A 288,358-nucleotide genomic window follows, 5' to 3' on the forward strand; every position below is an offset into this window, starting at 1 on the left:
CTGTTCTCTCTGACCCCGAAGGCCACACTGCGAGAGGTCATTGTTTCTCCAATATTAGCAAGCGAGCACCAAGCAGGGAGCAGGCAAATATACATTTACTTGCCATGCCTACGACTAGATTTTTACTCTTAAGAATGGAAAGATAACACATCCAAGCCACCCGCCCTGCCTGTCCCAGATAGTACCGAGCTGGGCAACGTGTCTTCGTGGAGCATGGCTGGCGAGGACACAGGGTCCCTGTGCTCGCCATGCGCTTCGCCCCAGACTGTCCTGCCGTTTCTTCCAAAGTCTGTTAATTTGGAAAACATACCTCCATCTCTGTGTTTGCGGGGAGGCCCACGGACTTGTGTGTTTGGTCCATCGCATGGTAAATTGCTCGATCTCATTTACACGCATCCGCTCGGCCAACAATTTATCAAATGCCGACCGTATGTTGGGTCTCTGCCCAGTCCTGAGCACACAGTGCCTGCCTTCGAGGGCAGAGTGGGAATGATCTCGAGATGCAACATACAGCGGTACTGATAAGGCACAGCAACGCTCGTGAAAATGGCCACGTGGGCCAAGTACCTGTGTAAGTTGTGATTCAGCACGTGTGTGTGACGGGAGGCGCCAAGCCAACTTTATAGGGAAATAATAGCCTTTGAGTAGGAAATGCAGGGAAGAGCAGTCGAGACCCTTGGAACAGAAGTGCGTCCTGCGTGTGGGGATGGGGTGTCTCCCGGATGTGGCCAGAGGAGCGGGTAGCGCTGTGGGGAGACACCAGGGGCGGAAGGCAGATTGAGGTTGGACTCTGGAGCGTTTGGATGTTGTCACCGGGCGTGTGGACTTTGTCTTGGAGGCCAGAGGGGGAGGAGGCCATCGGTGGTTTTAAAGCAGGGACACGCCTGTGACAAGGTGTGGATTGTAAACTACACCCAGGGCGGTGACGCGGAGGAACGAAGGAGATGGTGAGGGCAGACGCACAGAAGACACCTGCGAGACAGGCCGTGAGGGTGGGATCCCGGGGAGGCTGGGATCCCGGGGAGGCTGGGGGTAAGACGCCCTGGACCAGGGGGTGGCTGGTGGCTAGAGAGAATGTGGCTGCACGTGGCAGGCGTGCAGCTGGTCCTTCAGGGCTGGGGAGGCCCCGTGCAACATTCAGTGAAGATGTCAAGCCACTGGGGACTGAGTGGGGTACCATGGCTGATGAGGGTGACCAGACTTAGCAAGAGACACTCAGTTCAATTGAATGTCAGGTAACCAGTGAGTGGCTCTCTAACAGAAGTACGTCCCGTGTCGTATCTGGGACAAGAAATCTGTGTTCAGTATAATTACATCTCAGACACGGCACGCGAGGTGCCTCTACTAAAACGTGACCATTGAGGCAGGGCCCTGGTTTCTTTTTTTTATCACGAAAGCCGGGATGTCCCCATCAAACTGGGACGAGTCGGTCACTCTAGGCTGAACGGATGTCGCCTGAATTGAATTTCGAGAATCTCCTGACCCCTTTGCAACCTCCGTGGGGTCTTCGGTTGGGGCGGGTGCTGCGCGCACCTCGGTGCGCGGGGGGGCCTCACCGGGCCAGGGGTGCGCACCCCAGGGACCACTATCCGCAGTCGCCCGTCTCCGCCACGCCATCTGTCGCCTCGACTGCGCCGAAGACTCTCCACCTTTTTTGGCATTCGCCTTTGGTTTGCATTTTTTTTCTCTCAACATTTGCTGCCCGTTTAGTCCCGTTTCAAAAATCCGTCCGGCCGAGCCGTGGTCCCGTCTCTCGTCCACCCCCTGCCGTCCGCCTGCCCGAAGCCTGCGCCACAGGCCTGGACTTTGTTCCGGCGGCTCCTTACGTTTAATCCCAATGCTGTCCCCCTGCCAAGCAGGTGTGTAGTGAAACGCGCGTGAGAAAAGAAGCAAGCCGGGCTTATCTAGATGTTTCCTCAACTTGCGCAAATTCCACTGGTGGGAGAGGTTTGGGTTTTCTGTGACAAACCACAACGCGCGTACGTTAACAGCCACTTAGATGGATCAAGAGAAATTCGCGTTCGGCCATTTCTGCCGTCATCTTTCTGGCCCTGGTGCCAGAGACACACAAGCAGTGCTCGTGTTCACAGACGCAGAGACACCTGCGACGTCGCTTCTTTGCTCACAGGAGTAACTGGAACAGCCTGCTCCACGGTTTTGTCCGACTTGAAAGCGTCTGAGCTCTATTTGTTTCCTGTCAGGCGTTCTGTCATTTACAAGGTGTTACAAACTACTTCAATTTCCACTCTGGTCCTTGGGTCCCGTGTGTGTATTTTAAAGCAACTTATTTTCAATGTGATAAGGGTATCTAAAAACCCAGCTTTCACCCGCTATGCTAAAGATACGGCCGCTGGGCTTAAATCACACAAAGAGAGAGGGAGAGTGAATATTGTTTCTCTCTCTCTCTCTCTCTCTCTCTTTCGCGCGCGCACACACACACACACACACACTCGGTTTATTTAAAATACATGCTGAGCCCTGTTTCCTGGACCAGATATTCTAGATCTATCAACAGATGGAGACTTTTCATTACCCTTTGTGTCACAGACGTCCACCGCAGAGCCATTTGGTCTGGAAGCTTTAAAACGTAAAACTCTTTGGGCAAGAGCCTGGCGGGCAGAGGGCCCGATGCACGAGGCAGTTCCGTCCAGAATGGAGGGAAACAACTGGCCGGGTCACAGTCACGCTCAAAGCCTGGAAAACACAGGGTCAGTAGGAGGAGGGGGATGGCACGGAAAAGCAACTTGCCATCCACAATCAAGTAGCGTTTGCTCGGAGCCTCGTTCACAACTTTCCGCTGCGTGGGGGCACCCGGGAAGATCCGGATACTGGCGGCCAAATCCTTCCTGAGTCCCAGCCGGCCGCTGAAACGAATGAAGCATCTAAGGCCCTTAGGACGGATGTACCTTACAGGGATTGTGTTGGCAACACCTGTCCAGCAGGCGGAAACCCGGCCTGTGGCTAAACACAGCCTCCACTCGCAAGAAATGATTGTTGTAAACTTCTAAGTGTGTCAGTGTTCCCAAACCGTCTGATAATTTTTTACCAGCTCTTTAGCTGCATATGTATAGTAGCGCTGCTGTCTATTGCACTTGGACTTGTGGATAGTGAAGGGTAGGTCTGGAATGGCGGGTGAGTTCATTCATCAGATTTAATGCCAGGGAACAAAGTCTCTGTTTAACTTTTTATTCATCATGGCACAAGATAGAACATGAAGAAACACCACGGAAAATTTCATTGCCAACATGAAGATTAAGAGTAGCATGTTCCATAAAAAAAAAAAAAAATTCCTTTTCTATAATACACATTCCCTTATGAAGTGAAAAAAAAAAAAAAAATCTCAGAAAATACTGAAGCGAATCGCCACCTGCTGGTCAAAAATGGTTTTGCGGTTGAAAAACTTCAAACTGAAGTGTGGCAGGAGCATTTTACAATACACACAAAATTCCTGAAGGAAACATTTCCTCAGCCTTTGGCACGACGTCAATACAAAGCTGTAGTTTTTTTTTTTTTTTCCAAACATGATTTACTTTACAAAGCACTGCGTATAATTTGGTTAATACTGATTATGGGGCAGAAGGAAAAACTGCGTTCTGTAATTTGAATACTCCATTTGGATTCTTAAACACTTTATAGTTGGATTCCAGTTTGTAGTTTTGAAAAATACATAAAAATTATACATTATAAATATATATTATATATGGTCTATATAAAACTGAATTTGATCTAAACTGGGAAGGACAACTTAATTATTCTTTCTTTGTTAGGCACGGCCTTTCTCTTGTTTGATTAACTGAAACCTTTCTAAACAGATTCTAAAAATATATTCCACAATGTATCAAATTTAATATTCTCCTTAAAACATATTCAATATGAAAAAGCATTCGGTGACTACATTTTTTTGGTATCTCACTACTATATAAAAATATGGCTTGGCATATTCTGTTTTGTTTTGCTGTGTTAGCGTTTTTTCTTAGGCATTGAAGGAAGGGCTATCCCCAGTTAAAAAGCTATGGCAAAAGCACAGAAACCTGCTTGTGCATATTCTAGAACATTCTACGGAATCTCATTCCTTAGTAGGCGTGAAGTGATTTAAAAAAAAAATGGTTCCTTCTGTTTCTGTGAATATATCATATATGATTATCATACATAATCTGTTACAGAATATACAACAGTCAGAACGGAAGTCACATAAATACAATTAAGCGATATCAAAGCAAGAGTTTTATCTTATACAGAGCCAAAGCGGGTAGTTTTTCGATTGGATATCGCCATCCGGTTTTGTTTTTGTTTTCTCCTAAGGCTGGCTATGCAATAGAACGTTATTATCAATGGCAAGGGTAGTGCTCTATATCTTTGAGTGAACTCGGTTTCTCCCGTGTTATTTTTTTAAAGTGTAAAAGAAGAAAAATAAGTAGAAGTGTCCAATTGTCCCACACCACCTTTTTTCCCTACTGAGTGAAAGAAGGCTGTTTGGGACGTGGGGGCGCGAACTCGGGTGGGCTCAGACCAGCGTTTCCGGGAGGGCGTCGGGGTTGTCGGTGGACAAGAGCTCCCAGATTTGCCACCGCTCTCTCTGCCAGTCGAGCCAGTCGGGGTCGCCCAAAGTCTTGCTGTTCTGATCGCCGGCGGGACCGGAGTAGGCAGTGCTCGGGTTTTGCTCAGTGGCCCGAGGCTCTTCCGAAGCTGTTCTGGAACCTTCTTCGGGCTTCTGAGGCCTCCACAGCAGTGACTCGGCAGGCTGGCGGGCTGACGCCAAAGCTTGCTTCCCTGGACCAGGATAAGGAGGAGGAGGCCTCTTGTCACGCTTCTCGCCCTCTCGAGGTCTCTGGTGCCAGGGCTTGGCTCTGCTCTGCGGCCAGGCGGTGCCTGGCTCGCTCTGGGTGAGGTCTTCGGCACTGCCCAGAGTCAAATACCGCCCTGCCTTGGGCATGGCCTGCTCGGGTCTCCTGCCGCCGCCCTGGATGTGGGGCGTGCTGCAGACCCGCGACACGGGAGGGCAGGCCGTGCACTCCACCACGGTGGCCGTGGTCCGAGTCCTCCGAATGACCTGCCGGCCACGTTCCAGTTCTGTGGGGCTCCCGTGCCACTGAGGCCAATTCGGGGACAGGTTCCCCTGAGAAAGGGAACATGGCCCCGGTCGCAGGGAGCTACTTTCAAAAATGTCTCCATAGGAACCTGGAGGCCAGAGAGAGGGGCAAGAGAGGGAATTAGTTTGCAGAATCCCCGTTGGGAGGTCCTGTCATTTCTTTCCCATTGGCAGCTTCAAAACCCGAAAAAGCCCAGTTGGCTCTTAGCTGCCGCTGCCTCAAGTAAAATATTTCCTAGTAAAAGAAATGACACGTGACGTTTTGGTCACCGGCACAGTGCCCGTCGCAGCTCCAAAGACAGACGTTAGCTGTCAAACTAGATAGTCCTGGCCACTGATTTATTTCAGGAAAGGCCCCTTCCACGTGGCTATGAACACTTTTCCGAGCATGGAAGGTAAAGGAAGCGTTCTCTTCTTGTTCGGGGCAATTTGCAGTCCTGGGGAGACACAAATTCTAATGCTTTCGTGTCTCTACGACGTCAGTAAAAGCCATTGGAATAAATGAACTGAATCTAAACTGGCCCCGTGGGAAGGACTGGTTGACATTTCCCAGCCTGCCTTGCATTTAGGAGGGCCACATAACTGAGGCCTGGCCAGCCAGGGGGCAGAGATGTGATGTCAGCCATTTCTAGGCCTGGTCCAATAAAAACACTCACGCCTGTGAGTCTTCCGGGCTCACCCCTTCCGCCCACTACTAGGCTGGGATGGAGACACCCCCGGGGAGCCACCCCCGGGGAGCTCGGGCTGGGTGGGACCCGAGCCCCTGAATGGCTGTGTGGACCAGAGCTCCCCGCCCCTCCTCGCCCTGCACGATCCACACTGTGACGTGATGTGAGGGAGAGATCAACCTGTGACAGGTTAAGGCTCGAGGAAACTGAAGGGAGGGCAAAAGACTGCATTTCGCGAACAAATGGGTTCTTGGCGCCTATGTCCCCAGACCGCCATTGCCCCGTTCTCTCATTTACTAAAAAGTAGGCGGGGAAAGAGAAGACGGTCACTGGGGCAAGAGACAGCAGCGTTTACGCAGGGACTGATCAGAGTTGAAATAGCACGGGGAAATGGAGCGGAACATCTGGGACTAGTTTATCCTTGAGGCAAAAGGTAGTAAAGCACCTCATAGGATACAACGGGATGTAGTTAGATAAAGGACCCGTTCGAAATTCAGCTGGATCAGATGCCACTAAATTAAAGATGCACTATAGACACACTCACACGCACACACACGCACACACACGCACACACACACACACGTATTTGGAACAAAAAACCAAAACAGTTTACACACTTCATGCTGTGTATTAACATACGTTCCACATGGATGAAAGAATTAAGGGCTAAAATAATGAAATACTATGAAAGAGAAAAAGCATATAAATGATTAATGCTTAAGTAAAGATCAGTTTGGTGGAAGAATTCACAAAAACAAAGAGCCATAGACTAGATTACGTAAAACGTAACAATTCCAGATATCCAAAGGGGGACAAAACTGTAAGGGATGAAAGAAATGCAAATGAAACTAATAAATACAACTGTGGTTTCGAATGAGCAAAAATGCAAACTAGTGACTGCACCTCTGGATGTTTGGGGAGGTTCTTAATTTTGACTCGCTGCCCTATTCTGGATTTGTGACTTGCTTTCCCAAATTCTGTGAGTCTGTTCTTCATTGAAAATACAGAACAAAACGCGCAAGAAAGAAGTTCCTGACAGCATCACTTATTACAACGATAACCAAAAAATGGGTTGTAAACCAGGCGTATGCAGTCTGGAACACTATGTGGCCCTTCACAATAATAATGGCAAATAACTGGAAAATGGAAGTGAAACAGATAATATAAAGTTGCACAGACAGAATGATTGTAACTGTGTTTAAAAACTCTTGCAAAGGGGGTGCCCGGGTGGCTGAGTCCGTTGAGCGTCGGACTTCAGCTCAGGCCATGATCTCACAGCTTGTGAGCTCGAGCCCCGCGTCGGGCTCTGTGCCGACAGCTCAGGACCTGGAGCCCGCTTCGGATTCTGTGTCTCCCTCTCTCTCTGCCCTTCCCCCATTCACACTCTGTCTCTCTGTGTCTCTCAAAAAGGAATAAACCTTAAAAAAAATAATAAAAAAAACTCTTGCAAAGGAAATGAAATGAAATGTAGTCAAAGGGTGACATACCTTGGCAGAAAGGCTAAGTATAGCTTTATATGGTTTTCCCCCTATTTTCAGCATTTTCCAGATAACATCTGACAAGTACTTAATATGATGGTAGGAAAAAAAGTAAAGAAACTTAATTTAGAAAGCAAGTGCAATAAACAGCCTTTAAGAGATAGTATGTCACCTGTCATTCCTGGGTCTTTGGATCCACTTTTTAATGTTGAATGCCAAGTTCCCCAGATATTGAAAGGCTCCTCCGCCATATCTAGGAAAAAGCGTAAAGAGAAAGATATGTGACTCACAATGGAAATCGACGAGCAAAAAGTCAATCAACAAACATTTTGGTAACATGGTATCACATTCAAGATCGTGCCGGATACAAGACAGAACAAGGTGCGTACCTGCCTTTCAGGAGGCTTAGTCCGTTGCGGATTTACAAAAAGGCTTTCTAAATAATGGTCGTGGTACACAGAATAAGGGCCCCCAAAGATGTCTGTGTCATGATCCTCAGAGCCTGTAAAGATGTCGTACGCCAAAGGGACTGCAGGTCTGATTACATTATGAGTCTTGAGACGAGACGATGACCTGGATTGGCTGGACGGGTAGACCCGACGCGATCACAAGGGTCCTTACGAGGGGGAGGCAGAAAAGGTACTACATCGTTGGAGGAAGGGCCACGAGCCAGAGAACACAGGTGGCCTCTCGGGGCCTGGAGCCTCCAGGAGTAACACAGCCCTGAGGACCCCTTTGGATTGGTGAAGTCCAGAAGTGTAAGATAATACACGTGTGTGTCGTTTTCGACCACTAACCTGTCATTTGCTAGAGCAGCGATGGGGAGTGAATACAATGGTGACGGATGACAACAGCTCTGACGGCAGTTACTGAGACGGAGGGACGTAAAATAGTCACCGTCCCTCTGCTGGTACTACCCTCTGCCATACCCCGCTGCTGACATCAACAGGTTCACCCCTGCCTGTATTCATTCACAAGCTGGCAGAGGAAGGCGCCGTATGGGGCGTTCTCTCCATCTCAGAGTCCCCGCTACGACCCGGTGATGTGACCCTAATGAGTATTTCTTTTCTTTTTTTAATATGAAATTTATTGTGAAATTGGTTTCCATACGACACCCAGTGCTCGTCCCAACAGGTGCCCCATAATGAGTATTTCTTGAAGCAAGCGTCTACCGGGCGCTTCCCTGGGGCAGAGGCCCCGTCTCTCCTGCAGGCCGCGCGTGGCAGAACAGGTTACCGACGCCAAGTCTCGTGCTCTGGTCATGGGACACCAACACGACTTGTTTCTAATTCCCTCGGGGTGGGGTTGTTTGCAGGGAGACAGTTACAGGGTGGACAGGATTGCTTAGCCCCCGCACCAGTGACACCGGGGGCCGAATCCTTCTCTGCGGGGAGCGGTCCCGCATGCCGCGGGATGTTCAGCCCTGGGCTCTACGGTCTGGACCCCAGTAGCAACCCCTCCCAAGTCGTGATAACCCCAAATGCCTACAGACATCGTCACCTGTCCCCCGGTGCGCAAAATTGAGGACCACAGTGCCAGAGTTTGCCAAGATGGCCAACAGACGGAGCTTTCCTAGTGGGAAGTTGTCGAATAACATCTCTCTGAATCTGTATTTAGAAACCCGAATATGCCGGGCCTCTTACAACGGCCAGATTCTCTTCAGAGCACGTTCCTGTGTTGTTGTTGCAGAGAATGTTACGTATAGAAAATCTGTCACTAATTTAAAAGAGCAAATATTAGAGATCATTTATATACGTCAGAAAGGGAATAGTAAATCTATGATGCATTGATATCGTGGCCATGAAGAATGTGAGCAAAATGGAAAATGCTAAATGATATGATTTTAAGTGAGATACGCTTAATTCAAAAGGAGCTATACTTTGGAAAACAAAGCTGTAAAGTTAGGTATACACCTGGACAAGGACTATGAAAACTAAAGTTTTACATTTAAAAAATAAATTTTATGCTTGAAGGCAACATGGGTTACTGTTTTCTTTTTTTTTTTAATTTTTATAATGTTTATTTATTTTTGAAGGAGAGAGAGACAGAGTGTGAGCAGGAGAGGGGCAGAGAGAGAGGGGGACACAGAATCCGAAGCGGGCTCCAGGCTCCGAGCTGTCAGCACAGAGCCCGACGCGGGGCTCAGACCCACGAACCATGAGATCATGACCTGAGCCCAAGTCGGACGCTTCACCGACTGAGCCACCGGGCGCCCCAGGTTACTGTTTTCATTACGAATTTTCTCAATTATTTTTTGACATGATTATTTATAAAATAAAAATAAACATACTATGCTTTAAACACACGCACACACACACACAACAAACAAACAAACAAACAAAGCCCTTTCAGGGTGTTTCTGTGGATTAAATTATAAATGTAGGATAAAATGTGTCTTCCATTTATTACTCAGAGCGTCCTGCTGAGCCCTGGCACTGAGGGATTACTCTGTGGAGGAAAAGAACAGAAGCAAACATTCGGTGGTCAAATAAATCTGGGAAAAACTGTAAACCACACTCTCCTTTCCACTTTAAAGAGTTTGAGAAATTGTACAATAGAGAAACCATTAGCTCGGTTAGCCCAGCATTCCCCAAACATATTTGACCATGGAACCCTTATTTTGCCAAACAAATCTTCCTCTCCCACGGAGACCTCTTTGGCACACGACGTCTCCTTATATAGTGGGTTCAGCTTCCTCTCTTTGTAAAAGTAACAGCAATAATCAGGTGACATCTTAGACAGGCAAACATGCTCCCAAACTCAGTGGCGGGGACACATCAAGTCCCTCAGATGCTCGGGGGGGGGGAACGATCAGTGGGAGTATCGGGGGCTCTCTGGGCATGAGACTGCTTGCCACATGCCGGGGTCGGCAGGGACCCTCCCAGACCAGGACTGGGCCCTCCATCCCCTCCTCTTCCCTTCCCAGAGCCGGAACTCGGCCAATCCCACAGAAGTACAGGAACATGAAACAAGGAAGGGATGAAGAGAAGGTCCAAGTGCCCACGCCATGCCACGTGCCATCAGGGTCACCGATCTGGCCGGCGCCGGCCGGGTTCCAGTTACCTTTGCCAAGCCTTGGTCCAGGAGAACTCTCCCTTGATTTCGACGATGGCAAGTGGCTCACCAGCACGTACTGCTCCGGCCCTTTGTAAAGCTTCTCTGAGCCCCCCGGGGCCGCGTCGTCTTGCATAGCCAGCAAGGAGCGCTCGGACAGCACTGGGGAGTTGTTGTCATAAGGGGAGAGGTCTCCGCTGGAGGCCTTGTTGGAGTCGGTGGACGAGTGCCTTCCTCCCACAGAAAATGAAACTTCCGACCGCAGCATGTCAGGGCTTCTGGTGCAAGGAGACAATAGCAAGCGCGTGAGTGTGTTAACACTTAGTGACCAGATTCAAAAGATAGGACCGTGACACAAACGACAGGAGGAGAACGCATGGATGGGCACAGGGGCCGAAACCAAAAGACAATTCGGAGCCAACACTTGTACAGCGATAATGTGAAAGCGTTTCCACGACACGGCCAGCAGAGGGCAGTGAAACCCAACAGTCGTTACAGGACCTGTCCGGGCCAGGGAGGCGGGGACGATGAAACAGACATGGACCCCTGTATTCTCCAGGGGGCATCGCTCAAATGCCTGTTGCATTAATCTCGCTGCCACTGGAAAATCAAAGTCTGATGCTCGCTATCTGTTAAGTAAGGAAAAACTGGCAGAGAACTCTGTGACGTTCCTTAATATCCTGAATTGAATATAATTCACATAAAACGATGAAACTTTTTACGTGAAGTTCACGATGGCCTTATGGACAACGTTTCTTCCCCCACCCGAACGCTCAGTGTGAGTAAGTCCATCTTTCCTGTGACAGTGACGACAACGACGACGACGATGATGCTTCTGGTGGGAAGAATAGATTCACGTATGAAGAGGCGAAACACATGACAAACGCATGACCGCCACTACAGTTCATGGGATTTTAACACTCCGAAAATGAGTCTACAAGGCACGAGTGCTTTTACAAATGGATGCAAAACATGCTCATCAGCATATCCACGATGTCTGATCGGTGCATAAGTTGTCACAGCAACAGAAATAACAGCGAACGTGTGAGAGGGGCAGGAAAATGAGACCGTCAAGAACATGAAGAGAGTGTTGGAAGGCTTACCTGGGAGCATCTGTATTTTCTACCTTCCTCAAAACAGTGGCCCTGACATCTTGAAGGGAAATGATGACAGATTAAAAGTTCCAGAACCTACTTCTGTCGCCCCCCTCAACCCCACTTTGCTCCTCTTTAACTAGTCTTTGCTTTCTTCTGGTTTAATTTTGCAAAACAAATCCTTTGGGATCTTAAAGAAGGTAAACACACGCCCGAGCAATCTTTTCCTAACTAAAGGGCTGTGTGCACGCAGGACGGAGGACGTGCCCTCACAGGGGGATCTAGCTCAGTCTCGGGTTTCCAGCCGGGGTTAGCGTCCAGGAGAAAAGCCATCTCCGTATCTGTGACGTGCCTCGCCTGTCACTGACATGGCCAGGAGCTCGAGCACTTTTTTGCTGAGGAAGTTTCTTATCCACATGGAATAAATCAGTCCTTTCCTTGCCTCCTCTTTAAACCGATGATAGATAATCTTATGGGAAAGAGCCAGAGGACAACCACGAGGATGGTTTTCCAGAAACGTGAGGCCTCCCGTGAAATGAAGGAAAAATAAAAGAAACTTATTTTATTTCTGCTGGAAATGGGGGGGGGGCGGGGCAACTATTTAACCTCCATATCTAATGAATTCTCCCAAATTCTAGCAGGGGAAAAACAAAGCAAAACAAACGGACACTGCTGTGTCATCACGAATTTGACTCCGGCTGAGGAAACTTTACTATGAAAATGAGAAAAACTGAATGGGTTGAACATGGAGCTGAGCTTACAATCGGGGTTCTGACCAGGGCTAGAAATTAGAGTACGGGGCCAATTTCCGTGGTTTTCCCTGTTTAGTTGACAGCTTCCCCCGTCGTTGATGAAAATGTCTTAGGTCTCCTCGGCAAGAATAAGTCAGCGAGGACTAAAGCCTGATCTTGTGGGATGTCTGAAGAGAGCCCAGTGCATTCATTAGCCCAAACGCAATAACCATCAGGGCCACGAATGCTTTTTTTTGCCCCCTCACGTTGCGTGCATAAAGAAAGGTGCCCTACGGGGGCGCCTGGCGGTGGCTCAGTCGGCTGAGCGTCCGACTCCGGCTCAGGTCATGATCTCACGGTCCGTGAGTTCGGGACCCGCATCGGGCTCTGTGCTGACCGCTCAGAGCCCGGAGTCTGTTTCACATTCTGTGTCTCCCTCTCTCTCTGCCCCTCCCCCAAGTGCGCTCTGTCTCTCTCTCTCTCTGCCTCTCAAAAATAAAGAAAAATAATTAAAAAAGAAAGAAAGAAAGAAAGAAAGGTGCCCTACGGAAGAAACGTAGCGGGTCTCAGCACTAGGAACACTTCGGTTTCCGCCCAGCGAGGAGGTTACTTTGGCCCTATGGAAGCATGCATCAAGTTGCCGTCCCGAGGCCTGTGGTCACCTCTGTGTGTCCCCACCCCGGCCTCGTCTTACCTTATGGCTCTTCCCATCGTTTTCCTCTCCCTAGCCTCTCAAATTACTCACTACAACGTTGTTCCACTTGCATAGTTTTGCAAGCTGCTGCAGTAAGCTCTTTGGGGACTGTGCAGACGGGGAAATCACACTCACATTAATTATTGGGTGTACGGAAAAGGCTTCATGAGAACATTTCGTTTGCTTAACCGAAACAGAATAAAACAGAGAACAGTGGTAACGATAACAAAAATAACCGAGCTGCCACACCGTTTCCCTTCCATTTTCATGGCTGTGATTGGAGCTGATGGAGGAGAGGTGAGAGAGGAGGAGGTGGAGGGCCACTGACCACTTCCTCTGTTCTTTGGGGAACATCACCTGGGAACTTGCTGGAAATGCGAGTTCTCAAGCCTCGCTCTGGACCTACTGTCTGGACTGGCTATAACATGGGAGGCCCCCGGTGAAAAAAAAAATTAAGAATTTGCAGGTGGCGATAGCAGATCATCGAGCCACGTGTGGGCCTCTTCTCGATGGAGGCCCTGTGCAGCTGCACAGGTTGCAGACTGTGAACTGGCTTTGCCTATTGAAAGGGCATCTGGGGGGCGCCTGGGTGGCGCAGTCGGTTAAGCGTCCGACTTCAGCCAGGTCACGATCTCGCCGTCCGTGAGTTCGGGCCCCGCGTCAGGCTCTGGGCTGATGGCTCGGAGCCTGGAGCCTGTTTCCGATTCTGTGTCTCCCTCTCTCTCTGCCCCAACCCCGTTCATGCTCTGTCTCTCTCTGACCCAAAAATAAATAAAAACGTTGAAAAAGAGAAAAAAAAAAAAAAAAAGAAAGAAAGGGCATCTGGGAGTGGGGCTAGCAAACTGTGTTTTAAAAAGCCCTCCAGGTATCTGTGACGCAGGGGCAAGTCTGAGAACCTCGAGGCCAAACTACCTTCCCTCCCTCATCCATAGATAGGACAGTGGGCTAAGGATCTGTTGGGTCGAATCAGGAAGGACAGCACAGAGAGTGGCCCAGACGTCAGCGCTGGTTGGCCGAGGGGGTTAATGTGGCGGTCCCGACCTGGAGGTGGCTGGGGCCACAGCTGAATAAAGGGGGGGGTGCGCCCATCCTAGCCACTTGTCAACGGCATCCAGATAACCCAATGCGTTTGGGTTGCGGATCAGAATCGGTGAGGTGAGAGGGAGCGGGAGAAGCCAACCTGCCTTTCTCTGCTCTTCAGGTTCATTCTCCTAAGTCAAGCCACCAAAGTGACTACAGCCGGGGCCCCAATCAGGGGAGAAACTGAAGGAGGCGGCCAAAGCTAAACCCTGCGGGTAGAGACGCAAGCAGGTCTCACAGTGGACACAGGCTGTGAACCTGAGGGTGGCTGGGCTCGCGGCCAGGGACGCGAGCAGAAATGCACTCGTGCAAAGCGACCCCTTTGTAAAAGTGGGTGCTCACACAGGGTTCCCTGGGTGGCGGGCAGGGCACTAATCTCCTGCCAACGACTCTCCTAGAGGAAACGAGGAGGTCACACGTCTCTCTGGCAGTCGAGGCAGTAGGGCTTGAGACCCTTCTAAAATGTATTTGAGAAACGGTATCCAGCATTATTAAACCACCAATAGTCAAATGCTGTGTTTACACTTGGGGTCAATGGCCCTCTTAAGTGTTTAGGGCGGATTCCACCCATCACTTCGTTTTCTCAGCAGAGGTCAGTAAGGCGGTGGCCAAATGTGCCCAACAACCCACGTGCGAGGAGTGCCTTTGCACGTGGGAGTCCGCCAGTTGGTAAACGAAACGAAACCATTTTATTCGCTTCTCAGGACTCCCACGTCCCGCACGGGCAGTGCAGAGGCTAAAAGAAACTTTGGTGTCATCCCATCGCTTTATCATCGAATCTACCTGGAAACAAATCCGGAACCCCCACCGCCATCGCCTTTGCTAACATTTGCCTCTAAGATGATTCAGGTCTATGGAGACAATTTTTTTAAGTTCAGTGCTGCAAGTGAAGGCAATTAAATTTTTGTATTTGTTTATGTAAAATATTTCAGCAGCGGTTCGCTAAGATGAGCGAGTGGTTTCAAAGCGCGTAGCGGGCCCTCTGTGTCTTGGAATTGAGCGGACAGGTTGCCCGTCGACACGGGTTTGCCTCCACGAGACCTGAACGCACAGCGGGCACGGCCGGTCTCAGCTAACCAAATACGCACGAGATAGATATGGAGAGTGAAGCGCTTTCTCACCCTTAGCTGGTCCCTCCAGGTCAGGGTGTTAACACGCCGCTGGCAGGGGACTGTGGGCAGGCCTGCACTGCAGCTGGAGGCACAGAACTCGTTCTGCGGATAAATGGAAAACTCTGGTTCAATCACCGGATGTGGCAGCCCAGCCCCCTGCTGAGCTGTTCCCCAGCGAGAAACATCCTCGGAGATTTCAAGCACGCGTCGGCTTCTTCCTTGGCTTCGTCGCTCAACTGATAAAGCTCAGTCTGCTGGGACTCAGAGCACATACCCATCTCACACACTATTAATCGCACGGGGACATTCGAACTTACCCAGGGCTCGGGTGAAATTTCTCCCCTCATTTTTAGCTCTTGCTAACTCCCTCCTGATAGCCATGGCACACGAAGGCATTTATGACAGGCGCAGAGGAAAACCACGCTGACTCCCTTTTTGTACAGAATGCCTCATGAGACATCTTCCAGCTAGTATCCTGCAAGTTTATAAAAGAAGTTGCGAATCATCGTAAAGGCGTTCGGAGAAAGAGGTGATGCGATCGATTCTCGCTTCGTTTTGAATTGGCTTTCCGTAGAAGGCACATTCACGCTTTTTGGAATTTTTCATTCTGGAATTTCCTATTCCACATGCATTTCTCCTGAAGTTGTCTGGCTGAAAAGGCTTTCTTTTTTTCTATTTTTTTTTTTTAATGTCTATTTAGTTTTGAGAGACAGAGAAACAGAACCTGAGCGGGGGAGGAGCAGAGAGAGAGGGAGACACAGAATCTGAAGCAGGCTCCAGGCCCGACGCGGGGCTCGAACTCACGAACTGTGAGATCATGACCTGAGCCGAAGTCGGATGCTTAACCGACTGAGCCACCCAGGCGCCCCTGAAAAGGTTTTCTTGAACAGAGTGTGCATGGGGGGGGGGGGGCGGGGGCGGGTTAATGCTTCATTCATTTCCAAGGAGCTGGAACAGAATGACAGCTGAGGCTACACTACGGCCAGTCAGTAGGGTTCATTGCTATTATACTATACTGAGAAAGTCTGATTTCTCGTCTCTCAGAATTTCCTGAGAACTTTTTGACCTTACAAATCCTAGGAAAAGGAAAACTGAAATCATAGTCCATCCTGTAGCGCTCCATGGTTTTGTGGAGGAAGGCATTCTCAAGGACAGTCTTTGAAAGGTTAAACGAAATTATCTACATGATATTTATTTGATAATTTCAATGTGACGCCTTGAATTATGAGAAAGCCTAACGCTCCCCCATCATGAAGAAGGTAGATTTTTTTTTTATTCAACAGGAGGAGAATCTGGTTCAAGGAAACAATTACCTTTCACTCCCAAACGCAGTGAAATTTGTTTTACTTCCATTTTGCTTCCAGAATATAGTAGGAAAATGCTATATTTAGCCTTGCATACCACATAGGTATGCATGGTTGTTTGTGCTTTTTTAATGGTTACCTTTTTCCCCCAGAACATTAAAGCAGCTGAAAGCTACTGAAAACTTGAAAAGTTGGCACATTAGGACTTACATCGTTATATTAGGGTGAAATGCTTTATTTGCGCCCAAACAGAATTGTATTATTTAGTTCAGCTTAACTTAATTAAAACTTATTTAGGATTGTTACTTGCTCAGGAGAAACTGTCAAACAGCAGTTCTCTTGGTTGAAAAATAAGATAAGCAAAGAAGTATTTCCAAAGCATCACTGATGGGTTTGCTTCCATTTAGGCCAGCATACACGTTTTCCCTTTGGCTTTGGGGTCCACGGTGGCTCGGCGTGGCAGTGGCCTTTAAAAAATTTTGTTTAATATTTTGCTCATCGTAGATTTTGGTGTTAACTTTGATTTTAAAAAATATGACAGGTCCACATCGTTCATTTTGATGCCTGAATTTTTATTTATTTATTTATTGTAAATGTTTTACTATTTATTTTTGAGAGAGAGAGCGTGAGAGAGGGAGGGGCAGAGAGGCAGGGAGAATGGATCGGAAGCAGGCTCTGCACTGAGAGCGCGGAGCCCGGCGTGGGGCTCGAACTCGCGAACCGTGAGATCATGACCGGAGCTGAAAGCAAGAGTCGGACGCTCAACCGACTGCGCCACCCCGGCGCCCCAACGCCTGACTCCGTAGCACACCCTCCACTTGGGCACCTACGTGAGTGCCTCACTCTCCTCGCCCTGCTCTGGGCCCTGCTTCGGTTCTTTTCTTCTGTTGCAAATGCCGGAGTCCCACATGCCTCGTCCTCTTTGATTTACCTTCCATTCTCATCCCCTACCTCCTTACATCCCTAAATCAAAGGAAGGGGACCTATTTTGAGTGTCTTTGAAGAAAAGAGCATATAATTCTAATAAATATTCCAGACAAGCAATGAAAATACTGGAAGTCTTGCATTGTTAGTAATATAAATCTCTTCTAATCTCCCTTTGGTATTCCGTTTTGGTTGAAGCCAAAAATCTAAGTAGACAAGCACGAGAAAAAATCACGAGTCCTCCTTCCGCCGCCCCAATGCTGTCGTCGCAGAAGAAGAGAAAAGCTCAAACCAGAACAAAACATTCAATTCCCAAATATCACTAAATGTTTGCTCCTTCAAAACAGAAATTATCGTAAATATGTTCTTGTTCTTGGTTCTGCACTCTTTTGAAAACTCGTTTTTCCACTCCCCATCCCATCTTGTGCAGTCTCCACGCGGGGCACAGGAGTCCACAGCTTTATCTAGGTATGTGGGCCGATGGCACAGAACAGAGGCTTCGGGTCACATTCCCACTTGTGTGTCTTTTCACCCTCACCCCTCTCTCTGTTCCAGAACCAACACCGCCATCCCGATGCCGACTGGATCAGGTCGGTACCGGTGGGCTTTGCCTTTAGACACCGCTGCAATTTAAAGCGGATGGCTTCCTTTTGCGTCATACTGCCTTCAGTGGTTGCTGTCTCGTGGATAGAAAGGTAGAAAGCAGTGACACCCAAGTCTTTGGTAAGTGGTTGCAAATGAACAAAATGGTGAGATTCGAGGTAACATGGTAGCAATCATTGACATTTATTAAGCATTCGTTAGAAATCAGATACTCTTCTAATAGCACAACAACTCTGTTTTACCTCTGCTTTACAGATGAGGGGACCGAGACAGAGAGAGACGAATCTATTTACCCAAGACCACATAGCTAAGAGCAATCTCCTGTCACTGTAATTCGTTGCCATCACTTCTTAATTTAAGTGCCACCCCAAGCCTGCCATTTAAGGGCTTCTGTGCTCTGTGCCGGCCAACAGTTTCCTTAATCACGCCCACAGCCAGTTGACGGAGTTATTGTTATGTCCAGGCCCTGGTTCAAGCTTCCCAAATGTCCAGGTCTCTTGACACCTCTCCGGTCTTCAAAGTTCACTGCAAATCCTTGCTCTTCTCAGAAGCCATCGCTGAGACGATAGGCCACATCTCTTTCTCTTCTCCAAACTCCAGGTGGATTTATGGTCTGGAGTGTTGGTTCCCTTCCTTCGTCAATGCAAAGACCCCCTTTTAATGTCAGAAAATCACCTGCCTCAAATATAGTACCGTGTGATGGCAAATACGTAGTATCTAACGTGGCAGAACAGTAGAACCACAGGGGAGATTTAAAAAATTCCTAATGTCCAGACTGTACCCTAGAACAAACGAATCCAATCTCTAGGGGTGGGGCTCAGGTATGGTCATTCTCAGGCTCCCCAGGGCATTCAAATGGGTAGGCAAGTCTGAGAACCAATGACCCAGCACATATCATTCCACACTCTGTGACACACTTCCTAACATGATTCGCATTATTTTTATCCTTGAAGGCCTCCTTCAACGAGTCTGTAGGCACCTAAAGTTAGGAATATGCCTGACATTTTAAGCTTTTGGTATTGAAAGTGTGGATCACAGACCAGCAGCATCACATCTGGGAGCTTGGTAGAAATGCAGATTCTCAGACTCCCTCCCCCGAGATCTACTGATTCAGATCACCAGGAGGGCTTTGTAACAAGATCTCCTGCTGATCTGTATACACAGTGAGGCTTGAGAAACGTGTTTAAGGTATGAAGACCCTCTCTACAGCTCAAGGGTGGGACTCTCAAACCTCAAAAGACAACCAGGATGAAATAAGTATTTATTTACGTATTTTTACTTCACGACATCATTATCAACCCTTCTGGGCTTCTCCTTGGCCTGTACCTAGAGGAAAACAAACACTCCCTCTCTCCCTTACTAAGCAAGTCATCTCCAAATGTTTTCTGTTCAACAATGCTAGTCTCTGACATCCACGGAGCACCCGTGAGCTCACTTCCCTTCCCTTGAACCCCTGACAAACACCTATGATCATGGCCTAGGGTCGGCTTGCCTTGACCTTACAATTCTTATTCTTATAGGGATAGGGAACAGGAGAGGCTAGATAACTATGCAGCTTGGGATGGGCCTAACACATACGTTGCTTCCTTTCCCTAAGAGTAGAGAAAGAAAAGTTCACTTCTTGGCCTTTATATGCAAAGAACATACCTGAAAACCACATAAAAATAACTTTCATCTACCATTCTTCAAAGCACAATATTTATACATTTAAACACACCATCTAAAAGCGGAAATTTGGCAAGTCAACATCAGTGGTTTTTTTAGGTGTGTGTTGTCCAGCTTTCCCGCAGAGTACCCATGGAACGTCATAAATGCAGCTTAACGAGGGACTCACGAACAGAAATGCCACCATGTCTGTTTTCTGGCGAGGGGAGGGAAAGGAGTGAGTTCATTAAAATTCTGGTGATACGAGATCTGCTGTGAAGAAAAGCCATTTGCGTTAGTTTAAATTAGAACTTACACCTTGATGATGGTTAGAAATCTAGGAAAAATTTAAGAAGAGCAAGACCATGAAATACCAGCCCATTAAGACAATTTGAATATATTTTTAGTCACTCGTCGCTCTTGGGGCTTGACTCCAGGCAAAGTGTCTTACTCGAACCAGAATTTGGCCTGATCATCAGTGGCACAAGGATGATTTTTTGAAAAGTGCATGTGAAATAGTTTCAAATGAAAATTCATCTATCGAATTCAACATCAACATAAAGGGACAACTCAACACGTGTTGGTATTTGTAAGACACCATTGAATAGGACATACCATTATTTTATACAGAGCTGAGAAAGGAAAAATGCTATGGATTACATCAGGACACGCCATTGATTGTCAGATGACTCTCAGTTTCAGAGACGATAAAACGTGGGAAGAAATGTGTCTTAGAGTTGTTGCAATTCGGTATATTAAAAGCATAACATAAATGGCATTTTCATGAGAGGATGACAACTTTTCATGCCACAGATTTAAGGTTTGGTGTCATGGCAGCAACATCGCTCCTGGGTAACGATGCAAAACTACCCTCTTCACTGGCTTTGCCAAATGCTCAGCACCCCCACACGTGCTGCCTTTCTACCAAATAGTTGGGATTAATCCTAAAATCTGACTAATGTAAAAAAGCCAGTGCTCTTCCTTTGGAGGCAAAATGGCGGCAAATCACAGCCTACGGCACGGCATTCATTTTACTCATTGCAAACATGGCAGCATGTGGAGAGCAGTGTGCGTTTTTACCAAAAGGACGTCAACTGCGAAGAGGGGAAGAGTCAGGAGGGCGCACACCTCTAATTTCAAACGGGAACCCAGGCCTTGGTAGAGGCTTGTCTTGTGGTTTGGTAACGTGTCACTTGCGCTGAGAAATGACACAAGTAAGATGCGTCCAGGCGTAGCCTGAGGGGCACGTAAGTACAGCTATCAGGATTCTAGAAGGAGAAACACTGAGGTGCATCACAGTCCTTTGAGCTTCTTGCCAGTGATTTAGTTCTTTTTTTCCCAGTAAACACAGTCAAAAAGACCTTGAGGGGCTAGAAAAAGCCAAAAATGAAACAGAAAGCTCCCATAAGGCACGTTCTAATTTAATAAGTGGATTAGTCATACTGAAGCACTTTTCTGGATAGGTGGACTGACAAGATTCGCCAGGAAGTTGCCAAAATTCCACTTCAAGTCACCCTGCATGGAGTTACATAAACCTCTTGAATTCTCTAGAAAAGGACAGAGGAATCCCCACGGCAGCTTTGGAAGAGGGGGTGAGTGGCATACTCACGATGACTGGGAGGCCTTTCTTCTGAGTAAATAGTCCACCACATCGGGGTCGGTCTCCAACAGGCTGATCAGGACTTCGTTCTGGAGATCTGGCGGAACCTGGAGGGGCCAGACGTTGGGGTGTCAGTCAAACCATTCCAGAAGGGGGAGAACTAGTGTCACTGGCGACTTTACGGTAACATAAAACAGAGCCTAAAAGGTCGTAACAGAGCAGAGTGGTTCACCAGTTAAAACCAAACCTATACCAACCCATAAAGCCAGTTTAATTCTTAGGACAAAGTGGATGATTGCCAAAAAGTCATACTCAATCCACATGTCACACGTCCTATGACTGGAGATATAGCCTACTCACTTGGATACCTCTGTGCTTAGACTAGATTTTCTTGGCTTTGAATAAGCAAGACATCATGGTCAAGAGGGATGGTGTTCATAATTTATCGTCCAAATTATGCCAAGACAACGGACATAGATTATAATTGTTTTGGGCAGTTCTGGAACATAGGTTTACTAAGAGGGCGGCCCTTGAGCCAGACCGTGTTTGAGTCCTAGTTCCATTTATTAGCTGTGGGACCTTCGGCAAGGTACGAGACCTTTCTAGGCCTCCGTGTCCTCATCTGCAAAATGGAGAGAATGAGGTCCTCGCCACAAACGGTTGCTGCGGTGATCAAATGACTTACTACGTGTCGAGAACTTAGAACAGTACCTGGCAGAGACCAAACATGCGAAAACATGCCGACGACTATATCTGCACATGTCATTTTGTCACTCGAAGCCTGCACTTCCCCCCCTCCTCGCATCCTGGTCCATGGACAATGAAAAGGCTCTCGCTTTGGAATCTGACAAGGCATTCACTAGAATTCTGCGGGTGAGCGCCACGTGTTTCGCTAGGCTAGTCCACAGCGTGTTAGAAGACGGCCTTACCATGTTAAACCGCTTGTGTGAAAATGTTGTGTGAGGAAAGTCTGAACTCCACTCCACTGGGTTTTGTACTCTATAGACGCTGGTAGCTCAACTAACGGAAACTCAAGTTATTGAGAGAAAACAAAATTTCCGTCTGGTTCTCGCATACGAGGTCTCAGCGACCAGGCTCTTCAAAACTGCAGGGACAAGTGTTCGCAGAATAAGGGGGCTGGTGGAGGAGTTTGCCTCCTGCCTCTTGCAGAACTCAACTCTTCTTGAGCTCTGAGAAGCTGGAAACAATTTTATTAATAAAAACAGGGATGACAAAGCAACAAAACGCTTTCCTTCTCTCATAAATCTGTCCCTCCCACTTCATCCCGAATCTTCATTAATCACAGTGCCAAACCCTACTCACACAAACTCAAAATCTGGGTTGCGTTCAAGCTTCTCTGTGTCCTTTCCCCTCCCTGTGCAGAACCAGGAGATCTATTCGATTTCATCTCTGTGAGGCCTGTTCCTACCTTCCCCTCTCTTCCATTCCATTGTAGTGATCCAAGTTTGAGCCCTCATGACCCCTTTGCAGCGGGCATCTGTTGGCCATTACCAGCTTTCATTTCCCTCTTGTTATAGCAGTTATGCCCCAAGTCCCCCAACCCTTAGCTCAGGGGTGATGCGTAAGCTGGTCTAAGGCCGCCATCATTCCCTTCCCAGACTACCACAGCTGCCTGTCGGATGGGTGTGCGGCCCCAATGGAGGTCACAAAAAGCCGGGAGGGTTTCCCTGAGGCATCTGAGGAGGCAATGTGGGGCCAGAAGCCCCAGAGGGCCTCAAGACTGTGCTGACGGTCCAAGAAACACCACCAAGAAATGGAAAGAAAGAAAAGGGTCTGTTGACAGCATTTGAGTCCTAGGTACAGCTCTGCCTGGAGCCATATTTGCCTGTGGATTGTTCAGCTGTGTGGACCTCAAGTTCCTTACAGCACTTAAAAGTTTTTAGTCCGAAAGAAAGATACGTCCTCGATGAACCCGCGACGCAGGAACTTGCTAACTTGTATACCCTCTGTTCCCTTCACCTCCGGCATCAAGTTTCTTCTCTGTGGGGTTGTGGGAGAGCTCTAATCAAGGCGCCTGCTCAGAAACCTTTTTATCCCCACTGCCGACGCCCTCGACTTGCTTGCTCGTCTTTGCCATTTTGTCCCCTGGCAGTCATCCTCACACACTCTCCATTGGCACCCCTGCACTTCTCCCCCCGGCCTCTCCCCACCCCGTTCCTTTAATTCATCACATAAATATTTGGCGAATGCCTCTCTATGCTGGAACTCAGCTGCAAACCAAACAGACAGGAATCCCGGTCTCCTTGAAACTGACAACAAATATGGAAAGACCGGCATTCAACAAATAAAGAAAACATAGCACGGGTCGCACGGAGAAAAACGAGGCAGAGGAGGGCGATGGAGAGGGGGGTGGGGCGGGGCAGGGAAGTGCAATTTAAGTAGGATGCCAGGTCACAGAGAAACTGACATCTTAACAGAGGACTGAAGTTGATGAAGGACTTGGAGAAAACCACTCCAAGCAGAAGGAAGAGAACAATCTCAGCATCGTGAGTCACGAGCAGAGAGGAGGCCCGGCGGGGCTGGAAAGAATGAGGAAGGAGGCGAGCGGTAGGAAGTGGATCAGGTGGCCAAGGCCAGATGCTGAGGAGTCTTACGGGTCACGAGAAGGACATCTGCTCTCAATCTAGGCGGTGGGGGAGTCACTGGGGGTTTCGAGCAGAGGACTCACGTGAACTGTCGTCACTGGCTGCCGCAAGGGGTGAAGCAGGGAGCGCAGAGAGGGGCCGTCGACCTCTCCAGAAGAGAGGGACGGAGGGCTGAACCAGGATGCTGAGCCGATGAGAAATCTTGGGATCTTGGCGACAGTGAAGGAGAGGGCGGACAAGAAAGGTGCCTGGAAGCACGGGGCTGCCACGGAGGCTGACTGGTCTACAGATCTAGTAGGCAACTGGGAAGAGAAACTTGGGAGATATATACCGATGGCATTTAAAGCTCTGCGACCAAGCCTAATGGCCTGGGAAGGAGAAGAGAAGGGACAGGCCTTTGAGGTCAAGGCTGAGGGATTCTGTCCTCTTTATTGCATACATGAAAAAAACAAAAAGACCGATAGGGGTGCCTGGTTGCTCAGTCGGTTGAGCACCCGACTCTTGCTCTCAGCTCAGGTCTTGATCTCAGGGTCGTGAGTTCAAGCCCCGCCTGGGGCCCCACGCTGGAGGTGAAGCCTACTTAAAAGAAAAAAAAAAAAAAGACGGATCATTTTTACTGTAAGTTTTTGCAACAGCACGGCCCAACAGATACACAGTATTATATCAATTTGTCAAAGAGTGATGCCTAAAGGGTAAAAATGAGAGGAGAGCTCCTGTTTAAAAGATGAACAGAAAGTGAAAAATAATATAAGCCCACAATGTATATCCTGAGCACTTTCTGAAAGAAATTCCCATGAGCAAATGAGGAAAAATATTTGCTTTTCATGCCGTTAGTTTAATTAAAAATTTTCCATCCTTAGACACGTAATAAGAAATTTTGCTCCAAGCCCCCATTCATTCCCACTGAGGAATCAACAGCCGTCATGCATATCCTTCGGGGTGCTGCAAGCATCACAATATTAATTCTTTGAGAGTGTATGGTGTGTCTAATGATAAATTATTAACTTGGATACGCTATTAGAATAGGTTACGGGGAGCATCATTATTGAAAGCATAACTTTCCATAACATTCTGTTAACTCATTCTGTAATGCAGAGTTTTCACTCGTTCAACCGGGCTTGGTTCCCAACCAATTATAATCACTGAGGCTTATTTTGCGTAGCACGCACGACTTTTACTTGGTGACAAATGCAAATAGAAAGGGTCAGTGTTATACATCTATCTATAGTTTCTTCTTAAAAGACCCCCAATGCCATTTTGGCTCGGGGACAGTATTTGCAAGTAAGTAAAAAGATATCATTTAAAAATGTGGATCCACGTATTGTAGGAAGGATAGGGAAAATTCTCCTATGTATTATGTAAGACTGACTACCCTGTACATGAGCCATTATTTTAATTCGTTTATTTATATCCCATCTTGTTACAAAATGATATAAAGCAGCTTTAAAAATTCATTTGATAACGCCACGTTTGTTTGTTTGTCATTAAGGAATGGTACAGAAAATTGGGGCCAGTGGGAAAATGAGGACAGAGAATTGGAAAGGATGCCTGGCACGGACTTTTAATATTCGTACAACAGCCTCTGGTGCTGTTTTCTCAATAATCCCTCCAATCTTTGCCCCTATTTGTGTATTTAATTTGCTATTATTTAATGAAACTGTCAAACTACTGGCTCAGTTCAGTTGGATGAGCATTCATTTTCGGTGAAGTTCCATACTTAAGAGAGAAACAAAAGTTGAGGGAATGAACGGACAGGAAACAGGAGCTTACGTAAGTCAGAAATATCCAGACAGACCATTCCTAGTTGCGCTCCATTGCAGGAATCGGGACGTTGTCGGAAGAATGAGTAAGATTCGACAGCCCCTGAGGTCCCGTTTTTATAAGCTTCGTTGCTTATTATCAATTAGTGTAAACTTGGATACATCCATGATCTTCTTTCGGATTCTGTTCCTGCATCTCAAAGTCCGGGCATATCCTATGTGTCCCATTTGCCTTTATGGAAGTGTGTGAGGATCAGAAAGGCTGACGGATTTGAAAGCACCTTACCAATTGCCAAGAGGTTTAGAATAAAAGATTCTATTCGAAACAGACAGGAATAATTAATAAACGAAACACTTAGAAGAAAAAAATAAAAGCGGATAACATGGAGATGGCCTATATTTGTTCTGCGACTTTTTTCTAGACTAACAGGCATCCATCTCTGCCTCTTTTCCCGTCCACTCACAGAGAAGCATCACTCTCTTCTCCTCTGCTTAACACTCGGGTGGGTGACCAAGTGGTGGGATTTCCTCTTGATATGTCTCTACTCCTGAACCCCACCCCCCGCCCTGAACTGCTAGAGTTAAAGTTTGTGACCAGTTGGCCGCTCGTCTGCAATCGTCTTGAAGCCAACTCCACGTAGCTTCTCCCTTCTGGTTCCTTCTCTTCCGCCAGACCTCAAGACATCATTAGAAGGTAAGTTGCCTGAAGGCAGGGGTGGTCGGACTTGTCTGCCCAGAAGTGATACAGGCTCCCAGGGTTGTAATTCTCTTTCAGCCAGCCCCTTTCTCGGAGAGGGCAAGCGCATGCCTGCCAATCCTGGCCGAGGTACCCCAAGTGGGGGTCTTGAAACATCTCTTTTCATCACGGGATGTGATGATGGCTGCGAGAGACACTGGAAATAACTGCGTCTTCTTTTTCCTCTTTGCCGCCTGCTCTTTTTTCTCCTGAAGCTCCTACGTGCACACCCATGACCGTTCACCTACTTACTCAAGTCAGTATTATTACGCTTTTCCAGAACCCCAGCTCGGGTGGTGTTTTCTACCCAATGGATGCTCAAAAAACGTTGTCGGAATGGCTACAAATAATAAGCAAAAGAACCCAGAATTATTGGTCTTTATGGTATACACTTGTTCTGTTAGCTTTGTATGGACGCTTCTCTCTGCTTGTAAGAGAGTACCAATGTCACGTTCTAGCAAAATACCCTTGCTATTAATTTCTAGAGTTGGCAAACAAACTTCCGTTCCCAACTGAGGATTGTGAGAAATTTTCTGACACGTATGCAAACTATTGTTCCCAGTCATATAAAAACGAGGGGTGCTCGGCTGGCTCAGTCAGTAGAGCATGCAACTCTCGATTTCCGGGTCATGAGTTCGAGACCCACGCTGGGCACAGAGATAACTTTAAAAAATGAAAAATGAAACGTATGACTCCATATTCAAACACATTTTATCTTTTTTCTTCTGGGATTCTGTATACAGCCAAACGGAAACTAAGGAGGAGGATTGCGAAGAACACGTTAGTTTTTAAAATCAACCAGTTCTGCACATGTGAATGAAGAAACAAAACCCAGCCCCAGTGGCTTCTTCACTTACAATGTATTGTTTCACATCAAAATCTCTACTGGGTTTTAGTCAACTGTTCAGTAAGTTTAGATATATTCCAAGGGTACCATTTATGGTTGTGTTTATCCGGAGACTCAACTCCTTAGCTTTTCATGTGTTCCTTCAGAGCAGAATGCTATTTCAAAAATCAAAAGAACTTTGGACTCTCCTGCTTCAGCGGAAAAATGTAAACAGTGCACATATGAAGGGATAAAACTGTCACGATCAAAATCCACCCGATCAAATTAAAAATGAAACCTTGAACGACTGCCTAGGGCATAACTGCCATGGTGTAGTTTATTCTATAAACCACAGAGAGGGGAAAATGGTTCAAGTTCTCTCCATTTACTAAGTCACTACAACAAACCATTAGGGGCTTCTCGAAGAGCAATTCCCAGGACACAGCCCTATCGTACTTGCCTCTGGGTGTTCCAAACCAATATCCGTCCCTTTGCGCTGGACCACGGAGGATGCTTTGGCATTTAAAACTGCAACACTTTCCAGCAAAAGTAAATATCACTGGAAGTCATGGTGACATTTTTTTAAGTTAACAAACACACTGAAAGCAATCACTTGAGCTGTTTATGGGAGCCAAAGCTCAAACGTGGGCAGGCCCAGCCTAGAATCTTCTGTGTCACTGTGGTGGAGGATGGATTCCTATTATGTAAGGGGCTCTGGGTGCATCTGGAGGGTCAGAATGCGTTTAAGTTCAACACGTTTCTCTTAAGTGCCCGATACATGCGTGTTTGGCAACTAGGGCATGTTACTGAACAAACAGAGTCGAGGAGCCCAGGACCCGTGGAGATGGGGAAGGTGGGGGGAGATGCCAGGAAGGATGACGAAGAAAAACCAGCAGTCCTTGCTCCACGGCCACAGGGTAAAGGCGGTGAAACCCACTAGGGCCTCCGCCCCTCCCTGCCTGTGTGTCGCCAGGGGTGCCTGCGTTCTGTCACTGTGGGCAGGGACCAGGTGAACAGGCTCCAGAAGGAATGGGAGCTGGACATCCCCAAGGAATGGGAGCTGGGCCTGGACATCCAGCGGGGCGGTGTTACGATTCGTCCAGAGGGATGAATGCTGTTAATAGCACTCTGCTCCCCATTTTCAAACGGGCTAAAATTGCCTCTCTCTTCCTCCTCCAAATGGACTCCACATGCGAGACACCATATTAATGCACCTTGTCTTTGGGGGGCCTCATGCTGTAGAAATAATTCACTTAGCTGCCGCGTCACTTGGGCAAACTCTCTTGGCTTGCTCCTCACGACACGGTGCTGCTGAGGTACACAAAGACCGGCCTGAGCCCTGGGACATAAGCAGTGGTTATTTAAAAAAAAAAGTAAAAAAAAAACTACACGGGGGTGCCTGGGTGGCTCAGTCGGTTAAGCGTCCAACTTCGGCTCAGGTCATGATCTCGTTTGTGAGTTCGAGCCCCGCGTCGGGCTCTGTGCCGACAGCTCACAGCCTGGAGCCTGCTTCGGATTCTGCGTCTCCCTCTCTGTCTCTGCCTCTCCCCAGCTTGCACTCTGTCTATCTCTCAAAAAAAACAAAAAACAAAAAACCCAAAACATTAAGAAAAAAAAAAAGCAACAGTGGTTGTATGAAAAAGGAAATGGAAATCATATAGAATTCTCCAGATACGTTGGTAGGGGGTGGTTTCCCATTCGATGACCCGGATCACTGCTTGACTCCCTTGGACTTGGCACGCAAAAGCGGTTTTAAGAAAATGCAATTTGCATCGGGGAATGGAGAGAACACAAAGCGGGGCTTGGCCTCCGAGCCTGGAATCCTCGCGTCGGCCTGTGACCCTTGCTCCGGGTTGTTCTCAGTTGAAAATTCCCATGTGCGCGGGGCTGGTCCCCAGCTCCGGCTGACGAAGCAGCGGGGTGGGAGTGCGCTGGCGTTCCCACGTCTCCGCTGCACGCTGGGCTCTTCACGGGCCTAGAAGGGGGTGCCGGCTCCACTTTCCCTCTCTCCAAAAAGGAGCCCGGGGAGGAATCAGTTAGCATTGGCCCTCAGAATGGGCTGACAGTTCTCTCCACTCTGCTCTGAAGCTCTTACTGATTCCAGGAGCGGCAATGACTTTTCTCTGGAGTTGCCAAGCCTCGGTTATGTTATGTATGTCTGAGCAACGACTCAGAACGATGCACGCGCCAATGATTTAGTCGGGGAATGCTTTCTGCCTTACAAAGATACCAGAGACTGTTTCCGGATATGCATGACCCTTCCCTTATTTCCAGTGTTCCCAGAGAGCATCATTTCATGTTATCCAGTTATTCAACCATTGATGTGCGAAATACAGGGTCATAATTTAAAGGCGAGGGGATCTAAGGGGTATGGGCACTGAACCAGAAACAAACAAACAAACAACAGAAATGCGTATTTTTCTGGCAATATATTGTTGCACTTATTCAACCAATAATATATTATTTGCCTTTTGGAGCGCCAGTGGACAAAAGAAATGAGAATCCCTGCCTTCAGAAAGTTTGCACGTTCTATCGGGTTTCAATAAGCACAATAAATAAGTTATACAGCGAGTTAACAGGTGACGGGTGCTAGGGACTCTGTACATGTGGGAGCAGGTCATGCTTCTACAGAGCCGGCAGGGTGGGCTTTGCCACGGAGGCGACACCTTTAAAAGTGCTGTGATAGGGCAGCATCTTATCAATTTCATGTAAGAAGAGCAGTGATCTTTCTTATTTGCGTGCCTAGTCTATGTCAGTTCTTGTCCCAAGCGTCTTAAAGTGTCATTTCTAATTCTCAAAATGATCCTATAAATTAGGTGACTTCATCTCGCTTTTGTACTACGGGAAAACGAAGGCTTAGTGACGTTGAGCATGGGCCCGAGATCCCACGGCAAATATACAGCCGAGCACGGATTTGAATTCTGGTAGCGCCTTCCCAAGCTCATGGTCTTTCCCGCCTCTTGGGGATTCCCCAAGATGTGGTTTCCCAAGGCGTGGTTCAGAGATGACCAGAACGGCCAGGAGGCGTTCATGAGAAAGTGTGGATTCCTGGGCCCCATCCCAGCGCTACCCCATCTGATTCTCTGGAGCGTGGCGCGGGAATCTGAAGGTTGGGCAAATTTCCTTGCCACCCTGCTGCACGCTCAAGTTTGAGAACGACTGTTACCATCTGCTGCCCTGAGTTTTGATAGCGTGCTCATGATGGCTGTTATCAGGACCTCTCTCCAGCTCTAGCATTTCCGAGCCAGCGTCCGAGAAGCACACAACCGGTGTGCTAGCCCGTCCTAGCCAGACTCTGGAACCGTGCGTCAGCCTCTGGATCGAGGCGCCTGTTGTGTATGATGAGACAAAGCCAGGTTCTTCTCCGCCTTCTCTCATTAACTCACATACTGGCCATGTGGGAGAGGCAGTCCCAACATCAGAAAATGAAGGACATTACTAACACTCAGAACAAACCCTGGGTCCTCGCCAGGCCTCTGCGGGTCTCTCTAGCCCTTCTATCCATTCTTCGAAGGAAGCGCTGCCTCCAGGCAGGTGCATTCTGCCTTCACGGACAAACTCGCAGCCACCTTTTCTGACAGGTCTTCCTGTCTGATGCCAACGGGGAACAAAGCCTTCCTTTCGGAGCTCATAAATCCTTCCGAAAGCTGTGAAACGGCACAACGGCTAACACACTTCAACCATCAGGCTTCAGCCTTCCTTGTTTGGAATTATTGTACTAATTCCGAAAGCTTCTTTAAAAACACAAAACAAAATTTGTCCGCCCACGCAGAGCAGCTGTGCCAACGCAGCCGTCGGCTTTGGTATAACCAACTAGATTCTGAAATGCCAAATATGCCAAGACAGCGTACAAAGTGATGGGATTCTTTTGTGCTTTGTAGACATAAAAGAGGCAAAATCAGTGTGAGGGCATAGAGCCATGCAGAGTTTAGAACTAGAAGGGAGCTTGGATCTTGTTCATTCTAACCTCGTCCTTTGATAACTAAAGAGATGGAAATCTCAGAAGGTGACGTCACAAAGTTAATGTGTGGCAAAGACGGGGCTATAGCCAAGTTCTCTGACTCCAGAGTCGGTTTGCTTTTTACGGGCCCTGGCCTGGGGTCTCTGGCCCACCTCTCCCCCTACCTCACAACTTTTTTTCCTCAATACACAATTCCCATCATCTGTCTAAGGAAATCAAGAATGCTTATAGTAATGGCTCACATACTCTGACAAAGGTGTCCTTAATTCCCCCGCGTTTAAACCTTTTGATATGTATAAGGAGTAAAGATTAACAATATGGAAATCATATGTCCCAGAACTACCATGGAGTCACTCATTAATTCAACCACTATCGCTTGGGTTTCTACCATGTGTCAGGCACGGGGATAATGCTGTAAAGGAAGTAGATGGTAAAGGCCACAAATTCATCCTGTCATGGAGCTTGTGTTGTAGTGGGGAAACACGCAACAAACAAGAGAAATGAGTACAAACCCTGTGTTAGTAGTGATGAGTGTACATGGTGGGCGGGGGGAGGGGCTGTGTCGTAGACAAGGTGGCCAGGAAAGGCCTCACTGAGAAGTAAAGGCCACAACTGGGGAGCACAAGTAGGAGCTACTACCCAAGAAGACTCTCAATATCAATCTCTACTGAGAACAGCAAGCGAAAAGCATGTTTGGAAAATGCTGGAAAAGGTGGAAGACTGTGTTCTTCCGCTGTTTGTAGTAGTCCGGGTGGCAGGAAATGGGAAGGAGGGGAATGACACAATGAAAATGGCGGCAACTGTGCTTTCAAGGAGGCCGAGACTGGCTGTGTTAGCATCCGACTGGATGAGAAATGCCCGATGGTTTGTGGTTTTATCTAAAGAACTTTGCTTAGAATATAGAATTTAGAGAACAGAATTAAGACTGGCAAGAGGTATTATTTTGTTAAAAAAAAAATCCAGAGAGCATGAAGTAATGCCAAAACGACTTGGCAAGATGATATGTGACTTAAAACTTGAAGAAAATGTTGAGAAGTTCAGATATTTGACTCATCCCAACACGTAATTAATTATGAGCATTTTGGCTGAAGTGTGAAACTTATATACAAGCAATGACTAATTCTACATTTTTTTGAGAGCTTATTGTGTGCAACACAGGGACGGCGCTTCAGAGAGTCAAAGACGAGCAAGAGCCCGCTCTGCCTCAGTGAACTTTTCATTGAATGTAAATCCCTTTTCTCTTCTTCCTGGGCACCCAGCAGGAATCCATTTCCCAGCTTCCCTTGCAGTTAAGTATGGCTTGCGCGATGGGATTTGAGTAGCCATGATGGGTGGCCCTTCTGGGTTCTCCCATAAAATCCTAGGGGGTCGCAGGGTCTCAAGATGCAAGGAGCTAAAGTCCCTAAATTGTTAGCTGCAAGGCCGTCTGACAAACATCTGATTAAACTTTATGTCAACAAGGTATTTACGTCTGTTGTGCAAAAATACTGAGACTTGAGCCAGCTCATGTGGCCCAACTGATACAATTATTAATTAACGTTTGCACAGAATTTTACAGTCTGCAGAATGTTTTCACATATCAAATGATTCTGGGCACCACCCTGGGAAATAGGTCGCATTTTTATTTTTTTCCCACTTCACGGAAGCTGAAATCGATGCTTATTGAGCGCTGAGTTACTGGGTCACGATCACACAGGTAAGACACGGAGGGCAAAGATTCTAAAGCACTGGCTCTCAAATGTACAAAAAAAAAATATAATAATTTGTACAAAAAAAATATAATAATTGGTGTAAGACAAGCATGGAAGTAAATCTAATGCGAGGCATTTGATAAATGTAGACGAAATACTAAGGAGATTCAAAAGAGGGAACTAGCATACTCGGGAAGAAGCCACACGAGGCTCTAGCAGAATAGGTAAGATTTATGATGAGTGCTTGCAAGTTGACAGGAGAAATGGGAGAGGAAACATGGAGAAAGTTCCTGTACATTCTGATATGCGATAGGAGTGGTGAACAGAAATAGAAGAGAGTTGGCATTTGTTCTAATGTTTCAAGGGAAGTGGGAGTGAGCGGGGTGGTGTTTTGAAGCAAAACAGGAACTGGTAATTCAATACAAATAAAAAAGAATATTTATTGAGTGCCTGCCAGATGGAGGGCCTTCCAAAAGTGCACAGAGGATACAGAGAGGAGATAACGAGGGCACAGCCCGTGTTTCAAATGCATTTATAAACTACTAAGGGAAAGAGTCATAAATGACTGTAACACAATGTTGAGTAGGATAAACATCAATAAGAACAGTAATGGAGTTCACGGGACAGAGAAGTGACATGAGAAGGACATGGGAGAGAGAGGTGAGGCTTCGTGGAGCAGCTAGAATGTCAAGATGGACCTTGCAGGAGGTGCCATTGATGGAGACGGTCATGAATTACGTGAATTCATGAGGGCCACACATAATTCCCCAAAGAAGGGTTTTATCAATACTTTTGAGCAAGGACATTGCTACCTGAATAACTAAATGACTCCAAATTGTGACCGTTGTTTAGGGGCCGACGAAATGAAATTTATAACTTGGGTAGGTTTGTTTAAACATGGAATCGCAAATTTCCAGTGGCATTACAGCTATGTGAATTTCTACGTCTACTGAAACTGTCTGGTTGCCAACGAATTCAGGCAACGACCGGCACTCTAGAGCAGAACACGGTGTGCATGGGTCTCATTATGCCACTAAAGAGAATTAATAGGCCATTTACTGAGATGTCGTGCAAAAGAAGAGCCACTTACCATGAACAGGGCTTCATAATTTTCAATCATCTTCTGTACCACAGCGATGATGGCTGTGCTCTCCTCAGCCCGGGCTGAACTCTGGACCGAGAATTCTTTGTCTGAGGATTTCTGCTTGTGCAGCAGGTTGGGTCCAAATATGGTGGCCAAGTTTAGAGATGTCATTTTGTTCCCAGTGACCTACAAGAGCGGGGAATACAAGGATTGGTGTTATTTTTGCTTTTCAAACTGCTGGGTGGTTCAGTAATCGAAGGAACCTTTTCCCCTTTCTTTTCTGCAAGGACTGTATCATTTCTGGAAGAATCCGTGAGGAGCACTGTCATTTTCCTTTTGCTTCGTATCTTGGATTGACTCTCATAGCTCCCTGGTCATTTCAATAGCATATTAAGCACAATTTTACGTCTCTAAGTTATTCGTTGTGAAACCGGCACTCTATAAATGTCTACCCTGTCTGCTTTTAAAAACTACTGATGTCCGTCCATCCATCCATCTAACCAACCATCCATCCATCTATCCACCAGCCAGCCCTCCATCTATCCCTGCATCCATCCCTGCATCCATCCATTCATCATCTCTCTATTAAATCACCCACTAAGCACCTACCATAGGCTATACGGTTTTCATGGATTCTCACTATTTAAACAATTTTCAACAATGATGACACCACAGTCCTTATTTTAAAGAGTTCACTTTCTAGAGGGGAAACAGACATATCAGGCCCAAGTGGCGAGTACAAAGTATGAAGCTATCAGCGCTGGAGGCCCCCGGGACACTCCAAAGAGGTGGCAATATTTGCACAACACCATGAAGGAAGAAGTGGAGGGGCTGGGGCAAGGGACAATTCCACTGCAGGAAGAACGCTGGATGGGAAAACAGAAACACGTAAAACACATCGAGGCATGCCAGTGCGGCAAAGGGCGCTGCAGGAGAGGCAGGCAAGGCCATTGCCGCGAGTCCCCCGGGGGGCTAGACTGCCCTTGAGCGAGAACCACCGATCCAGGCACATGTTTATTTCTCTTGTTGATACGAGTTGAAAATCGAGCAATGCAGGGATACATCCGGGAACCATGGCTGCTCAGCCTGGGGAGATGTGCCCAACCTTCGAGGGGCACCCGGGCACACAGAGCAGAATTCAAGAGTCCGGGTTCACAGCCACGAGAGAGACTCCTGGTCTGACCCTTGTCCTGGGGAGCCCCGAGCTTGCGGCTACCCGGCCCTGCCATCCCCGCGTGGCCCCGAGTGGCACACAGTGGGTGCTATTTTTGGAAGGGGAGCCTGTTTTCAGGTTTCCTGCCAAGTGAAATGCTTTTGAATGGTCAACACTGGGAACTTTCAAGGAAGTGCTCTTTGTGTAGGACGGTTCAACTATTTTGTCTCTGTTTTATTTCATTCATACAAACCCTGCCATGTTTTTTCCCTTTATTTTTCATTTCTCTTCCTGGAAGTTTATGGCTAAGGATAAACTGAAATAGGTGTCATTTTCAAATTCATCCCTTGAGAGCTCAGGCATCTCGAGGGCCTCCCCTCCCCTCCTCTTAAAGTCCTATCAGGGTTTTCCCTGATTTTTTTTTTTAACATTAACAAATAGAAGATTTTGTTTTCTTTTAAAAGAATGTTTAGTACAAGGACGATCCAGAACTCGGTTTCCGTTCCCTTCTTCTCCTGTTGCTATTCTGGGAATGCAATTCAATCCATCTGTAAAATTGTACATAGATCCCAGCTGCAGACCATGCTGCTGGGGCTTGTTAACGCATTTTTGTTTTGTTTTGATCTGTCTTCGGTTTACTGCTTTTGAACCTGGAAAGGAGACTGTTCGCAGACAGCCTTCACTCCTGTGCTCGTGTGTCAGCATCTACGTATCCATATGTCCAGGTTATAACCATGTGCGCTTGGGGGCAGTTCGCTAGTTAATGATTAGCCAGCCAATTAAAGGAACAATTTTCTCTTTACCCAATAAGCGTCCTAGATCGTTTCTAAACAGAATATGACTCGCTCACATGTATTACAAGTTTGGCACGTACAGTCCCCGGAGTAGGAACTTCCCACGGGCTGTTTCAATTCTTTTGCACTATAAGCTCATGAAGCAGCTGGGCTGTTGTCCTTTTTCGACAGACAGGGAAGTGATGCCCGGAGCCCAGACCCGAGAAGCCACCCTGCATCTTTGTCCCGACCCTGCGCCTCCCACCCGTCACCCTTGCATGGTGGCCCCCGGCCCCTGTCACAGAATATGGGGCAATGGGAACACTAGCTTTAAAGGGTCGGGGGAGCTGGACTCAGGGTAGGGAGAGCGAGGCAGTGGGCCTGCTCTGGTTCCAAAGCCAACCTCCCATTCTGTAGAGGTATGCACCTCCTCAAAGATCACTAATGTCAGCTTTATGTTGGTGGCTCATGACTCCTTTTGTGCCTCGTAGACTCCTTGAAGAAATGAGGCCGGCCATGGACTCTCTCACCCAAACGGTGCATAGTTATACCACATTTTCCGTGCGATACCGGAGGGTTCCTGGACAACCTGGGAACCCACGGCTCAAGAGGTCTCAGTTATGTTCCTGCAATATTCTTTCAAAAATAAATGAAATCTTTCGTACGTTTGGGAATTTCTCTTCTCCCCCAAGGAGCAAAGCAGATAGTAGACAAAATGGAATGAAACAAAGCAAACACTGATAGCTAAACACCCTGATTTGCTAAAATACCATTCTTTTCCCCAAGAAAAGCACTGACGGACGAGCCAACAATTTTCCCCAGGTCCGTCTTTTCAAAATCTGTAAGATCCTAGCAGTTAGGGATGCAGTAAATTTTAGGTGCCAGTTCGAAAGGAAATATTACGTTCATTTTATCGAGGAGAAAAATGACCTCCCCCACCCAACTCTGTACGTTTCCCTCTTCCTCTGTTTTACAGAAACAAGTTCATGTGGCAAGGCGCTGGCTAGACCCTGTGTGAGCCTCCAAGCTTCTAGATGTGCTGGCCCCCCTTCTTCATGCTCCGAGCCATAACAACTATCCAACAAATAGATAACGCACCTAACCCAAACCACCAAACAGGAAAGAGGAAAAGTCGAAAACTGCTTTGTTTCTTGACGGTAGTTTACAGTTTGATTTTTGCCTCCCTCCACTGCGCTCGGCCTGTATTCTCTACCACCAAACATTAAGCCAACAACCTCTCTCTAGTTCCTCTCCGTCCGCTCCTACTTCGACCAGAGGGGTTTTTCGCTAATTCCCATCCCTGAGCGGAGCTGACATTCAATCCCTACGCGCCCGCTGATGCGCGGTTTAAACTCAGTCTCCTCGGTGATGCCCCTCTTAACCTTTCTGGACCACACTCGCCACTTTTTCTCTGCAGCTCCGGAGTGAGTCCTCACTGCATTCCCTAATTCTCTCTTTGCCTTGTGTCCTTGCCTCCGCCACCTCCCAGAGGCCACAGCATCCGAGGAAGAGTAATACGAAAATTCCTGAACAACAACACTCACTCGTTTAGAGAAACTCAGATAGGTGCTCAGGACGTACGCGATTCAAATGCCAAGGCCACTGTTATGTGGAGACATTTACAACGTGAACTGCTGGTTTCCATATTGCTATTTATACAAAAGCCGCCCCACTCGCTCTCTCCCTGCCTCTAACCAATCTACAGCGTGGGTGATACTACCTTAGTGGAATCCTTCCAGAGATTCAGGGCTTAAAAGAATTAAGCACCTATTCCCTTACAAAGGCATTCAGCACTCTACAAACACAGCCCAATTTCCCCTCAAACCTCACCAGGACCTTCCCACTCTATGGCCTTTACTCGAATCCAAGATGGCTGCGTGGGCCACCTGTTTTCCCACGACTTCGAACCAATTCACAGAAACAACACTCTCCTCATATTTCCCCTGCTGCTTTAACGTTTGATTCCTAGCCCTTCGTTTTGATTCAAGGTTTAGGCCAAGGGTGTCTAGAAACCCTTGCGAACTCTTGTCTCCCTGTACAACCTTGCTGTTACTGGGATATCTGCATATTCCTTAGAGTAAACCACTCTTCTCAACCGCTGTGCGATGCCGGTTGAAGAAGTTTTATCCCCAAAGCTCAGAACTCAGGTTTAGGAAGGTTAATAGATTTCTCCAAGAACACATGGTCACTTAGTTATAAAAGCTACCGAGTGTTCTCAACCAGGGGTGACTTTTCCCCCCTCTCCCGGCCCCCACAGGATCTTTGGTAATGTCTAGAGATGCTTTCGGTTGGTCACACCTGGGGCATGGCGGGGAGCTGCTACCGGCATCAGGTGGGCCGAGGCCAGAGATGCTACTAAGCATTCCAGAATTCACAGGGTAGCCCCTACAACAATTCCCTGCTCCCAAACATCAATCGCACGGGAGCTGGAAGACCTTGAACTAGACCCCCAGTGGAGGGTTTTTCCTAATTTCTATTCTAGATTTCTGCTCTTAGTAAGCTAGACCACTTTGGGTTTGAGCCACCGCTGTAACTACTAGTCACTGGACCGCCCCGCCCCCTCTTCAATATGACAACGTTGCGTGAATTGGAAGAAGGAGCCCCTTCCTCAAGATATTTTCGTGCCATCTTCTGGGCTATGGTCTTACTAACTCTGCAAATCCACAGCGACTGTGGGGTGCACAGTGCCCTCCCCCAGAGTTGTGAAATGCACGAGTAAGCAACACGCACAACCGTAAGTGGAGCTCCCTGTGGGCCACGAGGTAAGTTACTTAGCCCCTCTAGGCCCCGGTTTCTACCTCTGAAACACGGAGGCAACTATATCTGTCTTGCGTAGGGGAGGAAGCGCTGTAACGTATGGGGCCCCTGGAGCACAGCCAGCACGAGGCGGGAGATACATCAATGGAAACATGCTAAGTTTCATTGGGACCTGTCTAGGAGTATTTTCTTCTTTCGGGCATAAGTAATGGAGGCCTGTTCCGCCCTTGGACGGAGCATCTGAAAATGAATTGTAAAAAACGCGAGAGTGACTTCAATTGGACTTTCTGCTTTCCTCGCTGCCTCCTTAATCACACAGACAGGGTCCTGCCTCTACCCAATGATTAGGCAGAGGAGTCTATGGTTTCTGTTACATCAGTAGCTGATAAAGGACGACACCCAGACGGGTAATATAACTACTTAACAATTATGAGAATTACAGCATATCCCCAGAAGAGCTGTGTCTGCTGAAATCAGGTGTCAGTGCCATATTATGAAGCCTAAAGTCAGCAGAGGGTTCACTAACTATCACTACTATAGAGATAAATGGCTAACTCAGGAAAGTTCCATCCTTACGCCAACTGGAAGGTTGAAGATAAGAACTGCAAAATTGTCGTTCTGGATTAAAGTGAAAACATATATATGTTTTCATATATATATATATATATATATATATATATATATATATAACCATGATTTTTAGCAAAGAAATTTGACAAACAGAACAGAATCCATGATAGAGCTGAGTTCTGCTTAACAAGGATTGAAGAGAAAAGTTTCTGTGTTTAAATAAATTTGGAATGCCTTTGGCCTCTTCTCATCTGATTTGTAACGAGTGTGAGCGTAGTAAAGGGTCTGAGATCACCTGGGGAATCCAAGGTCAAGAAGTATGACGGCATGGTATCCAAAAGGGATACAGATCTCTTGGTAAGGTCAAGATTAAACAGGATGCTGGCTAAATGGTCACCTGAAATTGAAGCCGGCATCTCCTTTGCCCAAGGGTGAAACCAAAAAACACCTCGAAGCATATGAGTGTGACCAAAGAGAACCAGAGCCCAGGACTTCAAATGGGCAGAGGGTGGGGTCACACTAGGGCCCGAGCGGGGACCGGGCTCAACAAGAACATCCCAAAAGGGCCCACAGGACCGTGCAGTTCCTTCACCTGGTTTGGAAGCAGGACTGACCCTCCGTTGCGTTGAGCTGGCCTGTCTTGGCGGGACGGTTTAAGGAGAGAAAGGACACCAGACTTGTAACTATTGGGCAGATGGGAGCTTGAGGGACAAACTGGAAGAATAACGTGGCCTCATATTTGGGCTTCAAGTGAAAGAAGCAGATCGAATTAATTACAAAGACAGCAATCTTCCCCCATCGCCATGACTCCGTGTTGTTCATGATCCTAAGCCCCTCCGTAGCTCATTCGTTTGTCCTCTTCATACCAACGGAGATTCAAGGTGTTGAGCAAAGCACCGTCAGGGAAAATGACAGCCTCGTTTGGAAGCCGTCTTGAAACACAGGAGGTTAAGGGCCCGTGCGCTCTTAGGAACTGTCCCGCCGGAGAAAACACTAGTTCTCGTTCTACATGGACAGCTAGGGCAGGAAAGGGCAGGCGTCCTTTCCTCCAGGTGAAACACTTAACCGAACTGACGCCCACTCTTCTGCAAGGGGACAAAGGACGAGTCCCAGCATGCAGGGTGGCGGCGGGGGGTGGGGTGCCTACCTCTTGCCCATCTTTGCTGACGTTGTCGTTGGCGTGCCTGGCCACCATGGAGAGGAACTGGAGGAGTCGGTGGAGCGTGTCGCAGTTGCAGGGAGGTAGAAGGTAGATGAGAAGCTGCAAGGTACCCAGCTGTTCTTCTGGCTCCAACACTAAGCAAGGCAAAAGGAAGCATTCTAAGTCAGTTAAAGGGGGAGCTCCCACCACTGGGGCTCGGAGAAGAGGCCCCTCCTGACGGCTTTCCGAAAGGGATTAGCAAGGCAAGTCACATTCCACTCCACCCAATGGGAGCCCTGGCTTAGCAACTTAGCACGAGGTTCTATGAAGGCCGTGAAGATAAACCAGACCCAGGGAGCTGCAACATCGAGAGAAAGCATTCTAGTCCATGGTAGAAAGATAACTTAATTTCGCTTACTTTCTCCTCCCTCCTTTCCCTGGCATTACCCATCATTTACTTTGGGGATCGCAGGCTCTCGTTTTCGGTAAATATTTACTAACGATGACTGGGAATCGGTGAACACTCGCCATGTTGAGTTTATAGCAGATGTGAGGCCCTTTTCCGTCGAGCAATGCACAAGGAATTGCCTTTTTGTTGGCAGTAGCCAAGACACGGCACAATGACTGTCTTCTCTCTCTTTTGTGATCCTATTTTAATGGTAGCGTTGGAGGAAGAAATGTATGGAGGCTGACACAGCTCTGGCCTGTCCCTCCTCCCTCTCTTCCTTTACGCCTCCACGGGATCTGCGTCTATAGCCCCGGGGCAGCCATATTGAAAATTCCGGCACTGGACTATGCCATCCTGCTTTCCCTGGAATGTCGCCTGCTGCCTCTTCTCACTCTGGGTTTCTGTGGCTCCCTCCTTCCTCCTACCAGTAATGCGAACTCATTTTTAGGCACAGACTCAACGGGAACTCTTGCTGTTACTTCAAAGCATCAATATATAGCACTCTCTACTGAGCTGGGGTCATTTGAAAGCATCCCAAATTCTTCTTTGTTCTATCGCAACTTTCTTCTTGCTAACTGTCCCCTGGGGAAATCTCACAAAATTCCCCCAAATAGCCCACTCATTAGAGACCAATAAATAAGAACAAAAGGAGGTACTGGGAAACGCATGCACACGGTTTGATGAGTGAGTTGGACATCCCAGGACTCCCGGGACACATTCCTGCAAATGTGTGTATTACGCACAGAGAGTATTGATGAAGGCCGTGTACAGCTCCCTGGTGAGAAGGGGGTCCGGCATGTCCCTCAGGAACTCCTTCAACAGGGCAGCCACATCATGAACGCTGTGCTCTTCCTCCAGAGAGACATCGACCCCGCGGTCAAATTCCTCACGTAACTGGAAAAATAATGGTTCAAGTGGCAGCCTTATAACACCACACCTCAATGTTCAGTGTCCAGCAAAATAAAAAAAAGGAAGTGCTGTGACATTCAGTATGTGGTATTAGGCTTATGCAGACACAGGAAAGGAGAAGAAAACATGTCACCTTGATCGACAAAGTCTATGCATCCAGTCATGAATATATATATATATATATATATATACACACACACACACACACACACATATATGCACATATATGCACATATATACGTATACACATATACATGCATATATATATGTATACATATACATATATACATATATACATATATGCATACTACATATATACATATATACATAATGCATTAATAATAATAATAAAGAATATATATATATTAACATGCATTATTAAATAAAAGTATCTGTAGGTTTGAAGTTAATGATGCAGGCAGAAAAGCTTGATAACACCATCCAGAAGGTTGGGAGGAAGAGCTAAGGGGTTAGGTCAACAGTAAATGTGGGAGGGAGGAACAAACCGATTGCACAGCAGTTTTGTGTGTCAGCAATCCTACTAGGTTGGAATTTTGACATTTTACAGAAATACTCAACAAGAAAGCAAGGGTTTTTTTTTCTTGCAAACAACGAAATGAAAAAACCCTCATAAGCCGTTTGTGACTAAGGCTTGAAAGATGACAATTACTAAACAAAATGTGCCTTAGGGATGTCAGAGTAGCCTCATTAACAATTCCCAAAGGGATTTCCTGCCTTCATCATTATACTCGGTTTATTAGCATTTACAACAACAGGAAAACCCAATAGCGAGAGGAAGGGAGTCATAACCCTACACCCTACTTCCATGACCGACAGCCTAACTTCCCTTATGTACTGTTTCCTCCTGTGGAAACAATTATGTGAGTTCGTGAATCACCTCTATGCAGTGAGCTTCCATAAGAATCTATTTGTTCAATCATTCATTCATCCGTTCAATTTCCCATGTACCAGGCCTCGGTACAGGCTCCCAAAGCACGGTAGGGAATAAAGAGGCAACGTCCTTTTCCACCCTCAGCTCTCAGACTGATACAGAGTCTGGCGACAAACTGGTAATCCCCCAAATGATTAATTAGCTCTTAATATTGTGACAACCGTTCTCAGTAAAAAATGCAGGGCGCTAAGACGTGATGTTCAAAATAAAATGCGGAGTTAAGGCATATTTCACACTAGAATCTAAGTCTAAATAACCACAATTATATTGTTATTGGATAATCCTTAAATGAATCTCCCTGCAGAGGTTTTTTCCCCTTTGATGGATCCAGATAGAACTGAGGAACCATTTCTGACACCAGCCTCCTCTCCACCTGAGCAGAACGCGCGTTAGTGTCCCGAATTGCTCATCGATTCCAGCCAAGTTGTCATTAGTGCGCAGCAGGCTGCCAGAACGATAAAGGCTTCCACTGGTATCACTCCTACTTGCGATCATTTAAACACGTCACGTTTCCTCCCTGAGCGCACACGTGTGCAGAAAGAACGGACCTCGGAAAGAGCTTAATCCAAATTGTGTGATCTTGGGTTTAACACCGATCTTGAATTGAGCACGGATCAAACTGTGTGATCTTGAATTAAGTTTCTTAGTCTCTCTAAGCCTCAAAGGAAGTGGGTGAAGGAAGGGGCTACTCTCAGAGCCGGTGGGTGGAGTCAATAAGGTAATGTTTTGAAAGTGTTCTCCAGGTCCGCATAGGTGAGCGTCCCCAAAATGTTACTATACCATCTTCCTTCTTGCAAGTCCTGTTGTGAAATGTTAAAAGCTGTTCAATAGTCTCTTGTGTGACTATGGAAAATAAAGACAATACTCCTTTCGGAAGCCCCTTTTGTTTTGACAAAAAAAAAAAGAGGCATTTATTTCAGTTAGTTTTATTAATATGAACAAATATTTATTCGGCTTCATCAACTAAAAATTACTTTCCGTTGCCTCCATTTCTGAGTTGCTGACTTCCTTCTTTCTGTCGGAACCAAGAGAGGAGACTTAACATTTTAATTTTCTCTTGGCCAACAAATGAATTACTTTTTCAAAGGATGGCTTTTGCCTCTTTGGGAAGCCATCAGGAGCACAAATACCTTCCTGATCATAGGCATCGATTCCTGACAGTCTAGGTATCAAACTTCTGTTGGGGGAATGTGGCACAGCGCTGAAGGAAACCAAGGGGTGCGTGCGGTCCCCACGTGCAAAATGAATTGGGGATCGAGGGTTTCACGGAAACTTACTAAGAACTGTTTATTTTTGAGAAGGTACAACGATCAAAAATAGCATCTTATATGAAGAGAATGTCAATGGCATTATTCATATTGCATTTTAGTAAAAACAAGTGCTATACAAGAGTCTTCTGCTTATTATCACTTACTGTTTTAGGTGCTCTCTGGATCTCCTGCTTTTATCATTTCCACAAGATGTTTATGAATTAGTTTTGCTTGGCTGTATGTGCCATGGACACATCCAAATGTTTTGCTTTCAAGTGTTTGAGCCTCACTCTATCACAACCTTTCTGAGCCTTTTACCTCTTGGGAGTCAGTTATACTCTAATTGGTGGGAGGATACCGCAGAGATATTGAGAAATGAATTTGCATACGCTTGAACTTTGCATGAGGTAATTCATTTGAAAGTCATGTGAAACGTACAACGCGGTCTTTCCTTTTCACTTACTTGTCTCACTCTCTTTTTTGAGCTTCCAACTCGGAATATCCCCACTGTCTGGAGGCCTGCAAAGAAGCAAACAAAATCAACAGTCCGGTTTTACGGCTCGAAACTCTGGAGGAAATCACCGTAGACCCAGAATAGGATGCCAGCACCCAGCTGCAACTCGCAGAGCAGTAACAGCACAATCGCATGCACTAACGGTTCTTCATCCCACTCTATGGTCTGCGGGCACCTCCAGCTTAACTCTGCAGGCACCAGGGGCGTGCCATGTTAAACGTTCGTGTGATGAAAAATTTGTCACGTGATAGTGTGTATTTCCACATCTTCTCCATATGAAAAAAGTAACCGTTTCTTTGTTATTCGGAATGATTACTTAAACATAAATTCTATACGAATTTTTAGCTCTCCCTCAGTTGTAAAACTAGATATTTCTTGTTTCACTGATTATAATGAACACAAGCACTTATCAACGAAAATCTAGAAAGTGCAGAAAAAGGTAAAAGGTAATGTACTTTTCAAAATAACGGGTGCAGAAATAACCACAATGAATATTTTGGCTTATTTCTGTCCAGCCTTTACTCGGTGTGTGCGTGCGTGCGCGTGTGTGTTCTTTTTACATAGCTGAGCCAGAGTTTTTGTCGTTTCAGGTTTGATTCTGGGGGGCAGGAGTACTCCCTAAGAAGTATCATGTACTTCAGGGGCACAGGATGTCTGAACAGCTCTCCTTTTCCTATGCAAGCCATTACTCATCAGCACTGCTGATCACCATCTCCATTTATTTTTTTCATCGGTGGCTCATTTTCTCTTCATTTGGGATCATCAGTTATGAGGGCGATGGTGGGTTCGGAGCTGCCAATGGACATTTTGCAGCCACGTGAAGAGAGTTGGTCTGAGAGGAAAGCCACCAAACAGGCTCGTGCTCTCATGCCATCATTGGATTCCTGGATCCAGTTGTGCCTGAGTTTAGATACAATACTGACACTTCCATATGTAAATGGGATTGGGGGAGGGGGGTGGTGGTGCTTTGCCTGATCGAGTTTTATCTGGGTTCCTCTCTCTTGCCACTGAAAAGGTTCTGACTAGTACAACGTATACTTACACTGGAAAGAATTTCAATCTTTATAACATTATTTCTTTCATCCAGAACCAAAGTAAACATCTTAATTTGCTTAAGTCACGTTTTAGATTTGTTGGTAGAGCTTTGCCGTTTTCTTTACAGAACTTTCTTGGCTTCTTATTACAGATATTCTGGGTATATTTTTGGTATTAGTATGAGTGAATTATTTTATTGTGATGGTATCTGATTATTGCTCTTACATAGGAAATGGGTATCTTTTTGTAGACATATTTTATGGTCTTGCCACATGATGCATTAGGTATAAGCCCTTTTTGGTTGGTTTTCCAGGGTTTTTTAGTTAGAAGAGATAGCATCTATAATTACAAATCCATTTATAAATATAACTATGAATCCATACATCCCATTTATCAGTTCTCTACCTTATAAGTGGTATTCTGAATTTCCAGACTAATTTGAGAGAATCATGGTGAGAGGCTAATTATTGCTGATTTGCATCATCACGTCTTTGTGCCCTTGGTGGGATTTTGCTCTGCGTCTGTTTGCAAAAGACTCCTGTACCTTCTTTGTCGCTTCTGTCGGTGTGTCTGCCTCCTAAGTGAGTCCAACCCCTAGCTTAATTTATTGTTTCTACCTCTCTGTGATCTTAAAAACAGGGTAATTGAGCTATTTAGAATCACTCCAGAATTAAATTTCACATCTGCAAAAGGAGTATAAGTATCCACCTGAAAAGTTATGCAACGATTCAATCAATTAATGCATATAAAGGGCTTAGAATCATATCTGGCATCTGCCGTTATAAAGAGAGAAACAGACCCTGATTGAATGGGATGAGTCTCCTTTGTGCAAAATAGAAAACCTTAACATAATAGCAGGTGTTAGCAAATGTTCGTTTTGGCTGCATTTGCTCTCCGATTTTCTGATGGCTTCTGAATAGCTGAAATTTCTACAGAAATATCACATAAGGGCATTTTCTACACAAGTGGGACTATTCATTTGGTTGAATCCCTCCAGACTCTTCAGAAATGCCCATTTCCATGACATTATTTCCTCAATTATAGTACTTTTTCACTCGGCAAAAATGACTGTAATTTTAAAAAATGACTAGTTACTGATCAAGTGCCAGAATTCCTATGTATCTCAATTGATTATAATCTGATTTAAGTTTCTAAAATATTTGTTTGTTTGCTTATTTATCGGTAGAGCAAATGGCAGCTTGCAGGCAGTCAATGGCATTCTCTGACACAAGCTATGCCGTGACTCTCCTTCAAAGAAAACATGCAGTCTAGGCATTTAGTAACCCCGACTTAAGGTAGTCACTGAAAAAACAGGTGTACATCAAAAAAGGCATAGGGGCGCCTGGGTGGCGCAGTCGGTTAAGCGTCCGACTTCAGCCAGGTCACGATCTCGCGGTTTGTGAGTTTGAGCCCCGCGTCAGGCTCTGGGCTGATGGCTCGGAGCCTGGAGCCTGTTTCCGATTCTGTGTCTCCCTCTCTCTCTGCCCCTCCCCCGTTCATGCTCTGTCTCTCTCTGTCCCAAAAATAAATAAACGTTGAAAAAAAAAAAAAAATAATTAAAAAAAAAAAAAAAAAAAAAAAAAAATTAAAAAAAAAAATCAAAAAAGGCATAGATGTGGCAAAGGACCGTGACTTTGCTGGGGCCTGTCCCAGAAATCGACATGATCACCTTTCTCTCCTTTTCATCAGGAACTAGAATGGAAACTTGACCCAGAGCACCTGGACCTCAGGCTTAGGAAGTATCAAGTAAAGAGGGCAGGCATGATAAGCCTCAAAATCAGCCCAAATCCCACAAAGGTAATAGCACTTGAGTCTCCATTATACTGTCTGTGTTTTTGTTGTTGTCATTGTTTTGAAAGCTGTGCTTCTGGGAAATTGAGGATGCTTAGGGAATTCTTTTTTTTTTTTTGATATGAAATTTATTGTCAAATTGGTTTCCATACAGCCCCAACAGGTGCCCTCCTCAATGCCCATCACCCACTTTCCCCTCCCCCCCAACCCCCATCAACCCTCAGTTTATTCTCAGTATTTAAGAGTCTCTTATGGTTTGCCTCCTTCCCTCTCTGTAACGTTTTTTTCCCCTTCTCCTCCCCCCTGGTCTTCTGTTGGGTTTCTCAGGCTCCACATATGAGTGAAAACATATGGTATCTGTCTTTCTCTGACTGACTTATTTCACTTAGCATAATACCTTCCAGTTCCATCCATGTTGTTGCAAATGGCCAGATTTCATTCTTTCTCATTGTCAAGTAGTATTCCATTGTGTATATAAACCACAATTTCTTTATCCATTCGTCAGTTGATGGACATTTAGGCTCTTTCCATAATTTGGCTATTGTTGAAAGCGCTGTTATAAACATTGGGGTACAAGTGCCCCTATGCATCAGCACTCCTGTATCCCTTGGGTAAATTCCTAGCAGTGCTATTGCTGGGTCATAGGGTAGGTCTATTTTTAATTTTTTGAGGAACCTCCACACTGTTTTCCAGAGCGGCTGCACCAGTTTGCATTCCCACCAACAGTGCAAGAGGGTCCCCGTTTCTCCACATCCTCGCCAGCATCTATAGTCTCCTGATTTGTTCATTTTAGCCACTCTGACCGGCGTGAGGTGGTATCTCAGTGTGGTTTTGATTTGTATTTCCCCGATGAGGAGTGACGTCTGAGCATATAGTATAGAAAGCATCTGGGCGCAAGGGAAAGGGTGGCGCACACAGACATGGATGGAGTCAAGGTCATTGTCCAAGCCCAATTTCGGAGGGAATGAATAGATCTTTGACAAAAGTTTATAAGGCTAAAGTGGATCATACTCTCTGCTACCCATTTCCCAAACTGGCAGATAGAGTCTTATGAAAGAATTGTTTTTATGGTTTGCTCTTTTTTTCATTGGTTTTAAGGGACCAAGATTAATATCCGTTTGCATCTGAACACGTCTCTTTTCTGGAGCTAAACACCATGGAAACCAGAAACAGAATCAGGGCCTTGAGAGATCACCCAGGACAATCTTGTCTCTTTTAGGCCCTACGCTGCATGTTAACTATTCCAAAAAAGGAAGCCCTGTCCAGTTTTTTAGTAAGCTTAAAGGAAAGGCTATTTTTCAAATTATAATTCATGACAATTTATTTTAAAAAACAAAATAGAAAAACAAAGTTTTCTTTCTTTCACATAAGCAGTTACTCAACCTGGCCCTCGAGTTTAAATGATTGGAGTACAATTCTCACTTAGGACTCTTTAAAATGCTTACAGTTCACGCTCGATGCTTTTTACAGGTGAAAACTATAATTATAAAAGTATGAGTCGCTTTTTCTACCTCCTAGTGAAATTTTGGCTGAATTTGCATGTTTGCTGTACTGAATTCTTTAGTTGCTAAGCTATTTTTAAAAATAATTCCATGCAAGTAATATTTATTGGACACCTACATTGTATTAACCATGATAGTAAGTGCTGGGAATTCAAAATGACTAAGAAATTTTCCTTGACCTCCAGCTTACCTTCCCAGGAGAAGAGACATACGGACACACACACACACACACACACACACACACATACATATAAAAATTCTGTATAGACAAAGCTTCAATATGTATCAGTTTTATTAAGTCATCCATATGTTACCTAGTGATTAAGACATTTAGAAATCCCCTTAATAATTTTTTTATAAAGTCCCAGTTTTACTGGAAACAATGAACTTATCTCATGTCCACAAAACGCATGCGAACACTATAGGAAACACATTCAGATTATGGAGATGGCAGTTCAATGGGCCAAAAGCCTGCATCTCAGAAAAATTTTTGAAGAAGGCTATATTGTTTTTAAGTCAACATACTACCTGGAGTTGAGTTGCCAAAAGGGTCATTGTGAAGGATCTGAAGTGGACATCTTCCCGCAAAAACACAAATAGCCATATAGAAAGCTGTTGCCAAAAACCACGTATTTTCTATTCATGTAAGGAATGCTTTGCAAATCTTTTTGTTTGTCTCTTTGTTTGCTTGTTTGAAGCTGGACTCTTATTTTTTTTAAGGAAGCCTTGTTAGTAACCTCGATGCATGAAAAAGATAAAAGTGGCTGTGCTCTGTTTGAAGGGAGGCTTGGGGACAGACCCAGACCAACAGATCTTGGCCTCCCCTAAGATACTTGGCCTCCAGGTTCACTTCTGAGGACCACTGGGCGTTGGGCGGCCTCAACACTGTCAAGTTGATTTTTGTCCCCCACAACCTTGTTCAGCCCAGTACCCTTTTAGGCACACACTCAGATCTGTAAGGAAACGTCAGCCCAGAGTCTGATCAGACGACTAAAGCGCTGAACTTGGGCACTTAAATCCATGATGCTTGGATAAATGAAAGTCTCTCATACATGATCACTGACAGACAAGTCTGCTTACCGTGTTTTTCTAGATGCTGACAGCAGCTGTCCACCAGCCTGGGGACCTGTCTGTAAATGGGATTCAGACTCAGTTTCTTATCTCTGGCTTTCTCTTTTTTACTATGAGCCTCGGCAGGCAAGGAGAGTTGTAAAGCTTCTAGTAGTCGAGACTGACTGTCGTCAAGATCTGTGATAGAATCCACTGACATCGCACCCTGCAAATTATACACAGCCGTGAACAAAGAGTGCAGACGGGGAAAATGAAAACAGCTTCCCTCAGAGGCTCTCCAATAACGCTTTTGCCCATGACTGCCTGTCACACTTACAAGAGCGCCGCTTGGTTGAGTCATGCTGTTTGTAGATTAGACGGAAAGCAGCAAACACCTTTCGAAAAAGTTAGGAAACTACCACAACATAGGGCCAGGTAATGGCAGTCAAAATTTCGACACACAACATTTTCCAAATGGAAGACACTTCATGCCTTGGAACAAGAGAAGAATCACATACTCGATGAATGAGGTCAAGTGAGAGGAGCCTTGGGAGTAAAAAGAAGATCGCAACTATGACTCTAGGGGGTAGAGTTTTAAAACTGGATTCCGTGGGATGGTCTTAGTGTTGTGTCCCCCCAGAAATGGCATAAAGGGCTTTATCAGGGAAGTGGTTCCCGGAGACGGCTGCAGGGGTGAGGAAATGAGAGCGGGAAGGGAGGGCGGTGGATGAGAAGCGCCACTAAGCCTATGACGAGCCCGGGGGCAGCTCGTGCCCCAGGCCCTGGGGACGACTGGGAGACCATGGAGGTCAAGCATCTCAGAGGTAACCATGCTAGGGAGCGAGTGAGCTGGGCTATTTATACCACAAGCCTCAAGAGTCATTGATTAAGGGCAACTCCCGGTAGGGGCAGGGAGGCGACGTTGACGTCTCGGCACTTGCAGCCTGTCATCTGCATGGGTGGGTGCCTCTGGCCATCAGAGAGAGCCTTTGGCAGAGATGGGGTGCTGGCGGGTGGGAGGAGGGCCACCATGTTGGGAAGGGTGAGGGCTGAGCATAGGGGAGTAGCACACCAGCCACGTCGGTACAGCCCCCCGGCCTTCGATGAAGCACAGAGGAAGGAGTCCGCAGCCGGTGTCCCGGCAAGGCCTGGACAGAGGAGAGGGCATCGGGCAGGCCCGTTGCCGGGGCCCCAGATTCCCCGAAAGTTCCAACGTGGAGCTCAGGTGTTACTGCCACCCAACATGCAATCCGAGAGACAGTGATAAAGCTGGAAGAACGACAATGGTGTCATTGCCTCATCTGTAAACGTAGCTGGAGCCTTGAGAACAGCAGAGGCCCAGGCACCCCCTTGATCTTGGAGAGGTCTCGAACGTGGATTTTAAGTGGGGAGTGTTGGGGCTTTTACCGAGGGCAGCAGTGAGTGGCTGGGGGTGGCGCACGTTTGGGGTCTCCAGGCAAGAGGAAAAGGGGAGACCTCCCGGTGACCGGTGACCGAGGGAATTCTAGAGACGCTTATCAACGGACCCAGCCAATCACCAACCGGTTGGCCTGGACACTCAGCTTCCCTGGATCAAAACATGAAGTTTGAAGCCCCAAACAACAGCACAGTGCCTAGAACACAGCCGCCAATTAATAAATGGCACCCCGTTGTTACAGTACTGATTGGAGAGGACATATGTTCTCTCTCTCTATCTATATATGTATAGTGAAAAAAGTTCCATTGATGAAACAAAATCTCATTGTTTCTGAAGACTGGTAGCCAAGCCACTGGGCCAGGTGGGTTCTTGGACTAGAGACCGAGAGAGTAACCAGAACACCTGGCCCTGCCCCCAAGCCCCACAGTCTCAAGGGCAAGTCCGGTAGTACAGCAGCAGATCACACTAGAGCACGGTCAACAGTGACACTGTGGAATGTTCAGGATCTCATGGGGCACACGGGTAACCAAGGAAGGGCCCCCCCCCACAGCTCTGAGAGGGGTCAGGAAAAGGCTCCGAGGGTGCGCCCGGTGCCCTACGGCCAGCGCAAATTGTCCCCGAGTGGGGCCGTTGACAGATACCTGGACTACATTTCCAGTTTTCACATGAGCAAAGACTCCAAGAATAACGCTCTGGTTGTTTCAGCAGTGGTGTCAGAGAAAGCATCGGCCAACTCACCCTCCTCCTGGCCCGAGGAGCCGGTTCTGGGGTGTTCGGGGACGTTGACTCATTTGGTGTTTCCGAGGTGGAGCTGAGAGATGAGTTACTGCTTGAGAGTTCTTTGTTTTGTCTTTTATTTCCAAATGGGAGGAGGGAAGCCACGAAATCGGACGCATCCTTTTGTTCGTCCCTCTGTGAGTCCTGCTTGAGTTTATAGGCCCGGTCATTTGCAATGACTTGGGATAAGGGCATTCCAAATGCCTGTGGGATGAATTCTGGAACCAAAAAACAAACATTCACTTTCAGCCATGACCGGACCAGGGAAGGCCCTCACTCGTGTTTTAGACCTAAGAACAGACATATTCGAATGCCTGTTTCTCGAAGAACTGATTCATCAATCAAAATACAGAGGTGGCTTTTGTATTTATCAGAGTGGCCAACATTTCTATTTCTATCAAGCAGGCCAGTATGGTTTTAGAAATCTAGGCCTCTGGTCTTCCCCCCCACCCCGCCACCCCACCCCACTGCCGACATATCTCAAGTATGTTTTAAAGGCAAAAACTCTGGGGCGCCTGGGTAGCTCAGTCGGTTAAGCGTCTGACTTCAGCTCAGGTCATGATCTCATGGTTTGTGGGTTCGAGCCCCCCGTCAGGCTCCGTGCTGACAGCTCGGAGCCTGGGGCCTGCTTCGGATTCTGTGTCTCCCTCTCTCTCTGCCCCTTCCCCGCTCGTGCCAAAAATTAAACATTAAAAAAAATTTAAAGGACCAGGCCTTTTGTTAGCCTTACACTCCCCATCTTCGATTTATGGGTCTCCAGAGCCTGCGGAACATACAAGGCATGAAAAGGCTGCGTGTATCCATTTATTCAGCAGGGAGTGTAAGGCTAACAAAAGGTCTGGTCCTTGCTCTTGAAGGATTCAGAGTCGGGGAGGGGGTCAGATATGTAAATAGCTACAGAGGTGTGTCTGCCACGTGCTATAAAGCAGAGATGCACGGAAGCAAAGACTGAAGTTCAATTAAGTGGATCTACTTTGAGGTTCCCCGTAAACGAGCCAGTATGCGAAATGAGAACCCGAGAGGGGGTGGAACAGCTCGGGAGCAAGTCTTCTCTCTTCCCTTTGTGTTCCTTGTCCCCACATTCTGCCTCCAGTTGCTGGCTGGGGCTGTCACTCTTATGATCTATGCTCCAGCCATTCTGCTGGCCACACGCACAAGTGGGCTCTCATTGCTAACTGACCAGTGAAGGGCCCAGGATACAACGTGTTAAATCCTCTCGTAAGGACAATTTGGGGGGAAGGAGCATAATGCAGAGATCTACGGCTTTATTTGGAGATGTACACACGGTTGTTTTCTGGATCACGGTAGTAAATCCATATGTATACGTGTCTGTTGTAAGCACACTAATCCTTAGGGCCGGGCATTTTACTGGCAATATTTTAGATTTATGCTGAAAAGCATTAATAATTAAGTTAAATGCATTATTTCTTTTAGAGTCAAAATTACATCTCCTAGCAGCAGAATATTGGAGTCTAGGCTCTCCCTTGTTTTTATAACCCCTACAAATAAAACCAGAATGATCAAGAGAAAACAGTTGTAAGGCTTGTTTGTTCTTTGAAAGGAAAAGCTAACATTAAATCAGGTGGAAAGAGGCTTTGGAAGGTTTTCTTCCTTGATCTATGGCCAGTGATTTTTAACATCACTGGGCTAATGACCAAGTCTACATCAAAAGCAGAAATGGGGGGTGCCTAGGTGGCTCGGTGGGCTGAACGTGGGACTCTTGACTTCGGCTCAGGTCATGATCTCACAGTTTGTGAGTTCAAGCCCCACATCGAGATCCACACTGAAAGCTCGGAGCCTGCTTGGGATTCTCTCTCTCCCTCTCTCTCTGCCTCTCCCTTGCTTGCTCTCTCTCTCTCTCTCTCTCCTTTTTGAAATAAATAAATAAACAAAAAAATTATCTAAAAAAAGCAGAAATGGTACTTGAGAAGCCTGCACCCTTGGTTCCATCAAAACATGAATCTGTTTTAAAGCGAAAAATCAAAACGTCACCATTTGGGGATTTTCAGAGGATGTTTACCATTCTCCATCATTCTCAACAAACTAGGCGGCATACGATAACACACAAAAAATTAGGCATGTTTTTGAGTGACTGATGTAGACAAGTGCAGCAAGACGCAATGCTCACTATTGATAAAAGGCCACCTCCACCAACTAGCAAAATTAGAAAGCAAAGGGGACAATACCAGACCACTGGCTGTGCGCGCCAGGATTTATCGCGTAAATCAGCGCTGTCTTGTGTATGGGAATAATCAAATCGTCTTACTTCAAAACAATCGGGGAGGGGCGCCCGGGTGTCTCAGTTGGTCAAGTGGCCGACTTAGGCTCAGGTCAGGATCTCACAGCTTGTGAGTTCGAGCTCCGCATGGGGCTCTCTGCTGTCGGCACGGAGCCTGCTTCGGATCCTCTGTCTCCTCTCTCTGCCCCTCCCCAGGTTGTTCTATCTCAAAGATGGGGCTACGGACTCCTCTCTTAGCCAGTTTTTCCACATAAGGAAAACCAACCAGACTCGTTTAGAGTTGCTGATATCCCTAGAAAAATGGTTTCCTTTGGTATCCATCGTTTTTAATGTCCAAACCTCTGTCACCCTGCTTGCAAATTGGAATAATTGAATACCAATTAAACAGATGGAATACAAGCCTCTCCATTTTTATTTCTCTTTTATTCTTACTCAAGAGCTGATCCTCTAACAGAGTTTCATTTTTCCCTAACAGGCTTTCTTTCCTGGCTGAGTTTATTTATCCTCTCAGTGACAGAGTTTTAATGTAGTCTCTGGTTTCTTGTCGTTGTCTCTTGAGAACCCTTACAAGCTTCAGAAAGGAGGCCTCTCCATGCTCTAAACTTGTGTCACAGTGTCTACAGTCCCTGGAAAATTCTAAGCAGGATTTTTGAATATTTCTGCTTCTCCAAATGTGGCTATTGTCAAATTGAGGACTCATCACAAATCTATTGAGCAAAACCTTCGTCGGGTGTAAATAAAACGTTGGGTGCACATGCTCGTCTGTGGATTCAAAATGCTTCTCTTGGCGGGGGGGGGGGGGAACCCTAGAGACTCAGTGTTGATAGTGGCTAATACAGCTGATAATAGGTTTTTAAAACCAGATGGACATTTCCCAAGACTCACTGTTCTGGGGCCAGGGACAGTGTGTGTCATGTTCTAATCTACAGTATGTGTTTGCTAGGAACACTGCCTTCCCTGCTGCGTTCGTTAGTAGCAACTGTGAACTTTCCCGCCCGGTGAACCTTGGCTCCCTCCTGCCACTTCCGTATCTGTGCCTTCCCGCCATGTGGCAGAAACCTGCGTGTGCGAGGTTCCGCTTGCCTCCTGCTCATGGCTCTCTTCTATTGTCACTGACTTTGACTCGTGGTCAGACCCCTGATCTACCCTCACTGTTGGTGGCTTGGATGTCTACCTAAAGGGCCCATCTAATTCTCCATCCTCACATCTCCTGACCTTCTCCTCTCCTCTTTTTCCTTCCTGCCACCTTTTCCAACCACTCGCTCGGTCCCACCCTGGACCGTGTCCTCACCAGAAGTGATTCCGCCTCTAGATTCAGGCTTCCTCCCTCCACTCGTGTCCTACTCCCATCCCAAGTTCACGTGTTACACTGCAGTGTGGCAATCTGTTTAAGCACACCATTAAGATGTCCCTTCTCCTTCATACGCTTTGATGGCGCCTCAATGTTCTCGGCATGCAGACCAAACATTGTGCTGGGGCCCACACAGTCCCGTGCAAGGTGGCCCCTTCTTATTCTGCCCTGCGACCACCACCACTGCCCCCGCCCCGACCTCTGGTTCTCTCAGTTCTGGCAACAGCACTCAAAGACAGCGTTTCGTGCGTTCTCTTGGCGAAGTTCCACATGGTGATAACCGATACTTGATTTTTCTACTTGGCGTGATACCAGTTCGGCACAAAGAAAGGTGCCACGCCTAAATTATTGCCAGATTTTATATCCACAAATATACGGCATAATCTGAAAATATCCTGTGGAGAGGGGACCTGCCTCCCAGACTTAGGCCACAAAAAACCTACTCCCCCTGTGCTCTGATTAGGAACCACATTAACTGGAACAAAGTAGCTATTTTAAAATCCTTTTCCCCCAAATGATTTCTTTCTTGACACAAGAAAGAAACTTTCTGAAGTTCTGAAAGTTTAAAAAATGCTTTTGGGTTGCCAAGTAATTTAACTAAGAGAAATTAAGGACTGGGAAGCATTCTGTATGAAAATATGTTTTCCGACCCAGCATCAATCTTGAATTAGTTTCCATATGGAATTCAAAAGTCATATGGGCAGGAGGGACACAGCAGTGTCACACGATCTGCTGTGTTTCATGTCCAGGCAATTAAATAAAATGCAGGACGTAATTCATTCTGATTGAATCAATTAATCTAGCAGCATATCCAACACTTAATGAATCACTCTTTATTGGGAGAGCAATTCGATTCTAAAAAGCTGCCCCTATTTATTTTTAGATGACCTAACCCAAGAGGTCACTTAGAGTTTCCTGTTTTCCTTCTTTTACTCTTGGATTCAAATGATTATCATTTTCCACATGTGCAGCTGTTAGGAACCCCAATGTTAATATTCAAGTGGAAGAAAATCATGTGAACCATTACAACCATGTAAGACCTACATGCTACCCCCTCACACTCTGGTCCCCAGGTTGTTCAGAAAACATGCCATTTAATTAAGAGCTACTTTAAAAGAGAAAAAAAAAAACCCTCTTTTGCCATGAAGCCTAATATTTCTCCCTTTAGTTGGATGGGCGGTGTGTCTTTTCTTTTTTTTTTTTTAATATTTTTTTAAGTTTATTCATTTATTTTGAGAGAGACAGAGACAGCGCAAGTGGGGGAAGGGCAGAGAGAGAGAGAGAGAGGGAGAGAGAGAATCCCAAGCAGGCTAGCTGCCAGCGCAGAGCCCGGCGTGGGGCTCGAACCCATGAAACCGTGAGATCATGACCTGAGCTGAAACCAAGAGTCTGACGCTTCACCGACTGAGCCACCTAGGCGCCCTGATGTGTGTTTGGAGCACCAGGACTTGCCTTCCTTTTCCCAGCCAGCTCCCTGGGCAGCCTTATAGAACTCCGCCAAATTTTCACCGGGCCTATGTAATTCCTAAGTACGATCTGGTCTGCAAAATGTATAATGGCTCAGTACATATTGGTCAATTACTTCCCCTGGCCCTTCCTTTTCTGCTCATTCACATCCTTGCTTCCTGTTGTTCTGGAATATAAGGAAGCACACACACATCTCCCTCTGTTGAGGGAACTCAGTCGTCTCCCGCAGAAAATGCTCATTCTGCTCAGTCTAGCCTGAATGGGCACTTGTGAAGAATCACTTGAAAGTCTGCATTCTGAGTATTCAAATCCTAGTATTCATATCATCATCCTAGAATGAACCAACTTTAAAGGTACACATTCCTAATGCAAGTCTGTGTGGTCCCATTAATTCACTTTATAAACACTGAGAATTACTCTAATCTAGTGAGGCAAAGGTCGTCAGTGGCAAGAACAGAAGACGCAAAACCTCTAGTTTAAAAAAGCTATCCTGGTTACTAATAGCCATTGAAAAATAAGGGTAAGAACATATGAACCGATTAAAAAGAACACAACTTATCAGACTGCGATAGGTAGCTGGACTAGAATTAAGGCCCTTTGCCCTGATTATACCAGCAGCAGATTCTGCTGTGACACGGTGTGCCCTGGTGAGTACGCTAATCAATATGGACCGGAATTCGCATGTTAGAAGCCGCACATTCATAGTTTATAGAATCCCTCCTGTCCAGTTGCCCTTACAGACCGGTGGAATTATACTTTCTGGGGTGGGGGTCTGGGCACTGGGAATTTTTTTTTTTTCAACGTTTATTTATTTTTGGGACAGAGAGAGACAGAGCATGAACGGGGGAGGGGCAGAGAGAGAGGGAGACACAGCATCGGAAACAGGCTCCAGGCTCTGAGCCATCAGCCCAGAGCCCGACGCGGGGCTCGAACTCACGGACTGCGAGATCGTGACCTGGCTGAAGTCGGACGCTTAACCGACTGCGCCACCCAGGCGCCCCGGGCACTGGGAATTTTTAAGGGTGCACACAGTTTTATTCTACTGTGCAGCCAGAGGTAGGGAATCACTCATATTTTCATCTCCTTTCGTCCAGCGTGAGGTAAACATTTGAAATGTCTGGAGACATCCTGGTGGGGGGCGGTGCTACTGGCATCTAGTGGTAGGGGCCAGAGATGCCGCTGAGCGTCTCACGCAATGGACAGGACAGCCTCCATAACAAAGAATGATCCAGCCTAAAACGTCAGTAGACCCCGGTTGAGAAATCCCGCTCTAAGGGAAGTAAAACATTGATTCTCCATTCTTTAGGACTTTTCAAATCTCCTTTGAGTCCAAAGAACCAAATGTCGTGACACTTTAGGCACAGTTCAAGACATGGGTGTAGAGTCTGGGATCTTTTCAAGCAGAAATTCAATCATTATAGAAAAGAACTCCGAGGTGAGACATATGGGTCTCCTCACTCAACACTCATTCATTGTGTCACATAAAATGGAAGGAAATACATTCAGACGACGGCACTGTTCCGCGGTCATTTCATATGGGCCCATACAAACAAGCCACAGAAAGTTGTACTGTGCTAATGGGGCCCAGGTGCCCATTATGCAGGCTCAGTGGATATTAGTTAAAAATGACCACAAATACCTCTCAAAGAGTGGCTAATGTGTCAGCTCCCTAAATAGACACAGAAGGGACACAGAACAGTATGAAGACACTCGACAATCCCCAAAACATATAGGGCAAAACATAAGCCTGCTGTGATCTAACACAGAAATGTGGAGAATGGCCCATCTCCAGTAGCTCATGAGGATGAGACTGTTTCTTTCCAGTAGTCATGGTAGGCAAATCCAAACTTTTTCTCATTCAACTAGCCCTGCCTAACTATCTGGCCTTGCCAGACAGCTGGTTAGCGTTAGAGATGCTGTCCATGGCTACTCAACCCAGGTTCCTCTTGTGCGTTGCTGATTGGCCAGCATCATAATTGGAACCATAAACTTGGCCGAGGTCACACTTTGCTCAAACCAGTTGAATTCATCAACTCAGTACAGGGCCACTCAAACACAAAAGAGTAGACCAAAACAGGCTTTAATGACATTCTGTTGTAGAAAGCCAGTTTACATAATAGAGTTGAACTGCATAAATCTATGCAATTCAAAAACCCCACCAAATTCAACCATTATGCTCCACGGAGGATGCATCCGCTGTGGTTCCTTCTGTCCTTTACCTCGGTCTTTGTTTTTCTCCTTTCCTAGTGAATCCAGTTTCTTTCTCAAAGATTTCTTTCTCTTCTGCCCATCTGCAAATATTAAAAGAATGACAAATTGTAAACACAAGCTATACGTGTGACATCTTACACTATCAGTGACTACATTTGAGCAAAAGCATGACTTCTTGCTTACTTCACTTATAATTTGGCATTTTAAACAGAGTAATGGCTCTGAAAACACATGAAAATCCCTGACGCGGGCAGTACGCACAGCCAGAATCTTGATGTACGCTCCTAAATTTTGTTTCAATCACGGAAAGTACAGGAAACTTACCTCCTTCAGAATTAACTTAGTGGTGACACTTAGATATGTTTGCTATTACTATTACATGAGTCTCTTCCTATTCTTCACGTTTATGCAAACCAATGTCATCTGGAATCAAACGTCCAGGAGAGGAAAGTCAACAGTACATATTATTCTGACATTTATAAGCTGGTAGAGTGTAACTGGATAAGGAAATGAATCTAGAGGTCCAGAGAACTCAAACAAGCTATTGCTGCACCATCTACTAACTGTGTGACTGTGGACAAGTCTCATTGTCCTCCTCTGTAAAATGGGCATTTCATGGGGTTGCCGTGTGAACTAAATGAAATGACGCATCTAAAGGGCTTTGGGGGGACCCCGACACATGTGCATAAATTCAGCTCTACTTTCTTTTTGGTGCTTGCATCGTATTCCATAGCGTAGCTGTGCCATAATTTAATTAACCATTCCCCCACCCAGGGACATTTGGGTCATTTCTAATTTTTCACTATAATCAGTAAGGCATAATATCCCTTTAGCGTCTTGTCCTCACAACAAATGTACTTGCACATCTGGCTTGCTCACCAAATAATAAAGATACCGCTCATATCAGTAGGCAGCTGCAGTCGGATTCCTGGGATGTCATGGCAAGAATGCATTTCGGGATTACGCAACCATCAATTTAACACGCGGGAGGTGCAAATTGGAAATCCGCACTGCCATCAAATAAGGGAAGTGTAGCCCGTGCCGTGAAGAACCTTATGTTTAAAAGGGGGATTACGAATTGTTTTCTTACAGGACACACTAAAAAGCGTAGTACAGAGAGAGACTCAGATACTCTCCAATAAAATTTAAAAGCAAGACTCTGATATCAGGAAAAGACAGCATGCACATTCTTAAACAGAAACGAGCGTTCCTGGGATCCTCTCGGGGCTACAGATGTTCCCAACTCCTTCTCTCTGAATTTTTGGAGGCAAAAGACATCACACAGTAGTCGACAGACACATCCGATCCGTCCTCTTTCAAAAAGCAAAGAAATATTTCAAAAATGAGTCTCCTCCTACAAGATAGAAATAGTTCCTAAGAGTCTTTACCTTTGCGGTCGTGAGATTTGTATAGGGGAAATTTAAGTAAGTCAGTTGTAATGTGGTAGAGAGCCATCAGTCTCTTTCATTACAGGTATGTTCTTATCTCCAGTGTCTAAAAGATGATTAACGATATGGCCTCCCATAACTTATTATACATGTACCACAATAAACATACTAACAACCCAAGATTCAAATCCATTCTCCAAACAGGCTTTTACTTTGTAATACTTTATTCACTAGTTCACATCACCACATGTATTTGACTGTAATAAGAGTATTTGTCCTTAAAAAATTCTATCATTCCTTCATATTTTATTAGTTGACCCAGAAGAATAACTAAACCAAATAGTAAAGCTTAAGAGACTTGGTTTTTATAACCAGCGGGCAGATGCTAAAATTCAAGCAAGTTGTCAAAGAACCACAATACATATAGGATAGGGGACATTTTCTTTTAAGATAGAAGGAATTCCTTAAACTTCTTTTTAATTGGAAGATGTAAAATATGTAAAGATGTGTATAAATATAAATACACAGTTTAAATAATACTGAGGAGGCCAACTCCCACACAACCAACAGTCAAGTTCAGAGGTAGACTATTCCCTGTACCCAAGTCTCCTGTGTGCCTACCTCCCCCTCACCCAGGGTAATCATTGCTCTGATCAATCATCTAATAATCTATATCTAATAATAATAATAATAATAATAATAATAATCTAATAATCATCTGCTTTTCTTTACAGTTTTACTATCTATGTATCCATTTATAAAGAATATAGTTCCTTTTTCCTGCTTTCGACTTCACACAGATGGAATCACGCTCTAAGTATTCTTTCTTGCCTCATTTATTTCATTCATCGACATTTCTGAAATTCATCCTGTCAAGGCAGGTGGCTGTAGGTCACTCATTTTGATTCCTGTACACTGTCTTCTGGTATGAATATACCATGGTTAATTTCCCCCATTGAGCTATTGATGGAGATTTGAGTTGTTTCTAGCTTGGGACTGTCGGGAACAGTGTTTTTGAAAAATTCTGTGCATGTCTTCCTATGTACATGTCCAAGAATCACTCTGTGGTCCTTTGAGTGTGGTTCTAGGACCACTGGCATCAGTACCGCCCCGGGAAATTGGAACTTGTTAGACCTGCAAAGTTTATGGTCCCATCCCCAAAACTAGTGACTCAGGAACACTGGGATGGGACCCAGCAGTGTGTGCTTTAACATACACTCCAGGGGCGTTATTCTGGTTCTCACTGAAATCTAAGCACCACTGTTCTAGGGTAGATATGTACAAGCTGCATTGCCGGGTCAGCACGTATGCAATCTTAGGCATTACTCCCGAACATCGAACGCTTTCCGTGTCGTTCTGCTAATTGCTATTCGCACCAGCATGAGAGTTTACAGAGTCCCACAAGGATAACATGTACTTCAAACTCCAAAATTCCAAACAATACCTTGAAGCCTCCTGATAGGAAAAAAAAAAAAATATGTGATCTTTGTGAATAGTGACCTATGATTAAAAAAATGCTTAGCTAGGGGGTACCTGTGTAGCCTTGGCTCTAGTGACATTTGGGGCCAGAGAGCTCTTGGCTGTGAGGAACTGCCCTGTGCACAGTAGGATATCTAGCAGCATCCCTGGCCTCGGTTTACTAGATGCCAGAACACCCACCCATTCCCTGTTGTGACGACCAATGATGTCTCTGGACATCGCCAAATGTCCCACGGGGGCAGAATCACTCCGGTTAAGAAGCACTGGTCTGTGTGTAACTCTACCTAGAGAGCAGCTGTGGGCTTGGACCATGTGACGCATTCACATTTTCCCACTTGTCACAATGCCCAGGTTACACCTGGTGTCGCCTTCTGTTTTAGACAGAAGAATATAAAAATGTTTATAAATCGTTGAGCTTTTACGTATCAGGCTGAATAACAATTTCTTTCAGTTTCTAAAGAATGTGAGTCTGCCTATAGCTATGTTTCTACCAGATTCCTGACTACACGCAGGGGAATAAAGCAGGTTCTGTGAATAAGCAGCCTTCTATGTCTTCGTACGAAGTGTCTTGTCCTCATTTAGATCAGATGTAGAAGGATGTTCGACGGTGAACAGCTGTATGAATAGATGGTGGATGGATGAAGAGACCTCCTGGATAGTCCACCCCTGGCCAGAGCAAGGATTCAGAAAGAAATTGTACAAAGTCAGGTTTCTCAGCAAATGGAGCTGTTCAGCAATGGAATGAGCTCCCTCAAAAAAACCCAAAAGGCACCTTTCACTGTGGCCCTCCATCCCATTTGCTCCCTCTGTCTTGCATCCCTCACTCTGGGGGAAGCCACATGACGAGTAACCCTATGCAGAGGGCCACGTGGTAGGGAACTGGTGTCTCCAGCCAGCAGCCACGTGAGTGGGCCCAGACCCTGATCCTCCTGCCCCAGTCAAGCCTTCAGATGGTTGCACTCCCAAGGGAGCTTGGGGGCAAACCTCATGAACCAGAACCTGAACCAGAACAACCACACTGGGATATTTCCAGAAACCCTGTGAGATGGGAAATAGTTGTTAGTTTTAAAAAAAAAGGGAGAAAAGAAAAAAAAAAAAAAGATGCCCAGCTAAATGCATGCGGTATCCTAGATGGGATCTTGGGTCGGAAAAAGGATATTAGCGGGGAAACTGGTGAAATCTGAACAAAGTCTGTAGTTTGGCTGATAGCAATGGACCAATGTTGGTTTCCTCGTTGTGATAAGCATGCCAAGGTTACATAAGATGTTATCATTAGGGGAGATTGGCTGAGGGGCATAAGGGAACTCTGTGTTATCTTTATAACTTTTCTATAAATCTAAAATTATTCTAAAACAAAGTTGTTGCTTTTAAAATTTTTTAATGTTCATTTTTTAAAAAAATTTAAAAAATATTTACTTATTTTTGAGAAAGAGAGAGAGAAGAGAGAGGGACAGAGACAGAGATAGGGTATGCGCAGGGGAGGGGCAGAGAGAGAGAGAGAGAGAGAGAGAGAGAGAGAGAGAGGCACAGAATCCCAAGCAGGCTCCAGGTTCTGAGCTGTCGGCACAGAGCCCGACGCAGGGCTCGAACCCACGAACCGCGAGATCATGACCTGAGCCGAAGCCAGACACCTTGTCAAGCACGTTGTTTTTTAAAAAGCCCTTTCTCCCACGTCCTGGACGTATTCAGGCAAAAGGTTGAAACCTCATTTGTCAAGCATGTGAGAAGGTGGAGGCTTACACGGCTCTCCGAAGCGCTTTGAAACATACAGACTTGGGAGCACAAGTCTATGGCAACAGGTGACTCAAGAGTCAGAGTTTCTGGCCTGGCTGAAACTACTGAGATAATCTTCCTATTCACACGTCCCTGATCTGAAGGAAAACGTGTGTGTTAGGTCACTATAAAGCATCAGTTATATCTGCCTTTCTGGCGTACCATGTTTTCTGGAAAGGGAGTGGACAGATGAGAGACTTGACCAGATTTATTTTTATGGCCCCAGTGACGTTTTCATAGGTGGCTGATTAGATTGTCTTATGATACTGCCTGTTTCTTAGGTTCCCTAAATCCCTCTTCGGCGTAAGTTACCCCGACTCGGTGCTTGATGTCTGCATCCAAGAACACTGATCAGCGTATCAGTCTGTTTGCTTTTTAAGTTCCCATGCCTGTTCTGATAAACCAAAATACGGTTTTTAAATTATATGTATGAATGTGGAGAAGGCGAGCTATACAATCTGTGCATGTCTTATAAAAATGTTTGCTAAAACTATATCCTTCACTAAAACTCAAATTCATCCTTTGGTCTCATCCTTCCCCTTTTGAGGGCTCTCAAGCCACAGACCTCCCAACACCAAGGCAAGAGAAAGACTAAACCAGATACTTTATTTCCAGTTTGGGACAGGAGGTCTGTCAAAGAAGTTGTAACATTATTAACAGCCCCAGGGGCGCCCGGGTGGTTCAGTCGGCTAAGCGTCCGACTTCAGCTCAGGTCACGATCTCGCAGTTCGTGGGTTTGAGCCCCGCATCGGGCTCTGTGCTGACAGCTCAGAGCCTGGAGCCTGCTTGGGATCCTGTGTCTCCCTCTCTCTCTGCCCCTCCCCCGCTCATACTCTGTCTCTCTCTGCCTCAAAAATAAACATTAAAAATTTTTTAAAAAAAATATTAACAGCCCCTGGCACTTGAGGGCCATTCATCGAGCCCACACTCTGTGTCTAGTGCTTTCCAATGGTTAATGTCAGCGGTGTAAGTTCCTTTGGTAAGTGAACGCGGAAAACACAGTGGAACTGATGAGAGCTGGGCCACCAGAACCCCAAAATCACACCCCGGGAAAAGTCAGCTGGGCAGTGGAGACAGTCCCTGCCATTGCTCAGTAACGATGCTCATTAGAATGGATTCAAAATAGCCCCTGCTACTTTGAGGTGCCATTCAAAGTCCATCCTGAGAAACGGAAGGGAGGGCAGCCCTGGCAAAAGGGGGTGGGGGGAGTAGTTAGCAGGAAAGCGGCTACCTCTGCCTCTCGGCAGGAAACGTGGCAGCAAGTCCAGGACAGGGGACCCAATGGGACCAGTGCAATGCTCCATCCAGTCTGAGAGCTGAACTAGGCTTAGCCCCAGAGGATTAGGAAAAGAGCCAAAGCAGCAATCTGGCCTCTGTTCGCAAACAAGTGCTCTCTGTCCAGGGATGTTGCACCACAGAACGTGACGAATCTCCTTGGCTTCAGACTTTATTTACACTCTAACGGTTATCTGTTTCAACGTCATCTTCCCCCCAGAAAGTGGTCTCATCCCCCATACTCTGACCCGTCCCTGCTCTGTCCACCCCTCCATCCAACGCTGACGAAGCACACGTTGTAGGCGAGACCGAGCTAGACACTATGACCCCAGGTGAATGAACGCCGTCTCTGCCTTTGAGAAACTCAGAGTTCAGTGCCAAAGGCAGACACATGGTAACTTCATGAAAGGAAAATGAAGAAAAGCCGCGGTGGGGGCATTTAGCAGGCGAGAGGTCCGAAGCGAGAAGGCAGTCTCCAGCGCTTCGGAAGGCTAATGTTTGCTTGCGTTCAGTCTTAAAGGACGAAGCGACGCTTCGCATGGGGCCTTTGAATTGTGGTGGGGGTTTCCTCCCAATAGATCACATGGTGACTGTTTAGTCTAGGAGATCCTTTCTCATCATACACCTGCCAGTGTTTTATTCCTAGTAATCCAACCCTTTCTCAAGCAAAAATTCTGTTGGTGAGAAAAGATGAGAAAATTGCTGATTCAGGAGTGAAATGACAGTTTCTTAGGTGGGAACTAGGGCTTAAGAGAGTGACAAATAAGAATCTGGAAGAAAACAATCTACATAGAAAAAGCGGAAAACAACGCACTCAAGCCCAAACCGGTCCCACTGTTCAGTCAGCTTTGGATCTCACTACATATATATTTTTTCATGTTATTTTCAAGAAACCTTCCATTCTATAGCCTCTCAGTAATTTAATCAAACCTATAGGTTCTTCCATTGACCTTGATGGAAATAGGAGGCAGGCAGAAACAGGGTGATTGAGTCATCTTGCTTGGTATAAACCTCGATGAATTAAACATTGTTTCTTTATCCTCCAGGCACCTTGTGCATTAGATTTTCTTAAGATCTGCTTCCAAAGTGTCTATTTCTCAGGGAAGAAAATATTTATGGCATTCTTAAGCAATACAGATGCCTCTCCTTGGGGCCGAGGCTCCCCAAAGTACTTGTGAAATGTACCAGTCCTCACAGTTTACATGTGGAAGTGGTGGTGAAATGATCAAAGCTGCGGTCAGAAAATGAGAACATTCTGTGAATCTCTCACTGTTGTCAAGGGAGGCAGCTCTTGGGGGTCACCATGCTTCCAGGTAAATGCTAAGAGACCTTTTCCATTTCGTGTCAATTATGTTGGCAACGTAATAACTGGTCATGATCAAATGATGCCCCAGAAGGATCTTTTACTTGCTGTCATTTTTTCCATATTCAAATGTTACGAGTAAAGAAAAAAAAAAAAAAGCTATAAGCTCATGTCCCAAAGGGGCAGCCTGGGCAGTGACTTTTCCTAAGCTAGGAGCTAGTCTGTCTCTCCTGGCATCTGAACTTGCATGTCTTATCACACATTCCTTAAATCAAAAACAATGTTTTTAACTTAGCCTAGGTAGGCATTATATTCGCAGAGACAGAAGTTTCCAAATATCAGAGCAAGAAAAATGGCTTTTGGCAAGTCTTTTCCTTGAGCCATGTTTCTTTCCTTGGAGCATAAGGGAAAGAAAGCAGGCAGGACAACAAAAAGACAGAAATGGCTTATCCCAAAGAAATACCCTGGATTGTTAAGGAAATTAAACTCCAAATTACAGAAGTTTCGTCATTAGTCGATTTAAAGCGAAAGCCTGTAGTTTGAGTTGAAAAGGTAGAGTCAGACAAGGGTATTGACGCACGGTATGATTTTTGACCTGTGTAAGAGTCCATTATTATTTACTTTCTTTTCGCAGATCCTGTTTTATAGTGAACAAGTAAGAAGGGAGTCAAATGTCTTTACCTCTTTGGTTAGATTTATTCCTAGGTGTTTTATGGGAATCAAATATCTTTTGATTGGTGGGAATCAAATATCTTTAAACCATAAACTTGAAGCCTTGGGAACTCTTCCAAATCTCTGCCAGTAGCTCTCTGAAAACAGCTCTTACAGATTCAATAACTGGATAAATGATGGAATTCGATGAAAACTATTAGGCTCTTCATCCTTTCCTTTTCCATCCTTTTGATTATTCTTTGAGCCATACGAAACAATTCTTTACGATATGGAAACAGTATCTGAAACATGATGAGATACTATGATTGAATCTTAAATCCATTCCCTTCAATTTCTCAAATACTTCCTGAGCCACAGATCTATGCAAAGGCCCGTGCTAGGTGCTAAAGCAAATAAATGTGTCTAGGCTTCCTCCCTGGCAACCTGGGATGAGTACTCACCCCAGGGTCATGAAAGGAATCTGAGGTTAAGCCAATTCTGGTGATTTCTTTCTGCCTGCCAGTATGGACTGGGGCACTGGCAGATGCTGCAGTTCTGGGGATGAAGAACGGAGGAAAGTCCACTGGGAAGCAGCAGGGAAAATACTTCTCTATTATGGACAAGACACCTGATGAGGAGTCTCTGCTTCTTCACGCTGCCAGAGAGGAAGTGACGCTGGTGGCTGCTGTAGTCATTTTGTGACAAGGGAGGCCAGCCAAAGAAGAAAGTGACCCACTGCTTACGGTCGAGGAGAAATGCACGAGTACCGGGACTAGCCTACCCGTGGGCTCCTTATAAAGTCATACAATCAGTCTCTTTATTATTTAAGCCACTTTGGGTTTGGTGTCCCTAATTTACAGCCAAAGCATCTTAGCAGTGGACAATCCAAAACTCTGCTGTGGGATGTGTTTTTCAACTTCTATTTGCACTATCCTCGTCCTGTAATGCCAGGTATCCCTAAGAAAGACATCCTTGAAAGGTTTGAATTTGTGTGTGTTGGGTGGGATCGAAGATAAAGGGGCTAAGAGGAGGGAGATCAGATTACAAGGATCCCTCAATCTGTAAATAAGTCTGGTCCTTAAAGAGAAATATTGCTAAGTTCTCGGTTACCAAAGCAGAGAGCAGTAACAAAGCTACTAACCAACCCATACTGGAGATTGACTTATTATTGAAGTCGCCCATTTAATGTGTAACCTACATTCCTATAAACTGCATGATGGCATCAGTTATTTAAGCAACTCAGAAAAACACTAACTTTTCTTTCTTGTTCAGCGCCACCAAGAGAATCGGTTACCCACTTTGAAAAACTATCTGATCGATCTAATATAATGTAAACATTTAAATATAGTTATCTACATTTACATTTAAAATAACAATATAATATAAACACTTTAAATTAATATAAACACGTAAAACATCTGAGAGTTACAAAAAGCCACATTGTTAAAAAAACACTCTTATTGCAAAATAAGGTTAAGATAGTGAAGAAATTGAAACGGACAGAATAGTATACTTGATCAGTGGCAAAGATAATAACTATAAATTACTATATGCAATTAATATGACTGTCTTAAAACAGAGGTCAAGAAGCCTTTTCTGTAAAGGTCGAGATAGTGAATATCTTCAGCGTTGTGGGCCATATGGTCTCTGCTAAAAGCAACCTTGGACCATATAGCAACAAACCAGTGTGCTTGTGTTTTAATAAAACTTTATTCATAAAAATAGGCAGTGGGCTGGATTTGGCATTTGGGCTGCAGTTTGTCCACTCCTGTCTTAAGTGAAGACTGCTTAAGCTGCTTTTTCAGAGCTTTGCATTTGTAACAGTTTTATAAATGCCCGGTAATTCAATTGTTAAATCATCTTGAGGGCTCGATTTCAAATTATCTAGAAAGCCTGGTTGGTTTCAAAAACCCCTTGGTATTTAATTTCAATGAATACTTATTTGCCTCTGTTTCACCCGTGGGGAAACAAAGAAAAAAGCAAAAATGGGAGCTCCTATTCATATTTCCGGGATGAGACATTCTTTGTAATTATCAAGTTTACTTTTGGGCCATGCTCCCAACAGAGAGAATAGCGTAGTCTTGAAGTCTTTGAAAGGTGCCAGAATATTCCAGAAACTGCAGTGACAAAAGTTTTGTTCAAAATGCCAACACCTTGTGCAATAATCGTTGCTGCTCCAAAAAAGATATATAAATATGTACAAATGTGACCAGTAGGGACAAGACGTTGGATAGAAAACTTTTGTCTGAGAACATAAAGGGAGCCATTTGTGAATACAAAGGCACATAGCATATGGCTTAAAGAAACACATACTATCCTACCGGGCTGCCCGCTCAGCACCAGAACAGAATGGAACAGCAGCATACATTTGAGAACTTGACATGGGAAAAGCCCTGGGGTACAGAGGAGAGCATCCAAGAAGAAAATTACAGAAGAGCCTGCAGAGAAATCTCTCCGTCATTCCTGGCTTTTGCTGGAATAGGTAGACAAGGCATGGATAAATGCCATCCACTGTTCTATCTTTTAATAGAATTGATGTACGCGTGCATTCTCCATTGACTGACTAGGAAATCCTTGAGGATGGGGACTGCTTTTGACATGATATTATAGCCTCCATTAAAGGCTTCTACCTCTTAAGAACCTAAAGCCCCACATATCTACTTCCTCCAGGTTGTACATCTAGCTTGGTATTGAGAGGGAGAGAGAAGGAGAGGGAGAGAGAGAAAGAGGGGCGGGGGAGAGAGCGAGAGCGCAGGGAAGCTATAGCAGAAGGCCTCCCAGATGGCACTCTACAGCCGGGCTCTGGACAGAGAAGGCACTAGATGCTTAGGCCAAGGGTCTAACCTTGGCTCATTTCTGTGGCCCTACGGAAATAATGCCCCATCTACCTTACCAAGGCCCTAAGAGCCCCAGCAAAGAACAACTAAGTCTTCCACATTGACCTTTTTGTTCTTTTCTTCCTGATTGCCACTCTTCTATTCCATCTGCTTTCCGAGACTGTGTTATTCAAACTGCGGGTCATAAACTATTAACGAATCAGGAAAACCTAGTGGGTCATGACAAGTGCATTATAGAAAACGATACAGAATCAGATAGAAGACGGCAGGAGAGAACATTATAGACGACATCGAAGTGTATGTCTGATGAAGATAAGCAGCATTTGGTTCACGTGTTTCCCGGACTGAGATGTAAAATGTATGTCTTGCTGTAGAATGGAAGTTTGAAATTCAGTGCTCTAAGACGGACAAACTTCAATCTGAGGTGCGTTCTCGGAACAGGCTGCAAACAAAATGGATTTCTTCTTTTGTATGCAATAGTGTGATAAATGGCTTTGATAGTGACCGCAGTTGGCAACAGGGGCCTGGGGGGTTTTGTTAAAAGAGGAGATTCGGTGGTTGAAGATTACTCTAATGGATTGAGGTGTGGTGGGCAGAGTAGGAGAGAAGCCCTGGATTGAGGAAAGCAGGTGGGGGCCTCTGGCTACAGTTAAGGTGAGACGGACGTGAGACAAAGTGATATGGCGCCGATGGCAATGGTGACACGTGAGGTTTGTTGAGAGTATATACAACTTCAGGAGGTGTTTTCAGCTCACGTTGCTTACTTCGCTTAAATCTCACATCAACCCTACGAGACCATCAGTCAGAGTTGGGGACTGGGCATGGGGTGACGTGGTAGGGAAACACTGACATGTCAAAATCATTCCTGGGGATCCTGGGGGAAATGAGAGAAAGGCGTGGATGCTGCTCTTTAGAGAGACAGGGAAGAGGAGAGGAAGGAGTTTAATTTGGAAGGACATGTGCATGCGTGCGTGCATGCGTTCATCGACTTCCAAGGATTTGCCGAAGGGCAGTGGAATGGGGTGGAGACCCGGGCAGTGTAGCCGGTGCTCCAGATTCAAAGAGAAGTGAGACTTGGCCTTGCCCTGGGGCAATCCCAGTCCCCTGGGAGGTCCCAGAAAAGGTGAGTGGTGGCACAGGAAAGATAGCACGGGCTCTGCCGCTCATACCACAGAGATACGCGTTGAGGGCCTCTGAGCCCGGCGGTCCCACATTATTCTTTGATCACCCTATTGGGTGACGTTCGCTTCCTCTCAGCATTTCTATCTACCTAAGGTGGGGTTTGCAGATTTTACCCCGGGCTTCAATTTCAATTTTACTTACACAGAAGGCTTTGACAAAGAGTTCTAGCACATCACCTCTTCACCTGGGCCACGCCAGCAAGAATAATACAGAAAGAGGATAGATAGATTTTCTGTCTAGGGCTGTTACATAAACACCCAAGCTCATGTTCCTGGCCCGTCAGGTCGCCCTCATTTGTTTGAATCACCACCTACATCACCAGTCGCATTTAAATCCCAAAGACAGCTTCAGGGTGACCCTACCCCAAAATACCATTTTCTCCCTTTCACGGAGTTGTTTACTCAGGTTTTACACCGCCTGAGAGACCATGGTGAGGGACCACTTCATAAGGAAGCCATATAACTGAGCGATTTTGAGGCATACTCTTTTCCTAGACCATTGGGCACATTTTCTTAGACCGTCAACCATTCCTCAGTCCATGACACTGTTCGCAAAATACGTAAACGAAGCCTTTCTCAGCCGTGATATCAGAAATTAACTGAAGGGAGAGGGGGGAAACAAGAGGACTAAAGAAAACAGGAATGTGCACTTCTGTCTCGTGGAACCATTCAGCTTTAGAAACTCGCCTTACAACATAATGAGGTTAAGCCATAGCGCCTGCACTAACATGCTTTACTGATTGTGGCAGAAATCAGTCATTTCCTTTCGTGTTACCTTAGACAGCAAATTTTTCCTGTAAAGGGCCAGATAGTAAACACTTGAGCCTGCGAGACATATGGGCTGTCACAGCTCCTCAATTCTGCCTTCGTTACGTGACAGATCTGTAGACGGCATGTAAATGAATAAGCATGGCTGGGTTCCAGTAAGATTTGATTTACCAAAACAGATGGTGAGCTGGGTTTGACCAGCAGGCCAGTTGCTAACCCCTGCTTAGACCACTTGTATTAAACGTTACCAAAATCGTATGAATTGAGCCTAACATACTATCTGATGCATAAATAGTACTTTGTCGGCGTGTTTTGAACAAATGAGAAGTTCATGCAGGTCATACGGTACTGTTTAATTTCTTGACCGTGCTTCTCCGCATCTGTCTCCTGGTTCTGCTGTTAAGGACTGGGACAGTTACACGCTAGAAAGACTCGTCCTGAAGCCCATGCCAAGAGCAGCCTTCCACCAGGAGGAAGCATTCCACGGTTGTCTCCACGGGGCGAGCTCAGGCTCACAGGGGAAACTCATAGATCTGATCCCTCCCGCTGAAAGGCCTCCCAAAGATTTCTCTAGCTTCTGTAGGGCATCTTCCAAAGTCCCTCTGCGAAATGGCTTAAGTTTAGAAGAGACCACAAATTAAGCTTCTCAGTCATTTTATAAGGTTTATGTAAATATTACCAGTTTTTAGTTTGTGTGTCTCCTGGCTAAATGGATACAGAGGAGGAAGGAGCCACAAGGTGTGAGAAGCTCAGGTCCCCGAACAAATGCATGGAGCAGAGTCCACTCTCTTGGCCCCCATGGCCATCGTCCACGGGAGAAATGTCTGGGTGAGGAAGAAACCGTTGTCCTGTTAAGGCACTGAGTGGTGAGCCTACCTCAATTAACACAAGAGTGTATCTTTTTTAAAAAAAAATTTGTTTTTAACGTTTATTCATCTTGGAGAAACAGAGAGAGAGAGACAGAGCATGAGTGGGGAAGGGGTAGAGAGAGGGAGACACAGAATCCGCAGCGGGCTCCAGGCTCCGAGCCGTCAGCACAGAGCCCGACGCGGGGCTTGAACTCACGGACCGCGAGATCGTGACCTGAGCCGAAGTCGGACGCTCAAACGACTGAGCCACCCAGGTGCCCCCACAAGAGGATCTGTGAGATACAGTCTTAGAAGGAGGGTTGCTGGGCCATTTGAGAGTTAGATGTTGCCCAACCACGTTGTAAGTTGCTGCAACAATGAAATTCCTACCAATGGTATGAAAAGTGTCTGCCTTCCCATAAAGTATATTACCCAACTTTTGGAGCCCTTCCGATCTAGGAGGAAGAAAAAACCCCTTTGTGTTTAGCTTGCATTTCTTTAATACACATGTGGGTGCTTCCTGTAATTTGTGTATATATCAATTATTTTTCCTTTTCACATTAGTTTGTAATAAAGCTTTATATGGTACAGAAGTGAGCCTTTAGCTGGTCAAATGTGCTGTAAATTTCTATTGAATTATTTTTTTTCCACACAGATGATTCTATTTTTTGTCCTTCAATGTAGTGAAATGCGTCATTATCTTTATGTTTTCTGGGTAATGCCTTCCCCAATGTAAAAATATCTAAATATGCAGCTACGTTTTATTTCGGTGCACTTATAGTTTCATTAAAAAAAATCCTCAAATATTTCTTCCATATCAGTTTATTTTGATATAAGGGGTAAGGTCAGAATCCAGCCTTTTCTCCTCAGTGGTCGTCTCACTGTCACAAATACTTAATCCATCATTTTCCCCCTGAACAAGAAAAAAGCAACATTTATCATGTCATAAGTTGCCATATTTATTTTTGTTCGTTTCTAAACTCTATTGTCTTCTATTGATCTGCCTGTTGCGAAACAGTATAATCCTCTTTTTTTTTTTTCAACGTTTTTTATTTATTTTTGGGACAGAGAGAGACAGAGCATGAACGGGGGAGGGGCAGAGAGAGAGGGAGACACACAGAATCGGAAACAGGCTCCAGGCTCCGAGCCATCAGCCCAGAGCCCGACGCGGGGCTCGAACTCACGGACCGCGAGATCGTGACCTGGCTGAAGTCGGACGCTCAACCGACCGCGCCACCCAGGCGCCCCAGTATAATCCTCTTTTAATTGCTGTAGTTGCCTGGCATTTTAATAAATGGAGAGGCGTTCTCTCCACTTGACCTCTTTTTCAGATTTCCCCTGCCTACTCTCACATAGTTATTTGTCTAGACGATGCTTAGATCAACTTAGGGGTATCACAAAAACAAATCCTGTTGGTGTGTTTTCTGGAATCACATTCAGCTCACAGATCATTAACAACATAATTGACATCTATGTATTACTGATTCTTCTTATTCAGGAAAAAAATATAGACTTTTATATCTATTCCTAACTTCTCTTCTTTCCCAACTGAGATTCCAACGTCTGGGATTACAATCATTCCCGTGGATACTGTACTAATTGGTTTCCTATCAGGTCTGTAACAAACGACCATAAACTTAGTTGCTTAAACAACTCAGGCTTATTACCTGACATTTCTGGAGGTCAGAAGTCTGAAATGGGTCTCACTGGGTTTAAATCAAGGCATCAGCAGGGTCGTATTCCTTTCTAGGGTTCTAGGGAGAATCTGTGTCCTTGCCTTTTCCAGCTCTCAGAGGCTGCCTTCGTCCCTTGGCTGGCGGCCCTTCCTTCACCTTCAAAGCCAGCACGGTTGCATCTCTCGACTATTCCTCCATAGTCCTCTCACTCTCTGACTCAGCGGTAGCTGGGAAAGTGTCTCTGCCTTTCAGCAGCCATGTGATTAGCTTGGGCCCTCCCAGCTAATCCAGGATAATCTCGCTACGCGCAGGACCTTGATTGCTCACATCTGCAAAGATGTTGGGGCCTGTGAGGTAACACTGGCAGGCTCCGGGGACTAGGACACGGCCCTCTTTGGGAGTGCAGTATTCTGCCTACCGCAGAGGAACTCTCGATGGCCATGTCCCTCTCTACCATCCCTGAACTCAACTAGAAGATCCTAACTCTAGTGAGAGGAGAGTGGATTAAGGGCTAGGAAATTTAAAGTACAAAATGGCACGGTTTGCTTTGGCCGTGTTTGGCTGCCGGGATGTTTGCTGTGCGAGTCAAGCTCCCAGCTACTAGCCTCAGATGGACCGTTTGGGCTGCCCTGTCATCTTGCAACACCGCTGGTCCACCAGCTTCCCTCTCTTCCCCTCTTTGCCTCTTTCCTCAAACCTCCTGGACCTCCTTCCCATCCTGGCTCCCAGCAGATGAAATTGCTTCCTATTTCGCTGACGATGGAGAGGCAGTCTCGGCTGAACCCACATGTTTGCCCGCTGCCTTCTAATCTGGCTGCATCTGCGCTCATATCACTGATGTCCCCGTATCATTACAGCTCGAGAGGACGTCAGACTCTGCTGGTGCTCTGATCCCACTCCTACGGTCCACTCTAGGAAGCCACCTCAGTAACGTCCCAACCCCCACTCCTCAAGTCTTCCCCTTCTGCGGTGAGTCCCAGCAGCCGATGAATATGTCAGATTATCATTCACCTGAGCCCTGGAAACACTAGTTTCACAGAGGAAGAGGGGTCCCCAAACAGATACCCACAGACAAATCCCTACATCATTCTAAAGTGACAGAGAACAGAAGTATGAGCTTGAGTATATTTCCATTTCATCATACCCACTATCTCATTAGGTTTGCTGTCATTTATTTAGGGTCTAGGCCACGGCCACTGTATTTATTTTCTTGAATAAATTATTCACACTGTGAATTGAGCCTGTTTAAAACCTCCACTTGGGGGTTTGCATGGACCCAAGTTGCCACCCTCAGACCAAAGCTGCCATCACAGCTCTCAGCACTGGCCCTGTATCTGAAGGATCTGGGTAAACATTCGATGTCTATAATCATGTGCCCCAAACAAATGCATCAGAACTCTTGGGTGAGGTCTGTTTCTCTCCTCCCAGGCACACGATTCCTTCTCTCCTCCATAAGTAAATTACTTGTAAATCATTAGTTCCTACTTTGATAGAAAATAGAAAAAATAGGGGCGCCTGGGTGGCGCAGTCGGTTGGGCGTCCGACTTCAGCCAGGTCACGATCTCGCGGTCCGTGAGTTCGAGTCCCGCGTCGGGCTCTGGGCTGATGGCTCAGAGCCTGGAGCCTGTTTCCGATTCTGTGTCTCCCTCTCTCTCTGCCCCTCCCCCGTTCATGCTCTCTCTCTGTCCCAAAAATAAATAAACGTTGGAAAAAAAAAAATTAAAAAAAAAAAAAAGAAAATAGAAAAAATAAGTCCTATAGCTCAAACATCTTTGAACATCTCAATAGAGCAAATATTTCCCTGAAGAGGCTGGAAACTACATAGTCTCAGAAACAAGTAATGGAGGGGTGCCTGGGTGGCTCAGCCGGTTAAGCGTCTGACTTGGGCTCATGTCACGATCTCACGGTTTGTGAGTTCAAGTCCTATGTCGGGCTCTGTGCTGACAGCTCAGAGCCCGGAGCCTGCTGCAGATTCTGTGTCTCCCTCTCTGTCAGTCGCTCCCCACTCATGCTCTGTCTCTGTCTCTCTCTCTCTCTCTCTCTTGCTCTCAAAAATAAACATTGAAAAAAAATTAAAAAAAAAGAAACAAGTAACAGAGATAGCTTCTAGCAGACAATTTTTATAAAACTGTTTGGTAAAGGTTATTTATTTAGTGGACCCTTTAAAAAGCAGGAACAAAGAGGGACATCAAATTAACTGGAGTTAAAAACAAAGCTACAAAAGAACGTTTGTTCCACGATATCTTATCTGATATGTATCCAATCTGAGTGTCACAGAACTTTTTTGAGCCATCATTCCCTTTGCTACAATTGGGTTTGCCAGCAACATTTCTAAGTTGTTCTAGAAACTGAAAGAACAACAAATCGCCTTTCTGTTACACGCTTTTACAGATTAGGAAGTATCCTTATGGAAGATAGGAAACATTCAGAAACAGAATTGACAGATGAAAGGATTTCAGATACACGCTTCTCATCTTTACCAGAATCAGGACCTGTATTTGTCAACACTTCAGATACACCAGGTGAAAGATGATAAAGATGACTTAACGTGAGTAGAATCCCTGATTCTGGGTTAGCATAAGGTCAAATGACGAGTTTAATAGATTGTGAAAACATTCTTTTCAACTGATTATTTTGATATCACGTTGCTACCCACACGGTCTTAGTTCGAGCCCTTGAGGTTGACCTTTCTGAAAGTTCTTTTTAATGGATTGTTCGGAAGCCACGCAGGCTGCTGAGATACACATGGCTTTCCCCTTCACTACCTCAAGCTGACCTTCCCCAAGCGGACCTTCCCTTTAAACATATTGGTTGACACGTCAACTGTCCCCCTTGAACGTGTCCTTCAGGATGGACAATGATGCCAGCCAACAACCAAGAAGCTGTAGTTTCCTTCCCGTGTTAATGTTAGGTGCGAGAGGTGTTTCCAGCCTGTGGCTTTGGCGAAGCAGATGTTTGACTCTCAGCGTTTCCCGGGGGGATGGCAGGCGTGGCCTTACCTTTGGGAATGGTGATTGGACAGCTCAGGTCACAGTCCTGCTGCAACTGATAGAAAGCCACTTCCTGCAGCCGGGCCCGCTCCAGCTCAGAGAGACTCTGGATGGGAACCGATCTCAGCCGCACACTGCGGCCCGACATGCTGTTCCAGGTGAAATCACCCTGCACCAAGGGGGAAAACATCAAGAGTTAAACACAGTTCATGTATGTCTCACGAACCTCATCCTTTCTCTTAGTCGGTAATAAAGTCAAGCAAACTTCATCTCTGGGTGCCACCATCGGCTCTTCAGCCCTAAAATCAAATCTACTCTCAGTTAATCGTGAATTTTCTCAGTCAGGTGCGAATGCCAAAATCTCTAGTATCTGCTGGGTCACTTGGTCCCGTATAATGATTTACATGTAGCCAAAGAAAACCACGGGAAAGAGACTTTAAAGGTCCTACTTCCTCTCTTTTATGGGAACACATGGGAACTTTTTCGGTCGTGTAGCTCAGTGAAAGAGTGCCTCCAGTTGCCATCACGCACACTGGATTGAGCAAACCGGGTTTGAACGGCACAAGTCCGCTTATACACAGATATTTTGGGGTAAATACAGTACGGTACTATAAATGTATGTTCTCTTCCTTACGATTTCCTTAATCACATTTTCTTTTCTCTAGCTTACTTTGTTCTAAGAATATAGTCTGTAATACATACAACATACAGAATAGGTGCTAAGAGGCTTTATGTTACTGGTAATTACGACTTCCACTCAAGTAGGCTGTTGGTAGTTAAGTTTCTGGGGAATCAAAAATTAAATGCAGATCTTTGATTGTGTTGGGGGTTGGTGCCCTAACTCCCACAATGTTCAAAGGTAAACTGTATAATACTTAATAATATGATACATTACATGAGAATACAATCTAGTATATTTATAACATATAACATATGCTCATATGATAAATACTTATGGTACATAATTATATGTATGATACATTGTATTAATATTACAGTAATTTACAGCGTATGTAAATACAATATAATAGAGGTGAAATTGAGCCTTACAGAAGTTAAGTAATTTTCCTCAAATCATAAAACTTATAAGATTTGGAACCAACCAGAACTCAAGCAAAAAACATGTGCCCTTAAACTGTCTGCTAAATCAACCATTGAGTTTCTATTTACAGCACTCTGAGTTATTTTGGTCAATAGGTACAGAAATATGATCAATCACAACTACACATATTTCTAGACACATCTGATGTTAAAATACTCCATAGCAGAGAATCAAAGCAAAGATTCCCCCACTCCTGAGTATGTTCTTGTGTGCACATACATCCACGTGGACTGAATAGCCCTGCCCTCGGTGTGGACAGTGAGAATGTGATGGCCTAAGAGATGATATGCCACGATCCTCTGAAACCCAATGTCCCCTTACTGAGGAGGGTTTCCCGTGAACCACAGACATCAGCCACAGCACAAGAGTTTTGAACAGGTATCTACAATTTCCTTAGCAATCAAAAAAAGTTCCAGGAGGAAGGAGCAGCGCTGGCCCCACAGGCAGTGCCCAGGAGTTGTGCATGTGCAAAACATATAAGGAATCTCATAAGACTTTGCCATCCTTATCACTCGCCTTAAAGAAGAGAGACAAGAACGATCGTCCCCAGCAGCTACCGAAACACCTCTGTGCCCTCGTGGTAGCAAATTCCTGCCTAGAATGTTCACTCCAAGAGTGAATGGCACTATGTTAATTTGTTGATATTTTTTCCTTTGTATGTGGGGCTTCATGTATTTATTCATTCATTTAACAGATGGAGATATTATACTCTGGTCGGGGCAGACAACAAACAAGGCAAGTATAGGGTACACATATGAATTTGCATCCGGTGCATAATGGTAAAAACAGGAGCCCAGGAGGGGTTCAGGGGGCATGATGGGGGGATAGTCTGGGCACGGGAGTGAGTGAGCAAATCCAGGCAAAGTGGGTAGATTGCCATCGTTTGATGAACTGAAAAAAATTCTTCCAGGCCCAGTATATTTTGCATTTTTTCCTTCCTTTTCCGTTTTTGGTATAATTGGCCTGAGCACAAGTTTAGACAGGAGTTGAGGACTCAGGCCTTGAGTATACCTCTCACTCACAGTCTTTAAGCTTAGGGTACCATGAGGTATAATACCAGTGAATTGCTCTTTTTCCTCCCAAACGAAAGTTCCAGATGAGTTGGAAACTTTTATTTTTTAATTTTTATGTATTTTTGAGCAAAAGAGAGAGAGAGACAGAGTGTGAGCAGGGGAGGGGCAGAAAGAGAGAGAGAGAGAGAGAGAGAGGCACAGGATCCGAAGCAGCCTCCAGGTTCCGAGCTGTCAGCACAGAGCCCAACGCAGGGCTCGAACCCACGAACCTCGAGATCATGACCTGAGCTGAAGTTGGACCCTTAACCGACTGAGCCACCCCCAGAGGAGTTGGCAACTTTTAAATATGAAGTTTAGGTATCTAAGAAAGCCCATTGCTATTTGAAGTGTCAAAATGGAATTGCATACCTATTCGTTAAAAGCACTTAAGAATGTGACCTCCAGTTGGCTCAATTATCTATAGTAGGGGTTGACCATCTTTTGCTGTAAAAGGCCAGATAGTAAATATTTCAGGCTCGACAGGCCATGTGGTCTCTGTCAAACCACTCAAATACACCTTTGTGGCAGAAAGCAGCCATGGACAATTCGTAAATGAATGAGTGTGGCCGTGTTCCAATAAAACTTCATTTATAAAAACAGGCGGAAGGCTGCATTTTCCCATTGGGCTATATAGTTCGCCAACCTCTGGACCACAGCTTATGACTGAAATAAACCAATCCCTATAATAAACATTTTATTTTTATTTGCTATGTCCTCCTGGTTAATTAATTCAAACAAAATTTAATGGGCACCTATTACATGCCGAGAAGGGTACTAGGCTTGGGATAATCAAAGTGACAGCACAGTCCTTGTTCTTAAGGAGTTAAACTTCAAGGGGCGCCTGGGTGGCTCAGTCGGTTGAGCATCCGACTTGGACTCAGGTCATGATCTCGCAGTTTGTGAGTTCGAGCCCCGCGTCGGGCTCTGTGCTGACAGCTCAGGGCCTGGAGCCTGCTTCGGATTCTGTGTCTCCCTCTCTCTGCCCCTCCCATGCTCACGCTCTGTCTCTCTCTGTCTCTCAATAATAAATAAATGCTAAAAAAAATTTCAACTTCAACAGGAAGAGCACATACGACCCATAAAATACAGAGATTGTGATACTGGAATTAAGTACCAGATGCAATGGGGTACCTAGGGGAAAAGGTTTGGACATATGTCTGGGGGATCAAAGAAAGCTTTCTAGAGAAGGCGGTGTTTCAACGGAGACTCGAAAGCTGAGTAAGAGGAGTGAGAGTTTGCCCAGTAGAAATGCAACACTGGAAAAACAGTGGGTGCCAAGGCAAATGAATTCGGGACAACTAGCTTGGTTTGGGAAATTACAAGGCTGGAAGGAGGGAAATTGCAGGAGGCGAAGCCATGTAGAAGTCAGGGCCAGATCCTGGAGGGCTTTTACTGCAGGCATTGCGAGGTAGATTGGACTCTACTCAGTAGTAGGTGATGCCTAGTCACGAAGGGACCTTGAACGAGAGAGGAGCATGATCAGATCCACATATGGGAAAAATGGAAAGAAATTTCAAAAGAAAGTGAGGGAGGGAGCAAGTCAAAGATATAGAGATCAGCAAAAATGTTGGGCTAGGTATGATGCTGATTCAAATTTGAACAAGTGGAGCCACACTCTCTAAGTCTCTAAGAGAGACACCTAGAACCTAGACACCTATATTATTCTTGTGATTTTTTTCAACCATTTAAAAATGTAAATACCATTCTTCGCTAGAAGGTAGTATAAAACAACAGGCGGTGAGCTGGCTTTGGCCCACGGGCTGTAGTTTGCAGACACCGGATACAAAGAGATTAGGGTCTTTCAATATGCCGCACAGATTTATTTAACATCTACTACCATGTACCAGAGACCCTGTCCTGCATCATGAGCTATATACATCAGCTAGATTCAGGAGGGCAAGAAACTCGCCTGGTTTATCCGCCTTGGTGTCCCCGGTGTCCAAGGCAGAACCTGGCACGTAACTGTCACTGAATAAATATTTGTCAATCCACAGACTAAATGAATCGGGTACGTCACCAGTTCAATAAGAAACTGGAAACTAACCACCCATGTAATGCTGTATCTAGGTGGGAGATGTCTTGTGGATTTGAATAAACTGCTGAGAAACAGTGTTTTGAAAGAGAGCCTGTGGATGAGCCAAAAAATGCTGGTACATGAGGACAGAAAATAAACGTAGTAACATCAGACCCGAAGAAAAACAAATCCATGACACCTACACTCACCCATCAGAACTCCTATGAGCACAAGGACATGAAACACAAAGGTCGATATTGCCTTGTGATCCTCAACTCTCAATCGTGCTCCAGGGCAGCATGTTTCTTTGGTGACTGTTCATCTACTAAACGGGTGACTCATTTTAAGGCTCTCTGGATCTAGTCTTCTGAGTGGTTGCCACAGGATGTTTTTTTTTCCCCCCAAAATTGAAAGTGGATGATTTCAAATTTGTTTCAATACTATAAATGTAAGTGAAGTTGAGACTGACCCAATGTTTCTGGAGAGCCTAAAGACCTTGACAGTTGTAAAACTATCCTTTAAATCTGGAGCACTACTGGACGGCATCAATAAAGGATAACAATGATACAAAAAGATATAGCACAGTGGTTTTTGAGGGTGATTTTTGCCCCCCTCAGGAGACATCTGGCAATGGCGGGAAACATTTTTGGCCGTCCTAAGTCTGGGGAGGGGTTCGCTACTGGCCTCTAGTGGGTGAAGGTCAGGGATCTATCTGTTCAACATCCTACAACACCCAACACAGCCCCCCACGATAAAGAAATATCTCGCCCCACACGTTCATAGAGCAGAGGTTCAGAAACCTTGGCATAGCATACCTTAGGTCTGCTATTAGGCCCAGATTACATAGAATCTCCTTAAAACGATGGTGTCAGGAGCTATTAATAATCATTGATGAGTTTGGTTTAATATCAAATGCATGCACTATGTATCCTTAAGTATATTATACATTATTATGTATATTACATATGTATAAATCTGTGTATTATGTAAACAAACAGAATTACGGAAGCTATTTAAAACTAGCATTAAGAAATACAAACAGCACAAACCAATTTAAAAGGAACAAACAAACACAAACAAGGTCTCAATACAAGAGAGTCTTGATCAACTGGAGAACAACTCCCCAAAAGCTTGAACTAAAGAGATTTCCTTCCTCTACCAGAAGTATATGTCTCCACATTTAGAGAAAAGAAGAAGCAAAAGACAAACTGAAAAACCAACAATCTAATATCTGTGATCTATTCAGAAAGGTCATTCTTTTGAGCAAAATTGCATCTTTACAAACAGACTTGATTTTCCCATGAAATAAAATTGATTGAAATCATTTTGGTTTTGGTCTATACCACATTGTTTTCTTATGTCCTTGAGACTAGTCTCTAATTGTGGCATCGCTCTAACCTCATCCAACTGTAAACTTCCAAAGGCCAAGGGAGCCAGCGAGGAGTGATTCAGGGCTGTTCAAAATTCAGCCTGCAGACCCAGGACAGTGGAGTTACCTGGGCAGATGATTCTTGTTAAATATGCGGGTTTCTGGGCTTTAAGGCAGATTTGGGGAATTAGGGTCACAAGGAATTAGGGTCAAGCACCTTCATCATGAGCCAGCATCCCCAGATGAGCCTTATTTTTGCACAATAAAGGTTGAGACCCACTGGTATGGTGGTGGAGACTTGGGTTCACATACAGATGAGCTCTTTGGTAAGATTCAGAACATCCCTGAGCCTCGGTGTCCGCATCAAGAAGATGGAGCAAAGAACAAGCCACCTCTCAGGTTTGTAGCGATCAGATGAGACAATGCCAGTGAATTTCTGTGGGGGAGGGCTTATTAGCTCCCAGCAAGCCCTGAATATGTGGTAATTAAAGTCATAATTAGCATTAATCATCATTCCTCTAAATTTACATCCCCCTTTTAAACCTGGCAGTTTTAGTGACACCGAAAACTCCTAAGAACCGTGCACTGAATTCATGAATAAATGGTTCCTCTATGTGCAAGATGCCTTTTCTAGGTGTTTACAAGCCAGCCAGCTGGATTGTGGCTCCATATGGGCAAGAAACAGAAGAAAAGACCAGATCGGTAAGTTAAGGCCTGAAAAATGGCACGCCATGTAGAGAAACCACACCAGGAGCTGAATTTCTTTTTAACCGTTTTCTGTTGCGGCCAGCCGTCATTTGTACAGCCAAGGTTCCCAGATAATCGCAATGTGTTGTTGAAACATGGCATAAGTTTAAATACCAGGCTCGCGACCAACATTTTTGAAAAGGGCTGCCTAGTTCTTTATAACTCCAAAATAAACACATCACCAATGACAAGGAACCCCCTTCTTCATGAGCTTCCGGGCAAAGCTGAGCGTATTTGTGTAGCTGTCACACTGCTGTTTGGACTCTTAAAAGAGGTTATTCCTCTAGGAACTCAACAGAATATTCATATGTCCAGTCACTTTCTTCTCTGGTTCCTCAGCCACTCCTTCTCAAAAGATCTTGTTCTATTCATCGATTCTGGTCTGTCGCCTAAGAGAAGGAATTTTAGAAAATTCTGAACACTTGGTGGGTATGGCAGTCCACTTTGTTACCTTTGCTTTGGTAGTAGCTATTTATTGCTACAAGGAGTAGCTATTTATTGCCACAAGGAGTGTTACAATGTCACCGAAGCGTAATGGAAATGTACACTTAACTCATTCAACAAGTTCTTAATGAGCAGCTTCCACAGGCCAGGCAGTGTTCTAGGTCCTGTGGATTCACTGGCGAACAAAACAAAGCACCCTGCACTCAACAAGCTTCCAGGTTAGTGAAGGAAACTGATAAGAAACAAAGATAATACATGAGTAAATTACATAACAATTTACAAGGCGATAAACCCTAGGAGGAAAAGAAGGTAGAGCCGGTGAGAGGAATCAGGAGTGCTGGCGGGGAGGGGTTTCCAGGGCAACCTTATTGAGACGTGATCTTTGAGTCAACCCTCAAGTAAGGAGGTGAGGTGATGCGCCCGCCAGATCCTAGGAGATGAGAATCCCAGGCAGAGATGAATTGACACAAAGGCAGTTGGGGTAGTGGCTAAAAGCAAGGGCTGGCAAGCTAGGCTGTTGGGTTTTTCATTTCGGGTCTGCCACTTTCCAGTCATGTGGCTTTTAGCAAGCTATTTTCTCTCCTGTGCTTTGTTTTCCTAACCTGTGACACAGGGGTGATGGCTAGCCAGGGTTTGGCACACAAGAGCCTGTGGACCAAATCCTGCCTCCTGATTGCTTTTGTAAATAAAGTTTTATTGGAACACAGCTGCACTCATTCACTTAGGTATTGTCTACTGCTGCTTTCACCGACTTGCAAAGCTGAAACTGTTTGCTATCTGGCCCTCTACAGAAAAAGTTTGCTGACTCCTGGACGACACTAAAAGTAAAGGCACATCTATGATGAGGATTTGTCTTTAGGGTCGCCATTTTCCTCCTCTGCTAAGATTTTCTCCGGGCAACATCCCAAAGAGCCTGTAAAGAAATCACACAACATAGGAAGAATTGGGGATATTGGAAAGTATGTAAAAGTCGGGGTGGCATAAAAGTGGTTATCTGCAAATGGCCCATTCATCTAAATTATTGATAAACCAAAGGAGGAGAAATGAACATCGTCAAGCCCAGTGCTGTGCTAACACCATTCAAAAACAACAACAACAACAACAACAACAACAACAACAACCCAAAAAGTCAACATGTCTTAGTTCACTGACATTAGAAAGGCAGACCTCCGGACATGGATTGGACCGTGAAGATCCTGCTAACACTCATGGATGGTTCACTTTCTGCTAGTTATTGCCCCGAGCCCTTTATCTGTGTTAGCTCATTTATTTCTTACACCAGCTCTAAGGACCATGTTACCATTATTATTCCCGTACTTCCGATGAGGAAACCTAGGCACGAGTCTTAAGTAACTTGTCAAGCTGGCACACCCAGTGAGCGGCGGAGTTGGGATCTGAAGCCAGGCTGTGGGCTCCAGAATGTAGACCCCAAAGCACTATACGTATTTCACCCCTTCTCATGATAAATCAATCCAAACCCCTGCCTTTACAAAGGAGGAAAGAAAGGTCCAAGGAAGTCAGATGACTCCTACAGAAGCAGAGTGGCATCTGGGACGTAAGGGACACATTCGGCCTCTTCCCCGCACCGGGTCTTTTCATTACGAGACACAGCCTCATAGTAAGGAGAGCCAGACAGTGTCCAAAAATCCAGGAGCTTAAGGTTTTCCCCTTTTGTAAAACAGAGCCCATTAGATTTATTATTAGCCTTATCTAATATCCCAGTTGTTCTCCAAAGGCCGGGTTCAAGACGTCCAGCGGAGAAAATAAGCCACTTTATTCTTCCAGAACTCAAAACAGCCCGTGCCGAATCTTCTGCAGAAAGCAGCCCAGTTATGCTGTCGCATTTCATTACGGCATGCGCCTCTCTGCTCCCGTTTGCTCACTGCAAGCTGCTGTAACATCATCAACCGATCTAAAAATAACATTCTCATAAATCTCTACTGGCACAGATAAGTACTTAGCTGTCGCACATCTCAGACACTGATCCATCCACTTTTCTTCCCAAATCACAAGATAGATGTGGAAGAATCGCAACACTTTATCACCATAATCTTCTCAAAAAGAAGTATAAGCAGAGACATATCCGTTGCTTACCCAGGAATTCTATTCAGCCGTGTCTTTGCTGTCCTAATGTAACAGAACTATGCTTGGAGTAGGAACTGGCGTCTGCTTTTTTTTTTTTAATTATTCTTTTGGTGAAAAATGGATCCTGCAATGGCAGATTACATCGAGTATCTGAGAAAAGGCCCAGCTGGCATAGCTGCGATTCTCAGGATACTTTGTGTTGCCAGAGACCTCTGCTACCGTGAATCTTGGGACCAAAAAATGCAATCTTGTCATGGGACCATTGAGAAGTTCCTGTCCCTGCGGAATGGAGGCAGGCTGTGTCACTGAGTGAGCGTGCGAGTGAGTCGGTGTGTGTGTGTGTGTGTGTGTGTAGAAAGGGGGGGAGGGACAAAAAGAATGCAGAGAAATTGAAAGTGGTTTTCCTGATTTTTATTTTAATAAGGCTATTTAAAAAAAAATTTTTTTAACATGTATTCATTTTTGAGAGACAGAGAGAGACAGAGCATGAGCGGGGAAGGGGCAGAGAGAGGGAGACACAGAATCCGAAGCAGGCTCCAGGCTCCGAGCTGTCAGCACAGAGCCCGACGCGGGGCTCGAACCCATGAACCACGAGATCGTGACCTGAGCCGAAGTCGGACGCTCAACCCACTGAGCCACCCAGGAGCCCCATTAACAAGGCTATTTTGAAGAGAGATTCTGGAGTGAGGAAAGGATTCCTCTTTTAAAAAAAATCCTCTTTTCCACAGGGATCTACAAATGGTAATTGGATTGTAACTGTGCAAAGTGTCCTTATTAGGAATCAAGCAAAGAATGTTGGAAGCCTCGGGTAAAATCCCTGAGAGCATGATAAAGCACACAGGACGCTTTCTTTGTGTAGGACAAATCCTCAATTCTTAAATTATATTTTAAAACCACTGGCTTGTTCATTTTCCTAAGACCCGAAAAAAAGCATTTAAAAAGGAAAAGATTTCTTTCTCTTTTATACCGAAGCATAACACATGCTCTGAATTTTATGCTCTTTGTGAAACAATAGTCCTTGAGAAGTTGTTCATTTCCTGAACAGGAGGGTGTGGAGGGCGGCGTGGACATAACCACGTGGCCATATTTAAGAGGGTGCAGGTGGGAGTTGGGGCTGACGAAGAGAACTCCATGAAGAGCAGAAAGAAAAGGGAAGACTAAAAACATACCCCGATCACTAATTACCTTGATCTCCATGTATACCACATAGCACTGAAGCAAACACAATTCAAAAAGACACTTTTGTTTTCCAGTCGATACGAAGTTATAGTTCTCTTGTGGTCTAGAGTGAATTCCAACCCAAGAATTGCTGTGATTATAACCGACAACCTGAGAAATGAGTTCACGGATGATCTTACCCAAAACTTCGAGATTTGGTATGTTTTTTGCTAGGATTCTGTGAGGTTAATCATCACTTGATAGAAGCCACACACAGCTTCTGCTGCTGCTGGGATTTATTTAGCAAGAGAAAGGAATTTGAAAATAATAAAACACATCAGATGGTTTTCTTTCCCAGAACGATTACACGTAAAGAGAAATTCAGAGTCAAGATTTACACACCTCCATATCCACTACCCCCGACGTGCAGATGTTGAAAATCGTCATCATTCCAGCAGATACTGAATACGGTTTGTGTAATCTGGACACTCGCAAATGGAATTCAGATCCTCATTTAAATTTATTTAATATAATATTTCGCATGAAATTGATAAGCATGCGATTCACTTGTCATGGTTAGGCCAGTGATCTTTTAGTTCTCATGTAGTTCTCACTGTGAGCTTACTAAGCGCTGGACATTTTCCTAAGCATTTTATTCATTAACTGCTAAAGGAATTATAAAAAGTGGGTTACATCACATCCCATATTACAGATGAGGAAACAGAAGTTCAGAGAGGTTAAGTACTATGCCCAAAGATTCACAGCTCATAAGTACCACAGCTGTGATCCCAACCACTACGAGGCTTACAAATGAACTGGAAGACAAAGCCACAGGCCACAACCCACACCGGTCAGGGCCATGTCTCAACTGTCTAATGAGAAATAGACACGGCAATTTAATAAGAATGATAACCAAAGACTGGAGTGGCTTGTTAAATCAGCTACTTAATGGAGTCATACACTGTCAGGTCAACGCACGTTTCATAAGAAGGCGACTATTTCTTTAAATGAATAATCTCAACCTCAAGAGACAATGTCTTGAGAAATCCCTGGTCTGTTTTCAGAGTGGAACCAAGTTTGGCCTGGAGAGGCAATGCAGAGCAATGGAGAAGCCGTGTATCTGGCATTCTTTGGAAAAACGCACTCAAGCCAGAAAAACAAAGGGCGAAGATAAAGAACCTTCTTTTTATTTAAATATCCAGTCTTTAAGTAGAGCCAATAAGAGAACCAATAAGAGGCCCAAAGTCACCCAAACAGCCTGAGAAATAAATATCAGGAAGCAATTAAAAGGTCCATTCCATGGGAGAGCTTGCTAACCACAAAAATGCTAGAACACAACTGTGATCTTTTATCCATTTGACTCTTCCCTAGCCAAGAGTACCAAGCAACAACTATGCCATTAAGTATCCACTCCACCTTCTTCTTTGGCTCTTCTGGATTATTTCTGCTCATGCTGTTGGGGACATTTTGCACATTCAGGGCAAAAATATTGTAGAACCACTATGTCAAATTTGGGGGGGGGGTGAATACATTTCTGATTACAACACTCTTGCCTAAAACCCTTTGATGTTTCCTCTTCAGCTCCTGGACAAAGCCCACGTTCCTGCGCACGGCATCCGCTGCCATGTGTTTTGATTTAACTGGAATAAAATCAAGTAGTCGCTGCACAGAGCAAACAGTAACAATGATGATGATAAGAGAAATTCACTGAGCATGTATTAAGTACTAAGCCGTGTACATGTGTCATGCATTCAGTCCCTTCCACCACTCTATTTTACAGAGGCAGAGAGATGGAGGAAAAGACTGACTGGCTGCTCCCGGACTCTCTTTCTCTTGGGCACTCAGCTCAACTCTACTTCCCAGCCTCCTCCGCAGGTAGCAGCGGTCATATCGCTAAGCTCTAGCCAATGGACTGTGGGAGAAAGTGACAAGCTTCACTTCTAGCCCTGACCCACAAAGCCTGGAGACAACAGTTCTCAAAGCACGCTTCTCAACGGTCACGTCCTAGCGCCCCCCGCCCTTTGATCATGGGCCAGCCATGTTGCATCCGTGGGACCCTTGAAGCACCATGTCTTAAGTGTGGCTACTGTACTGGAGAGAGATGTGTAGAGGCCACATGGAGAGTGGGAAAAAGCTTAGCGGTCCCAGCATCTCAGCTAAATCCAGCCTCCAGCCAACCTCCTAGTTGAATAAAGCCTCAGGAGTGACCACCGTCAAGGCCAGCAGAAATGTTCAGCTGAGCCCAGCTCAGATGGAAGAACCATGAGCAAATAACACGGCTGTTGTTTTAAGCACTAAGGTTTGGGGTGGTTGTTATGCAGCCACAGATAACCGAATCAACATCTTCTCGTGTTGAAGACAGCAGAGCCTGGGTCCTTGAATCCCTGCTTGGAGCAAGGCATCCCACCAGTCGTGGACACTCTGACCCCATGAGTGAGGAGTAAACTTGTACAGTGGGATTTTAGGATATATGTGATGTAGCAGCTAACCTCACCTTCCTATATTCCTCTGTACACATAGATAACGAATCTGAAGAGCCTGAATGTGGAGTCCTAGCCCCTGGAACCTCTCCTGTACTTCTCCCCACTGAACCACATAACAGCCCATTCCTTGACTGTCTACATTTTCACATGGAAAGAAAGCAGTTGGTCAACTGGATGATAAAATAAAAACTAATCATTATAAATCATTTTGTGGGATATGAAGAAAGTCTTTTATGAGCAAGAAGGTAAATATATGTCTAATGGCATCCTTCAGTTTCCAAATAATATATCGTCAACATTTAGAAACAGGTGATGCTTTTGTCTTTCAGAATTAGGACCTACTATGATAAAATGACATAGCGAAATTTCATTTAGATGACATTCGTGACTGATACAATAGTGACTTCATTGGTCCAATTAACCTCTCTCGACCAATACCATAGAATCGGCAAATTAAGGTCTTAATATTCTTTCTGATTATACATAAAAAATGCAAATTGTGAAGGACATTTCAGTCCTTCTGCTACCTTAAAGAGCGCAATAAAAATGTGGTATCTTTTAGTTTAATTATCCATCAGACTCTACCTCTGGATGGATCAGAGTTTGCAGAAGTGAGGTGACAAGTCCTTAACCGCAGCTATCTGTCCTCCCCCCACGCCCCAGCGCTTGACCTTGGTCTCATTTCTATCATCCTCCTGCTACTACTGTGACCCATTTGCAGGGAGAGTGGGAGAGTGAATTTTAGATCCTTCAGATCTAAAACTCTACCATCAAAGCCAAAGCCAGGTATTGGGTAGCTGGAAAGTTACTTGAGGCCATGGATCTGAAAGAGTCAAAACTGTAATAAAGAACATCTAACATGTAGTCCGTGCTTATTCCCTCCGTGGATACTGGCTATACTCTAGAGGCAGATACGTAGGATTTTCCCGGTTTTGCATACAAGAAAACAGAGACACAGGGTGCTTGAGTAACTTGCACAACTAGGGAGCAAGCAGTTCAAAGCCGGGGATCTGTTTCCAGATGCCACGCGTTTAACCCCTAGGCTATATCAAGCCGGTGACCTTTTTCTCAACGAATCCCTTATGGACCCAGTGCCCAAAGCCCTGATGGAAAGAGGCACAGAAATGTGTGCGAACAGAGGCCAGGGCAGCAGGAGGAAGCAGAACAGAAAGGTGATGAGGCCATCACCTCCAGGAATAAGGGGAGGGACTGTGTTCAAGGGGAGAGAGGCAGGCATTTTAGAAGACCTTGGGAGCGTCGTACCATGTACCAGTAGGAAGACGCACTTCATGATTTGGGGGAGAGGTGGAACACGAGGAAAGGGGCGTTTTAGGAAAGGTGAACGAGGCAGAGTGGTGCGGAACAGATAGGAAGGGGATAGTGAGAGCAAGCAAACCCTGAGGTCTGCGGTGTGCGTGGTAAACAGAGGCGCCGTGCATGACATTTTTCCAGTAAATACGGATCCCCAGGGAGGCAGGTCCAATATCCTACCTGGAGAAGTACCTTTGGGGGAGAGTGAGAAACTCGCATGTCATTTTATGTGTTGAGGGGGGGTAGATCTGGAAAAGATCATTCTCTTCCGGTTCTCATAGAGACACCTGGATTTGAGGTCACTGGCTTTAATGTGCTGCAGAGTGGGGCATTTCTTTTTCAGGCTGCTCCTTCTACCCACATTGTGAGGAAAGCTGAGTTATAAGAATGAATGCTTCAGGTTTCACCCAAAAAAGGAGGCGCAGATGAGAGGACACTCATTATTGGTAAGATGTCATGTGGACGCTCTGCGGAGTGGGTCATTTATTTGGACAGGGGCAGACCCACTGCTCAAGAGACAAGGAATGAATTTGGAACAAGATTATCTAAAAGATACAGGGATGTTGAAGCAGCGTTGTCCCACACTGGAAAGCTCAATCCCCTATCAGATATTTCTAAATCAGCAGGAAGTAAAGCAAGCCTTAAGCAGAGATGATTATCATATTTAGAAGGGGGAAAACTCTACACTGGAAACCGACAGGCAAAACAAAACAGGCAACAGCAACAACAAATACCAAAGTGAATTCCTTTCCCGTTTCTCCTTTCAATGCTACGCTTGACAGCATTTCGTTTCATCAACTGCATTTAACACTCCGCAGTCTCCTCTCAATGAGGTTTTTCTCTAATAGGGAAGGAAAACAATTGCCTACAAATGACCTTAGACTTAATAAACTTATTGCCCGAATGAATTAGTTTCGAGTATCACCAAACATGCGAACATCAGTCACCTCGAATCTGTTGCCCAAAACGTGAGCTGTGCACGATCGGCCCCTCTGTCTCAGTTTACGATAATGTATCTTATTAAACTCGCTCAATACCTAGTACAAAATCATCAGGCATTGTTGTAATACTTCAACCGGAATGGGAAAAAGGCAACTTACACATTTCAATCGAAGGCTCGTCGTTAGCTCGTCTAAACCCTTTGTTGTTGAGCAAATGAGCAAACACGCTATTTTAAATACAGGTATATGCCTCTGCGTTACTACACTGCAGAAAAAAACCTAGCTTTAATACTATTCTTGGAGTATTTGCTTCAAAAGCAAAATTCGTTCCGATGCAAGTGGTGACAAATCTTTGAACAAACTCTGTCAGGACCAGTAGTTCCCTAACCTGGTTGCATGTTAGAATTACTTGGTGCATATCTCAACTGAAAAGAAAGAAGAAAGAAAGAAGAAAGAAAGAAGAAAGAAAGAAAGAAAGAAAGAAAGAAAAGAAAGAGAAAGAAAAAAGAAGGAAGGAAGAAAGGAAGGAAGAAAGAAAGAAAAAGAAACAAAGAAGGAAGAAAGAAAGGAAGAAAGAAAGAAAAGAGAAAAGAAAGAAAGAAAAGGAAGGGGAAGAAGAAAGAAGGAGGAAAAGGAAAGAAAAAAAGGAGGAAAGAAAGAAAGAAAGAAAGAAAGAAAGAAAGAAAGAAAGAAAGAGAGAAAGAAAAGAATTACTCGATGAAGTTTTCAAAAACACCCATGCCCGCACACCCCTCCAGACAGCAAGGTCCGACAGACCTTTCTGTGATGATGGAAATGTTTGTTACCTGTACTGTCTGATATGGTGGCCACGAGCCACCCATGGCTGATGAGCACTTGAGATGAGGCTAGTGGAATGGAACCATTTCATTTTTAGTTTTATTAAAGCTTCCTTGATTGAAATGTAAATAGCCACAGTGGCTAGGAGCTACCACCCTGGACAGCACAGGTAGAGATCAAATCAGCTAGACTCTTTAGGGTTGGGGCTTGGGCTGTGGTAGGTTTACAGGGCTCTCTGGGGGATTCTAATGGGCAGTTCAAGACGAGAACCAGTGCAATGGCCTGGGATTTAGAAAACTATCGGTGGCAAATGCCTTGCCCTTCTTCCTTTTTCTCCAAATTCCACGAAGCACTTGCCGTGCATCTGGCCTCTCTCCCTCGTGCTTCCACCCCTCCCTTCTAGCACCCCTTCATACTCCGCCGTGATAGGTGTGCTATGTCTACATTCCTTTATCCCCTGATCCTGCCAGACTTCTCTGACACCAAGGGCAGGTGGTTTATTTCTGCTACAGAAATAAAACCTAACAGTACTACCGATTGGGAATTAAATCCCCAAACACGCGCCCCCGTGATTTAAAGTTGTTTTTCACTTGTACAGGCTTTACACAGATGCCACTTTTTATGATGTCGGCCGTGGTTGCCGTGGGGAATGTTTCTAACGGTGGTTTGGTTTGCGGGCAGTGTGATAAGCAGGTCTCACGTGCTCACGTGCAGCTGTTTCCTTCCAATGGGACACAGTGTTACAACACAGCAGCTGCACAGGGGGCCCCGTGACCCGACCCGACTGCCAGCCTTTAAATTCCAGCTCAGCCCACAGCTGGCCACGGGAGTATCTGAGCCTTCTAGCCTCAGTTATCTGCTCTGGGAAATGGAGATAAAGAACCGTCCTCTGGGGAGAGCCAAGCGACGCATGTAATTTGCATGATGAATGAGACGTGTGAGACACACACACTGTCCTGGACCCAGATTTTGATTCCCCATATACTTGCGGACGTGCGCGTGCGCGCGCACACACACACACACGATTTCGTGGTGAGTAAAATAAATAGCAGGGCACGCTTTTCAGGAGGAAGTCATGGAATTCACAAAAGCATGTTCTCAGCACATGATTCATTAACGTGGCAATGCGAAGACCATTTGGAAAGTGGCTAATGAGGAAGAAAAAGAATACGCTAATGCGGTTTTTTAAAAATACTGAACTTATTTTAATGAGCCTTCATTTTTATCGACCCATTACCAGTTAATATTAATGGAACACGGAAGTGTGTGCAAACAAACATAGATAAACATCACCTGATTCATAAAAATGGTAGGACTCGGAACCCCAGAGCTCAGTGATCCCAATAGAAAGAGCAAACCGCACAACTGTCAGGCACATAACACTTCGTCGACTTTTTGGTAATCTCAGTTGCTGTAGCCTAATGTGCTCCAATGTTGATTTCACTCACAAGGCGCCACTGATGCACGTTCACGTTTTCGACACTGAGTTTCGCTACCTTCTCCCTTGTTAAATATCCAGCTGTGGTAGAACGACTTTTTAATGTAAGAAAATACGAAATTACACCCCGTTAGCACCACGAGAGTTTGTAGTCAACACAACTGTTAATGGTAAGGCTTGCTCATCGGTGACTCACGGCACAGATAAGCTAAGCTGGGAGCTATGTCCTGTCCCCAGGGGATTCAGAGATGTGAGGAATAACTAACATTTCTTGTGAATGTACATATGTACCCATTATTATTCCTAGCCCTAATTATGTACTCCCTGCTTTAATCATGAAATCACTTTATGAGTTATGTACCCATTTCACAGATGAAGACATCAAGCACCAGGAGGTTAAGTAACTTGCCCAAAGCAATAGGATGCAAGCGACAGAGCTGGGATTCAAAGTCATAGGCCTTAACCCCAGAGTTTGGGGTCTTAACCACCACCCTACACTACCTCCCTGTGAGTACCATACCTTTCTCTCACGGTATGGCAAACTCTGACTCAAGAAAGTACATCAGAAATGACCAGAAGTGTGAGGCGGTCCCAGGCTCACCGCAAACCCTCTCTTATTTTGTTTTCCTACAAAGTAAAATTCCAAACTTGTTGAATTATTACTTCTAACACATTGATTGAGGCATGGCTTGACCTTGAGGTGGCAACTGTTGACCTAGAGCAGGGATGGACAAGTTACAGCTCAAGCCATATCCGGCCTCCGGCCTCCGGCCCGTTTTTAAAAACTAGAGCCCAAGCAGGCCCGGTGATTTCCATCTTGGGGAGGGTTTGTCCTGATACAACAGCAGAGTTGAGTGGTTGCCTACAATGTCTATGATCTGGCCCTTTACAGAAAAAGTTTGCTGACCTTGTTCTGGACCCACTGAAAAGAAATCACCAGACAGGTAGTACAGGAAATGATGGAGTTTCCTACAGCGTTTCACTATTTCAAACAGCAAAGGAACTGCCTCCTTTTACAACCATTATTACAACATACACGTACGTACGGATGAGCGGATGGGTCCATAGAGATCGCTCAACAGCTTATTTTTCCTACATGTTTCTTTTAAGGACCTAAATGACCTATGCACTTAAGATGTGTAGGAATCACTTGTGACGTCTCACTAAGGGAAGCAAGGGGAGGACTGGGGATGTTTAAATGTCAGTTATTTTCCCAGAAAACGTTAACTGTCTATGATACTTCCCTCTTATGTAACCATCACACATCACCTCCCCACCCTTCATATTTCAGCTATTTTCTTGACTCTGATTTAAACATTGATTCTTCGCACTTGTGCCTTTTCTCCCTCACTACGCGGTACGTTCCGGAAGGATAGACACAGCACTTAGAAGAAACAGCACTTGAGTTTTATACTTTTGCATATCTGTTGGTTGAAAGAAAGCTCTTGGGAAAGTACGCTTCTGCATCTATACAGAAAACCATTTGTGTCTATTAGCATGGAAACAAGGCCAGCGGGTAGTATTTATATTTAGGACATTTGTTCTAAAGTAGCGAAAATCACTTCCAGTAAAATTGAAAAAAAATCTTGCTTCCTGGCTTTTACTATTAAGTGTCAAAACACGTAAAAGGGGCAAGTGAACAGAGAGAAACTATTTGCAGAATGACACAAAATGCGAGGTATGACATAAAAACAAATCATCTGAACTTACTGGCACAGACCTGAGTTGTTAGTTGCTACGTTTTGGACATTTTTTCCGGAAATGTTTTCTTCTAAATATATTACTTTTAAAATGATACGTTAAAAACTGTTTCAAAGACCTAGCTAAATGTTTTTGCATAAGGCAAATAATGCTTCCTTTGAGCAATGAAATGTATAGAAACTGAAGGGTGTTTTGTTGTTGTTGTTGTTTTGGTTTGGTTTTTCTTTTATTTTAGAGAGAGTGGGGAGAGGGGCAGAGGGAGAAAGAGAGACTCCCAAGCAGACTCCATGCTCAGTGCGGAGCCCCATGTGGGGCTCGATGCCACTACCCTGGAATCATGACCTGAGCTGAAATCAAGAGTCAGATGCTCAGCCGACTGAGCCACCCAGGTGCTCCAAAACTGAAAGTTCTAAAAATACATCACACTAATATATTATGGGGGCTTGGGGAGTTATAATTAATGGGTGCATTTTTAACCGTCTTTATTTTTTAGGGCAGTTTCAGTTTCACAGCAAACTTGAGTAGAAGGTGCAGGCATTTCCCAAATTTCCCCTGCTCCTATGCACGGCCTCCCCCACTATCCACGTCCCCCAACCAAAGGGGACATTTGTTACAACTGGTGAACCTACACTGACATATCATCATCACCCAGAGTCCATAGTTTACATCAGGGTTCACACTTGGTGTTGTATGTTCTATTGGACTGGAAAAACGTATAATGACATGCACTCATAATCATAGTATCACATAGAGTATTTTCACTGCCCTAAAAATCCTCCGGGCTCTGCCTATTCATCCCTCTCTCCCTTATAACCCCTGGCAACCACTGATCTTTTTATGGTCTCCATAGTTTTGCCTTTTCCAGAATATCAGATAGTTGGAATCAGGCAGTATGTAGCCTTTTCAGATTGGCTTCTTTCATTTAGTGCATTTAAGGTTTCTTCACGTTTTTGCATGGCTTGATCGCTCATTTCTTTTTCGCACCAAATAATATTCCATTGTCTGGATGTACCACAGTTTATTTCTCCGTTCACCCACTGATGGACATCTTGGTGGCTTCCAGGTTTTGGCAATTATGAATAAACATCCATGTGCAGGTTTTCGTGTGGATGTAGGTTTTCAGTTCCTTTGGGTAAGTACCAAGGAGTGTCATTGCTGGATAGTATAGTAAGAGTATATTTAGTTTTGTAGAAACTGCCATACTGTCTTCCAAAGTGGCCGTACCATTTTGTATGCGCCCCAGCAATGTACGAGAGATCTTGTTGGTCGGTGTCCTCACCAGACTTGATGTTGTCAGTGTTCCAGGTTTGGACCTTTATAGTAGGTACATGGTGGTATCTCACTGTTATTTTAACTTGCATTTCCATGATCACATATTACGTGGAACATCTTCTCAGGTACTTATTTGCCATCTGTGTATCTTCTTCAGTGACGTGGCTATTAAAGTATTTGGCCCATATTTTATCACGTTGTTTGTTTTCTTGTTGTTGAATTTTAAGAGTTCTTTGTATACTTTGGACAGCAGTCCTTTATCAGATGTATATTTTGTGAATATTTTCTCCCTGTCTGTGACTTGTCTTCTCATCCTTTTGCCATCGTCTTTCATGAGCAGAAGATTTTAGTTTTAGTAAAGTCCAGCTTATCAATTATTTCTTTCATGGACTGTGCCTTTGGTATTGTATCTAGAAAGTCATCACCATACCCAAGGTCATCTGGGTTTTCTCCTGTGTTATCTCTCAAGAGTTTTATAGTTTTGCATTTTACATCTAGGTCTGTGATCCCATTTTAAGTTAATTTTTGTGGAGGGCATGAAGTTTATGTCTAGATTCATCTTTTTTTTTTTTTTGTGGGTATCTATTGTTGTTCCAGCACTACTTGTTGGAAAGACCATCTTTGCTCCATTGTATTGCCTTTGCTCCTTTCTCAAAGATCCCTGACTGTACTTATGTGGGTCTATTTCTGGGTGTTCTATTCTGTTCCACTGATCTATTTGTCTGTTCTCCTGCCAATACCACATTGTCTTGATGACTGCCATTTTATACTAAGTCTTCAAGTCAGGCAGTGTCATGTCCAACTTTATTCTTCTCCTTCGTTATTATGTTGGCTATTCTGGGTCTTTTGCCTCCTCATATAGACTTTAGAATAAGTTTGCCAATGTCCACAAAATAGCTTGCTGGGATTTTGGTTGGAATTGCCTTGAATCTATAGATCAAGTTCAGAAGAACTGACATCTTGACAATATTGAATCTTCCTATCCATGAACATAGGATCTCTCTCCGTTCATTTAGCTCTTTGTTTTTATTCATCAGAGTTGTGTGGTTTTCCTCATATAGATGTTGTACATATTTTGTTAACTTTATACCTAAGTATTTCATTTTGGGGGGTACCAGTGTAAATGGTATTGTTTTAACTTCAAATTCTACTTGTTCATTGCTGGTATATAGAAAAGCGATTGGCTTTTGTATGTTAACTTTGTATACAACCTTGCTACAATTGCTTATCAGCTCCAGGAGGTTTTTTGCCAATTATTTTAGATTTTTTACAAAGTTAATCTCATCATTTGTTAACCTGGTGGAGATCCAGGAGATAAAACCCACAAAATTATAAGGGCCTGCTGATGACTGGGTCTCCCTGGAGTTTTTAACTCTCAAGAGTTGTCCACACCAAGCCTCCAGCAATTCATCGATTACAGTTCAGGTTTCCCTACCCCAGCACTGGTTCCCTTGGAGATTGCTGCTCCAATAAGTTTAACTCTCTGTATTCACCTGTTGGTCTCTCCCAATATTTGGAGGCAGCAGTTTGCCCTGTGATCTCACTTCTCCTATGGATCTAAGAAGAGCTGTTGATTTTTCAGTTGGTTCAGACTTGCACTTGTTAGAGGAAGTGGTGACTTCTAAGCTTCTTACATGCCAGACCAAATAACCAAAGTTCTGATGCAATTTTTTTAGATAAAATTTACATGCCATAAAATTTACCATTTCAAAGTATAGGATTCAGTGGGTTAGTTTTTTTTTTTTTAGTATATTCACAGATATAGGCAAGCATTACCATTATTTAATTCCAGAATATTTTCATCACCCTCCAAAGAAACCCTAAACTCATTAGCACCCCAGGCTCTGACTATCACTAATCTATGGAGTTGCCTATTTTTTACTTTTAATATAAGGGGAATTTTACAATATGTGGCCTTTTATTCCCAGTTTATTTCTCTTAGCATGTTTTCAGGGTTCATGCATGTTGTAGCACATATTAGTACTTTGCTCCTTTTTATGGTCAAATAATATTCATTATTTGGATATACCAAATTTTGTTTTGGCATTCATTAGTCGATGGACATTTGGATTGTTTCCACATTTTGGCCATTATGACTAAAACAGCTGTAAATATTCATGTATAAATTTTCATGTGACTATATGTTTTCAATTCTCTTGGGTATATGCCTAGGAGTGGAATTGCTGGGTCACACAATGACTCTATAAATAGCCCAACAAAAACAACAACAAAACCTTAACAACATGAGTTGAAACACTAAGATCTAAAAATATTTTTTACTGTGAAACTCATTTTCCACCTCGTTCCTTTCATGACAGAGAAAATATCAACAGCCATAAGCAAACCCATACAATGTTTCCACTTTGTATAGATTGGCTCTCAGAGCTTTTACCAAGCAGTGAGAAGAAACACAGTCCTTCAGTTTCTTTTCTTTTCACAGGATGGTGATCGTGAGTATCTTGAAGAATTTAAACAATGTGGTAGCATTCGTCTTTTAATTTTTGATTTAAAGCTGATTTTTAGAAATTAGCCAGGTAATGGCTCTACCAAAAAAAAGCAAGTAACCTCTTTTAATCCCTCTATGTTCATCTTTTAATTTCAATGACTAAGTGTTAATATCTAGTCTGGTAATTTGCCATAAAATGAAGTACAGTTCCGAGCCTAGTTCATTTCAAGGAGATATTCTTGTCTCTATCAGGAGAGAAGCCAAGAATAAAATGTTGCACTGCTTAGTTCAATAGCTTTGTTTTCATTGCTCCCGTGTTCTTCAATATCATTGCTCTTGGGGGGAGGAGCCAGAAGAACTTACTACCTCTCGCAAGATAATCATTCTATGCTACAAGAGAGGAAGCCAAGAAATGAGGAAGACAAGCACCTGACCTTCTTTCTGGCTCTACACATCGAGAAATAGAGAAGCCACTGGGACGGACAGAGTGGTTGGCAGAATAACGGACCCCCAAAGATGTTCACACTCTAATTTTGAAATCTAGAAATATGTGGCCTCACATGGGAAGAGAAACCTTGCTGATGTGATTAAGTTAACGGGGAGCGTCTCCCGGATTGTCCAGGCGGGCCCAGTGCAAAAACATGGATCCTTAAGATAGGAGACTGTTGTCTCTCTGATCTCACTCCAGTGAGACCTGCGTCAGATTTCTCACCTACAGGGCGGTAAGATAATAGGTGTGTGTAGTTTTTTTTTTTTTTAATTTTTTTTTTCAATGTTTTTTTTTTTATTTATTTTTGGGACAGAGAGAGACAGAGCGTGAACGGGGGAGGTGCAGAGAGAGAGGGAGACACAGAATCGGAAACAGGCTCCAAGCTCCAAGCCATCAGCTCCGAGCCTGACGCGGGGCTCGAACTCACGGACCGCGAGATCGTGACCTGGCTGAAGTCGGACGCTTAACCGACTGCGCCACCCAGGCGCCCCAAGGTGTGTGTAGTTTTAAGCCATGAAGTTCATGGTGCTTTGTCATACCAGTGAAAGAAAATGAATACAGAAGGAAGCAGGACATTTGTGTCTACAAGGGACTCATAAATCATCTAAAGCAGGATTTCCTAAATTGTTTCATGATCAAGTAAGTTTGAGAAAGTTGTTCATGTTAGTCCCATCTTAAACAGTCACATTAAACAATAACTAAAGAAAACTTGAGAGGTCCTGCAGAGGGAGAATTGTAACACAGAGTGTCTTCTCACCTCCTTTTCTTTTCCTTTTTTTTTTTTTTCTTTCAGAACATCTCTTCACGTCCCTCGGAGTGCTCAGAGCACAGATGGGAAATGCTGAACTAATCCCACCTGCTCAATTGAAAATCTGAGACCCAAAGGGAAGAAGAGACTCGTCAAGAAGCACTTTGGCAACACAAAGTATAGCCTTGGCCTCACATTCCTCCTCTGGAACCCTGTCTAGGATGCCACTCTTTCCCACTGAGAGGAGGACACCGTTTTCTGGCACCCAAGTCGATCTAAGTTAGACCTCTGGTGGGAAGAAAGGATATCAGGTGAAAACCAATCCAACAAAGCTCATAACGGATAAAATTCTCTACTCAATAATAACAAGGCCAATGTGGCTGCTTTAGCACGGAACATATTTTATTGTTTAAAATGAAAGCATTTAACCAACTATTGAAAATTTACTAATTTCATATTAACAAGAAGAATGCCATAAAATATTTCCCCACGGGCCTAAAAGTGCCCAATTCTGCTGCCAAAGTCCATTTTCCACAAATGCTGGTTTCCACAAATGCTAATTTGAGAAGGAACAGAGGTACAACAAAATGCCGTTGTTTTCCTTTGCAGCACTTAAATAATGCTTTCTCCACATTTCCCACTGCCTGTTCCAAGAGCTGTGAACCCACTGTCCTTTGATGTTTTTCAAATACACATAAGCCACATCCTTTTCCAGAAAGTGAATACTGTTTTTTCCACCACCTCAGATTTTAGATGATGATGATGATGATGATGATGATAATAATAATAAAGATTTTGACTAACATGGCAAATAACTTTGAATACCTATTTTAGGCTGAACACTGTACTACATGCATCACAAGAGGAATCTCATTTAATCTTTATAAAAAAACGATTGAGGAAAGTATTACTATTAACATATGTATGTATGAGCCAACCAAGGTACAGAGAGTTTAGGTACCTTGCCCAAGGTCACAGAACAAAAAGTGATGGAGCCAGAATCTGAACATAATCTGATTTAGAGCCAGTCTTCTGTAAGCAGTAGGCCAGTGGTCCTCAACTGGGGTGATTCTACCTCCCAGGGACATCTGGCAATGCCTCGAGGCATTTTCTATCCTCACAGATGAGAGGTGGGGTGTTCCTGGCATGTAGTGGGAGGAGGCCAAGGGTGCTGCTAAGCATCCTTCCGTGCGCAGGACAGACCCCCACGACAAAGAATGATCCCACCCTAAATGTCAAGAGTTTCAACGTTAGGAAACACTACTCTAGTCTCATGCCTCCCAAAGACCGCCATTTTGAATGGGCCATTTGGGCCATTTGTTTGAATGGGCCATTGTTGTTTGGTAAGATATGTGGTTCTCATTTCCGGGTTAGAAAGCTCGGGCTCCACCTGGGAAATGAGGTTATCTTGTAGCATCAATTTGCTCAAGCATTGCAGTTGGCAGTTTTACACTACACCCTGGCATCCTGGGACATTAGGTCATTTTAGTTTTTGCCTTTCACTGGACACATGAGAGAGGCACTAGCCCAGTAGGGAGTGTCTGAGAGGGGCCAGGAAGAAGATTCTGGTTCTCATTAGCTTTGCCTTGTAGTCCAGAAAGCACGACAGCAGCATCTGCGTCACAGATAATGGCAACAGCAAAGGGACACAGCCACAGTGGGTTGCCTGGGGTGCAGACTGAGCTCAAAAGTCAACATATTTTCAGAGAACAGTTCTGCCATATCTACTCAAAATGTAATTGTTCATACCATTTGACCCAGCAATTCTAAGAATGCGTTTGATAGAAATATTTACAAAATGTGCAAGACACAGCCACAGAAACTCATTTCAACACCATCCCTGATAGCAAAGCAAAATAAAAACAATAGAAATGCATGCATATGTTCACCAAAAGATGTGTGCTCCAATGTTCATGATAGCATTATTTTCGACTGCTAAACTCTGTGAACTAGCCAAATGTCCATCAAAGGAGAATAGATAAATTGCAATATAACCACACAATGGAATACTACATAGCAAGGAGAATGAATAAACAAACTCCAACCATCTACAATAATATGAATGAATCTCACAGACACCACTTGGAGCAAAAGAAATCTGGCACAAAAGAGAATGTACCGTATGAAATCATGAATACAAAGTATAAAATCAGGCAAAACCAATCTGTGCTATGAAAAACAGATTAGAAGTTACTCTTGGAGGGAAGTGACTCGAAGGGAGTCCAAGGGGGCCTCTTGGGTACTGGTCATGTTTCTTCCTCATCTTCCGCATAGTCGTGTTCGCCTTGTGGAAACTCATTAAGTGGTAGGCTTGTGCAGCTTTCTACACGCGCATTATATATGTAAGCATCAACAACCTAAATGTCCACCACCGGATGGTTGGCTAGATATACTATGAGGTGGGATGTCTACTCAATAGAATTCTGTTCAGCCGTCCAGAAAAATGAAGTCACCCACTCTGTATAAACGTGGAAAGGTGACCCCTATATATGAAATTAAATAAGGATGTGGTAGAACGGCATGATAATATGTCTACTATGATTTCTACAGGAAATACGTGTTAGTGTAAGCACAGAAGGTTCCAGAAATTATATCCTCAAATGGTTAATAGTAGCTGTCCACTTGAGGATGGGATTCCCAGGGACTTTGACATTCTGCCTAATGCATACCTATATTGTTGAATTTATTTATAAATACGTTTTATGTTTGTACTCAGAAAAAAAAGGATAAGGAGAAAGTTAAGGTGAACAAAATACGCCTTAAGTTTGAAACTGTTATTATTTCATCGTTCAGGAAGATGAGGGTTGTTGATGGATGAAGGAAATGATAATGAAATAAACCCAGTTCCTCGCCTGCAGGGTTGCTAATTGAACCCAGTGGTGGAGGTCACGTTGGTTTTTGTGCTGGCACTCTGAACAATTGATTCAAATTAGCACTTGTGTGCTGGGTTGTTCCACATTCAAATCTAGTTATGGTGTGGCCACCGCAAACGGGATTCTTGGCCACATAAAGAATGTGTCTACAAAACGGCCAAACGACTGGCTCTGTTTGATTACATGAACAAAACCATATAGTCAGAGGAAGGAAAAATCAAAACAGCTGCACCCAAAGTAACCCACTCGGATGGGTGGTTCATGAAATGTACCCATTCATTGAATCAACATTTTAGCAGCCTCATGCAGACTCCGTGAAAGATCCAGTCTGAAACGAAATACTCATGAAAAAACCAAGAGACCATATGAAACACTTTTTTGGCCCACCGTCAGCAAACGTTTGCTGAGTGCTCACTGCGGTCTGCCATCATGCTAAAACTGTGGGTCTGATTCTACTATTTTGTAATCGATTGCAAATGTCATCGTGTTGCGTGTTCTTAATTCCCTCCATGGCACTGAATGGAAGTTCACTTAAAAGAAAAAAAAAACGCTGATACGGGCAAAGTTGATAAAACTACAACTTTTCAAATATAGTAAAGGTCTAAGAGACATATAGGACAGGCGGGGAGATCGTATCCCACGGATCTCAACCCTGGCTCCCCATCAGACTCAACTGAAACATGGTATCTGGAGATGTTCCTAGCCATCGACGTTTTTGAAAGGTCCCCAGGTGATTCAAAACTACAGTGAGAGCTGGAACCGAGGCTCAGACCAATTGACTCAGAAGCCAGGTGTAATGGGACCCAGACATGAGTACTATTGAAAAGCTACACGAGTAGTTCTAAAGTATAGTCTGCAGTGAAACCAATTTTTTCTAAATTAACATTAAAGAAGTCAGAGGTGGCCTTCCCAGAAGCATTTTGCAAAGAGACCCCATATTACTTGCTCTCAGATTGTGAAGTGTTGCTAGGAAAATGATCACATGAAATTCTACCATGATATGGCTTCAGATGTTTCACCATTATTCATATATATATATAGAGAGAGAGAGAGAGAGATCGTTATAAAATCTTGAAAACATGTTTAGAACGTGTATTTTTAAATAAATTTTTAAATGTTTATTTTTATTTTATTTTTCAGAGAGAGAGAGAGCGAGCGAGAAGGGGAGGGGCAGAGAGAGAGGGAGAGAGAATCCCTAGCAGGCTCTGCACTCGAACTCACCAACCGTGGGATCACGATCTGAGCCAAAATCAAAAGTCGGACACTTAACCGACCGAGTCACCCAGGCGCCCCTAAATAAATTTAAGTCGGCGTGAGTTTAAGGCACTCAATTATATCCCTGATATAAACAAAAGCTAAAAGCAACATTGTGTAATTGTATTTATAGAGAAGACACTGTGTAACGGCAACCTATTTGTAAACACAATCCGAGTGAATTAACTAGCCTGCTATCACTGCCATACACAGGGTGTCAAGTCCTAGATGGTCAAGGTTGCACAGCCTAAGGCAGACTGAGAAAACACTTCCTTAAAGTTGAGAGCAGGAAACATGCCAGTGACTACCTCAAGGCTTTTAAGAGTCCCAGTCTGAGCAGGGCACATCTTGAGAATGAGAATGGACGGAAGGCATGATTTAGCCCATTCATTTATAAATGAGTTACCAGGGAGGATGAGGGCCTCCTCCATTCATGCATTTCGGAACAGAAAAAAGGTCACGCTTATAAAGTGATTTTTTCTGAAATTTGCGTATTTCTGAAGCCCACACACTTCCTCTCTTTCCTCCATTCCTTAGACTATGTTAGATTAATAAGATATGACTAAACTATGATTGCCCACTTGTTTTCATTAGCCACAGTATAAATCAAATCTCATGCTTCTTTTTGCTTGCTCAAGGGGTCAATTTTAGCACTGAGTTAAACGAAACTCCTTGGGAACCATTAATACACCTTTATGGTTCTAACATAGACCATGCAAAATTTAAATTGTATACTTTTTCAATTATTAGCAGCACGCATGGTTCCAACCCTTTATAATGAAGAAGACCACTGGCATATTCCATTTACTTTTATTTTTTTCATAATCATGTCAATGCTTTTTAAATAATCTGAAAAATGGGTGATTTTTCCCCACTGGGTATTTTTTGAACAATAATTTCATCCAAATAACTATTGTGCTGCTTTCCCTATTCGACCCATTATCATTTTCTTTTCTTAAAAATTTTTAATGTTTATTTATTTATTTTGAGAGAGAGAGAGAGCACACAAGCAGGGGAGGGGTAGAGAGAGAGGGAGAGAGAGATTCCTAAGCAGGCTGCACACTGCCAACGCAGAGCCCGACGTGGGGATCGAACTCATGGATCGTGAGATCATGACCTGAGCCAAAATCAAGAGTCAGACGCTTAACTAACTGAGCCACCCAGGCGCCCCTCTTTACCATTTCTAAAAGGAATGACAGAATTTTAGAACTTGGGGCTCAATGTTTGGACCTATAAGGACCCTGAAACACCGGTCTTTCCACAACTGCATGCTGGGTCCAGGTACCGACTCCACTTCCTGTACCTCTACACCCAGTTCAATTCTCTGGTAACTGTGGGTCTGTGGTCCTCCACTGGGAGCAATTTTGTTCCCCTTATCCCTTAGGGAACATGTGGCTATGTCTGGAGACACTACTGGCTGTCACGACTTGGGGGAGGAGGTGCTATGGGCATCTAGTGGGTGGAGCCCAGGGAGGCTGTTCAACACCCTTCAGTGCCCAGGACAGCCCCACCACAATAAAGAATTATCTAGCCCCAGGGGCGCCTGGGTGGCTCAGTCGGTTTGCCATCCAACTTTGGCTCAGGTCACGATCTCACAGTTCCTGAGTTCCAGCCCCGCATCGGGCTCTGTGCTGATAGCTCGGAGCCTGGAGCCTGCTTCGGATTCTGTCTCCCCCTCGCTCTCTGCCCCTCCCCCACTCGTTCTCTCTCTCTCTCTCTCTCTCTCTCTCTCTCTCTCTCTCTCTCAAAAATAAACAAATGTTAAAAAAAATAATAATAATAAAAAAGAATTATCTAGTCCCAAATGCCAAGAGTGCTAATGTTGAGAAACCCTCCAGCACAGGTTCCCAGAGCTCCACTTTCCAGCCACGTGTTCTATGATCCCATTTTCACAAAGTGTCCAGAAGAGGCGAATCCACAGAGACAGAGACTAGACTGTGGTGGTCTAGGGCTTGGGGAAAGGGAAACACGAAGAGACTGCTACGGAGCATGGGATTTCTTTTCAGGTGATGAAAATGTTCTGGAATTAGACTGTGGGGAAGGTTGCAAACTTTGCAAAGATACAGAAAATATATGAAAACTCACTCAATTGTACATTCTAAGTGGGACCTTTATGATATGTAAATTCTGTATCAATAAAATGATTAAAATTCTTTTCATAGATCTTTTAATAATTTCTTTTTTTAGCATTTATTTATATTTGAGGTGGGGGGGAAGGGGCAGAGAGAGGGAGATACAGAATCCGAAGCAGGCTCCAGGCTCTGAGCTGTCAGCACAGAGCCTGACATGGGGCTTGAACCCACGGACCATGAGATCATGACCTGAGCCCATATCAAGAGTCAGAGGCTTAATTGACTGAGCCACCCAGGTGCCCCAACGCTTCATTCCTTTTTATGGCTGAATACTATTCCATCAGATGGATACCATGCCATATATTTATATGTGTCCTACACCTTGGATGTTACAGATACTCAATAAATACTTTATACTAATGCTTTAAAAATTCTAGAGATGTGTGAAATGCTATTGAGAATAAACTTAGCACGTGACTATGATTCTCCTGAGAGCATGATGATGATACAGATGATGCACTAGGTAAGACCAAAAAAAAAAATGGAGATTTTGTTACTATTTTTGTAAAACTATGTTAGCATTATCCTGGGGGAGATGTTGTCTACAATTAGAACAGACTTGCACTTACTCCACAGATTTCTGTGACAGACTAGTGCATCTGTTTAATTTCATTTCAAGTAAAAATTGCCTGTAATAAAATGTATGTGAGTAGAATTAAATTAATTTCTGGTCTTCTTCCTGATTTATTTCATTCCGCTGAATTATGTCAGCTTCAAATCTAGTTAGTATCCCAAGCAGACATACCACTCATGATGTGATTTTTTTTTTTTCTTAAACAGGCTATGCTATCACTGGATCTTAACATAAGTTAGGGATGTGAGGAAGAAGATGCTTGCTGGACAGCTGCTCAGGGCTCTGTCCGTGTTCGAGGGGCCAGGAGCTAAAACAATAACTGGAGTGGTTACCAGGAGTGACAACACATCGCTGATACTTAGGTCCCACCACATATCTATCTCTTGTTTCCTGTAGAATGGGCGGATCGCATAAGAATCATATTCTGACATTTTGTATTTATATCCCTGTGGGCAGTTCCTTAAGAGACGGAGATGAAAAGTATGCCACTAAAGTGTAACAATATAAGAATGTTCTGTCCAAGAACAATAGGGGAAACTCTGCAGAGCACATATGTGAGAACGATCATTTCCAACCTTTTAGGCGGTGACTTATTTCCTATGCTGCATTAAATTTGCTCCTTTCTGGGGCGCCTGGGTGGCTCAGTCGGCTGCAAGTCCGACTTTGGCTCAGGTCGTGGGTTCGAGCCCTGCATCGATCGGGCTCTGTGCTGACTGCTCGGAGCCTGGAGCCTGCTTCGGATTCTGTGTCTCCCTCTCTCGGCCCCTAACCCACTCGCATTCTGTCTCTGTCTCTCTCAAAAATAAATAAACGTTAAAAAAAATAATTTAAAAAAATTTGCTCCTTTCTCCCCTTACTGATGTCGTCCCATTTTCCGGGCAGTAAGGTAAGTGTGCCAAAGAGTCAGGAACACTGGCTGAGGTCAGGCGTCACGGGCCAGTGACCCAGCCACAATTTTGAGCTAGGCTGTCCTTCCAAAGAAAAGTTCTCTCCACCATCGCATGTTGCTTTCGTTCAGAAAACACCAGTCTGTGCTTGCGTATGCTGAACCCCGGTAGGTAAATGCAACTTACTCTGGTGTACTTTGCCCAATAGGCAGAAATCAAAATGCTTGTTTTTACGTTACCGTGTTATCTCTGTTAACACAGATGTAATGTTTTTGCTCCCGACAGTTACCAGTTAATTATAACCCACCAGATATTTAGCAAATGTTTACATATCTTTCAAATTACAAGCAGTATGAGCCCTTTCGGTGCATGCTTATATTATTAGGATATTTTCTACTACTAATCTAAAAGGGGCCCTGTCGCTTTAAAAAGTCATGTTTTTCTCTTTGAGTTTATGTTCGGCTTTTTGTTTTTTCCCTCCGGGAATGAATATTATATAAACCCAGGGCCTATGGGAAACAGAGCCCTGTCACTCATCACTCTTACTGAGCACAAATGAGAAATTATACCCCAAACCTCTTGTGTCTCCCCTGCATTCTTTCTACTCATGGATTATTTAGAATAAATAAAATAAAATCTTGGCTTCCCAGAGACTTTCAGAAATGAGACTCTTAGATAAGCATTGTTAATATTTTGGTGACGATCTCCTCAAATGGAGAAAAAGGAAGAGAGGGAGGGAGGGAGGGAAAAGAAGGAAGAGGAGGAGAAAGAATTGTTTTAGAGAAAGCGAACTCTGAATATTTTTTTCACTTAACTACATGTCACAAACATTTTTCTATGTCAACAAATACAGACTAACACCCTCCCTTTGACTATTACATGTACCATCGTTGATTTGAGCAGCCCCCTGTTGGTAGACATTTTGTTCTCAATGTTAGTTCATCGTGAAAACAGCAGGCACTGCCTATAATTAACTCTTCCCCCGATGACTCAGTGTGTGTGTATCGGTGAATACACAATCACTGCGAAAGCAGAAAGTGGAGGACTACAGGCTGAAAGACTGAAGTGGTCTTATTACAATTAATACCTTTTGGTGTCACTACTCTCCCTCTGCTCCCCCGTCACCCCTTTCTCATCCTCGGACACGCAAGCACAGAATGTGTTAGTTTCCTGAAGCCAAGACGGATGGTTTGTTCCAACACCCACTCCCAGAATTCTCTGGAGAATTCCAGAGGCCGTGAGTAGTTTGAGAACTGGACCACTGTCCTATTCACATTTGTACTCCAAGGCTGATGACTGCCTTAGGCATATACTAAGTGCTTGATAGTGGCTGCTGAAGTCATATCATAATTTTGGCCTTTGAGAGTTATGTTCAGAGCTTGTGACCAAGGGCCATGTCCCTTTCCTGTGTAGCTGTTTTATTTCCTACTGCTTCATTTATAAGTTTCACCTTTTCTTTTCAGGACACCTGTGGCTTGCTAAGCCTGTCACCAAATTTGATCACCACTTTGAATTACCCACCCCAATGCATTTCCCTCTTCTTCTTAAATTTTTTAAGTTTATTTATTTGTTTATTTTGAGAGTGAGCGAGCGGAAGGGGAGGGATAGAGAGAGAGAGAGAGAGAGAGAGAGAGAGAGAAAGAGAATCCCAAGCAGGCTCTGGGCTGTCAGCACGGATGCTGACATGGGGCTCGAACAGTGAGACCATGACCTGAGCAGAAATCAAGAGTCAGACACCTAACCAACTGCCCCCATTTCTCTCTTCCTACTTGTGCCCTTTTGCTTTCTGGTTCCTTACCTCTGTTATTGCTTATCTTATGCTCCCTGTCCCAAGTCTACACACTTATTAAATGCTGTTAGCCAGTAGAAGATCCCTCTTTTTTTTTGTCATAGCTTCAAACAACCAGGCAAAAAACACAGCGAATTCCAGGGCATTCTGGAATAGGTACTAATGGGTTGCAATCAATAAAGTATATGAATGTGAGCCAGAGAGGGTATTTTGTTGTTATTCTTTTCAAATTGCTCCTTGGGCTGAAGTCATTCTAGAAGCTTAAGATAATAATAATAATAATGACTTTATTATATTAAGCAAACAAACTCAGTGACAAGTAAGAAAAGATCAAGCAGGGGCGCCTGGGTGGCGCAGTCGGTTAAGCGTCCGACTTCAGCCAGGTCACGATCTCGCGGTCCGGGAGTTCGAGCCCCGCGTCGGGCTCTGGGCTGACGGCTCAGAGCCTGGAGCCTGTTTCCGATTCTGTGTCTCCCTCTCTCTCTGCCCCTCCCCCGTTCATGCTCTGTCTCTCTCTGTCCCAAAAATAAATAAACGTTGAAAAAAAAATTTAAAAAAAAAGATCAAGCAGATCTATCATAGTATATTTGCTTATAGTGTATTCCAGTTTGAACAAACAGATCACAGCCAAATATAATAAGGAGGCTAGGATAACGGATTCTAAACCTTTTACAGTATCTCCCTTTTTAAGTTCTTATTAAAGTCCATTTGCTGGAAAGTCTATAGGAAGCATTGACAGCAATGCTGAGTTATCCATCTTAGTGTTTAAAAGGCCCATCAAAATCAATGAATCAAGAAATCAAGGGCACCTGGCTGGCTCAGTTAGTAGAGTACGCAACTCTTGATCTTAGGGTCATGAGTTCGAGCTCATGTTGGGTGTAGAGATTACTTGAAAATAAAATAAAAAAAAAAAAGCAATCTTGGCTTCTTTGTCTATGGAGAATCCACGTAGATTAAGTACTTTTTTTTATATTTTCATAGTGTCATGAAGAACTCTACACTTTCTTCAATTGATCAACACATCCATCTAGCACCTAGCTTGTAAAAGAGACTTTTCTAGGTAACAAAGAGCTCCCAGGGAAGTATAAGACACAATATCTGACTTCCCAGCGTTGCAAAGGGAAGTCACTGTGCCTACTGGAATCACTTAGTGGTGGTGTACCTGAGTTCTGAAGAAGGTACGACTACACTCCAGCAAAAAAAAAAAAAACAGCCTAGAGAACGATATTTTCTCACAAGTGAATATCAACAGAAGAAACGTTTAAAAGTCGACTTTGGCTCCAGTTAGTTCAGAATACTCACTCGTGAAATTATTCCAGAATATTGGACAATCTGGGACCTGCTTTAAAAGAAGATTTAAGAGTTGAGCTCAGATAGATTAAAAAAGGCTTCTGGATCTCCTACTACCCGACTTCTCCAAAGAGCACCCACATACCTCAATGCCCACTAAAAACCAGGAAGTTCATTAAAACCCCCAAACAAAACAAAACATCCTCCCAGCAGCCAAAAGTCAACACCACAAGACTGAAATGCTTGAGCTTTTCTCACACGTGAGCCTCCGGAGCCAACACCACTCGGAGCATCTCTTTACTTGCAGTCCACACAGAGTTCTAACAAGCTCGGACATAAGATTTTCCCAGCACACTATGAATTAGGAGCAGCAAGTTAGAAGGGGAGAAGTCGTTAGCATAAGCAACATGGAAAGAGCAAAATGTGATGAGTTGTAAGTCAAGGGAAAGAATAACTATAAAAGCTGTTGTTGTTGTTGTTGAGTGCATACGATTTAGCCAGACATTGCAGGAGGTAAAGACATTTAAAATATGCTTCCTCTCAGAGCTCAAGACTGCTGGAGCTCTTGACTACCATGGTCTTTCTTCATTAAACATATTCAGTTGGGCCAAAATGAGGAGACGTAATAGTGGTGCGTCAGATTCTTGCTGCCTGGGATTAACGCGTGCTTTCCCATCTCTGACCAGTGGCAGGCAGAAATCATCTGGGTTTTGATTTGCGCCAAAAAGAGTAGACGGCCTCCCAGCCTGAGGTCCTTCCACATGAGTTGCCTGTTTTGTGGCCCTGCTTAATCCTACAGGTCTCAGGAAGGATTTAGGGCAGCTGCTTCTGGACCAGAAGATGTCCCCAATGTGATTTTTGTATAACCCTTTCTTGGATGTTCCTCCTTTCCACTAAGCAAGAATGAGAACCTATAGGGGAGCCTGGGTGGCTCAGTCAGTGAAACGTCTGACTTCGGCTCAGGTCATGAGCTCACAGTTCGTGAGTTTGAGCCCTGCATCGGGCTCTGTGCTGACGGCTCAGAGCTTGGAGCCTGCTTCAGATTCTGTGTCTCCCTCTCTCTCTGCCTGCCCCCCAACTCGCAGTCTGTCTCTCTGTCTCTCAAAAATAAATAAACATTTAAAAAAATTAAAAAAGGAATGAGAACCTATAATTCATAAGGGTGTATATTCACTCATCATTTTGGAGGAAAGCTGGAATGAGTGAATAAGTGAATGAAGACACATTCTGGAGTCATCTTGTTATAGCTGTTCCAGAGATGATGCCATAGAAAAAAATATTTTATGCTTATGATCCATTGTTTAAAATAGTGATTTTTTTTAAAAGAGAAGACAATATTTGATATCAAAGCGCAAGGAAAACAAGAACACAAATGCTTTGGAAATGTTATAGCCTCTACATAACAAAATAAGCAGTCAATCTAGTAAATTCTGTTTTCTTTTTTGACAAACTCAACTCATTGAAATAATTGCTTATAGAAAAAATTTTAATTGAAATTTTGTTTTTTCCCCCAAACATTAACTTTTAAACTGCATTTGTGGGACCTAAATTAGTGGAAGAAATTTCAAGCAGAGAGATCCATATTTTAATACCCTATGACTCAGAATGTGCAGTGGGAGAAAATAAACAGAAAGAACCACATAATTTCTATTGTATTTGCCATCAAAGCCTGAACAACTGTCCATAGTGAATTGGCTATAACTCACTATGCAGTGGACCAGAGAAATTAATGCCACAATGGGGGATCTTTCTGTTGATCCTTGTCAACAAATATGAGTCCCTCATTTTTGAAACATGACAGAAAGGAATGAGATAAACTTGCTAAAACTACAAGACCACTAATAGCTCACCAATGACCCTACTAATAGAGATTAACCACAAATTTGCAGGAAAAACATGTCCTGAATCCTTTCAGACACCAATATACGTAATTAAATAAACTAGAAAAAAAAAGATTGAAAAAGAACGCGATGTGATTCTACATTACCCTTCCTCTCCCTCCTCCTTTCCCTTACCACCTTGCTGCACAACCCCCCGCCCCCAACCTCTTCCTCTTCTAAGTAAGCGGATGCCAATCCTCTTATAGAATTCATCAGTAAACATATTCACAAGTAAATGCAAACCTGGACACAAATGGCTTTTAGGACTATATTCTATATTGACTTTCATTCATACCTTTCTCCTGTTACAATCTTCCACTTCCTTCTTTGCAATCTCTCTCTGTCTCTCCCTCTGTCTCTCTCCCCGATTGAAACCCTGATTGAAAGAGCTACCTTTCTTCACCGTGGTTATTCATTCCCTACTAATTCATCTGTAAAGATCAACTTAGAATCTCATTTATTAGCACGTTTTAAACATTTATTGCACGCCAAGTGATGGGATTGGGGAGGATGATAACTTTCCATTTCCCCCAGAGATGCTTGTCATTTAGTTTTCAACTAACCCTTGTAGGTAGATTCTATAATTATCCCCATTTCACTGATGAGGAAACTGAGGCTCGAATAGGCTAAACCTCTTGTCAGTGGTCCCTCAACCCTTGGTGAAGCTGGGGTCAGTACCCACGTAAGTCTAAGATCTAGTTCTTAATAGTACTACATTGCCTTTCATGGGTATTTTCTCCTTGAATTTAATTCAGCCAATGCGGAGCATGTTTATAAAAACATACGCACATGTACAAACTTTAAAAATATGACTAAAGTAGTAAAAGAGATCTGGCCATACTGCCAATGGTGTCTGGGTATATACTCAGCATTTCCTTTACTGATCTAATGTTGATAGACAACTCATCAGCTACCTCTTATCACCAGTTACAGATTTGCTTTTTAACTGATCGGATCCTAGAGTAAAAGACAAAAATCCATGTGCTTTACTAAGGTAGAAGGGTAAAAGACATATGAAATTAATAGCTAGATCATAGATCCTCTCAGAGGCAGAAGGGCTTCGGTTTTTGTTGTGTAGGCAAAGGAGAGGCTGCTGAGAACATGGGAACAATGGCACCTAAAGGGGAAGTCAAGAGGCTCTGAAAAAGAAAGAGGAATTTGGAATTGCTTATAAGAGAAAGTGGGATCGGGCCAGAAGGACGTGGTCACAAAGGACCATCATCCTGCGAGATTGTTATGTGGGAGGGGGGCACCAGAGCAATGTCCCACACACAATGCTTAAGTGTGCAGTCTGGTGCGTGACGTTTCTCGCCTCGTCCTTCGGATCATCAGGAAAAGTCTGCTACTGTGATCATCTTGAGTTCAGGGCTCCTTGGGGGGCAGGTGGGTTGTAGGATGGGGCCAAGGAGAAGTAACTTTGTCCCCTCTTTCAGTGGACACCGGAGTGGTGATAGAGGAATGGGCACAGGCAACAGAGAAAATGCATTCAATGGAAGTAGAAAATAGAGCAGTGGGGATCCCGGACTTAGAATCCCTCAGAGAAATACTGGGGAGAGCTTTGGGGTTTTACCAGAATGGGGGTTTTAATCAACTTATCCTGATCTGAAAGGGATGACGAACCCTAGGGGACATGTTGATTACACTATAGAGACTCAACTATCTAGCTTTTTGGGTAAAGAACAATGTTACGTTTGCCAGAACCAGGGAACAGACAATGACATAGCTCTTCTTGAACGTAACTTTGAATACATCAGCATGTGCAGTCAACTTATTTGCTGACTTACAAACAACCCGATGAAATTTTTTGCCAGTTAAACCTATTATTGCCCATAATGAAAGACTCTAAATGCACTAATCACAACATGCAGCCTTCTGTTTGATCACAGTTTTTAAAACTTCATGATACAGGGGTTTTTAGGTATACTCAACACATTTTCCTTCAGAAATCTGATTGGTTGTTCTAGATGCTGTGAATGATATAAATTGAGCTCTCAGTTGGAAGAAATCTAAAGGATCAAGCATCCCTGAGTTTCAGACAGAAACTTCCTCTGAACACACATATTCAAAGGTATGTGGATTTTATTCATAATTTGGCATCCTTTCTGTTGTATTCATTTCCTTCACTGCATTTCATGTACGAAAAGATGCAAACGTATTCTGCATTTCTAATATTTTATGCTGTCATATTCAGTTACTTCTTCAGTCGGACCATAATTAAATTAGACTCTGATTACTTAGATGGATTATTTTACTCTCTAATGCAGCAACGTGTCTGTCTGTATTTCACTAAATTTTACTTCCAGAATCCCAAAGCACTTTTGGGGGCCAAATTTCACAGTAGAATATTTATTTTCATTACTTGCCAATTAAGATAAAAATGCTTTTTCACAGGCTGTGATCTATCTACGACTTTAAAAGCCATCTTGTTTAATTACATCAAATAGAACCACCAACTAAATGTGGGTTTTTTTCCTCATTAATTCAAACTTTAAAAAAACAGATTTAGGAGGTAGAACGCGTCAGCGCACTTTTTACAGCCGGCATTATTACACAGGAGGCTCACTTTCTTTGCAAAACTCAAGACCTTGCTTCTGACAGTTTTCATAGTCAATAATTTGTACCACAAAGCAGTGTGCGTATTTTAGGATGGCCTGTTCCGCTTCATGTCCCGAGGGTCATAAAGTGTATAATTACGGTACAGCGCCAAACAAAAAGAAGATGTCATTGACTAAACATGGACTCTTTCAAGCGGAAGTCATTCAAAAGTCATGGCAGGATCGCACAATATTAGCACTGTCCTCTCCCTTCCATTCAACCACATCTTTTGTTCCCGATCTGGAGCTCAGAGATGCCACCTGAGGGTCTTGCCTGAAGGCCTACCAGTTGAAACACCTGGAACTTCACTCCACTCCTTCCTTACTCTATTTTGGTAAATTCCTTAAGGCCTTTTCGCAGACAATTCGTCTTTGTTTTTAACGGCAGCCATGCTCAGGTGCACCGTACAAAAAAAAACCTTTTTTGTGCGTCCTGGTTCTGAAAGTATCCAATACTGTGCACCTGGAAGATCTCCTCAGCTTTTAGAGCCAACTCTATTCTTTATGATCGTTAATCATATGCTACGTTTAGCTTCTATGAATCCACAGGCTACACAGGTAGAGGAGAGTAGCTGAAAACTGGAAATCACATGTGAATGAAGTAACCTCACAAAGAATGGCCCCATCCTCTTTACTAGCGACAGACTAATATGGCTTATGTGGGTTTTATGGAGTATTAATTGTGTCCATATTTGCGAAGAGATTTAGCTGTCAACTTATATTTCAGGGCCAGCAAGAAATGGGGACCTGGATTTTGTTTGCCTGCCTCCTGGGAGCAGCCTTTGCTATGCCCGTGAGTAAAACACCCCTGCATAAGTCAATATCCAATTTCACAAGCTTGGAAATAAAAATCTGCCCCACAGTTGGTAAACTTCAGGGCTCAAGACAGTGCAAGATCAGATGTCCTCAAATGTCTCTGTGTTTCAGAAACACTTTGAAGAGCTTGTTATAAAAAAAAATATTCAGATGCCTCCACCCAAGATTCTGATTCAGTACAGCTGGAGTGGGGGTGGTGCCCAGGACTCTGCATTTTAACAAGCACCTCAGGAGATTCTGTGGAAACAATTAGCTTGTAAATATCATCGCCCATCTCTAGATGGAGGAAACTTTTGGAAGGAACCCTTGAAAGGCCTCCAGAGAAAATGCTTAATCAGCCTTAGCCAAATACTACAAAAAAGCCAGTTTTCTCTAAAACCCACTTTCTCACAAGTGTCCAGCTCTCTTCCTGCCCTCCAAACTCCACTGCTATTATCCTTCAGAGGGTAAGATTTCTGTGTTAGGAATTTCTTTCTTGAACCCTCTCCCTGCTGTCAGAGGCCGCATCCCTTTGGGTGCACCTGCTAAGTACATGGGTGCTCCCGTGTGGTTGTCCAGAATCCTACCTCTGCCCAATGCATGTGGATATATTTTACATTCAAAGGTACCAAGGACCAGGACGTCTGACCCATTCTCTTTAGACATAAGCACATCAGGTCAGAGAGCTTAGATCACTATCAGGCAAAGCAGGACCCAACTGCTTTTCGGTGGCATAAGGAACAGTTGATACAACCAGAAGCCAGCCAAGCTTGCATATCTGCCTCCTCTCTTCCTCTCTCACCCACAAGACCAAGATTCTGTGCTCTGCCTTCCTAAAATCCTGCATTGTGGCAATTTCTAGTCCCCTGAGGGGCCCCTGCATTACAAATTGAGCCCTTTTTCCACTCCTCAAGTCAGCACCCCTATTCCCTGAGGGCTTACTTATAGCAAGAAAGCACAGGAAAGGCAGTTCCCTAACGAAAAGTAGTTCACACTCAGATGAGAGCAAATAAACCTTCTAAAATACGAGCATTTAAAACTAATAGAGCCTTAATTAGCTCGATGTCTGAGGGAGATGTTCTGCATGATCCTGTCTCCTCTCCCTCTCCCCCACTCCAGGGCCAACCAGAATTGTACAATGCAGTCATCAGTCACACGGCCTCCACTTTTGACAGGCCAGCCAGTCCTGGTTTAGATCATTATTCAGGCTGATTTTTATTTTGAACTTTCCATTTTTTCTTCCATAAAAAACTGGGACAGAATAATAAAAAGAAGCAGTCGAAATCAACTCTCTCACTTTCCATGGGATTTGTAATGTTTCCACCTTACCTCCCCATCTCCTCATGTTCATCAATAATTCACAGGCAGTTGTTTCCTTAGTTGTTGTTGCTGTGCTTTGCACACCAATTGTGAGGAATCTCTGGGATACTTAAGCACTTCTCCACCTCCTGATCTATAAGGGAAGGTTTGGGAAACAGTTCCCGTCGGTATTTCAGAATTGTGTAGGAGAAACACATCTCTCTTTCCAACATGGAGTGAGTTGCATTAAGACACAAAATGGTGGATGGGATAGAGTAGGATTAGTTGACAACATGGATGGGGGAGGGTGTCAAAGATCACTGGAGGATAAATGTGTCTGGTTTTTGCTTCTGGGTCTTGGGAAAGTCATTTAGTTGTTCTGGACGTCTTTAAAATAAGAGGGCTCCTCTCCTACACAGCGTACATGTTCAGACTAAAAGTAGACCTCAAATATATTCTGCACCATGTAGATTTTTTTTTTAAAGTAGCTTCAGTCTCCCTTAATGTGAACAATTGCATATTGACTTAATCTCTTCCTCTCTCTCTCTCCCTCTCTCTCTCTTCCCCCCTTCTCTCCCTCTCCCTCTTTCTTTTTCTTCTCCTTTCCCCTCTATAAAAGCTACCACCTCATCCTGGGCACCCTGGTTATATCAACTTCAGCTATGAGGTAATTTTTCTCTTTACTAATTTTGACCATTGTTTGACTTAACAATGCCCTGGGCTCTGTAAAGAGTAGTGTGTTGATTCTTTGTTCAAGATGTTTCTCAGTCCCGCTTTTTCAGTTCCCATTACCAGCTTCCTGGTTTAAGCCCTGATGGGTTGCCTGAAGCCCGCATTGCCCCCAGCACACTCCTACTCGGCCTCTCTGACTCAGTTTCTCCTCCTTATATGGCTATAAAATTATCCATCAGGAACTACCACTCAGGGTGGGGCTGCATGGTAGGGCAGAAAGTGAATAGCAAAGCTGTTCAGCCTGTAAAAGTTGGGGGAGTCAGCTGTTTTTTAAGATCCTTTCCAGCTAGAAACTCCTAATTCTAAGATGTTCACACTCTATGTGTCTCCTTTGTTTGTCTTTGCTGAAAGATCAATGATCAGTGACCAAGTGGTCTATGAGACATTCTGCAGAGCAATGGAAAGCATGAGATTTCTGGAAATCAGGTTTGAGGCTCTCCTCAACCCCATTCTAATCATATGACCTTTGGCAAATCATTTTCTCTCTTTAAAACTTTGGTTTCCTCATCTGGAGAAGGGAAATAAGTATAATACCCACACTTCAAAGTATGGTTGAGGAGCAAAATGGTTATGCAATATAAAAGGTGTTCTGTCAAGTATAATTTGAGCAAGGTCAATAATGTGTTTGTTGTATTGATATCAAATGCTGTACTACTACTATGTGAAGGAGTCCCCAGAACTGAGGTTGTAACCAATTATATACTGTTGAAAAAGGAATGAAACTCCTACTTCTTTGGTAGGCTCAGACGACAGTCTGTGAATCTGTTTACTCACATGTAACCTGAGGAAAAGTGTTACTAAGAAGAATTTGAGGCAACATATTCTGTTAAACCTTAAGAGGTTGATATATTTGACCAGAAGATCTGTGTTTCTAGGATGAGGGACAGTTCTTCCACCTCCTTTATTTTTGCATTGTGACATCAGATCAACAAAAGACACGACTCATGTTATATCACATTAATTTTTTTGTTTTCTTTTGCTCTGGCAAAGAAGAGCAGGAGCTGGGGAACTGAACAGAATTATTACTTTTGTGACCTCAGTCAAGCTCATAAACTTCTTTAACTCCCCATGACCTTGTCCGTAAAAGTGAGTGTGATGATACTTGCCTCAGAGTATGTGAGAAAACATGAAAAATGTGTGTGATGGATGTAATGCAGTGCATAACACATAGGAAGCACCTGACAAATGTTTACCTTATTCTTTGATCTGTAGAACTCACACTTTCAGGCTATCGATATTGACAGGACTGCAGCATCAGTGAGTGCATTTCATGCAACTAAACTAAAGCAAATGTATTCTAATGTCTCTTTTTCTTAAGGTGCTCACTCCTCTGAAGTGGTACCAGAACATGATAAGGCATCCGGTACGTACATTTTTTGTTCTTTATTCCCTTAAAATATTAAGCATGTGTTTCAATTCCCTTTTAAGTGAAATAGCATATCTATGCCACATACAGACACTAATGGAAAATCCAGTTTGTAGAAGGTCATATCTGTGTACACAGTTAGAAATTCTTACACAGGAAAAATGCATAAATATTCATAGTCATAATGACAAAGACAACATGACTACTTCTCCAGTTGGAAGTCAATGGAGCCAATGGTAAACCTGACTCTCTGTTTCTCACCAGTACCCTTCCTATGGTTACGAACCCATGGGTGGATGGCTGCACCACCAAATCATTCCCGTGCTGTCCCAGCAGAACCCCCCGAATCACGCCCTGCAGCCTCATCACCACATCCCCATGGTGCCAGCTCAGCAGCCCGTGGTCCCCCAGCAACCAATGATGCCAGTTCCTGGCCAACACTCCATGACTCCAACCCAACACCACCAGCCAAACCTCCCTCTGCCTGCCCAGCAGCCCTTCCAGCCCCAGCCCGTCCAGCCGCAGCCTCACCAGCCCATCCAGCCCCAGCCACCCGTGCACCCCATCCAGCCCCTGCCGCCACAGCCACCTCTGCCTCCGATGTTCCCCATACAGCCCCTGCCCCCCATGCTTCCTGACCTGCCTCTGGAAGCTTGGCCAGCAACAGACAAGACCAAGCGGGAAGAAGTGGTGAGTATCCCTTGAAGCCACAACATCTGTGAAAATGTTGTAAAGCAAAATTGGCCCCCAGAGTTCTAAGTTCTCAAACAAACCACGATCTAGAGTTTCAGTAGCTACAGGTCAATGACTCTATTAGTCTGAGTGCGTGTTGTAACTTTATATTATAAACAAGTTTATCTATGAGGCATAGTTTTTATGGTGGGTTTAAGTTCTGTGATTATTTTGAACTTCTAGAATATGTATTACTGAAACCCATTAATTTTAAGGATAGCAGTATAAGGGAATATCAGTTTTTCTTATATTTCAAGGGTTTAACTAGCAAGAATAGGCTAGATTTGCACTGAAGATAAAAAAAGGGGGGGTAAGTTTTGAGAGTGGGGAGGATGCAAATAATTGAACAGGCTACAAAAGGTGGGTGGGAAATCTCTTTGAGGACCCTTTGAATCTCTTTAAAGGAAGATTACCCATCTAGAGCGGTTTTTTAATCTAACTTAGAGGAAGCTAGATAGTCTATCAGATTCCTTTTCAGGGCTGGGTTCTATAGGTTAATCTTTTTGCAAGAAGTTTTCACAATTAAGCACAAAATTAATTGCATTACAGAAAACTCTTCCAAATGAGTGGGAAATAGCCAATAAAATAAGTGACTCATATCCCTATTCCCAAACCCTTATTCTGTGTATATGAGATTATATAATTCTACTGCATGTATGCATGCGAATGTGATTCCATGTTATAAATGCTACTGAGGATTTTCTCCTGAGAAGCAGCGAGGGGTGAGATGGAAATGACCTGGATGGGGAGCTAGCATACCCAGGTTCCAGTTCTGGCTCTGTTTCCAAAGAGGAAACAGTATTGTACAAGTTACTTCAAATTCATGGGTGTTTTCCCTTTTTGAAAATAAGAGAAAGGGACTAACTCAGATATTTCAAGCCTCTGTCCAAGTACAACTACCACAGTTTCCCAACAAAAAGTTATACAATCTGACAAATGTGTCTTCACAATTATGAGCATATCTATGGCGAGTATGGGACAGAATATTTGAAATTGTATCCCAAATAATTTGGTGCCTATAGTTGATTACTAGCCTAAGGTAATGTTCCCTCTGTATAGAAAATGCATTTAGTTATCTCTTTATTAATGATTAAAGCCATGAACTTTATAATGTGTTCACATCTTGGCAGAGCTATTTATGGAAAGGTGACTTTGGGCAGGTAGTCTGAACTCTTTAAAACTCCTGTGTAAAATCGGAGTATAAATATTGATAGCTTCTTAGGGTTGTTTTACAGAAAATAAAATCAAGTGATGAGCTCAGAGCCTGGCGTGCAGGAAGAATTCAGTAAAGGGTAGCTACTGTTATTTTATTATTAATTAATAGCTGTAGGTGTCCTGAAGGCAAGGTCGTCCATTCTGGATACCTCCTACCTAATGACAAGGAGATAACAAAGAAACTTTGAATACTACAGAATTCAACTTAAATGGTTATACATTGCTTTGGCAGAACTGAAGCCACACATGTGATGTAAGTGATACTCGCTAGGAATATTTGTAAATTATTTTGATTCTTCCTTTTGTTGTTATTTTTCAGGATTAAGAGGTCAGAAAATGGGAAGAGAACTGAAGGAAACACTTCAGATGCTTTCAGAATGACACAAGAAAACGAGTTTCGCCTGCCATCACTTCGCTTAGTAAAAGCTGTAACTAAAAATCAGTACCACTAGCAAACAATAAAATGGTTTAAAAATCATCCATATGTTTGTGCTGAATTATGCGTCAAATTTCGTGTCACCTCAGGGAACTTATTATAAATGGCTACTCTTGAATAAGGTGGGAACTGCTCATTTACACGTGCAAAGTTGACCATTCTGCAGGCAGATGAGGACTGTTTTCCCTTTTAGAGAGAATTTATACAATCTCAAAACATTAAAAAAAAACCCCAGACGTTCATACAGTAGTTAGAACAGTAGATAAAGTGAAAAATTATGAACATGTATAGTCACTGAACCTGAACCAGATGAAAGTAAGTTTATATGAAGAATTCTTCAAATTGAAAAAAATAAGCTCTTGAGAAATGTTTATATTACAGAACAGATATAAGACTTGGAACACTGACTTTATACTTCACACCACATTAGTAACCAAAGTCTGATCTTTTGATCTCATTCTATGGAAAAAGATTTTTTTAATGAAATTATATGATATGTACAATAATGTACTGAATTTTAAATTATTGGGGTAATTAGTTTTCCTAAGAAAACTTGTATTAAATGGAGCTTCAAATAGAGAATCGCGGTGATTTTGTATACAAGTCATTCCTTTCACTTAATAATTTTTAAGATGATAAACTGTACTGTATAGTCTTCAAAATGTTAACAGATGCATAAAATGGACTCATACAAGTTTTCTTTCCCACTCATATTTATATCTGAATCCTTTTTTCCTCCTACACCCACACAGAATTGTAAACAATCTTTTTAGGGTTTACATTACACAGCACCCACAGTAACTTTATTCCAGTACCTTTATGATCAAGGCTCCTTAATCATTTTCTGGAATGAATAAACATAACTTTACTGGGAGGGTCTTGATATTTAAACAACAACAACAACAAAAAACTTGACTTAAAAGAATTTAGATCCCATAAAAAATTAAGAAAACTTTTCATCAATTCTCATGAGCGAATTCCAATCAACATAGTAAATATTTATTTATCACCCTTTAGGATAAGGCACAATTCCAGACCCTGGCAAAAACAGTAAGTTCCCATCCTTAAGGAACCCAGAACATACCAAAGGGATAAAAGAAGCTCAAAAATACCGATTAGAGGAGGCCGAGCAGCACTGACACCATGACAGAATTATAGGCAAAATGCCCTGGCAAAAATGGCAGACTTCCTCAGCTAGCTGCACAACAGCTTTCCTCACCCCTCATTCCTTGTTGGCAAAGCTGGAATTATACCCAGCATCTGGCCTTTCACAAACTCAGGACAGATGAGGCCGTACCCTGGCTCAGGGAATGAGTGTTCACTCCTCCATGCCAACTATGGCATTAATTACAATAACATACCATATCCAACAATACCAAATATGGCATCTATTCCCTTTGCTAGTGACCGGTCTAGGAATGGGTTGTGATGGAACCTGAACAATGAATGGGGCCAGAAGGAAAGTCTTCTAGGAGAGGAAGAACTTCTGGGGAAAAAGATTACTTTCCAATTAAACACACACACACACACACACACACACACACACACACACGGTCTTCTGTCCTTGGATCTACTTGTTTGAGGATACGATGCCTGGAACTGTGCCATATTATGACCAGAAGGGGTAAGTGGAAAGATGTAGAGCCCTTAAGTCTTTGGTGGCATCATTGTGTCCCTGAATTAACCAGCCCTGGAATCATCTAGATGGATGACACACTCTATTTCCATGCTAGTGTTTTTCAACTGTGGGTCACAAATGATTAGTGGGTCATGACATCAATATCAGAAGCCCCATCATTTATACATGCCAGCAAACTCTCTTCCAATAATGTAAAGCTTATATGTCCAGAACTAAGAATTATTTTGTCAATGATTTTCCTGAAAAAAAAAATCCAATAGATAGATAGAGATATATATCCTGGTATAGTCTCCAAAATCTATGCCTCTCTGCACACTTTGTCTTTCACGGTTCATGAACGTATTGCCATTACATTTATTTCTACTGAGAAACATTTTAAGGGTGTAAAGGATGATGTTACTTGGAGACTATGTGGAAAAAACATAAACCTTGGAGTCAGATTGGAGTTGCTTTCAATTCTTCGGATATAAGAGGATTCTCTGGAAAAGTCATTGACAAAATAATTCTCCTTTTATAATAAGTCAAATGACACACATACCTACACACATATTCAAATCACATTTTGAATTACAGGGAAAAAGTCAAGCTTTGGACTCTGAAGACTATTCACTATGGAATGAGATGTACTGCATAAGTTAATTTTATGAGATATAGAAACTTGTGTATTCAGTTCAATCCCAAACATATGTTTTAATGTCATCATTTTCATGGTAGGCCACAATGGACATTATTCCACCGCACTAAACAATGTATATTAACCACAACATAGCATTTCCCTGATGGGCTAGAATGAGACTTATGAACACCCATCAGTGAGGTGTGTTGCCTTTGGCATTTTAGAGATCATAAAGCTCTTATGCCTGTTTTAAATTGCCCTCTCATTGTAACGGTTCCTTTCCGCTCTCAGTTACCACTTCTTTTTGTTAACGTATATATACAGCTTTTAATATGTAGCTTACTTTGTATACATATTCTTCATAACAAAATGAAGTACATTGGCCTCAGGATTGTTACTCTCAAAGTTCCACGATAACTTTGAGACTATTTAATTTCCTGACTCCCCAACTGTGGCAGATGGCTGCAACTGACAAAATTCTGACACGTAGATGTATGTGGCTGTCACCACATAGTGTAACATAGCTGAGGTAAACTGAAGAAAACAGAGCGTTCCTAATTCATTAAGACTCGGGCTTAGTCAGCTGCCCAACGTTGTATGTATTTGAGTAAAATATGGAAGAAATTCACTAGATACTAATGACCAAGACTCAAAAGTACAGTCTGAAACAAATAGCAGTCCTAACCATAAATGCACTAATAAACCCAAACTTACACCCAAAGAATTCTCACATCAGGAAAAAAGCAAAAGTAGACTATCTACAAAGCTGTGCTCTGTCTTTGAGATCGAGCTGAAGAGTCCGATGAAGTCGAGGAAACCACCTCAAGGAAACTCTTATCTCACCGGAACCACTCCCATGTCACTAAGAAATCTGAAATCTGCTCTCCACTCATTCATTCACTCTTTGTTGGTGAGGACTTCAATATGCACTGCAAATACACGTCTAGGAATTACCTAAGACAGTCATCAAAATGCATGAAAAGATATGTGCAAAGATGTTGATTACAACATTATTTATACCATGAGAAAGTGTACCTCGCTTAAATTTTCTTACATCTAGCTGAAGGAATAATGGAAAAAAGTATGCCTTAGAAGAAACTTTAGTGGTGGAGCAAATGTTATAAACTAAAATTCAGGACCAAGATCATCTATCATATGTTCATATTACACATGACCATAACACAGAGGTAATTTAAACATATACCCATAAATATGCATAGACAAAAACCAGGAAGGGGATGCAGGTGTCTGTACAAAGATGCGATTTTTCCCACGATAAACATAAGTTGCTTCTGTAATCAGAATCACATTAAATTATTTAAAATTTTTTCTCCTTTTCTTCTGCTTCAATCCAGACACATCTCCTTCCTTCAGTTCCCTTTGATGTGACCTTTGGATCTTGGTGGGTCCCCTTCAGGTAAATTCCAAGTAGAAATGACTTCACGTGTACTTGATTTTTCAGAGAAATATTTTGACCAAAGAAGGGCAAAGGGAAAGGAACTAGGGGCTTTAGCAGGAAACGACCAACAACAACCAAAAAAACCCCCAAAAAACCCGAAAATGAACAACAAGACCAAACAACAGAAAAGAGATGAGCATTATAGGATGAAGACAGAAAAAAAACCAGAAAAATGACCATCAAAGTAGCTCCTGCTGAAATCCCGCCAAAGGTTAACTGGGTTCAAAGAGCAGGCAGGTCAAAGGTCAAACAATATCTAAGCCCTAAACCCTTAAGGAGGTAGGTGCTTGCGGTGACTTTTCACGTTAATGGGTCTCCTTTTGATTCAAATAATGCCTGAACTATTCTGACTTAAAACTCATCAATTATCTCATTTCACTTTTGGGCTTCAACTGGCTATAATGGACTTTTTTGTGCTTAATGACATCAGGTCTGGATCATCTGAAGAGCTCAACCTCAATTAATAACAACTCCAATTAACCAGAAAATGCTCACAGCTCACACACTAGAAAGGGCAAAGGAAAATGCAACCTAACAAACTAATTTTCAGGCTGTATTTCCAGAACCACCTATCTTGATGGCCTGCACTGAAGATAGAGGTTGAGAGGGTTACCCGGAAGTAATCTTCACCTTGTCAGAGACAGGGAACAGATCAAAATTCACATTTTGTAGGATAATAATACCATGGAATATTTGAAATCAGAGACATACACTAAGTGCTAATTATACTCTATATTTGCCCTGTTCAGTATGTATCCCCACGTGGCTATTCCAATTTAAAATAATTAAAAGTAACTAAAACTTACATTTCAGTTCCCCAGTCACGCTAGACATATTTTAAGGGCTAAAAGGCCACGTGGGGCCAGTGGCTACCATACTGGACAGCAGGGACACAGAACATTCCCATCACCACCGAGAGTTTTATTAGACAGCGCTGTTCTATACACTATTTCCTGAGGTGGAAGAACAAGTCGTATTAATTCAAAGATTTTAAACAAAAGATGAGACAAAACAGACTTGCTGCTTGAAACTGAACATCCCAACTATCCATAACAAGTCATTTCCCCAGGATTCCAGGAATCGAGATCACGTATGGCAATCTTTTAAGAACTGTAGAAGTGCCATTCTCTTCCTCAGGTCAAATCGCACACACCACAACGCTCTCCCTTCCAGTTTTCTTTTAAAACAGATGAATTCCGAGTTCAACTAGATTATTTTTTCTACTCGTAAGAAAAACTATTTTAGTTCCAAAGGAATAGCCCTTCATTTTCAGACCGCTACCAGCCATATCCACGATGGAGGTAGAAGGCTGGGGCTGCCCTTGACCTGGGGCTTCACTGGGAATAGGCCAAAGTTGAAGCTGATGGAAAGATAAAAGTAAGAAAAAAAAAAACACAAACTTTTGTCCGTCCCTAAGGGTGGCTGACTGCCTGGAAACATCAGAAAATATTTACATTCTTTTCTGTTCTGTGGTTCAAAGCAACAGCAACATAGGACAAATGGGTGCACACACACATGCACACACACGCACATGCACACACATGCACACACACACACATGCATACCGCCCACTAAGTTTACCGGCAGTAAAAGGACATGTGTGAAGACACACACTATTTGAGAAAGTTCTTCCCATTCTAATCATTTAGAGACTATATGGCTATTGTATCAATTATCATCACGAAGACACATAATATGTCTTCCAATATAAGATTCTATCAAGAAAAAAGATCAAGTTTCTTATTTACAAGCAGGGTCAAGTTGACAACCTCCTCTCCCAACTCCACATAAAATGAAAACACTGACTTTTCCCATAAATCTGAACTTTGCCTCTTATCAGTAAACAATTGCTGAAAATAACAAGATTGAATTGAAGGCCAAGACTTTAAAAAGAAGACAAAATAGCTAACAACTGTATTAATTAGGAAAACATCCCAAAGAGATACGACTGTGAGGAGCTTAACATGGGAATCACAAGAGAAAAATAATTTCAACCAATTTCCCACGTTTCCAGAACATAGTGATCTCTAGTTGTGTTCCATATTGCTTTAATAAAACAGTCATCAGCCTATGTTTGTTGTGAAATTCTTGTTAATTGGAGTTTTTACTTATTGTTTCGTGATTTGGCTTATAATTCCTTTTGCCCTGACTGGTCTAGAGCCTTATCAGCAGGGATCATTGGCTGACATTTAGTTATCCAAAAATACTTCCTTGCTGGGAAGAATTCATCTTGGCCTCATGTAAAACACCTGACTCTTCTAGAAGATAAATAATACTTGAGGAATAAGATTGGGCTGGGAGTGGTGAGAAGTGAAGAGGTTGAGAAGAAAGGAATAGTCATTTGGGTCCCAAAACATTTGCCTTGATAAATCACATCTGAATAATCTATTAAAAAAATAACCAAGATCAATGAAGCTCCCTTACAAACAACACTGCCCTGTGGTCAACGAAAAATAGCCTAGGTTCCAGTATTTACTTTCTTTTGATAAGTAATAAAAAAATTTTAAACAATGTGAAAAATTGCCTCAAAATAGCCAAATCTTGTCGTCCTCTCCAAAAAAAATTTTCCATGCTTCAAATCTGTGGAATGTGGGGGCTCCCAGGCAAGTCAAATGTACACACAAGGGCAAAGATGGCTTCCCAGTATGGTGGTGGGCTTTGCGGGTTCCACAACCAGACTGTCTTAGGTTCACAATCACGAACTTTGCCTATCTCCTATGGGCATGTGGACAAGTTTCTTTAGCTTCTCTGTACCTCAGTTTCCTCATCTATAAAATGTAGTGTCTATCTCTGAGTCCTTTCATGTCGACGAGCCTCAAGCTCAATAAATGTTGGCTATGGTACTTATATCCAGAAAGGGAGCCTTCTCCGGGTTCTCCAGATCCCCCAAAAGGAACACTACACAGTTGGAATTAGAGATGATGTAGATTTTGGACCTAACACAGAAGCTTTCTATGCCAAACTCCAAAGTTGAACACATCCGTCATTTACCAATATGCCATCTCTGACATACAAGCAGCTGAACACCTCCCTTACTGACTGCTACCCTACACGATCCCTGCCTCCTATCCAAAATCACCAGAGCCTGTTCTTTGCCACACCTAAGGTCACCCTATGACCTTAGGTAATATGAGAGTAAAACCACCAGGAGGGAGTCATGGGTTGCATAAGGCTCATTGGAGGCCAGAGCGTTAGACCTTCTCCCTCTGAATGTCTTCTTTTCACCTTCTTTGGAAGGCCAGGTTGCCGCATGTAGTGAATTCCAATTCCAACCTTTCCCTTGTTGCTCTGGCATTGGTCACAGTTCAGCTAATTCCACCTTAGGGCTTTCTTTACCCAACTCTTTTTCTCTAGAGCAGTGTTCTCGACCAAGGCAGCTGTGCCCACTAGAGGGCACTGGGCAATGTCTGGAGTCACAATGGCGGGGGTAGGGGGTGAGTGGGAATGAGAGTTGAAGTGGTACTATTGCTATCTAGTGGGTGGAGACCAGAGGTGCTGCTAATCATCCCACAATGCACAGGACAGGCCCCACAACAAAGAATGATCCAGCCTTGAATGTCAACACCACTGAAGTTGGGAACCCTACTCTAGAAAACAAGGCCAATATTGAATCACACTGTGTGTTCAGAACTTAACATACAGAAACAATGAACAAATGTGGAAGTCTGAGTGCATTTAAAAAACTTTTTTGATGTCTATTTATTTTTGAGAGAGAGAAAGAGACAGAGCATGAGCAGGGGAGGGGCAGAGAGAGAGGGAGACACAGAATCCAAAGCAGGCTCCAGGCTCCGAGCTGTCAGTGTAGAGCTCAACGTGGGGCTTGAACTCACAAACAGCGAGATCATGACCTGAGCCAAAGTCAGACCCTTAACTGACTGAGCCCCCCAGGTGCCCCAAGTCTGTGTGCAGTTTTAAAACATAATTGAGAAAGATGGGGCACCTGGGTGGCTCAGTTAGTTAAGTGTCAGACTCTTAATTTCGGCTCAGATCATGATCTCATGATCATGAGATCAAGCCCTGCATCGGGCTCTGCACTGATAGCTCGGAGCCTGCTTGGGATTCTTTCTCTCCCCCTCTCTCTCTGCCCCTCCCCCACTCATTCTCTCTCTCTCTCTCTCTCTCTCTCTCTCTCTCTCTCAAAAAAATAAATACATAAAAATATTTAAAACATAATTGAGGAAGAAAAACCTAGAGGTCAAATCTTAAGGTTAATAAACTTGATGTAGGACCTCCTACAGTAGGCTTTTCACTTCTTACACAAACTACATCAGCAAAATCCAAACAGCTTGGGGGGTGACCAAGATGTTAAAGAAAATTTGCAAGAGGAAGAGATAGCTGCCCCAGGATTAAGGGAGCTGGTGTCTCTAAATCAAAACCATTCTGCAGAAATTAGAATAGTTCTTTATTTCTTCAGAAGTTATTTAAAAGTGAGTGCGTTCGTTGTTTCTCGGGAGGTTGCTTAACCGTCATTGTGTTGCCTCTGTAATAAAGAGGAGAAAAATAACCAGACCATTGGTATAACTGCTGAATTAGAACTCATTTAGTTTGTCTGGGAAGAGTCCTGTTTTGGGATTTGCTTGAATTTGGCAGAATAATGAGAACTAAGTGGGCAGGGATTTCAGATGCCATAATGCTCGCGATTCTCAGAACCATCACCGCCCATGTATTCAGTGATGAATATAATCGAGTTTTTCTTACCAAATTATTGCCCAAAAGCTTCTGACAGCTATGGAGAGTGTAGAGAAAACACAGTTTTCTTGAGTGCAGACTTTGGGCAACCTACTATATTTGATGGATTCAGGACACGAGACATCCTAACTATCTGCCCAAGTACCAAACCCAAGATGCTCCTCTAAGTGTCAGTCCGGCCCCCATATGCCACACAGCAGGAGAACGGCCATAAATGAGCATCAGTTCAATGCCTGCTCCTTTGGAGACCTTCTTTTACTGGTCCACATGGGCTGGAGTGCTCGGGCCTCGAGCTTTCCCAGGATATGCTGGGCACGCTTCTATTTCAAGCAACTACTTGTTTCTACTTTGGTCTCCCCACTAGCCTGTAACCTCCTTGAGGAGAATTTGGAAAAACACGTAGAAACCGGTCAGTGTGCTTCATATCTGCTCAAGGAACCATTATTAGCATCAAAAAGCCGCCATACTGTAATATAAAACTAAAGATAATAGTAACATTGAACATTTACTGGGCTCTTATTATATTCCAGGCATTGTTCTAAGTGCATGACATATATTAGCTCACTTAATTCTCACAACCTACAGAGGAAAAGCTGTCTCTGTCCCCAATTTACAGATGAGGAGTTGTCTAAACTTTCAACTTTAAAAAGAAATGCACTTCTTAAAACACACACACACCCTGCCCCCTTTTTGATGAATGCAATTTGAAAGGTAAACTAATTTGCCATCCGCCTCTAGGATCCTAACTAAAATAATCTCTATCTCTTTCTAACAGTAAATACGAATTCAGTTCGATGGGACTCATGAAGCTCGTCTCCTTGGTCACCGAATTTCTCCTACCCATTTGACCTCCCCAGGATGCACTTAGGAGCTAATTGTAAAGAAACTAAAGAAGCCCCAGGCTGATAACTTCTCTGCCACTGTGGTAAACCACTACAGATGGGTAGGGGGCCTCTGTAAATATGGGGAGGTATCACCACACCCGGACAGCACTGCCCTGGCGACCGTCCCAGCTGCGGTGTGCACCTGAGCAGGAATGGCCCTCACTCCTTCCTTGGTTCCAGAAGATGGACTGAAAACAAATAAATGCAAGTCTGGTTCTCACAGGAACCACAAGGTGTTTTCTCACTGACTCGTTCAGAGCAGGCTACAGTGGGAACCGACCAGGTCTTGTTAAAACAGGCAGGCCTCGGCCCTCCAGTACCTCCTTTCCCAAGTAGCTCACTAAACCCATACTCAGCACCTACGGAGCGTCCGTCTCAAGTGACATTCTGAAGTTCACGGACACCGACCAGAACAGAAAGGCTGCGGATATATCTCCAGCAGGACACTGACCCAGAGCTAATTGGCTGGCATACTCCCTCTACCTACCACTCCATGACCAGATTCAAATAGATGAAAAGGTTCAGGGGCGCCTGGGGGGCTCAGTCGGTCCAGCGCCTGACTCTTGATTTTGACTCAGGTCAGGATCTCACGGTTTCGGGGGATCGAGCCCCACATCGGGTTCTGTGCTGACAGCATGGAGGATGCTTGGGATTCTCTCCTTCCCTCTCTCTCTCTCTGCTCCTCCCCCACTCACTTTCTCTCCCTGTCAAAACAAATCATGAATGAAAAGATTCAAATACCTCACTAGCTGCCGGCATTGCAGCTTCCACAAATGTGAGCTATCAAGGTGACAGTCCAAACTGCTCCTCCCGCAGGGTTCCCACTAGAGAAGGACACGTTTGCAAATTTGCACAGGTGCGCACAGTACCGAATGCAGGCTCAGAAGGCTTACAAAAATCCCATTTTCGCCCTGGATGCGGAACTTGGGCTCCACCTGGTTTCCACAAATGACTTTTTCCTGAACCTGAAGACAGGCACCACAGAGTGACTTCAAAATCGATTTCTTTTCCAAGACAGTGGTGGAGTTTGAAGGTACTTACCGCCTGAACGTGCAGTTCCTGTCGGCAGGATTTACAAAGACGGTTGGAAAATAAAGGGGGATTTACTGCCTTTGTGGCTCATTTTCCCACAAACAAAACACAAATGTTCCCGAGGAACGGTGATAGGTGTCGAGGAACCTACGATCGCTACAACCTGAGTTGACTGATCTTCTAGTTACTATTACTGTGGCACTATTCCAAGTTAATAAGAAGAAAAGATGGATTCTGAGGTTCTTTCTGTGAAATCATAAAAAACTGGAAGCGTAAAAATCTAAGATTTGCACCAGAGACCACAAGCAGCAAATCCAAGGCTTTCCGATTTTCTGAACCAATCATCTGCCTTTGCCTCATGCAGCGGCCACAAGGGAAGAGTCACCCCACGTTTTGTGGTTTCACATGAGTACCTGTGTCGCTTGTCAACGTCGTAGAATCTGGCTCCTTTGTCCTAGTGAGGAAAAGGACAACGTTTGCCCTTGTCCCAAATGTCTGTCATTATATGGTATCCACTAAACCAGAGACAGAGAGGGGCTCAAAAGCGCTGCACAGGAGACCACTGAGACCTGCTGAATAACAGCGTAAGTCGGGGTGCATCATTAAAGTCAAAGTGCGTCAATTTAACAATACTGAAAACGACAGCCCAAAGGGAAGGCGCAGAAGAAATGACGGGTCCTTACTGAGATCTGCTCTAAGCTTGCAATAAAAATACGAGTGTCTTGGCAATCATAGGTAACATTCCAGTCATCCTGGCTCAGAGGCTCCGAACCTTCTCCTAAAGCAACAGTCAGAGACATCGTAAGTGTCATTTGAACCGTCTGAACTTTGAAGCTGAAAGAGACTTGAGAGCTGGAACGAGCAGAGAGAATCCCTCCAAAGCTATCGCCTCTCTCACTCTTTCTTGCTTGTGGCCACCTTCCCCCAGCGCCGCTCCAGGATTATCAGCCCCATGACGTCTTTCGCATCTGCCTCACTTGAGGCAGGAGGCTCCAGGCACAGAGCCCGAAGCGCATGCATCTTCTCACCTCCCCAGGGCCCTCACACCTCAGCAGTAGCAGCAGCTCCAGGCAGAACTGACCCCCCATCCTCTCCACGCAGAGCCCCTGTCCGGTGTGGGAACAGAGAAGGAGGCTGGAGACAGGGCCACTGCTCAAAGAGCCGGAGTCGGGCAGGCAGGCTCCCCGGCTGGAATGCACGGCTAGAGGCCCTGGGAGGGAGAAGACCTGGGGTCACCGTGATCCTCTGAGTCAGACACCCTGGGGAGCTCTCAGCTCCGAAAGGTCTCCTTCAGCACACAAGGCAGAGAGGCACCACACACTTGCAGGGGGAAGAATCTGGAAGCTACAACGTGGAGGTAAATGTTTACATAGACATATGCCAGTTTATAGTCAATGGTAGAGATACAACAGGGATGTTGGAGGGAACCAATCATTTGAATGAAATGCTCACTCACTCACATATGTGATAGGGGACTTGTATGTGTCCAGATATATAAAGGACTCTTACAACCCAATAATAAAAAGACAAATAACCTGATTTAAAAGTGGGCAAAGGCTCTGAACAGCCATTTCTCTGAAGATCATACACAAATGGCCAATCGGCATATGAAAAGATTCTCGACATCATCAGCCATCAGGGGAATGCAGATCAAAACCACAAGAAGATACTAGATCACACTCACTAGGATAGGTAAAAAGAACTGTTGGCCAGGAGGCAGAGAAATTAGAACTCTCACGTGTTGCTGGTGGCAACGTAAAATGCTTTGTAAAACGATTGGTTGGTTTCCAAAATATTAAAACTAGAGCTATCTTACCATATGATCCAACAATTCCCCTCCCGGCCATATCCCCGAGAGAACTGAAAATACACGTTCACACAAAGCTGCTGCACAAAATTGTTCACGGCAGCCCGATTCACGATAGCCAAAAGGTGGAAATAAACCAGTCACAGAAGACCACATATTGTAGGATTCCATTTATATGAAATGCCCAGAATCCATAGAGTGGCAAATCCATAGAGTGGCAAAAGGTTAGTGGTTGCCAGGGGTTGAGGGGGACGGGAAGATTGTGGGCAGTGATGACTAAGGATTGCAGGCTTTCTTTTGGGGGTGATGAAACTGTTCTAAAATTGATTGTGGTGACGGGTGTACAACTCTGTGAATACACCATTAAATTGTACACTTAAAGTGAGTGAACTGTATGGTAGGTGAACTATATCTCAACAAAACTGCGACATTAAAAATGAAATGCTAACCCTTATTCCCTTGCCACAGCCCTTCCCCAGTTACACCGGGCTCCTCTGAAGTCACCATGACTCCTGTCGATTCACCAACGCGGCTTGGCAAGGGCCATGGTGAGAGAGGGCCTCCATCAAGCAGGGAGTGACAAATGCTGGCCCCTGGCACATCAGGCCCCTTGTCCTCAACTTCATTTCGAGGCCACTGATGACAAGGATCTTGCTCCAGCTTCTTGTTTAGCCCCGCTTTCCCCCGACACCTTCCCTCCCGAGTGGTGACTCCCTTCCCGACATGCCCGTGGTTCCCATCTGTGAGAGTCCTTTTGAACTTACAGTCGCCCTTGTATCCCACGTGGCTGCCCTCCCCAAATAGATTACATGTGACTTGAGCACAGTGACCTCACAGCTCAGTGACTTTCTCATAGCTGAACTTCAGTGGTTAATTGTGATCCTTCAACTCATGGAAGTTTATGGATCCTTCCATATCCATTAACTTTCCAAACGATTTTGGGGCACAGTGGACCAATTCCCATGAATATTATTTTCTCCGCGATAGCTGGTTCCATCCTGCCCCCTGCTCAAGATTTTGCTCGAATCAGTGCATTCTATTAGAACTAAAGTCTCAAGAGAAAGGTTTGCCAGTGACGCCGGGTCACTCTAACGCATGGTGTCCGCAATTTATCACATTTCGGACCAACACGTAATTTCTGCCTATTCCGGATTTGCCTTCAAATGTTTTAACCCTTAAAAGTTCCTTATATTATTGATTTTTACGAGTTGGTACCATTGCCCTCAGAAGGATGTCCAGGGAACTACGAAGGAGTAGTCCTTCCCACTGGAGGATAAGCGAGGCTGCAAATGAATGTTCCCAAAAGACCCCGCCTGTGTTCACTCCGTGCTGCAATGTCCACACAGGCTTTTGCTCAAACACATTTGGGTGCTGTGGGTAACAGATGTCAAATAATAAAACTCAGAGGCACACGCTATGTTACTTTTTAAGGGAAAAAAGTGGGGGGAATCAAAGGGTTTAACAATTTTATTCACTGGCTTACATTCAGTGACTCTGACAATTTGGCCACTGCTCAGGTTTGTGAATTTCTATGGAAAATGAACTGTGTTTGGCAAGCCCGATGAAATATGAGGCTGATAAACAAATGTTTCATGCTTTCTCAAGACCTTATGCCACTAACTGTGTGGGATTGGAAAAACTGTTCAAATGTCAATTTAAATGTCAATCGAAGCACTGTAAATACACGATTTTCTATACCCATACGAATTGATAGAATTCTGTTGACTTCAAGACCATAACTTGAACTAAAGTTTCTTAGCATTTCAATCACGAAATGTTTCACAGGGAATGTGAACTTCAGGTTAGGCAAGTTGAGTCAGTAGAGCTCTGTTTCAGAGTCAGAAATGTCAGTGCAGTACTTTATTGTACGCTACGGAGAATCGACTGAAAAGTCAATTGACACAAAGGTTGTTAGGAAGCAGGTCTTGAACTCAAAAAAAGGCTTGGGCCAAAAGTAATAAAACATTATTGTAACAGCCCAAATCATTACATAAAAGAACACTGTGGTGAATTCCGTTGCAAAGTTCATGACTCGTGAATATTATCTCCAAACCAGTCATCTCTGAGTTTTATAGAGTCGGCTATCCAGCTGCCTTTTTGACCCTTCCATCTGGTATCTCAGGGTCATCTCAAACTTCACTTATCCAACGCTGAACTCTTGACTTTCCCTTCTGGCAAATGTCTTTGTACCTAAGCCTCCTACATCTCAAGAGGTGTTGATAAAGCATTTATCTCAGTGGCTGGCATGCATGCCCGCTCAATAAATGTTGCTGCTGCTGATATTGATGATGATTGATGACGATGATTTTTATGCACCCAATTAGTCGAGCCAGAAACCAAATAGCTTTTCTTTATTCTTCCCTTCACCTCACGTCCCACATTTAATCCATTCCCAGGTTCTGTCAACTCTGCCCCCCAAATAAATCAGGAATCCGAACCCTCCTCTCCAACTCTGCTTTCATCACCCCACCTCCAGCCTCCATCATATTTCTCCTGAACAAACGTGACAGCCTCCTAACCAATCCAACCATGTCTGCTCTTGCCCTTACCCAGTTAATTGTCCGTGGGGGAATCCAGAATGATCTTCTTGAACACAAATCTTCATTACTAAGACATATATGGTACTTACCATGCATTTATTAAATATGCTAAACTACCTTCTGAGGTAGGTCGTGTTATTACTTCCATTTTACAGGTGAGGAATTGAGCAAAGAGAGGTTGGAACAGATCCAAGGTCACTCTGCTTCTGAGAGGCCAAGCTGGAATTCACACCGAAGCAGTCCGGCTCTGAGCTGAGTGCCGCTGCACAAAGTACCACGCGACACCCAAGCTTTGACGAATAACAAGCAAGCAGAGACGGCACTTCGCTTCCATTGCATTGCCCTTAGAGTAAAATCCATCTGCATAGGAATTCCCTATGCAGACCCGAAGGGTCTGGGCCTGCTTCCTCCCTCCCCTCTCTGCCTCTCGCTTTCCTCCCGTTCTCCTGACGCTCTTGGACAAGGCAAGCTTGGTCCAGTGTAGGCGGTTTTACCCATGCTGTTCCCAGTGCCCGAAATGCTCTACCCAGGGCTGGCTACTCCTTCTTTATTCCTTAATCCCACTCCCTCAGAAAAGCCTTCCCTGGCCTCCCCTGTCTGCAGTCGATGTCCCCTGGCTTCTTGATGTCAACGCCCTGTTGGTTTTTTCCCCAGCATCATCTGAACTTGTATTTGCTTTCATATGCTTGCCCATTTGTCTACTGACTGTCTCTCCCACTTGCCTGGAAGTTTCACAATGATAAATATTGTTTACCACTATAGTTCTCCCACCCAGCATCATGCCTGCACAGAGTAGATGGTGAGAAACTCTGATAAATGATTGGGTGCAGGCAAGAACGCTCTGGCGATATGAAACGACCATCTAGACCTTACGTTCTCTAAGTGTGACTGCAGGATCAGAACCAGACTCACCTGAAGATGCGTTTTATCAAAAGTAGAGTTGGGGCGCCTGGGGGGCTCAGTCAGTTGAGTGTCTGACTTCGGCTCAGGTCATGATCTCGCAGTTTGTGGGTTCGAGCCCCGAGTCGGGCTCTGTGCTGACAGCTCAGAGCCTGGAGCCTGCTTTGGATTCTGGGTCTCTCTCTCTTTCTCTCTGCCCCTCCCTCCATTTATTCTCCACCCCCCCCCAAAATAAGTAAATAAATATTTTTAAAAAGTAGAGTCCCAGATCTCTGTGTTAAACGCTTCCTTTTGAGGCCTATCAATTTATTTTCTAAAGAATTTTTATCATTTTGATTTTGACATGACTTGGCAACGAGTAACTCCTAGAATTATTGTTTGGCTGTGATTTTAAGTAATCATTGTTCACTTTCAGCAACACTCGCTAAAAGAGAAAAACGTGTAAGTTGCTTTCGCATGTGATAAGATTATTTAAAAGAGTCACTGACGATGAAATTGATATATACTATGGTTTTAGAGATATAGGTAAGCATTTGCAAAATTACCTTGGGAGCCAATAACTTCCTTTTAAGCTTGCAGACATTTGTGTGGGCTCCTGGAAAGCTTGTGGTTCTTGGGCCCTGTAATCAGATAATGATGTGTAATGGAGTCCAGTCCCAAAATGACCACAGTGAGCCTTCTGGGGCTCAGGAATCTGCATTTTTAAGAAACTTTCCAGGAAATTCTTGTGCAAATAAAATTTGAGAGCTATTTTGTCTACCTCGACTATATATACTGTTTTAGAAAAATATACCACAGAGATCCAGTGTCCGCTCTTTAAATCTGTGGTTTAATTCTGAGAAATCCAAGATAACATTTCACCTGGAGGAAAAACATACACTATTAATTGATCTTCAGCTCGCTAAGTGCCCGTGAATGCAAATTATCAGTAACCTTTTTGGTAAAATAAATCATCTCTGCTAAATATCTTTTATAGCCTGCATACACACAGGGAAAGAAAGAAGACATTTCCCACCTTGGAGGGGAAGGATGAACCATGTGGCCAGATAAAAAGAATAATAAGGTAGGTGCTTTAGCCCATAACTTGATTATGTTTTAGGCTATACGTGGACAGTGCCAAGGAAATTAAAATTGAAGGCAGAAGGAGCTTCCTGGCTCGCTCAAATGACAAAAGTGGCTGTTTTTTTTCCTGAATTGTCCGAGTTCTTCAACTTCCTCCCAACCTGCTCCTCTCTGGTCTCCCCCAGCTAAGTCAATGGCAAGTTCGTCCTTCCAGTGACTCAGGCTGAAACCGGGACTCCCTATTCCCTTTAACTCCCTAACATACTCCATGGCCAATCCATTAGTAAAACCTGTTGGCTCTATCTTCAAAACATGCCCGAATCTGACCTCTTCTCATCATTTCCACTGCTCCACGCTAGTCCAGGCTAACATCATCTCTCACCTCAATTAATAACAAAATTGCTAAATGACGCAGCATAGAGACTGGTTTTGTAAAACCGTCTCTAAAATAGTCACTTCTCCTCCGTAAAGACAACCCCTTGAAAAAAAGCTTTGGATTGTCAATGAACCACTTCCTGTCATATCTTTTTCTACAGAGGTATGAATGCAGAGGACCCAGAAAAAACATATAGGTGCAGAAGAACTTCCCCAAATCCCCCAGTGAGAACTTGAATCGCTGTGGAGAATGTGTCTATTCTCTAGCAGTTCACAGGATTCTTAATATCTGGGGGCGTGCTGAGCCGATCTTGGAGGTATCAGCCCTCCTGCCCATGACTGATCCTGGAACCCAGACTGAAAGCTGTCGGCCTTCCTTACAGCCAGGGCACGTGAGGGAAAGGTGGCTTGAGGCTTCTGCAAAATGCTTCTTTGAACGTAAGCAAGAGACGCAGGAAAAGAAAACATTTTCTTCCTGTATGCCAGGGTTTCTCAACCTCAGCACTACTGACATTTTGGATTGGGTCATTCACTGTTGTGGGGGACTGTCCTGTTCACTGCAGGATGTTTAGCAGTGACGCAGGCCTCTACCCACTAGATGCCAGGAACAGCTCTTCAGTTGTGACAAACAAAAATGTCTCCAGACATTGCCAGGTGTCCCTTGGTGGTGGTGGTGGTGGGAGGTTACCCCAAGTTGGGAACCACTGGCCTAAAACATCATCGGATTTATCTCAACTGCCCCAGGTTCTCTAATACTAGCTTAGAGATGCTGAGGGGAACATCAAGTGAAGAGAATTACAGGAAAAAGATCCAGAGTCACTGGATGAAGCCCACCGTACCTGTGATTATCTAGAATTCCCAACCATGGAAGCTAATTTAAGTGGGTTTTGGTGTTATTATGTGCCAGGAGCATCAAGGGGATCTGGGGCCCACCAGCACAGTTCATAGTACACTGCTCTATTCTGGGGCATCCCACAGCTTGCAGAAACAACCTAGGTCCCACCCTGAGACAAGACCCTATGGGTTCAGTTTTATGTGTAGGACAAAAATAAAATGGCTCATTTCCCCATCTGTTAATTGCTGCTTATCCACACTCGCCATGGAACTGTAGAATTTCAGAGCAGAAAGAGTTATAGGGAAAGGGAATTCAGCAAAAACCAATGCCCATGTTTATCTTCAGAGGAAGGGTTTCAAAAGAGGATTAAGCCACGTGACTCCAAATATCAGGAAAAGAGTCATTATCCACTTTGCGTAAAAAGCAAAGGGAGACATTTTCTCGTGCCCACATACACTCAAATATTCCCTTCTCCCTAAGAGGAGATGCTACATGGTTTCAATGACTAAATCAATTACCTATTTGCAGCGGACTTCCTGTCATTTCTGTGGGAAGAACTGTCATTTAATTTCACCATCTAGCAGCATTTTCTGCCAATGCGAAAACTGATGAGGAAATAGAGCTGGCACAGTTGAGAGATTCTTGAATTCAAGGTGTAATGGGGACGGGAGGAAGATAAAATTGCAATCCATTTCTCTTATCATTTTTACTGCCTTGTATCTATTGATTTATAATATTATCTTTGCCTACTATAAATGCATTGCAAGCATATAACCAAAAACATCAGAACTATAGAAATAAGCAAAATGAGTCACAGTAAAATACTCTATGATCCAAGAATCAATCACTGATTACGTCTTAGTGGATATTCTCCCAAATAGTTGTCTTGCATATTGAGAATTTCCTTCCAAATAGTACCATATTACTTTGAAACCTACTACAATGTATTTTAAAATGTCCTTTTATCGGGGCGCCTGAGTGGCACAGCCGGTTAAGCAGCAGACTCTTGATTTCAGCTCCGGTCATGGTGTCACGGTTCGTGAGCTCGAGCCCCGCATCGTGCTCCATGTGGACGGTGTGGAGCCTGCTTCTGACTCTCTCTCTCCATCTCTCTCTGCCCCTCCCCAGCTCATGCTCGCGCTCTCTCTCAAAAATAAATAAATAAACTTTAAAAAATGCCCTTTTTATCACATCTTTAAGTTGTTCTAGTTCATCACTACAAATGGTGCCTCGTATGAATGGCTGACTGGAAACAAGTTATGCACACTCAAAAACAAAAATGCAAAGGGCAGACACGAGCAAAAAGAAGCCTGAAATACAGACCAACGTTTGTGATATTATTAGCTTCCAACTTCTGTTCCCATTCACTTGTAGATCCAAACACAAAAAGCGACCTCAAAGAGGGCAAAGGGAAGAGCAAGCAGTCTTACAGGGAAGGGAAGACCCCAGGACAACAGGCACGATAGAGCACACGCTGCAGGAACGTCATGGAGAAACATTCAACAAATGCAGATTTTCTAAGTCACAGAGCCATTGCCTCGAAAAAGAAAAGGTTGACCCGGGGCACCTGGGGGGCTCGATCACTTTAGCGTCCTACTCTTGATTTCAGCTCAGGTCATGATCTCAACGTTCGTGAATTCGAGCCCCACGTGGAGCTCTGCACTGACGGTGGGGAGCCTGCTTAGGGTTCTCTCCCTCTCTCTCTGCCCATCCTGTGTTCATGCTCTCTCTCTCTCTCAAAATAAATAAATAAACTTAAAAAAAAGAAAGGCTTTACCCAGTCACTTAGTACAATGAAATAATTTGCTCCCCTGCAAAACCTCTGTGATGGCAACTCCAAAGACCTATATTTACATATATATCCACACATCTGTATGCATATCTATATCTGTGTTTGTAATCGTATGTGTATTTCAACCTATACCTATGTCTGTACCTACGCACGTATTATAACCGTCCCTGCATATCCATCCACCCATATACACGTCAGTGGTTCTCAAACTTGAACAGGCACCAGAATCCTCCGGAGGGCTTGGTAAAACACAGATTTGCCCCCCCACCACCACACACCCCCATCCCAAGTTTCTGATTCAGCTCACAGTGCACAGTTTGCATTTCTGATAGGCTCCCAGGTGCTGCAGACACTGCTGGGGTGGAGACTACCCTTTGAGAAGCGCCACCTACACGGGCACCTCTATGGTCACCTCTGTGTCATCACCAATCTGGATTTTAGGCAACATATGGCTACCTTCACATACTCTAATTTCCATTATCATCGGCCGTCAAATGTATTTACATTTTAACAATTCAGGTTTATTTTCCAAATGGTGAGACGAGACAGGGACGACCCAAGGGCTACTTCATTTTGAAATTGGCCCAGCTTTTGGAAACAATTTCTTGACAAAGCAATTTCTAATTCTCTAAACACTTGCGAGAAAATACCACACAGAACAGCAGATGCTGTTCTCTTAACTTCTTCTTTTCAGGTCCAGAGCCATTGTCTGCAGTAGCAAACCAACCACATTACTTCCAGTCAATTTTCGCTTTGCTGGACGTCAACCCTGTTAGCCATATTCGAGGTGTGGTTCAAAGAACAAAGCTTCTCAGAGACAGCTCCGTGGCCTGCTTCCTCGCGTTAGTTTGACAGCGCTTGATGTAAGGGTTATGTTGGCTCATGTCTGCAGCATGCGATGGGAACACAGTTCCCCAGATTGCCAACCTTAACCTAAATAAAAGCTAGGCCTGCATCTCCTCAGGGTCAAGTTAAAAGAGTGTGGGCTGTGCTGTCTCAGACCTCAGCGGGTACCAATTAGTGGGAGACAAGACATGTACACAAGGAAATGTAATCGGTAATTTTAGTGGGTAAACAGTTGCAAGATTGAGGGAAAAGAAAAAAGTCACTCTGTGCTGGTGCAGTTGGGAAAAACTTCATATTCCATTTGTTCAAATCCTTGAGAAACAAAGGTTGTTTTCATCCAGAAAGTGAAATGCAGACATTGAAAAGGGAGGCATATTTTTACAGATGAGGTCAAAGTAAAGACTGGAGCAAGGAGTTAATGTGTGTGATGAACAGGGAATAATCCCAAGAATGACGAATTTCACTACTGAGAAGGATTATAAATTATGGCCACCTGCAACCCATCACAAATGTCTTTCACAATGGGAGAATAGGAAAAAACTTGTGCCCTAATAGAGAAAAAGAAGATGTGTTTTGGCCAGTTCAGAGAAAATATCTCTTTCCCCATTGGTAGACAGATAGATAGATAGATAGATAGATAGATAGATAGATAGATGCACATGCGTATGCACACACTCTCAGATTTTATGAAAAAATTCCAACTTATATATAAGATCCCCTTGTTCCATCAAACATTCCACATACCCCTAATTGCAAATATTTCAGCAAATAGCCACTGAATAAATGATGTAGTCAGAAAACATCGAAAGAAAGCTGTCATTTTAAAAAATCACAAAGTGAAGAACTCCTAGGCTATATTAACAAAAAAAAAATCTGCATTTTAACGTCTACAGCTGTAGAAACACGTAAGTGGTGGCTTTTTCTTTTTTGTTGTTAAAGATACATCCAATATAAAAGGATAACTTGTCACAAATTGTGCTGTGGAGAGAGTTTATTGGAAGCATTGCAGTAGAAGAAATGTGACTGTTCTTGAGAGTATTTAGATGCAACAATTGGCCTGTGGTTTCAATTTGTTTAAAAACTGTTTGAGTAGGCACAAATTTAGTTGCAAAATGGTATTTTGAAGCAAAAAATCAGTAGAAAAGACAGGAAACGTGAACGTTTTCCAAAAGTAATATCCTTTCGAAAGAAATGTAATATTTTATATGTAAAAAATAGTGAGATAAATGCTACGCACAAGTAACTTCTCAATACAATGAATGAATGAAAACAACAATGCATTTTAAAAATCTGTTGGTTCTGGGGCACCTGGGTGGCTCAGTCGGTTGAGCCTCCGACTTTGGCTCAGGTCATGATCTCAGGGTCTGTGAGTTTGAGCCCCGTGTCGGGCTCTGTGCTGACAGCTCAGAGCCTGGAGCCTGCCTCGGATTCTGTGTCTCCCTCTCTCTCTGACCCTCCCCGCTCATGCTCTGTCTCTGTCTCAAAAATAAACATTAAAAAAATTTTTTTAAATAAAATAAAAATAAAAATCTGTTGGTTCTTCAATCTTAGCTCCCAGAACTTACACACGCGCACACACACACACACACACACACACACACACACACACTCACTCATTTTCAAATTAAATGTAATCCTATTAAAAACATCAGAAATGCAAAGACATTTGTCACAGGAATGGAGTAAAACTTTTTACGCCCATCATTAACATAAACGGACCATAAGGATTAAAGCTCCTTGTATCTGAGAAATCTTTCCGAAGGAATTGCAGTTAAAATGACAGCTCTGGTAAAGGAAATAAGGGACCTATTAAGAGATTATCTTTTCTTTGTAATGTGATGGGACATACATGAGTAAGACAGTTGGCATGCCCACCGAGACACTGAGGCCAGCTTTAAAGTTGCAAAATGTCCCAGGTCTGAGGAACATCTCAAGAAGTTGTTGGAAAATGAAGAAAAATATTTTCATGAATCATCTATAGTACAGCGTGTCTCAACCTTGGTATTCTTGACATTTGAGGCCAGGTCATTCTTTGTTGTAGCAGACTGTCCTGTGCATTAAGGATGTTTAGCAGCGTCCTGGTCTTCACCCACTAGATGCCAGTAGCAAACCATCCCCTCTCAATTGTGACAACAAAAATGTCTCCGGACATTGGCACGTGTCCTGGGGGGGCCAAATTCCCCCAGTGAAAAGCACTGAGAGCACACATTTAAATAAAGTTTTTGATCAACTGATGTCTTAAATATTATAAAACTCTCCAAAATTTTATATTCATGCAGAACTCATTTTGTGAATTTTACCCGTGTGGTATGCAAATTTTCATATTTAATCACAACAGATTGACAAATCTGGAATGACTGTGTCTTAGGAAGAAACATTTAAAGAAATGCACTAAAATGCTTTTGATAATTTTATGAAAATCCCCAAGGATCCTCATCCAGAATTTGTGCTTTGGGGCTTACATCACAACGTTAACACTGTTTTGCATAATGCTCTCTTCAGAATCGAAGCACAGATTGTGTTAGCACTGGAAAGTGTATGGGAACCGTGTTGCTTATTGTTACACTTTACATGAAGGAAAACAATCTGTTTCCCCTGTTTAAATAGAATCTTGGAGTAATATTGCTGAGGATGGTATATCCTGAGATTCTAAAGATTTTGATATTAGTTATCAGATGTATCTTAGGCAAATATTAATAGTTCGTATCAATTACTCAGTAATCAGCTAGGGGAAAAAAAACCTCCCTGGTGAGATTATTACAGACATCCCCAACTGCAATAACCACTTAAGTGAGATTTTTGCCCTTAAAATTTGTTTTAGCAGAACTCGCTAGTAAAATGAACAAAGAAAAAGTGTGTTCAAGCCAAAGGCTGTTGACTCTACTTACAGTTTTTTAACCTGAGAAATTAATATTCCAGATAAAGAAAATAGGCAAACATCCTTGGCTAGGTTTATTTAAAATTATGTGATGACATTGTTTAATGACAATAAATCTGGAGATCAAAATGCTTACCAATAACTATTAAAATTAGAATCCATTCACTGGCAATGAAGAGGAATGACTCAAAGTTGACAAGAAATGCTGTGCATTTTGAAGAATAATTTTTATTGAGCTATAATTGACATACGTATGGTGATGGATGTTAACTAGATTTATTGTAGTGATCATTTTTCAGTGTATACAAATATCAGGTCATTACATCGTACACTTGAAATTAATATGTTTTATATCAATTATAGCTCAATAAAAATTAATAAAATTAATTTTAATAGTTACTGATAAGCATTCTTTTTGTATCTATGTGCTTTGTTTTTTGAGCAAGTCAAGTGGTGACAAAATGCCTCCTTCACTAATAAAGGGGAAAATATGAAAGCTATAATATTTTTCTAAAGTGCTTTCTTCCTCATTTCTTTTTATAATTTTCTCATGAACATGATTCATTCGCCCCTAAATATAATCATATTATCATATCACTAAAAGACATTTCACATAATTAAACACACAAGTCAGAAAGAAATCTTGGTTCGTCTGTACATATAAATTATTTGTCCAGAAAATACTGTCACTATGTTATTCACATTCCCACACAAATAAACATCTCAAACCTAAATTTTGGCTTCTGTAACTATTTGACATTTATTGTTGAAATGATAATGATCTGAATGAAACCTCATTTGAAAGAGGAAAGCATCCTAGATCAAAGTTCTTTAAAAAAAAAAAAAAAAGCTAGGGGCGCTAGGGTGGCTCAGTCAGTTAAGTGTCTGTCTGACTCGATTTCAGCTCAGGTCAGGATCCCAGCATCATGGGATCAAGCCTTGCATCGGGCTCCGCATTCAGCACAGAGCCTGCTTAAGATTCTCTCTCTCTCTCTCTCTCTCTCTCTCTCTCTCTGCCCCTCTACTCCCCTTGCTCTCTCTCTCTCCCTCAAAAAACAAATAGCTATATTTCTCTTGCTAGATTAGTGGTTCTCAGCTGCGGTGCCTTTGCACCTCACAGGACATTTGGAAACATCTGGAGACATTTATGGATGTCACAAAGGGGAGGGGACACTACTGGCATCTAGTAGGTAGAGACCAGGGATGCTGTTTAACACCCTACAAAGCATAGGACAGCCCTTCATAAGTGGTGAGCATTGTGTATACAATTGTGGATCACTATGTCATACACCTGAAATAAATAGAACATTGTATGTCAACTGTATTTCAGTAAAAAAAATAATAAAGATTGGTCCCAAATGTCCATCAATAATGCTGAGGTTGGGAAACCCTGGTTTTACCTGTGCAACAAAGCAAGAAACACCTAACTGAAGATACTGGGATGAGAATCCCTCTTTGGAGAGCATGTGATACCTTACCGAAGAGATTTTTCTTCTTGCATGGCAGGTGGAATTTTAACTATCCCTTCTTGCTGTTGTTGGCATTTTACGGAGCAGGAAACAAAATGGAAGGCTGAGGGGACAGTCGAAGCGGCCTCGAGTGGGCAGTCCTTGCACTGTTGTCCTCTAATCGAATACATCTTACGCGAGCCACAAGTATGCACTTGGATACTGAGTCAAAGCAATGCCTTCCCTGTAAAGCAGGACTCACTTGACGTGCTAAGAAAAACACATCGTAAAAATCCATACAGCTAAAGCGTAAGTAACGAGTTTGAATAACTGTCCTTTTTACCCCCTGATGTCAGCCATAAGTGATATCCTGTGCTGCTCAGGAGATGCTATTAAAATCAAACTTTTAACAGCCCTAAGTAAACATCTTCGTTTTCCACGAAACTGAAGTGATGGCAGAGTAAGATGATTGCTTACAGCTGCAAATGCCTCATCATGAACTAAATAAAGACTTGTGAAACTTTGACAACAATTTCTCTTCAGTGGGTCATGCTATCTTTTCCAAATCAAGTCATTTTTTAATTAATTCAATAAATAATGCCCTGGTAGACCCTGTGATCTAATCACAGGATAGGCTTGACACAAATAATCTTTTGCTTACACAATAAATATGCAATAAGTAAAGAAAATGCTCCTAAATATAAATTACTTTATAATTTTACATTAGAGACTAGTGCTGTGTAAATTACTCATGTGATACCCTACCCAAAGGAAAGAAAAATAGAAAACTTCATGCTGGGAAGGGAAAAAATGTTTCCTGTGTGTTTACTTTTCTTGAGTGTCTACGGTATTCTTTAGATTACGGGTCATCAACATCTCAGGAAACAGGTCTCAAGTTTCTGAATGGGTAAGGACTGAGAAGCTGAGGGGCTGGCATTCACTCCTCCAAAGAAAGAAACAAGATCTTGTTCACACATTCCACTGCAAAGACTTGAAAGGAAAAACAAAAGTTCCTCTTGAATTTCAAATAGTCCAAGGCAAAATATATCACTGTGTCGTGTCTCTATAGGGTTCGTGACTGTAATGAGCTTCTTTTGTTTTAAGGCCAAACTGAGAGCAGCCCTTTAAAGGTTGGGAGAGAGCTGACGTTCCTGGATGTTTCGCACGGTACCAGATAATTTTGAAATGGTAAACACCTCAGAGAAGGGCACAGCAAGTGAGTACCATAATCCAGAGGGCCACTATTGATGAGTATAGAGGCACTTGGATACCAACAGCAAGGAACAACACTCCACCAAAACAGATACTGTAGGTTCATGTAGTGACTACTTACCAGTCCCACGAGGTGCCAGGAAAGTGGGCGCTGGGATAAAAAGATATGAATAGTTGAATCTGAGCCTAACTTCACAATGGTACCAAAGCATTTTGAGTCAAACACAACTTGCTTTTGAGTGTAATCTTGTGCTAGAGAGGGAAATAGGATGTGTTTATCAAAATACAAAGACTGGGTCTTCTTTTACAACAGGCTTTGCAACTGCAGAAGTTACCCCAAATCTTTGGTCGATCTGCTCCGTTAGAAAAGCACTTTACAGGGATGGCCGAAAGCATCGACACAGCCCTTGCTGATTTAGTCAGCACTTGGCCGGCTTCTCTGGACATGCACCAATGTGGCACCCATTCAAACAACAATCAGTGATAGTTTATAGTGGATCCCTTACATTACAAGAAAATCACTTTTCTTTTGTAAATGCTGTTGTTTTCTGATTAGATTAGTGGGAATGTTCTCATTTTCCTGAAGGAAGAATAAAAGAGTGCCCCAAATCATTTCCAAACCTTGCACATTTATCCCCGAACATCAGAGCCTTATTATTCTGTGTGTCGGTATAGCTATTTTACAGGAACACATCCCAGTGACTTAGTGGACCAGCATAAGACTGGATCGGATGGATTGGGGGGAGTACACAATCTTTTTAATAAAACCTAGTCTCCAAATGTAGAGTTATCTGAGGTTGCCAAAAGGCACCTGAGGCTTTGGAGTACAACAATTCTCATTTTAATCCCATTTTCAATGCATTCAATCCAAAGAATATTAACCTACAGCGAGACTGTTTTTCAGATCAAATAACTGAATGTTCTAATCAAATTCTCCCAAGGCTAGAGAACAGCTAATTCTGTGAAAGACAACCAACTCAGTAATCATAGAGGCATTAAGGTGACTCATTAAAACAGGCAAGTGTTAGAAATGGGCTTTTCCTCTAAATGGCACCTCTAGCTTTTTGTAATTCAACTAATCCCAGTGCACCTACACAGGGACAGGTTCCGTACTTCAGTAATGGACTTAACTTCACGAAGGCTGATAACACCGGGCAATGCTGACACCAGGGTTATGAGATCATTATGGGAAGTTCCTGGAACCGATGTCAGGGGAGTGATTCATTCATTTTGTCCATAATGGTAAAGCTTTTATGGATCGACATTGGAGTGGTCATTTTGCAACATTTCACGAATCTGGTTTGAGTATTCAATAATCTAACATTCTTACCATCAGCAGCTGTTTGTTTAGCTAGGAAGGACGGTGGATTGGAAAACTGAAGCCATTTGCCCCCTCACCGCACTGAAATTAACGGTTGTTTTCATGAATTGATTAACTTCGTGATTAAATAGCCCAACTACCTAACCCTTACTCCTGTCATCTGTCCCATCTCCTCCCAAGACAAATTGTTTGAGAGTTGGACCTGTGTTCAAGAACAGTCACAAGCAGATTCGGGCCACCATTTTGCAACTGTCACCACCACCGCCACGGCAATGACGACAACAAAAGCTAACAATTACTGAGCACTGGCTCTGGGTCAGCTACTGCTATGAGCACGGTTCAAAGTGTCCACAGGACTCCACCATGCTGCTTCAGAATCCTAAGGGGACCCACCAAATTTCTCAAGGGTTAATGAGGTACGCATGGGTCTTAGAATTCCAGAAAGCACAGCGACTATGCTCTTGGCATCTCTGAATAGAATGATCTTATGGTGGAAAACACAGAAACGTGATCCTTCAGACATTTCACAAGTATTAACTGAGGGTCTCCTGCGTGCCAGGCACTGAGCTGCTATGCTCCAGATACGTTCCTCATTTAGCCATCACAACAACACCTCTGTTTCCGTTGCCCAGGCAGACAGGTGCACGAACTTGCCCACGGACCCAGAGCTGGTAAGCGGCAGAGACAAATGAAGAGTCACTCGGTTAGTCATCTGAGTCACTTGGCACATGGTGGCACTCTTCATCTGGGCCCTCAGGCTGGAAACTTCAGGATCTCTCCCCCGTTACCTCCACGAAACTGGCCAGTTCTCCTGAGTGACTTCTCAGACCTCTCCCTAATTCCCCTCCATTCCCACATGCTTGCCCTGGCCCAGGCCCACCTTGGCTTTCTTGTGTTGTTTTGTTTCTTCTTGTTGAGGTGAAATTCATAGAATGTAAAATTAGTCACTTTAAAGTGTACTGTCCAGTGGCACTCAGGACATTCACGGTGTTGTGTAATCACCACCTCTGTCTACTTCCAAACAGTTTTACCAACCCTAGAGGAAAGCCAGTACCCTTTAAGTAGTGTCTCCCCATTCTCCCTCCCTCCAGCCCCTGAAAACCACGAATGTATTTTTTGTTTGTTTGTTTCTCTGGATTTGCCTATTCTGGATCTTCCCTACAAATGGAACCAGACATTATGTGACCTAATGTTCTGGGGTTTCACCCATGCTGTGGCATGAACCAGTGCTTCGTTCCTTTTTTTTAAATTAAAAAAAATTTTTTTTAACGTTTATTTATTTTTGAGAGACAGAGAGAGACAAAGCACGAGCCAGGGAGGGGCAGAGAGAGAGGGAGGCACAGAATCCATAGCAGGCTCGCACCAGGCTTTGAGCTATCAGCACAGAGCCCGATGTGGGGCTCGAACTCACAAACCGTGAGATCACAACCTGAGCCGAAGTTGGACGCTTAAGCGACTGAGCCACTCAGGCACCCCAGTGCTTTGTTCCTTTCTACCGACAAATAACCCATTGTAAAGACAGACCATGTTTTGTTTACCCATTCATCTGTTAACGGATATTTGGGTTGTTTTCACTTTTCTGGCTATTGTGAATAGAGCTGCAATGAACACTCATGTACAAGTGTGTGTGCGTGTGTGTGTGTGTGCGCGCATACTTTTTAAATACCTGTTTTCAATTCTTTTGAAACATATACCTAGGAGTGGAATTGCTTCTTTAAAGCACACACCTAGGAATTGGATTGCTGGGTCATATGGTGATTCTATGTTTAATTTTTGATGAACCCCTCATAAGCTTCTGCATGGACTCATTTGACAGGATGGTCTCCCCTTTCCTAATCCCTCTTGTTCACTGCGAGCTGGAGCCTACTGGTGTCACTCCACTGCTGATACACTTTCAGTAGCTCCCCAAAATGTACAAGGACAACCGGCAACCCCTCAGGGCTTTGGACGGCCCACACGGGCTGGTCCCAGCATCCTGGCCTCAACCTATCCCTCGGTGTAGTCCCCGTTTTCCTTAGACTTCCCCATCCTCCCCTCCAAGCCACTACCAGAGTCTCCAATCCTGGAGCTTACACTCCCTTTCAGGAATGTGTCCCTAGTAGACCAGCTCGCTGAAATTCCCTCCCACGTATCAACACTCTGCCTCTTTTGGAGATCTGCTCAAATACCATCTCTTCCAGGCCAACTTCAAGGATGCTCCCTTCCTTCCCCAGCTGGAGACAATCTTTGCTTTATCTGCTCCCCACTAGACATCTTATCTGGGCCACTGTCAGAACACTTGCCCCCAAAGGCCGTTCATCCAAAAGAACTTGAGTACAAGTCTCATCTCCCACACAGTATGCACATTCTGTGAGAACCAAGCTCATATTTTGTCTGCCCTGTCCACCATAATCTTTCGAATACGGCTGGCATTTAAAAACATTTGATGTGGGGCGCCTGGGTGGCGCAGTCGGTTAAGCGTCCGACTTCAGCCAGGTCACGATCTCGCGGTCCGTGAGTTCGAGCCCTGCGTCGGGCTCTGGGCTGATGGCTCAGAGCCTGGAGCCTGTTTCCGATTCTGTGTCTCCCTCTCTCTCTGCCCCTCCCCCGTTCATGCTCTGTCTCTCTCTGTCCCAAAAATAAATAAACGTTGAAAAAAAAATTAAAAAAAAAAAACATTTGATGAAGGATGGAATGAAGGCATGAATAGATACAGCATATCAGATGTAAGTACCTCCTCTGCTTTTTCAATTGGCTTCAGCAATCATGCCTGCCTAGGACTCTAGCCAAACAGAGGTTAATGGCTTGACCATAGAGACTGGTGCCTAGAGGTGAATCTCAAAGGAAATCATACTTGACTAGCTGGGTGATGGTGGGCAACTTACTTAGCCTTTCTGTGCCTGGCTTCCTCATTTTCAAAGTGCAAATAAGCTAGGTTTGCTTTGAGTATTAAAAGTGAACTAATATTTCTGAAGCTCTTAGAATAGCTCCTGGCACATGACCAGCATTTTAGAAGAGTCTGTTAAATAAAATAGGAGAAATGAGCTAACTGCTTATGGTCTCAATGACAAAACTGTGATTAAGACAGGCAGAATGAATACAAGGCTCTTTGAGCTGCAAAGTAAAGGTATTTAGTCAGGCCCGCTAACCAAACTCTCCATGTGAACTCACATGCTTAGATCTGTAATTGATTTACTATGTGTTATTCTTCTACTTTATACGTTTGAGGGTCTGGGGCCATCACAGAGAAGCACTTTTGGTCTAAACCCGATATGCCACCTCATCCAAGGTTGTCATGGGTAAGGTAAGTGATAACTATTTGTTGATTGGACTTCCCTGGGCAAATGCAACTGATTACCAAGAAACCATAGCCAGGTATGGCTGTCGCTTACATTGAGACTGTGAAGTTAGGTAGAACAACAAACAAAACTGAGCATATCGCTAAATCAATGAGAGCCAAGTACCTAAGTACATTTCCAAACGATATGTTTCCTTCTCGTTCTAATCCGCTCATTTCAGCTCCTTTAACAGATTTTGCATTCTCACAAGAACTAGACCCATGGTGTACGCTCCGCGACCCTTTCTGCTACTGCTATCCTCATTAACAAACTCCTCTTAGAAATATGCCTTGTCGGAAAAAACTCAGATTCTCCAGTTGTTTTGTTTATTTCCCATGACAGAGCCTCCCCATGGCATCCGGTTTACTCCTACATTTAAGAGCTGGTGAATCTCAAGAGATGTACACATGTACTCACCTTCCTTTGCAAATGCTAATGATGCAAACAAACACAAGGCAAACTAAAATGTTCCAAAGGGTGCATGCATTCCCTCGTCCGCAGAGCAGAAACCCCACCCCCTGACATACGTGTGGTGTGGCTTGCTGGTGATATCAGAGGACCCCCCCCCCATCTGATATCTAGTGGTGTGAATATATAAGGAGCGATTTCAACAATTTTGAGAAAATGCATTTTTTAAATTGAACTTCTTATTTTGAGATGATTACAGATTCACATTCAGCTATAAGAAATAATACAGAGAGCTCTCCTGTACCCTTCCCCCAGCTTCCCCCAGGGGAACTTCTTGCATAACTGTAGTACAATGTCACAGCCAGGAAACGGACATTGATACCATCCAAAGACATTATTCCGATTTCACCAGTTTTACGTGCACTCATTTGGGTGTGTGAATGTGTGTGCGTGTCTAATTCCATGCAATTCTGTCATGTGTAGATTTACATGACTACCCCAACAGTCAAGACATAGAACATTCCATTGTGGCAAGGATCCCTCATGCTACCCCCTTAGAGCTACTCTCACCTCCCTCTCAACCTAACACCTTCTTAAATCTGGCAACCACTAATCTGTTTTCCGTTTCTATAATTTTGTCATTTCGAGAATGTTATATAAATGGAATCATACAGCATGTAGCCTTTTTTGACCAGCTTTATTCACTCAGCATAATGCCCTTGAGATCCATCCAAATTGTTGAGTGTATCGATAGTTCATTCCTTTTTATGATCAAATTGTATTCTATGGTATGACTATACCACAGTTTAACCAGAAATGCTTTTTGATTCAATGCAATTTTATTCGCTGCACTCACGCTATTCAATGCAATGTGACTTTGTGGGGAATTACATAAACTACCTTGTTTTTATGACAATACCCCCACAGTGAAGTAAAAATGAAGTCGATTTTCTGTATATTTTAAATTAAAGCTTGCACAGGTGTTTCACTCAGCTAAATATTTTAGCTGGGACTATTTTAGCTCTGAATTATCCAAATAATCATCTTAAAAATATTTAATTTAATTTAGCTTGCAAAGAACACCTCGCTGTGAAGTAAGTGGTGGTAAGTTAAAGTAACTAATGATCATGATTATTGCGATTTAGTCTTCTGGCCATTTTCTACTTTGGAATTTACAGGGAGCCAATGAAAGTTCAAACACACTGTATTTTTGGCAAAGGACCCTCATGCTTTGTCTGCATTTTACTGCTTCCTTTGCACCTGGGAGCAGCTATTTTAGGACTGTCTAGACAATCACTCCAGATTTAAAGGTCTTTTCCTTTCCTTTCAAATAATCACCAAGCATGGAAGGTAATAAATAGATGATGCCGCAGTCTCTCATCCAAGATACCCTTCAAATAGAGTTGGGAATGAGAATGCCTTTGGTCTGGCTCACAAAATTGAGAGGCCTTAACATATCCTTCCGGACTTCTACCAACGCATGAAGCTTTAAACCAACAAGAAGGTCTCCCGCTATCCATACCTCTGACACTTACGGTGTTGGGATCACACTTTTTGGCTGAACCGTATGAAATGGCCAGCATGTCACCATTTGGGGACCTATAAAAATGGCAGCTTCAAGTGACCCAACCAAAGAGATTTGGGAAGGAATCTGGGAGTGAATCTCTTTGTCTTTCAAGACATGACAGACAGCATCCAAGCTTTCCACAAGACTCCGGGAGCCCACCGTCCTTAGGCGCCATATGTATATGTGTATGAATGATACCTAACGATAAGTGGTACATTTTATTTGCTTCCTTGTGTTTTACCATTACTGTATTTATTTTTCAATAAAATAAGATACACACATTGTTTTTCTGCTCACACACTACCATTTCTACCATCATGTTCAAGTACTTTCTCCGCCCTTACTCTGTTGATCGTAACCATCTTCTCCACTGTGGATACGTGTGCCCGAATTAGCTTGGGTGTCTGGGATCAAAAGCATTTCTCCTGAATACCAACGGAAGCATCAGAAATAAAAGCAGCTCAAGAAGGTGGAACCAAGGGTCCACTCACGATGGAGAACTCTGCCTGTGCCAGACGCTGGGCTCAATGAAGTGAGGGGGGTGGGGGGCGGATCAAAAGTGGATGAATACTCGGTCTCTACATGAACAGATTACAAATCTGTAGAGGAATAAAATTATAACACCAAATGAAGCAAACACAGCACAGAACCGAGTCAAAAGACTTGAATTCCACTTCCAGGGGCCACAGCTTACTAGCAGTGCAAGTTGCTTGACCTCCCCTAATTCCTCCCTTGACAATCAATTAATAATTCTGATCTTACTCTTGCTTTCACTTGATATTTAATAAGTTACTTAATGAGAAGTTTATATCATGTGTAAAGTATAATAGGTAACACTCTACCAATGCGAGTCGTTACTTTTTAAAAAATTCTTTAAGTGTTTTTATTTATTTTTGATACAGAGAGACAGAGCATGAGTGGGAGAGGGGCAGAGAGAGAGGGAGACACAGAATTTGAAGCAGGCTCCAGGCTCTGAGCTGTCAGCACAGAGCCTGACGCGGGGCTCGAACTCACGGACTGCGAGATCATGACCTGAGCCGAAGTCAGATGCTCAACCGACTGAGCCACCCAGGCACCCCGGGAGCTGTTACTTTTAGTGAGTATTCACTGCGTGCACAGATTACCCCAGTTCATCCTCACTAATCTCAATCTTGGGCTTTCCTCCTATAAGATGGGCAAATCAGGCTAAGAGAAGTTGATTAACCTCATCACTGCCACAAGTCTCTCCCGCAGGACAGTAATGAAGCCCCAAGCTGAAGGCAAATTTCTCCAGATTCATCAGTCATTTTTTGCTTTCTAATTGCCAATATCTACTCACTTTACCATGTTTCGCTTCTCGGTCACTCATTAATCAGACTCAGTCTGTTTTCTACTGCCACTATTCAGATAAAACTGGTTTGGTCGAGATCACCATGTTGCAACATTCAGGGGGACTGTTCTGCCTCCACTCTACCTGATGCCTCAGCAGAATTAGACTGAGCTGACCGTCATCTTGCATCTGTTTCCCCCCTAGCTTTGGCAAAGACATCACTTTCCTCACTTCTGCCTTCACTAGCCACTTGATCTAGCCTCTTTGCTGCTGCCCTTCCCTTTTTCAAGCTCTAAATGATGGCATGTCTCATGGCTCTGTTCTAGGCTAATGCCTCAAGTCAAACCTTCTCAAGGTTGTGCTCAGGATCTACAAACCTCCAGATTCAGACTCACCAGAAATAAGTTCCATCAGGGAATGCAACTTTTTGACATTAACTGCCGAATTCCCAGAACCTGAAAGAGTCCCAGGCATACCTTGGTGGTCAATGAATATTTGTTGAAGAAATGAATTGCCTGAAGTGCTTGTGAAAATCTGGGCTGCATTCCTGGACTTCTAAATTGGAATCCCAGTAGATCTGACATCTGAGAACCAAAATCCCTGGTCTTCTGTCACACGATCTTTCATCCATGCTCTTTCTTTGACCCAATACTCTCCCCTCTTCCCCATCCTGCAGTGCTGGGGAAGGCTTTCCTAAACCTTGCCTTTCCCAGGGCCACCCAAACTAAATCAAATCTCTCTACTGTCCCCCCTCACAGAATGCTTGCCTTTGTGGAATTTAATGTCACTCAAATTTTACACATACATGTGTGACTCTTTAAAAAGTCCTATCTCTCCTGCCAGCCTGCCTCGGATCATGTAGGTTTCTCTTTATCATCATATTTCCCTTTCTCCGTCTAAACCTTACTCACTGTGAGCCCTCAAGAAGTATCAGTGAATAAATCAATATATATGCTATGGATTGAAATTACATTACTATAGCAAAAGTATGTTAATAATATATAAAATATATTTCATTATATATTAATGATATGATAAATAATTAATAGTTACACGATGGCATACATTTCTCTCTCCAGCTTCTAGCTCTCCTCGGAATTCTAAAGTCATATCTCCATTTGGGGGCTTCATATCTCCATGTGGCTATTTAATGGGTCTGTCTACTTAAAACTGTCCAGGAACTAAACTTAATTCCTCCCACCCCACAGTCATTGACCCAGGTGCTCAAGCAAGAACTTGGGAGTTGCATTTGATTCCTTCTTTTCCTATATCAGCTTCCTGTCCTGCAGCCCTCTGCCTCTAGAACACATTGCGAACCCCTCCTTTCTCCATCTCCACAGCTGCTCCCCAAACCCGGTCCTCTATCAACAGTCAACTGGATGATCGCCATGGCCCAATGACCAGCCTGCATCCATTCCTGCTTCCCAGCAATCAATTGTCTACACATAACTCAAAACAGCTATCACATCTTCCCTAAATAAAGACGCATCCCAAGCCAGTGGCTTCCTGCTGCAATAAAGTATACACACTTGAGCTAGGCCTAGCTGTTTCTTCTGCCTGGAATGACTGTCCCATGTGCCTTCACCCCCTGCCCATTTCACACAGCTGGCTTCTTCTTCTCTTTCGGTCCCCAGATTAAATGCCACCTTCTCAGAGCAACATTCTCTAACACTCTACCTAAAATGAGATTCCGTATTCTGATATCTGTTATAGCAGAAATCTGTTTTCTACACAGCCCTTACCACAACTTGGAGTTACAGATTTCCTATCGTTTACCATCTTGTGTCTGCAGGAAAAGCTCCATGTCAGTCTTGTCTGCCATTTCATCCCTAGCACCTCAAAGTCCAGAACATCGTTCTCTCAATAAATGGTTGTTGCATGAATGAAGAAGAGAAAACCGGTCAAAATAGAATGGCCTCAACAGATAAGTGGCTGCCAGGACCTGGGGGGTAAGGGAGGGGGTGATGATAAAGAGGTAGCATGAAGGAATTTGCAGGGGGGTGGCGGTGACAGAACTCTTCTGTATCCTGGTTGTAGTGGTAGTTATACAAATTTATGTATTTATCAAAACTCATAGAACTGTACTCCCCAAAAGAAGAAGTTTACTGTATGTAAATCGGAAAATAAATGATTAAAATTATGATGTTTCCAAAACCCAAGTCAACTAGGAGCAAACCTAAGAATCCAAGCTTCACCAGTTTGGAGCTCTTTTGGGAGGCGGGGGTGGGGGGATCAGTTAACTTCCCGTGTTCATGGTTAAGTACTGACTCAAACCATACTTCCTCATTTCTCATTTATCAGTGCAAAGAAAGGAAACAAAATAAAGATGTGGAGGATAAACAATACGAGCAAAGACAGTGGTAAAATAATATTTAAAATAATCATGTGATAAAATGTCAGCATTTGAGACACTTGGCTCTGTTTGTATTGGCTCACCCCTGTGGTGCAGAGGCTGTGGACTGATTTCATAATGGTGCCTCCCACATATACACCCACAGCTGACCTCTGCTTTGTGCAGTTGATAATGACTAAACTTCACATATTATGCTGGCAAAATCTATCCCTTCCCTGGAGGGCTGTTGCACACAGAGAATTATAGTTTCACAGCTGGACAACGTTTCTTTCTCAAAATATTATCACGATCAGCTTTCATTAGAATGAAGTTATATAGGCTGATAAATTGTTGCCTTTTGCCAAATTATTACTCATCATTGTATATTCACCCAACATATGCCACTGAGAAACTCCATTCTATCGAATTCACAATATTAATAGATTCTTTAGGCATGAACTGTACACTCTAAAATAAGCACATGGCATACGTTTTTTATCTTGTGACCATTCCCCCAACCCCCACTATTGACTTTTATCCATTAGAACATGTTGATGGATATACCATTTCAAAATGAAATATTTGGATATCTGACTCCGATTTGGGGAAAGGGAAATGGTGAGCTAATTTCCTCTTTTATCGAGCTGAATCACTGAGCTCGTTCTGTTGCTATGCACGCATGAGTCAATGCCATAGCAACCTCCCAATTTGCTCTTAAACACACAACAGCAGTATGATGCTAATAGGTATGGGTTTTTTTTTCAATCCTTAGATTTTATGTGTTCTCTCAGTAGTTTTAATGTTATGCTATAACATTATGCTATATGCTATATTGCATATATATGCATATATGCTATATTTTACAATACAGGGTTATCTAGTTATCCTTTGGAAGTCTTATCACTGCTGACTGTCATATATATCAATACCAGGGCAAAGGAGTGCTTACTTCTTGGAAAATTCTCCCATAGTTTCCCTTTATTTTTCCTAATCCTTTGCTCACAATGAAAAGTTTGCATTTTGGACAGTATGGACTGGATTCTCTTTGTGAGGATCCTAAATTTAAATGGAACTAAAATATATTATTTGACATTCATGAAATACAGCAATGCACAGACTTCTTGTATACCCATTTAAGTAAATGCAACGAACATGTAATTATCACTCGCTATGCACTAGGAAATGTGCCAGGTTCTAGAAAGAAATAAAAAAAAATCTTCACTATCAAGGGATTCAGAAAATATGTAAGAGGCAAAGATAAGAGGATATTATAGTTGCCTTGAGCTCTTGCTGTAGAAAATAAGGCACAGGTACTCTTGAATTCTGCCACTTTGGGGATTAGATTTTTCAGCTACAAAATATGCTATAGTATCTGACTTTAGGCTAGTTTAAGAAAGTCACAAAACACACTATCTCAATCCCTGCTGTCTGTAAAGTGTCACTGGCCAATAGACTGGAAAATAACTGACGTGTTCCTGAAACACGCAAAATAGGTTTCTAATTCCACACTTTAAAATTATTTGGCCACCCGTGCTAATATTCTAATTATTTTAGGTGTGTTATTTTATAGATGGGCAATACATTAAGCTGAAATTTTAGCTATCTATCCACCCTTCCACGATCGTATGTCAAGGAATCTGAAGTGAAGGAAAAAATTGGTTCAGGTCATTTTTGTTTTCATCTAAGCATCTACTTATAACTTGAAGAAGGTGTATCAGGTACCTTCAGAAACATGCTCTCATTAGCCAGATGCATTGGGAAATGTCTCACCGAACTGGCATCTTTTCATTTCTGATCAGGTGGAGAGTTGCGTGTTCGTAACATTATGCACATTCTTCGCACGAAGTTCACTGTAGCCAGCTCCTGTTGATCTTAGAACTGGGAGCAGGGGCGCCTGGGGGGCTCAGTTGGTTGAGCATCCAACTTGTGATTTCGGCTCAGATCACCATCTCAGTTCATGGCATAGAGCCCAGCATAGGGCTCTGTGCTGACAGCGTGCAGCCTGCTTGGGATTCTCTCTCCCTCTCTCTCAGCCCTTCCCCCCACAAATAAAAAAATAAAACCTTAAAAAAAAAAAAAAGAAGTGTTGGGGGGGTGCCCGGGTGGCTCAGTCAGTTAAGCGTCCAACTTCGGCTCAGGTTGTGATCTCACAGCTGGTGAGTTCGAGCCCCGCGTCGGGCTCTGTTCTGACAGCTCAGAGCCTGGAGCCTGCTTTGGATTCTGTGTCTCCCTCTCTCTCTGCCCCTCCCCTGCTCATGCCCTCCCTCCCTCTCTCTCTCAAAAATAAATAAAAACAATTTAAAAAGTAAAAAAAAAAAAAAAAAAAAAAAAATTCAAGTGCTTGAAACCCACCCCCGATCTACAGAATCAGACACTCCAGGGAGTGGGGGTCCGGGAGTCTGTTTTCACACACCTACCCCCCACCCCCGCCCGGGGATTGACCCCATGCTCAAGTCTGATAATCACTCCTTCAATACACATTTCTTATTTAGGATCAAACATACATACACTTAAATTGGGAAATAGCTCTTCTCTTCTTTTGGATGCTGTGAGGGGTTTTTATTGGTCAGTTTTGTGTTACTTTTGGTATTCTAACAAAAGTAGGATTTCTGCGGATCCTGGTGTAGTTCTCACACAAGATCACCCAGTTCCTGAGAAACTAAAGTCATCATAAACATTTTAGCTTCCAAGAACAACCTACTTAAAATATAAGCTATTGGTAGCAGTAATGGGAAGACGACTAATTTGAATGACCTAGCAGCTTGGGTCTGAAGAGAGAGCAATGGCTTAGAGTCAGAGACACTTTAGTCCAGCACGTACAGGTTAAATGGGGGTTTCTCAGCCTCAGGGCTATTGGCATTCAGGGCCAGATAGTACTCCGTTGGAGGCAGGCTGCAGGATGTTTTAGCAGTAGCCCTGCTCTCTATCCACTAGATGCCAGTCGTCCCGCCCCGCCCCGCCCCCCAAAGCTGTGGCAATCACAAATGTCCCATTATCAAATGTCCCCGGGAAGGGGTAAGTAGTCCCCAGTTGAGAACCGTAGGGTTAAATGATTTGGACCTGTTCTACTGGTCCACTGGGAACTCTCCACTTTGACTGCACAGTGGAATCCATTAAAAATACTGATGCCACGGTCCATCCGGGCCTGGTGGTATCAGATCTCTGGGTAGGGCTCAGGAATCTCTAGGTACTTTTTCAAAGCTCACTAGGTGCTGCTGAGGTGCAGCTGAGACCTACAAACACTGTACTGACATCACCGTGCCTTAATTTCTTTCCCTGGGAGATGGGTGCAATACTATCTGTTCTAACCCTCACATAGGATGTCCCAAGGATCGAAGGGAGAATATTTGTAAAAGCACTTGTTCCTCAAAGCACTAAGTGTGTTAAGGGCAGCAGAGAAAAATAATGCGCTTGAAAAAGTGGCCATTGAAATGGAAAGCTGTATCCAGTCTTCTATTATGAACCGGGATGATTTATCTTTACTGTCTCTTGAACGCACACCTCATTTACAATAGGCAAGAGGTGTGGGGAATCTGCAAAGTCTGTCTTGAGAGTAAACCAGGAGTGCCATTTAGTTCTGGATGGACAGAGAACCATATCAGATCAGATCAAACTAGTCCCACCATGCACCAACAATAATGTGCACATCTAAAAGAGAATCACTAATATTTCTATCCTCTTGGCTCTGATAACTCATTTTAATAAGTAGGAGAGGATTCAAATTCATCTGAAAATAAATTGCCCCTTTGAAAAGTGTTAGCATGTAGACGAATCATATACATTAGAAATGTGGTATCGGCTTCAACTGTGTCCACATGTATTATTTCTTTTTTGAAAAAAAAAAAAAAAAAAGATCAAAATACCCAAAGCAAGCAATACCAAAGGTTAATGGTTATCAAATCTGAACAACAAATATACAGATTTTTTTTAGTTTTTATACTTCTCAGTGTTTGAGATATTTGATTGAAACTAAGAGTATGTTAAAGTCAGTTTGGACAAAGCACCGGAGAATTCTCTGGAGGAGAAATAAAGATAACATAGGGAAGGAGAGGCCAGCTGGAGGCAAAGGGGTCCCACCTCACAGTGCTTGGCTCTGTGTACATTGCTGGCATTTTGCAGGGAGGGGACACTAGGCCTTTGACATTCAAGACCAGTGTTGAGCTTGCCCAGTGTGTAAGGAGATCTTACTCGTTTATTTTCGTCAAACGTTCTTCCAGCTTTTAAACAAAGCAAACTTCTCCCCTCCTGTACTTATCTCCATCTCTAGAAACCAATGTGGTAGCAACTGTGACATTTTATACAAAAGGGAGTATGAGGACAGCCCTGTAGGCACATCTTGTAAAAGTACCAATTTGTAGGGGTGCTTGGGTGGCTCAGTGGGTTAAGCGTCTGACTTCGACTCAGGTCATGAATTCACGGTTCGAGGGCTTGAGCCCCGCGGTGGGCTCTGTGCTGACAGCTCGGAGCCTGCAGCCTGCTTCGGATTCTGCGTCTCCCTCTCTCTCTCTGCCCCGCCTCCACTCATGCCCTCTCTCTCTCTTTCTCTCTCAAAAATAAACATTAAAAAAAATTTAAAAAATAAAGGTACCAATTTGCTTAAAGCACTAGACTCACGTGTGGGTTGTAATCAGATAAGTAAGGAGAATAATTTTTCTCCTGTTGGGGGATTTGGCAAACTACAACCTGCGGGCCAAATTCAGTCTGCTGTTTCTGTAAATACAGTAATAATTTAACACAGCCTGGTCTGTTCCTTTACATATCATCTCTGGACGCTTTCAGCTACAATATCAGAGGTCAGTAGTTACAACAAAACCCATACGGTCCCCCTGCCAAAAGTCTCAAATATTTACCATCTGGCTCTGTACAAAAAAAACTTTCTGAACTTCTGTCCTAGAGTATTAACATATAAAATCTTCCCATAGAAGCTTAATCATAAGTGATTTGACAAAATAAAAAATTTTAATGACTTTTTGTATTGCAGTCAAATGATAATATACATGTATTCTATATTTTCTTTTAACACCAATAAGCCAATTATAATATTGAAATATTAATTACCACTTTTTGTCTTTTAAAAAATTGAGGTAAGGGCGCCTGGGTGGCTCAGTCGGTTAAGCGTCCGACTGGCTCAGGTCATGATCTCGTGGTTCGTGAGTTCGAGCCCCATGTCAGGCTCTGTGCTGACAGCTCAGAGCCTGGAGCCTGCTTCGGATTCTGTGTCTTCTCCTCCCTCTGTCCCTCCCCCACTCATGCTTTGTCTGTCTCTCAAAAATGAATAAATGAAAAATAAATAAAAAAATACATAATTGAGGTAGCCTACAAAGGAAACCTGACAGAGGATGTATTGACGATCTATAATTTAACATGTTAAACTGTTACTGTGTGACAGTCTCTCAAACTGGCCCTTTCCTAGAGTAAAACTATTTTAATTGTACAGCTATTTGTAGTTGAACAACTGCATTACATGTGAAAGTACCTATGGAAATTTATTGACCAAGAATCCTTCCCTTTTTAAAGAAATATAGAAGTCATAGCTGTATGCTAGAGAGAAATATAAAAATGATTTCTTTTAGTCCTTTACAAATAATTACCTTTATAGAGAGTAAAGATGACATTTATGTTTCAACATAAGTAATAGCCCATTTTTACTTCATTTCACATGCCTGGACTTTCCCGTGCTTGGAGAAATTTGAAGAAAAGAAGGTACTTTTGTAGCTGCATAAAGCTGTGCCATTCCCAGCAGCTTCATAAATTGAAAATGAGACCCTACTGATACTATTTCCTTTGTTTCTCCTCAAAATGATCACAAAATAGGAAAACAGTAAGTAATAAAACAAAGAGAGTGCTGAGCTATGGTTGCCAAGGCAACCAGAATCCTATTTCCTTTGAACTTCGGTGGAGGGTCCACTGTAGTTCGATCCGAGTTTGTGTTTCCTTAGGAAGCTGATATAGATTCAAAGTCTTTATTATCCACAGCAGTATCATTCTAATCAAGCAGGTGAAGACGAGAATACAGAACAGGAACTGAAATGCCCGTGGCATTCCTGTTATGGGGAAAAGATGGGGAAACGACCCTTGCTAGCATACCCAATGGCCAAGAGAGCAATTGCCTCCACTCCACTCCATCCAAGCATTTGGGGTACCAGCCGGCCACTGCCACGTATGGAAATGTGAGCCCCACCCCTAGATAATAGAATAACCACACACTCACTGAGCTGCAATCCTCTCGGAGATCCCCGTGGACCCAGAGAACTATGAGAAATGACAGAATGGCTGGTAGGCACACTCCACAGATTAGCGTCTGGGGACCTTTCTCTTCAGGGGAGAGATTCATAAACATCAAGTTTGTCTTCATAGTGAAAGAAAGAAAACGTTTCCATATAATTATGAGGAAGCTATCGCTACTCAGTGGTGTCCCATTGGCCGCTGCCTTCAGGACTGATGAGGCTATTATCTACTTGAAGTGCAGAATGGGAAATATAAAGATAAATGGGTACGCCATTCTCATTCGTCTAAGACCCTGGAAAACAGAGAAGTTCTCCATCATGGTATAGGAGAAAGAGCACCGGGGAGGGGTCAGAGGTCCCTTTATGTGCCTCTAGGCCAGAGACCACCTCCTGTGAGTCCTGTCGAATCTCCTGGGTCCATCTCAGTAGCCTGGCCCACTGTAAGAACTCAATCCAGAACTCGCTAGATAAATGAAATAATGAGCACCACTCGATTCTGGGCGTGTCACTTCAACATTTTTGAGACTTAGTCTCCTACCCTGTAAATATGAATTAGATGCTTGAGAAAAGTAGAGCAGGCACTATGCTCGTCCTGCTCCCTATTCACAGCGCCCTTAGATTTGTGGGCAATTCATTTTATTCCTGTTTTTTTGTACTACAGAGATAACAACGATTGCCACAAGGGGGGGGGGACGGAAAGATGTATCACGAGGATGGTGACAGAGACCACTGGTGGGGATTGGAGTATCATGGTTTTGGAAAGGAATTCTCTGGAAAAAAGAAAAAAACAGACACTTACTAGCATTTTTCACTGAACCAATAATGTGATAACAAATACTTCCCAAATTCACTCTCCCTGTGAAGGCTTTTTTGAGTAATCCCCACCTCATCTTTCTGGCGTCTCCGTTCCCTGATATTGTACCTTATTTCTTTATTTTTTGTTTCCAGGACAGTGACCTCATCTCACTTACTTTATTTTCTGCTCTTTGTTGGCTATCCCCTGACACCACAGAATGAAAGTATCACCCGGGACACGGATGTGTGCCTATTTTATTCAGAGCTGTACCTCCAAAGCCTAGGATGCTCATATTATGAGCAGTGAACGAATCACCGAATGAGAGAAAAAAGTACATTCTTCTTTAGATCTAAATAGAGAGGAGTTAGACATTTCAAAGTATACATTTTCCAAGCAAGAAAATGAAGCGGTAATTGAAGACAAATTTTGGAATATTATTAAATCCAGTAGGAGAAGGATAATCCTTTTTGTCAGAAAAAGTAAGGTAAGGAGACCAAATATCCCAGACTACTACCCATCAAATTCAGTAACCAGAGTGGTTGCTCAAATACAGATGTTCTTGATATACATAAACATGTATATAGAATGGATGCTGCCTGTATTTTAGGCTATACGGAGGCCTGGGAACTAGGACACGATGGGGACACAAGACCTTGGGAAGCAGGAGCTGTGCATTCAAATTCTTTCTCTGCCTTTTACTGCCTATTGACTTTGAGCAGTTAGAGAATCCCCCATGTTTCGGTTTTCTCCTTGCTAAAACTGGAATATGGCCCAGTGCCTTGCAAGGCTGTTGTGAGGGTGAAGTGAAGAGGTGTAAGTAAACTCAGGAGACAACTTTCAACAGCCAATAACTTCCCCAGCATTACCTCCCATCACCCGCCCAGCTCCGCCCTCACTAGCAGGAGCCTTGCCCCAATCACTGAACCCCTTGGTCTCCGCTTCCCCTTCCTACAAGATGAGCGATTAGGTTAGAATGATTCCAAATAGATCTGCCACTCTGAAAATCCTGTGCACCCACTTTTACTTCCCCAAATACGTACTTATGGGGCTGGATGAAGTAAAGAGATATGGTAGAGATAATCTAGACTTATCTACAGAGGATTGTTAAGTATTGTGAATTGTTTGTGTTATACTTCTATACTCGTAACCCTAAAATGTAATTTTTCCTCAACAAGTCTTCTGGAAGAAGAGTTCTGTTCCGTGTCTCAGCAGTTCAAACTCCCAAGAGTTTTTCAATGTTTGGCGGGGGGGAGGGGGTGCTGAACAGGCCCAATATTTTCAAGATGTATGTAATTTTTGTGCTAAAATCTTCCTTTTGCACTTATTTTTCTTAAGTTTATTTATTTTGAGAGAGAGGGAGAGCCAGAGAGAGAGGGAGAGAGAATCCCAAGCAGGCTCCACACTGTCAGCGCAGAGCCTGGTGGGGAGCTCGAAACCACGAACCATGAGATCGTGACCCAAAACCACGAACCGTGAGATCGTGACCTGAGCCAAAACCAAGAGTCAGACAGACACTTAACCGACTGAGCCACCCAGGCGCCCCCTTCCTTTTGCATTTATGATTGTGTTCCACAATCATGGAATCCCAGAATAAAGAAGTGTGGTTCAGATATATCAAGAGACCTCCTAAGAACCCGCCAAGTTTGCCTACACATTTCAGTTGATTTATGCTTTAAAATTGTTATTCGTTTACAAGTTCCCACATTTATACTGCCCAAACAGGATGAATCTGACAATCTGTGAATAATGAAAAAAAGGAAGAAAATCAAGTTACCAAACACATTAGTTTCCCTTTGGGTCCTATGCACCCAGAAGACACCTTGGATACGGCACAGAAATATTTACTTGGGATTAACAGAAAATAAGTTACCGGTTGCCATTTAGTCTTTAAAAATCCATTTTAAAATTTATATATTCAAAGAGCTCTGAGGGGAGGAAAATCTTCTAATTCGAATACCTTTGAAGAAAAACAACGGCCTGAAATATTTCCAAATACACTAGTGAAAAAGAGCTCCCTTGAGTACAACCACGATTTTTAATTCCTTAAGGTTTGTCTCGGTCATATTCAGTTCACACACCTTTGAGTCAATTCCAATCTCACACACATTTCTCCTGTTTCCTCCTATAGCCAGAAAATGGGATGTTTTACTGCAACCACGCACACCCTTCAATTTGCAGAAAAATAATGACTTTTAACCCACTAAAGAAGCATAAGATCATACTCGGGGCTGAAGTTAGTCAAAACGAATAAAAGTTTTTCCAGTAAAAACACATCCTTAAATTCTAAATTAACGTTGCCTGGATAAATAGCTACCACGTTAAAATCGATACCTATGTCACATAATGAAATACAGGTGACCTAGAAACACCCAACTTACAAATATCCTGTATGTGGGAACAGCCAGCCCAAGCGAGTCGGACCAGGACTAGGGCGGGCTCTCCCCAGGTCTGAAGGCGGGAGAAGGATTCCCCTTGGTCTCTTCCTGTTGGACACCGGTGTTGGTAGTGTTAGAGCAGGTGGGAGAAGTGGGAAGCCATGATTCTCGTGCCTCCACAGTAGTCCCTTCCCGCCATGCTCACCAAGGAATCCATTTCCCATAAATGAAACCAAGAGTGCCTTGGTTCCCAGGCAGGTCCATCAGAAGTCCGCTGGGCCCACAGTGCAGCTGGAACTGTGCTATTAATACTAGGCTGACTTCCCACTTGGAAGCCAACTCCAGCCCTGACAGTGTTCATCAGCTCTGTTATGGTTAAATGAATTTGTGGGCGGTCCTGGGAGCCTGCCAGTTAGAACATCCTTTCTGTGGGAAAATTCCTGCCGAGGCCCAAACAACTCACTGACAAACACGGTTGTGGACCACACGTTGGGAGACCCTTAGACATTGACAGATCAATCCTCACCTTTCCATTCTGGAAATGCTTGGGTGATTGTTATAATAAACCGTCGCACAGATAAACGTACGGCAGGTACAACACTCAGCACACGACCATGGTAACTAATGGTAACTAATAACTAATACCGTCATCATTAATGTAGTAACAGACCTACCTCTCCCCTGACTCACGTACACATGTACACACTCATTAGGACACTTTATACATTTCTTCTAAGTTTATGTATTTATTTTTGAGAGAGAGCAAGAGAGAGAGAGAGAGAGAGAGAGAGAGCATGCACGTGTGCCTGAGCATGGGAGGGGCAGAGAGAGAGGAAGACAGAATCCCAAGCAGGCTCTGTGCCGTCAGTGTGGAGTGCGATGTGGGGTTCGAACCCACAAACCATGAGATCATGACCTGTGCCAGATGTTCAACCGACGGAGCCACCCAGATGCCCCTAGGACACTTTAGACACATCACACACATGCACGTGCACACACACACACGCCCCCCCATACAATGTTCTATGCAAATATGTTTTCATCTATGCAGAAGTGTCTTGTCTTTTCTTGGGGAAAAGATGAACCATGATCCAGGCTTGAACTGTGTCCTTTAACTGTTGTACTCTTGCTCTGGGGATTGATTTGTACTTGTTCATCTACATTCGTGACTGGCCCTCCCCAGGCCAAAAATACAACTGTAGGACAACCAGCCAAAACATGGAGATGCCCAGCCATGGGACAGAAAGTGAAAGAGTTGTAATCAAGATTAGAGCTGGGACCTAAGTGACATCATATTCAAATCGAGAGACTCTCAAACCGAGAGACTCTCTATTACATAACAGTCCTCTTGGATTAGTGAAACTTATATGTGCAAAAGTTACTGTCCTCATCAATGGCAAAGAGAATTGGTAAAAGCTGATGAATTACAGACCCGAATAGTTTCTACACGCACATACAGAGCTACCATTGCAACAAAAGAGATGTAATCTGCGAGGAGATGAAAAATATTCACTGCCTAGGAGCCTTAAAAATGCACACTGTTTACCAGTCCAAGTGAAGCAATGGCAACGCAGAAGCAGGTACATTCAATACGCCTTCAGCACAGGGACCACTGGAGACCAGAGCGGTACATGAAAGAGCAGAGGGTTTCCCAAATCTGATACCTTCTTAAGTCAGTTGATCAATTTTTCACCAAAGGGCAGGGGCAGAGACAAAGGCCAAGCTCAGTACAGTGACCTGTCCTCCAGGGAGAGGACCGGAAGAGATTCCAGCACACCTGAATGATCTCCAGTACAGGGTCATTAATGACACGTCAGCTTTAGTGTTACATCTTTCTTACTTCATCATCCGCAAGGATAAAATATCCTAGCACCCACGGGGAATCTGAAATGAAGTAAGAGCAGATTTGGGTTTATTTCTTATAATAAATGCCTGAGGACGATCTTTTAGTTGTTATATAATATACATAAATCTCAACCAGTCGCTAATTTTATACTATGTATCCATATCATGTTCATCTAGATTGGTGTATATACACTGTGTATATGTGTAGATAGACATACTGCTTTTTCATGCAGTTTAGCTGCTAACTGACCTTTCAAAATGTCTTCAAAGTGTGTTATCAAGTTCAAGCACACTCAGCACCACCTCCTTCTGGGGTAGCTTAGAAACTACTGCCTCACTGGCATGTTTCCAACCTGAAAGTTGCAAGGACGCACATCTGTATTGGTTGTTAAAAGCATCATCCTTTGCGCTATTGCAGAAGTTGCAACAAAAATCCACTCCTGGGGTAGCCACAGCTCCTTGGACTGTTCAGTCTGATCAATACACAGAGGTAAGCCCCAGAAGAAAGTATTCTCTAACAGGCATTTGGAAAGAAGGCAAAAAATAATTTCTCCATCCAAGTTAGGTTAACCTGCATGGTGCGGTGGAAAACAGAAGAAGGTGTTGACTCTACACGGTACTCTCTCCCGGGCAAAAGCATTTTAAAATAAAAACAGCTATTTTAAGAAGTTTGAATTTCAAGTCACCCCAAGAACTAAACTCCTTCCTTTCAGGGACTTTGCCAATCCTGACCAGTGCTTCGAAGTCTTTAGTGTTGATGTATCTGTCAGGCTATACTTGTTTGACCAGAAGCAATCTGTCTTGGTCAGCAATAAAGCTAGAGTATACCGCCCCCCTGCCAAAAAAAGGATGGCAGATATGTTAATCTGGGCTAAGTTGCCCCATGGGCCACACCTATTTCTTGGTAGCTGATCAAACCCAGTTTAGGATAAGGCGTTTGCACACGTGGCAAGCGGCCCAAATGAATTTTTGCCAGATCCCTCCTTGTTTCAATTCCTTCTTCCCTAATTGCGCTGCTTCCTCTCAGGACTTTCTGATCACTCTCTCTGACCCCATCACTGGAGAGCGTGTGCTCGTAAAGTGGGTGCAGTCATATTCTAGACAAGTCGCTGCCTGGGATTTCTAAAGAGCCGACAATCTTTTAGGACTGCATCAGGCAAACTTTCCATGCAAAGAGATGCTTGTAATACCCGAAAAGGACAGAGAATCTAACTTTTTAGTTTTTGGTGCCAAGTTAACAAGAGAGGCTGGATTGTTGGTGCCTGATGGCTAATAAATGGTTGAATGTATGGGAGAATTCGGTCTTTCGTAAAACCTGAGAGGGATACGATGGAGCACTAGTTAAGCCTTACCACCATGAACTTCTTTAATGGCTTCCACAATCTACCAAAGAGCACCTAATGGTTGTGAATGTCCAAACTAGTCAGGGTCAGTGTGCAATATCTATCCCACAAGATTATTGTCATGATCATGTGAAATGATAATTGGAAAGCATTTAAGACAGAGCCTGGCACCTTAAGACAGATATATAGACACATAAATTATAGATATATATATAGAGAGAGGTGTTCACCACCACCACCATCATGATCATGATCATCATCATCATTATCATCATCATCGGCATCCGTTGTGGTGAAATAAGGACTACTAACCATAGAATTTTAGTTAGGAAGGGAATGTGATCTATCATAGAGCAAAGTCATAGGTAAACACAGTAATATACAGTTCTTTCAAATAGAAGGATGTCCCAATAGTTCATCAGTCTCAATATATTTCACCTCAACAGACCATCTATCACCTTTTCTCCCATTACCATGGAGCCAGAAGGCTTACATAAATGATCAATTTCAGTCAAGTACTGGGCAAATTTTTCTGGAACATTTGTGACCAGCCAGTAGAATGCAGCAGAAATGCTTGTACATTCACGTGAACTGAAGAAGAAATTACCAAAGAGGACAAAACTACAATGGCAGAAACTTGGCCCCATCTTGCTCAACATCTTCATCAAAAACTTACATGAAAATATAGATCATGCTTATCAAATTCGCAGGTGGCACTAAGCTAGGGAAAATAGATAAGATAATAAAAGAGAGAATTAGGATTTTTAATATAGTTTCCATTTATGTATAATAATTTAATTAGATCCAAATGTTTAGGATGAGACTAACGCAAAAAGATTCAAACACAATAGAGAAGTTTGCATTTAAATTATAACAAAAATTAATCAGAGAGAGAGAGAAGCGACTTGAAAAAGAGGTAGAGCTCTTCATTTGTCCACTAGGCCCAAAGGAAGTCTGACAAAAATGCTAAAGCAGGTAGAGGAAACTTGAGTTGCAGGAAAAGAACTTGAAGATCCAACTCAAGAAAAGTGATGATGCACTGGGCTCCATTCAGACCAGAGAACTCCTGGAGCAGCAAACTGTTCTTTTTTAAAAAATTTTAACGTTTATTTTTGAGACAGAGAGAGACAGAGCATGAACGGGGGAGGGTCAGAGAGAGAGGGAGACACAGAATCCGAAACAGGCTCCAGGCTCTGAGCAGTCAGCACAGAGCCCGACGCGGGGCTCGAACTCACGGGCTGCGAGATCGTGACCTGAGCCGAAGTCGGACGCTTAACCGACTGAGCCACCCAGGCGCCCCAACAAACTGTTCTGAAGTCTAAAGACACTGATGCATCCATCAAGCCCTGAATAAGGCAGTATGGATGGGAGGGGAAGGTTCTGGAAAGTCACTTAGTAAAACTTTAAGGCCCACTAAAGGAATTGAGGCTGTTTAGTCTGTCTGGAGTTGGGATACAAGAAATGCTGACTGGCTATCAGTCGAATTCAGTAGTAGATCTGGCCTATCTTTCCAGAGAGAAGATGTCAAATGACTGAATGGGAATTACAGGGAGTAGGCCTGGCCTTTCCCAAGGAGATCCTTTCTAAAGAAAATGTTGGCGCAAGGATAAGTGACTTAGGGGTGACGGGAACTCTTAACGCTCAGAGGTTCATACAGATAACTATTGGCTCACCCATCCCCAGTGTGGAGAAAAGGATTCTTGCTTTGGGTGAAAGACCAAACAAATGATCTTTGAGGTCCCACTGCTGTGATTCAATTCTCCCACATCAGTTTTGATGAGAGGTATGAACAAGATGCAGGGGTTCATTACGAGAGAAGGAGATACTTAGAAATGGGAGATAAGAAGTCTACTGATGGCTCTGGGTAGCTGAGGAGTATAGCAGGTGGCATAGCCTCCTTGATAAATAGGTCCATGCTAATTAATGAATAAAGGCCTGGACCAAACTTTATTTTTTTTAAACATTTATTTTAGAAACAGAGAGAGAGAGAGAGAGAGAGAGAACATGAGTGGGGAAGAGGGGCATAGGGAGAGAGAATCTCAAGCAGGCCCCACGCACAGCACAGAGCCCAATGCAAGCTCAATCCCATGCCACTGGGATCATGACCCGAGCCGAAATCAGGAGTCCGATGCTCAATGGACTGAGCCACCCAGGTGCCCCTGGACCAAACTTTTTTTTAGAATTTCACGTAAGGCTGATCCTACTCTGAAGATGATAGAGTAGAAGACAGGTTTTCCAGCACCCTATAGGCTATCCATGCCCTCTGAAGAATGAGATGATGCCTCGTGTGCTCTCACATCCCCCACAACACCTTAGATACTAGGCCTCCAGCAGGAGCTCCGTAGCCACTTGCTGCTTGGTTAACTTTCTACTTTTTCTCCAGGGGATTCAGGTTAAAGAATGAGGAATGACTCATCAACAGTGGGAAGTCTAGTTAGGCCAAGTGGCTATTTGCTTGACTGCTTTTACTGGGGTATATGATCCTAACCTAACTGGAAGTATTTTGACATCAGGGTGATAAAAACATGGTTTGGGCTGTTTTGTGGCAAAATAGCATAGTAGTGTGTCAACGTGGGTTTTTTTTCTTAAATCTTTTGATCGCTGTTAATTTTTTCACTTGTCTTTTCAAATATACACTTTTCTTATGTCTGATGGGACATTAATGAATTTTGTTAGACTGCACTTCAACACTATAATGATTTGATGTAATTATTTGATATAATATTGTAAGACATTTTAATATAGGTATCTTTTAATAACTAACCAAACTTTCTAGAACAGCCACATCCATTTAATCACTGTACAGTTAAATGACACCAAAGCAACTTGAGAATTTATCGCATAATGAAATAACACAAAATATTCACATTGCCTTGACCCAGAAAGGAGGAAAATGGTGCTACAGAGTTAGAGCAAGGTTAGAACATACTGTAGGGCATACTTGTTGGAGGGACTACATTTTCAAATATCTACTTTAGCTCTTCGTTGCCATTGGTTACACACTTAGTACTAACTGAGCCTGTGCCTCCCACTAATTCGTTTTCACCTTTTATTGCCAGGAGATGATACTTTGGGTCAATTGAGAATGCCACAGCTTTTGCTCGTGCAGTCTCTGAGCATTTCATTGTGAATTTTAATTACCATGTTGTTGTGCTTTAGGAACCACCCCCAAACTGCGTTGAACGGGGAAGTCATTTTCTTCTAGATACCTTTTTAATTAATATCAAAATGACAGACACATACACAATGCGTCATTCTTTACAGACACTGGTTCATCATTGGACTTAATCACTTCCAGAGCAATGCAGATGGATGAAATCCAAGGGGCTCTGATTCACAGGATTCCTGGCTTTTCTCCCATTCAGTTGGTGGGAAATTCTTTCTCTTTTTAAGTTAGATGAGGGGTGGAGTTAGAGAAATCTGTATCCTACACTCTCATGATTTGGCTCATGCCTTTATTGGTCTCCAAATCTGATATGTTTTTTGGGCAGTTGATAAGACTCCTAATTCTACCCATTGCATTCAAACAGCTGTAGTATTTTTCTTCTCCTTTCTTCCCCCAGCGTTGCAGCACTTTTCAAATATGGGGTCTCTCTAGCTGGCCGCACAGATCCGCCTGAGCGACGCACAGCATCTCTGCTCTGTGCTAAGTCACTTACAGCCCAGGGATCATCTTGGGTATCTTATAAGTCATGACCAGCAGTGTGCTAGGGACCTAGTGATTTTCTTAATACACGTCTGCTATGACTGAGCCAGAATTACCAACCAGGTCTGCTTTCTCTCAAACTGTGCCTGAGCTATCACTTAAAAAAATTGAGATATCACTCACGTACCATAAAATTCACCATTTTAAAGTCTGCAGTCCAGTGGGTTTTAGCACACTCAGAGAATTGTGCAACCATCGCATCAGCTGTAAAATGTTTTCATCACCACCCCCCCCCCCCCAAATCCAGATCCAATAACAGTCATTCCCCACTCTGCTCTTCCCCAGTCTCAGCAACCATGAATTTGCTTTCTGTCTCTATGTATTTTCCTATCCTGGGTATTTCATATAAATCCAATCATACAGTATGGGCCTGAAGTGTCTGGATTCTTTACTTAGCATCATGTTTTCAAGGTTCACCCATAGTGAAGCATTTACCATTGTTTTCTTTAATTTTTGAAATTTATATTTTAGTTAGTTAACATACAGTGCAATATTGGTTCCAGCAGTAGAATTCAGGGACTCATCACTTCCATACAACACCCAGAGCTCATTACAAGTGCCCTTCTTAATACCCATCCCCCACCTAGCCCATCCCCCACCCACCTCCCTCCAGCTGCCCTCAGTTTGTTCTCCTTTTTATGGCTGAATAGTATTCTATTGTATGCATGAATCGCATTTGCTTACCTATACGTCAGTTGATGGACATTTTGATTGTTTCCACTTTTGGCCATTACAAATAATGTTGCCATAAACATTCACGTATGTGTTTCTGTGCGGATACAGGTTTTCGTTTCTCTTAGGAAGACATTTAGGAATGGAATTCCTAGGTCATATAACTATTCTTAACTGTAGCCTAATTGTTTTCCTCAGGTAGCCACGAGTGATCTCAATTCTTCTGTAAATTCTCCTATAATTTGCCTCTATCAGCTTTATAATAGAAAAACCAGTTTGGGATATTTCATTCAATCTTCATCGTAAAGGTCATCCATTCATGTCTATGAACATTTCAATGTAAAGTTCTACAGCAAGTCGAAATTAAATCTGAGGCAATTATCTTCTTAAAAATAAATTCATCTTATTTAGAAGACTTTTGTATGTAACAGAACGGGGTAAATTCTCCATTGAGTAGTAATACTGTCTTAAATTAGTATCTGCTATAGCATTTCCTTAAAAGAGCAAACAGTTCAGGTAGTAGGTATGAGAAGTCATTTCTTCCTTATGTCAACGTCAAGTCAACGTCAAGTGAACAGCTGTTCACCCGCAAACCGGGTAGTGTCACATTCATCTTCCGTGAGACAAATGGCCCAACCTGAATTAGTGATGTCAGAAAAAACTAACTTTTTATATGCAACCTTCTTTTTTTTATATTCCGGAACACATAATTACTCAGAATAACAGAAGAATAAATTTCACTAGATAGTAAGAGAAACTTATTTACAATTGACAAATTAGTTCCGTAAATCGCCCTTACAGGAACATTAAATATAATCAGTCTTGTCTATGAGTATTGTCAGTATACCCTCCAAATCATATATAACCTGTAACAAAAGACTAGCCCAAAATGCGTGTCGGTACCAAACTTCCTACCACCAGGTTCCAGTGTATTCAAAATTCCTAATTGTCTTAACATAAGCATTATTAAACACTGATTTTTATATTGTCTTGCTTCACACTTAGAAAAATATCCCTTCACTTAGGTTCTAAGAAGATGCTTCTCCAGGGATCCTGCAGGCTTCAGATTTGCTTTCATTCTCCTGCCTCCTGCAGCATCAGTGAAATCATTCTGTAAAATCCACCGGGACTGAAGGCCATTAGCAATTTATTAGTCAGTCGCATAGATAAAATTTGCCTTCGAATCTTATGCAAATGCTGTCTGCAAACACAAAATGTTTTTCCCACCTTTTCGGTCGGCTAAGAGAAATCACTCTAGATAAGGGTATATAATAACAAAGGCACTATTTCCCTCTGATACTTCACTTTGAAGGCCCTCTTAAAACAAGAAGAAAGTGGTGAAGCCACATAAGATCAAGTTGCGTTACAGGATTTTGCGGCAGTCTCGTTCTTACTGGTTTTGCTTTTTTGAGATGGCTACTGAGTTCCACAAATTGCTAATGAGGCCACCGCCCTTGCAATCCAAGGGCTATGCCACATCCCCAAATGGAGCCACAGTATGTTAAGGGAAGTGAAACTTCCAGGGTCAGCAGCAGGATGGTGTTGACAAGAAAACCCATGTGCACGGTGCAGTGCGGGTTGTTTTTTGAATTATCTCAAACTTCGAAAAGCCCACAAACATACAAGTGGGATGGCTCCCTCCTACCACTTGAAATAATCCCAGCTCATCTCAACCCCCACCCCACCGCCTCCCCGTTCACATGCTAGGGAAACACACGCTATTTCAACAGTTGGCTCAGGCAAACACCATCAGCAAGGCACAGTTTCCTTCCATTACTACCCATGGCCGAGTCTGTAACTGAAGTGCTCTGTTCTGCCTGCTGTTTTGCCACGTGAGCGGAACATTCCCTACATGTATCTGGTTCCCACCAGTGCAGAAGTAACTGCTAACCTTTCGTATCTTTCAGCATACCAATGGCAAATTGTCAGCTAAACTCAGCCGGTAAACGTAGGTCCACTGAACTTGCTTTTCGACAACCTAAGTTGGAATTTCTCTTCTACCGATAGTTAGCCATGTGACCTTGGGAAAGCTACTCAACTTTGTTAGCAGCCCCTGTTAGTTGCCTACCTAGCAGTCACTTCCCCTGCCCTCCTCCTTCCACAGGTCTGGCATTGTTTAGCTCTGCAACCCTCCCCCACGTGATGAAGGGTAACCGACCCATCCCTGGTTCCAGTGATAGATCCTCATTATTTTTAGTCAGTTGTGGTAACACCACTACATTCGCCAGGACTGTTTTAAGAAGGGAAACGGATATCAGATTAAGTTCAGTTGCATAACAAGCACAAAAAGAGCAAGAAAGAAAAATAACGGTGGCTTTAAATATGATGTAAGGAGAATCCCCTGTTGGAGGAAGAAGTCAGGTGTCAGGCAACCTGGGGCACTGCGATGGCCTCGATGGCATCGGGGAGGAGGCCCCCACCAGCTTACTTGTCTGTCCTCTTGCTGCCCTGTCTCCGGCCCAGCGGGGCTGCTTGAGCTCTGGGAAACACATCTGTACTTTAGCCAACCGGAAGCCCTTATGGGTCACATGGCCACAGTGAGCTGTACGGGACACAGTGAAAGGCGGGCATGGGGAAGGGGCAGCCACCAGCAGTCATTGCCACAGCATGCAACCCAATTCCAGCCGATGAGGCCTCAAGAGGATTCTAGGCAAGGCCCCTGCTAAGAAGGAGAAAGGAAGACATGGCCTGTACTTCTCTCTCCGGTCCCTGTCAGAGAGCGATGTGACGCTTGGAATTGACGCGGCCATCCTGTGCCTAACCTGAGAGTAAAGCCAACGTACGGAGCAGGACAGAGCCTGTGCAGAGAAACACCTTAAGCCACTCCGGATTTCTTATTATGTTTCTAGTTCATTCCACCCATCCAATAGGCCTTCCAAGTCTCAAGACTGTTACCTCTCCCTCTTGGTCTGTATTATATCACAAGCTAAAAATTCTAGAGACACCAAAGACCAACCAATTACTGTTTTAATCACTATTACCAAAATATACCTTGGTTACTGTTTGTTTTATTTAAAAATGAATGTAAAAAAAAAACATACAGCATGTTCATTTACTCAGGTATTCAAATATTTCCTTAAAAGCATAACAGTTTTAAAATCCTGGCTTCGCCATTTCCGGCACTGGGATCTAGCCCAAGTAATTTAGTCTATGAGAGCCATAGATTCCTTCTATGCAAAGGAAGGGAAAATACCATCACTTTCTAGGAGTGTGTGAAGTTCAGAAATATATGTAAATGACATAATGTCAGATATATAATAGGGGCTCGGTAACTGGAAACCGTTATATCACGCGCAGCCACTGAAGACACAAAGATGAAATTAGATCTGGTTCAAAGCTGCATTCATTTATTTTCTTCTTTCTTCCATTCATTTATACATATATACGTGCATAAATATATATTCCACCTACTTCCAGAAGGCACTGAAAGCAGCCAGAAGGCAAACAGGGAAATTATAGCAATGTTTTAAGTTCTAGAATAAAGTGTATATACCAAGGAATTATGAATAGTCAAAGAAAGAGTAGAAACCAAGAGGCAAAAGAGAAGGAAAGGCAAGAGAAGGCATTTGAGAGTAGAGGGAAGAAATGGGTCAAGAAAAGAGGGGCGTTAAGGCCGGAAGGTAAGACCTGGGTCAGGGGTGGGGAGGAGAGAAACTGGAAGAGAGAGTGAGCGAAGCCGAACCTACAGCCTGGTAAATGTCTAGCATCACTAAAGACTCGCATTTTGCACAGCGAGGAGTTTCTTCTGAGTCCTGCCTGGATGAGTGCACCAGTTCTCCCAAGGATCAAGATGCCTTATTCCTCTTACCTTCCTTGCCTTGTAACTTTATAATGAATCCGTGCCATCTGAAATAATTGAGCATGTCTCCGTTCCCTGCAACACAAAAGCTCCTAAAACAACTAAGGGGTAGCTGAAGCCATGGGATTGAAAAAAGAGTGAGAGGAAATCAAGAGAAGGAAAGGAGCTGTGGGACACAGAGGAAAAGAGGTTGCCAAGGAGAAACCGAGCTGGGTTCAAAGGCCAGCGAATTTCAACGCAATAAGGACTCGTCCTCCAGAATTCGCCGACGAGGTCTTCTATAACCTTGAATAAAGGAGATTCGAGAGTGCTGGCAGAATGAACAGAGATGAACATGTGAATCAGCTTTGAGTGTAAACTATCGTCATGTGAGGTTTAGCTGTAAAAGAAAGAAGAGATGGCTTTCGGGAGGGGTTTGCTTGCGGAGGAGTTTTGACATGAGGAGATAATGGGGGCTTAGAGAAGCTGAAGCTAGAGGAGAGCGAAATGATCCTATTTGGAGCGGACCACAAGGAAGCAGCAAGATCGCGTGGCATTTGAACAGGAAGACAGAGGTCTTTACCTCAGAGATGATGGGAAGAAAAGGGGTCTGGGCTCCTTCTGTGAATTTCATTTGTGACAGATCTTTCACCACAGGACAAACTGACCTGTACTTCCACGTGGAACCAGCTATAAGAAAGGAATATTTCAGGTTTTAAATGAGCTGGTTTTAAGCCCACAAAGTAATACGTGTGAACAATATAGCTGTCTATAATTTGCCAATTACTGTTACTTGCCCTCGATATAAGCCCATTTCACAAGAGCACTGATGGGGTTGGGTTTCTGGAAGTGATGAATCTAGGAGTTGTGGCTGGCCAATGAATCACCCAGGAAATTTGAGAGACCAGGATGTTGTTACCTCCAGATCTTGGGGCTTCCAGGCTTCCGCCCTATCGGGCAGGCACATCTGCTTCTCCAAATGAAGGAAACAAAACCAGAATAGAAGAGACAGTTGGCAAAGCCACAAGGTCAATCGTGGCCCTCCCCTTCCTGGTTTCCTGCACTGAACTCGGACTGTCTACGTGAGCTGCCTCGGAGCAATTGTGCACTCGGCGAAAAGAACGAAAATAGGAACAACGAATACTGCTTTCCTTATTCGGCATCTCTGAAATACCATCTGATTCACTGACTTGTCCCGCAGATTGTAATTGATTTCCTACTATGTGCTAGAATCTGTTCTAGGCCCTGGAAAGGAGTGGTGATCATCAAATAATTTTCCTGTGTGGTATACAAGGCCACGGGGCTTGCATAAGGTCTAATTATTAATAAGGATTCTCACTGTTTACCTAAACGGATGCATCTGTAAATCTCACTAAGCATATTGCATTACTATTTACAAAAGATGAGGTTGATGTTTATTTTTCAGCATGGAAAATGCACATGCTGTACTTTTCATTTACGAGATACGGCTTAGGGTGGACAAACCCTTAGGATAAATACTCCATTCTACAACCCACAAAGGACCACGAACTCCAAAGCTTATACGTGTTCCAATTTTCGTCATGGCCCATTTGGCCCAGGGTTCCGTATGTATCAGAAGATCCAGGTGACACATTAGAGAAAGGCAATTTTGTAATCATCCCAAAAAACTTTCTTATCCCTCCTCCAATACTAACTTCCTAACTTGCCTTGATGATCATTTCTGGATTCATCTTCCATGAACTTATCTAAAATTGTTTTACAAGTCCTGCATTTAAAAACGTTAGACTATATCACTTTCTTAAAAATACAGGATTAAAAATAGAACAAACATGCTTTCATTTTATGACTGCCACAAGCTTGACTGTTGTTCTATAATCGTGTTTCTTAATATTGCTTAAAGGGTATTATCTAGTCCTGTTAAGTTCTGTTGTATTATGTCCACCTCTGTATTCCCTTGAGCCTATAAAATACCCGACAAAGAAGGAAAGGGCTTAATAAATATTTGTGAAATAAAATAATTTAATTAACAAGTAATTGGCGCCCCCCCTTTTTTTTTTAATTTTTTTAACTTTTTTTTTTATTTATTTATTTTTGAGACAGAGAGAGACAGAGCGTGAACAGGGGAGGGGCAGAGAGAGAGGGAGACACAGAATCCGAAACAGGCTCCAGGCTCTGAGCTGTGAGCACAGAGCCCGACGCGGGGCTCGAACGCATGGACCGTGAGATCATGACCTGAGCTGAAGTCAGACACTCAACCGACTGAGCCACCCAGGCGCCCCAGCGCCCCTTTTAACTTGTAGGCTCTAACCTTCCCATCTCTCCGCCTTCATCTTTTTACAGGCTAGAGAATGCTAATATTTTCAGGGATTCTCACCAGACAAGGCTTAGGTGCTATAACTGAGGTGACCCTATGTCCCAGTTCCCTTAAGGCAGTCTCAGTTTATGCCTAATGTCCCAGTGTCATTATGACTAGTGACCCTTCCCTTTTCAAAAGTGTCCTGGTTTGAATGAACCTATATCCACTATTCCCTTGGGGTCCCTTGAGCCCCTCTATGATATTTTACACATGGATTTCAGGGGCACATGAACACCTGCTTGTACAGTGCGGTAGTTTCTGTTTGCTTTGTTTCCCAGTTGCCTTCCTGATGATAAAGTGTTTCTGTGAGCCTTTGAACTATTGGGTAGGAGATGCCGAAGAAAAATCTAGGCGAGTGCTTTTCACATTTTAACATGCATATGTATCACCTAGGGCTGTTGTGAAAATTCTGGCTCTATTCAGCAGGTCTGGAATGGGAACACAGACTTTGCATTTTTAAAACTTTTTTTTAATGTTTTATTATTTATTTTTGAGACAGAGAGAGACAGAACATGAACGGGGGAGGGTCAGAAAGAGAGGGAGACACAGAATCTGAAGCAGGCTCCAGGCTCTGAGCTGTCAGCACAGGGCCCGATGCGGGGCTCAAACTCACGGACGGTGAGATCGTGACCTGAGCCGAAGTCGGACGCTTAACCGACTGAGCCACCCAGGGGTCCCCAGACTTTGCATTTTTAACTGGCTCCCAGGTGATACTGATATTGTTGGTGCGGGGGGCCACACTTTGCGTAGCAAGAGTCTGCAGGTGTTCCTGATTAGCCACAACTTAGAGACCAGCCATTATGATACAGTACCGCTTGGTACCTATGAGTGCACACTTTGGGCACCACAGCATTTGAAACTTTGTCTCCTCTTTTTCATAACTAGGTGTCAGCAGGCAAAATTCCCAGTATTTCAGTTTTACTTTCTTTCCTTTAGTCTTTCAAAAGCCACATACCCGGAACCTTTGTTTTAACTATCATAAGCTGATAGGATTGAAATAGCATTTTGTAAACAATAACTTGCTATTTCAACCTATGGGGTCACAATCATTGTTGTAGTCACCAAAATTTCTCTTTCCTCTGATGTCAGTCCTAACGCAGGACCAGTGTTCTCTCTCCGGGTAGAGTCAACAATGCAAGGGGAAAACTGAGATCAGAAACTTGGATAATTGTCTCATAGAAAATTAATCTCTAATTTAGTCATTGCAAAACTAGACGCCGAGTTTGAAGTCACGACATGCTGTATTTTCACCCCCTACAATTAAAAGCGCCTTGTAGATTATAATTTTCCATCAGTTCGCTTATTAACATTTATTTCACACCTGACTTGACCACAGCACCTACAGCATGAAGAACATAAGAAAACGGCTCCCACACTGAGAGCTCACAGATCTACCAGAACATGTTTCCTGAGGCCCATCGCTATGTACAAGCTAAACACGCTCCATCCTGGAGCCATGGCAGGTCACTTTCAAAGGACATCTAAGTGTGTTCATTCACAGTACAACAGAAAATATATCCAGAAGCGAAGATTAGCCCAACTATCAGGATGACTGCAAAAGAGGGTCTGCTTACTGAGAAAATAAGTAGAAATAATTTATATTTTTTCCTCTTGTCACTGTCAGATCTCATTTGGTGCATAAATCTCAAAACTTCATTAAGATAATCTCCATGAAGCCAGGGAGAGAAATCTCCAGCACGTTTCCGCTATCTGATTGGAGAGATGGCTGGTCACTAGAGAACGGGCAGCCAGGACAAGGGCAGCATCAACATCGACACGGTCATTCAAGTGTTTCTCTCGCCAAAGTGGTTCTACAGGTCCACGGCTGTTTCACCTCTAAGCCAGAAGTTGGCAAACTGTGACCCAAAGACCAAATATAGCCCGTTGCCTCTTAGTGTAAATAAAGTTTTATTGGAACCAACCACGCACACTCATTTATGTATTGTTTATGGCTGTTTTTATGCTAAGACAGCAGGGTTGTAACACAGACCACATGGCCAGCAAAACCTAAGATATTTACGATCTGGCCCTAACTAACTAAAATACTACGTACTTTACAAAAAAAAAAAAAAAGTAAGCTTGCTCTGACAAAGAATTGAGTTTGAAGAATTCATATATATGTTTAATAATTCACAATAATTATAAGCCTTCATGAAGATAATAAAAAGCTAGCATGAAGAAGTTTTAGCAATAATTTCTATACCAATATCCCTTTGGTATATAGTTAACCACTAACAAATGAACCAAATATTATTTGTGAAAAAGATAATGCCTAGTTTTACACATTAAACTCAAGTGGGAGAAGACAGATAATAACATAGTCAGTATCTTTGATTTCTACAGATACATGATAAAGTAAAAACTAATACTTGAGGTTATGCTCATATCCTAAGCATCTACATAATAATCGGAGATAGACAATTTCATCTGAAAGATTCCTCTGTTGAGTAACACAGGAAATATCCCTATAGAAGTATAGTATCATCTCAATTTAGATTCAATGAACTTCAATGCAAATGTGTAATTATTTGAAGACTGAGAGCCAGTAAGGGGAAATTATATTCAAGGTTTTTATTTATTTTTATTTTATTTTTTTGAGAGAGCGTGCACAAGCAGGGGAGGGGCAGAGGGAGAGGGAAGGAGAGAATCTTAAGCAGGCTCCACACTCGGCACAGAGACCGACCTGGGGCTCGATCTCATGACTGCGAGATCATGACCTGAGCCAAAATCAAGAGCTGGACGCTCAACCAACTGAGCCACCCAGGCGCCCCAAGGGGAAATTATATTTAAATGGAGAAGAGAGTTATCCTCGTATCCTGCTTTAATTATATGGCATGAATACTTATATTCCATATAACAAAAGGAGAGAGAAGATCATCTTCCATAAATAATTTGCAACTTTGGTCCAGACTACTTTTTTTTTTATATATAAATAACCAATATATTTTATTTTATTTTTATTTTTTCATTAATTTATACATTTTTATTTAAATTCCAGTTAATTAATATACAGTGTAATATTAGTCTGAGGTGTAGAACGCAGTGATTCTTTGCTTACATACAACACCCAGTGCTCAGCACAAGTGCTTAATGCCCATCACGCATTTAACTCCCCATTCCCACCCCCCCCGCCCCCGGCAGCAACCTTCAGTTGGTCTAAGGCCCTCAAGTAGCTGCTATGGCTTTATTTTCACAGTATCTAGATGTGTCATTATCATCAGATGAAAAAGTCAACAAAATTATATTTTTTCTCAGGAAATGAAGTATATAATTAAGATCTATGTCTATTATCCATTTTTTATTACTTGATGCCAGTATGTGCAATTACACATTATTTTTCTTACTGCAAATATTTTCTGATCAGTGAATCAGTGATGAACTATTTACTAAGCAAGTAGTGATAAAGAATGATTTTATTTATAAAAATCTCAGGGCGCCTGGGTGGCTCAGTCGGTTAAATGTCCGACTTCGCTCAGGTCATGATCTTGCGGTTCGTGAGTTTGATCTCCATGTCGGGCTCTGGGCTGACAGCTCGGAGCCTGAAGCCTGCTTCGGATTCTGTGTCTCCCTCTCTCTCTGCCCCTCCCTCACTTGGGCACTCTCTCTCTCTCTCTCTCAAAAATAAATGAGCATTAAAAAATTTTTAAATCTCCATGTTTATAGAGTATTGATCTCAATTCCTCATTTCATGTGCATCATATATAATAGTTAAAAAATTATCAATAACTTAGTTGGGATAATGGTTTACAATTCTGATTATGCTGAAAGGCTAAGGAAAGACTTTGGAAATTCAAAAGTCAAGACAATTGATGTTGCTTTACTCCTGCCTTCCTTACCAGGTACAAAGAAATTACTCAAAAAATTCTTACAATATGGAGATACTCAAATAAAAATTATTTTTAAAAAAATCATACAAATTCCTAAACATAAAACTAACATATTCTAATAATGTCAAATTGTTACAGGGATGTTTTCTAATTTTTTGACTTCTATATATTTTTACAATTAGAATACTAACTCTCTGCCCATCAGTATCAGCCTTTTATTCTTATTTATTCTTTTTAAATTTATTTATTTAGCGGTGGAGGGACAGAGAGACAGAGAGAGAGAGGGAGAGAGAGAGGAGAATCCCAAGCAGGCTCTGCACTGTCAGCACAGAGCCAAACACAAGGCTCGATCTCAGGAACCCTGAGATCATGACCTGAACCAAAATCAAGAGTTGGAGACTTAACCAACTGAGCGCCCCAGGCACCCCAGTAACAGCCTTTTAAAGAGCTTGTGGTAGCCAACTGTCAATCCCAGGACACACGGGTGTTAGCAGGTAAGAAACCAACCCAACAAATTTCTGCTTGGGAAGTAAGATAAAAAGCAAAACGTAAAATAAGATATCTTGTTTTGTCTACTTTGGGAGGAAAAAACACATCACCAGTCCTCTCAAGTTTATAATAAACACATGTGTGTGCATGCAAAATGAAAGCAAGAAAGAAAGAAAGAAAGAAAGAAAGAAAGAAAGAAAGAAAAGGAAAAAGGCAAGCAAGATAGAGAAAGCAAGAAAGAAAGGAAGAAAGATAGCAAGAAAGAAAGCGAAAGGAAAGGAAAGGAAAGGAAAGGAAAGGAAAGGAAAGGAAAGGAAAGGAAAGGAAAGGGAAGGGAAGGGAAGAGACAAGATGAGACAACAATCTTTAGCCAGATCTCTAAAGCACAAAGGCTAAAATTTGACCCAAAAAACTCCTAACTTTTGAAAATTAAATTATTGTCTCTGTGGACTGGGAAAACGGAAAGTTTGCATTTCAAACACATAAATAACATAAAGGAATTGTGCCTCCACTTTGAAAACTATTTAAATACAAAAAAAAAAGGCGACATTCTGAAGGGCACACTTTGAAGATGAAATTTAAGCAAAGGGCACAGGTTCAGCTTAATCTGCTTTTCTCGAGTGGGCCACACTGGGCTGGGGTCACTGGACAGTTGTGAATGCCTCAGTAACTTGGGCACAGGTGGCATCAGCAAGGTGAATTTGATTGGTGATTTGTTTCTTTCAGAGGGGGACTCTGAATGATAACAAATAAAACACAGTACTTGTACCCAAACTTTTCTTTCCTCTAGGAAGCACAACTAGGATTAAGTTGATTGGCACTCTGTAGAAATAGCAGCAACCCCCCCTTCTGATTAATATTCCAATGTAGAAGCAATTTCTTGTTATTGAGGCCAGGCAATTATCTGCCTTTCAGGAGATAGAAAATAAATAATGAAATTAAATTAAATAAAAATAAAAATAAAATAAAACAAAAAAACAAAATAAAATAAAATAAAAATATAATAAAATTAAAATAAAATAAAACAAAACAAAACAAAACAAAATAAAACAACCGAATCAAGACCCATAAGCCATGGAAATTATCCAAAGGTAGAAGCACGAGCCTGAGGAGACATGTCTACAGCTTGGCCTGCTGAGGCGAAGAGCTGGGGTTTCACAAGGGACGTTTCCTCCTTCACAGAATCACTCCAGTGTAGGCACCCTGTCTGCGGTACCAGGCAAGGAGTGACCCAAAACGGAGCAGTTTTAAAATTCAAAACTGGCTCCAGGAAGACTGTAGCTTACTGGGCCAGGCACCTGAGAGCCGCCATTTAGATCTTCAGGAGGCCAGTCTCGCAGAGGGTAGAGATTCAGTCTTTCCGGCCCTTGGGGGCATTTCAAACAACCAAGGTTTGGTGAGTCCAAAAGAACACCTATAAAATAGTTCCAGCATTACAGAACTTTCAATTGGACGATGCTATATATCTAGATGCTGTAAAAATTTAAAGTGTCAGCTTTTTAAAATTTCCTTTTCAAGACTGATCTGCAACGACTGCTTCTCTCAATTCCCCAGAAGTGGGCAATCTAACCCTGTCTTTGGAGCTACAGTTTCAGTGGATAATCGTATGTTTGCTTGGTCAAATTGGAAAGCCAAATAAATTTGAAAAAGCGTCTTCCCTGGAACGTGTTCATTTCTAGTTACTCATGGCTATGTGTAGGAATTTAAACTAAAACCTGTTTTTCACATTAACAGACAAAAAGGGCTTTGTCTGCCTATCTAAGTTGACTTCCCACACAGGAACCTAAGTGATAGCAAGCTGTTATAATGGTTGACTCATCCTTTAAATACCAGCTCCCCCATTATGTCATATCTCTGATTAAATATCACCTTCTGAGAAAGCTTCCCTTACCATCCGACCAACTCTGCTCCACTGTTCTGTCCTCTTATTACCGCCTGGCATATTATATATTACTGATCTCTTGTCACGCTCCATTCTACAATGCAGTCTCTATAAAAAGAACTATTTTAACTATTTTACTTACGGACGTATCTATCCATCCTGCCTAGAACACTAGCTCTGTTTTGTTCACTTTCTATCTGCTCAGTAAATACTTGAAGGATGAATTTATGAATGGAACCTTCCGAAAATGGATACAAAATTGTGTGCGTGTGCGTTCCTCTGGAGAAGAAAGGTATAACTCTGATCTTATTCTGTATGGATCAGGACTGTACTAAGACTAAGAACTTCAGTTATACGTGTGTAACCCCATTTCATTATCAGTAACATCATAACTGGCAATGTCCGTAGAGGAAAATTCTGCAACTGATCAAATGCTCGCGGTACTGGAATCATAAACAAAGAAGCACACACTGAGAAAGCAATGACGTGGGGAACGTTTCTATTTTAAAGACTTGTTGTTGTCAATGTAGCAAAATTTACAGCCCAAAATAATTTCACCCGTACTTCAATAATTCAGATCACTTCAAATTCTATTCTGACCTTTCATATGGAACACACGTCTATATTCACATATGTGTCATCAATGACTATGTACATTTGGTTCATCAAGGCTCTCCTAAGAGATTTCAGCAGACGTTTGGATGCAGAACTTGGGGCATTCCAAGGCAGACCTGTACACGCCTCGATTGTGATTAACGGCACGGATGGCTTCCCCCTGTTTTGTCTGGTTCCCCTCCTCCCCTGTTTGCTAAAATATGCACCACACAGTCAGGGCTGAAGGAGCAACAAAAGTGAAACCATGTGTATGTGTGGCGATAAGAAGTCTGGATGAGAGCAAGGGTTAGGAGAGGAAGTCGAAGGACAGAAAAAGAGACTGGGTCGATGCTGTGTAAAACCGGAGACCGAGTGGGCTCAAAGGGAAGCAAGTGATAAGGAAACTGAATTAGAAAAGAACAGGAAGATAATACAAGTTCAAAACAGCCATAAATAGTTAAATGAGTAAGAAACACAAGCAAAACGGGGGATGAGAACTGTAAGGAAAGAACAAAGAAACATGTAGCAGAGGGGAAAGAGAATGTGCAAACGGGATCGGTAGTGATACGTCATGAAAAGAGAATACCAAAACAGGGTATAAGTAGAGAAGGCAGAAAATAAAGAGACAATCACGCGCGCGCACTCACAGACCCAGCGGAGTGGAGTCGGGGGAGCGTCGTGCCCAAAACTCATCTGCGAACCGTCACGGTGGGGTGAACGTAGTCACAGCCCCCCAAAGAGGCCCGCACATTAACCGCTAGAGCCTGTGACTCAGTTACCCTACACAATGAGGGAGACTTTACAGATGTGATTAAGAGCATGGACCTGGAGAGTAGCTGGGATTGTCCAGGTGGGCCCGATCTCATCCCATGGGTCATTAGAGCAAGAAGCTTCCCCAGCCAGAGATTGTCAGAGAGAGAGACGTGGGGGTGGAAGAAAGGCACGAAGGCACAGACAGACGCAACATTGCTACTTGGCTGACTTTGAACCCCAAATTCACGTTGTGTTCTCCTACTTCTTGCCTTGCCTTCAACCTTGATCCCTGCCTCCCATGAAGCTCCAACCCCCAGCTTTAAAATCATGTTAAGACCATCTTCATTTAAGATTGAAAAGGAAGGGCGCCCAGGTGGCTCAGTGGGTCGAGCGTCCGACTCACTCAGGTCATGATCTCAGGGTCCATGCGTTTGAGCCCCCACGTTAGGCTCCGCGCTGAGAGCAGGGAGCCTGCATGCGATTCTCTCTCTCCCTCTCTCTGCCTCTCCCCGGCTCTCGCTCTCTCTCCTCAAATAAATAAACTTAAAAAAACAAGACTGAAAAGAAGGAAATAAATATTACAAATACCAGACATCTTAAAAAACAAAAACGAAACCAGTAGATCAGAGAATTGAAAGTATGTTGAAGTACGCCTTTTGTTTTTAAGGTTCCTGAAAGTGAGCATAAAAAGGAATCAAAGGCTTTCCTTCTTATCTCGGCTTTGTCACTTACTAGATGGTGTGATCTCGGTAAATCCTTCAATCTCTTTCTTCCATAAACCGTTGCTAATAATAATGTCACTGCTACGTAACAGAGTCTATGAACTCCACAGTCCTGTACAAATGTAAAACCTTGCTACTAATCATTGGGTCTAGATCACTCACTGTCCTACTGTCTTCAGTTATAATACTCAGAGCCACCGTACCTTTATTTCGCTAAGCGCTGCTAATATTCCTACCTTCCAAACTTGACACAAATGAGTTGTTGCTCTTTAGTGAGTTACTTAAGGATCAAGGGGGAAAATGTGTCCTTGAAAAAAAAAGTCGGTGATTCTTTTCAGTAACACAAAACATCCGTCTTTGTAATCAATTTGGGATTCCATGAATTATCTTTCTTAAAACAGGTCCCATCTGAATACAAGTGACCTAAAACAAGGGCCCCTGTCTTGGTGCTCGTGATAAATTTCATTTTACATGTTGGAGAGCCTCTGAACATATAAGACGAGCCTCTGAACATAAAATCTCATGGAGGAGTCCTGTTTCATTAACATGAGAGCCCCCCTCTCCCACCCCACAATGTGTTGTTCTACACTGGAGCCATGACCTGAGCAGACGAGCTCTTAACAATATTCCGTGTTTTTCTTTGCTCTGTCACTTGGGCTCCCTGGCATTGTCTCTTAGTGGCTATTGTGTTTGGCACAGGAAAAGATAAAGTATCCCAGAATCCGGAGGCTACTGGAACCCATCAAAGATGACAAGGAGGAATCTGCAAAGAAATTACCTTCTTGAAGAACATACGGTTCTATGAATTCTCAACAGAAATAAAAATATATCCCATGAGATTCAGCAAATAAAATCCTTTAACAACAAATAGCAATATTTATCCCTTCAGGCCCTTGGGAAAAATATGACAGAAATGCCTCCACTTATTTGTTTGTCATTTAGGGGCTTGAACTACCCAGAATAGAATCTTAAATCGGGAAGTAAACTCAAAGCCTTCCAATGAACTTTCCTCTCGAGATAGGGAGGCACTGAGAACCCCCCTCTGGCCACAGTTGACGAGTTTCATATTGGGTTTATAACTAAGGTTATTTAATGAGCGTGGTTATCTGGTTTCCTGTGACAGCCTTAAATTCAGCCCTCAGAGCCAAGAGGTTGGAGGACAGTGATGGATAAAGGGAAAGAAGGAAACCAGTTAGAGTTGCTGGACTGTCCCGAGCCGTTGGAACCAGGCAAACATTCCCACATGTCTCAAGGCTCTCCGAAGAACCCCCCCCCCCCACCATTTCAGCAGATTTCCTTTGTGAGTAACACCCACAGTGGAGAATCAGATGCATGGAGACCAGAGACACGACTTTCAGGGGCCACCTGTTGTGGCCCCTTGTTCTATATGCTCACCCAGAGCGTGCGCTGTCCCACAATCTGCTACTCTGTGATGAGTGGCTCCTAGCCCAGTCTCATCCTCAGAGCACGGAGCTCTCGAGCACTGGAAGTGTGTGTCTTAGTCCCTGCTCTACACATTCTAGACTAAATTCGTCAGCAATGCTGCTATCCCTAAATTCTCAGCCTGCAACTGGGTTTGGCCTGTTTTGTTTTTGTTTTTTTTCCACTTCACAAAGTCCTAGGAACCTGGCACAGAGGTGATACAAATGGCTTAGGGAACCTAATTGTTTAAATTCTTATTAAACTTCTACATATATGTTAGCCTGTGGGATCACTGGTTTATGTTTCTGACTACTTAACCACAGGATAGCATATTTACAGCTAAACATTCTGCCACCCAAACCATGACCATAACTAAGATACATCAGTACGATTCCCTCACATTAGGAAATTATTAATGCTGGAAACTCACGCTCAAGTGCTAACTACTAAACTTGGTTGTTGTTAAAAATATTGTTTCGGAGCTTCCCAGCTACCGAATCTGGGCCCCAGCAGAAGGGGATCAGGGAATCTATCACGCCAGATGATTCTAATGCAGCCGTCCTTGTGGAGAATACTTTACAAGAATATTCATTTTTTCTAGCCACCGTATAGACGGTGGGGAAAAAAACAGACAAGTTAGAAAGCTTTCTTTAGGTTTTACAAGAAGTTTAATCTTCTGAAGTCAAAGGGGTCAATCAATATAATGGCTCTAAATTAAGGAATATTGTTTTTGTTCAACTTTTTAAAATATATTTTAAAAAGAGAGAGGGAGACAGAGCATGAGCAGGGGAGAGACAGAGAGGGAGGGAGACACGGAACCTGAAGCAGGTTCCAGGCTCTGAGCTGTCAGCACAGAGCCCAACGTGGGGCTCGAACTCACGAGGTGTGAGATCATGACCTGAGCTGAAGTCAGATGCTTAACCGACCGAGCCATCCAGGTGCCCCAACTTTTAAAAATGTTTTATTGTTTAGGCTCCAGTGGCTTAAGGAATGAGGCAGAGAACGGCATGGTGTCACAGCACAAGCTACCTGTACCTGGGTGCTGTCTGACATTTTTGTTCTTTACAACTCGTCCTCGCCTATAATATATTCCCCCCCGCACACACACACAGAATCACACAAAATACCAAGTGACGAGCAAGTTTTGAAGAGAGACTCAGATCAAAATAGTTATACCACTGGTTCTCCACAAGACAATTCGTGATTCAAAAAACGTACATACAGAATGCGAGATTTCCTCGGGGACTGTCAGGGTTCGAAATTGCAAATGACAAACCTCAAACCAAACCAATGCATGTGTTGACTCTTTTTTAAACCTGGACTGAGTCTCCAAGGCTTCTCTCCTTAGGCAGAGAAAAAAAAAAAAAAAAAAAAGAGCCCCCTCGATTTTTTAGTCGGGCATGGTTCCTGAATTTGCAGTCATGCTGATTTCCCCATGAGTCACGCTTGTTCCTAGTATATGCCAGACTTTCCCCTTTTGGATGCCTCAAGAGGAACTTCTATTTGACAATGGAACACTGGAAAGTGATGAAGAAACCATACAATTGTGTCCGGCTCAAAAAGGCACACAATGGCCTGGCGCTTTAAAGCACAGCTTCTCCTAGCTGAGTGTGTGGGAAGGACCGAGGGGGCTTGTGAAAACCCGCGTTTCTGGGCCCCACCCCCAGAGTTTTCAGTTCACGAGGTCTGGGATGGGGCCTGTCATTCTGCACTTCTAACCAGCTTCCAAGCGATGGTTCATGGACCACATTTTGAGTAGCACTGGTTGAGAGCAAGTTTTCTCTGCCTCGCCGCCACTGACCCGAGCAGCTGGAGCATTCTTGTTGTAGGGGCTGCTGGGCGCATCGTAGGATGTTGAACGGCATCCCTGATCTCCAGTCACTGGAGGTCAGCAGCACCTCCCCAGGCGTGACGGCCAAAAATGTCTCCGGACACTGCTAAGTGTCCTCAGGGTACCGAACTGTCCCCGTTGAGAACCACTGGCTTGGAGGATATGATCTGAACAAACCAGATCTGAGTTGGAGTCTGGCTGCGGCACTTCACTACCCACGCGATTCGGGGTAGCGGTGCCCAAATGGTTAAATCAAGAGGATGATTTTGCATCTCCCATAGAGCTGTTGTAAGGACGGATTAAATGAGGGGATCTTTGCTCCGGTAGCCCGGGGCTGGCCCCAAAGCAGGGCTCAGGAAGGGGCAGCGTGTGGTTCTGTTTGTTTGGCTGTGTGTGCCAACACCCTCCAAACTCTGTTTATCACAGAAGGGTAGGTTTCCGTCTACCGAGTTAGAGAAAATAGAGCGTTCAGAGGCAATAACAATAAAATAAGCCCCAGATCTATTTCTGTGGTCACGAGGCTTAAAACTTGGTTCTGTGACTAATATGCTGAACATACTGTTGTGATTCTGAAATAGTCTTGATTTAAGACATAGATATGTTTCTCAAGTTGTCTCTAAAGCAAAATGTTATGCCAGCTTGTCAAGTCTCCTTCATCCCCCTGACCCCAGAAGATAAAAATCGGTCATTGTCCAAAGAACAAAAGCAACCAAAGGAGCTGAGATAAGAATGTCACAAGAGATTGGCCAAAAGGGCAAAGCAACATTTGCACATCCAATAGCCTATCCCTGCTCTCCCGGAAGGAGCACTATTGTTAGTTTTCTCTTTCGCCACCAGGAGGAGTACCAAACTCTCACAGGCTCGCAAGCCTTTGTCAGATGTGCGGTACAGAGGCTGGCGGACCAGAGTCGAAGAAATTCAGTTGCTTCCTAACAGGATAAAAATACCTCCTGGCATGAATTCAGCAGAGAAGGCTGCACGAACCACTTCTGTGTATAAGGTTCTTTTAAGCTTTTCTATTCCAAACACCGCAACCATAGCTATTTTTGTTCCTGGGAGGCAAGACACGACAGAGTTAACTGTCTCTTAGTGCGCTTTCTGTCTCTACGTTTAAGACGAAGCATTAGGAGTAAGGCAAGTAAAAAATTAGTGTTACTTGAGAGAAAGTTTTGCAACCTGGAGGTGGGACAGTGCATGACCAGTGGCCAGTAACTTATTACAGGGAAGAGGGCAGAGAGAAGTGAGTGGAGAGAACAGAGAGAAACAGCCATCCTTCAGCACCCCTGAGCCACGTGTTAAGGACAAGGCCATTCACTTCCCTGCCCAGGTCTGCGCATTTTCATCTAGCCCGTCAGCAAGCAGTGGACACGTTATCACTGTCTTGACAATTCTGTGTGTGAAACTCTCCTGACCTTTATTTTTACAGTATGGCTTCATATACTGCCAACTGGTATGGCTTTTCAATTCATAACGAAGTCTGCCAAGATGTAACAACAAACTTTCAAGTCCCTGAACTAAAATGGTTTTCAGAGGGTTCCTACGTCCATAGAGTCATTTTGAAATGGCTCGGAATGTCTCTGCCTGCTGAAGATACAACAGTAAGACGGGCGATGCTGCCGATGGCAGCGATGGCGATGGTGGTGGGGTGATGGTGGAAATGATGAAGAGGGTGGTAATGGTGATGAAGGTGATGGGGATTTCAGCTAAATTCCGCGAAAGCCTGCCACCACAGGACAAATACTGGGTGAAGCAATTGACGTTCGTAGCTAATCAAAGCCTCTCTCCAACCCTAAGAGGAAAGCATGGAGCTTTCTCCATTTCCGTATTTTAAAGTCAGGCATCCAGATCATTCTCGAAAACTTTTCAATGCCCCCAAACACAAAAGTAAACAAGTAAATAGATACAAAGGTTATTGTTAACTAAACACTAAATCAATGATTATCACATACAGAATGCTCTTATGTTCAGATAAAACTCCATAGAGCTGTATTTGTAAAGGCTGGCTCTTCACCTGATGAGTTTTGGGCCCATTTTCATTTATGTCCCTGTAAAGGCAAAAATACACACACGGTATGGGGCCTGCCATATACACAGAATGTTTTCTTACTACAATCCACTCTTTATAATTTCCTCTACAGTTGAGACAACTTTACAATGAGAATATATTATACGTATGACCAAAATCAACACAGCTATGCCATCTTTGGACGGAAGATGTAGTTTCCAAGGATATTCTCAGAATACTTGCACGTAGAAGTCTGAAACATGGGTATGCATGGTTATTGAACTGTTTCCTAAGTCACTAAAGTCACCAAAGTTTTGCCCAAATAAGTCAAAGTATAACTGAAACCCACAACAACAACAAAACACAATTGAAAATGCACCTGCAATAGAATTCAAAAAGAGTAAGGCCAAAGACGCTTATATTTATGTCAAATACTATGGTATCTGTAGTCATATTATCCGTAACAATAATTGTTATTTTGTGTCTGAATATGTACACTTTACATTATTTGTTAGATACTCTATTTCCTCTTGGCCAAAATCATTGTGGGTCTTGTACCAAAGCCACCCTTAAGTAAAGGGCATCAGTCAAATTAGCATTTACCAGAACATTCCAAAATCAATAAGGCATGTATTTTTAAGAGCCTTTTTTTTTTTCTGGCTATCTTTAGGTCAGCAAAGGAAGGAGTTCTAAAGAACCAGAACTGGGAGTTCCACAAATAAACAGCCTGCTTCACGGTTCCTTGTGCAGAAAAATCTGGAAACTCTCAGCGGGATTTTATTGCTGATCTAAAGTTACTTGACAAAACTCAGGATCTCAAATGAGGGAAATCCTTTGGATAGTGAGGGTTTGCCCACTGTCTTCTCAGACTGAATTCTGAAATTAAGATCTACTCTAAGTCAGGAAGATTGCTTAAGGACCTTGTTAGATATGTTACCTCTCTCTTCTTTCACCTTCCCTATAAAACACCCAGACGGAGTATACAACTCACTAAAAATAAAATTCATGTGATTTGTATTATTAATCCTTGCTCTGTGGCCCCTGCCATTTGTGGCTGTGCCGTTCTGATACCAAATTTCTGACCCATATCCTGAACCCATAACCTCAGATACAAACGATCGGCCAATGTGATGATGGAGAAAGTGGTTCTGCTCGTTCATCTCCACTTCTTAAAATAGTATCAAAATAGCCACTTCCTTTCACTGCAGAGGAAAGTCTACTTTCCAGTTGATGCATAAAACTCAGCTGGCTATGGCTTATGAACAAATAGGCTAAGGAGTGATGAAACTTCAGGAAATTATCAAACTATAAAAGGAAATCGAATTTGGGCCTGGAAAAGAGAACAGTGTGTTTCCTCTTGCCTCTGAGCATAAACCAGAAAATACACAGAGACCGTTCACATATTTTTCCTGCTTCAAACACAGCTGAAATTTGAAAAGAGAGTAAATAAAGAAGGGAGAGCATTTTAATGCTTGAGAAAGTACCAAGAACTTTGTAATAGTGGTTTGTAGAGAAAAAAAAGATAAAGTAGAGATTAAAAAAAAAAAAAAAAACTACAGGATAGCCAACGGGATGCACAAGAACCACATGAGAGAATTAAGGATTTCAACTAGAGGTAAGGTCATGGGTCCAACATCTACCTGCTATTAGTACTTACATAAAACAACCCCATGTGCACCCCTACAGCCAAGATTTTGTCTCTAAAACTCCCCCCACCCCGCTAAAAAGAACCAGGGATCCTTGGAGAGTAGTCAAATTCAGGTCTTGCAGCAGAAGAATCAGGATAGACCCAGTACACTTTGTTGTCACCAGGAAGCACAGACGCTTTCAAGGATGTATGAAGAGGACAAAGGAGCCAGCTGAAAGGAGTTCTCTAATGAAGATATGCCAAATTAAGCATCAAAAAGGAAAAAAAAAAGTGCAAAAAGCCAGGAGAACACAACGATATGCCAAAGCAACAGATACCACGGTAGCTCAAGAAAGGGGTACGTTATCTCTCTTAGGGATATTCACTGGAAATAGCACATGCTTGTCCAATTCAAGATGAGCTGAATCGCATCAGGTCACAGTGAGCTTCGTGAAATGTTGTGCCAGGTGTTTCCGGCTAGGTAAAGACTACAGAAAAGTGGGTCTCAGCCCTGGCTCCATGTGAAAATCACTCGGGGAGATTTTTTTTTTAAATATCAGAGCTTGGGAACTACTCCAGACCAATTAAATCAGAATCTCTGGAGGTGGAACTAGGGCCCTGGGATATTTGAAAAGTTTCCCAGACCATTCTAGAGAGAATTGAGGACCACTGGTTTAGACTCCAGGGTGCCCAGCCATCCCGGGGACTTTCCTGGTTTTAGCACTGAAAATCCTATGTCTCAGAAAACCCCTCGGTCCTGGGCAAACAAAGATGTCTGGTTACCCTCTTCAGCCAGGTAATACAAAGCTGTCACAGAAGTTTTCAGGGGAGATCAGATAAGAAAATCCTGTGAAAGCATGGGATATAGGTACTAATTTATGATTTTAATGAATATACTTGGGGTTTAGTGATTTACATTTGTCACTGCTGTTCAAATGTTGAAAGGAATACGAGGTATTAAATCTGGAAAGGTAGGGGTGTCTGGCCGGCTCAGTCAGTGAAGCGTGCGACTCTTGATCTCGGGGTTGTGGATTTGAGCCCCACGTTGGGTGTTAAGACTACTTAAAAATAAACCTGGGAATGTTTAAACCTGGAAATACAGACCTCTAAGGAGTATTTAGATGCTCAGCGAAACTTAAGGGTTGGGTTTGATGTGATGTGATGCTTCTGGAACCGGTATGCTGTTGTGGGCTCAAAGGAGACAAGAAAACAAAGACAATTCCTGGGAAATTAGAAAAGGGAAAAGGGCAGAGAAAGGCACAGTGAATCCATTCTTAAGTTTGAGTGACAGGGCCCAAGGGGACCCACACGTTCATTGTACTGTGGGAGCCTCGACTGCAAAATCACTGAGGCGGATGCAAGGGGCCTTTGTGCAGTCGTTCAGATACTAGAGTTGACAGCGTGTGACAGAAGTCTCAGTAGTGAAACAGCATATGATTTATTTTGGGAGAATATGTGAAGAAGCAAAGTGAAAGCTGCTGGGGGGGCTTAGCAGAAATACTCCCCGGCAAGCCAAGGATAAAGACTGTTTAGGTATCATTTAGAAGCGCCAAGGCCGCGAGAGACAACAGGCTTTAAGGGGATGCTGGCTACATGGTTATAAGGCAGCCGAGCCTGTCCTGCGGGAAGGGGAGAGGTGAATCTAGACGTGACGAGACGCCTGAGGCCTGGGATGGTGGGCCTGGCCCAGAGCCACCAGCCATAATGGGAACCTGGGAGCCCTGCAGACATGAGGTGTCGCATTTAAGTGTTCAGGTGGGGCAAATAGGGACCTAAGAGCATACATTTTAAGTAACGAACGCACAAACAAAACACGCCGGTCTCGAGTTTAAAATAACAGGCAGGTGAGGATCAAAACAGCAAAGGGGAGATACTGTCCCGCCATCCTGAAACATCCTGAAGAACTCGCAAAATGTGCGCGTGTCATCTAAGGATGGCAAAATGAGTACGAGCGAACACGAAGAAAAGAAAGAAAATTAAGCTCTGGAGAGCAGAAAGGAGACAAAACAGTCGACGCAGCTGAGGATGGAAAACATACGTGGGAATCGGGGGTAACGAACTGCGGGCAGAGGCAGGAAAACGCCTTTGAAACCCATAAAGGCCTTTCAGGTGGAATGGGGCGAACAGTTGAAGGGAAGGCGGGGAAGGAAGGTCACGGATTGAGCGGACTAGGTCGAGCCAGCAGTTTCCTTCCAAGTCCGAGCAAAGGAAAAACGCTTGAAACAAACCATTTGGTTAAAAAAACAAAACAAAACAAAACAAAAAAACAAGTACTAAATCGGCAAAAGAGTTGGGCCAGCACTTTGCAGACAGGAAGCAAGCAGGCCCCAGGCGAATGCGGGAAAGTGATCGATGAAGGACAGGCAGTGAAGTTTTATCTCCTTCCGTCGTCAGCGTCAGCGGGTGTCAACCCTGGGCGGCCGGAAGAAATACCCAGGCCCCACTCTCGCCAACGGCATTGGAGCCCCTGGGGGTTGCGGCCGGAGATGCCTACGGCTCCCACGTGACTCCAGTGTGCAGCCAGGGTCGAGACCCGCTGCTCTGCATGTAACCGAGTGAACGCGTGACGGCCCATGCCTCCGGATTATCAGGCCAAAATAGCCACTTGCACCTGAAGCACTCCAATAATTGCGGCCAAAGTCATTTCCTTATTTGAACTTGGCAGATAAATGGCTTGATTTTCCACTTGACTTCAGGAGCTTTAAAATTCAGGGGCCAGAAAGTCAGAAAGTTTTCTCAACTAATTATTTGGAATATTTGTAATCACTTCTCACTAGCAATCCAACGCACCGGTGCCCTTCACACGGATAACAATTCACCCGGACACAACTTAGAAACTAGCAACACTGAGAAATCGTCTTATTTAAATCAGAAAATATCGATGGATTCTCAACGTGGGGCAATTTGGTCTCCTTAGGGGACATTTAGCACTGCCTCAGACATTTTTGATGGTCCTAACTAGGGACCATTTTACTGGTATCCATTGAGCAGAACCCAGAGAGGGCAATAAACAGCGTATGATGCACAGGACAGCCCCCCAGCACAACAGAGAATGGTCCGGCCCCAAATGTCAATGGTGCCGAGGTGGAAATACCCTGCTCTAAATAACACAGCCAACGTTTCCACCGGTAACAGCTGATATTCGCTGCCTTCCAATCTCAGTGCAAATAAAATAAGTTTGAACATGTACAAATGATATGCCAAATTAAAGGAAAATAAAAAAGGCCTCCCACAGAAAATTAAACCACTAGGAAAATTATTTTGTGGGCTTAGCACAATGAGAGATTAAGGACTGGGGGATCAGAGCCCTGGCCAACCAGTACACTAAAGTGAAAACGGAATTTCAAATCGAGTTTGATTGTTGGAGTTGAGTTTACATTCAGACAAATTGAGAGTGTTTTTAATGAAGACTTCTACAAAGCATGCTTTATCATCAATATTTAATAAGTGATGCCTAAGAGAAAGTATTCATGTTGAATATTACATTCCAAACTCCCCAGTGTATGCGTTTGTAGAAAAATAAATGTTTTTTTTAAGCTATACACTTATATTCATTTCTCCCAAACCACTCAAAAAACGTACTCATTTTATGGAACTCACAATGAAAGCGAGATATTACGATGTTTTTTCGGGATCGCAAAGCAAGTAGACAGTGACCAATGACATGACCCCTAAATATGAGAAAGCAGGTGTGCTTAATGCTGGAGAAAGAGTCTCGTTTGGGGTAAAAGACAAAGAAAACTAATCATTCATCTCCAGCCTCCGATCTGTAATACCAGTAAAGCTAAATGGGAACTCAAAGACTATTTTAGGGGAAGATTTATATACGATTATTTACTATAGGCCCCAAAACATTAAAACATGACTTGGAGTTCTGAAACAGGCCGTTTAAATAGCTAGTGAAACCCATTTCCAAGTGCTTGCTAGTTATTGAGTCAGTTACTGACGGCGTGTGAGTGAGAAGGACCAAGCCAGAGGCTACCTAACTCGGCCGTACGTTTTATCGTGATCGATTGCGGACGGGGGACTTCTTTTAATGATGTCTAGGCTCCTCCCCAGACCAAATAAATCAAAATCTCCAGGGGAAGGGCCTGGCCTTTGGGATGAGATTGCATAGCACATCTTAAATTTGAATTTGTCTACAGATTGCCTGGGGATCTTTCTGAAATGCAGATTCTGATCGCGTGGGTCTAGGTGTGCCCGTGATTTTGCATTTCTTGATACCAACATTGCTGGTCCAAGAGCCCCATGTTGAGTAGTGAGTGTCAAAAGCTTCCTGGATGATTCTAACGTGCAGCTGGCACTGAGAACCGTCAATGGTTGAGCCCCTGGCTTTGCACTGGGTACCATGTGGGCGTAGAAATGGAACAGAAAGGGTGAAAACGCATTCCTCAAGTAAGGAATTACCCTACCCTAAATCAGAGCTTTCCTGTCACGCAATCCGCAGACCACTGTCTCAACTTTCAAAAGTAAAAGCGAAGGTCAATTTGTTTCTAAAGGGAACACATTCCAATGTAGCCCAAATCAAGGGCAGTCACTCCTTTGGAAGAGTGGTAGATAACTTTACATGACAGAATCATCACCCTCCTCATCCTTGCAGTTAACATTTAGTGAACATTTACTGTGCCAAGCATGATGTTCAATGCATTGCGTGACTTCTTTCGCTCTCACGACAATTCCCTGAGGTAGGGCCTAACATTATTTTGTGGTCTAGTTTAGAAAACCGAACCTTGGACAAATTGAGTTGCTTATTTTTAAGGTATCAGCTTTGAGTGGTAGAGTTAGGGTTTCAACTGAGGGCTGCCCGAGTCCAGAGCCTGACTTCAAATCCATGGTATTTTCATTTTATTTGTTTTTTATGCTGTGTAAAATATCTTTTTTAACATTGATGAACATCGACTCAAAAAAAGCTTCTTTGCAGCTGTCAGAATACCTTTGTGAGTGACAATTCCAGAAAGTATACTTGGTAATAACTGAGTTCAGTTACCAAGAGCGTGTAGACCTTCAGAAATAGCATATAAATTTTCTCAGGATGGGGCGTGAATGGTTGATCTGGAAGGTGCCAAAATGGTATATGGGTAGACGCTGAAAATGGGTATCTTCTGGAATGTATTGGGGTTACCTTCTCAATCTAAATGGGACTTTGAAGTAAAATGAACGTGTACTCACAAAGCGGGTGATTATCATTCCTCCTGCACAAATTTCACACATCCCATGAATCTTTGCCTAATGAAGCGAATTGCAAAAGGACACGTATTGTGTGATTCCCTCTGTATGAAATGTCCATAAAAGGCAAATCGTCTGAGGAACACAGTGGTTGAGTGGTTTGCCAAGGGCTAGGGATGGAAACAGGGCAGCACTGGCAACGGGCATAAGCAATCACACTGGGTGACTGAAATGTCCTGAAACACACTGTGGGGATGTCTGCACAGCTGTGCCAATTTATGACAAATCACTGCATCGTATACTTAAACTGGATAGATTGCAAGATATGTAACTAATACATCAATGAGATTATTTTAGAAGCATGCATTAACAAGAAAATCAAAAAGCGCTTCCTTGCAAATGGAGGCCTGAAAGCAATCTTACACACTCAGACTTAAAATACATTAGTAGCATTACGGCCTATCTTTTCCCTTTCTAGGCCGCCTTCTTAGAAAAATCAAAATATAATAAAGGAGAACAAACACCATTTTTCTTAAACTCCTCACTCAGGATTCAGAGTGATCTGACCAAGCATCCATCTGCGGTTAATATAGAAACATCCCACTGATCTAGACGCCAGACTTCTAAGAAATTGGGCTTTCTAAAATCAGAAGCAAAGAAGACATCTGAACAACTATCAGGATTGCCTACATAATGGATGGGGCCCTGAGCAAAATGAAAACACAGGTCCTCTTGGTCAAAAAGTATTCAGCATTTCAAGATGTTGTGACGGCAGAGCATCAAACCATGCATGAGGCCCTTCTGAGCACGGGCAGCGGGTGACTGCCCAGGGCTAACGCCCATAAAGTCAGTCCTGGCAACCAAACTGGCCCGTCACAAAAGCTCTGGGCCAAGGCTATGCACTTTATTCGAGAACTTTCTTCTGTAATAGAACTCCTCAAACTCTCATTTGTTTTTCTTCTATATGCATACCTAGAGGGCTTGGCTCGCCAAATCCTGGGCTGTGGGCAATCAGAGTGAACAAATGAGAAGTGAGCAAAGGCTTTCAGAAGGAAGACGCCTCCTTCTGATGGGAAATGTGGAGAAAGAGAGACTAAAAAGCAGATCCAGGTATAGGAATGATTATAACGAGGCAAAGAAAGAGTGACCTTTTCCATTACACCCACTGCTTACAAAGAGGGCGACATATCACATATTTTAGAGAATACGGATCAAAAGGACTGAAGACTGAGTGTGGCAGCAGTGTGCTGGAGAAATACTTAATAGCTAACTCCCTGGAGGAGAGCCCAATTTGCAGCCCTCGCCAATTTCCATGGTGTAAATACTCCCATTGTGGCAGATTTCAAGGTACCAAGGTGGGGACTGGAACATGGGGTCGGAAAGAGAAGCGCACAATCGGTTCTCCATCCAGCGCAAGCCAGGTCCAGCCCACTGCCGAAATGGGGAAAACATTAGGTGCTACAGGCAGTGGAAATACAAGACAGGCCCGAGGCCCAGGAGCAGAAATAAAATTCAGTCCTGTCTCCTAATAAAACATTTTGTTCCAGGGGTTAGCAAAGACAGAAGGTAACTGTTGCTATTTGCTAACATGGGATTTTAATTCCAGTGGCAAAATCATCATGGATAATCAAAAGTTGACTACAAAACTATTTTCCCTTGTCATTTTCCTTCCAAAAGTAATTATCTCTGAATGATTTCATAGTTAAAGATTGTGTGCTTAAAGAGCAACCAATTGTGAAAAGAACTGAACACTACGCCAGTGATACGGTTTTTAAAAAAATTGTAGTATTTGTTTTTAAAAAGGAGGGCTTAGCCAAGTAAAAATATTTCCTCTTTTCTGTTCTAATGGTTTAACCTATGAATCACCCTGTAGGAGTACTATCATGCCAGAGACATGGAACCCTTACTCTTCAGAGTGAAAGCATTGAGACTTCACCATCCGTTTTAGTTGTTTCTAGTAGAAATGAGGGTACATGGCAGGCTGAAATGTAAGCACTCCAAATCACCACAGGCTGTGTTGAGGATCGCTAACCCGCACCACAGCTCCCACCTCACGAGAACTTTAAAACCTCTGAAAAGTCAAGCAGTCAACCAAATTCTGGCTCTGGGCACGATGCCGCATGAGACGCTTCCCAGATGGTGTGTAAAGAGGCAGCCATCTTGCTACCCAGCGAGCCTGCGTTTTCCCAGCTCTTCCTCCATTGTATTTCTTTTACCCAGAGGCAACAGAGAGAGAGATCTGGGGTGATTGCCCCCTCTCAGAGTAGCTGCTCCCTCCTTCCAAGTGGTCAGGGGTTTAAGTTACCTTCTTCTATTTCCTGGTAAAACTGTAGTCAATCCACTTATTTTTTTCAAAAGTATTTATTAAATGCTTATTGCATACAGGCACTGTTCTGAGATGCATGGTTTTGTTATTCTTATTAGGTACTGGTCCAAATTCTGACACAGTACTTGGAAGGCAAGGCAATATACTGTGCACATAGCAGCCCATTTAAAAATAAGTTCTGGCATGAATGCCAAGATGACAAACACTGACTTAGATTAAAGAAGCCTATACAACTATGACTCTCCTCATCACATCTGTTTAATGTAAGCTCTATTTAAAAAAAAAAAACAAACCTCAGAGCCTATAGGGAGATTATTAGCTTTAATCCAGTGGCTTCCCTGCCTTTGTAACTAACTTGCTGTTATAAGCACATGCAACATCCTACCTAATTTGAGATCCTCTTGGCATGGAACAATAGAAGGTTTGTTAACACTCATTATTTTGGCCTATTTAAACACACACACACACACACACACACACACACACGCACGCACGCACACATACCCTAAATGATTAGACATGGGGGACCTAATGCTGGTAAATGGGGCCCGTCTTTGAGAAGTCACTGACCAGTACATGAATACAAGTCTGCCATTCTTGGGAGTAGCTGATATTACAAGCAACTGCCATGAGATGTCCCTGCATGTAAGAACGATGCCAAGAAACTCATTTTTGTGAAAGGTGCCCCAGAGCAGAAAAGTTAGTGTCACACTGCCAAGCTGCGGACATGCCCGAGGTCTTTGGACCTCTCTTCCATAATCTAACCTTGGCGTCCGAAGACAGATGGATACTGTGGACCCTTCAATATCCTTCTCACAGCGAAGAAAGACTAATAGCTTCCAAGAATACTAGCAGTCTGAAGTTCTTGAAAGTCTGAGAAGGGGGGACCAAGGATGGAGAGCCCACATAATTATCGAGGCCATGGAGACACAGAGGGAAGGGGAGCCTGCAAGGGGTAAGGCATCTATGCATGTGTACAATATACGGACGTACATGTACATACGTATAACATGAATATATGTGATAGGGAAATGTAGTATAATATATAGAATCTGTAATGTATAATACACGGCATGAATAATGCATTATATAGACCACAGAAAATATTGGTTACAAAGCATAAAATATTTTATCTCCCACACTTATTTCATTGCTCTCCTGGGCTATGCGAAAAATCCTGCAGCCAATCGCCCTGTGAAACCTGGAATGATGTCAAGCCAACAGAATCCCCACATTGGTATAACTCAGTGATTGCATTCTTTGAGAGATGGGCTAGAGCAGGCACTCTGGTGTCAAATTGCATGGGATTACACTAACTACTTGGGTGGCCTTACACAAGTCACTGAAACTCTCAGTTTCCATATCTGGAAAATGGGGATAATAATTGTACACATTCCCTAGGCTTACTACGAAGATTAAAGAAGTCAGTATTTGTAAAAATCCTAAAGCAGCGCTTGGTAAATTAGTAAGTGCTCTGTAAGTGCTTATAAAATATCGAACCCATGGGAGAATCTTATTATTTTTCTATGTTCACAGAGTCAATAAAGATTTTACCCATCTATATCTAATACAAACATACAAATCGCTGTTAATTTCCTAGTTATTCTTTTCTATACGCAAACCTCTTTTCGGAGTTCAAATGAATCACAGAAGAGTTTGTTAGTTCACTGTTAAAATTGATATGATTTACAAATTGGAATAAAAGTGTCGTTCTCTTTCCTATCAGATGATCAATCAGGTGATCAATGACTTTTTCCTAAATACAAGAAATTCCTTTCTGCCTCTGCTCTGGCACTGCAAACATTGACCTTTTCCATTAGGTAATTAAGAACTCAGATGAAAACAATTTGATGCTATTATTAAGTCACTTAAAGGCACAATATGAAACCTATTTTAACGATCATATGCCTATGTTTGGATAATCATACCTTTATATGGCATAATAATGCTCTCATTTCAACAGTTTATACTTGGATTCTTTTCATTCTTGACACCATTCACGGATTCCAAATACCTTCATTTCTCTTGACCACGGACGGGTAGTTGAAGCAAGACAAACACAAAACCAGACTGACTGCAGGTGAAAGCAACATATGGACAATGTATTTTTGAGTCCAAAGGAATGAAAATTTTAGAAGGTTCCTTTTGTCTCCTTAGCCTAGAGTCTCAAGCAGCTTTTATACTTACAAGTCAACAGATTAACATTCTTGATGATTCACTGTTTCAAAATAACTCACATTGTACTTCCAAAGTGACGGCTAGAAATACTGCTGGCATTTATTTCCTTAAGCATATTCGCTAAGTGGTACTGAAATGCAAATACCCAAGAGAAAAATCAGAGTTTCTACATTTGGACTAAAAGGAGGACACACACAGAGATCTGTTCCTTCTCTGAAATAGAATGTGTTCAATAGTAGGCTTAAGCGGTGTTTGTAAGTATGGCATTGTGGGAGGGAGGCAACAAAATGAATTCTGGGAAGCGAAGGCCGTTCCTTGAATAGGTGCTCATGACTGCACCTGTCGCCCAGAAATGGGCTGATATGATCGCACGTGCCTCCGCCACCAAACAGAACGTTTTCATCTTCGCAGCCTGACCATTTGGTTCCTGGCACGTGGCAGGCAATCAAGACCCATTTGGTAGGATGAAGACCACACAGTGGATCACCATCTTAAGTAGTCTGCAGTTGAACTGGGGAAGTGCAACTAACACGTGGGAGATAATTCATCCTGAAGACAAATAATAATATCAACAGACTTGTGCCGATCCAGATGTCAAAGAGGACGTGGGAAACTGAGAGCCTTTATGCACTGCTGGTGGGAACGCAAACGAGCGCCGTCTGGCGGTTCCTCAAATGGATAAACATAGAGTTGCTGTATGACCCGGCAACTCCACTCAAGTAGGTTCCGTCTCGAGAGCCATGAAAACAGCAGCATCATTCATAATAGCCAAAAAGTGGAAACAACCCAAACGCCCACCAACTGATGAATGGCTAAGCAAAATGTGGTCGACCCATACAACGGAAGGCTATTTGGCCATAAAAAAGGAACGAAGTTCTGATACGCGCTACAACATGGAGACCCTTGAAGACATGCTAAGGGAAAACAAGCCAGAAAAGGCAAATCTATAGAGGCAGAAAGTAGATTAGTGGTTGTCAGGGGAGGGGGTGTCGGAGGGCCTCCGGAGATGCTGGAAAACGTTCTAAAACATGTGGTGATGGACGCACAGCTCTGTGAATGTACGGAAACCCACTGAGCGGTACACTTTGAACTGGTGAATCTTACGCGATATGAGTTCTATCCCAGTTTTTACAAAAAGACGCCCAAGAGGCAGAGGGGCAGGAGTTCGGCAGAGAGGGCGATGTTACCGCAGCTGGAGGAGGGCGTGGGGACGGAGTGAGGTCTTCAGGAACGCGCCGCGTCCGGGTGTGAGGAGAGAAGGCATTGCGGATGACAGGAAGAAGGTGACAAAGTGAGGCTGCTCACTGTCCCGGTCACGAAAAGAAAGGCTACCACGCGTGCACCCTCCTCTGCTAAAAAGCGCCCCTGCCTCTGCTTCCAGGGGACGTCGCCAAAATGCCACTCCTGTAGCTCCCCATTTTCCCTTTAAAACACTAACTTTCAGAATTCTACTCTAGCAGATAATGCCAAAAGAAGTCCCAGACATCTTATCATTTCGTCCAGAAATATTTCAGTATTAGACTCCTAATGTTTAACCTTCACCTAGCTCGACCTTCTGCTGTTATCATGACACTCGTCCCATGACTGCACAGCATTCTGTGTCTTTCCTGATATTTGAGGGTCTGAATTTCAAGAAGGGGGATGTCCATGTGTCTCAGGGGACAGCAGGGGCAGCATGTGGTCATGCGAATAGATTTGGAAACCTCTAGAGTTGTTGGTCTTCGTAGGTTCTCGAGAGTTTACTATTAGACATTAGAGGTCATGCCTCCACTTGGACTCAGCTCCATTGAGGAGACTGTATTGTGGTGTTGCACAGCAGAATGCTATTTAAAAATAACATTCTCGGCACATTCATCAACTTTCCAAAAATACTCTGCTTGGCTCTAATGGCAGGATCTGAGAACAGGCTGGTCATGATGACCACAAACTTTGGGAAGGATTCTTGCTGAAACATGGCTCTGTGGGGCGAAAGAGAAGAAGCATAGAACGCTTGGGCTCGGAGAGACATCCCAGGGTAGCTAATCCAGCCTCCCACCCAAGAAACGAATTCCCCTTGACAACCCTCCCGGGTAGGTATCACCTTGACCTTAACACTCACGGCTTTATGTCCAGCCAGCCTAGGAGAGGGCAGTTTTTACCTAGATGATCCTAATAGCCTGGTCAAACCTTAAATGAAGAGCGACAATACAAACTCTAGAAAAATACGTAATATCTACAGCAGGTTCTCTATCTCACACTGTTGTTTCGGGCTCGATAATTCTTTGCGGTGGGAGGTGTCCTGTACACTGTGGATATTTAGGAGTACCGCTGGTCTCTACCCGCTAGATGCCAGGGGCATATCACCCCCACTCCATCTGTGAAAACCAAAAACGTCTCCAGACATCACCAAATGTCTCCTGGGGGCAAAACCGCCTGGGTGCGAACCAATGAGTTCAGGGGAGCACATTTACCAGAGGATATCTGTTAGGCATGCGTGACTAATGCTTGACTGATTATTCTGACGCTTTACATTTGTTGGTGGCTTTTCAGGTATTTCTTTCCAAGCTGGCATACTACACAATGCTGATGCTCTCTAAGACCACAACCGGAAACAGTTTCTATAAAAAAGACTGCATCGGCTGCAAAAAGGCAAAGCAATGATCAATCGTTTAAACCTACACACGGTGAAATTATTATCATGTTTTTTGTCCCGTCTGTACACATGAATACTGACACGATGGGTAGTCACTATGAATAAGATGATAGTCAACGGGCAACCCCCACTGACAGATGGGTGAAAATTTTTTCATTCATTTTTCCTTTTTACTTATTTATTTTTCAATCAGTTCTTAAGAAACTCAATAAACACCTTCTCTTAAAAACCGTAAGACTACCATTGTTCTAGCGAACCTAAAAAAAATCTATTTAACCCAGGGCACCTGGGTGGCTCAGTCGGTTAAGTGTTCAACTTTGGCTTAGGTCATGATTTCACGTTTTCGTAGGTTCGAGCCCCACGTCGGGCTCTGTGCTGACAGCTCGGAGCCAGGAGCCTGCTTCAGATTCTGTGTCTCCCTCTGTCTCTGCCCCTCCCCTGCTTGTGCGCTCTGTCTCTGTCTCTCTGTCTGTCTCTCAAAAATAAATAAACATTAAAAAATTCTTTTAAATCTACTCAACCCACATTTCAGCTGAAATGTATACACATATAGTGAAGAACCAAAGAAAGCAATAATGCTGCTTGATAACATAAAACAGAAGGACAGCGCTGATTAAGACTACTGTGTTTACCCTGAAACCTGATGCCTCAGGACAAACAGATTTAACAAGAGAAAGATCAGAAAAGAGATAGAAGGCTGGGGTGGATACAGTTCCTACAGGGACTTTCTGGCAATTTCAAGGGCTTCAAAGTTGATGGATATTGGTCTTAATATGGTGCTTCACTAACAGCATACCTTTGATTATAAACAAAGTCATTTTTTTTTCCTAAATATAAAACAGAAAGAGCAGGAGTCAAACAACATACGTTTTTAAAAATAACTCACCAACATTTGGAATAAGGGGAAGGAAGGAGGAGAGAGGAGAGGCAGGAAGGCATTAGTTGTGTGAAACGTGTGCCCTCCCTGGTCGTCAAGTGGTGTTGTCCACTGGCCATCTGGAGTGTGTACTTTTGTACAACAGGAATGGGAGTAGAGAGGGGCAGGCCAAATCCAGGGTGTCTTAACCTTGGCATTATTGACATTTAGAGCTAAACAATTCTTTGTGGTGGAGGCTCTCCTCTGCACTGTAAGACTGTTGAACATCCCTGGCCTCTATCCACTAGATGCCATTTGCACCCTTCCCCCAGCTGTGACAACCAAAAATGTCTGCAGACCTTGCCAAATGTCCTTGGGCGGGGGGGGGGGGGCAAAAGTGCCCCCAGTTGAGGACCACAGGGCCACGGGCATTACGTTCTAAGAGCCACAGGAAGGAAGCTGTGACCTAACAGCCATTCATGTACAGGATGTTAGGATACTCAAAACTTGACAATAATGTACACCTCATCACCCAACAGTAAATTCTTTGACATAACCCAAACTCAGCAAATGTTTGTTGACTTGAATAAAAATATATCATTGGACATATTTCCTGTTTTGGAATAAAAATAATTAGGTTTAAAAGCTAGTACGTTATACATTCTCATTACACACACACACACACACACACACACACACACACACACACACACAATTGAAAGACATCTGACAACATGTTAACTTTTACAACTGAGTAGTTACCATTTATTCAGGGTGTACTTTGTCCTGATCACTGTCCAAGCACTTCATGTACATCCTCCTCCATAGTTCTGACTCCAGCCTTGTGAGATAATTTTGCTGATCCAATTAAAAAATAATACTGAGGCTCACAGAGAACTTTCTCAAAGTCACCCAGTTAGTTAAGTTCCAGAGTCAGAATTTGAAGCGATGCCCGATTCCAAATACAAACTCAAAGGATGACATTGCCCAGAAATTTAGGGTCTCGTTCCCAAGCTCTTGGCCACACGATTGCACTCTACCTAAACATCTAAAGATTGTCTCGTTTTAAAGAAATTTGTAAACGCTAACATACGAGAACAACTCAAATAAGCATACAAATTTTCCATCCATTTTGGTTGCATCTTCTCTGAACGTTTTCCAAACATTAAAGACTGCCAGTGAGTCACACTTTGAGCCCATTCCTAATTTAAGCAAAGCTTTATATAGCAGATTAATTAATAAATAGAAGAGCGTGCTCCCCGTTTTGCGTGAGGAAACGCATCGTAACGACTCGGGCTTTATCTCCCAGGAGTCCCCTCTCTTCTAGGATGGCTTGGTCCATGATTGTGCTGGTATCAGTAGGTCCAGCAATCGCTGGCTGTCTGTGTGAGTATCAGCTCCAAGACGCTGCCCTGGCAACACCGAGCCCTGCTTGCAATGTAACAAACCCCGAAACTGGAAGCAAAAAGCGTCTTGCACCTAAATGCCAGATCCACACATTTCGCACATGAGCGATGTTTGACACATTCATTCCACTTTTGCCTGCCACTTCCCCTCTTCCCAGGACCTTATTACATAAAGTCTTAGGTGTTCTGGGGAATAATTGGGCATCAATTGTGGCAGGGTGTGGGAGGATGCCTAGGTTACCTCCCGTATTACACACTCTATTTAGGAGGTGGGCAATTCCTATTTATATAACCCCGATGAAGATACACCCCAGCAATTCGGGAGGGAGGATTGCCAAAACCACTAGGTAATTTCACTTGAACACCTTGTACTAAGTACAAATCTGATTACTGCCTTCATCTTCTCAGAAAGGAACAGGTATCAGTGCAAACAATCATTTGCGTTGGCTGCCCAGTGTGGGAAAGCCAAGGGGCTGGAATTCAAAGCCGAGTGGCACGCCAGCAGAGAACAGCAGCTGCATTTTACCATGCAACACGAAAACATGGTCCCATACCCATATCACCTACAGAGATACAAAATCCGGACTATTTCAGTGGAAAATGCGGTCCTGGGGTGCCGAGGGCTGGGGCACAGGCATGGGGGAGAGTGGAAAATCGCACTGATTGACATAAAAGTTTCCTCAGCAGAGAACTGAATCAGATATATCACCTTCTGTCTCCCAGTCCAGTCCTCTAAAGCCCTGGTGTCAAATATGGCAGCCACTAGCCACGGGGGCCACAAAGCGCTCGAAACGTGGCCAGTTAAAATTAGGATGTGGTGTGAGTACAAAACACAGGCCGCATTTCAGGGACTTGGAATGAAAAAAATATATACCATAATATACCTCCCCACTAATCTTTCTGATTGCATACCACAATGAAACTATTTCAGATATGTCAGGTAAAATATATTGTTGTTTCTCTCTGTCTCTTTTACTCTTTATTTAATTTTTTTTTCAACTTTTTTTTTTTTTTTTTTTTTTTTTTTTTTTGGGGGACAGAGAGAGACAGAGCATGAACAGGGGAGGGGCAGACACAGAATCGGAAACAGGCTCCAGGCTCTGAGCCATCAGCCCAGAGCCCGACGCGGGGCTCGAACTCACGGACCGCGAGATCGTGACCTGGCTGAAGTCGGACGCTTTAACCGACTGCGCCACCCAGGCGCCCCTCTTTTACTCTTTAAACATTTCTCTTAGAGCATTCACAAGTACCCATGTGGTTTGGGTTACATTTCTACTGGACAGCGCTGGTCTGAAGGCCGAATGCTACGTTAAGTCATGATTCATGTAGAGCTCAAAGATGCTTTCGTAAGAAAGTGTTGCTTGACTGAGCTTGGCTCTCTATCACCAAACGTTAACTTCAAACATAACTGGAAAACTGAAATTTCATTCACTGCCTTCTTGGCGAAATCTGTTGGCTAAACAAATCTGCTGTTTCGCGACATGAAAAGGGACGGTTAACAATGTAAGTAAATGTTCTTCCTCCGCAGACATACTTAAACCATGTTAAGGCAGAGATGAAACAGGCTCATAATTAGGTGCTGATGTCGAATATCCTGCAATGCTTCAAAAAGACACAGAGATGGAGAAAGGCCAGGCCTGCACAAGGCAATTGGGGAGAAAAGGCTGAATACAGGAACACAAACATGGTGCATACAGAGACCCGAGCTCCGCTACCCTGTGCTCGGCTGCTTCTAGTTCTTTTCCACATCTCCTGTCCATCTTCTACTGTCACCAGCACCCGACTGAGTCACGCCCGGCTCAGAGGCAAAAGCTACCTTCCTCGTCTCTCTGATGAGCCTCTCCACCCGTTCTATCTCCTATTGCTAATCTGTCCTGCACCCCACCATCGTAAACCATCCTAACTACCTTTGGGCTCCAGAACTCTGCTCCAGAAGGCAGAGTAGCAAGGTGCCTTCAGGTTGGAAACAATGTTATCCATGCACCAAAGCCTTAAAGTCCACATAAGCCACACGAGCGAGATTCCAAAGACGAGTGTTAGACTCATTCAGTGTCTAGTCTTCCAGTCTGTTCAAGTTCATCTGCAGTCTTCTTAATTCAACATATAAATCAAAAAAGAAAAGCAACCCTTTTGCTTTGCATTTGGTTCACCTAAAAACTATCCCATGTAATTAGAACTCAATGAAAGGAACAGCGCCTGCCAACAGGAACCACATTTTCTATTCAGTTCACAAGTTTTATGCCCCTGAAAGCCTCATCTTAAGAAATGTCGTATTTGTGGGTGGCTATAGATTGTTTTTTCTCTAATCTAGAGCTCAAAGCAAATGTGGTCAAAGGATACTGCTGTGGGTAACCTCAGGAAGGAAAAATGTCTCCAAAAATATTTTTTAAAAAGAGCAGGTTACAGTTCTTAAGGCCCAGTACAGTAAATCCTCAGCGACCCTGGATCATCTAGGAATGAGTCATTCTAGATAAGCACACATCCTGGAGAGCCCAAAGTTTATGCACTAACCATCTCACTGTAAGAGTTTTTATTTTTCTAATGGAGATATTTTCTTGTCTTTAAAAGCCATTGAACCAGTTAGTCATATAGGTACAATTAGAGGTGAAAATACCGATCAAATTCAGAGCCGAATGAGCCCGTCACAGTTTTACCACCGGAAGTGAATGTGTCTCCAATCATCCTTAGTGACAATCCATTATGACTGACAGCATCTCTTCAATGTGGCACTCAGCTCGGCATCCTCATGGGTCAGGGGTCAGGGGCTGCTGGCTGCCTCTCTGAATGCTCGAGCAGTTCTTGGTTCTTCGTCTTCATTGCCCTCTCTCCTTCCCACTGTCAACAGTATGGGCACATTGCTATCCCACCATTGCTTTTCACCTCTACCCCCAAGGGGTCATGGGTGCCCACCCAAGTCCCAGGTGACCAGCTGGCTGCTTCTCAGGAGAGTTTCTGCTTTCTTCTTCTTTTTTTTTTTTTTCCTTAATCATTAATTATTCTGCAGGCTGCTATCCTAAAACCTAAGGGTTTACTATATGATTTTATATTTTCACAGGAAAAAAGCCAACTAATTTTAGAATTTGAATGGCTAAGGTTTGGCATGGAAATCAGAAATCCTTGGTTCCCGGTCTAAGTACTGAATTGCTGTATAATCAATTTCTACTCAAATAATTAATTTCTGTTTCAGTTTTACTAATGATTATGATTAGGTCAACAGCAAAACAGTAAAGGGTGTCATCTCTCCTTGGAAAGACAAAAAGCAGCTTACCCTGAAGGAGTCTGGAGATGTTCTTTTGAATCAGCTAACATGCATTCAAAACCCAATTCTATCATTTAGTATCTCTTTGACCTTGAGAAAGTTACTTGGCATCTACAAGCCCCAGTTCCCCATCAATAAGATGGGATAAATAAACGCCATTAGAGGGCCGTTCCAAGGATTAGAAAGTATACATATAAGGCATCGAGTAAAATGATAGGGAGTGGATGTTGGAGGGAAGCTTCTTTTTCCCATTCCTGGATCCTCTAGAAACAGAAGACTAAGGAAACCAGGCCTCAGCTGGGAAAAGCAATCCTTGAACAATGGAGAGCATGCAAGAATACATTTTCAAAGATACTGATCGTTCTTCCTTTTTAGAGGCTCATAGCACAATTTGGCCTAGGGCATTCTGACCGAGCTTGCTATAAACACACGCACACACAATGTAAACACACATAACACCACCACCACCACACCAGTTAAACAGATTATGCTACATTTGTCTACAAATGTCCACATAAAATGCATCCTAGTTTCCTGTGGTTGGCAGTCCTGGTTGCTCCCAGCATGTTGGCCCTGATGAATGTGTGGGGTATGTGGGTGGTTTGGGGCATTACAATATATCCCAGTCTCCAGCAAAAGGCCAGACTGTGCTCACATAAACAGTCCTCGGCTCATGCTGTTTCTGTTTCCCATGACATAAAATAAACTGGCTGCCACATATATATTGTAAGTAAACTGAGAACTTTCTTAAGTACATATATGGCCAAGTAACACATAAATAGATAACTGAGGAGCTTTTGTTTCGCAAGTAAATGTGCCTAGACAATTACTGTACAGTGGACTATACCATTCAAGTCTAGCATTGGTTGGCTTCTTTTTTTTTTGCTTATTTTTATAACCACTTCATTGAGATATAATTCACGTACTATATAACTCACGCGTTTGAGATGTTCGATTCAATGGCTTCTGGTATATTCAGAGAGTTTTGTAACCATCGGCATGACCGATTTGACAACACTTTCATCACTTCAAAAAGACACCCATACCTACTAGCAATCACTCCCCACTACTTTCTCTCTCTCTATGGATTTGCCTATTCTAGACATTTCATATAAGTGAAATCACACAATATGTGACCCTTTGTGGCTGGCTTCTTTCACTCAACACAGTGTTTTCAAGGGTGACCCACGCTACTCAGTATGTATCGGTACTTCATCCTTTTTATTGCTGAACAATATTCCGCCGTATGGGTATATCATATTTTACTTACCCATTCATCAGTTGAAGGGCAGTTGGATTCTTTCAACTTTTGGGCTATTATGAATAATGTCACTGTGAATGTTCGAGTTTGTATGTGGACACATACTTCCTTTCTTTTAGGTATATACCTAGAAGTGGAATTGGTGAGTCATATGATACCTAAATGCCAGACTGCTTTCCAAAGTGTCTGCACCATATTCTGTTCCCACCAGCATTGTATGAGGGTTCCAATTGTCCGGTCTTCCTGCCAACACTTGTTATTGTCTGACATTTTTATTGTTACCACTCTAGAGGGTATAAAGTGGTATTTCCTGGTAGTTTTGATTTGCATTTCTCTGATGGCTAATGATTTCGAGTATCTTCCATGTCCTTATTGGTCAACTGTATGTATGTTATATATGCTTACTGGCCATTTGGAGGTGAACGGGTCGGAGGTATGTGATGGAACTCAACACAGTCATGGAGGAATCAGATAGAGGAATGTTATCCTACAGTTCTTTTTTTTTTTGTTTTTTAATTTCTGCTAGCACAATGAGTGTCCTAAGGAATTTCTGAGTAACTTTAATCTTGAGACTGGAATTTGTGAGCCAGCCATAAATCACTTAACCAAAACACGATGAAACGCTATTCAACAAAACGTTGGAAGGAGCAGTAAGATTAATAACTAAAAAAAACAAATGACTTCAATACCATAACTTTTAAAAAAAAACTATGAAAATAGAACAAAAAGTCATCTGTCCATTGGTCAAAGGTGTTATCATTGGCACCTGTGTCAAAGATTAAGACCCCAGCCTGGTATCCTGTCAAGCAGAGTCTACTGAGATGATGTATGTATGTGTGTGCGGGTGAGTGGAATAGGATGGTCGGTAAGAAAAATGGCAACCAACTTCTCAATGTACACTATGGGACAAGCGTTGTCGTAAACGGTGTGGGAAGCACTGTATAAGTGTCACCTATAATATCTGTTATTCTTGCAAGATATTTATTATTGTTGCTCTTGGCAGTGGTTTGTTTGTTGTTACAGAGAAGGGCAACAACGTCCTATCCTTGCCCACAGCTGCCTCCTGCTGAGGCTAGCAGCAATTGTGGGCTCCTTAGGCACAAAACTCCATGCAGGTACTACAGACCAACACTGAGCCATAGCTAACTGGCCTGGGGTGGAGACTGATCCAACAGTGACCCAACTGGCAGAAATCTGTGAGGAGGCAGAGCAAGAGGGTCTTCCCAGCATAGATGCCACTGCCCAAACTAAACCAATGGGACTCTCTCTGTTGCTAGTTAGCAGGGAGATGTAGTAATTGGTGTTCAGTGGGTGTCAGAGAAGCCAGGATCAGAGTGAAGCAGATTTTAAAATAGTAGGATCCCACAGTAGCCATCCGTGAATTCTTCCTATCAAGGTTGACAAAAACCTGGGACTGGAGAGCCTGTGGGTGCCATGGTAATAAAGGACCTCCTATCTCGAGTGTTCAAAGGCTGTAACACAATTTCATCATGTCCTTTTTATGGATGAGGAAATTGATCATAACACACACACGCGCATGAGCGCGCGCGCGCGCACACACACACACACACACACACACACACACACACCGTCACAAGGCTTAAAATGTTTCAATAGCTTCCTCTTGTTCCTAGGTTACAATCCAATACCTTTAACTCTGTGGCGTACAAGACCCCACAATTCTTCCTGCCCACTCCGACTCATTTCTCCAAATGCCTCTTATGCCATTCTCCCTCCAACTCACTTTGGACTTTCTTCATTCAGTTCCTTGAACCTGTTATGCTCTTTGTTTCTCGGAGTCTTTGCGCAAACTAGTCCTTCTTTCTGGAGTGTTTTCTCCTTCTCTTTGCCACCTAATGCCTGTCCAGCCTGGATGTTTTAACCTAAACGTCACTTCTGCAGGTGTGACAGATACAAGGAGGGCCCCAGCCAGGTCAATCTGGTTCCACAGCCCTCAGAGAAGGCGGAGGGAGGTCTCTGAATTGCACCCCACGGTTCACTGGATATCTATGCCAAGGGTTCACTCAGGAGCACAGGCAGGGGCCTGTGGCCACACGCCCTCTGGCCTTCTCGGAGTCTTGCTGCCAAGAGAGCTGTTGAGCTGGAGGACCCCTGCCGTGTCCCGGGACAACCGCAAAGGTGGTGCAGGGCCTCCATGCTCAAGGAGACCCAGTCCTCCGCAAGGACAGGAGGATGGGGCTTTGTGTGCACTTTGCTTTTTGTAATGGATACTGCTGGAATGTGCAGCCTGTGGTGAGCTATTTCTTTTAAAGGACACTGTTTTAATTACACGGGTAGTTTTGTGATTTTAAAAAGAGCACTACAGAAAATTGTGTTGTAAAGCAAATAATCGCCTTCTTTTGTGCGTTTGCTTAAACCTACCAATTATAACAAAACTGAGATAGCACTTCACACCGACTAGGATAGCTATGATCAAAAAGGCAGACGATAACAAGTGTTGATGAGGATGTGGAGAAATTGGAACCTTCATACCCTGCTGGGTGGGACTGTGAAATGGCGCGGCCATTTGAAAGCAGTGTGGTAGCTCCTCAAATGGCTAAACACAGAATTGCCACAGTGACCCATAAATTCCACTCCTAGGCATACACCCGAGAGAAATGAAAAGATACATCCATATGAAACTTATACATGAGTGCCCATGGCCGTTATTATTCATAACAGGGAATAAGTGGAAACAATCCAAACGTCCATCAAGTCGTGAGTGGATAAACACAAGGTGTTTCCATAGGATGAAATACCATATGGCAATAAAACGTACTGATACATCCGACACAAGTGAGCCTTGAGCACATTATGTTAAGTGAGAGGAGACAGTCGCAAAGGACCACAAAAGTGCATGATGCCATTTGTACGAAATGTCCAGAATAAGCAAATTCATAGAGACAGAAAGCAGACTGGTGGCAATCGGGGCTGGAGGGCGGTGGAGGTGAATGGAACGTGGCTGCCAGTGCATACGGGCTTTCTTTTAGGGGGGACACAATATTCTGAAATTAGCTACTGGTGATGCTTGCACCGTCCTGTGGATATAGCAAAACCCACCAGATTGAACACGTTCAGTGTATGACGTATATTTAAATGTGTGAATTATACAGAGGCATTAAACAAATGATGCTACACTGTAGGTTTACAGAGGAAGGCGTCCCTACCCAACTGCATGTGTCTGTCTGGGCTAGACCATCTAACAGGCAGGTTCCTCGGGTTAACGCACACATCTCCAGCTATCACGGGACCATTTTCCTAACTGCTGTGAAAGAAAAAGCCCATCTGAATGGAATCACGGGGTATGAATGACCTTGATCACAAGAGCAAGGGAATGATAAATAGAAAAAAAAAAAGGAGGAAAGAAAAGAAGGTAATGTTGGAATGGGATATTTCCATTGTGCTAGAAAATCAAGGGGGAAAAAATAAGTGAAAAGTTGTTTCCAGTAGAATCTCTTTCAACTAGGGTAATAATTTCAACAGCCTCAAGGAAACCTCAGGGTCACACAGTCAAGGCCAAATGTTGATGAGGAGGAGAAGAGTACGAGCCTGTGGTGGTGACTTCATTATATGGAATGCAGGCATTGGACCTATGTCACCAAAGGAATTCTATGTATATATTCACGTTTACATTTATGAAGTTAACTTTATCACAGTAGAATTGATACATCGTAAAACTCACCCACTTTAAACGTACAATTCAATGACTTTTAGCCAATTACCAAATTGTGCAACCATAACTGTCATCCAGTCTTAAACATTTTCATCAAAATATGTAGACAATTATGATGGTTGCTCAGATGCCTTTTTGGCTTTGGATTTGAGAAAGTCAAATTTCTTAGAAGTCTGGTGTTTAGTTCAGCAAGATGTTTCTGTATCATCCACAAATGTATAGTAAAAAAATGGTGCTTTTTGTCATTTATTACATTTTAATTTTTCTAAGAGGGTGGCCTAGAAGCGAAAACAGTAGGCTGTAATGCTAGTAATAAATACTTTTCGATTCTCTAGTCAGTGCATACTCTTTAAAATCAACTTTATTGACGTGAAATTTACATGCCATGAAATTCACCTGTAAATTTACTGAGTTGTGCAATATCCAATATCAGAACATTTCCATCGCCCTAATAGCGACCCTGGTGCCCATTAGCGCTCACCCCCTTTCCAACTCCCAGCCTTAGACAACCATTCATCTGCCTTCTGTCACCATAGATTTGTAGAAATCATTATATTTTCATACACACACACAAAATATAGATCAAAAACATTTCTCCTTTAACAGAATCCTACTTCTTCTATACAAAGATTTTGGTGTCTGTAATACTTAAAATTGTTTAGGTAACAAATAAGCCAAAGGTTGCGAAGAGACCTCTGAATATCCGTCTTACAAACAAGTTTTCTCCACTGGAGAATAAAAAGCTGGTGACAACCAACCAATAGACCGCATTTTTCCATCATGCAATATTTCCTCATTAAAGTCAAAAGTGTCCATTTTATCCACTTCCAGCATCCCTTCCCACAAAAAAAGCACAAAGTCTAACAGGTTAAAACAGTTTACAGCACACATTCTTTATTTTATTTGCAGAAGAAACCCTGAAGAGGTTTCGTCTCCTCCAAATTTGGATCACAGTCTGAATCAAGCAAACAAAACTTTCCCAAATGACATTCAGTTCCACAGCTTTTTAAGGGCTTTGGTAAAGTTTCTAGACATTAAACTCTCTTTAAAAATATTCTGGAAAGTTGTGACTAGTCAAAAAGCCACCAGCTTTCTTGGCAACCTGGTAACGTTGTGAGCACTTCCCAGTTAATCATAGATCTGTTATTTTAGGGAACGCTCCTTGAGATCTTCTAATTTAATTCACAAAGGGATATTATATAGCTTCTACAAAATAACAAGATTCTTATCACGGTGAGTTAGAGGTTGCCCCCGCCAGCCATATATACATACACTATAGTTCTCAAGAAAATATTGTTCCCACATTGCCTTTCTCTTTTAATGAATTGACCATTGGTTAACATGACAAATATACGAAACTGAGTCATTTCCGCACTACCCTCCAGCCCAGCACAACTGTGAAAGTAGATAAATCATGTTTCGCTCTGGGTTTGTACCACCCAATCGCTACCATAAAACACAACGCCCTTATTCAGGCCAATCCATGGACTTCTGATAGCAGCCTTCACGGGCCACAGGTTGCCGGTTTCTGAGGCTGGTACACTCGCCCTCACAAGGGTGCTGACCTGGTTTCTCTTTTCAACTGGAATTTCCTCCTCTGGGGTCATGTGATCCCCACCCTGAGGGGCATTTTCCTGGTACTCTGATCAGTGCCCCACCTTGCCCATCGCTTTGGAACTGAAGAGAATTCCAGGCTCACCCTCCTGCAGAGTCCAATGAGAAGGCGACTCACGGACATCAGGCCTCATATCTGGTGGGAACCAGGTTTTGCGGGCCTCCCAAGCTCCTCTTAGGAGACACCAAGGTGACATTTAGTCAGGAAGCTGCTGAGATCTAAGACAAGACCTGCAGGAAATGATAGCAGGAGGCCATGTTGTAGGCCGAAAGCTGTACAGACATCTCCATTCAAAGGGTCACAAGAATGTGGACGAGTCAGCCAAAAGAAACATCACAGAGCATAAGATGGGGCCACATCCCTTGGCAAAACACAGGCTGCACTGGCAGGACTGAGAGCTCTCTCACCACACACCTCTTGTAGCTAAGCATGCAGCAAGCGCTACAGAGTTTAATGAACAGGGCAGTGGTGTTTTAAGGGTCAGCCCTTGGAGGCCCTTTACATTCTTTCCTCTGAGGGAGTTCGGGATATACTAATGTAAACATCGCAAATGCAAAACAAGAGGAACCAGCATTTTTCAACCAATGAGAAAATGCCATTTTTCAGAGTTCAATTCTCAACTGTCAACTGGTAAGAATAGGAATGCTCATGAAAATTATCCCGCCTAGAATATTTACAAAAGAAGCTATGCAAAAAAAAAAAAAAAAAAAAAAAAAGATATTAGGCTCAACTTAAAAATTCCAAAGGGTTTTCTGGTGACTTAGAGAATTAGACAAGGCAGATAGGTTTCAGACACTATGACCTATGTGTGGATGCATCTTGCTTTTTATCCAAAGGAAGCCTGAGAGTAGAAACTAGGTATTATCTTTTCGAAATTTTCCTTTAGTGCTGGACACATACCCAGTTCTCCACACCTACTGCCAAATAAATGAATGTTCAATGGTATTTTGCCCTTATCTGCATGTTCCCAGAATTCCCTTCTACTCAAACGATGTGCGTCTCCTTTCTTCTGCCTGTGTTCGTACGTAGCACTAGACCTATCTACAGGGTCTGTGGTAACACGCAGCATAATTTTAGACCAGAGATCCACAAACTTTTTCAGTAAATGGCCAGATAATAAATAGTTTAGGTGTCTCACGCCATCCAGTCCATTGCAATCACTCAACTGTGGCGTCATAGCGTGAAAGCAGCCATAGTCAATATATAAATGATGGGTGTGGCTGTTTCCAATAAAACTGGATTTACGGATGCTAAAATTTGTACTGCATATAATTTTCACATGTTATGAAACAGTCTTCTTTTGATTTTTTTTCCCCACTGTTTAAAAATGTGATGTTTATTCTTAGCTTGTAGGCTGTAAAAAAGCAGGCGGCAGTCTGGATTTGGTCCATGGGCCATGGTTTGCTGACCCCTGATTTAGACAACCGAGTGACTGAAATCTAGCAGGTGCTCTACTAGGTAAGATCAACTACAGAGCAAACTTGGGGGTGGGGGGAGAAAACCACCAGGATTTGGCAACTGTTCAAACAATTGATACAGTGGAAGAAGACAGGGCAAAGGTTTTAAACTTCAGAGAGGAGATTTTGCGTGTGTGCATTATTTTTAATTTGGCTTATCCATTTACATGTCGAAATTGATCAAATTAACCATCTAATTTCCAAAGGCCGGCTCTGATTTGTTTGAACCAAAGGATTAAATATACTTTTCTTCCAATTAGAAACGACCTCATCTACAATTCTTCTAGGTTTTAAAACAGGAGCTAAATTTATAAATCTTTTTGAAGTGACACCAGTATATATAAAAAAATCTCCTGGGAGGTCATTCGGAATGTTTTCCTTTTGTTGGGTTGAGGAGCCAGGGCCGCGAAGCACAAGGAAACGGGGAAGACGGTGATAATTCTGTTTAAATGTTACTATTCATTCTATTTCTATAATAGTCCCTTGATCTCTGTTCAGTCTCTATCCAATCGATGCAGATTTGTGGGGACGGTTGTCAGTGGGGAGGCCCCGCCATCCTGCCTTTGTTGTCTAATTAGGTCTAAGGAAATACATGTTGATATCCATGACAGAAAGAGCTCATTGACCAAATGGGGGAAAAAACGAGATCGATCGATTTGCACCTTCTTGAAAACATCAGTATTTCCAGAAGAATCTGATTGCATGCTGTGGTCAGGTAAATGATTTGCCCCCGTTTCTCACCCCTCTCTGCACTCACAAACTTCCCAGGGCCCCACCAAGGAGGAAGCGTTATTTCCCTATCCTCTGACATCAGGCTTGGACATGTGACTCGCCTCGGCCAACGGCAGGTAGGCAGACATGAGCCTGTGCCAGAGTCCCACCCGTGCATTAAGAATCCTTAGTTCCCGCTGTCCTGTTGTGCCTCCGCACTTTGGCAGGTGGCTGCTGCCGCACTGACCCCGGCCCCAGAATAAACGCCACGTGGAACAGAACCAACTGAGGAATCAAGCCCTGCGGGACGAGCAGATTGGCCTCGGGTCAAGCAGCTGAGCTCTGCCCAAATTAAGCCAGCCCCAGTGGGCCCACAGATGCACGGGAACAAGTGATGGCTGTCTTACGGGACTGAATTTCCAAGTAGTTTGTCATGTCACATTATTAGTGTAGCAACAGCTAACCAGGACAAAGAGCCGAGTCCACGTTTCAGACGACAGAATCATATAGTGAAGCACCATTTCATGTGTCTGTATGCATCCACACGCCAGGAGTCCGGGATTTCATTTCTTTTTAAGACAGCCAAAATTAAAAAGTGTCCTCCAGTGCAGAAATCTCACAGAGGGCCCCCCATTTCTTCAAATCCAGGTTCTCCTTAGCGCCCCCCCATGGGGACATGACGTGCCTACAGGGCAATGATGGCATTATCTGCCTACCTAATCGAAAGCCGTAAGTTGGCCTACTCCATTTCTAATAAAGATCCAGGCAAATCATACAGTAAAAGTTTGCAATCATTCAAGTATCCAATAAGAGCGTGCCTCTGTTTGCAGACTCAGACAGCATCAGCGCGTTTTACACCTTTTTTTAAGTAGTGGGAACCAAAGAAATGCAGGAAGTCTTTCTAACTGTGTCCCGATGATAAGGTTTCACTCCGCGCCATCCTGAATAAAAACAGCTATTAAGGTTTGGTTTTGTTTTGGTTTTTTTTTTTTTTTTTTTTGAAACAGCTAATCTTGATAAGGTTCAAACTTCTCCCCAAGGGAGGTCTATGAACTGCCACTCCCTTTGAAATGAATGAATAAAAATGCATGTGTATCACGAATGCCAGGGTTTACATAAGCCTGTGCCGCCCAGAGCGTGGCTCCCGCAAACACATGCGCGACTTATGTCTATCCTTGCTCATAAATACTTTGGGAGGGCAGAGCGCCAGCTCCCATGTCCCTTCTCCGGGCTGCTGCAAGTTCAGCCGCACGGCTGCCGTTCCTGAGATGGACGCTCCATCGGAACAGCCACGCAGAAGCTAAAAAAGTCTGTGGTGTTTCCATCAAAAGCACTCGGCGAGAGAAAACACACGAGCGGGGCTTATAAAATTACCACAACACTCAGCTAAAAATACCAAGCGGGATGTTCTTGACTTGTGATTGTGTGTGTTACTAACAACAAGGATACAAAAATCCTCTCTGATCCCATTATCAGTTCACCTTACTTTCTCCCGTTACGTTTCTGGACGTTTTCGGCAAAAATGATGAGCGACGACAGGTATGCCGCCATTGTGCTGGAAGGACAGACGGAGTCACTTACAAGGTGTCGTTTTACGGAGAACAGGTGAGTGGGGGCCTGGATTAGAGATGGGGGGAGGGAGTAAGGGAGAGCCTTCAAAGGGGCGGCGTGAAGGAGTTCTTTTGTGGCAGTGGGACAGTTCTGGGTCTTGAATGTGGTGGCAGATATGCCAATCTATACGCGGGGGGTGGGGGGGGGACTGCATGGAACTGCTCACGCGTGCGCGTACACAAGGGAATGCATATAAAACACCTGTCGGACGTCAACAGGGTCTCCAGACACGTTCATAGCGCCGTACCAGTGTCAGCGTCCTGGTTTTGATATTGTACTATCGTCACGTAAGAAGCTATCACCGAGGGACGCCGGGCAAAGGATAGCCGGGATCTTTCGGTGGTATTTTTGCAACTTCCTTTGAGTCTACGATTATTACAAAGTGAAAGTTTTACAAGCCTCATCTCCAAGGTATCATCTCAAACCACTTCCCTTTTAACCATCGGCCACTGTGTGGTGGGCCAAGCACTGAAACTCGGCAAACAGACAAGGATTCCAATCCTAGACCCCCTACTGCCAGGTCCCCCTACGACCTGGAAACATCCAAACGCAGCGCCTCCGTTTCCTCACCTTTTCAACGGAGGTGATATTAGGACCTACCTCACAGGCTTCTTTTGAGAACTAAATAACGTAGGATGTCGAGGGCTCGTGGAAAGCACTCAATAAATATCGGCTGGTATTTTTACTGTCAGTCTGCCTAATTATTTCTAAGAGCTCTAAGCTATTAATTAATTTTGCTGGCATTCAAGCACACACGAAGCGTCAGGTACAGGCCACACGCGGCCACGGACACGGAGTCCAGCTACGCCCCCGGCTCTGGCCTCTGCCCCTTTGGATTTTTCAGTTCTGTAGCGAATATGGTGTTTAAAGAAGCAATTACAAGCAAGATGGACATTATGAAAGTGGGTAGGAGGAGGCCTCGAGAGGGAACTAACTCAGGAATGAGAGGCACTTTCTGCAGTCCAGGTTGAAACGGGAGTTTTCTCTCTGCCACGTTCCTCGGAGTTAACAGGGTGTTTACACTGCAGTCCTCACTTGCAACCACTCCTTCACCAACGGAGATGCAAGTGAGAATAACTTTTCACGGAAGTTATTTTGTGTAGAGGCAGAAGGTTAAGGATTCTTCCTTTTTCATTGTTTGGGAAATCAATTACATGAGACTATTCTAAAGGGCAGAGAGGGGGGAAAGCCCCATTAGAGTTAAAATTTATAGTAATAAATTTAGACCAAAGCATGTTTGAATGAAGCATGGGGCTCCTCAAGGTGCAATTCATTACAATACATGTATAAAACATATCATGGTATAATAAGTGAAAAGTCACTATTGAGTAGGCTGGAAATACGAATATTTTTCAAAGACGTGCACATCACATACGGATGGAGCTGGCATAACACATTACTAGCTTAACCGTGCTCGTTGCAAGAACCCACAGGGGAGAGAAAAGAGACATTCTAAGCAATCTGAACGTCTTCTACATCCTCCGGGATTTAGGGTCATTCATAATGTAAGTAAGCCCTAAAGAAAACTGAACACGCATAGGATGTGTTTCATGTTTGCAAACTTTCCCCCGCTTCTGCCAAAACAAAACAAAAACTTCCGCCCTTCCCCGGGCTGGCCCGAGTCCTGGGAGCCTCATCTCAGGGGATCACATTCTGCCCTCACTGCAGTCCTCTCGGGGTACATTTCCAGGGTCGCTTTGCCTGAGGTTGGAAGTCACCGCGTTCTGGTAACACCGGCCCCTCCCTGTGCCCGTGTGGTAACAGCCTCCCCACGTTGCTAATGCTTCAGGCTGCACCACCCCTCCTGGGCTCCCTGACACTTACCGGCGCGTCAGGGATGGTTCGTTCCCGAAGTTAAGGCTTTCTGAGTGTTCCACCTTCTACCTGCTGTGGGTCAGCAGCTAAGGCGGGAGAATGCCTCATCTTTTGCGATCGACGTTAAGGCTATGCTTTACATGTTGCTCAGGCCATCAAAGTGACATCAGAATGGGACTGTTGAAGGTCATACGCACAAATAAATACTTAACAAAAATAATATTTTCCAATCCTTCCAGCAAACTCGACATTCCGTTTTCTGGCTAAACCATTATTACCCCGTGGATCTAATTACAACGGCAGCGACACGGCCAAGTGAGGAATCCAGAGGAAGCCCTGCCCCGGGCGGGGCGGCACCCACCTGGCATGGGGGAGCTCCGCGGATGCAGAGCAGAGGTGCCCCACATGCCGGCGAGAAACTTTTAGCCTCTTTATTTTACTTGGACTGACTTATACGTTTCTTTCCCAGATATTTCAGTCAGCTGCAGAAAGGGGTCATTCAAAAATATTTTTAAAGTTTATTCATCTGAACGTCTTCTGCTGTTCCCATGGCAACCCTTCCCCAAAGCCACAACTCCAAATTCTTCTGAAAACTTCATTTTAGAAATCTCATTTAGCCGACACTCCACACGCTCAAATCATACTCTACAAAATACTTAAGTTGGAAGAGTTCGAAGGATGTGTCAAATAACCAGAGAAGAGGGGAGAAAATCCTGAGCGGTTTTCATTTCCAAGGGCCATAAAGTCTTTAAAGGAAAGAGCCTTCAGTAACGATGATCATATTTGAATGAACAGATTAGTCTTATACTTTGTGCAGAACTCATCCAAACCGAGAAGTAGCCCTTATTTGCATCGAAGCCGTGACTATAAAGACCGAGAAAGCGGTACCATGTAATGATTGCCGGGAGTCCATGTTGTTTTATTTGATCTTCATCTTTCAAGTTTTTAAGTATTCAGAATGTATTTCAAAATAAAAGAAATCAGAAAGGTTGATCTTCGGAAAATAAGGTTAGAACCAGAAAACCTAAGAAGCTACATTAAAGGATATTAAATTCACTGCATTCGTTTGTAAACACTGTGGATTTTTGTCCAAAATTTTACAAGAATTTTACTCCCATCATTTTGGAGCTTACAGTCTGAAACGGGCTGTGCTAATTAACGTTCAGTGACGTGGCCAGGACTTAAGAAAGGGCTCTGCAGTCCCTGTCAACGGCAAGCTGGACAGATCACCAACTACCTGCCAGCTGGGCTGCTCGGGTAGACTTCCAACCTGGATGGGACTGAGAATGAAAAGCTGGGGCGAGAGGCGGGGGGGCGCCTGGGTGGCTCAGTCGGTTAAGTGCCCAACGCTTGGTTTCAGCTCAAGTCATGATCCCACGGTTTGTGAGTTCGAGCCCCGCATTGGGCTCTGCGCTGACAGCACGGAGCCTGCTCGGGATTCTCTCTCTCCCTCCTTTGCCTCTCTCTCTCTCTCTCTCTCTCTCTCAGCTAGAGGGAGCCATCTCCCTCCTCCTTCCTTTTGCATTTTCCCCGGAGCAGGCCTGTCCCTATCACATCCTCAGTGAGTGCTTACTGGACAGAGGTGGGCCTTAGCTCCTCACTCACATACAGTCACAGATCCAACGTCCGTGCACGGAGGCTTTCTGAGAATCACTCACGTCCTAGTTCAGAGATTATGATTTCCAATTTTAGACCTGGGACCAACTAACAGATTTAATAAGCTGGTCTTTCAGTGAAATCAGAATAGGGGTATTTAGACAAGGCTGTTAGACCCGAATAAATCAAGAAGTCAGCTAAAGTCTGACGAGGAGAAAAGCCAGGAAATGTTTACAAAATAAGGCCCGAGATTACCAAGGGCATCGTCCACTCCCGGATAGTTATTGGGTGCCTACCCTGTGCCGGGCCCACCCGAGGCAGTGGGGCCATCGTGGGAAAAGAATGACTGCGTCCCTGCCCTGAAACAGGGAGTGAACACAAAGGCGGCGGCTAGTGTGACAGAATCAGGGGTGATTGAGTGGGGTCAGAAGCACTTTGGAAAGAGCCGTCAGGGAAGGTGACATTTTCTTCTGCAATTCGGAGGGCACCATAAAAGCCTGCCACACAAAGAACATCCATCCCAGGCAGAAGGGACAGCACGGGGAGACGCCTCAGGTGGGAACAAGCTGGTCACATGTGAGGAACAGAAGGGACACTAATGTGGCTGGGCAGGGGTAAGGCGAGGGAGGGTCATGGAGGAGGACTCGGAAGGCCAAGGTCAAGGAGGAAGAGATCAGGCTAAGCGTAATGGAAACCAACTGGTGAGCTTTGCTCACTGAAATGTCACAACTTCATTTGCTTTTTAAAAGATCTCGCTGGTCCCATGATCCGACTATAGGGTTACCATGTTGTCCTGGCGTGGACGACCGGTGCTTCGGTTTACACGACAGCAGCAGAGATGGAAAGGAGAGGATGAATTTGAAGAGTGCAGTGAAACAGACCTGGCGGGGCTGACCCCGGGGTGTTCTGGCGTGGGCAGCTCCCAGAGCGGGCAGCCACTTAGTGGGGCGGGAAAGGCCGAGAGTGCCGCAGGCGAGGAGCCGGAGAGAAATCGGAAAGCCACTGAAGACGGCATATGACTAGACGATAGCATCACAACCAAGGTGAGACTCAAGTGCATTTGGTCCAGGGTCATCACAACGTGGGGAACGGGAAGAGTAAATAATAGAACCCTCTAGCCAGAAAGGACTAGGCAAAGAGTAGTATTTGTTTTCCGACGGTTGGCAGACGTGCAGTAGGAAGTGGCTTAAAGGGTGGGAGACGTGGCTTCCTAAGATGACGGGAGCTCCAGACCAAAGGGACCACGTGAAGGAAAAGCTCTGAGAGCAGCAGAAAAGAAAGCATGCTGTGGGGTGGCGGTGGGGGTGGAAAAGGTAGCCACAGTGAGACGAGCTGTTAATTAAGGGGATGCAATAATCTCCCATTTATTTGTAACGTGCGAGACGTTTGCTTTTGTGAGGAGACAGGCGACAAGCTGACAGCTACAGAAGTGAATTCCCGGCCGTGCGGCGGCCCAGTGCCCTCCTGCGCAATTTCCTAAGATGTCTACACCAGCGGCGCTGATGGGCGATAACCGATTCGTATCAGCTCAGCCCTGCAACGGTGCCCAGCTCGGGGTGACTTGAGAATCGCCAAAGAGTGTCCCCTCATCAGCGCCACTGAATTATTAAGTGAACTCACTGGCTTCAAAGTCGTTGGAAACCAAATGTTCCTAGAGAGCACATTTGGAAACTTTGCTGTGAAGACCTGAACCATTTGTGGTAAAGAGAGGCCCCCTCCCAGGGTAGGCAGGTCAGCCCTTCCAGTGGCTTCCTCAAGGGGGGGTGAACTAGAGCCAGGGAACAGTCAGCATTGAACGCTGAGGCTGTGGTCGAGAGCAGAGACGGTGGGGCGACCGCACCAAACAGGAAGTGAGGTCAGCCACAGTGGAGTTCAGAAGTAGACCGGTCCACGGGACGGACATGGCTGCACCTTGACAGCTGGGCTCCACAGGCATCGGTCCCGGGTCAGAGTCTAATGCCCCTGCTTCCTGTCACTCTGCAGTGAACAGAACACACGTGTCACCCCATACATAGATTTATGTTAGCCGGAGGCATCATGAAACTTTCTTCCTGTTCCCCTTTCACAGAAGGGGGATGAAAGTAAGTGTGTGCCTCCAGGGGGTTGTTTCAGATAAAAGTACTCGTGGGCTTCTCCAAAGTGCCTCTGATCATCTGTTCGAAAACTATGGCTCGGCCCAGTAATTCTACTGAAGGAGTCACCATACTTGATTGTATGACTTGGCATGAAATTCGACCTGTGCTGCATGATCTTGGCAGACAGGCAAGGTCTGTAGTATTTTGTTTGTGGTTAATGGAAGAAAGCATATGAGGATTGTTGGGGAAGGTAGGCTAACGTCATCTTTAACCCAGGCCGAGCCACCTAACTCTGGGGGATCACCAAAAGCAGGAGGACACCGTTAAGGCCGTGATCGCTGAAAAGGAGCGAGTGACCCATTACTCTGTCCCCAGCACTTGTGCTGTGTTGAGCCTCTCTCTGAGCCTCTGCATCGGCCTCTCTCCGAAGTTCTGCATGTTCGCTGAAGAGTGTATGTAATATTCATCATATGTACCATGTCTTTTCTTTTCAGATCTTCTTACTACACAGTAATTGTCACCTCTTCTTTTATTTTTTTTAAATTTTTTACTGTTTTGTTTATTTTTGAGAGCGAGAGAACGAGAATGAATGGAGGAGGGGCAGAGAGAGAGGGAGACCCAGAATCTGAAGCAGGCTCCTGGCTCTGAGCTGTCAGCACAGACTTCCACGTGGGGCTCGAACTTGTGAACCATAAGATCACGACCTGAGCCGAAGTTGGAAGCTTAACCAACTGCGCCACCCAGGCGCCCCAATTGTCACCTCTTCTTAAAAACACGCACGAAAATCACACGCACCAGTGGGTCTCAAGTGGGAGCGACTTTGTCCCCCAGGGGACATCTGGCAATATCTGGAGACATTTTTGGTTGTCACAACTGGGGAGGGGGTGCTATGCTACTGGCATTTAATAGGTAGGGGCCAAGGATGCTGCTAAACATCCTACAGTGCACAGGACAGCCCCCACCACAAAAAATTATCCTGTGCAAAAATGTTCATCGTGCTGAGGCTGGGAAACACTGAGAAAGACATAAAGACATGGCATTGAACTCAATAGATACCTTAAAACTTGGGTTTTGTCTGTATCTGTTATCCGCCCAATGAAAGAGTTATTTGGCCATGCAATTCCCCAGTGTGGACGGTCACATAAAGTCCCTGAAGGTACAATATTTGATTGTCGGTTTATTATGGTGACAGAACGGGGAGGGGGAAGGACGACTCGGCTCATCCACCTCAACTGTCTAAATGAGTCAGAAGAGCTCTACGGTATCAGGGCACTTGTGCAGAGCACTCCATTCTGTCACCAGCTACCCCTGTGCCACCTTGACCCCCACCGCTCTAGGCTTGGATTTCTTCAGCCACAAAATAGAGAACCTGTCTACGCCACCAGCTGGATTTGACACAGACTGTGTCCCAACACTTTGCGACTTGTATAAAGACAATAATAACGAGGGGATTGTTGTCATGACTGGCTGGTCCGATGTCCTAAGTGCCTCTCCAATAGGCGAACTGCTTTCCACCTCCGGTCCAGCTGCCATCCTATGTAGGCCATCCTTCTCTCATCTCTCTGTGGCCCAAATACCAGGATCCACTCTGGCTCCTCCTCGCGCTCCCCTCCATCCTGGGCTCAAAGCAGGCGCTTCAAAATGCAAATCTGATCAAGTCGCCAAAAGGCATCAAGGACGGCACCCAGCTGGAAGGATGGAGTCACCATAAACTGAATGTGGGAAAACCGTGGGAGGAAAGGTTGGGAGGAGAACATTAGCCGCTAACACACATTTTTGTCACGATGGTAAAACGAGAGGACAGTTGTGCTATGCTTTGGAAAAGTGTAACACTATATAAATGTAGGATGCTCTTGTCTACTCAAGTGTTTAGGTTTCTCTCCTTGTGACCATTATACCCATTGAAAAGGAGGAGTGAAGAGTCCACAGCAACTCTTAACATTCTCACTATTTCATCATCTCTTTGGAAGGCTGGCCAAATAGCTGGCACACAATAGGCACTCTACAAATGTTTGGTGAGTGAATAGAATGCGAACCACCAGTTTCTTACAGGCAGTCTCACCCCGGACGGACGAAGAAGCACTGAAGGGAGAACATTAAATGCTTGCCGTGTGGATGATATCTCAGAGTAGGCAAGAGGTACTGAGAACACACAGAGGGTAATTCTTTTTCAGGAAGACAAAGACCAAAAAAGAAGAAAAAAAAAAAACAAGCCTCCAAGCCCCAGGACAATACCCAGTGGGGCAGAACCATGTGGAGCAAAGCAAGTGGAATATTTGTGCTAAAAGGCAAAACAAGCTTTTGAAATTAACCTAAACCAGCATGGGGGCAGCGGACGAAAGGAGCAGTGCTAGAAGAGATATTAAGCCATAGAGGGTTATGTTAATATGGAAAGCGATGGGTCACACTTAATAAAGAACATTCTTTTGACTTGTGACTGGTACATCTCCCTGAAGTAAGCACGAAAAACTTCAGAGGAGCTGGGTGACTTCTTCCAACCTGAAAGCCAACAAATTCCCTCTGGAATCTTCTTTTTTATAGTCCTAAATCAGAAAATATGCATGTGGGGATCTGCGCTAGAATAAAGGGCTGTCTCATCAGCAGATCTTCAGAGCGCACGAGATGTTAGCATTAGCTTGACTCTAAGTTCCTGCTTTTAGCAGAATGAAACAACTGAATGAAAATAATTTTTAAATTGTTGTGGGATGCATTTGCATAATTGAGGCAATAATCATTCATAGAATGAATAGATTTTTTTAAGTTTATTTATTTTTGAGGGGGGGGAGGGAGGGGCAGAGAGAGAGGGAGGCAGAGAATCCCAAGCAGGCTCTGCAATGTCAGCACAGAGCCCGACATGGGGCTTGAACCCACCAACCCCGGGATCATGACCTGAGCCAAAATCAAGAGTCGGATGCTTAACCAACTGAACCACCCAGGTGGCCCTGAATAGATTTTTTTTTTTTAAGGAACCAGTTCTCACCTTTCCTCCTCTACCTTGTAAGTGGCATAGGGACCTCAGACTGAAAATCAAAGGGCATCAGCATAAGGAGCAGACCCCAGATCCTTCAGTGTAAAGGAACCTCTGCCGAAAATGGATGAACCTTAATATGACTTTAAAAGGAAAACCACTGAGCTGCTAGTGTCTCCAAAAAAATGAACGAGGGTTAGTAACTTACTAGTGTCTCCCTTGGCATTTCAAGGCAAGTAACTGGCAAAAACAGAGAAAGCCATCATAAGCTTCCTAGAATGTTTGCCTGGTAGGGACCTTAATAATTTTCTAATTCAGGCCCTCTTCCCCCGCCCCACCCCAGCCCAGCAAAGTTAAAGGGCAGAGCTTCAAGGTTAGCCCAATAGTCCCCTAGCTGATGGAGGACCCAGAACCTCTGTACCTGTCCCTCCTGTCCACCTGCACTCCTTTCTTTAAATATATATATATATATATATATATATATATATATATATATATATGGGTTTTTTTTAATGTGACGAGTGCATTTTGGAGGACAGGAATTCCAGATAGATATCTGTCAGCCTAATTATAAATACTGATGATTCTTGTCTTAACTTTTTGCCTGCCTCTCTCCAATTTGAAAGCAGCATGTACAATCTCAGCAGTGGAAATCATGTCAAGGAAAGCTCAGTAAAGTAGCAGATGGCAGAACAGTCCCAATGGCCCGTCTCAAAACATCACAAGTCACAATTGGAAACTAAATGTCGGAAGACCGGAGTAAGCTAACACAGCTGTCTGCCTGCTTCAAGCAGGCAGCAATCAGAACCTTCTTCAGTAGTACTCGTTCCTCAGAAACACTCTCTTTTCTCTTTCGCAAAAATAAACTCCATCTAGAATCTGGATTTGGTCAGTCGGTCATTAACCTGGAAACCTCGACTCCTTCTTTAAAGGGGGAAAAGCCCACGAGCTTTTAGTCTGTTGTGCCCTGAGGCCCCCGGTGCCCAGCGCAGTGCCTAGCGCACAGTAGGTCCCCAATAAGTATTTGTTGCGAATTTGACTCAACAGGGAGGAGAGGCGCCACTGGCAGACCCCCACGCATCCTCCTGTATTAACCAGATAATGATTACAAACTCCGTTCTGCTACAGACTCTGAGGGAAATGCACGCCCTTTTTTCCCCAGAAGCAAACGGGCTGCACCCGAAAGTGCCCCGCAGCATTTTCTCCGGAGCGTCAGCTCGGCTCGCTACACGCTCCGATCAGGGAGCAGCCCTGCTTCCCGTCCAGTTCTATTCTCGCTCTTGCAGCATATCTGCTGGAAGGCTGAATGGGCGGACGTGGGCTCGGCCCCAGGAGCCCCATTTCTCAGCCCTGGCCAGCGAGGCTGCAGCCCGGCCCGGCTTCTGGCCCCGAACGCGGTGCCCACCGCGCGGGGCAAAGGGACGCGGGCTTCCGGGGTGGGGGCTCCCATTCTAAGGTGCAGCCGAGTTTCTATGCAGGTGACGCTTGGGGGTGACGGACGCGACACCCTGCAGCCCCTAACCCCGAGAGAGGACCTCCGGGGAGACACGGATCCATCAACCCCGCTCTGTCCCTTCCCAGGCCGGCCGAGTGGCGCCCCCTGTCGCCTCTGCGCGCGCCGGGACACTCACCGCGTAGTGCAGCTGCGGTTTCTCGCGGTGTACCGGGTCCCCCATGTCGCCAGCGAGGAGTGGCGGGCCCCCGAGCGCAGCCTGGGGTCGCGGCGCCTCTCCGAGGTCCCCCTATTTCACCGCCATCCCGGGGCAGCCCCCGGACGCGAGCCCCGTTCTCTGCCCCGAGCGCCGTGCAAAGCCCGCAGGCACCAGCGTCCCGCCGGGAAGCCGACAGGGGACAGGGACCGGGTGGAGGTGGCGGCAGCAGCAAAGGGGAAGGCGAAGGAGGAGGAGGAGGAGGACGGAGAGGAGGAGGAAGGGAAGGAGGGGAGGAGGGGGAGGAGGAGGGGAGGAGGACGGAGAGGAGGAGGAGGAAGAGGAGGAGGGGGAGGAGGAGGAGGGGGAGGAGGAGAGGGGAGAGGCCGAGTCAGATGGGATGGGCGGGCGCTTAATTCCTTCCGCTCCTGGAGGGCTCCTGTCGCTGCCGCCGCCGCCAGCTGCTGGGGGCTGCAGCGACCTAGCGCGCCCACGACAGGTGTCGGGGCGGCCGGCGCTCCCACCTCCCGCCACTCCGCCCCTGCCAGGCCCGTGGGACCCGGGCTGCCAGGGCTGGGGCTGCTAGAGCCTCCAGCGCCAGCGAGAGGGCGAGCTTGGGTTTCCAAGAAAGAGCGACTTTCGCTAACTTTGAAAGGGGTGTGGGCCTGACGCTGGAAGGCGATTCGGAACCGCTCCGGCGAGGGCGGAGTTTCGGTGTTTGCAAAGCCCTCCTTGGGGAGAGTCAGGCACCCGGGGGGGCCAAGTAATGCTGCCCGGGGGAACTGCGGACTGGAGGAAGGCTGGGCTGGATGCTGGCCTGACCGCGCCTATTTGGGTAAACTGAGTCCCGGAGGGTTTGCAGGACCCGGGCACGTCCGGGGAACCCCGCTGGAAGCGGGAGTCCTGAAGAATCTTCTGGAAGGCCAGGACTGGTGTCGGTGCCAGGCTGAACCTTAGTTGGGGTGAGGGTAGTGCCCGGAGCTCCGCTATGTCTCAGTTCTTAGGTGCAATTCGGAAAAGGACGCAGCGAGAATTCGGAAACAGAAGAAACGCACACTCTTGGCAAACGCTGCCAGATGGACCAAGTAATTTTTAGCACGCATTGGAGGTTCACAACACCACCGAAAACTGGCCTCTGCTCTACAATTCCTCGTGGAAGCGTGCACTTTAGAACATCCTGGATGAGGGCGCTGAGGGCCCTCCCCGGGGGCCTGGCACTCTGGGACTCCTGTTCGGCTTCCCACAAGCGAAGTCCAGACAGAGGCAGGGGCCGGGGCCGAGTGGAAACTCCAGACCCAGTGAAATCAATCAACCCAAGCCCAAGAGGGCTAGAAATCCAGTGGAGGGTGGGTTCGTGGGCGGCTCCTCTCAGTTCTTCAGGGTCCCACCGTACTGGACTTGCTGAGTGGCCCTTCCCCTGCTCTGTGTAGGCAGAAGGGGTGGGGAGAAGGGAAAGGAGATGTGTCCCCCATGTTGGAGCCCTTACAATTTAGTTGGATGGACTACCCAACTAACACGACATTACTATATAATATTTTGAAAACAACCGGCAACAGAATTGTCAAGATGGACAGTGAAAAAACTGGGAGGGTAAAGCCAGGGGTACTGGTATCCTGAGGAATCTACTGCTAGACAATCCCTTGACAGTTCATCTTTCTGGAAAACTCTAAGATTATGTCTACTAAAGCTGATTATACGCCTGCCCTCTGATCCAGGAGCTGCACTCCTAGATACATAGAAAAATGGGTGCCCGTGGCCTCCTCACGTACATGCTGCGTGATGAGCCATCGGTGGTCTATCCATACGAGGGTATTATTCAGCAGTGAAAGGAAAGTAATACCGATGCGTAGAATGATGTGGATTCTTCTCACAAACGTTGAGAGAGAGAGAGAGAGAAATCACACACAAAATAGGACACAAGGTATGATTCTACCTATTTGTTGCAGAATTGAGATTCAAATGTTGAATTGAAATAGGCAAGTGTGACCTATGGTGATAGAAGCCAGAACAGCGATTACCAAGATAGGGAGCTGGAATTTTCTGGAAAGGGGGTACAAGGGAACCTTTGGGGACACTGGAAATGTTCTGTATCTTGATGTGTATGACAGTGACCCAAGTGCACCCACATGTAAAAATTCAATTGAGCAGTACAGTTCAGACTTGTGTAATGTACACCCTTCACTATGTATATTTTATCCTGCAATAACAGAAAAATGTCCCCTGCCTCAAACAGGAACATGTCGCCAGGGTGCTGCCAGTCTTAAGAGGTCAATTTCACCATTCACCCCAGCCCCACCCCCCAGCACGCCCTGCCCAGATCTCCTTTCCCTCTGCGAGGTGGGAGCACAGAGCCCATTCACCTTGGAGGCCCTCCCTGCTCCCTGACACATCCAGGCAGAGCTGGACAAATGACATGCTAAAGTCCCCTCTTCGCTTTCACTCTGCTCTGCTGCTGAAAGCACCCTTTAGAGCTATGTCACCAAAGACCCTTAGAAGAAGGCAAAGAATTAGCATAAGCTTCACCATACGGCATCTTTCAGAGAATGCACCCAGGACCAATTCAGGGACCTTTGCTTCACTGTGGTCTATGTAGAAAGATGAACTCACCAGCTTTGGGATTTCTTTCTCCGTCATACCTGCCATTAAACCTCCAGAGCTACAAATCCCTTTCCCTACAGAAACTGTTTCATTGTATATATAAGGAAACACACACACACACACACACGCACGCGCGCACACACACACACACACACACACACACACACACGGTGGGTCCCTGGATTTAAAAAACCTTATTAACCATAGCCCTTTGATCATTACCCCTGAATAAGCCGCCTCCGTGTTGAGTCACCTTACTCTGTTTGTGTGCCACCTTTGAAAAATGTATTGTCACTAAACAACATTATCCTAAGCCAGAAATAATCCATCATTCCCAAACTGTGTACTTACATTCTAGGAATGACGTTTGCCTGCAAAGAATATTTCTTGCTACGTTGCCATTGCTAAGTCAGAGTTAAATTCTTAAGTGCAATAGGACTGTTTTCCTGTGTTTGAAAGGTCTGGGGAGATAAGACAAAGCATTTTAAGAAACGAAATGATCGATTCATGCTGCAAGACTCTTGAATTCCCTTCAGTGTGAATCCTACACCTTTTCAATTCTCAGTCCACTCGTTCAAGACTCAAGAAGGGGGACGCCTGGGTGGCTCAGTCAGTTAAGCGTCCACCTCTTAACTTCGGCTCAGGTCATGATCTCACAGTTTGTGGGTTTGAGCCCCACGTCAGGCTCTGCATTGATAGTGTGGAGCCTGCTTGGGTTTCTCTCTCTGCCCCTCCCCTGCTCGCTCTCTTTTTCTGTCTTTCTCTCAAAATAAATAAATAAACTTTTTAAAAACACACACACCAAAAAAAAAAAAAAAAAAAAGACTCAAGAAGGGACCTAGGAGATTGGGCAGAACTCTGAAAGTTCTATTCAATCTGAAACCATTTGAATTCCACACATTATTTCTATCTGAGTATATTTCAAGGTATATTTTAAACACCGCTCTAATCAAAATGTCTTATTTGCACATCTCTACTCCTAATTATCCTTCCCGTGTTGTTTATTTATTCACTCGGTCACTTAGATTTAATAAATATTTTTTTAATTTTTTTATTATGTTTCTTTATTTTTGAGAGGCAGAGAGTGACAGAGCACGAGTGGGGGAGGGGCAGAGAGAGGGGGAGACACGGAATCTGAAGCAGCCTCCAGGCTCTGAGCTCTCAGCACAGATCCCGATGTGGGGCTTGAACTCACGAACCGTGAGAGCATGACCTGAGCCGACGTCGGACGCTTAACTGACTGAACCACCCAGGCGCCCCATTCAATAAATATTTTTAAGCACATACAATTTGCAGGTATTGTTCTAGGTCATTTAAACTATATGTTAACATGGCAGGTGGCTTTGAAATTCAAGTTTTGCCTGTTGGGTGACAGAGGGAGCTGTAAGGGAGAACTCGAAATCTCCCCCAGAGAAGGCTGAAGTTCATCCCATTCCCTCATTAGATTAAGAGCCTGCTTGGCTAATGTTCTCTTTTGATTAGTCACTCTTTCAAAAAATAATAAATTTCTCTGATGTTTATCATTTCCCCCAGAGAGGACGCAAAAATAATCTCTAGGAGTTCCTCTAACAGCATCATTTTGAAGAAAAATGTGTCACGCTCACAGTGGAATTTCCTCATCTTCCTGCCCCCAAATGTTACAGCATTTCCAGGACTGAAGGCTGCCCTTGCCACCAGGACCCTGAAATACAAATCCTTGTTTGCATTTACTCTGCCTGCCTATAAGCTGAGTCGACATTTTCCACATTTAGTGCCAGCCCAGGGGTGATTGCTTTTTCAGGAAAACTTTACCATGAATTGACCATGGAAGCAAATGCAACCTCAGAGTTTAGCAGGAGCTGAGGGCACATCTGAACACTAAAACCTATTTAGGATAGGAGGACAAGGCCCAGCCAGGAGGCCCAGCCCTGCCACAGAGTAGCTCTGAGATCCTTTTGGGTGGGGGCCTCTTCCCTACAACCCAATGCCTACACTCTTTCATTCTATTGTCCTGTCAATCCACCTGCTAGAATATTTTTCAAATTCTAAAATAAGGAATTGATAATATATAATGTGCAGCTTAATGTATTGCAAAACATATGCCCGTCATAACCATCACTGAGGTCAACAGATAGAGACTGTGGGTGTCCCAGAGAGCCCCATGTCCCGCGGCGACATTGTAATACCTTCCCCGGATCCCAGTGACAGACACTGCCCTATATTTTATGGACTTTACTTCTCAGCTTCCCTTTTATAGCAGGGTTTCTCAACCCCAACACTGTTGGCATTTGGGGACCAATAATTCCCCACTCCCCCACCAGCTTTATTGAGCTACAACTGACATATGACATTGTGTAAGTTTAAAGTGTACCATGAGATAATTTGACACGCATATATATTGTGAAATAATTACCGCAATGAGGTGGGTTCCTACTTCCATCACCTCACATAGTCACCATATTTTGTGCGTGTGGTGAGAACATTTTAAGATCTATCTCTTAGGAACTTTCCAGTATACAATATAGTACACTAGATGCCCAGAACTTATTCATCTTATAACTGGAAGTTTGTACCACCCCAGGCAAGCACCATTCCACTCTGTTTCTATGAATTTGGGGAGTTTTCTTTTTTAGATTCCACATATAAGTGATATCATATAGCATTTGTCTTTCTTGACTTATTTCACTTAACATAATGCCCTCAAGGTCCAAGGTCCATCCATGTTGTCGCCAGTGGTAGGATTCCCTTTTGTTGTGGCTGACACGTGTGGCTGAAATGTGTGTCAAATAGAGGGAGAAAGCGACAGATGGCGGGGGGGGGGGGAGAGGGAGAGGTGTCACATTTTCTTCATTCATTTATCTGTAGATAGACACTTAGGGTGCTTTCATGTCTTGGCTGTTGTAAATAATGCTACAATAAACACAGGAGGGCAGATATCTCTTTAAGATCCTAATTCCAATCTTTTGGGACATACACCCAAAAGTGGGATTGTTGGATCATACAGTAGTTCTATTTCTACTTTTTAATTTGGTAAGGAACCATTTTCCATAATGGCTGCCCCAATTTACAGTCCCACCAACAGTGCACTAGGGTTTCCTTTTTCCCACATCCCCACCAACCCTTGTTACATCTTGTCTTTTCAATAAAAGCCATCCTGACAGGTGAGGTGATAGCTCATTGTGGTTTTGATTTGCATCTCCCTGACGATCAGTGACGTTGAGCACTTTTCATGTGTCTGTTGGCCATTGTACGTCTTCTTTGGGAAAATGTCTATTCAGGTCCTTTGCCTATTCTTAAATCGGATGATTTGGTTTTTTGCTATTGAGTTATTTAGATATAGGCCCTTCATCAGATACATGCTTTACAGGTATTTTCTCCCACTCCTTTTGCCTTGTCATTTTGTTGATTGCTTCTTTTGCTGTGGAGAAGCTTTTTCGTTTGATGTAGCCCCACTTGTTTGCTTTTGCTTTTGTTTCTTGTAGTTTTGGCACCCGACTGACAATTCTTCACTGTGGAGGCCATCCTATGGGTTGTAGGATGTGTAGCAGCATCCCTGGAACCTACCCACTGGATGCCGGTAGTACCTCCCTCCCCCAACTGTGACAACCAAAAATGTCTCCAGACATTGACAAATACCCCCTGGGGTGGCAGCAAGATCCCCCCTGTTTTGAGAACCACTGCTTTTTAGGAAGTTGCACATCCATAAATATTAGACCTTGGCGTTACCTGTCTCCTTACTTTATATAAATGATTCCTGAGTATGTTTTATTACATGTGGCTTCTTTTACTCAACGTTATGTTTTTAAGGTTCTCCCACGTTGTTGTATGCAGCCCTGGTTCATTCATTTGCACTGCTGTCCAGTATTTCATCGTATGTGCTTAACACGATTTATCTTTTAACTGAGATGGACATTTGTGTCCTTTCCAGTTTGGGACTACCGAAAACCATCCTGCTTGAACAGCATTATACACATCTCCTCGTGCAAAGTACATGCATTTTTATCGGGTACAAACCCAGAAACAAAACTGCTAGGTCATAGGTATGCATGTCTTTAACTTTACTGGACAATGCCCAATAATTTTCTGAACTGATTGTACCAATTAGAATCTTTGTTTACACTACAGTATAAATAGACTGAACATAGTTTATATAAAGACTGAACATAGTTTAGAGTTGTCTCTCTTCTAGGCTTTCTCACGGGGCTACAAAGATAAAATTCAGGAAATCAAACTCAACGATCAAGAAGGAGAGATGGGGAAGAAGCTTGAGATCCTCTTTGTCCCAAATCACATGTCTCCTGTAAGTAAGAACTTGCTGGGGTCCTGGCATTTGAAATGCCATTGCTGACTCCAACCACAAGTACAGGTAGAAGCAAGGGTTACATCACTTATGCCTTTGAGGGAAGACATTTTATTGTGCAGAAGTTCAGAGTCCTGGGGGGAAATACCTCAGCAACCCAAATGTAAACCTAAATGCCACTTACGGAATCACCATTTTGTTCCACAGCCATAATTTCTCCCCTTCTTCTGAACTCTAACAATGATATGGAGATGAGAGGGATCCAAGGAAGAATAAAGTGTCCCATTCCTTTCTCCAGGTAAGTTAGAGAGAGACACTCCCCAGTCTGAAGACAGATCTGCTCCAAAGGCCAGTGAATGAGGAATTCCTGGGGGTGCCAAGAATGGTGTCTGGAGCTGTGGTGACAGAGGACAGAGGGGAAAGAGAAGAATTCCCTGGCATCAGCTGGTACTATTGCCCTTAGCGTTGATTCCAACTACAAAGAGTATCAAGAAGTTATATATCAACCAGAACTGATGACGTGATGATTTGTGAATGCAGGGGGGAAAGACAAGGGAGGGTAGTTGACAATAAACCGACCATGACAGTAGGTTCAGCTTGGCATCGCTGGCTTGTCCTTTTCTTGCCAGTTTTGATGTTTTCACCGAAGCACTGCTACTCAATGTCAGGGAGCCAGGGAGAGTGCCCTTCAAAAGTATCCACAGAGCCGTGTTTCTAAAACAAATTTTCTATTCAAGGGTCATTAGGCAAAAAGAAGAGGTTGCAATCCCTCTAGTTATGACCTTCCCGAAAAACAGGTCGAGAGTCAGGACACTGCTTCTCATTATACCCATAATCTAACACTAGTCTATTGCCTCTGCACAACTAATGATAACGTCCTTTCCTCTGCATGGTGTTGCAAGCGTGTGAAGCCTGCAGAATGCTCATGGCGACACCAGTGCTGCAGGTGCTAGAATTATTATTTGAGACAATAACAACTCCACTAATTATTGAACGTGCACATCACCGGTCCTTTGTTCAACTAGATGCTTTTCAAATAGCAGATCTGGTCCTCGGAATAATAGTGCGAGGAAAGTACGATCATCCCCATTTTATTCATGAGGGTAATTAATTTGCTTTGCACATCTTGTAAGTGGTGGAGTTGAGATGGAAAGTTGGGTCCATGTCTCTTTGCAGGCCATCCAGTCCATTTCCAAGTAGAGACTCTTTTTGATAAGTCAGACTCATCTATTAGATTTCTATGGTGCCTTCTCGTAAAACAGGGTCAGATACTACCAGTGCCCCATCCATATCTCCTGGGCTAGTAGTTCTCAGTGGGGACAGAGGGACACTTGGCAATGTCTGGAGACGTTTTTGGTTGTCACAAAATGTGGGGGAGGGGATGGGTTGCATTTGTATCTAGTGGGTAGAAGCCAGGGATGTGCTAAACATCCCCCAAGGTGCAGGACAGCCGCCCCCGGCCCCCAACAGAGAACTACCCTACCAAAAATGTCAAGAGTGCCAAGGCTGAGAAACCCTTCGTAGACGTAAGAAATTTGTCCTGTAATAATTCCCACTTAGAAGTGTATCCCACACCAACAACGAACTTTCTTTTAGTGGGGTGGATTTTGCTTTCCTCGAGAAAACAAGGACAGCTATCCTCAGAGCAGAGACATAGGGCCGAGCAATGGGACTTACACACAAGTGGGCCTCCCTCCACGCCAACACAGCATGCCGAAAGGCTGACAGGTAGGGTAAAAACTGGACATTTGTGTGACCCAAACTGACAGCTCTAGAGTCCTTTGGAGCGCTTGACTAGTCACCCAACGACACCACTGTTACAACCTCAACATCCCCTCATTTCGGAGGCTCGGCAATATTATAAATGATGGCACGTGGCACTGCTCTGGTGCCTGCAGCTTTCAAACCAATTTCACCTGTAACAGTGTCCATCCCCGTCCCTAATCTATTTTGTGGTTATGATTTTCATTTGTCATAGGGAACAGGGACATATAAGGCAAACATCAAGAATTTGTTACCAGAAGTGCAATAAAATGAGAATGAAACAGTGTCCTTTGCTTGCCAAGTCACCTACCCTGTCTGTATCCCATTAATGCATCAAGTAGAGAGGATGGGCCAGAGAGTTCCAGATCTCCAAGAAATTCCTGGTACATGAAGGTTGAGCACCACCGGTCCAGCACGGACTTCATTGCCTTGCTGTGCAATGAGAGCCAACCAAAGAAAACTGTTCCAAGCTTCGTTTCTTGATTTGTTTTCTTTTGTACCATGCTTTATAAAAGTGTTTTTCAACTGGGGGTAACTTTGGCCCTCGGGGAATATATATATATATATATATACATACACACACACACAGACACACACACACAGACACACACACATATATATACACACACATAATCAATATATATATTTGGTCACAAGTTGGGATGGGGCATGAAGTGCTTAGTATTTACTGGATAGATGCCAGGGATGCTGCTAAAGAGCCCACCATGAACAAGAGACACTGCCCGCCCCCCCTCCCCATCCCACCAACTCTCTCTCTCTCACACACACACACACACACACACACACACACACACACAGAGCAAAGAATGTTCTGGCCCTAAATGCCAGTAGGGCTAAGGTTGAGAAACTCTATAGATAAAATTGTTCTGGTCAAAAAAATCCTAATATATCAGAATCTAAGCATCAGAGTAGAACTTTTTCATTATTTCAGTTTTCGTTGTCATCCTTCTGCACGTTCATAAACACAGCATCTATGGAAAGATGACCTGGAGAGATTGAGAGATTCGTCCTCCCTTTCGGCAGAAGACAGGACAAAAGGGATAGGGATCAGAAATAAATGGCCAATCAGCATTTCTGAAAATATGGTCTTTAAGTGCACACACATCAAAATCACTTGGCAGGGCGTATTTTAAAAAATAGATCATGAGGACCTCCCCAAAACACAATGAATGAGAATCTCTTGGAGCACCACCTCGGGGTTCACATGTTTAGCAAGAACAAATGCCTAGGAAGGCCAAATAACTTGTTCAAGGTCAGGCAGCTAGCATGAGACAATGCAGAACTCACCCTGCCCTCTGGATTGAATGTTGAAGTAAGGTAGAAAACATTCTGAACTCTCTAACAAGCCAGAATCAGATCCATTTGTAGTTATTAAAATGTAAATGAACATAACATTTGGTCCAGTTCAGCACAACCTAGCACCTGCTAAGTGACTTGCTATATTTTCCTGTGGTTTTGTCAAGTTTTCTCCCCATTGTCTTTGTGACTAACGGTAAAAAGAATGCTACACAGGACTTCTTTCAAAGCTCTCAGGATAACTGATCTCCACGAAACTTTGTTTTTCAAAACCACAGAATTCCTTTTTCTCACATTAACATGTCAAAAAGTGATAAATGTGTATAAATTACGCAAATTATTAGTCCTTTTAGATTTTCCAAAGGGAAAATCCCTTCAGAGTCTATTGAAAATCCTTCCCACCTAGAAATAACTCCTGGTCTCCCATCTTAGCAAAATACAGTTGCCAGCCACTATTTCTCTGTGGTTGATGGGAAAGTCTGAGATTTGGAACAAAGGAATGCTGGTTTGTACATCATAGCAGACAATGTGACAACTTCAAGGCTATCAGTTTGCACTTCTGTAAGTCCCATTTTTACAGTGGAATGATCGAAAGAACAAAGAAAACTCAGTCTGTGAAAGCTGAAGAAGGCCACGAAGACAAATGATGAATGGTTTGAAGGGACATCATGTGTAAGAAAGGAAAACCTTGTCAGTTTTCTCCAGAAAGCTGGACAAGAATCAAGAGTGGAAATTATGACGACGTGGATTTTGGCTCAACATAAGAAAAAACGTTCTACATTTGACCTGGCAATTCCACTCCTAGGTATATAACAAAAGGAATTAAAACATATGTCCACACAAAAACGTGCATACGTATGTTCATAGTACCACTATTCCTAACAGCCTAAAATGGAAACAACTCAAACGTCCATCAACTGATAAGTAAATAAACAAAATGTGGCCTATCCATACAATGGAAAATTATTTGGCCATAAAAAGGAATGAAATTCTGGTATATAATAAAACATGGATGAACCTTGAAAACATTACGCTAAGTGATAGAAGCCAGTCACAAAGGACCACATATATTATATGATTCCATTGATTAGAAATGTCCAGAATAGGCAAATCCACAGAGACAAAAAGTAGATCTGTGGTTGTCTAGGGCTGGGGAGATAAGAGGATGGTGACTAAAGCAGGTGATGGCTAAAAAGTACAGGGTTTCTTTTCAGGGTGATGAAAATGTTCTAAAATTGATTGTGGGGATAGTTGCACAACTCTGAATATACTAAAAACCATTTCATTGTTCACTTTAAATGGGTTGCATTGCATGAAATGTGAATCTGATCTCCATAAAGCTATTAGAGAGAGAGAGAGAGAGAGAGAGAGAGAGAGGAAGGAAAGGAAGGAAGGAAGGAAGGAAGGAAGGAAGGAAGGGAGGGAAGGAGTGAAAGAGGTTGGGAGGGAGGAAGAAAGTAGAAGGAAGGAAGGAACAAAGGAACAAAGAAACAAAGGAATGGAGGGAGGAAGGAAGGTCTTCATAATAAACTGAGTGGTGCCAGACAAGACAGGCAGCTATGCCGGGACGTGGTGCCTTCTTGCTGGCAAAATCTAACAGCCTGAGCCCGGATGCCCATCAGCTGGAGAGGCTACACTGTGTGGGCAGCTTCACTATTGGGCGTGCAACTCTAAAATGTCAGAGGCGATGTTTCATCACTTTCCTGTTTCCCTGACTAACGGAATGGCTCAAGGCTAAAGACAGGCTTCCATTAGCTCATTCAGTCCATTCTTTCATCCATTGTTTCAATGCTAACTGAAGGCAAGGCCTTGTGCCACTTCTCTCTTCATGATATAGTGCCTTCTTGCCTCAGGCAGAGTTCCCCAGAAACAGACGAGAGGATAAGCGTGCATGTGCAAGTGATTTATTAAGGGCTCGTTCCCAGGAGAGACTGGTAAGGGGTAAGCGTCACAGGGGAGGAAAGGGGAGGAAGCCAAGTAAAGGTGTGATGTCTGGCAGAGCCCCGGTCTCCGCCTGACCCTGGGGGAGGGGAGGGGGGTTCTGGAGTATAAATCCTATCTCAGAGCTGTCCCATCTCAGACCAAAGGAGCTAGGCTTTAACGTTCTCACACCTGCCAGTCAGGGGCTATGGGATGCCCCAGGGTGATGTAAAGTCCCAGGCACTTCCTGCTCTTTGTGGCTTTAGGGAAACTGCTCGAGAATCCCAAGGGAGGTCCTCTGAAAAAGTTCACAGATGTTGGTCATTAGAAGCAAACCACACAGAAGCTGGGGGATGGGTCAAGCACACAGAACTGATAACAGATCTGAGATATTCTGGGCAAAGCACCAATAGCAAGCGGCCACTACACTTTCTGGTTGAAAATCTGTTAAGCCCTAAAGGCCGTTTATGACTCTGCTCCTACGTTCAGAGGTCCCGAGCGGGGTAAAAGCCTGTAGCCGCCGAAGTGCTTCCATCAAGGTGAAGTGCGAGCCGCTCTCCCGAGGCCTGGCCCTCCAGCTTATCCTCTTCCTGGCTCAGAAATGCTTCATCTGCCATCTCTGTCCACATCACACCTATTTCATGGCTTATACTGAGATGGTGAATCTGTCCACGAGCACCGCAGAGAATTTCTCAGCAGCTTCGGCATCCCCGGTTGCCGTCTGGCCACTGACTTTAAGTTCGGGTCAGTTCCGAAAGAGGCCAACCCAGGGAACCATCCATGACTGGGTTACTGCACTTACCAGACTCATTTCCTTTCGCTGAATTACAGACCATCACAAATATGTCTAAGATGCGGCCACCTAACAACACAGTTCAAAGTTCCCCGTTTCATCCATCATTTGTTGATTACCATCCTTTTGGGGGTGGTGGTGGGAATCATTCTAGCGTGTGAGTGTGTGAGTGTGTGCGTGTGTGTGTGTGTACGCGCAGAGAGAGAGAAGTTAGAACAGTGCCAGGAACATATAAGCTCTATATCAATGTTCGCTATCATCACACAGGTACAGAACTTTTCTCAGGGTGCAAGGTGAGGTCTTTGTCCTCCAAATTGTTCTTCTAAACAACATGCAACAATTTTGCTGACCTATTTCAATTCTGAAAAATTGTTTCTAGTTCGCCTTCCCTTCTGCTACTTTTTATCAGCACCTTCTTCTCCCGCTTCCTCTGAGGTTACCATACAAGATGGGGTTAATGGTCAAACTCCTCAGTACCAAACAGAAGTATAGTAAATATTAGGTAGGCTGAAAAACAAGGGGGGGGGGGGTTGGTGGTGGGCAGGGCAGAAACAAAACCAGCTCCCAGAAACTCTCAACGCATATTTTTGGCAGTGAGGAGACAGCCAGAGGGCTTTGCTCCAGAGTTTGGTTTTGTTTGTATCTATGAAAGTGCACAAGTTGAAATTCCATAAATAGAGGCGCTTCTGTACCACTTTCTACTGCTAATATTTTCTTTTCCTCTGACGTCTGTCCCCAGCATTTCAGTTCACGGTGAGCACTTAATAAATGTGTGACGACTGATGTTAGAAAGTGTTACCGGGGCCCAAAGCATCCTAGCAGGGGCACAGAAGATTCTAGAAAAATCTAAGAAAATACCAAACGTGAAAAGTCACCATTCAACTCATTTACACAAAAGCCTGAAAAAGAAAGCCTGTTGCACTTCAACATGACTTGTTTGCTTTGGTTTGTTCTAAAAGAACAAGTGACGGGAGATGTTTGTCTCCAATCTGGCATAGGTTTTTACGTTTCTACATGGTTGAAAGACAAATCAAAAGCAGAATAAGGTTTCATGACACGTGCAAATTACCAAAACCCTCAAATTCCGGCATTCATAAATAAGGCCTTGTCCGTGGCTGCTTTCGACAGCCTGACGTACCTGGTCTTTTACAGAAAATGCTCACCGACCTCCGAATCAGAAAACTAAAATAGTATTTTGTCTTGTTTGATTTCTTTTTTCTACTTTTGGCTTGCATTTTCTCCCTTCTGGAGTTTTACCAGTCCAAAGAAAAAACATCTTCTACATATTCGTTTCTATTAACGTCTCAATTATTTTGTGTCGTTTATAGCCTTGAAGCAGACAGACAACTTGCCAAAGATAAACCAGCCTGTTTAGGTCAGGCAGACTTCCAAACTGGATTCTGCTGCGCTGCGTATCGGAGCTCTTAGAGACACATTTCTGCTATTTCTAGAGGTCTCAGGTAAATGTATGTGAGATTCATTTGGTCTGTAGATGGCATCCCACCAAGGTATCTTCCAGAACAATATAGACCCTAACTAAAAAACCGACCTTCCCTTGTTGCATTTGTATTTACTATTCTCAAATCATTTGTCAAAGTATTTCTCTCTCACCCACTGGGATTTTCTAAGTCCATCCAAAGGAAAGATTTCCCTGTGCGCTCATCTGGCAAGTTTGGTCCTGATTTTGGACACGTGCTGTTCCTTGGTATGCCCCTATCCAATCTTGAAGCGGGTCTGTACTCATCTGCACTGGATTCAATTACATACCATGCCGTGCCACACCACATACATGCTCTGAGACCAGAAAAACAGAAGATTCTAAAACACACTTGTCTATATTTGGAGCCAGACCATTTTGCCCTGTCTCAAAAACCCTGGTCTGTTCAGAGGAAGTAACCTCAAATTGTTATTTATTTTCATGGCATAAGCTTTTTATTAGGCTGTGACTTCTAGGTCATGCCATGCTGCACAAAAATTTGTGTATCTAAAATTTTCAGACCAGTCAAGACTCTGGAAGGTAACCAGAATCCAACCCATTTTCTACAACTACCTTCTTTGGCATCTTGCCCGGGGAGATGACCTTTGAAATTCTAGGTCACACGTTGAACACGAGTCCTTTGTCTTCAAGGGGTAAAACCCTTCCGCCTGTAACACCCTTCTTCCTACATCACATCCATCACCACCTTCCCCCTACCCTTTCCATTTCCCCTTTGCCCATAGAACTCCCACTAGCCTCTCTGGGTTTCCTGAACCTTACGGGCCCATCCCACCCCCACCACCCCTCAGGAGGTCCCGCAGGCCTTGTGTTCAGACCACCGATAGGACACTCATCTTGTCTGTTTCCTCCTAAAACACTGTTTTCCTTCAAGACAGGGGCTGTCATTGTCATCTTTCTACCTCGAGAGCCTGGTTCCATGCCTCCTATACAGCAACCACTGAAGAAATATTTGTTGAATGCTGTTACTAAATAAGATTCCAGAAGATGAGAACAATCAGCATTTGGTGATTACCGCACCAGCGAGCCCAGAAAGAAGCTGAACCAGAATCAACTACAATGACAATGATGGCTGCCTGAGTAACCCGGTGATTTATTCAACAGAATCGTCTCCTTGGGCCAGTCTTGACGCCCCTGCCCTGATGTTCCATGTCGCAGACAGCTCTCAATTAGCATTAGGACACTGTGATGTGGTACGCAGGAGCAAAACCTTTCAAAACCATAATTCTGATTTCCAGGAAGGAATATACCACTTCCCCAGAAAGGTAAGGGCCACAGGAACTTACAGGGACATCATCCAATCTCAGGGCCACCATCTTAAGTTACAGGAGAAATATATTCAAGAGCCTCCCACAAGGAAATTCAGCAGGGCCAAGAGGTAAACGCAGCCCATAGAACGGGGGAGCTTCCCAAGGACACATCAGTCGATGTAGGATTTCGGAGGTAGGGTCTGCTTTGGTTTCTCATGAAACAAGGGAAATCTGCTCAAAATCCTGCGAAAAGGCAGGGTTGTTTTTTTTTTTTTTTCTTTTAAAGGGCTCTGTCAGCACAGAGCCTGACGCAGGGCTCTAACTCACGAGCAGCAAGATCATGACCTGAGCTGAAGTCGGACGCTTAACTGACTGAGCCACCCGGATGCCCCAAGGATAGTAATTTTAAAAATCTCACAAATGTCTACATATATGTATTCAAATATACATACACATATATGTGGTAATATGCATTTTTATGCACATATATCATCACGAGTCTCTTAGAACATATAAAAATGGTGTTCTATTTTTAAGTGAAAGATTTTGGATAATTATGAAATATGAGAAGAAGTACATCTTGTATCTGTACCAGAACTCTGGATTGAATAGCTAGATTTATCGACTATTATTCAATCGTTTAAATTTAGTTTATAGCAGCGCCTTTTTTTTTAAGTACGGCCATCAATTACTGCTTGGATTATTACATCCCCTTTATTCATTTTTAGCATTTAACACTTTTCTTTCTTTTAGAACATCTCACTTGCACCCACGGGAGAAACAAGTTTAACTCAATACATCAGCCCAAAATTGGGGTGATTCTTTTAAAACACCTGGCTATTTGGGGGCTCCTGGGTGGCTCAGTCGGTTAGGCGTCTGACTTTGGCTCAAATCACAATCTCACGGTTCATGAGTTCGAGCCTCGCGTCGGGCTCTGTGCTGACAGCTCAGAGCCTGGAGCCTGCTTCCAATTCTGTCTCCCTCTCTCCCTCTGCCCCTTCCCTGCTCATACTCTGTCTCTCTCTCTAAAAAAAAGAAAAAAAACCCACCTGGCTATTTCTTCTGACCTTCTCCTTTAAAACCTGCCTCAGTTACATGGCTTTAGAGAAGTAATACTTTAATCCTTTTTGAAAATCGAAAATTGATGTTTTGGAGACATGCCCAGATACAAGAGTGCAATTGAGTCAGACAACACTTAGCACACAAACAGTTCCCTCGGTCTCCAGCGCCTCTTTACAATTTCACCAAGTTAAGACTAAACATAAATGAAAAAAAAATCCCTCCTTCCAAATTGTCTTCTTAGGATCCATAAATTCCACATTCAGCTGGCCTTGCAGCCTTCACTTTCTCCTTTGGCCAGAGAGCCCAGGGACACGGGGTCTGCTCCGTGGGTTAATCTGCTGAGGCGAGACACAGCCTTCTTATCCTGGCTGCGAGCTGGGGCCGCTTGGAGCTGAGACCACCTGGAAGGCCACGCTACTGAGACTGGAATGCGAACACAGTCTCAAACAAAGGGCCGGGCCTGATGTGTCGCCTGGTGTGGTCGCCTTATGAGGAAGACATCACCGTGGGCAATGTTTTTCTGCAACAACTTTTCTTACTTATTTTTCCAGCTTCATTGAGATAAAATTGACGTACAACATTGCGTAAGTTTAAGGCACCCGAAATGTTGATTCCCTCCACGTTTCATCTTCTTTAGTTGAAGTAGAGTTGACATCCAGTCTGATATTAGTTTCAGGTATACGACATAGAGATTCAACATTTATGGACGTTATGAAGTGATCGCCTCAATAAATCTAGCTACCACCTGTCAGCATGCAAAGTGGTTACTTATTATTAACTATTTTCTCGGTGTCCTACTTTGTAATCCCCTTGTCTTCTTTATAACTGGAAGTCTGCACCTTTTAATCCCCTTCCCCTATTTTGCCCATTCCCACCTCCATCCCCACCCCGCACAACCACCAGACTGTTCTTGAAGTCTGTTTCCGTGTTGAGTTTTGTTGTTGTTTTTGTTGTTGTTCATTTGTTTTGCTGTTTTAGATTCGGCAAAATATAAGTGAAATCATATGGTATTCGTCTTTCTCTGACTTATTTCACTTAACCTATTAGGCAATACTTTTTAAAAATTTTTAATGTTTATTTTTTTGAGAGAGAGAGAGAGAGAGGGAGACACAGAGTGCAAGCAGGAGAGGAGAAGAGAGAGGGAGACAAAGAATGTGAAGCAGGCTCCAGGCTCTGCGCTGTCAGCACAGAGCCTGATGTGGGGCTCGAACTCATGAGCCACAAGGTCATGACCTGAGCCAAAGTCAGACGCTTAATGGACTGAGCCACCCAGGAGCCCCTAGGCAGTATTTTTAATAGAAAACTGGCTGAGAGTAGCACTTCTAGGTTTCTCTCATTAAAGAGATGTGTATTCATTTTCTTTGGGGGGGGCTTATTGAACCAAAAAATATAAGCCAAACAGTACTGAATTCACAAGTGCACAACTCAGTGCATTTTGCCAAAGTGAACCCCCTTGTATAATGACTTCCCAGAACAAGAAAACGCCCCCTCCCAATCTTTACCACCAAAAGTAACCACTATCCTGACCAGCCACACCATAGGTTTCATTTCGTTCATTTCATTTGCCCGTTTCTGAACTGTAGATCATAGAATCCCACGATGGACAGTCTTTTTCTTTGGCGGGGGGGGGGGGTGCAGGGGGAGGGTGTTCTGGCTTCTTTCGTCGCCCTTCATCTTCTTTGCTGAGAAGTACTCCACTGTACGAATAAAACACGGTTGTTTTCCTTCTCTACTGCTGAGAGACATTTTGCTAGAATAGTGCTGATGTGAACATTCTAGTCCGTGCCTTTTGGGGAGCGTAGGTAGGCATTTCTGTTGGGTATATACCTGGGAGTAGAGCTGCTCTATTACAGGGAGCACATATGCTCTGTTTTAGTACATACCACTCAATGGTTTCCCAACGTATCTGTACCAGTCTACACTGCCACGAGTGACGCGTCAGCAATGCACTTGTCCCATACTGATGCAATAGTTGCTATGGTTGGTTTTCTCTCTCTTGCTAAACTACAGACATCTGATGGGCAAGGAGTGGTGGCACACTGTGTTTCAATGAACATTTCCCTGGTGACTAATGAGTTGGAACACTCTTCACATGTGTGTTGGTCTTCGGATATCCCTTTTGCAAAGTGTCTGTTTCTAGTCTTTTGCCCCTTTTTCTACTAAGTTGTCAGTCGAGAACGGGGTTGGCAACGTTTTCAGGTAAAGGGCCACAGGGTGTATATTAATGAATGGGAATGACTGAGTCCCAATAAGGTTTTATTCACCAAAACAGCCAGTAGGCTGAATTTAGCCCGCAGGCCATGGTGTGCCGGCCTCTACTTTATCAGATGTGTGTGGTTTTGCCTTTTGGTTTTTAAATATTGACCAGAGCTTGCTTATTGTCTATCCAACATCCACTCTTCTTACTGGTAACATGACACTGGAGGGGGTGCCGTAACACCTGGCTAAAAGAATTGCAGATGACAGAGACCAAGTGTTGTGTAAAGGGCTTCTAGGAAGTAGTTAAAGGGAAGCCGTCTCAGTAAGGATTACCCCTTGGGCTCCTCTCGTCCTTATTCTTTCTAGCTGAGACACAGGTGTGCCGGCCGGATGTATAGCAGCCCTCTTGTGACCGTGAGACAACGTAGAACGTGACAGCTGGTGCTAAGAATGGCCAAACAAAAAGAAAAATTACTGCCCACCTGTTTAAGATGCTCTTACTTCAGTCCTGCTATTGGCAGCCCAGTGTAATTTGTAATAGATAAAAGAAAACTCCCATCCTGTTGAATTATATTTTTATCCCTCCTAACTCCTTACTGAAATTTTAGCCTTCGGTTTTATTGTTTAGCTATGTCATCCATCACCATTAAACACTTAGCACATGCTTTTGATCTTTTTGTGCTTTCTGTCTGTGTGTTTCTGTCTTGTTTTCCCCCTTAGTCACACACTGTTTCATGAAGAAGAAATATCACGTATTTCTTTGTGACCATGTGGAGTCAGCGCTTCAAAAAATAATTCTTTGGGAGGATAATGTTTATGTTCAAATGGTGAAGAACATACTTCCGTAGGCAGAAGGACAGTACATTTTTGGTCAGAAAGACAGGGAAAGAAAGGCAACCTTGGGGTCTACAGACAAAGGGCAGGGTTGCGTAGCCTCTTCCAAGGCATGCAGCTCTGTAATACTAACAATCTAAATTCAGGCGAATCAAAATTACGCTCCTTGGGGCACTGTTTAGCCTTCAGGCATACTAGCATGGATTGATTTCTTATATTTTGAGCGCACTTAAGCTGAGGTTCAGGTGATCACATGATGCTTTCTTTTAAGGCAGGGGAGCAGTTGCCGTCCCTTGCAGTTGTGGAGAGCCAAACTCACACCCTCCCAAAATACTATATCCTGAGACAGTTTTCTGTAGAATTTGAAAAAGTATAAAACATACTTTCCAGAGCATAATCCACTTCAACAATTTTCAAACAGCCCCTTCTCTCACACACTGCATAGTTGGCTTCCCTTAGTTTACACGGGGCTACTCTTTGGGGCTGACTACCAATTTTGGAGTTGATTGTTTCCATGGAAGGCTACCACAGGAAATACCTGCAGACTCTACTGAAATCCATCGAAGACAAAGACACAACCTTCCTTGCGGTCAGAGATGATATCTACTACAAGTTAACGCCGAGTATACCCAGAGAGAAAATATCACAATGTGAAGACAGAGGAGTTGTCAGTGGGTGAAGCCTTCTGGCCTCATTGTTTTCTGTCTGGGATCTGAAACTTTGGCCCTCCAGAGGCACTGGGTTTCATCTGAGTCAAAGACAAGATGAAGACGCTAGGAGACTGACAAAAGAAGAAAGGTATGGGGAAGGAGGGAGATCATGTGAGTAATATCTCATGGATTCCATGAATTTCCAACGCTTTAAAAACCAACTCTCAGCTGGTGCTGAGTTGCAGATAACCAAATTAATGTCGACCTTTTGAACGGAGTGATCTCACATAATTATCTTGCCTTCATTATGGGCTGAAAATCTTGTCTTCATATTTCCAGGTAGGAGGCTGATTCTGATTACAGGTTAGAGTGCATATTACTACCTGGAGATGTGTGTGTGTGTGTGTGTGTGTGTGTGTGTGTGTGTGTGAGAGAGCAAAAGTACATGCCAGGAACCACACAATCCAAACCTCTACTCACAGCTTTAATAAGCATCTGTTCTACATGTGACAGGGTTTACTAAGGGAGACAAAAATCTTTTTTCCTTATTCTTTAGACCAAAGAAAGGGATGATTGCTTCTCAACCCACCTCTGATTTCAACTCTCTTCTATTGTAGCCCAGTCTGTTTTAAACTCGTTCTCTTCTGTCTGAAGTATAGCAAAGCACTTTTCCAAGCAGGAAGCCTGACCCCAGTAATAGTGTAATTGTAAAAGCCAACATAAACTCAGAAGCAACACCTTCTCACTTAGAATCTCAAACACTCTTTCTACTGAGAGAAGAACGTTGTTTTAAAAGCACTGTTCTTTTCCCTAATGTCTGAGCTCACTTTGCCCACTTAGTCAAAAACTGAAGTTTTGAGGAGTTAAGGCTCAGGACTTGGGTATGCAGTCCATATAGGCATGAAAGAGTTCAACTTCCAGGCTCCTAAAACCGGACAGGAAGGAGTATAACACCTCTGCAGAGGACAAAAGCCTTTTGAGATTGTAGGCGCTCTTAAAACTCTTCGCCATCCTCCAACGCCAAAATGCCCTGATTGCAAGGGGAACGGGTACTTTTCACCCTGACTCGGGCATTCTTTACACTGGTGCTACTTAACAATTGCATGCAGGCTACAGACCAAAATCTGACTGTCCTGGACAAATCGAGATGTGTGGACACCCTACACATGTAGCCCCTTCCCTCCACCACTCAATGCAAAGCTGGTATCAAATGTACAGAGAGAAACCCAGAGTGGCGTGGGGGTGTGGCCAATGCTGTTTGGAACATCACTTTGATACAAAACCTGGGGCTGAGCAATGTCAAGTCGAGCTCAACCAGGGCAACTCTCCTCCCAGGGGGCACTGGGCCATGTCTGGAGGCACTTTGGTTGTCATAATGGAAAAGGATGAGAGAGGTGCAGGAGTGCTACTGGCACTTAATGAGTGGAGGCCAGGGATACTCCTGATATCCTCCATTGCCTATGACAGCTCCCACAAAAAAAGGATCATCTGGCCCCAAACAAGGGTGCTAAGGCTAAGAAACGCTGAGTTGGAGCAAGCGGAAGCTAGAACAATCCCTATGATGGGTCATGGCCATTTCAAAGCACACTGGCATGAGTGTGCAGTCTGCACCATTGAGTGGTGCAGAAGGGAGCTCTAGTCACAAGTTGGGCACAGTTAACTGTCCATCACACCACATTCAGGGGCCCCCAGATGCTTCACACAGGGGGATTAGAAGTTAGCGTCAGACTCTTCTTATTGTGTATGTATATTCAAGCAGCATTTCTAAATACACTGTAAATCTAGTGTATCCCATCCAGAGGTTAATCATTCTTAATGAATTCTTTCTGTTTTTGCTCTACAACCTGAAATAAAAGAATCCCTTCAGATATTATTCCCTGAAGTTGCCTCAGCTGGCCAGTCTAATGAGAAGTTCCATGCCCAGAGTGAGGCAAGCAGATCATGCTTTCTCGTATCTTCTTTCAGAAGGAGGTCTGAACAAGGCATACTCTATCTGGGCACATCCCAAACGAAATATTCAGTAATTACGCTTTAAAAAGAAAAAAAAAAAAAAAGGTACCCAGTGATGCTACTTGGTACCCATTTTCCAAGAGGAATGGGACCAATATGGATATAAGGAGTTGTTTTTTTCCCTCCTTAATTGCTTTCACTCCTCCCTTCGATGCTCTCCTCAGATAAATTCTTCGTGTGACTCACACTGAAAAGAAAAAATTGAGAACTCTTCTTTTAGCCACAAAAATCATCGGCAGAAAGCTGACATTCCATTCCTTTCCTGTCCTACCAACATGCCCACATTTAACTCCAAAGAATGCCTGATGAAAAGTAGCCCTCTGAGCCATGACTGAAACATCAAACCACCTTAGAGAGCGGCAACTGTAGTAGACGATATTTAATAGGCCTTAGTAATAGGTATTTAAATCCTTTAAAGGGGCAATGAAACCACATCTCTCTGGTTGAGATCTTAAGAACCCTTTATTTGTGGACAAGAACCCTCCCCTATCACTCAGTCTTCTAAATCACAAGAGCAAAGTTGAGTCTTGACATTTTGTCAGAGGCATTTTTGGAAAGGCGTATTTTACTATCCAAAAACAAAAACAAAAACAAAAAATGGTGCTTATTAATGAAGAGTTTCTAAGAGCTAGGAATAGATTTTCAGTCCAGTGTTAGTTTTCCTAGAAGACACTGAGTTTCCATGAGGAAATATTTTAGAATACAGACATCAGTACAGCAAACACTGAATTATAGTGCTTCATTCGCGCCGACTGATCACGTGGTTGAAGGAAATGGTGTGCAGCGTCAGACCATTTAGAACCTCTGGTCTCTTTCTTCAAGACCAGAGAGGACATGCTTGGGCGTGCAAGGAAGTACATTAGGATACCAAACCCGGTGACTATCTACACCAGACGATCACGACCTACTGGGTCTCCGCAAGCGCATCTGTAGTCAGAACCTTCCACGTGTCACCATCATTTACAAGTTACTTCATTTCTATAAAGTCATAACGAACTACAGTACAAATGTTTGTAGAAAGTCAAAATTGGAAAGTCAATCCAGTTAAAATATGAACTTGAGGAGACTTTCCCACAAAATTACACAACCTGCTGGAGTCTTTTATTAGACGAGGAGTCAGCAAACTATAGACTGTGGGCCAAATCTAGCCCATGGTTTGTTGGTGTAAATAAAGTTTTATTGGAACACAGCCACAAATCATTCATGTATTGTCTCTGTCTGCTTTTGGCCTACAAAGGCAAGGTCAAGTGGTTGTGACAGAGACCTTCTGGTCTGCACAGACAAAATTATTTACTCGCTGGCCCTATACAGAAACAGTTTGATGACCTCTGCCTTAGATTTCTGGCCTCTTCCAAGTGGACACTTTCACAGAGAGGTATTTGTGTGTATAATTAATAATCTTCAAGAAAGAATGCTATCTACAGACTTAGCAACAAAATATGCAAACAATTATAAATCAGGAACACAAGGTTCTAGAAAGGTAGGTGTTTCTAAAAGATGCTGACTCTGAAGGCATTGCTTGAAGCAATGCAATTTTCATAAACAATTCATGATTGACAGGGAGAGTCTGGCTGACATGTACATTTCCCAGCGTAAGGGTGAGAGTTTTTGATTTGCTGCGGCGACTGTTTCTAAATAATGGAGATATAATAGATCTACTTTATAGAATACAGCTGTGCTAAAACCCTCCATAGTCACTGTCACTGCGCGATAGCCCTTAGGTTACAGAAATTGGCGATAGTCAAGAAGAAGAAGAGGAAACTACAGAAGAAAGGAGTATAAGAGGAGTGGACACAGATTTCTCCACACTTACGCCTTCTACTCAACTGCAATGGCTTTCACTTTCCAGAAAATCCAGCCACCCTCTCTTACATGTCCCCCCTAATTGCACTAGTCTGGAATCTCAAAATCAAATATTCTAGCCTTGGAGCATTGCCTCTGATCCTTCCTCTTCTCCTGACATTCTTCCACATAATCAGCCCCCTCTCAACTTCAGCATCTTCCTTATCCAGCTTGCGTCAGCTGCAGAAACTTCTGCCCTTCCTTCGTCTTCTTGTCGTGATTCAGCAAACTCCACTCCTGAGTAGCTGGACCACACCCCCTCCCTCAAGTTGGACAGTAGGTACATTGAGAAAAAAAAAAAAACGCACAAATGTGGAGACTGCATTAGGCTAAGTGAAGTAAGTCAGACAGAGGAAGACAAATACTGTATGATCTCACTTACATGTGGAATCTAACACACAAACAAACAAACAAACAAACCCAAACTGAGCTCACAGATACAGAGACCAGAGTGGCGCTTGCCAGAGATAGGGGTTGGGGGGGGCGGTGAGTGAAACGGGTGAAGGGAATCAAAAGGTACAAGCTTTCAGTTACACAACAAATTAGCCATGGGGATGTCATGAAGGTGACTCTAGTTAATAATACAGCGCTGCATATTTGAAAGTTGCTAAGAGAGTAAGTCTTAAAAGTTCTCATCACAAGAAAAAAAATCCTGTAACCACGTGTGGTGACCAACGTTAATCGGATTTACCAGGGTGATCATCTCGCAACGTATACAAATCAAATAAGTTTCTACCCAAACTTGCACCATGACTCACGCCCCGGTCCCACCCTAAAGTGTCTGTTTCAGGTAGAAGCCTTACCTTTACTCAATTTTCCACGACAAGGGGCCAGTGATACCTCCAGAATTTTGTGCACAGCACTTTGGTTTGGCGTGGGAGGCTGGAAGCAAGCTGTTTCTGATGTGGTTTCTCTGCTTTCCTGGGGCGGTTGGGAGCAGGATGCTGTAGAAATTACGAGAACCCCTGCTCTTCTTACTTATCTTTCATGGCTCAACTCTAAAGCCAGGCCTCGTCTATGAAGCCTCCTCTGACAACCACAGGCCAACACAGCCCTCCTCCCTGGGCTCCTCCTGTCCCCGTACATGCTTTCTCTTGGATTACAATTCCTCATTTATTTTCCACAGGCACCTTCCTCCCCTGAGTTCTCCTGAGAGTGGAGGTCACACCTTCCTGATTTCTAGATCTGCACCCTTGAGCCCAGGGTCTGGCAGGAGATGCGGTAATAAAGGCTGAGTGAGCTGATACAAGAAAGACCCGGGGTTCAGAAGGATTCCAGGACGATTGGTGTCTGACTGCCGTCAGCGACCACAAATGCCTTGGGCACATGTGTGAGTAGATGCGCACAGGCTGACACGTCTGGAAAGTCTAGGCTTGGGGAAAAAAACGACAGGCTGTAAACATCCACAGTGCTGCTGGGGACACGCAAAGACACTTACACAGATGTGATATTATTTCTCTGCGACAGGTGAGGTAGTCACCCCGAGAGCCCTGGCTGATGAGACAGCACATTCCAGAGCCGTGTGCCCTCACACAGGTTATCAGAACAGTCCCCAGATACCAACACGGCACAGAGTTTTCCGGCACAACCACTAGGCCAACGCATGGTTGGCATTTGCGCAGAGCTTGATAAATGATTTACACTCGAAATCCCCTTTCTAGAGCAAAGAACTGGCATGCGTGTATGTGCACAAGTGTTCGTGTGCATGTGCGTGTGTGTGTGTGTGTGTGTGTGTGTTCTTTTGCCATCTCCTGTGTGTCTGATCCCAGACGGACGGGAAGGGTGATGAATGAAACTCTCTGGAAAACAGCTCTTGCAGCCATTTGAACATATGGTGCTCGAGCGAAGCACAACAGACGTGTCATTCCCACGTGCTCCGCGACCTACGTGAAAGTCTAAACAAGTAGTAACAGCATGAGGCAAGGCAGATCTGATTTCTGGAATCGAGCACCTGAGCCTCTCAGGCTTCTGAGTCACGTGAGCCTCAAGACTGTGTGCGCGTTCTTCCCGGGCGGGGCGTCGCTGATGGCCCCTGACGAGCCACAGAAACGCACCCTGGAGAAATCCATTTCATGGCATCGGATTTAGACCCTGACCCTGTTGCTACTTCCTGAATGCCGGCCATTCCAAAATCACCAACTCCATGGCCTAAAGCAGGGTTTCTCAGCCGGGGCACCGTGACCATTTGTGGCCAGACAGGACGGGGCCTGGCCTGTGCATTGCAGGATGGTCAGCAGCATCCCTGGCTTCTACCCACCAGATGCCATCTGCACACCCTCCCCGCAAGACGTGACCATCAAAAACGCCCCCAGACACCGCCAAGTGTCTCCGGCATGGAGGGCAAAATTACCTGCCCCTTCCCTCATTGAGAACCCCTGGTCCAAAGGGATAGCATCTCGCTGGGGAATCAAGGGGGCCTGTTAGTACAGACCGCAGGCGACAGGTACAAACCTCCCTACTTGTGGATCCAGGGGACAAGGGAACAACGCCACAGCTCGCCCAGCTCTGTGTTAGCCACGCCCCCACAAGCCCAAGTCACAGGGAGCCTCAGGGAAGACTCATCAACAACAGTTGCCTCTTTCAAAAGTTCATTCCGATACCTCTAGTAGTAGCAGGAATATATTTTAGCTGTTAAATGCAAGGGCAAACACTAAGACATTGCCTTTATTTCTCTCATTGCTTTTTTTTTTTTCATAATGAGCCCCAAGAGAAAATGCTATCCCTGTGGCCTCCTCGAAACCCAGAAGCTGGAGAATTACTTGTTGCCATAGCGACAGAGCCAAGGTGCCTGTCCCGTAACCCTTTGAGTTCATAGTGCAGGCGCCCGGGGCCATGTGATTGGATTTTCTAATTGCTCTAAAATAGGAACACACTCACACATTACAATTCAAGAAATAAAACCTCAGTCACAAGCGATGATGAGCATCCGCGTATGTGGTTCCTCTAGCTGCAAAGGGGCTTTATATTTGAAGAGTATTCCTAGAGGAAACACCAGTCCTGGAGGCCCTTTACGGGCTGCTGCCCCCACTTCCGGGTGACCACAGAACTGGGAAGCACAAGCAAACGATCTGAAGAGCCGAATTCCGGCGACTCCCCACCCGACTAGCTTCTCCTCTCAGCCCTGCTTTTGTGGGGACCTCTGCCCACAGTGCCTTCTGTGCCCTGCACAGATGTCACCTCCCAGATTCCCCAGGCTAAGATGATGCCCCTTCTCCATGAGCCCGTAGCACCCGTTCAGAGTCTGCTCCATTGCAGTGATGTCCTTTTACATGTCTCATGTCTGAATTCACTGCCAGACTGGAGACTCCTTGAAGCTAGGGATGATGTCTTCCCTGGCATTTACTACAGGTCTCATAAACGTCTGCTAACCCGAGAGGGCCCTTTTACATTTGACACTTCAGAAAAGATGAAAACCACAGGATAACAAAAGAAACTCAGAAAAGAACTTGGAAAAACAAGAAAAAGCACAATTAACGAACCAGCCCCCCACCTCAAGACATCTGGCAGAAGATTTAGAGTATAGATGCAATCTGGAATTCTAAATACTCCGTCGATGGGTTGAGGGTACGTATGCCATTCATTCAAGGAATATCCACTGAATGCCTACTATGTGCTAGGCAGTCGACAGGTGAGAATAGTAATGTTTTATAGCAATATAAGGTTATATGGTGTATATAACGGTTTTATCCACGTGATCTAATCAGAGTGACATCCAGAAACTCACGGATTGTGTGTCCTAAGATGATACAAAACGAAAGATCCACCTCTCCTGACTGCTGTTAGGCTTAGAGCTCTTTTGACAACCACTTCTATTCAGAATAACACCTCTGAAGAACTTTATGCTTCTCAGTAAACAAATAATTAAAAACCCCCAACCTTTAAATTTTGACATTCAGCTCACACAAGAAGCACGTTAGTTAATCAGAGTTTTAGCCTAAGGAGATTTGTCACAGAAGCAGCGCAAAAGAATCTCTCTCTGTGGCAAAGTCCCCTTGGGCTTTGTCCAGAGGAAGGACGCTCACTTAATTATTAAGATAAATAGCAAAGGGCAGTCAAGCAGAAGCTAAATGATCTCTACAATTTTTCTTAGCCTTGCAAAGCTGTCAAGCTTTCCAAAACTACTCCTCCCCAGTATGCTCAGAAAGGGTGACCTAGAGACAACTGGACACGGACATTTATAAAAGCCCCTGTTCAAAATAAGGTAATGCTCACGTGGGCTCTGAAAACCCGGACATAATCAGATACATTTGGGTGACACAGAACCTAGAAATGGGAAAGCTACAAGTTCACTGGGGACGTATTAAATTTATTTGCTGCAATTTTATGTGGGATAGGCCAAGTTTGTTTGTTTGTTTGTTTGTTTTTACAAATGTTTAAGAATGTTCTTCTATACTCCCCTCCCCAACATGCTAAAGATCATCTGGCTTGTCCAGCTTCAGTGAGGGCCCACCCTGGCATCCAAGGGGGACTGAGTCTCCCAGAGCTGCTCCTTGAGCTTTTGAGCACTTGAGACCATGAGAACAGCGCATGGGTGAGGAAGAAAGGCACCAAGCAGCAGTTCTGGATATTAAATATTTGATTAGGTCCCAGCAGTTCATGTAAGTTAACTGGGTTATTTCAAAATTACTTCTGGTTATACCAACGGTATTTTTTTTGACTCTTCCAAAACGAAGCCAAACATGAGTTACATGACATATCCCCAGCCCTCTGAAGGTATATTATTGCCCAGCAAGGCTCATAAGAGCTCGTTATTCTACATTTTTGTTTCGGTATTTCCAAAAAAAAAAAAAAAAAAGAGTAAGCAGAGTATCGGGTAGAACATACATGTCCGCTCTCATTTTAGGTATTATTCCATTTTCACATGCTTTAATAGCCTATCCTCCTAAGCTATTGTGGTTTTGCACCTCAGGTGTGTTTCATCATCCTTCCTTGGCTTTGTCTCATGCTGTCCCAGAAACGAGAAAAAGGATCCATCTCAGAGGTGAGCTGTTTCTTGAAGGCTCATTTCTGAAATGAGTGGGCTCTTAAAGAACCCTCCATGGTGGAGTTCTTTTTTGATAAAATCACACTTCTGAAATACGAGCTCTAAAATACTTTGCTTGAAGCATTCAGGGTACAGAAAAAGAGAAAAGATGTCTAATTTGCAGACCCTGAAATAAAACCAAGGGAATCTTTTTTAAAGAAGGTAACTGCCTGCATAAGAGGGATTTATTGTTTCTTAAGGAGGCTTTCCAACAATCTGGAATTTGAATTCGCTGGAGTATTTCCTATAGTAAGTTTCCATATGGAGCTGCATTGGCGGGAACCAAGGAGTGTGGTTTTCGGGTCTTGGAGATGATTAGGCTGATGCCGTGCTCCGCTTACTGATTGTGCAGCCGGCCCAGCCTTGCCTTGTGCGAGTCAGCGCTGCAAGTCCTGCTTACGGATTCTCAATCGACACTTCCATGGTTCATCTGGGGAACTTAAGAAGGAGTCCTTGGTCCACACTGAGCACCTTAGAGAGCATATGGCAGGGGAAGGCCTTCATGACATAGGCCAGAGACTACGCAAGCTATTTGTTACTCAGGACATGCGCCTCAATCCAGTTTGGCCTCATGACTGGAATTACTGCTGACTACGGACCAATACTGTACTACCTTGGGATAGGAGCTGTTTGGCTTTACAACCAAACACGGTTTTTTCAAGCACAACTTGGGGAGATGCCAGATCTTTATTATAAACATGGAAACCGACACTTAATCTTTCATGCGTTTTCCCGGACTCTATTTCCTTATTATTCAATGGGCAGATTCCAATATATCTACTTGACATTGGAGAGGAAACATATTCTCCAAGGTGGTGGAAGAAATTCCTATATTTACCAAATGGAAATTCCTCCCCTTGCTTTCCAGGCGTCTTTTGAAAATAACCACAGGAAGAAATGGGATATACTCTTACAGAATCCAAACTTTAAAGTACTTTTGCAGATTCTTCAGAGTAAAGACAACAGAAGAAAGTGTGACCTTCCACTTGGAATACTGGTTAGGATGATATAAACATGGCTAGACTCCCTGGTGACATCTTTGTCATTCTCTAAAGCATTAGCAGAGGCAGGACAGTTAGTGATACCAGCTCCTTGCCATTTGTGTTACTGCAGCCGAGGACTTCATTACCTCAGTAGTATTGGGACAAAACTGAAATGTTCACATTCAGAAACACAGCAATGACATTAAACCTTGCAAACTGGAAAAAAAAGCAAAGGAGTCTGTAAGTTCCTCTGGTCAGTAAATCAAGACTTGGCGGCAAATTCATGATATTTTGATGTTCCCATGGTAACTGAAATTGTTTTCCTCTCTTCCATCTACCTTCATTATCTGTGACTTCGCTCTGATTGCAACTTTCCTCTCCTTTGACGGTGAGTGATTTCAGAAGACATCATATCATATTGAAATAAGAGGACTAGAGACTAGATTCTTCCACTCCAGTCACTTGGTACCTATGACAGGTCACTTAAAATCTTTGGGTCTACTTTCTCGTTTCTAAGATGGGGATAATAATATTTGCTCTGGGAGAATCAGATACACATAAAAGCGTGTGAACATTGTAGCCTGCTGTCATAATCTGCAAATGACACAACTGCCTACACAGGTAACTGGAAAGACTCTACAGATAAATTATTAGAATTAACAGGCAGGTTCAGCAAAGTGGCTGCAATAATTTCAACATACAGAGACAAACCTGCAGCCAGCAGTTATCAGCAGTAATATTAAAAGATGTGCCATTTATAATTGTAAAATAATGTATAAGGTACTCAAAATGTATGAAATGTGACAGACACGTGGAGGTTAATCTTTCAACAGAGGTCACGTGCCGACAGTTTCCTATGTTCAGATGGCTTCCTGTGTCTGCCCCAGGACAGTCTCTGGCCACGGGGGTGTCCTGAATCACTCACCCAGGGCAGAGTGGAAATATAGAGAAGTCGAGGGCCCAGGAAAGAGTCCAGATGATGGCACACATACTCCTGCTCCATCACCCCCTGTCAGGACATTTCTCAAGTGTGTTCTACACAGTCTTTCGGCGGAATTCGGCCCCAGGTTCCTACAGCAGTAGTCAGCTTGTTAACACATTATTTATTGGCTTTCCTCCTTTCCCTGTATCACCCCTGTACTCCCCCACTGTGCTCCTAGAGTTACGTCTCAAATAAACTACCTTCACTCAATTCCCGGTCTGAGAGTCCGGATTCAGAAAGCACATAGCGACACAGAACAAAGAAAGAAATGCACAATGAATTTTCAGTGTCCAAAACTGACATCTTTACTTTGTGACGTGCAGACACGGCCTCAAAAACGAAAGGAAGTCCTACTTCAAAACCAATTGTCTCCTCCAATAGGATGGTTCCTGATTCACAGAGTTACCATGATGACTCAAATCTTAATTTTCCTGAGTTGCTAGTTGTAGTAAAGCAAGATAATCCTAAGCTTGATGGAGTCCAACCTTCTGCAATAGATTTACTGAAAACTTTGGCAGGGCGGCAGGCCAAGGAATGAGCTAATCCCTCAGAAATATGCCTTTGCCTCTTGCCACTCCAGTATTTTGAAATGCGGCAGGGCAAGCATAAAGAATTGGCTTGGCATAAGCCAGTGTATCTGAAACCCAATGTGTACAAACATACAAATTGCTTGTGGGTTCCTAGAGTGGGGCAATAATGCCTGCCTCATCGTGTGTGCCCCTGGGCTCCTCCACACTCCTTCACGTGGCACACTATGGCGAAAAGAGCCTGTTTGGGGGTGGTACCAACTAAACCACGCATCTTTTGGCAAGCTACCACATCTCTCTAGTGTGTGCTTTCTTCATTTATTAAATGTGGTGGTAACACCTACCTCTCGTTATATGCAATAATATATAAAATTCACACCATGGGTGCCCATCTCTTTCATTCAGCAAGTATTTACTGAGTGTTGTTTATGTGCTAGGCATTGTTTTAAAAGGCTGGGATGCATCAACGGGCAAAACAATTTTTTGTCCTAGGGGAACTTATGTTCTAGCAAGAAATGATAAATTATAAGCAGGAAATATAATACACAAGCAAATTATTTAGGATGCTATATGGTGGTCAATGCTAGGAAAAAATGAAAAGTACAGCAGGGTAGAAAAGCATCAGGAGGGAAGGAGTGGGGTGGGTCAGTTTGCAGTATCAGATAAGGCGGTCAGGGTTCTCATCAAGAGGCTGCGATTAGAGAAAATACCAGAAGGAGAGGAGGAAGTTGAAGCATTGATATTTAGAGAAAGAGTGCTCTAGGCAGAGGCATAAATACACTTTAGTGTACATTAAATATCTTCTGCTAGCCATCTTTACAGTGGCTTTATAATCGAATTAAACAATATTGACAATAACAATAACAGAAACATGGTAAACCTTTCTTTAGCACCCATCATGTGCCAAGTGCTATTTGGGCTTCTTGTATATTAACTAAATTGATTCTCTTTGTTATAGGTACCACCCTTGAGAGAGGTACTATCTTATTTTGAGCTAACAAATCTGAGACATAAAAAATTAGTTAACTTTTCAGGGTCACACAGCAAGTAAGTGAGGAAGAGAGGAATCAAAGAAAGCATTCTGGCTCAATACTGAGCACTCGACCACGACACCATACTGCCTTTCTTTAATTAAAGGGACCGTCACAGGGTGTTAGACAGATTGCCTGGCGTGAAAGTTGCAGGGGGGTGGAGGGAGGTCTGGACTGCAAAGGGGAGTGGAGGGTCTCTTGGGGGCTGATGAAAATATTTTGCTATTTTTTAGTGGTAGTCCTTTCACAATTGTCAAAACTTACCAAACTGTATACTTAAAATGGGTACAATTTATTATACACAAATTAATTATTCCTCGATAAAACTGGCTTTTAAAAAGGGCGCTGGAAAGCTTGCATTGCCTATCTTGAAATCACCAATTCCGTTCACCCCGGTTACCCTACAGAATGTTTCCATTCAGCCATGTCTGTAATGCGTGGGCTAAGTGTGGTTTATGTGTTTTCTCTTAATTCCCTTATGTTTCCTTGAGATGAGACTTACATGGGCTATTAACTTTGAGTCTCTCCACAGACTCCAGGGCTGGGTTCTGCATTTAAAGAGTGAGTAGCCAATGAATTTGATGGACTCAAGAAAAGTATACCAGTTTCTCTTTGTTCATTGCTGTGATAGGCAGAATTCTAAGATGATATGCGAGCTTCCCACCACCTCGTAATCACTCTATAACCTTCTCCCCTTGAGTGTGGGCAGGACCTGGGAATATCATGCAGAATATACGGTAACATTTGATTAGGTTAACTTATATGGCAAAGATGATGGGCTGCCACTCCCATGATCACATTACATTATGTAAGATTCCACAGTAGCTGACCAGAGAAAGACTCTCTCTTGCTGGTCTTAAAGAAGTGAGCTGCCATGTTGGCAGAGGGCCTGTGAAAAGGCCACATGGCAAGGAACTGTGAGAGGCCTCGAGAAATGACAGCAGCCCCTGGCTGACAGCCAGCAAGAAAGAGGAACCTCGGCTCTGCATTGACAAGAAACCAGATTCTACCAACAACATGAGCCTGGAAGAGGATCCTGAGCTCAAGATGATACCTTCTCCACAGCCTTGTGTGATCCTGAGTGGAGGATCCAGCTAGGTGGGCCTAGACTCCTGGTCCACAGAAACCGTGAGATAATCAATGGGTGCTATTCCAAGCACTGCATTTGCAGTACTTTGTTACCCAGACAAAGACATTGAACATACTGCTCCTTAAAAAGATGCACTCATTCACTGAACATTTGTTGAGCCCTTGCTATATGTACTGCCCCAGAACAGCTCCCTCGGGCCAGAAATTTCGTCATTATATTGAAGTGTTTTCCTCCGTGTTCCTTGTGCAGCTTACCATAGGGGTTAGAGCACAGTACTAGGAGCCAAACTACTTGGCTCCAATCTCAGTCCTGCCTACTAGCTATGTGAACTTAGGTAAATTATTACCTCTTTGTGTCTCAGTTTCCTCATTTCTAATGGCAGATAATAGTTTCTTCACCGTTCACATAGGTCATATTAGTCAGAGTAGGTTAGGTTACACTGGGGCAACAAATTAACCATGGAATCCCATGCTAGGCATTCAATTTGGGTTTTCAGGGGGCTCTGCTTCTTATAGTTACTGATGGACTCCTGCTGGTGGCAGGTCCTCCAAGTTGAGGTGCCACCCTCTTGACATATGGCCCAGAGAGAGCTGGAGGGCATTTACCACCTTGGCTATGAACAACACGTGTTACTTCTGCTCACAGTGCATGCTTTAAAACCAGTCATAGCCCCACCTAACTCCAGTTGTTCAGGAAGTGGCTTGACCGAAGAAGGAGCCCACCACGTGGACATCTTTCCAGGTAGAGAGAAGAACCGGGCTCTGAAGAAGGAATGACTGACATATTCAAGAAGCCCACTGTGACGGCTGTGTGGTGACTAAGGACAAGAGTTGCAGAAGAAATCACTGGAGAGGCAACAGGGAGTAAGACGAGGCAGGGTCTTGCCATGATCCACACAGCAGCAGCTCATGCTTCAGAAACAAATCTCCATCTCTGAAAGTTTCTGTTGACTGTTCAATCTAAAACAGCATCCCCCCCCCTTCCTTAGTCTGATCTAACTTCCTCATTGCACTCAGATGTAATTGTACCATGTATTTATCACTCCTTCCCTACAGTCGCCTGTACCAGAGAGTAAAATCCATAAAGGCAGAAGTTCCTGTCTTATTCACTGTATCCCCACCACCTACTATGGTAGATGCACCTAGTAAACTTAATGAATGCTCGCTGATGGACTAAGTGAATGAATGAGTATTTGGCTTTCCTTCTACACACCAAATTTGATGAGTTCAGTTAAGGACTGCATTGTCCACCTCAAGGGCCATTCCGAGACACATGTTCCATTTAGATTCTGTAGGATTCAACCACCGGGGAGAGCATTAGTTCATCATCAGAGCTGATGGCAGGAAATACACCTGCAACTTACTCTTGAAAACCACAGTGCTTCCAGTCCAGACAAAGGAACAGGCCTGCATAGGAATGTCACTTGGCTCTTTCGATCAGTGGTCTCTAATAATACCTAGTATGGAGGATCTCTGAAGACAAGAGCAGTTCTGGAAGCCATATCCGTCCTCAGGCAGGCTTGCCCTCAACAAAAAGTAGATCCCATCTTCCTTGAGGATTTGGAAATCCCAACTTTCTTCCCCTGGAGTCATTCACACTGAAAGTTGCCTGAATAAAGCCAGACTTCCTAGGATCAGCTGAGTTTAAATTCAGTTCCCTAGAGTAGAATTTATGTATTTTTCAAAGATATTTTATGAAATAATCTTTAAAAGTCTTTTTCTGAAACCCTTGCGTACTTTTAGTTTTTCCAGTAGGTTTTATTGTTTAGTAAGACAGAATCGACATATACTAGTTTCAGGTGTACAACATCAGGTTTTGATATTTGTGTATATTGTGAAATGATCACCACGATAAGTCTAGTGAACATCCATCACCATAGTTACAATCTTTTTCTTGTGATGAGAACTTTTTAAAAAATTTTTTGAATGTTTATTTAGTTTTGAGAGACAGAGATAGAGCACAAGTGGAGGAGGGGCAGAGAGAGAGAGGGAGACACAGAATCCGAAGCAGGCTCCAGGCTCTGAGCTGTCAGCACAGAGCCTGATGCAGGGCTCGAACTCATGAAGCGTGAGATCATGACCTGAGCTGAAGTCGGACGCTTAACCGACGGGACCACCCAGGCCCCCCTTGTGATGAGAACCTTTAAGATCGATTCTCTGAACGTTCAAATATGCAATACAGCATTATTAACTATAGTCACCATGCTGTACATTAAATCCTTGAATATTGTATATGGGTCAGGCAATTGGAAACCTTGAAATTCATTCTCATGATAATACTGACTATAGATATTACCATCATCATGCTATAGATAAGGAAACAGAGAGCCAGAGAGGTACAGTCATTTGCCCTGAGTTCATCAAATTACTAAGGAAAGAATGTGAACGTGTATTTTCAAATTTGCAGTTCAGTGCTCACCCTATGTTCCATGACCAGAGGTAATAAAATACAGCATGCCTTCTAGATTAAATCTTGCTGCTCTTAACTCACTTTGTTATAAATACTTGTTTGAATAGCTGTGTCTCACCCAGCAATTCCACTTCTGGGTATCTATATGATAAATTTAAATGCATGCCTTCTCAAAGACCGGTACACAGACGTTCAGAGCATGATTATTCCTAAGAGCCAAAAGACAGAAACAATCCAAATGTCCCCCAACTGGTGAATGGATAAACAAAATGTGGCATATCTGGACAATGAAATTCTTCAGGAATAAAAAGCAATGATGCACTGATACATACTACAACACGAGGAGCCTCAAAACTTAAGGGAAGTGGAAGAAGAAGCCAGACAGAAAAGGATCACGTGTTGTGTGTAGGATTCCATTTATAGGAAATGTCCAAAATAGGCAAATCTTTAGAGACAAAGTAGATGAGTGGTTTCCAGGGGCTGGGGACAGGTGGATGGAGGGAATGGGGCATGACTACTAATGAGCATAGGGGTGTTACTGGGCAGATGGAAATGATCGAAAGCTGAATTGCGATGGTTACACAATTCTGTAAATTTTCTAACAATTGTTGAATCATACACTTAAAAGGAGCAAATTTCAAGGTATGTAGGTCATACCTCAATAAAGCTGTTTGAAAAGTCACTGAGAAAAAGCAAGAGAAAGAGTGCAGGGGGAGCGCAAGAGGGAGGGACAAAGATCTGTGTTACGTCTTAGACTATCAGCTATCTGAATGCAGGAGGCTTCTGTAATGTTCACTCCTGGACTCCGAGAACCTAGCACACTTGCTATGAATCAGGTGGTGGGTTTGACAGATTTGCCTCACTGCATTTTTGTTCTCCAGATTCATCCGAGGCACAGACTTTTTCTTCACCATCACAACCAGGCTTTGCAAACACACCTCCAGGATGATGAAAGATTTGTTTCTCGTGTACAGGACAGCTCAGCAGAACGTTATCAAGGAAACTACATTCCTATCTTGGAGGCTAAGGATGGAGTGAGAAGACGTGACTGAAGCTCAGACTGCTTGAAGGCAGTGACGCTTCCCTGCCGAAGGCTCTGGTGGCTGAGACCCAGGGGCCCCTGTTAAGGAGGAACGGATCGGCCTGACCAGGAACCGGCCAGACAGGACACCCTGCAGACTGCCCAGAAGCCAGGGCTAGGAGGGAGTCTGGAGGAGGGACTATAGTGTCTCTGGAAGTCAAAATATTTTCTTTTACCCAGTTGCCAACTTGCAGGGAAGGAAATTAAAGCAAAGCTGCTTTCCTAATTTAGGGCAAGGATATTTTCCATATTTTTGTAGAAATCTTTTATTTATAAGACACAAAAGGAAGCAGGGGCATACAGAAAGCAAGTGTCTACCAGCCTTTTAGCACACGGTAGGCTGCCCATTTCCTTTTTGTGCTTTTAAAAATGGTTGCAGAAGAGTGCCATTTGTAACATCGCACACATCTAATTTTCTCTGAAATTTAGGCCAAGAGATAGGACCTGAGCTGAGTCACATCTGAGTCAAGGCAAACTGCCCTGTCTCTCCTCCACCCACAACAGTGCCCTCTTCATAAAAAAAATAAAAAATAAAAAAAAAATCAAACCATGTTTGCCTCGGATTAATATCAAACCTTGAGATGATGTGGGAAAGTGACCTTTTGCTTTATTTGTATGGTGTAGTAATGGCATCCTTGTGTTTCCTCCTTCCCAACCCTCTGAAAACACTCTCTGAGTTTATTTTCAGCTCTGGTCAAGGAATGACACGATAGGAATACAGCAGTAACCGTGTCGTGTTCGTGACTTGGCCGAAAAAACAAGCATCACCACCAGGCCGTGTTTGAAAATTCGTTCCAAACTGATTCATCAAACTTTTATGAGATTTGATATGACATTCTGACGTCCCAAATCTTAGAAAGCAGCCATTTCTTTCCATAAAGGCTGTACCAGGATGGTATTCCAATGCACAGTTTTGTGTGGTGGGCACCCCGCAATGCATTTTCTTTCGCTTCCTAGAACCCTAGGGTGACACAACAGAAGATAACGCACAGCACCGCCAAGAGCTGGACTCTCCTAGGTCGACTGAAATGGCTTTTTAAATGTAGCGGTGAGGTCCTTTAAAGTATTTGAGAACATTCTTCCATCTCTCGCCTCCTGTGTGCCCCATGATGGAGAAATTCAGTCTGTCTCAGCCTGAAATCTGGGCAGCCAACCTGCTACTGTGTTAGGGCAGCATTTCATGTGTGTCTCCTCCGTGGCATTGGTGGACTTCTCTCTCTACATTCAGTGCAGGATTGCAGCACCCACAAGACGCCTGAGCAAAGCGGAAGGTAGTGTTGGAGGAGTGGGGATACAGGTAGGAGTTACATAGCATGTCGATGTATTTGCCTTGAGTTCAAGTATGGGTGCTCTTCAAGATGTGAGTGGGGCATATGGAGAGGGGCGTAAGGGAAAGAAAGAAGGGATAGAAGCCATGAGAAAGCACAATCATCATTTAACTATGGATTCTACACCACTTTCCACTCGATGAGTGGATCCCTCCAGGAGTGCAGATAACTTAGAAAACATCACTGCTCCAAAGTCAGAACTGACTTTGTTCCACTGGTGTCTGTCTCTGCGTGCCTCCCCCAGAGGGGGCAGCTCCCCATGCTGAGTTGGATTTAATGTTCAAAGTCGCCCATTTTTAAATACAACAGTGCCTTCAATTGGAAGCCGACTGATTCGGACAGTGCTCAACCAAAGGACCTGAGATGAGCCCCACTGTCAGAAAATAAGCTAATAGAGTCGTTAGAAGTAGAGGGGACCAAAAACTCCATGTGGGCCAGGCAGATCAGGACTGGTTGCAAGTAGACTGGACATGCTGAGCAGTCACTGATCTGAGAAAGGATGTGACCAGCACTCACATGGGCAGCTTGCGCTCAGGGGGTTCAGTTATAAGGGTCATAAGTAATTGATGCAGAAGAGATTGGTGGCTGTTCATTCTCCCCCTGCTTCCTTGGTTAGAGAACCCCACTGTCTTTTGAGTAGGGCAAAGTGTTCAGCTAAAATATTGATTCTCCAGTCTCTCTTCCCTGTGCATTACACAGTCACTAGGTGCTGGGCAGTGAAACAGTATGAGTAGATTTCTTGGAAGGTCCCTAGCCAGACCACTCATTCATTCATTCATTCATTCATCCATGCATGTGTTCAGAAAACATCTACAGACCACTTATTGTGATCTAGACACTTGGGACAAGGAGCTGGGAAAGAAGACTGAGATGTGGCGCTTACCCCCTAATCTAGTGGGAAAGGCAAATTAAAAAAAGTAAACAGGCAATCATGGTACAATATGATGACAGTTACCCAGCACAGGGGTGAGTACGAGGTGCTGTGCGAAGAGGAAGGGCATGGACCCAGGCGGGCGTCAGCAGGTCAGCTGAGTTGGTGACAGGGGGCAAGCCCAGCAGGATGAATGGCACATCTTATGGCCTTCGGTGTCCTGCAGGCACTTCAGTTTTCACTGTGTCCTTAATTCTGTGGCACCCGAGATCACTAGATCAGCAAAGGACTTAGAAGTTAATAAAGGCTTGGCACAAATGGTCAAGTTCAACTATTGAACACTAGAAGAGGACAGGGAATCGACCCTCTTTCAAACCATCTATCCATGTGGCTGCACGTCTATCTGGCCCACCGCTTCTAACCGCTGCGTCGTGTTTCACAGTGTGTGTCTACCACATGTAACTTCGTTCCCCCGGGGCCGGACGCTTGATTGCCTGCAACTCCCTACTGCCACAAAAGCTGTGATGAACATCTCCTGTGCTGCCCTTTATGGACCTAGGTAGGATTTCCTCTGGGCCACATTTACGCAGGAGCAGAAGTGCTGGGTCATAGGATGAGGTGCTTCAATCTCACCAAGGACTTCAAGATTGGCTTCCAGAATGTCTGCACCTGTGTATATGCTGACAGTGCATGAAGAGTCCCAGATCCCCCAGGTTCTCATCAATACTAAGCATTTTTCAGCTTTCTGACTTTGGCCAGTGGCAGTCATCTTAGACCATGAAGCGCCCTTGAGGAGAAAGATATGTGTTGAAAAGATGGAGGGAGACCGAAGGAACCTGAGCCTCAGGTAGATGTGGGGCCACCATGCCAGCCTCCTTTAAATAAGAAAACACTGATCTCCTATCATCTTAAACAATCGTTAGTTTCAGTTTTCTGATACACGCAGCCAAATCTCTCATCTTTATTTATACACTGTTTACACGCAAAATGAATTCCACCTTGAGATATGACCTCTTTCTGGCCAAAGATAGACCACAGTGGAACTGTCTTGCAAGGAGGAACATTTACAAGCTTTACTGTTTGACCTCCAGGTAAGGCAAGATTGTTTACTTTTATTTTAATAGAAATCACTGTGTATTCACCTCAAATGTTTCTTGCTGGGCTTTTCTTGTTCAGCATTTTAAGCTCATGTGATTAATTTTACTGACAGTCTAAAGCACACAGACATGAAAACTGAAACTAAATCGCAGATAAACAAGGGGTACACATAACAATATATTAAAAGGCCAAGAGACAGGTGTCCTAAAACCCAAACAATTATTCATAAACTATAATTAGAAGGGACGAGGCACAGGATGTTCCTACCTGTTTATAAAAGTTAACCAATCTCAGCCAAATCCTCCTTCTTTTCTTTATCTCCAATTATTGCCGAGCAGGTTCAACTGCAAAGCTAAAGAATTTGCCAACCCCTTCTTTCACAAGTTCATTCCTCTTTGTATACACTGTTCATTTTCTTCAATATTTCATCTGAAGTCCCTCAGAGCTACCTTGAGATAAATCGTGGCTTTTTACTTGACCACAACGAGCCTCAGGTACAAAGCAAAACCAACACTTACGAACAAGTTACCTTCTACCTCTTTCCACCCAAGTAAACGACTGGCCCCAAAGGAATACCATTCTGCAGATGCAGAAAAGAGGCCTGGCGGGCGGGCTGCGTCCCACCTTCATCCAGGCTGTTCACGGCCAAGTCAAAGCTGGCTTCCAAGCCTAGAACAATCTCCCGGTTCCACGGCGTGCATCCCTCACCTGCCATCTCTTTTCAGCCTTCTCAATCCCGTTGGCTGCTCTGCCACACAGAGCTCGTCATTGCCCACTGATCGTTAGGGTTTTGATCCTTAGAACTGCTCATACCCGTTACGTATTTTATAAAAGCAGGAAGTCTCTGTGTTTCCTCCCTTTTCTGCAACTTGGTTCCCTTCTACTTTATCTCTTGAAAGGTAAGAATAATGACAGCTGGGTATCGAACCAGGTGCTCCCGTGTTTACATGGGCTTTGCCTGCAAATCTAATTTCGCCCTCTCGCTACCTGGACAAGGTAGGAACCATAGGCAATAAGGAAACTTGGGCTCAGAGAAGTTTCTGTGCCAACTTTCTGCCTCGAGAAGCACTGCCCCCATAGAAACATGATACGAGCCACATATGTAGTTTTAAGTGTTTTGGCAGTCAGATTAAAAAAGTAAAGATAGACAGGTGAAACCGATTATAACTATATATTTTATCTCACCCCAATACCCCAAAGAGTATCATTTCTATACACGATCAATGTAAGCATAATTGTTGATAAGACATTTTACATTGCTACAGCATATCTCGGTTTGGACCACAAATTTTCATGAGAAATACTTGGTCTGGATTTAGATTTCATAAAATATACAGTTGAAAACGTAGACTGACATAACCAAGTTTCACCAAGCGTCTTTAAAGGCTTTCCCAAAACTGAAATGGCGTAGTGTTTTTAGTGAAGTTCAAATGTAACGTCAGGATAATTACGTAAAATTAAAATTAGTTGTCAGTCGCAATAGCCACGTATGCATCAAGTGTCGAGTGCTTATCAGCTACGTGGAGTCAGTGTTTCTGGTCTATGAATGTCCCTACAGGCAACTCACAGAGGCGTTCCCATCCGAGCTCACGCAGCGCGCATGTCTGCTCCCGCACCGTGAGCACCTTTCCGCGCTGCCCATCCCCTGCGGCCCGGCTCAGACCTTCCTGATGCACAAAAATAATCCCAAACTCCACTCCTCCTGCAAACTTAGCACCGTCTCTGGGCCGCCTGACTGGTGACCTTCACAACTCCCTTCCTCCTACTGCCGTCTCTGGCCTACCTCAAAACTGTGTAAAGAGCAGCTCCTCGAAAAGCAATTTTTTTTGCCTGTATCACTCAAAATGATTGTGAAGGAAGTATCAAAAAGAAATAAGTCCAAATCTTTGAAGTGGACCTATTTGCCCTCCACAAAAAGAAGAGGAGAACAACTTGAGTAAAAAACACTACAATCTCTTGCATAAGTTGAGAAATATTAGGGTACGTCATCTTTCGTAAGTTTTATAACAGATACACTGGTCTCACAGACCAAGGGGCCTTTTAAAAGTACCTATTTATATAGGTTTCTCACAGTAAGGCATGATAAATATCCAGACAACCTTCCATGGAAAACGACTAGGAATGTTGGATAACATATTTTAAAACTATTAATGATATGTATGAGTAGGCAAGAAAGTAAGAAACGCTTAGGTCTCAAAATCATCAGAAGGGACGTTGCAGTCCTATAGCCGGGGATTGCCTGCAAGGCATTTGTTGAACCAGGTGAACCCAAATTCTAGTTTTCCCGGCCTGACAGGATTTAGGGGACACAACGCAAACTGCAGCCACCAAAACAAGGTGGCAAGTTGAACAGGACATTCGTTCCCGTCATGCTGGGACTCTAACAGGATAAATCCTGGCAGTACGGAGGACACCCCTCCCTCTAATCATAAGCAGGAAAAGTCCTGCCTCAAAACTGGAGAATGGGTAGCTTGTGATATAGACGCAGTAGATACAGATGAATGCCTCGTTGTGGATGGACTCACATATATAACGATAAGCAAAAGAATCAGACACAAAACAGTACATCCTGCACGATTCCATTTATATAAAGTACAAGATGAGGCCAGCCAATCTATGGTCATAGACATCAGAATGTTCATTACCTTTGGAGAGGCTGGGTTAGGGACCGTGATTATTTAGCAACCTTCAGCAGCACCGTATTTTGAAACGTGAGGACATGATGTCCACGTGTAGTATTTGTTCATATACGTGTGTGTTTATATATACTACACATTAATTATAAATACATGTAATTTATATTTTAACTTTATTTCTATAGTAATATATAATTATATCTATTTAGTTTTATACAGTTATATATCAAAAACTGTGTAATATAATCATATATGTAATGATAAACATATATATTTACCTTATGCTCAGAGCCTCTCCATAGCGTGCTGATAGAGTCTCCTCAGCAGTCTCTTGCCTCAGATCTCTTACAGGCCTCCAGTAGGCCTAATCCTCAAGAACACAGCCCAAAATTCTGAGCGAGGGACCCGTCTGCAACCCCCGGAACTAAGGTCCGAGGGTGGCAGGATGTAAATACACCAGCTGCACACAGCGCACACACACGGGGAAGGGAATGGTGGCGAGTGAAAGGCTTCCCCCGATGTCATTCTCAGTGGCCATCTGCCATTTGCTCTCTGAGATGTCAGTTTGCAGAAGCCAGTGCGGCACCACCCACGTGGCACGAGAGACAGGAGAGAGAGATGGGCGCACGTCTCCCATCTGATGGGACCCTGGAGGAGAAAGCAGCCCCAGAACCAGAGTACCTCTTCTGACCTGATGAATGGGACCCAAGCGCAGAAGGGAGCGTGAGCCACACCGCAGGCGTGTGGCTCACACTGTCGGTCAATCTGCGCACACAGCTACCTGGCCAGCCCAGCTAAGCAAATACTACAAGTGGACATCATGCCCTCAAAGTTCAAAATACAATGCTGCGGAAGATTGATAAATAAATGAAGCAAAACCAATTTCCAGTTGTGTATTTCCCAGATACTTTCAAAATCCCAGCTTACCGAGAGCTTTCATAGTTCATTTCCCCACTGGCACTTCTGTGATTTCATCAGAAAAGACTGGCTGATGGGTTCCCTTGTGAAAGTGCCCCACTTGGACAAACTAAATGAGTAAACCTAGTTGAATATATATATTTATCAAGAGCCTCTGGGCATAAGGTATGATTTCCAAGAACCCAAGCATTCTTGGCTACTTGTAAGTGTTACTGGAAGGCACTCAAAACCAACACTCCATTTGCCTGATCTTCAGCAAAGAAAATATCAGCCTGTGGGAGCTAATGTGCATGTCGTTTTTGAATTAGCTTTGCTGCCATTTCAGGGTAGGTAATACCATTGTCCTCACCTCAAAGCCTTTGAACTGACATTTAGCAGGTGAGCAAGCTGCAAAGCTTGTGACTTTAAGTGTGGTTCTAGACAAACTCACCCAAGAGTAGATTCAGCTTGGTCACGCAGAAGACATTCCTTGACTTACTAGGTATCTGGCTGATGGGGGACGTTGAAACATTGGTAGGAACGGCAAGGGCTGTCTTCATGGGTGTGCAACCTGGGCAGTCGCTGGGGCTTTGCACTGCAAAGTTCCCCACAAGCAGTTTAATACTCTGCTGTCGCCATCTCAAAATCCTGAAGTCTTGAGCAAAGGGGCTCTGCATTTTCACTTTGCACTGGGCCTCCCAAAGTATGTGACGATCCCGGAGAATATGAAAAGACAGCATCAGAGGCCACGGAGGCTGGGTGCACAGTCTATAGGAGCTCTCTGTACAGTCTTTGCAACTTTTCTATACATCTAAGCCGATTTCCAAATAAAAGGTCAGCTCATCGTAAACTCACAAAGTAAAATTAATATTTTTAAAAGCACGCTTGTACAAAATCAAACCCCAAAACAAAGAGACCAGCCTCTCACATCTGAAAACTAAAAATGAAAAAGCAACAACATTCAAAAAAATGACCAGATCAACGAAAAATGAAAAATGGAAACTATAAACTTGACAATAAATGCTGATGTTGTTTTCAGAACTATTAACCTCAGTAAAGCTTTAAAGTGTTTTTATTTAAGGGGCGCCTGGGTGGCGCAGTCGGTTAAGCGTCCGACTTCAGCCAGGTCACGATCTCGCGGTCCGTGAGTTCGAGCCCCGCGTCAGGCTCTGGGCTGATGGCTCAGAGCCTGGAGCCTGTTTCCGATTCTGTGTCTCCCTCTCTCTCTGCCCCTCCCCGTTCATGCTCTGTCTCTCTCTGTCCCAAAATAAATAAAAAGCGTTGAAAAAAAAAATTTAAAGTGTTTTTATTTAAAAAAAAAAGAGCTATGAATCAGCTAAGTAAGATGTTTGCATTAACAATATATGTGTGTGTGTGAATGGGCTATAAAATTACAGGAGGCCTGAGGAAATGAAGACCCATTCCCTATTCCTTGGATGGAAAGATTTAATTTTGTAAAGATACCAGTCTTCCCTGAATTAATACATGAAAATAAATTCTTCTGGTAGTCTGCAAAATAATGATGATGATGATGATGATGATGATGATGATAAGGAAAAGAAAAATCTTTATATCGCCTCAAGGTGGGTCAGGAAAGCATCGTGGGGGTGGGGGTAGCAAAAGGTCACAGTGTGACCCCTGAGATCCAGAGACACAGAGGCTGCCTAAGACTAGGGCTGAACAGTAGCTTGATTCACTGAGAGCCATGTGAGTGTCTCTTGTGTGAGCATGCCCTAAGAAAGATGTTACAGTTTACGGCAGGTACACCATGGTCAGTTTACGGTTTAACAGTACAACCTAGCAGCCAAGGAAGGATACTTCAAGGGTGATTTTTCTAGTGCAGATGCTTATAATGGGTTGTACTGTATCCCCCCGCCCCCCCCCCCCAAAAATATATTCAAGTCCTAACCCCCAGTGCCTGTGAATGTGACCTTATTTGGAAATAGGGTCTTTGCAGATGTGGTTAGTTAAGGTAATCACATCGGATTAGGGTGGGCCCAAAATCCAATGACTGGTGTCCTTACAACAAGAGAAGAGGACACATACAGACACAGACACAGACACACCAAGGGAAGAGGGCCACGTGACAAGGGAGGCAGAGGTTGGAGTGATGCATCTACAAGCTAAGGAACTCCAGGGATTTCCGGGAGCCACCGGAAGCCAGAAGAAGCAAGAAAGGATCCTGCCCTACAGGCTTCAGAAGGAACATGGCCCTGCTGACACATTGATTTTGGACTTCTGCCCGCCACAACTGAGAAGAGTAAGTTTCTGTTATTTTAAACCACCCAGTTTGTGGTCATTTGTTTTGGCGGCCCTAAAAGACAAATAAAACGCTCATTTGGACAATCTAGGCCCAAAGATACATTTTATCTACAAATGAATTTTCTGCTGAAAAGCTGTAACAGTATTTGAAAGATGAAGGTTAGTGAGATCAAGAACTCCAGCAGAGTTTGACCTTCGGAGTTTGGCTGGCACTGTGCCCCTGTGCCCCGCACTTCACCAGATCCAGGTTCTTGGAGCCCAGGGCCCTCATGCTGGGTTCTTCACACAGTGAAATTCAATGTGTATCCTCGGGGCCCCGAAGCCCAAGTACCATGGGGAGAAGCGCCTCAGTAAAGGTTGAACAAGTCTTTGCCCGTTCTGATTACTCTTTCCCACAAGCCAGAAGCTTGACATAGGCCCACACCTCTCCAAAAGACCTGAGCACAGTCTTCTAGGAGTGTCACCCTTGCACCACACCTGAGTTGGCTTGGGCAAAATGCCAGGCTTCATCCCCAAGTCTATTTACAGCCTCACCGACTGGTGCCCCTCTGGGTCTGCATACCTCCTTCCCTACGTCAGCTACGTGTTTCTTGTTCACGTCTACGTCCATCTCCATCCAGTGGGAATGGAAGTGGATATATAAATCTCCCCAAATTATAACTGACCCAAGGCATTGTGGCTCCAGTGGCAGAACAGCAGGCAATAAGAGAAATGATTTAGATGGAAACACTTCTCTGTCATGCTTTCAGCTTGTAGGCAGGGAACTAGGTAGGCCCCTTTTCCTAGTCATACAGAAGAATAAAGGTATAGTCTCAAAGGAACAAATTTAAACCCTAAAAGCAGCAAAGAGATGTCAAATTTCAGACATTTTACAGCATGCTACAAAAGTTCTCATTGTAACACATTCCCTTCCCTCACACTTTCGATTCTTCTAGAGTCAAAATTTTAAATATGTTGTTTTTCGTGGAATACACATGCATTGTAAAGACTTCAGACACACAAGTAAGCACGACACCCCAAGGGTAAGAATGGGGGCATTTACATGTGTGCACACAGATCAAAAAGCAATCAACTCATAAGCCCAGTTTCATAATTTGTCTTTCGCTTAAAAATGTATATGAACACCATCCATAGGACTTAATATTCTACAGCATTAAACAGTGTTCCATAACAGTGGTATATGATCATTTAAACAATCTGCTATGGTAGACTGTTTCCATTCTCTCTTTGTCCTGATTTAAAAAAAAAAAAAAAAAAGCTGTGATAACACATCCTTGAAGCTACATTTTGGCACACACTCAGGATTATTCCCACAGAATAAATTTCTGGATATGGATCCACGTGGTCTTGGGAATTAACATTTTTTTAAGCTTTTGATTTCTACTGCAGAATTGCCCCTGTCCACACCAAAAAACTGCATGTATTTGTACCTCCGGCAGCCATATCTCAGTGTTCCTTTCCCTACCCAATTACCAACATCATGTATTATACATTTTTAATATTTTTCAAGTTTACCAATTAAAAACGGTAAAAAGACATTTGAATGTTATGTGAAAGAAACCATATGTGTGTGTGTATATACAGATATATGTGTATATATATATCTGCATATATACACACATTTATATATCTGCATATATACACACATATATCTTTTTAAAAATAAAGAATCATAGATCTAATTGTAATAATTATAAAAACTAAAACTTAAAAGCTTGTAGAAGAAAGCAAAGGAGAATATGTCCCTGACTTGGGGGTAGGCAAATATTTCCTAGGACATGAAATTTGATTAATTTGACTTCATCAAATTAAAAAAAAAAACTTTTGCTCATTAAAAAAAGACACCATTGCAGAAGTAAAAAAAGACAAGCCACAGAGTAAGAGAAATATGTACACAACATATATCCAAAAAAGGACTTACATTCAGATAAATATTTTATTTATTTTTTTTAATTTTTTTTTCAACGTTTATTTTATTTTTGGGTCAGAGAGAGACAGAGCATGAACGGGGGAGGGGCAGAGAGAGAGGGAGACACAGAATCGGAAACAGGCTCCAGGCTCCGAGCCATCAGCCCAGAGCCCGACGCGGGGCTCGAACTCACGGACCGCGAGATCGTGACCTGGCTGAAGTCGGACGCTTAACCGACTGCGCCACCCAGGCGCCCCTCAGATAAATATTTTAAAAGTCCTACAAATAAATAATGCAAAGAAACAACCTAATAACAAACGGAAAACAGATAAGAACAGTCAAGTCTCAAAATAAAACAAATGGTCAAAGAACATATGAAAAGGAGTTCAACAAGGAAATGTATATAAAGCCATAGTGAGATTAACTACAAGATCCCAGACAGTAAGTACTACAAGGCAACTTATTGCATAAAGACCTATAGAACAACGGATCAGAATAGAAAATCCTCAGACACACACATAATACAATCAATTGATTTTCAACAAAAGTGTCAGAAGATAATTCAATGGGCAAGAATAGAATTTCAAAACATATTCCTCAAGCAACGTTTTTTAATAAAATGAAACTGGCCCACCTCATGGCACATGTACACACACACATACACACACACACACACACACACACACACACACTGGAATATAGACCTAAATGTACATGTTAAAACTATAAAACATTTTGAAGAAATACAAAAGAAAATCTGTGATCTTCTGGTAGACAGATATAAAAAGTCACAAGCATAGATAAAAATGTTAAAAATTGGACTCCATCCAAATGTAAAACCTCTGCCCTTTGAAAGATATTATTAAGAAGCGAAAAGGCAAGACATAGACTAGGAGAAAATGTCCATAATACTTAAGTCTGACAAACAACTTGTCCCCAGAATACATCAAGAGTTCTTACAATTCAAAAATAAGATGACAAACCGATTTTTCAAAGGCAAAAGATTTTGAAACTTTGCAAAGGAAGATATATAAATGATTGGTAAGCACATGGTAAGATATTTATCATCATTAGTCATCAGAGAGATGCCAATCAAACCATAATGAGGTACCCCTATAAACCTACTAAAATTGAAAACATAGTTTGATTAGGCTATGAAAAACATACATCAACAAGAAGTTAGAACACCTGGAACTCTCATACCTCGCCAATGGGAGTGTAACAATGTGACAATCTTTTAGAGAACTGCATGGTAGTATCTTTTTTTTTTAATTAATTTATTTAAATTCAGGTTAGTTAACACACAGTATAGTATTGGTTTCAGGGATAGAACCCAGTGATCCATCACTTACGTAAAACACTCAGTGCTCCTCCCAACAAGCGCCCTCCTTAATGCCCTTCACCTGTCTAGCCGATCCCCCCTGCCCACCTCTCCTCCAGCAGCCCTCAGTTTGTTCTCTGTATTTAAGAGCCTCTTATCGTTTGCTTCCCTCTCTGTTTTGATCTTATTTTTCCTTATAAAATTAAATACACATTTACCATATGATCTGGCCATTTTATTTCTCATTATTTACCCAAGACAAATGAAAAAATATGCCCCCAAAAGAATCATACACGATGTTTATAGTAGCTATATTCACAATAGCCCCAAACTGAAAACAACTCAAATGTTTATCAATAGTTGAAAAGATAAAACATATTGGGATATGTCCATACAATGGAATATGAGTCAACAATAAAAAGAAACAAACTACTGATATACACAAGAACATGCACGAATCTCAAAAATGTGTTGAGCAAAAGAAGCTAAGCAGAAAAAAATTCACATACCATGTGATTCCAATTATAAGAGATTTTGGAACAAAGACTAATCTATAGAGTCAGAAAGTAGATCAGAAGTTGCCTGGTACATGGGAATGCAAGCTGGTGCAGCCACTCTGGAAAACAGGATGGAGGTTCCTCAAAAAACTAAAAATAGAACTACCCTATAACCCAGCAATGGCACTAGTAGGCATTTATCCACGGGATACAGGTGTGCTGTTTCGAAAGGACACAGGCACCCCCATGTTTATAGCAGCACTATCCACAATAGCCAAAGTGTGGAAAGACCCCAAATGTCCATCGATGGATGAATGGATAAAGAAGATTTGGTCTATACATACACAAAGGAGTATTACTCGGCAATCAAAACGAATGAAATCTTGACATTTGCAACTACGTGGATGGAACTGGAGGGTATTGTGCTAAGTGAAATGAGTCAGTCAGAGAAAGACAAAAATCATATGACTTCACTCATATGAGGACTTTAAGACACAGAACAGATGAACATAAGGGAAGGGAAAGAAAAATAACATAAAAACAGGGAGGGGGACAAAACAGAAGAGACTCTTAAATATGGAGAACAAACTGAGGGTTACTGGAGGGGTTGTGGGAGGGGGGATGGGCTAAATGGGGAAGGGGCACTAAGGAATCTACTCTTCAAGTCATTGTTGCACTATATGCTAACTAATTTGGATGTAAATTTTAAAAAATAAGAAATAAAATTTAAAAAAAAAACTTAAAAAAAAAAAAGAAGTTGCCTGGTACAAGGGGAGAAGCACTGACTGAGAAAGGCCATGAAGGGACTCTTTGAAGTGATAGAAATAGTTGATATCTTGATTGTTGGAGTGGTTACATGGGTGTGTGTGTGTGTGTGTGTGTGTGTGTGTGTGTGTGTGTGTGGTAGTTATAGGTATATACGTATATATTTGTCATATCTCATCAACCTAAACAGTTAAAATGGCACATTTTCTTAAACGCTAATCATACTTCAATAAAGTTGATTTTAAGAAAAATTCAGAATGAGATACAATTACATACCCACCAGTATACTTACATTACAAAAGCTGGCACGACCAGGTATTGACAAAAAATATGAAGCAATTGGAACTCTTGTGCATTGACGGAAAACTTTTTTGGCAGTTAAGGTTAAATAAACAGCTTTCTTATGACCCAGCAATTCCACTCCTAGCTTTATACTCAAGAGCAATTAATACATATGTCCAGAAAAACATTTGTACAAGAATGTTCATAGAGGCTTCATTTGCAACAGCCAAATATTGGGAACCATCCAAATATCCATCAACAGGAGAAGAGATAAACAAATTGTGGTGTGTTAATACAATGGAAAAGGACTCAGCAATAAAGGAACAAACAATCTGGACAAATCTCAACAGCATGCGTTAAATCAAAGGCACATAAACGTACACAGTATGACTCCATCTATAATGTTTATAGCAGTGCTCTCAACAATAGCCAAATTATGGACAGAGCCTAAATGTCCATCAAGTGATGAATGGATGAAGAAGATGTGGTTTATATATACAATGGAATACTACTTGGCAATGAGAAAGAATGAAATCATGCCATTTGGAGCAATGTGGATGGAACTGGAGGGTATTATGCTGAGTGAAATAAGTCAGTCTGAGAAAGACAGATATATGTTTTTGCTCATATGTGGAACTTGAGAAACTTAACAGAAGACCGTGGGGGAGGGGGAGGGGACAACCATAGTTACAGAGAGGGAGGGAGGGAGGGCAGCAAACCATAAGAGACTCTTAAATACAGAGAACAAACTGAGGGTTGATGGAGGGGGGGAGAGGGGAAAATGGGTGATGGGCATTGAGGAGGGCGCTTGTTGGGATGAGCACTGGGTGCTGTATGTAAGTGATGAACCACGGGAATCTACCCCCAAAACCAAGAGCACACTTTACACACTGTATGTTAGCCAATTTGACAGTAAATTATATATTAAAAAAAAATAAAACACAGGCAGCACTAATCTATATGGATAGAAATCAGAATGGTGGCTGCCTCTGGGCAGGGGAACTAACTGGAAGAGAGCACGAGGAAATTTTCTGGCATGATGATGTTAACTATCCTAATCTGGGCAACGAGTATATGTGCGTTTCTCAAAATCCATCAAGCTGTACAATTCAATAGGTAAATTTTGCTGCATATAAATTACACCCTGATGAAGCATTGCAAAAGACAAAAATGAAATCTGAAGCCAGAACAATGGGGGGGGGCAGAGTGTTCTTCAGTGCTCGTGTTCATTTGTACTTATTTTTGCATTTTCTTAGAGATTCCAAAGATGCTACATGTCAAGAATATTCTTCATAAACAACAAAATTCCTCTGAGAGCAAAGTGACACAGAGCTCCAGGCCTCTGAGGACCCAAAGAAACAAAAACAGGAGCCTGCTGAGAGACGCGGAAGCCCAAAAAGTTTGAACTCCCAGAAGAAGGAATTCTAAATTGAGAAGCCAAACGTTTTCTGTTTCCTGGCAGAAACACTCAGGCGTGCAAAAGCTTCGGGCAGGCAACGAGGCTACTGACACAGCAATCCGGTCAGCACAGAGGTCTTCAAATGCACTCAGGATCAACTCAGTGCCCACGCTAAACAAATGCAGCTTTCTCCCAGAGTTACTCATAACAACCCGTGCACTCTGCGGTCACAGTTAATCTGAGCTTGAGAGCTGTGTGGGTCACAAGGTTTGTCACAGGCCTTTGGACAAACAGTTCTTGCCACACAAGAAGCGATGCATCGCTCATGGCGTTTTACTGTTGCTGCCAGGGACGTGGAGCTGTGTGACCGTGCAATCAGCAAGGGCCCTCCCGTACCAGGGTGACCTCCCAGCCCAGCTCAGCACCTCCAAAGACTCAGCCAAAGAGATTTCATATTGGAGACACCTGGCTGTGCACTCATTTCTGAACGGTAGCACCCCCCTGATCAACTGGTCAAGGGGTAAATTCAGTTGCTTAG

General features: G+C 43.8%; 2 protein-coding genes across 4 annotated transcripts; one reads left to right on the forward strand and one right to left on the reverse strand.

Annotated features, from left to right (window-relative positions):
• Nucleotides 1-3,170: 3,170 nt before the first annotated feature.
• ARHGAP6 (Rho GTPase activating protein 6) lies at nucleotides 3,171-235,937 on the reverse strand. 3 transcript variants are annotated; one of them, XM_030306164.1, is made up of 13 exons: nucleotides 235,399-235,933; nucleotides 77,225-77,384; nucleotides 59,055-59,126; nucleotides 51,740-51,996; nucleotides 49,615-49,810; nucleotides 44,156-44,211; nucleotides 41,325-41,475; nucleotides 40,140-40,288; nucleotides 33,746-33,925; nucleotides 21,085-21,182; nucleotides 10,299-10,567; nucleotides 7,408-7,488; nucleotides 3,171-5,178 (listed from the first exon to the last, which is right to left on the reverse strand). In XM_030306164.1, exons 1-13 carry the CDS (start codon nucleotides 235,441-235,443, stop codon nucleotides 4,505-4,507), a joined length of 2,388 nt encoding a protein of 795 aa, XP_030162024.1. In that variant the 5' UTR covers nucleotides 235,444-235,933; the 3' UTR covers nucleotides 3,171-4,504. The 3 variants fall into 3 exon arrangements, with proteins under 3 accessions (XP_030162024.1, XP_030162025.1, XP_030162026.1); XM_030306165.1 differs by lacking the exon at nucleotides 235,399-235,933 and adding an exon at nucleotides 206,583-206,805; XM_030306166.1 differs by lacking the exon at nucleotides 59,055-59,126 and having other exon boundaries at nucleotides 235,399-235,937.
• Nucleotides 115,508-122,620, forward strand: AMELX (amelogenin X-linked). Its single transcript, XM_030306169.1, has 7 exons — nucleotides 115,508-115,561; nucleotides 116,815-116,880; nucleotides 118,801-118,848; nucleotides 120,126-120,170; nucleotides 120,232-120,276; nucleotides 120,544-120,969; nucleotides 122,546-122,620. The coding sequence occupies exons 2-7, from the start codon at nucleotides 116,827-116,829 to the stop codon at nucleotides 122,549-122,551; spliced, it is 624 nt and encodes a 207-aa protein (XP_030162029.1). The 5' UTR covers nucleotides 115,508-115,561; nucleotides 116,815-116,826; the 3' UTR covers nucleotides 122,552-122,620.
• Nucleotides 235,938-288,358: the final 52,421 nt, after the last annotated feature.

The sequence above is a fragment of the Lynx canadensis genome, chromosome X (genome assembly GCF_007474595.2).
Source record: "Lynx canadensis isolate LIC74 chromosome X, mLynCan4.pri.v2, whole genome shotgun sequence".
Classification (NCBI taxonomy): domain Eukaryota; kingdom Metazoa; phylum Chordata; class Mammalia; order Carnivora; family Felidae; genus Lynx; species Lynx canadensis.

What these genes read in the sequence shown, in the direction of transcription:
- ARHGAP6 (XM_030306164.1), bottom strand. Translation starts at nt 235,443, where the DNA reads ATGGGGGACCCGGTACACCGCGAGAAACCGCAGCTGCACTACGCG. An exon ending in TCAGCATCTAGAAAAACACG is followed by an intron (nt 44,212 to 49,614) that starts GTAAGCAGACTT and finishes GCTTCTTTGCAG; the next exon opens with GCCTCCAGACAGTGGGGATA. An exon ending in TCAGCAAAGATGGGCAAGAG is followed by an intron (nt 33,926 to 40,139) that starts GTAGGCACCCCA and finishes CCGCTCTTGTAG; the next exon opens with GTCACTGGGAACAAAATGAC.
- AMELX (XM_030306169.1), top strand. Translation starts at nt 116,827, where the DNA reads ATGGGGACCTGGATTTTGTTTGCCTGCCTCCTGGGAGCAGCCTTTGCT. An exon ending in GAGCAGCCTTTGCTATGCCC is followed by an intron (nt 116,881 to 118,800) that starts GTGAGTAAAACA and finishes CCTCTATAAAAG; the next exon opens with CTACCACCTCATCCTGGGCA. An exon ending in ATATCAACTTCAGCTATGAG is followed by an intron (nt 118,849 to 120,125) that starts GTAATTTTTCTC and finishes TTTGATCTGTAG; the next exon opens with AACTCACACTTTCAGGCTAT.